The 285702-nt window shown below is 41.2% G+C and overlaps 1 protein-coding gene across 3 annotated transcripts; it reads left to right on the forward strand.

Moving 5' to 3' along the window:
* Nucleotides 1–49143: 49143 nt before the first annotated feature.
* Nucleotides 49144–229041, forward strand: LOC122549783 (rap guanine nucleotide exchange factor 5-like). 3 transcript variants are annotated; one of them, XM_043689809.2, is made up of 26 exons: nt 49144–49419; nt 68527–68583; nt 70111–70217; nt 73020–73141; nt 84077–84248; nt 89818–89902; nt 91403–91451; nt 92698–92774; nt 103048–103197; nt 156839–156954; nt 157305–157393; nt 169568–169646; nt 179610–179757; nt 179842–179939; nt 184973–185003; nt 193764–193836; nt 195624–195773; nt 196686–196783; nt 199127–199249; nt 208355–208524; nt 214039–214129; nt 218749–218799; nt 221562–221649; nt 224709–224773; nt 226065–226119; nt 227828–229041. In XM_043689809.2, the coding sequence occupies exons 1-26, from the start codon at nt 49246–49248 to the stop codon at nt 227944–227946; spliced, it is 2637 nt and encodes an 878-aa protein (XP_043545744.2). In that variant the 5' UTR covers nt 49144–49245; the 3' UTR covers nt 227947–229041. The 3 variants fall into 3 exon arrangements, with proteins under 3 accessions (XP_043545744.2, XP_043545745.2, XP_043545746.2); XM_043689810.2 differs by having other exon boundaries at nt 68530–68583; XM_043689811.2 differs by lacking the exon at nt 103048–103197.
* Nucleotides 229042–285702: the final 56661 nt, after the last annotated feature.

A 285702-nucleotide genomic window follows, 5' to 3' on the forward strand; every position in this document is an offset into this window, starting at 1 on the left:
TAAGACTCTGTTAATTAATTTTTTTAGATTAGAATCAGTCTAAACATTATGGCACAGACAGCACCGCACAGGGGGCCAACATATTATCTGGCTGACACCAATTGTTAAAGTTAACCTGAGAACGTAACTTTTAAAAAACGTTTTGTAATTTACATGCGAAAGAAGTGAAACTAACATGGTCATTCTAACAGATGAGAGACTTAACAAACAATCAAAGTATTTTTCAGTTACATCACACTATAAACTTTTGCTATACATTGTGTCTTACAATTGTGTACTCAACAACCACCTGATGAAGGAGCAGCACTCCGAAAGCTAGTGTTTCCAATTAAACCTGTTGGACTATAATCTGGTGTTGTGATTTTTAACTTTCTTCAAGATAGGCATCTTTGCAAGAGGATTCGCAGTAAGATTAAAATCAACTAGGCAAAAGTGTGGACTGCAGATGCTGGAGATCAGAGTCTAGATTAGAGTGGTGCTGGAAAAGCACAGCAGATCAGGCAGCATCTGAGGAGCAGGAAAATCGATGTTTTGGGCAGAAGCCCTTCATCAGGAATGAAGGCAGGGAGCCACCGGGGTGGAGAGATGAATGGCGGGGGTGGGAGGGGGATCTGATCAGATGGTCTCAATCTTGATGACAAAGAAAGACCTCTTCACGCATGTCAGGAGATCGAGGAGACGAGTTTTAGGATGGGTTTACAGTACAGAAAATAATAGGAGATCTGGAATAGTGAGTAACTTCAACAGAGAAGAGCAACTAAGGCACTGAAGATCACAGTTTACTAAAGGGAAAATCACTCATGCAAAATATTAAGCATGTAAATCATGTCCAAAGCATGAAATGAAATGCATGTGCTTTGTTTTATGTAATAAAACAAAGTTCACTGTACAATTGAAGAAACTTGCCCCTATATCATGTACCTGGGCCTCTGCCTGAAGCACCTATTCTGCTGCTGAATTGAAGTTGCGTTATTTTAAAATCTGCTCCTCCAGGAGTTTCTGCTGTTCTCCATTCAATTACCTGATGAGACTTCCTCACATAACAATACAGGGCAGGAGGCAGCACAGCTACCATCTTGTACTATGAACAACTGCAAGGTAATGTAACTTCTTTATCTTTATTTCTCTATTTTGTATCTAGATTTGTATCTAGATATTCTGTACCAGAGATGGCACTGTGCGGGGTGACATTGTAAACTTTTCACTGTACTTCTGTACTTGAGTACACGTGACAATAAACATAATTCTAATTCTAATTCATAGAATGTCACCAGAATACACTTTAAATCCATCTAACTATTTCAGGAAATTAAAACACCATGTCAATATTTCAAATATATACTCAAACAATTCCTGGTTTGTTCACACACCTGTTTACTTTGAGATGGGAGATTGGAAATGAGTAGGTGGGTCAAAACAATCTTTTCTAGTTTTCGGATATGATCCTTAGTAGTTTAACTTGTGTTGCCCTCTGTTCTTAAATTTCACTGTCCTCCTGTCCTTCACAACTTGTGCTTAATATAAGCCCTCCTAATCCACGTACACCTTGTAAATATATCCCTTACTTTAAAGACAGAAGGCTGGCTGGGACTCTGGATGGATTCAGCACTCAAAACCCTGTGGTGACTCTGTAAACCGAGCAGGGGAGGGGTGGTCACGTGACGTCCCCGGCTCGCACCCGGAAGAGTGTGGGGCGGTCACATGACGTCCCGTTTCGCGCCCCGGAAGGGTGCGGGCGGTCACGTGACGTCCCGTTTCGCGCCCCGGAAGAGGGCGGGCGGTCACGTGATGTTCCGTTTCGCGTCTCGGAGATGGGTCGAGGAGGTCACGTGAAGGTCACGTGGGGTCGGACATCTAGGAATGCGAGGAGGCGGGGAATGGAGTCAGAGCAACACCCAATCAGAAGATAATTCTACCTCAGTGTTTATATGACGTTTTTTATGGTATAAAAGACTGGGGCAGGGACAAAACGCGGTCTTTCTTTTTGAACTGGCACACGTTTGTAGTTTGTCAGGGACAAAGAGGTTTAGACCCAGAGCTCTGAATGCTTTGTTCACTTACTGTGTAAAATAAATTAAGAGTGTGAGACCGAATATCTTCTCCTATTGCTTCATTTAAAAGAACACGCAGGACTTGGCTCACACATAGGAGAAAGTAACTTTAAATTGGTAGATTGAGCCAAAGTCCAACAAATTGGTGAGCCTGACGTGATGAAGACGGAGAAGTGACGGAAAGAGAGAAAAATAGAAACAACGGACAACTGACGTTTGATGACAACAACAAGCGGCGCCGCATAAAAAAGGTGAGCAGATGCCTGTTTATATCGAAGTTCTGCAATTGGAGATACTAAATTGATTGTTGTCATTATACTGCAAGTGTCCTAGTAATAGTAAGTGGACAAAGTATTGATAAGGTACGTACGGGTTTAAAGTCCCTTGGGGTTAGAGTCCCCACAAAAGCAACAAAGTTTGATACGTACAGGTTTAAAGTCCCTTGGGGTTAGAGTCCTCATAAAAGCAACAAGGTACGTAAATGTGAAGAGGTTTAAAGTCCATTGAGCAGGATCTCATAAAAGCAACGCTCACAAATTTTGATCTATGATTGATGCTTTGTAAGTTTTAGAAATTATATTGGGGAAGGTACGGAGGGTGGTAGAAAAGCCAGCAGCGTTTTGAAAACCAAGACGGTGGTGTTTCAGTGAGAGAGAGTTGGTAGTGGAGAGACCAGAAACTACTGATAAAGCTCGCTGAAAGGGTCAGTCGCTTGGGTGTATTTAATCCAAACTGACTAGCCACCGGCTTTGTCTTTGATTGGGTTGGTTGTTTGGTTACATTTTTACCTAAACTAACTGACTACGGGACGGGAGGATTAAAATAAAAATACATAAAATGGAAGGGGAGTTTGATAAAGAGTGTGAAGAATATGGAGGATGTTCTTCCGATTTAATGTTGCCCGTAAAACAGCAGTGGGGTAAAGCCAGAAGTCAGTTAGTCAGTGGGCTTGCAAAGAATAAACAAAAAACAATGATGGAGAAATATGATAAGATTTGGGAGGAATTACAGAAACAAGGCAAAGTCTCTAAAGATGAAGAGAAGAAGAAATTGTCACTGTTTTTAGGAAAAGCAGAAGAGCAAGCTAAATTAGAAGTAGAAGAACACATGAAGGGAAAGAAAGGGTCAATATTCGTTAGAAGAAAGTGGACAAAAGAAGGTGGGGGGAAAGAAGAGAGGAGGATTCATCTGCACAACATGACGTTAGCCTGTATGGCGGTAGAAACATTACAAAAGAGAGTAGGTGAGACCTTTACAACAGATTTGACAAAGGAGATAGAAAAGGCGGGACCATCTGCGCCATTATATCCTAAATTGCCTGTGGTACAATCACTGCCCCCTTATCCTGTAATACAAATGCCACTTATGTATGTTCAAGAAGGGGTGTTAGACATGCGAGAAGTAGGAACAAGAGAGTACGATGTAGTAAAACAAAGACTGGCGGAGGCTGTAGAAGACAGCATTAGAAAAGTAGAAAAATTAACATTAGAAGTTGATCAGAAGGTTAAGGAGGCGGAGGAAGCAAATAGGGTGACAATGATGCACAGTAGGAACAAAGAACAGCTAAAACAGGGGAGATGTTTTGCAGGGCAGGAGCCAGATGCTCATTCAACACCATATAGTGCTGAGAGTGAAAAGAGGGGAAGATTACATGATTCAGGTCAGTTATTGGATGATGGGTTCTCAGACAGAAGAAGGAGAGATTTGAGGAAAGAACAGGATAGAGAGAAATTGGATGAGGAGGAGTCTAAAAGTAGTATAGATATTGAGGACGAAGAATCCTTGATAGACGATGATCCAAACACCTACCCAGTCACCTTGAAAGGCTCACTTACAATGCATACCGAACCTGGCCCTTCACTGAAGTCCTTGTCCTCGAAGCCCCTCCCTGAACCAAGTTATAACTTGCGTCAAAGAGACACATTGCGACAACCTATAAAGTATCAGCACCACCAAATGCCATTAATTTACAGAGGCTCTTATCTGGGGAATGTTTATCAGCCTTTCACATATACTGATATGAATTGTATCCTGGATAGAATACCCCCACCCATAGAGGGAGGTGGGCCCTGGATGACAAAATTTTCTCAATATACACTAGGTCACAAGTTAGCTATGAGCGACTGGAGAGCATTGTTGGGTAAGCAATTGAGTATGTGGGAAATACAGCAGATTGAAGCGTCTGCGGGGACCACCTTATTACCTGACTCAGACCCGTTTGCGCAGCATGCCACCTGTGTGGGGAGGGCAATGAGGGAGAGATTCCCGATTCCACCAGGAGCGATGCACTCACTCACCTTCACAATGAAGGAGGGTGAGGATATGCCTGCCTTTTTGGCTAGGTGTAAGGACACGTGGACAGACACTGCGGGGAGCCATCCAGGGTCGGGCCAGTTACAGACCACGTTATTTAGGAACGCAGTTATGGCAGGGATGCCTAAGGAAGTAAAAGAGGCAATGGAGACTAATCCTGACATCCCAGGTTGTTCTACAGAACAGTGGGAAAAACATTTGACGCACCACATGAAGCGGTACAGGACAAAACAGGATGAAGATAAACAGAATAATGAGTCAGCTCAAGTGCAGTTGTTGATGTTACAGCTTGATGAGGCTAGGAGGAAGGCTAATGATACAAAGAAGGCCTCCGCCTCCCAAAAGACGACTAATCAGATGGTTCAGCGGCCGTGGCCACAAAGCAACCCGCCGAGTTTAGACCCAACACCTGATTGGATGCCACCCTACCCCAAATATGGGGGCAGACCTCTAGGTGTACCAGGGAGAATGCGTGGTAGAGGAAGGGGCCGCGGAGGATTCAGAGGTCAGCCACTCAACACCTGTTTTGAATGTGGCCAACCCGGGCATTGGAGAAGGGATTGTCCCATGCTATGGGGAACCCAGGGAGGCCAGGGATTGATCCGAGGACAGTATGTCCGCACAAGTCAGCCTCCTTTTCAACAGGCTGTTCAGCCTTATCAAGTCCCGAATGCAGCTACAGCCCCGGTGCACGGACAGTACCCCCAAACTATGCTGGAAGGGCAGGGGTATGAATATTGACGGGGCCCGAGAACCCAGGGGCATGTGGGGTTGGCAGACCCCTATATGCAAATGAGGGTAATGGACAAGAATCTGTCTTTTTTGGTTGACACGGGTGCAAGATTTTCTACCATCACTTATGATATACCTCAGTCAAGCATGTCATCCTCTAGCATCCAGTTAGTAGGGTTCTCGGGTAAACCAGAAAATCTGCCTTTGACATCGCTACTGATCACATCAGTGGCTGGACAGACCTTTCGTCACCAGTATATTTCATCACCTGCACGCCCCGTGAATTTGATGGGACGTGACTTGCTGGTGAGATGCGGGGTTTCGGTTCTGTGCGGGCCAGACGGACTGGTGGTGACCTTTCCAAATGGCCATTCCGTCAACTGTTCTGTGACAATGATTCACTCTGGATCCCAAATGATGTTATCACCGGACACATCACCAACAGCAGAAGGGCAATGGGCAGACATATACTGGGGACTCCTCGAACCCGAAAACATCAGGCAAAACAACGGCATACAGTCTTTATACAGCCAATGGCGACCCTGGGTTCAGATGCTGCACCCCTATGCTCCGCCTGCAGATCCCCTTCATGTTACTTTATATTATGATAGAGATGCTAACGAAACCTATCAGCATGCATTCTATCAGCACCTAGAAGGGACTCAATGGGACATTTCTTCCAGTTGCATTCTGCTTGGAAAAGAAGGTGTGGCGGGTGTTGTTGAATTAACTGCAGAACAGTTGGAATGGTATGAGATGGCTGAAGAAGCTATACCTCACGTCACATTGGCCGTGCATGCTGAATATCAGGCCAAGGATCTGGGACCTATGTCCAAACGCTTGATGGTGCTAACGGACTGGGTGTGGACTCAGTTACCTGGTTTACAGTATTCACCATCGGAGGAAGCCTATCGAATTATGTACAGGACAACTGACAAGGTACTGCTGGAACATAGGCAGATTGAACGGTTTCATGGTAGGGAGAAAACGGACCATCCACAGGCTGCGGCGATGCTGGACTCTCTGCCAGATACCTTGTGGTCAGCAAGTTCAACGGACGTCGGTTACTGCAAACACGTCACACCCATCACATTTGATTTAATAGACCACACTCCGATTTGGCAGAGACAATATTCACACAAACCAGAAGCTGATGCCGGTATTGCTGACACAATTGAAGGGTTGTTAGCAGCAGGGGTGCTAGAACCCTCCCAGTCAGCGTGGAACACTCCTATCTTACCTGTAGAGAAGCAGAATACAGGCAGATATAGGATGGCGCATGATCTTCGACGGATTAATAGTGTCGTTTCTACTCCAACGGTTCCGGTTCCAAACCCCTACACTGCGATGTCTGTGCTGACCCCTGACCATAAATGGTTCTCATGCATTGATCTGGCCAACGCGTTCTTTTGTTTGCCCTTAGCTGATCATTTGAGGGACATTTTTTCGTTTACCTACAAAGGCCAACAATTACGTTATACAAGGGTCCCTCAAGGGTTTATTTTGTCACCTGGGGTGTTTAATCAGGTACTGAAACAGCAGCTGAAGGATCTGACGCTCCCAAAGGGGGTGGTATTGATCCAATATGTGGATGACATTCTTTTGGCAGCACCCGACCATGTTTCTTGTTTGGAAGCTACAAAGTCGTTGCTGTTTCACCTGTATAGTGTCGATTTCAAAGTTTCACGGGTTAAATTGCAATGCTGCAGACAAACGGTGTCATTTTTGGGTAGAATTATTTCTGCTAAGGGAACAGGTGTGTCTCCGTCTCATAGATCCTCCATTCTGCATCATACCAAACCAGTCACTGTAAAAGACATGCTGTCCTTTCTTGGGTTGGCAGGATATAGTAGACAATTCGTTGCATCATATGGGGAGCTCACTTTCCCTCTCAGGGCCATGGTAAACGAACAAGGCATGAGAAATTTGTCAGCCCATTTGCAGTGGACTACGGAGGCAGACGAAAGTTTCATCTCTCTTAAACAGGCTTTAACGCGGGCTGCTGATTTAGCGGTCCCAGATTACAAAGAGCCATTTTTCCTCAATATTTCTGAAAAATTACACACAATAAATGGTGTCCTTTTTCAGAAAAAAGGGGGAGGCAGGCAGGTGCTGATGTACGTAAGTGTTACTCTTGACCCAGTAGAGGACAGACACCCACCATGTACAAGACATGCAGCAGGGATAGCAAAAATTCTCCAAAAGGTAGCACATATAGTCATGGGCCATTCATTAACAGTACTGACGACACATAGTATAGTGGCCTATGTGAACTCAACAGCCTTTACAATGACGTCATTGCGGCAAACTAGGTTAGAGAAAATCTTGAATGCACCACATATAATTTTTACACATGAGGGAATTAACATGGCTGATAATATGGGAGAGGGAGAGCCACACATCTGTGAGGAAAGGGTACAGAGAGATACCAAAGTTAGGGCAGATTTACAGGCAATTCCATTAGTAGACCCAGAAGAAGTGCTGTTCACAGATGGGTGCTGTTATAGACATCCAACTGAAGGACTTAAAGCAGCCTATGCAGTGATGCGACAGACAAGTGAGGGATTTGAGGAAGTGTTGACAGGAAAAGTGACAGGTAAAGAATCAGCCCAGTTGGCTGAACTACAGGCAATGATAGCTGCGTTAGAATGGTCAGAGGGAAAAAGAGTAAATATCTATACCGACTCTGCATATGTGGCGGGGGCTATACAGGTAGAACTTAGTCAATGGATCAGAGCAGGATTCTTAGCAGCAGCAAAAACCCCAATTAAACATGAAAAAGATATGAAAAGATTAGCGGAGGCCCTAATGAAACCTGCAGAAGTGGCGGTGGTCAAGTGTAGAGGACATGATAAAGCAGATACAGTAGTAGCGAAGGGCAATCAGGAAGCAGACTCAGCAGCAAAGAAAGCAGCAGGGTATACACCACAGTATATAATGATGCAAACAGAGAGAACAGTGTATGACCTGCTGCCCGCTTGCGATGCGAATGTGTTAATAAAAGAGCAGCAGAAAGCCTCTCCTCATGAACTGACAGTATGGAGAGAGAGAGGGGCCACAGAGTCAGAAGGGATTTGGAGGTCACCGGATGGTAGACCAGTGCTACCCCCAGGTTTGATCGCTTCTATGCTTCAGGAGGCACATGGGCTCACACATTGTGGAAAAACACAGATGCAGAGGTATCTGACACATTGGTGGCATCCGTTCTTGCCAGCGATGATTGAAAATTATATCAGGGAATGTAGAACGTGCACAGAATATAACGTGAGACCAACAGTGAAACCACACGAGGGAAAATTCCCTCTTCCAAGAATGCCAGGTCAAGAAATAGTGATTGACTACACTGATATGATAGAGAGAGTAAACGGATACCGGTACCTTCTGGTAACAGTGGATGCATACACTGGTTGGCCAGAAGCAATACCTGCAAAAAAGGAAGATGCAAAGACAGTGATCAAATTCTTGATAAACCAATACATTCCAATGCATGGGTTTCCAAAGAAAGCCAGGTCAGATAATGGCACACATTTTAAGAATAAAGACCTGCAAGAAGTTGAAGCAGCTTTAGGACTGAAACATGCGTTTGGAACAGTGTACCATCCTCAGTCACAGGGAAAAGTGGAAAGAATGAATCAGTCCATAAAAGGAAAACTAGGAAAAGTGTGTGCACAAACAAAGTTAAGCTGGGTGGATGCCCTACCTTTAGCCTTAATGTCCATTAGAAGCTCAGTAAACTCTATTACAGGGTTCACCCCGTATGAGCTGACAACAGGGCAGCAGTTCCCGGGACCAGGAGCTGGAGTACAGATGTTAGAGGGAGGAGGAGCCTCTCTAAGGTACAAACCTTACTATGACCAACTAACAGCTTTGGTGTCAGCTTTCTCCAAACAGGTTGGACCGGAAAAGGGGGAACTACAGAGCCAGGCGCCATCTACCACAGACTGGGTCCTGCTGAAGGTGATCAAACGGAAGTGGTCGGAGCCGAGGTGGACAGGACCTTATAAGGTGGTGGAGAGGACATCTCATGCGGTTAGACTACAGGGGAAAGGAGAAAGCTGGTACCATTGGAGCCAGTGTGCAGCCACAGAACCGCCAACGAGAACTTTAGAACAAATAAGAACAGAAAAAGAGTAGAAGGGTCTTAAATGTTTAATGTTTGTACGAAGAAGGTTCTGGAAAAAGGGGGAGAGGTTCTCAAGAGTTCTAAGCAAAGTCGTGTAAAAGATATAATGTTTATCTCTGTAAGCAGCCCACATTACCTTAGGCTGTGGAGGTTGGGAGTCTTTGCTATTGTTTTATCTATAAGTGTTATGCTACTGTTAATAGGAGTATTAACCACGAGGGACAAACACACAGGCGAGGGAGGAAGTTTCAGGAATAAAAGAGCAGGAGGACAAGAGGCGGATAAATGTTTAAGGGAGACGAGGAGCCGGGTACACATCAGACACGATAGAAATCATGGTACAACATATCAGTTTGATTTATGCGAAGTAATTGATTGTGGCAAAGATATAGGGAGCTGGAGGGAGTATGATGTATACCTGTGTTTCTATGCCATTTACGATGACCCATGCCCGTCGTGGGATAATGTAGTAACATGGACTGGGGTACGATGGACCCCCAGGAGGTCGTCACCTTCGGATGATAGATGGAACATTCGAGACCATGTGAGCCTGACAAAGGGGCAACTTGATCATGCTTCAGAGTTAAAAAATCCACTTTTGTTAACCCTGACAAAATTTGATATTAATCCGAGTCCAAAAGAGGTACAGATGTACTGTGAGAGTGATGACAGAAGCTTTTATTTTGTAATAGGTGTAGATCAATCTGGAGTGGATAACATGGGATTATTAAAGGTAACCTTAGTGGACCCTCCTATGAGCCAGCCACAAACTGAGAGCACAAGTATGGAGGTAGAATCAAGTTCAGGAGTTGTGGTAATGGACCACAACAACCTTACGAGCAGGGAGATTATTAAATTAGCTACCGGGTATGGGGACAAGAACTTATGGCTGGACTGGATGACAGCGACCGCAACCTCAATGAATATGAGTAATTGCGTCGCGTGTTCTTCGGCAAGGCCAACCCTATTTACTACCCCAGCCCCATTGTTCCCTAATATAGACCCAACAGGATTTCACTGTATGATGGCCCTCACTATGCAGGCGGACCCTCCAAATTGTACCACATTAAGTGCTATTTTCCCACCTGTAAAGAATTCTATGTTGCCTCCAGTGTTTACACCAAGAGCCAACAATTACACGTGTTTTGCTCGAAAGTCAAATATTGTCTTGGGAGACATGCCCACTGACTGGTGTCAGGACACAATTAATGTAACCGGTTGGCAGAACGCTAGCAGAATGGTTTGGGCCAGAGCTGATCTTTTTTGGTACTGTGGAGATAGAACACTACATATTAGTCTACCTCCAGATTGGTCTGGAACCTGTGCAATGGTTAGGTTAGGGGTACCCTTATTCCTTTTGGGAGAACGACAACAGGGAATAAATCGGTATACACGAATTCGTAGGGATTTGTTTGATGTCACATCTGGCTCAACCACTTACATAGATGCAATAGGTGTTCCCCGTGGTGTACCTGATGAATATAAATTGGCAGACCAGATAGCAGCAGGGTTTGAGAACCTCCCAATTATCAGTGTTTTATTCCCAGTTACGCCGAATAAAAACTTTGACCGAATTAATTATGTACATTACAATGTACTTAGGCTAGCCAATAGAACTAGAGACGCGGTGGCGGGACTTTCTGAACAATTGGCAGCAACCTCATTGATGACAGTTCAAAATAGAATGGCCTTAGATATGTTGCTTGCAGAAAAGGGGGGAGTGTGCTCTATGTTTGGAGATCAATGTTGTACGTTCATTCCCAACAATACGGCACCTGATGGTTCGGTCACCAGAGCCTTGAAAGGACTAAGAATTTTGTCTGAAGAAATGCATGAACATTCGGGTATTTACAATCCTCTAGGAGGACTGTTCGATTCATGGGTTGGGAAATGGAAAGGATTGATTGCTTCTGTGTTTATGTCCCTCGGAGGTATGATTATCGTGTTAGTGTTGTGCGGATGTTGTTGTATTCCCTGTATTAGATCTTTGTTGAACAGGGTAATTATTACCGCACTTGAAGGGAAGGCTCCCCCGTCTTACCAGATGTCACAGATGGAGGCGGAAACCATGGCCTTGGCAAGAGGGGAAGACTATGCATCAGAGAGCGAATATGATGTATAGAACTGGTTGGTTGGTCTCATTTTCATGAGACTAAAAGGGGGACTTGTAAATATATCCCTTACTTTAAAGACAGAAGGCTGGCTAGGACTCTGGATGGATTCAGCACTCAAAACCCTGTGGTGACTCTGTAACCCGAGCAGGCGGGGGTGGTCACGTGACGTCCCCGGCTCACACCCGGAAGAGTGCGGGGCGGTCACGTGACGTCCCCGGCTCGCACCCGGAAGAGTGCGGGGCGGTCACGTGACGTCCCCGGCTCGCACCCGGAAGAGTGTGGGGCGGTCACGTGACGTCCCGTTTCGCGCCCCGGAAGGGTGCGGGCGGTCACGTGACGTCCCGTTTCGCGCCCCGGAAGAGGGCGGGCGGTCACGTGATGTTCCGTTTTGCGCCTCGGAGATGGGTCGAGGAGGTCACGTGATGCTCCGTTTCGCGGGCAAAAGAAGGTCACGTGTGGTTGGACATCTAGGAATGCGAGGAGGCGGGGAATGGAGTCAGAGCAACACCCAATCAGAAGATAATTCTACCTCAGTGTTTATATGATGTTTTTTATGGTATAAAAGACTGGGGCAGGGACAAAATAAGGTCTTTCTTTTTGAACTGGCACACTTTTGTAGTTTGTCAGGGACAAAGAGGTTTAGACCCAGAGCTCTGAATGCTTTGTTCACTTACTGTGTAAAATAAATTAAGAGTGTGAGACCGAATATCTTCTCCTATTGCTTCATTTAAAAGAACACGCAGGACTTGGCTCACACATAGGAGAAAGTAACTTTAAATTGGTAGATTGAGCCAAAGTCCAACAACCTTCAGCTCATCGTACTTAGATTCTCACCTGGCCTTGTGACCCCCTTCAATGGCAACACAGACATTTGGATTCCCATCATTTCTGTGTTCTTCACAATTTATTTCCCACTTACTCAATTCCAACCCACTTTCTTCTCTTTCAGTGCAGAAAGAAACTCTTCCATTAAGTAATTTACAACAACGTTTTAAAACACTTGATCCACCAACCTTTAGTCTAACATCTGCTGCTGTAATTTTGAAGCTGTCAATCTGTCTAATCCAACCAAAATGGTTATGTTGCAAATCATTTTCTAGATGACTGGGTGCATATCCTTATTATTAATCAGATGGTTGTGCGGCATAAGATCGTAAGACACAGAATTTATAGCTAAAGTTTACAGTGTGATGTAACAGAAATTATATGTTGAAAAAGGCTTGGATTGTTTGTTAAGTCTCTCATCTTTTAAACTGAGCATGTTGGTTTCAGTTCTTTCATATATAAATCGCAGAACTTTTTAAAGTTACATTCTCAAGCGAACTTTAACAATTGGTGTCATGTCGACTCAGATAATGCATTTAAGGTGTGAGGTGCCCTGTGTGAGACTGTCTTGTGCCACAATGTTCAGACTGATTCTAATCTAAAAAATAGATTTACAGAATCTTATATGGATTCATGCAGATTTTGAGCAAAATAAAATTTAATTCTGCAAGTACAAATTTACCCCACAAAATTGAGTGGGTGGGGGGTTGTGCGAGTGTAAAGGGGTATAAGTCTATGAGACCTCCCACAGTTTATGTGGCAGGTACTTATGTGACTCAGCCAACATTGTCTATCTCATACACTGCAGGTAAGGATGCCCTGAGGCATGATACATTGGCAAGACCGAGCAGACACTACGGCAAAGGATAAATGGACACCGCACAACAATCAACAGAGTCCCTCCCAGTCAGAGAACTCTTCAGTGGTATGGGACATTCAACCCAGACCTTTGGGTGACCATCTCCAAGGCGGGCTTCAGGACAGGCAACAACGCAAAGTGGCTGACCAGAAGCTGATAGTCAAGTTCGGTACCCATGGGGATTGCCTCAACTGGGACCTTGGGTTCATGTCACAGTACAGATGACCCCTCTGTATCAGACGCACAGTCACAGACATTACGACACTCCTACCGACATTTCGACACTGCTACAGACTCTCTCATACACTCACTCACTCCCACACTCTCATGCACACACACTCATAGACTTATACTCCTTTACACTCACACACATACACACACTATCTCACAGACACTCATAACCTGCCCCCCCACACACGCACATACATATAAGTTCGTGGGGTGAATTTGTCCTTTCAGAATTACATTTTACTTTGCTCAAAAAGTGCATGAATCCATGTAAGATTCTGTAAATCTGTTTTTTTAGATTAGAATCACAGTCTGAACATTGTGGCACAGACAGTCTCACACCTTTAAATGTATTATCTGGGCTGACTTGACACCAATTGTTAAAGTTCGCTTAGAATGTAACTTTAAAAAAGTTCTGGGATTTACATATGAAAGACCTGAAAACAACATCATCATTCTAAAAGATGAAAGACTTAACAAACAATCAAGGTATTTTTCAATATATAATTTCAGTTACATCACACTGTAACCTCTCACAAACTTTGAGAGGTAACCTTTTGCGATAAATTTTGTGTCCTACGATCTTATACTACACAACCAGCTGATGAAGAAGAGGTGCTCTGAAAGCTAGTGCTTCCAAATAAACCTGTTGGATTTTTGACTTTGTATACCTCATCTCCAAATCATGACTTATTATTAATAAAGTTAAAAATCACACAACACCAGGTTATAGTCCAACAATCCAACTGGTTTAATTGGAAGCACACTAGCTTTCGGAGCGACGCTCCTTCATCAGGTGATTGTGGAGGGCTCGATCGTAACACAGAATTTATAGCTAAAATTTGCAGTGTGATGTAACTGAAATTATACATTGAAGAATTGATTGTCTGTTAAGCCTTTCATCTGTTAGAATACAGTGATAGTTTCACTTCTTTCATGTGTAAATCACAAAACCCTTTTTTTTAAAGTTGCATTCTCGGGTTAGCTGTTAACAATGGTGATAGCTAGACAATGTGTTGAAGGTGTTAGCCCCCTGTGTTCTCTGTCTATGACCTGATGTTTAGATTGATTCCAATCTAAAAAGTGAAATAACAGAGTTTTACATAAATTCATGCAGTTTTTGAGCTCAGAGTTCGACATGAATCTATGTGGTTTTTGAGCAAAGTGCAATGTAACTTTGTACCAAAAAAATTCACCACACACAATATATATGTGTGCATGTGGGTCTTTGTCTGTCTGTGTGTGTGTCTGTCTGGGGTGGGGGTTGTGAGTGTGAGAAAGTGTGTGTGTGTGTGTAGTGAGTGCAGAGTGTCTTAAGTCTGTGAGGGAGTGTATGTGTGGGAGTCTGTGTGTCTATAAGGGTGTGTGTGGGTGTCTGTGTGCGCGTCTGTGTGTATCTGTGTCCGTGTGCATGTGAGATTGTGTGTGTGTGTTGGAATATCTGTGTGTGTGTGTATGTGTAGTGCAATGGTGATCACCTGTAATGTGACATGAACCCAAGGTCCCAGTTGAGGCCCTCCCTATGGGTAACAAACTTAGCTTTCAGCCTCTGCTCAGCCACTGCTGCCTGTCCCAAAGTCCACCTTGGAGGATGGTCACCCGAAGGTCCGAGGCTGAATGTCCTGGACCACTGAAGTGTTCCCCAATTGGGAGGGAACCCACCTGTCTGTTGATTGTTGTGCGGTGCCCATTCATCCACACACAGACACCCACACACACCCTTATAGACACACAGACTCCCACACATACACCCCCTCACAGACTTAAGACACTCTGCACTCACTACACACACACACACACTTTCTCACACTCACAACCCCCACCCCAGACAGACACACACACAGACAGACAAAGACCCACATGCACACATATATATTGTGTGTGGTGAATTTTTTTGGTACAAAGTTACATTGCACTTTGCTCAAAAACCACATAGATTCATGTCGAACTCTGAGCTCAAATACTGCATGAATTTATGTAAAACTCTGTTATTTCACTTTTTAGATTGGAATCAATCTAAACATCAGGTCATAGACAGAGAACACAGGGGGCTAACACCTTCAACACATTGTCTAGCTATCACCATTGTTAACAGCTAACCCGAGAATGCAACTTTAAAAAAAAGGGTTTTGTGATTTACACATGAAAGAAGTGAAACTATCACTGTATTCTAACAGATGAAAGGCTTAACAGACAATCAATTCTTCAATGTATAATTTCAGTTACATCACACTGCAAATTTTTGCTATAAATTCTGTGTTACGATCGAGCCCTCCACAATCACCTGATGAAGGAGCGTCGCTCCGAAAGCTAGTGTGCTTCCAATTAAACCTGTTGTATGATTTTTAACTTTGTACACTCCAGTCCAACACCAGCATCTCCGAATCATTATTATAATGATCAGGTTGAAATACCAATCAAAGCCTCTTGATGGTGCTGTTGAACACAACTAAACTGTTTGGATATTCAAAACATATGCAGACAGGACTCAGTAAGTAATGGCAGCATCCGTGGGGAGAAACAAGGTTAAAGTTTCAGTTCAGTGACCTTTCGTATAATGTCCGTGCTACAACTGATGGGGACTTTGTAGTATTGTAGCTGTTTTTAAATTGGGGGAAAAAGTCTCGCAATGTTAAAAGGGACAGACATGCTGAGACTGTCTGTCTACTCATAAACTAGCTTCACAGAATAACATGCCCAGCGTATTCCACTTATGTGCAGTTCTCAGTTCTTGTTCAGGAATTTGTTGTTGCTAGGGAGAGTTTGAGATAGAGGCTCAGAGAAAATAATAAGTATGGACTGAAATGGTTGAAACACATATTTTGGTTAATTCTAAAACCTAGATTAGATTACTTACAGTGTGGAAACAGGCCGTTCAGCCCAACAAGTCCACACCGACCCTCTGAAGAGCAACCCACCCAGACCCATTCCCCTACATTTACCCCTTCACCTAACACTACGGGCAATTTAGCCTGGCCAATTCACCTAACCTGCACATTTTTGGACTGTGGGAGGAGACCGGAGCACCCGGAGAAAACCCACGCAGACACGGGGAGAACGTGCAAACTCCATGCATTTTACATTAAAAATACTAGTGACTGGAGTGTGCAGAGTATTTCACAATTATATTTTCAAATCACATTGAAAGTAGGCTGAGCAGAAACATTGTGGTTGGATCAATAGTGACAATAATCATTATTCTACATTCCAGCCTGTCACATTTTTACATTCTAATATGCTGTATTACCTTTAATGACCCCATAGGTTATTCTAAAACTGGCAGTGATAAGCTGTTTCAGGTCATTGAATTTAATAGCAATATTTGGATTTATGTAATTTAAACTGTCCAAGGAAAAATTGTTTTCCACATGAGATATAAGACATATCCAGTTAATAAGTTGAATACAAATAGATATTTAATATATTTCACCATCCCAGCCAATATCTCTTAAACAGGAAGTGAATTGTGAAATTTCTCAAGTTCCAAGAAAAGGGGAAGATTAAGAAAAAGACTTACATTTGTAAAGTACATTGCTTGACCACTGGATGTCTCAAACTACTTTGCAGCCAATGAAATACTTTTGACGTGTGATCATGGTTATAATATAACAAACATAGCAGCCGATATGTGCATATCAAATTCCCACAAAAAGCCGTGTTATAATGAACTGAATTTAGGTTTTGTATTGTTGATTGGGTGGATGATAAATCTTGGCCAGAGTATAGAGATGTACAGCATAGCAACAAACCCTTCGGCCCAACTCATCCATGCCAACCAGATATCCTAAATCAATGTAGTCCCATTTGCCAGCACTTGGCCCATATCTGTCTAAACCCTTCCTATTCATACACCCATCCAGATGCCTTTTAAATGTAGTAATTGTACCAGTTCTTCTGGCAGTTCATTCCATACACGCATCACCCTCTGAGTCAAAAAGTTGCCCCTTAGATCCCTTTTAAATCTTTCCCCTCTCACCTTAAACTGAGGACCTCTAGTTCTGGACTCCCCCACCCCAGGGAAAAGACCTTGCCTACTTACCCTATGCATGCCCCTCATGATTTTATACCGATGATAACAGCCCAGTAATCCTTTTAAATAATGCAATGGGATAGGTTAAATTAGATTCCCTACAGTGTGGAAACAGGCCCTTTGGCCCAACAAGTCCACACTGACCCTCCGAAGAGTAACTGACCCAGACACATTTCCCTCTGACTAATGCACCTAACACTATGGGACAATTTAGCATGGCCAATTCACCTGATCTGCACATCTTTGGACTGTGGGAGGAAACCGGAGCATCTGGAAGAAACCCACGCAGACACAGGGAGAATATACAAACTCCACACAGACAGTCGCCCGAGGCTGGAATCGAACCTGGGACCCTGGTGCTGTGAGGCAGTGCTAACCACTGAGCCACCATGCCGCCTGATCTTTGCAGCCACCGCTAGTTCAACACCTCATCTGAAAGACAGCTGAGTATTCCAATATTTCAATTAGGCGAAAGTGAGGACTGCAGATGCTAGAGATTAGAGTCAAGATTAGAGTGGTTCTGGAAAAGCAAAGGAAAATTGACGTTTCGGGCAGGATTTTCCTGCATCTTGGATGCTGCCTGACCTGCTGTGCTTTTCCAGCACCACTCTAATCAATGTTTTCAATTGTCAACCTTGATTTTTGTACTCCAGCACTGGAATGGCTCTTAAATCCTGAAGCTTTTAACTACAATAGAGAAAATGCTACTAAATGTACCATGGCTGAAGGTTAAATGGGATCCAACCCAACCATTCACAACAGCAAATAAATTTATCACAATCATCAAAAATAAATTCAACTGCTGTAGGAACAATATGACAATCACTTGCCAGGGAATTGACTGGGTATAGGGAAGGTTAGACGTCATTGTTGATCAGTGTGTGGTTTGTCAGAGGAAGGGAGTGTAGATGATCTTGACAATCTTTGATGGTATCATAGAAACACTGGAATAATGTGAACTGTCATCCAATGCACCATAGCTTCACTATCCTCTCTTCAGTCATTCAGTTCTGCAGAGATATTTCTACCTTTCAATGTCTCTGAGACTCCCTCAACTTCTCATGATTCTCAATTCCTCATGGCTTCTTCAGAGCTCAGCAATTTCATGATTAGGTTCCCAATGCCTCCCTTTCTGCCTCCACTGAGCCATTGCTGCCTCTCACAGACATGACAGTGTTATAGTTGAGACAAGATTAGAGTGGTGCTGGAAAAGCAGAGCAGTTCAGGCAGCATCCAAGGAGCAGGAAAATTGATGTTTCGGGCCTGATGAAGGGCTTTTGCCTGAAACTTCGATTTTCCTACTCTTCGAATGCTGCCTGAACTGCTATGCTTTTCCAGCACCACTCTAATCTTGACTTTGATCTCCAGCATCTGCAGTCCTCACTGTCACCTTTATAGTTGAGACAGTTCAGTGCATGAGTTGTATTGGGACTAAGTTCTCCCCATTCTATGAGGTTATGTTTTGAGTGTTTGCCAGGAAGGGAAATTTTAAGAATACTTGTGTTAAGAAGAGAATTTTAGTTTTCAAAGGCAATTTTACGAAATTCATTCAGAGGATGTGGGCTTCCTTGGTTGAGGCCAACATTTATTTGTCATCCCTAATTGCTCTGGAAAAAGTAAGTGGCCTTTTTAAACTGCTGCAGTTGCTGTGATAAAGTGCTGTTAGGAAGGGATTTCCAGGATTTTCATCAAGTGATAGTGGAGGTCCAGTCCACTAGTTTGATAGTTTCAAGTTAGGATGGTGTGTACTTAGAGGGAAACTTGCAAGTTGTGGTGTTCCCATGTCAATGCTGATCTTGACCTCCTAGGTGGTGGAACTCATGGGTTTGGAAAGAGTCTTGTTGAAAAGAGCCTTGGTGAATTACTGCAGTGCACCATGTAGATGACACAAACTGCTGCTACTGTGTTGAATATTAAAGGTGGAGTATGTGCTGCGAATGAAGCAGATTGCTTTATCCTGGATGTTTCTTGAACTGAACTGAGTGTTGTTGGTGCTGCACCTATCAAGGGAAGTGGAGATTATTTTATCACACTCTTTCGTTGGTGGAAGACTTTGGAGAATCAGGAGGGGAGTTACGCATTGCAGGATTCCTCGCCTCTGACCTATTCCTGTAGCCACAGTAGTCATATGGCTTTCATATGGCACAGCATTCAGAAGGGTCATACTAGGCCCAAAAAGTTAACTCTGTTTCTCTCTGCACAGCTGCTGCCAAACCTCCTGAGGTTCTCCAGCATTCTCTGTGTTTGTTTTAGATTTCCAGCATCTGCAGTACATTTCTTTTAGTCATATGGCTGGTCCAGCTCAGTTTCTGGTCAATGGTCATTTTCAAGAAGTAGGGGTGACCATTGACCAGAAACTGAGCTGGACCAGCCATATGACTAAAAGAAATGTACTGCAGATGCTGGAAATCTAAAACAAACACAGAGAATGCTGGAGAACCTCAGGAGGTTTGGCAGCAGCTGTGCAGAGAGAAACAGAGTTAACTTTTTGGGCCTAGTAAAACCCTTCTTGAAAATGGGGAATTCAGAGATAGTAATGCCTTTGAACATCAAGAGGAGATGTTTAGATATTATCTTGTTAGAGATGGTCAATACAGACTCTTGTGTGGTCCAAATCCACTTATCAGCCCAAGCCTGGACATTATCCAGGTTTTGATCTTAGGATGTTCCAATATCTTAAGAATAGTAATGGTGCTGAACATTGTGCAGTCATTGGGGAACATCCCCACTTCTGACTTTATGATGGACAGAAGTCCATTGATGAAGCAACTGAAGATGTTTGGGCCTAGGACACACCACTGAATGCTTGCAGCAAAATGTTTTAATTGAGATGATTAACCTTCAAACAATAAAACCATCTTTCATTATCCTCTGTATGATTCTAATTAGCATAAATTATTCCCCCTGATTCCCACTGATTTCAGTTTTGCCTGGGTTCCTTGATGTCATACTTGGTCGAATAAGGCCTTGGTGTCAAGGGCTGTCACTCTCATCTTACCTCCTGCAATCTATATTTTTGACCATGTTTTACTCAAGGTTGCAATGATGTCAGAGGCTGAGTGGCCCTAGCAGAACCAAACTGAGTGTCAGTGAGTAGATTATTACTGAGCATAAGATTGCTTAACATTGTTGGTAATGTCTTCTGTCACTTTACTAATGATTGTGACTAGACTGATGAAGTGGTAATTGGTAACATATCTGGGCAACTTTTCACTCTGTCAGATAGATTCTAGTGTTGTAACTGTACTGGGACAGCTTAGCTAGGGGTATGGCTAGTTTTGGAGCACATGTCTCCAGTACTATTGGCAGATTGCTGTCAGGGCTTACAGCCTTTGCAAAATTCATTGCCTTTGGCCATTTATTGATATAGAGTCATAGAGTCATAGAGATATACAGCATGGAAACAGACCCTTCGATCCAACCTGTCCATGCCAACCAGATATCCCAACCCAATCTAGTCCCACCTGCCAGCACCCGGCCCATATCCCTCCAAACCCTTCCTGTTCATATACCCATCCAAATGCCCCTTAAATGTTGCAATTGTACCAGCCTCCACCACTTCCCCGGCAGCTCATTCCATACCTATATCATCCTCAGTGTGAAAATTTGCCCCTTAGGTCTCTTTTATATCTTTCCCCTCTCATCCTAAACCTATGCCCTCTAGTTCTGGACTCCCTGACCCCAGGGAAAAGACTTTGCCCATTTACCCTATCCATTCCCCTCATAATTTTGTAAACCTCTATAAGGTCACCCCTCAGCCTCCGACGCTCCAGGGAAAACAGCCCCAGCCTGTTCAGCTCAAATCCTCCAACATCCTTGTAAATGTTTTCTGAACGCTTTCAAGTTTCACAACATCTTTCCAATAGGAAGGAGACCAGAATTACTCACAATATAACCAATGTTCTGTACAGCCGCAACATGACCTCCCAACTCCTGTACTCAATACTCTGACCAATAAAGGAAAGCATACCAAATACCTTCTTCACTATTCTATCTACCTGCAACTCCACTTTCAAGGAGCTATGAACCTGCACTCCAACTTTGTTCAGCAACACTCCCTTGGACCTTACCATTAAGTATATAAGTCCTGCTAAGATTTGCTTTCCCAAAATGAAGCATCTCGCATTTCTCTGAATTAAACTCCATCTGCCACTGGTCAAGATCCTGTTGTAATCTGAGGTAACCCTCTTTGTTGTCCACTACACCTCCAATTTTGGTGTCATCTGCAAACTTACTAACCGTAAGTCTTATGCTTGCATCCAAATCATTTATGTAAATGACAACCAGTAGAGGACCCAGCACTGATCCTTGTGGTACTCCACTGGTCACAGGCCTCCAGTCTGAAAAACAACCCTCCACCACCACCCTTTGAGCCAGTTTTGTACCAAATGGCTAGTTCTCCCTGTATTCCTTGCTAATCAGTCTCCCGTGGGGAACCTTGTTGATCACCTTACTGAAGTCCATAGATCACATCTACTGCTCTGCCCTCATCAATCCTCTTTGTTACTTCTTCAAAAAACTCAATCAAGTTTGTGAGACATGATTTCCCACGCACAAAGCCATGTTGACTATCCCTAATCAGTTCTTGCCTTTCCAAATACATGTACATCCTGTCCTTCAGGATTCCCTCCAACAACTTGCCCACCACTGACGTCAGGCTCACTGCTCTATAGTTCGCTGCCTTGTCCTTACCACCCTTCTTAAACAGTGGCACCACGTTTGCCAACCTCCAGTCTTCCTCACCTGTGACTATCGATGATACAAATATCTCAGCAAGAGGCCCAGCAATCACTTCTCTAGCTTCCCACAGAGTTCTCGGGTACACCTGATCAGGTGCTGGGGGTTTATCCACCTTTACCCATTTCAAGACATCCAGCAGTTCCTCCTCTGAAATCTGGACATTTTGCAAGATGTCACCATCTATTTCCCTTCAGTCTGCATCTTCCATATCCTTTTCCACAGTAAATACTGATGCAAAATACTCATTTATTGTGGTTCTGTTCGCCGAGCTGGAAATTTTTGTTGCAAACGTTTCGTCCCCTGTCTAGGTGACATCCTCAGTGCTTGGGAGCCTCCTGTGAAGCGCTTCTGTGGTGTTTCCTCCGGCATTTATAGTGGCCTGTCCCTGCCGCTTCCGGTTGTCAGGATTTTGAGTAACTCAGCTTAGGTGTATGGTTTGGAGGAACTATGCAGGATACCCATAATGCAGGAGTAACAATTTAATTGTGTTAATGAGATTCATTAGTGACACCATTATTAACTGTCATTATTAATGTGCTCAAGTGAAAGTTTATACTTCATATGTTAATCTCATTTTCTCTTTCTGAAGCTACCCACCTGCAGTGCTTTGATACCATTTTCCATTTTTGGCAAATTGACATGTCACTCACAACGGATGCACTGAATTCCTTTTTACAAATTTCTATCAATATATAAATGTAAAAACAATTAAGAAAATTAATGGACAATTAAAATAATGCGGTCAAGTGAGCCACAAATGAAATTCTTAATGTCATCTACTCTGAGGAGTAGAGGAAATGGCTAAACCTTAGAAGATCAACTAAAAGATTAACTTGGAGGAATAAACTTTTTAAGAAAATACTAATCATATTCTTTACATAATAGTTTGTTTGATAATTTAGCAATGGGCTAAATTTATTACCTCACCTGAAAAACAAGGTAATATTGAATCAGGGTGTCACTGTAAAATGAATGATATGATCCGGCTGCCCATTATGATTCCCTCCTGATACAGTTACTTACAGAGACTTTATTCCATTCAAAAATGCTTCCATTTTATTCAGTGAATATTCCAGTCTTTAACTCATTCAATGTCCAAACCAAAGCCAAGTGTTGACATGCTACCACTATCTTTTTGTTTGTGGATGGTTTCTGAGGTGGCATTACCACAGGTAATGTAAAGCTCACAACATTTGATAGAACGTTCACACAACTGTTCTCAAAGCCACTCAATCTGTAATATTCCGGGGGAGAGATGGCGATGGTGAAATTCTATGTTTTTGATTTACTGATGGTACCTAATTGAGGCAAGTATGTTTTTTGATTCAGAAAAATTGGGCAAAAGCTCCTCTACTTGACTGGCATAAACTGGTTCACCCAACATCGAGGCGTTGGAGAAAGGTAGCACAAGTTGGAAATCATCAAGGCCCACACTCTAGAGGGTCCTCTCCTCCAACTCATTTCAAAAACTAAGACATGAATTGATGCTTGTCTTAAAGAGAAACATAGGAAAGTGAAGTGTTTTAAATCCAGTTTGTTTTTGGTGAGCAGAGACAGCACGTGTCCCAGCCTCTGAAAACAGTGGAGTTGGGGAGGAAATGAGATTTTTAGGAGAAAGAAGGCATATAGTGGGTGGTGGCAACATGGCAGTGTGAGGGACGAGTGTGAGGGGTCAGTGTCAGCATTCGGGTCTGTGTCATGTGCACACAGAGGACCACCAGTGTTCATGGTTTTCTCAGATGGGCCCTGTAAGTTTCTTCACACATTTTGCAATTCCACCTGCTGAGTTCCATCGATCATTCTTTACAAATAGTTGAATAAAAACAGTGTATTTGAGTTTCCTGCTTTAACTCTAATAGTTTGCCTGGACTAACATTGACCGACAGTTATAATACCTTGCTGCTGCCATGATGAGCTGAGCTGGAAGTATCTTAACTTGAATTTAGTTTTACTGATGGGGGTGTGGGTGAGGCTTTCAGTTGCATGAAAAATTATAGAAACAGTTAATGGGGAGAAGACTTAGCAGAGATTAAAGTTTCTGAGAACAAGTAATAGGATAGAGAGTATGGACATGTTCAGGAATCTCACTGCAGGTGAGGGGACAGCTATGAGAACGGAGCGCAGTCAATGCAGGACTGAGGATGTTGTACTTAATGCATGCAGCATTCGAAACAAAGTAAAATGAGCTTGTGGCTCAGTGAAGATTGATTGTGGGTATCAGGGGAATCAGGGCTGGGAACTAAATGTCCAAGGATATGAGTCCTATTGAAAAATGGGCAGGGAGGTAGGGTTGGCTTGTTAGTAAGAAATGAAATTAAATCAATAGCAAGAAGTGATGTAGAGTCAGAAGGCAAAGAATCTGTGGGGTAGAGTTGAGGGACAACAAAGGTTAAAAAAAAGAACCTGATGGGTGTTGTGTACAGACCTCCCAGCAGTAGTCAGGATGTGGGGAAGAAAATAAATCAGGAGATAGACACTGTTTTAATAATCATGGGAAACTTCAATATGCAGGTGGATTGGGAAAATCAGGTTGGTAGCAGACCTCAAGGAAAGGAATTTGTGGAATATTCATGAGACTTTTGTTTTGGAGCAGCTTGTGGTACTGACAATTAGGAAACAGCCAATTCTGGATTTGGTGGTGTGTGATAGGAGAGTGAAGAATGCGTTTGGTATGCTTTCCTTTATTGGTCAGAATATTGAGTACAGGAGTTTGGAGGTCATGTTGCGGCTGTACAGGACATTGGTTAGGCCACTGTTGGAATATTGCATGCAATTCTGGTCTCCTTCCTATCGGAAAGATGTTGTGAAACTTGAAAGAGTTCAGAAAAGATTTACAAGGGTGTTGCCAGGGTTGGAGGATCTGAGCTACAAGGAGAGGCTGAACAGGCTGGGGCTGTTTTCCCTGGAGCGTCGGAGGTTGAGGGGTGACCTTATAGAGGTTTACAAAATTATGAGGGGCATGGATAGGATAAATAGACAAAGTCTTTTCCCTGGGGTCGGGGAGTCCAGAACTAGAGGGCATAGGCTTAGGGTGAGAGGGGAAAAATACAAAAGAGACCTAAGGGGCAACTTCTTCACTCAGAGGGTGGTACGTGTATGGAATGAGCTGCCAGAGGATGTGGTGGCGGCTGATACAATTGCAACATTTAAGAGGCATTTGGATGGGTATATGAATAGAAAGGGTTTGGAGGGATATGGGCCGGGCGCTGGCAAGTGGGACTAGATTGGGTTGGGATATCTGGTCGGCATGGACAGGTTGGACCGAAGGGTCTGTTTCCATGCTGTACATCTCTATGACTCTATGATGTGGCAGACTTGATTAGGGAGCTGAAGATGAAGGAATCTCTAGGGGGCAGTAACTACAATATGATTAAATTCACCCTGCAGTTTGAGGGGGAAAAGATGGAATCAGAATTAACAGTGTTAAAATTGAGTAAAAGTAACAACATAGACATGAGGGAGAGTTGGGCAGAGTTAATTGGAAGGGGAGCTCAGCAAGAAAGATGGTAGATCAGCAAAGACAAGAGTTCCTGGGGATAATTTGAGAGGCACAGCAGAAATTCATCACAAGGAAGAAGAAACATACTAAGGGGAGGTCGAGGCAACAATGGCTGGTGAGAGAAGAAAGGGACAGCATTAAAGTACATAATGTGGCGAAAGTTAGTGTGAAGCCAATGACTTTAAAAACCAACATTTATAGATGCACCAAAGATCATGTGCATAATGACCTGGTACGGCAACTGCTCTGCCCAGAACCATAAGAAACTATGGAAAGTTATGTGCACAACCCAGACCATCACGGAAGTCAACTTTCCATCAATGGACACCACTTCCACTTCCTGTTACTGTAGAAAGGCTGCTAACATCATCAAAGACCCATCGCAACCTGGTTATACTTCCTTCCAACCTTTTCCATCAGGCAGAAGATAAGAAACTTAAACACATGCATCAACAGGTTCAAGAACAGTTTATTCCCTGCTGTTATTAGGCTGATGAATGGACTCTATAACTTCAAATAATGTTGATCTTGCTTTGTGCATCTCCTGTGCAGCATAAACTTGTACTCTGTCTAAGCACCCTATGATCTGTATGTCCTTGCTTGCTATGATCTGCCTATATTGCTCGCAAAATAAAGCTTATTCACTGTAATTAGGTACATGTGACTACAATAAATCAAATCAAAAACAGCAGAGGAGGAGAAGATGAACTATGAGACTAAGCTAGCTAGCAATACCAAAGAAGACTGAGAGTTTTTTTTACTATATCTAAAAGGTAAGAGAGACACAAGAGTGGACATTGGAAAATTGGACGGAGAAATAAGGCTGGAGAAGTAGTAATGGGGAGCAATGAAATGCATAGGAATTGAATAGGTATTTTGCATTGGTTTTCATCAACAGCAGCATACCATAATTTCAAGAGAGTCAGGGGAAAAGGTGTGTGTAGTGGCCAATACCAAGGAGAAGGTGCCGGACAAGCTGAAAAGTCTGAAAGTGGATAAATCACCTGAACCAGATAGACTAAACCCCAGAGTTCAGAACGAGATAGCTGAGGAGATTGTGGAGACATTGGTGGTGATCTTTCAGGAAACACTAGAGTTGGGGAGGATCCCAGAGGACTGGAAATTGGTTAATGTAACATCCTATCTCCGAAGGGAGGGAGGCAGAAGCTAGTTAACTATAGGCCAGTTAGCCTGACCTCAATCGGTAAGATTTTATAGTCCATTATTAAGAATGAGATTGCAGAGTACTTGGTAAAATAGGACTGAGTCAGCACAGCTTCATCAAGGGGGGGGGGGGGGGGGGGGGGGGGGTTATGCCTGACAATCTATTATAATTCTTTCAGGAGGTATTGAGAAAATGAAACAAAGGAAAGCCAGTGGATGTGATCTATTCGGATTTCCACAAGGTCTTTGACAAGCTGCCACACAGGAGGCTGATCAATAAGAGCCCATGGTGTTAGGAGCAAGGTGCTGGCATGGATATATGATTGGCTGACTGACAGAAAGCAGAGAGTAGGGATAAACGGGTCTTTTTCAGGATGGCAGCCAGTGAGCAGTGGAGTTCTGCAAGGATCAGTTTTGGAACCACAACTACTCACATTGTACACTAATGGTCTGGATGAAGGAACTGAGGGCATTTGTCTACATTTCCAGATGACACAAAGATTGGTGGAGGGGCAGGTAGTGTTGAAGAAGTGGGGAGGCTGCAGGAGGAATTGCACATGCTAGGCAAGTGGGCAAAGAAGTGACAGATGGAATACACGTAGCAAAGTGCGAAGTTATACATTTTTGTCAGAAGGATGGGGGCACAGACTATTTTCTAAATAGGGGAAGGTTTGGAAATCTGAAGCGCAAAGGGACTAGGGAGTCCTAGTTTAAGATTCTCTTCAAGTTAACACGCAGGTTCAGTTGGTGATTAAGAAGTCAAATGCAATGTCTGCATTCATTTCAAGAGGGCTAGAAAGCAAGAGCAGAGATTTACTGCTGAGGCTGTATAAGGCTCTGGTCAGACCATATTTGCAATATTGTGAGCAGTTTTGATGTCCATATCTGAGAAAAGATATGCTGGGATTGGAAGGAGACCAGAGGAGGTTAACAAGAATGAACGTGCGGAAGAAGGGCTTGTCATATGAGGAAGGGTTGAGGGCTCTGGGTCTGCATTTGATGGAGTTTAGAAGGATGAGGGTGGATCTGATTGAAACTTATAGGATACTGAGAGGCCTTGGTAGTGTAGACATAGAGAAGATGTTTCCATTAGTAAGAGAGATTTGGACTCGGGGGCACAGCCTTGGAGTGAAGGGATGACCCTTTAGGACTGAGATGAGGAGAAATTTCTTCAGCTAGAAGATGGTTAATCTGTGGAACTCATTGCCACCGGAGGACAGTGGAGGCCAAGTCATTGAATGTATTTAAGACAGAGATAGATAGGTTCTTGATTGTCAAGGGGATCAAGGGTTACAGGGAGAAGGCAGGAGAATGGGGTTGAGAAACAGATCAGCTATGATAGAGCAGACTAAATGGACCAAATGGCCTAACTCTGCTCCTATGTCTGATAGTCCTATAGTCTTATGGAAATGTCTTGGAGTGTTTCATTGGCAATTCTGCAGTTGGAAAATGCCTTTTGAAGCATTTTCTATCCAGTTTGCCTGTTGACCTGTTGTGATAATATACAAAACATACTTACTTAAAATGTATGATTCTAGTTATAGTTACAGCATAACAGGAGTCATAGAGTTGTTCAGCATGAATACAGACCCTTCGGTCCAACTCGTCCATGCCAACCATAGATCCTAAACTAATCTAGTCCCATTTGCCAGCACTTGGCCCATATCCCCCAAACCCTTCCTATTCATGTACCCATCCAGATGCCTTTTAAGTGTTGTAATTGTACTATCCTCCACCACTTTCTCTGGCAGTTCATTCCATACACACAGTCTCTGTGTGAAAAAGTTGCCCCTTAGGTCCCTTTTACATTTTTCCCCTCTCACCCTAAACCTATGCCCTTTTGTCCTAGTCTCCCCTACACACAATACTGTGAGATAGGAGCTACCTTAGTTAATATGTCTGCATTGCGAGTATAGCTTTTGTCTTAACAGTAAGAAATCATCATTAAAAATCTGCATTCACCTTCTTTGCTTGCCTTCAGCTTTGTTTACAATAGTCTAGAAACAGATAATTCAACACATTCTGAATTTTTCACTGCCTCTTATTGGCAAAGTTTGATCCAACATGCCCCTCCTGATGTTAGGATTTCTCAGGAACAATTATGGGAATAACCTTAAATTATGGTGATGAGAAAGACCACAGGAAGGAACATACAGAAGCAGACAGCATTTAAAGAGGATACAACCTACCATTAATTACTGTATCCTTAGAACATGAAATCAGTACACTGTACTGAGAAGATGTGTACGAGAAGGGCTTTTTTCACTTAAGGATCAAAGGATAGCTGCCACCTATTGCATGAGAACTTGGAGTCTAAACTCTTTTGTTCACATTGCTCTCACTCACTATGTCTGTAAAGTGAACACACACGTACCTTTCGTGGTTGCATTAACTTATGCAACCTCAGATCATATCAGTCAACCAATTGAAATCTGTTTCCTCTCTCCAAGATTTGAACAGACTTGGCACAAAGTAAGGCACCAAGCTAGTAACTTCCTGATCTGAGTAGCTTGATACATTTATGCATTGAGTCATTCAAAAAACTTTTTAACATGAACATATATGGTATAATGCAACAAATAAAAATGGGATGTTGATAGTGCTACCTTTGATGCAATAGCATTGCTGCTTATAAGGTGGTGGCTATTTCTAAGAGTGTGAGTGACATGCTTATGAAGCTTTTCTACTCTGACACTTTCAGCTGTAATATACTTGATGAAAACTATTTTACAGAGAAAAACCTGATAATTGAAGTAAACTGTATTGTTTCTCCTTACAGCTTCTGAAAAGTGCATTCACGTTACTCTCCTTTTCTAACATGCAATACCCTGGCATCAAGAAATCAATTGTGAACATTTCCAAATAGAAACTTTAGCAATAATATGAACTTGATTTGTTTGAAACATGAGAGTAAATACTTCTGAAACATTAAGTATCTTCCCATAGAATAAATTATTTCATTGAAAGAAATACTACTTTGATTCAAGAGTTAACCTATGCAGGCATCTAGTCTTATTAACTGAGAAAATTCCATCCACTTATAATGCTGCATTCAATACAGACAAATGTTTGAATATTTTCCAACTCTAATGTAACGATTCAGTATAGTAAAAGATGTCTTCATTTTTTTCTACAGCAATTTGATGGGCCAATTAATATTTGTAAACAAAGATTTTCTAATCATTTCGATTATTTATTGCAGTTCGTAACAACATGCCAAATCTTTTTGAGAGTCTTGAAACATTTGTATATGGTGTAGGTTGGTCTGACCTGAGATGATTCTCAGACCACTGTTTTGTATCTTCATTTGAATCAGTAATTGTGTGGGGAGGCAGGTCTTATTGATAATTAGCTGTTAACAAAACAAACAGGCAAAAACTGGGGAGACAATGGCTTAGTAGTGTTAATGCTAGCCCATTACAGAGGAACCTCAATTATCCAAATATTGATTATCAGAATTTTGAATTATCTGAACAAGATCGCAAGGTCCTGATGGTTGGCTAAACTGTGTTATCTGGCATTTGATTATCCATCATTTGATTATCCGAACAAAATACTCCACGCCCATGTCATTCGGATAATTGAGGCTCAATTATCAGGGAACCAGGTAATGCTCTAGAGACGTGGTTCAAATCCTGTCCATAGCTGATGATATTCAAGTTCCAAAAAAAAGAGTGGAATCAAGAATCTGATAACAAATCAGTTGCTGATTGTTGGATTAAAACCCATCTGGTTAACTAATGTATTTTAGGAAAGGAAACTGTCTTCTTTACCTGGTCTGGCCTACATAAGACTCCACGGTAATGTGGTTGATTTTTAACTGGCCTTAGGCAATTAGAGCTGGGCAATAAATGCTGGCCCAGCCAGCCACACCCACATCCCATAAACAAATTTTTAAAAATCCAACAACTTGTAAAAAGACACAGATAGCTATTAAAGGGGAGACATTTTTATCAGCAGTTTTAATTACAATAAATTAATCGGATTTGTTCAGGTGATAGCAAAGAAAAAAATACAAAATTATATATCAATGATTTGGAGGTACTGATGCGACACGGTACATGTAGATGCACGGGCTTTCTTGAGCTCTTCATATGTCATACATTAAAACAGTTTTGCAATTTGCAAATTACAGGGAGCTGTCAGGGGTGGGGAGTGGTGTATTGAAGGCACAGCACCTTACTTTCGTTGTTCATTTGTAAATTTACATACTTGTCAATGTCACCTTATAGCAGGGATTGGATAAGATTAGTTGAACATCTACAAGAAGATGGTAATTGTTGTGATGGTGTGCTTGCTAATAAAAATATACTTACTAAAGTATAAGATAATATAAATAAGTATGTCATCACAGGAAGTGATGCAATGTCATGTGATGCAGCAACCATTTTAGTTAGTTACTCTATATAGTGAGCATTAGTTTGAAGAAGCTTTTTACATTTAACATTTTATGGTTTGCCTTTATTTCATTTGTATCAGCCTTGAAAGATAATACAGCATAGCAGAAGTGAGTCAGCAACATTGATCAACTGAAAATAATGGACTTAAATCAGAAGTCCTACCTGAAACACTGCAGCTGGTTTATGATTTTCATATCAGAGAGGGACTTTGTGAACAGTGCATTCCTGGTATTGTTTGAGCAGGCAAATAGAAGTAAAGACAGTTTGTGCCATGGAACCTCTTGCTAGCAAATATAGAAGTCTAGGCTCCAGTAGAGCCACAGTTCAGGCATGGTTTCTTCTTGGTCTCTAGATATTACAGTTTGCTGCAACTCAGAAAGCAACTGTGGCTTCCTGGGGGAGAACAGAACAGAAGGCTGTGGCACGGCAGCAAGATACCGTTGTTATGATTGCCAGAGGAAATGAAGATTGCACAGAACTCTGGTCTCTCTGCAGATGTCCTGAGAATTAGGCAAACCTATTGGCAACACTGCACAGTTGGCTTCAGATTACAGTAAACTTTGGGGCAGAATCTTATTGAGGCTTTGGGGATTTTGTTTGGCATTTAGAGAGTGGGTGAGAAACCCACAGGCCAGCAGGTGAGGTCAGAGGCAAGCTTTCTCCTGGAATCAAGCCCCTGATAGTAAAAGTCTCAAATGTCTAAGAGCTGTTGGCTTCTTCTGCAGAAAGTGCCACAGGGGGAAAAAAAAAATACCCATAGTTCCCAGGATGACTGTGTCCAAGGTCTTGGGTGAGAAATTTCAAGGGGATGGGTTGTAGGAAGACAGGTGTTGAGGGATTGATGGCAAGAGCAGGAGATGGTTCTCAAGCAGTCAGCTCCTTCCCCTCACTGATGTCCAGTTCTTTGATCAGGCACTGGCTGCCTTTGATCAGAGCAGGTCAGTTGCATAAATTTATTTTGGATTGTCAGCATACCCCGGTGGATGTCGTCTCAGGACATTTTGGAGAGGGGTGCTAAGAATCCAAAATTGAGAAATGAATGTCCATAAACTCATTGAAACTGTCAAAGAAATTCTAAAAGCAAATAAGCATCTTCTAAGAGACTAGTTGAATAAATTTCAATGTATTGAATGCTTATCAATGAATGTGTTTTTGACTAATGGTGTCCTCAACAACTTTACTATGTGTCAGTGTGGCTGTTGAAGTTTGCCCATAGTGAGGTGGCATGGAGAGGGGAGGGCAAATGGTGGTGGATTGATAGTGGGACATGATTTGGCTCTAAATTAACATTCGGACAATGAAGTGCCAGAATAGTGGGTATGGGGCCATTGGTTAGCAAAGGGGATATGAGGGGCTGTGTGGATGAGAAAATAAGTTGCTTTAGGGATTTGAAGAGGGGGATAAGATGACATGGAAGGGTATGAGGTAGCATATGGTTGGCATGAACAGGGCATTTAGAATGTGTGGGGAGCATGGGGTGTGAGGCTGATAGCTGGAAAGATGACTTTGGTTTTGTTCTTTTCTTTATTAGACGGCAATTGAGTTCTGATGTCCAAAGCAGCTCATGTTCTCAGCTCATATCCATAGCCAGTTGACTCCAGTCTCCTTTGGGAATTGCCCAGTCTGCCTCCAAAGGAGCCCTGTTGACTGAAAATTCATCACTTTGGGGTCACTTTTCTTGGGTCAGCCAAGCCTGGAGAAACGTCAAGGCCTAATGATTCCTGTAGATTCCTGTCCTCATTGCATTGGGAGTTGTAAAGTTTTCTCCCTTTGAATTCAGTTTCATGTCTGCATTCAGGTCATCAATTAGAAGTATTTCTTTAGCTCCATTGCTGAGAATCTGCAGACAGATTCCTTTGTTACCAAGCTATTTACAATTAACAACAGCAGCAAATTGTATTTATATAGCAGCTTTAATGCTGTAAAATATCTTAAGGCATGAAAGTTATCCAGCTAATTTTCACACAGACACATAAGTATGTAAGTTTGTGGATGGCCAGATTTTAAAGAGCAGTTAAAGGAGGAAGAATGGAAAAAAAGGAAGGCAGAGAGGAGTAAGGAGGGAATTCCAGAGTTTAGCGCCTTAGCATTCAAATGTATAACTGGTTGAGTGATTAAATTTAAGAAGGCTTCCAAGAGGTCACATTTGGAGAATTGTGAGGCTGGAAAGAGTTAGACACAGGGAGGGACTAGTCTGAGGAGGGATTTGGAAACCAGGATAAAAAATAATAAAATACAGACTAACCTCGATTATCCAAAGGACATGGGGGGGGGGGTAGTATTTGGTTTGGTTAATCAAATTCCAGATAATCAAATGCCAGTCAACATAGTTTAGCTAAGTATTGGGACCTTGAGATCTTGCTGGATAATTTGATATTTGGATAATCGAATGCTGGATAATCGAAGTTCCTCTGTAGACGTTGCTTGGCCGCAGTTTGGTCTGCAGTATGTCAGCAGAGCCAGGAGTTATTCTTGTGAAGAGCAGTTTCGGAAGATTTAGAGCAGCTTTGTGTGGTCCAGCTGGATCTGACAGCGAATGAATTTGTTCTACTCTCAACTCTTCTTGGACTTGGCAATAATTAAAGTCATGACTGGTCAATTGATCTCTTCAGATTTGAACCCATGTGTAATTGCACTGTTCCTGTGAGAGCAAAATGGCTTTCTACTCTTCTTGTGGCAAAATCAATTACCTATGAAGACAATACATACCAACAAAATGCCAAATCAGTGCAAATATTGAAGCTGCATATCATACTGGAAAAGCCTCCGGACACATTAGACCTTTCCCTGTAAGCTAGTCTCCCACCCACTCCAAACCCTTTCAGTTATACTGACCTCAGCAGGCTGATTCACACAGTCAGCAAGTACACAGCACTTACATGAGGAAGCATGCTCCCAAACAACATGAGATGCACATGTGAATGTATACTATGGAGATATGTATGCACGTGCAGACTCTTACAGCATTACTGAATAATATTTCATTACTTCATTAGCTTCCTCTTGCCTAAATCAAATTTTTTGATGCCAAATGCAGCATCCAGCACTAATCCGATCTTGTATAATTGCTCAAATTACTTATCTAGAACTATTAAGAGAGGTATTGAATGATATTTTCTGGCAAGAAAACACTTGTGCCGTTGTGAAAGCTTGATTCTGAATCAATGATAAGGATTCCACCCTATGTCAATAGAAATTGATACAAACTTTTTTTGATTAGATTAGATTACCTACAGTGTGGAAACAGGCCGTTGGGCCCTACGAGTCCATACCGATCCTTGTAAGAGTAACCCACCCAGACCCATTTGCTTCTGACTAATGCACCTGACACTATAGGGCAATTTAGTATAGGGGACAGTGAGGTCTGCAGATGCTGGAGATCAGAGTTGAGGGCGTGTTGCTGGAAAAGCACAGCAGGTCAGGCAGCAAAAAAAAAATCAGGAATGACAAAGCAATTTAGCATAGCCAATCCACCTGACCTGCACTCCTTTGGATTGTGGGAGGGAACCCACAGAGACACAGGGAACATGTAAACTTCACACAGACAGTCGCCCAAGGCTGAGATCGAACCCAGATCCCTGGTACTGTAAGACTGCAGTGCTAACCACTGTGCCACCCTCATTTTGTATTAGTAATCCACTGTGTAACTTCAAACAATGACTTTCAAGTGTTTTAGTTGTTTTGAATTGTGTTTCCTGTTCTTGGTTGCTCCAGCATAATGCTCCAGATAGGAACATAGAATTAGAAGCAGAAGTAGGCAATTCAGCCCGTCAAGCCTGTTCTGTCATTTAACATGATCATGGCTGATCTTATCCTGGTCTTAACTCTATTTTCCTGCCTGCTCCCCATAGCCTAGTTCACCATCCACAGAAAGACCCATTTATCCCGACCCTCTGCATTCAGTCAGTCTTGCCAGTCCTCTATCCAAGCTAATGCTTTACCCTTAACCCTCTGGGATCTAACCTTCTGGATTAGTCTTTTATTTGGCACTGTGGCTTATCTATTTCTTTCTTGAATCTGTTGATTGATTCTGCCTCCATTGCACTTTGGGGCAGTGAGTTCCACAGATTCACAACCTGAATTTACCTCATCTCACTTTATATCTATGATCTCCTGTTTCAGACTGTCCCGAAAGGAGGAACAACTGTTCAATGTCCATCTTATCAATCCCCTTCAGCATTTCATATACCTCAATCAGATCCCGCCTCATTCTTCTGAACTTTGGTGAGTACAAGCCCAAGCTATTCAACTGCTCCTGGTACACTTGCCCTTTTATCTTTGGAATCAACTTGGTGAACCACCTCTGAATTGTCTCCAGTTCCACCACATCCTTGCTTAAGTAAGGAGACCAAATCTGAACACAATACTACAGGTGTGCTCTCACCAGTGCCTTATAAAATTATAACAATATGTCTTGACTTTTATAATGCAATCCTTTTGCCTTTCTTATTGTATGCTGCACCTACATACCTACTTTCTGCGATTCATGCACAAAGACGCCCAGATCCCTCTGCACTGAAGCACTTTGAATCTGCTTCCATTTAAATAATAATTTGGCCTTTTATTTTTCCAGCCAAAATGGACTATCTTGCCCTTATCCACATGAAACTACATCTGCCAGATGCGGGCTCATTCTCCGAGACTATCAATATCCATCCGTAAACTCCTTATCACCTCATCACAGTCTGCTTTCCCACCTATTTTACTATCATCTGTGAATTTTGCCTTATTACGCTCTGTCCCTGCTTACACATCAATGATTAGATTAGATTACATTACATTACATTACAGTGTGGAAACAGGCCTTTCGGCCCAACAAATCCACACTGACCCGCCGAAGCGCAACCCACCCATACCCCTACATTTACCCCTTACCTAACACTACGGGCAATTTAGCATGGCCAACTCACCTGACCTGCACATCTTTGGACTGTGGGAGGAAACCGGAGCACCCGGAGGAAACCCACGCCGACACGGGGAGAACGTGCAAAGTCCACACAGTCAGTTGCCTGAGGCGGGAATTGAACCCGGGTCTCCGGCGCTGTGAGGCAGCAGTGCTAACCACTGTGTCACCGTGCCGCCCACTAATATAGATTGCGAATAGCTGAGATCTGAGAACGGAACCTTGTGGCACCCCGCTACTTTACAGTTCATCATCCAGAGAAGGAACCATTCATCCTGACCCTGTGCTTTCTATCCAAGCCAATGTTCTACCTTAACCCCCCTCGGGTCTGACCTTCTGGATCAGTCTCTTATGCGATTGCCTAGTAGCTCTATATCTTATGTCAATCTGAAACTACTATTAAGCCTGTCCTTGTCTTTTTGTTCACCGGAGAATGACGTCCTGAGCTACAAAAATAGAAGTTGCTGGAATAGCTCAGCAGGTCTGGCAGCATCTGTGAAGAGAAATCAGAGGTAGCATTTTGGGTCCAGTGGCCCTGCCTCAGAACTGATGGTAGCTAGGAAAGTGTCAGTTTTTATGCAGAAGATAGGGTGGGGGAGGGGGTAAGGAGTAAATGATGGTTGGGGATGGAGGCAAAAAAGAGAGAAGAGCAGTTGGACAGACAAAGGAGTGGATAACAGTCTGGTTAGGAGGGTGAATAGCTGTTGATGGGGACTGTTAATGGCTAACAATGGGTTGTGTGTAATAGCAAACCATGTGCAGGGGTGGGGATTAGGACATAGGAGAGTTCAAGCCCTAAAGTTATTGAACTCAATATGGAGTCCTGAAGGCTGCAGGGTCCCCAAGTGGAAAATGAGATTATGTTCTTCCAGGTTAGGCTGAGCTTCACTGGAACACTGCAGCAAGCCCGAGACAGATGTTAGTAGGGAACAGGGTGGTGTGACAAACAACTGAAAGTTCAGGGTCATTTTTTGCAAGCAGAATGCAAATATTCTGTGAAGAGGTCACCAGTCTGTTTTGTTTCCCCAGTGTAGAGAGGAGACCACATTGTGAGCAGTGAATGCTTTAGACGAGATTGCATGAAGTGCAAGTAAAGCACTGCTTCACCTGGAAGGTATGTTTGGGCCCTTGGATACTGAGGAGGGAAGAGGTAAATGGGCAGATGTTACACCTTCAGTGATTACAAGGGAAGGTGCCATAGAGCTGTAGGAAGGTGTTGGGAGTGAAGGAAGAGTGGACCAGAGTGTCCCGGAGGGAACAGTCCCTGCTGAATGCAGACAGAGGAGGGGAGGGGAATATGTAGCTGGTGGTGGCATCTTGCTGGAGGGGTGGAAATGGCAGCTAATGATTTTCTGGTGGATCCTGGTGGGGTGGTAGCTAAGGACAAGGGGATCCCTAAATTGTTGTGGGAGGGAAGACAGTGGGTGAGGGCTGAAGTGTGGGAGATGGGTCAGACCCAGTTGAGGGCCCTGTCAACAATGGTGCTGGGGAACCCTTGGTTGAGGAAGAAGGTGGACAATTCCGAGGCTTCCTTGTTGACATTGGCATCGTCGGAACAAATGCGATGGAGACAGTGGAACTGGAAGAATGGAATAGAGTCTTTACAGGCAACTGAGTGCGAGAATGTATAGTCCAGGTAACTGTACGAGTTGGTGGGTTTATAGTGGATATTAGTGGCCAATCTGTCCCTAGAAATAGAAACAAATGACGAGGAAGGGAAGGGAGAGGTCTGAGATGAACCAGGTGAAAGTGAGGGCAGGGTGGAAATTGAAAGAGAAATCAATACAACTTTCCAGTTCTGAACAAGAGAGGGAAGCAGCACCAATGCTATCATCAGTATTTGGAGAAAGAGTTGTGGGTGGGAGCCAGAATAGACCTGGAAAAAGGAATGTTCCACATACCCCACAAAGAGACAGGTATAACTAGGACTCATGGCCACTCCTGTGACCAGAAGAAAATGAGAGGAGTTAAAAGAGAAGTCGTTTCGGGTGAGGACAGGTTCAGCCAGGCGGAGGAGGATAGTGCTGGGTAGGGTTTGTTTAGGCCTTTGTTCCGGGAAGAAGCAGAGAGCCCTGAGACAGTCCCTAGTGGGCGATGGATGTGTAAAGCAAGTGCACGTCCATGGTGAAGAGAAGGCAGCTGGAGCGTGCAAACTGGAAATTCCAAACTGGCGTAAAGTGTCAGAGGAATCGCGGATGCAAGTGGGCAGGGAGTGGACCAGGGGAATAAAGACCAAGTCAAGGTAAGAAGAGATTATTCTGTGGGACAGGAGCATGCAGGAACATTGGGTCTGCCTGGGCAGTCCTGTTTGTGGATTTTTGGAAGGAGGTTGAGGCGAGCTGTGTGGGGTTGGGATGCTATCAGCTTGGAGGCGCTGGGGGAGGGGAGATCGCCAGATGAAAAGAGGTTAGTGACCATAGTTGATACAATGGCCTAATGTTCCATGGTAGGGTCTTGGTCTAGGGGGAGTTTGGAAAATGTTTCTGAGAGCTGGTGCTCAGCCTCTGCAATGTGGAGGTCAGTACCCCAGACTACAACATCACCACCTTGATTGGCAGGTTTAATAACAATGTCAGCGTTGGATGTGAGCACGCAGAGTGCAGTCAGTTCAGGGGGTGATAGATTGGATTGGGTGAGGGGGCAGAGGAATTGAGGTAACCAATATCATATCAACAGGTCTCAATGGTCAGGTCGAGTGCAGGGAAAAGGCAGAGGGAGGGGTTCAGGTGGAGGGAGAGTGTTGGAGCTGAGTGAAGGGGTCTGTGGGATAGGGAGAGGACTCTTGTCCATAGAAATGGGAAGGGAGATGAAGACAACAGAAGAAGAGTTCGATGGCATGTCGTGCCCAAAATTTATTAACGTGGGAATGCAGAGGAATAATTAAGATCTTTGCTGAGTACAGAACGTTCAGTTTCGGAATGCAGAAGGTTGAGAGGGTTGGTGAAGTCCCCAGCTCGACAGCCTTTTCCTGTATTTAAATATTTGCATGTTCCAACAGGGATGGCACTGCATTATTATTTATGTTTAAGGTGATACCTTCCAATATTTACTCTATAAAACTCTTTTGTTTGTGTCAAACAAAAGAGAAGCAAATAGTTCTTTGAAATGTTTTCATTGACATTCTGTGATCAAATGTTCCAACTTGTTTAGTGATGCAATATTTAAAAAGAATTTAAAGAACATTTCTCATTCAAATAGGTGTCAGTTTGGAGTTTGGATTCTTAATGAGGTATCTTGGGTCCATTAAGGGTCTGAGATTAAGTTACATGCAATCCAACAAATCTACAGATTGTTTCTAAAAATATATTACATTGATTTCTTTAATTTTGATGTTCACTATCTGTGTTACTATCAATGACCCAGTTCCTTAGCAATAATGAATTTTCTGTGGACAAATGTGGGATTTGTAGGATTGATAAACCACTGTGAAAGACAAATGTTTAAAATTTTACTATATGTGCATAGCAGGGTCAAAGAGTCAATTTGCCCAAAGCCGTCCTGCTGTCCAGGTGGATAAAGGACAAAATGTAGCTTGTTCAGCCGCACTTTTGTCTTTCAGCATCCTGACAGACTTTGAGGAGCATTGAATGCTGCTTTTATAATAGGTTTATTGAATGAAATGGTTAAAACCTCAATGTATCAGAGCAATAGAAAGAAAATTGATGAATATCTTACACTGACAGATGCCATGATTTTTTGTGTGTATTTTTGTATTCCAATTCATTTTAATTCTACGCATCAGGCTAATGACCTTGAAATGCTTTGCCAGACAGCCTGTGCAATGCAGAAGTGGGCTTCCTGCCTTTAAATAGGATTGTAACGTCTGATTATTGATTATGTGAGGACAGACATTAGAGTGTAATCTGTTTGGTAACATCTCCAGAGCGTGATCAATGTAAAAATACAATACAGCTGGAATAATGGCATCGCAAGTCTTGTTAAATAGATGGAAGGCTGAAAATATTAAACAGCATTTTGTGTTTTAAGTCTGCAAACCACGACCTCAAATGGTAAATGGAAATTTTACATCATCCTGTTTATCTTTCAAATCTTGACATTCAATGTTTGATTCACCTGGTTTGACATTTCAGCAAATTTTCAGATTCGAGGTATGTTTTTTTTCTTATTCTTAGACAGGATGTGAGTGTCACTGTCTGGGATATGTCAGGACATAAGATTACAGTTTGTAGCTGAATGCAGTTCTACTGATAGCCCACAACACATTATGGGTGCCTACTTTTGTGTTGCAAGACCTGTTTAAAATCTAAACCAGTTAGCACTGTGAAAATCCCACACAAGTTGCAGGGTATCTTCAACTTGAAAATGGGATGTGGTCCACAGGGTTTCTTGTGGTCACTGCCAAATACTGTAATTGATTTATGTAGGTGCCACATATCACATAGACTTTTTTTGTTGATTTCCTTTCTGCAAATTGCAGACACAGTCGAGCAGTTATGTCCTTCAAGGCTCAGCTACCTCTGTTAAAGATGTTGCTGCTGAGCCACTCCTAGTGATAGACATTGAAGTTCCAGCTCCCAACCACGAGTACATTGTGTCCTTGACACTTTCTGTTTCTTCCAGGAGGTGGTTATTGTGGATTCATCAGCTGGGGTGGGTTGGTGCATGGATTTGTAGCTTGTAATCAGAAAGACGTTTGCTTGCTCATGTTTGACCTGATGACACAAGAGTCCATGAGATTCAAAGTCAATGTTGCAGACTCCCAGGATAACTCCTTCCTGATTTTGCATCACTGACACCATCTCTGGTAGCTCTGACTTTTTTATGGGATGGGGCATATAGGATGATATTGATAGGGAGTGTGGTAATGTCTTAGGATTATCTGAAATGTATGACTGAGAGTTTGACTGCATCAGGCTGTTGCTCCCTTGTTTTGAAGAGTCATACAGCACTCAAACCATTTTCTCTGTCTCTCTTTCACTTTCTCTCTCCACAGATGCTGTCAGATCTGCTAAGTTTCTCCAGCACTTTGTTATTTTCAGATCTCCAGCATCCACTCTACCTTGCTTTTATTTGTTATTTGATTAGTCTATAAGGACAGCTATTCCAATCGTGGCACAAGCCCTGAAAAATTAGTAAGAAGGATTTTGCCATCATTGTTTCCTAGGATGATGATGGATCAGAGAGAGAACATGGAACGTTACAGCGCAGTACAGGCCCTTCGGCCCTTGATGTTGCACTGACCTGTGAAATTAATCTGATGCTCATCTAACCTGCACCGTTCCATTATAATCCATATGTATGTCCAATGCCCATTTAAATGCCCTTAACATCGGCAAGTCTACTACTGTTGCAAGCATGGAATTCCACACCAACTAGTACTTTCTGAGTAAAGAAACTACCCCTGGTATGTCCTAAATCTATCACCATATTTAAAGCTATGTCCCCTCTTGTTAGCCTTCACCATCTGTGGAAAAATGCTCTCATGTCCACCCTATCTAACACTCTGATTACCTTATATGTCTTGATTAAGTCACCTCTCAACCTATTTTCCAATGAAAACAGCATCACCTCCCTCATCCTTTCCTTGTAAGACCTTCCTTCCATACCAGGCAACATCCTAGTAAATCTCCTCTGAACTCTTTCCAAAGCTTCCACATCCTTCCTATAATGCGGTGACCAGAACTGTATGCAATACTCCAGGTGCGGCCTTACTAGTGTTCTTGTACAGCTGAAGCATGACCTTGTGGCTCTGAAACTCAATCCCCCAACCAATAAACGCCAACATATCATATGCCTTCTTAACAACCTAATCAACCTGGGTGGCAACTTTCAGGGATTTATGCACACGGACACCGAGATCTCTCTGTTCATCTACACTGCCAAGAATTTTACCATTAGCCCAGTACTCTGCATTCCTGTTACTTCTTCTTCTGAAGTGACCTATCTCACACTTTTCCACATTAAATTCCATTGACACTTCTCAGCCCAGCTCTGCATCTTATCTATGTCCCTCTGTAACCCACAACATCCTTCAGCACTGTCCACAACTCTGCCTTCCGTAGTGTCATCTGCAAATTCACTAACCCATCCTTCTACAGCCACCTCCAGATCATTTATAAAAATGACCAACAGCAGATCCTTGCAGCAACCCACTGGTAACTGAGCACCAGGATGAACGTTTCCCATCAATTACCACTCTCTGTCTTCTTTCAGCTAACCAATTTCTGATCCAAACACTAAATCACCCTCAATCCCAGAACTCCGTATTTTGTGCAATAGCCTACCGTGTGGAACCTTATCAAACGCCTTACTAAAATCCATATACACTACATCAACGCCCTACTTCATCCACCTGTTTTGTCACCTTTTCGAAGAACTCAATAAAGTTAATGAGGCATGACCTACTCTTCACAAAACCTACCTTAACCAAATTATTCCTTGCCAGATTATTACAAACCCTATCTCTGATAATCTTTTGCAACATCTTGCCCATAATCGATGTAAGGTTCACTGGCCGATAATTACCAGGGTTGTCCTGACTCCCCTTCTTAAACAAAGGAACAACATTTACTGTCCTCCAGTTTGTACTGAAAAGTTAATGTTAGATGATGACCTAATGCTTAGAAAGGTCACTGTTTTTAATGTGTTTCTATGTTTGGAAGAATGTGTATTTTGATTAAATGCTGTAACTCAACAGTAATGGACTAAATATTTGAAAGGCAGGAATCTTGGTGTAAAACAGATCAGGATATCAGATTTGTAATGTGACTATTTATCAGCTTAGCAGAGTACTTGATCAGAAAATTGTCCCGTGTAAATATCATATAGTTGTTTGGATGACATATATATGACAACAGCCTGTCCATGCCACGTCTAAGTTGATTAAAATCAAGAGATAAGCCTCTTTTCAGGCAAAACAAGCAAGCCCTAATAAATAATTGATCAAACATGTCATGGAAAGCATGGTCCATTAGTAATATTTGTTCATGGTTGAACTGATCAAATTGCTGGAGACTGTCTACAGAGTTAGAATACATAGACTTGCTTGTATGGAGAACAAGGGTAAGAAATCTTGTGTCATTGATAGCTAGCTGAGGATGAGAGCATCTGATCAGTGACTGGAAGTTGAGATGGATTGTGCTCATCTGTTTCAGTCCGAGTCTTGGACAAGTCCATGTAAAACAGGTCTCTTGTGATTATAAGCATTGTATGGTTAAGATTTTTGAAGTACTTTGTCATGTGCTTTGCTTTTATAAAGAACATTGGGTATATTCCTTTGTTAGGACTACCTTTGTCATTGATGTCCAAAGAAAGCCTGATGGACCAGCGGAAGTTGGAATAAAAGCCTACAGGGTGCTGTCTCCAGTTTCATTTCACTTTGATTTTGTAGCAGTTTGTTACAAGTGAAGTGGCTCAGAAGCCACTCAAAGGGCAATTAAGAGTCAACCATGTTGCTATAGATCAGGGGACCCATATAAGTAAGAAGAGGTAAGAACGACAGATTTCCTTTCCTAAAGAAGGTTGGTGAATTAGATGATATTTTTACAATAATTGCAATGTTTTCTTATCACTATTATTCGATTTTCATTAGTTGCTTGCTTGCTTTGTTTTCATAATATACCTTTCAGAATCTTGACAAACTTCATAACATGTCCATATAGTGCTTCTGAACTGTCTTTTTCCTCAACTAAGAACTCCCCCCCCCAAATTTTTGGACAGAATTTACCATGTGAGTCTCTCACATTTCCTGCACTTGGGGTATCCCCTCTTCCTCCTGGAATTGCAAAAGAGTTCCTCTTGTCCTCCCTTTCTACCAAATGAGCACCTGTGTTCAAAGAATCTGGGAGTGTTGCTGAACAAAGACACCTTGGAGTGCACATTCATAGTTCCTTGAAAGTGGAGGCTCAGGTATACAGGATAGTGTTTAGGTGGTGTTTAGTATGCTTTCCTTTATTGGTCAGAGTATTGAGTACAGGAGTTGGTAGGTCATGTTGCGGCTGTGTAGGACATTGGTTAGGCCACTTTTGGAATATTGTGTGCAATTCTGGTCTTCCTTTTATAGGATGTTTTGAAACTTGGAAGGGTTCAGAAAGGATTTACAAGCATGTTGCCAGAGTTGGAAGATTCGAGCCATAGGGAGAGGCTGAACAGACTAGGGCTGTTTTCCCTGCAGTGTCAGAGGCTGAGGGGTCATGTTATAGAGGTTTATAAAATCATGAGGGGCATGGATAGAATAAATAGACAAGGTCTTTTCCCTGAGTTGTGGGAGTCCAGAACTGAAGGGCATAAGTTGAGGGTGAGAGGGGAAAGATTTTAAAAGGGACCTAAGGGGCAACTTTTTCACACAGAGGATGGTGCGTGTATGGAATGAGCTGCCAGAGGATGTGGTGAAAGCTGGTACAATTACTGCATTTAAGAGGAATCTGGATAGGTATGTGATAGGAAGGGTTTGGATGGATATGGGCCAAGTGCTGGCAAATAGAAAGAGATTAGGTTAGGATATCTGGTCGGCATGGACAAGTTGGACCCAAAGGGTCTGTTTCTGTACTGTATATCTCTATGACTCTAATCATCCTGTTATCACCAAACACATTTTCCCTGCCCATCAGCTTTCCAAGCAGCTTGTTCCCTCCTGCTCCACTGTAGACCCGAGCCTCACCCACAGACCTTTCCCATGCAGTTGCAGGGTGGGAATCCTTGCCCTTTTGTCTCTTCACTGTTAATGGCTCAGGGCATCCCTTCAGGCAAAGCAGCCATTTTACATGTATTATTTTCAATCCGGTTTACTGTTTTAATGCTCACAATGCAGTCTCCTCTATATTATGGTGCCCAACTGCAAGTGATCAATTTGCGGAACACCTCTCAGAAGCATGACGTTGACCTTCCGTCACTTATCATTTTAATACACCATCTTGCTTTTATGCTCACATTTCTTTCCTCGGTCTGTTACTCTGTTCTGGTGAAGCCCACTGCAAACTGGAGCAATAGCGTCTCATTCTCCATTTTGGTATTTCAGAGATTTCTTAGTTGAATATTGGGTCTTTATAAATGGATTCATGATACTGTTATATGGATTGCTGAGGGATTCTTTCCTCTGTTGAACCGCTAGATGGCTGATATTATTTTGACTCAAGCAGCACCATCGCGATGGATTACCATTCATAGAATAATATGGTCCATTGTGTAATTTTTAAACTAGTGTTCAACTAATTTTCGTTTAGAGGTGGACAGTTTTACAGAAGGTCTGTTTTTTGCTATCACATTGAGAGTGGTCTCAAAGAAGGTTGAGAAACCCTGGCCTAGAGCAGTGCGTCCAATATTTTTGTGAGCATCAGTATTAAAACAGAAATTGCTGAGTGATCATCACCACTGTTGCTGTGATACAACAGTTTCATTTTTGAGAAATATACCTTTTGGAAATTAATGTGTATCCAACCACCTTGCGACATATTGCTAGTTCTGCCTCCCATCTGGCCAGAAAATGTAGGGCTTTGTTTATTGTGTAAACACACAGTACTCTGTTCATTGCTCTCAATGTTAATGAAAAACTGACAGAATAGTTAACTTCTTTGCCAGTACTGATTTGTTTAAAACTCAGTTTTGAAACATTTCTCTAAAGTCCACCAAAAACCTGGTAACCTTTTTTTTAAAAAATTGGCTTTACACTGGATGAATCACCACCACTACCACCAAAGTTGCTTGGACATGGTGAATCCTGACATGTTACTACCTTTGCAAATATTGTAGACGTTGTGTTACCCTACAAGTATTTGAGAATACAAAGGACTAATGTTGTAGCATGCATTACCTATTGCATTTAACTCATTCTTTAAACAGTACAAGTAGACAATCGTTTTTCCAAAATCCTCAAGCTGAAAATGTGTTGCTGGAAAAGCGCAGCAGGTCAGGCAGCATCCAAGGAACAGGAGAATCGACATTTTGGGCATAAGCCCTTCTTCAGGAATGAGGAAAGTTTGTCCAGCAGGCTAAGATAAAAGGTAGGGAGGAGGGACTTGGGGGAGGGGCGTAGGAAATGTGATAGGTGGAAAGAGGTCAAGGTGAGGGTGATAGGTCAGACTGGGGTGGGGGCGGAGAGGTCAGGAAGAAGATTGCAGGTTAGGAAGGCGGTGCTGAATTCGATGGATTTGACTGAGACAAGGTGGGGGGAGGGGAAATGAGGAAACTGGTGAAATCCGAGTTCACCCCTTGTGGTTGGAGGGTTCCTAGGCGGAAGATGAGGCGCTCTTCCTCCAACCGTCATTTTGTTGTGGTCTGGTGATGGAGGAGTCCAAAGACCTGCATATCCTTGATGAGTGGGAGGGGGAGTTGAAGTGTTGAGCCACAGGGTGGTTGGGTTGGTTGGTCCGGGTGTCCCAGAGGTGTTCTCTGAAACGCTCCGCAAGTAGCCGGCCTGTCTCCCCAATATAGAGGAGGCCACATCGGGTGCAGAGGATGCAATAGATGATGTGTGTGGAGGTGCAGGTGAATCTGTGGCGGATATGGAAGTTTCCTTTGGGGCCTTGGAGGGAGGTGAGGGGGGAGGTGTGGGCGCAAGTCTTGCACCTCCTGCGGTTGCAGGGGAAGGTGCCGGGAGTGGAGGTTGGGTTGGTGGGGGGTGTGGATCTGACGAGGGAGTCATGGAGGGAGTGGTCTTTACGGAATGCTGATAGGGGAGGGGAGGGAAATATATCCTTGGTGGTGGGGTCCGTTTGGAGGTGGTGGAAATGACGGCGGATGATGCGCTGTACATGGAGATTGGTGGGGTGGTAGGTAAGGACCAGTGGGGTTCTGTCCTGGTGGCGGTTGGAGGGGTGGGGCTCAAGGGCGGAGTAGCGGGAAGTGGAAGAGATGCGGTGGAGGGCATCGTCGACCATGTCGGGGGGAAAATTGCGGTCCTTGAAGAAGGAGGCCATCTGGGTTGTACGTTTTTGGAACTGGTCCTCCTGGGAGCAGATGCGGCGGAGTCGAAGGAATTGGGAGAATGGGATGGCATTTTTACAGGGGGCAGGGTGGGAGGAGGTGTAGTCCAGGTAGCTGTGGGAGTCAGTCGGTTTGTAGTAGATGTCCGTGTTGATTCGGTTGAACAGTTCATCCACTTCACCAACACCTTCCACCCCGACCTCAAATTCACCTGTACAGTCTCAGATTCCTCCCTCCCCTTCCTCGACCTTTCTATTTCTATCTCAGGCGACCGAATCAACACGGACATCGACTACAAACCGACCGACTCCCACAGCTACCTGGACTACACCTCCTCCCACCCTGCCCCCTGTAAAAACGCCATCCCATTCTCCCAATTCCTTCGACTCCGCCCTCCCCTCCGCCCGCCCTCCGTGACTCCCTCGTCAGATCCACACCCCCACCAACCCAACCTCCACTCCTGGCACCTTCCTCTGCAACTGCAGGAGGTGCAAGACTTGCGCCCACACCTCCCCCCTCACCTCCCTCCAAGGCCCCAATGGAAACTTCCATATCCGCCACAGATTCACCTGCACCTCGACACACATCATCTATTGCATCCTCTGCACCCGATGTGGCCTCCTCTATATTGGGGAGACAGGCCGGCTATTTGCGGAGCATTTCAGAGAACACCTCTGGGACACCCGGACCAACCAACCCAACCACCCTGTGGCTCAACACTTCAACTCCCCCTCCCACTCCACCAAGGATATGCAGGTCTTTGGACTCCTCCATCACCAGACCACAACAAAACGACGGTTGGAGGAAGAGCGCCTCATCTTCCGCCTAGGAACCCTCCAACCACAAGGGGTGAACTCGGATTTCACCAGTTTCCTCATTTCCCCTCCCCCCACCTTGTCTCAGTCAAATCCATCGAATTCAGCACCGCCTTCCTAACCTGCAATCTTCTTCCTGACCTCTCCGCCCCCACCCCAGTCTGACCTATCACCCTCACCTTGACCTCTTTCCACCTATCACATTTCCTACGCCCCTCCCCCAAGTCCCTCCTCCCTACCTTTTATCTTAGCCTGCTGGACAAACTTTCCTCATTCCTGAAGAAGGGCTTATGCCCAAAATGTCGATTCTCCTGTTCCTTGGATGCTGCCTGACATGCTGCGCCTTTCCAGCAACACATTTTCAGCTCTGATCTCCAGCATCTGCAGACCTCACTTTCTCCTCCAAATCCTCAAGGGCCAGTTGTTTGTCGGAATTCGGAACTTTTTGGATTTTGGGAAAAATGACATTTTCAGAGTGAAATTAAAAAAAATTACCTAACAGCAGACACACGTGTGAATAGTACGAGCACTGAGACACAATTGATGCCTGCCAGTGCTGGGCCATGTAGCCGTGTCACATCTGCGTCACGTGGTTCGAGTGGGTTTGGAGTTGGGTCACCAGTTCGCACGCCAAAATGATGTTCCACATACACTAAAAGTTTTGGATTTCAGAGCTTTTCAGATTTTGGATAAAGGGTTGTCTACCTTTATAAGAAGTGAAGTGGCGAAATGATTTTTTATATGTTGCTTGTCATTAAATAATAGAACAGTCACTTGGCACAAGTAACAAAGAACATTAATAGCTAACTATTATTGAAGGTATTATATAAATAACTGTTGTTGTTGAAACAGAGGTCTTAAAATCTCAAAATAACAGAGCAAAGGATTTATTATTTTGTTGACAGAAGGAAGAAATGTACATTGTGTAACTAGCAAATGAAGCATTTGAATATTCATTAATTATTGTTAAATACTTCTATTGTTTAATTATTTGCATTAAAGTAATAAATTAATAAAGGAAGATAAATCTGAGACACAAAAAATATTAACTGTGGTCTCTGGAGATTGTAGAACCCTGTTAAAGATCAAAACACAGCCAAAAGGATTGCAGTTTAGAAATTCTTTTTTTTGTTAAGTATCTGGTAAGAGGAATATAACCTAAATTTCAATATGTACCGATTAATTTTTTGTGAGTTTGCACTGCATTGTCGAAAAGCAGTGACATTGTTTTCAACTGCAAAGCCTCAGATGTGACAATCTAATTATTAATTGTGTATGTTCAGATTTGTATGAAACAGAAATTGAGACAGAAACCACCTTTCTGGAGCACTGGAGGTTTACAATGGAAAAGAGGAAACATTGCATAATGGGATATCCTGCACCTGTAGATGACCTCATTCAGTATGCGATATACAATGCAGATGCAGATTATATGCACAGCAGAAGGCAAATGGCTGGGTGGAGTACGTAAAACTGCAGCTTATCAAACAGAACACAGTGGACTCAGCTGCAAACTGAACTACATTGCAGTACAGGAAAAATGAGTATCTGTGCCAGTTTGTGAGAGAATGGCTCAACCGACTGATATTCCTGGCAGTTTCTGTGTCCCAGAAGTTGGACTTTTAGCTGCTTTAAAATGGAGCAGAAATGTAAAGGGGCAAGGACAATTAAAGCAGAAGATAAGAGACCTACCTGCACTTCTGAAAAATGGATTGAACCTCAAGAAGAAGCAGGCTGATGTGGTAATTGTACAATTCTACAATTCATACTGTAATAGAACAATACAGGGCAAAAATGCTTCACATTTATGAGGAGATGTGATCATTATATTGCTAGGTATTCTGTTACAATATTCAAGAGGCAACATTACATTGAACAGCATAATATGAAGCAGGGAGTCGTAATTTGCTGACAGGTATCATGTCTTTACAAGTAGATTGTTTTCTACTGATGGTGGAACATAAATACAGGCTCAGGTAATAAAGAGGTTTTTTTAAACCGTTTTAATCTCCAGTGATGTACGGAAATGTTTTGAGGAAAACTCAAAGTTTACAATCTTATTACTATTGTTTGAATCCATCAGGAGAGTTTGATTATTCTATTAGTTTGAAACATACCTTGTACCTTGTGATAAACATCGTAAAGGTCATTTAATTGCTTAAAACAAATGTAACTTTGTAGTTTTGCATGCTGCCCAGCATGACTGGTAGCTCAGTACTGAAGGCAAAAATACTTTTGCAAAATATTGTCTGGGATAGAGCTCAGTTTGAAATTGAAGGGATTTTGATGATAAAATTGAAGGTCACTCAAACATGTATTGTCTGAACTATTAGATTGTTCCACAATATTACTGGTATCTAAAAATAATAGCAGCGGTCCCGTGAGTGGGAAGTGTCCTTGGTTTTCTATTTACTGCAAAATTGCAACAGCTTTCTCTATGTCAGCATGTATAGTATTTTTACAACTACAAAAGCTCTAATATTTTGCTCAAATACTGTACTTGCATGTTACAATTCCTTTAACAGGTGGCAACAACAATATGACATCATAAACAGCTCAGAATTAAATACATAATGCTGGTAATATGTAGTTGGTCAAAGCATATTACAGACTAATTACAATTCTTATCAGATTTTTATGTATTAAAATTCTGTGGTGAAGGACTGAGAGGCAAAATGTAATTGCACAGGCTCCTTCAACCTTGGGGACATTGGTCTGAATCCAGTGCAAACTGATTGGATGGCGAAGTTTGCTGCTCTACTAATTGGCTACCTCACTTGTGGAGACTGGTTGGTGTGAGGAATATAAAACTCAAGGCTATAACACGTTGTTAATGCAGAATAAAATATCACCCTGTGTTGTACTCTTGAGGGAGAGAGGAGGGCTAAATGCTGAATGTCACTGACATTTCTAACTGTGAACGCAAAAAAATACAAAACTATATTAATTTTAAAAATGCCTTCATAATTGTCAAAATGCTAGAATTTCAAACTAGTAATAATTCTGTGAAGTATTCATTTAGCTTCGACTTAGCTACCTAACAAGTGTCGTGACCACTCAATAGAGTGCATACATCCTTTATGTTGTGCTAACTCTATTTATTACACTTATGCAGTTCTTCCTGAGACTTGTTCCCTGTTTAGTTGATATACTACAACTACAAAGCTGGCAAAAAGGAATACTTTCATTCTGAACATATATCGCACTGTGGAGGCTACTGACCGAATCACATCCAACAATCTGTCCTAAAAACACTCTGTTTGTCAGCTGTGATAAATTCCACCACAACAGTTGAAACAACCCCCAGCTTGTAAAAGAAAATCAAATCACTTTTTCTCTGGATATCTTTTAAATAATTCCAGAATCTGTTTGCTTGTGAAATAAAAAGTAACATTTTTTTTCTTGAACCATAGTCTAGCTGTATATTAAGATTTGATACAAATCAATTTTTAGTTTTTGAGAGAGTTTGTTTATAGATTAACAAACTGGTTGAAAATATTACCTCTGTCTGCCTTCAGTGATGAAAGTCTTAAAACAGCCCATCATATTAATTTTAAAAATGTCAATTCACTTTATCTCTGAATGTTAATGGATTCTTTAAAATATTCCAGGATCTATATTTGGATCTGGAAAACTAACCAGACTGTCGCTGAGGACACTATCCAATGTGTGTGCCAAATTTGGTTGGGATCTGTCCAGCAGCTTTATGAATGTATTGTTGACAGATGAACAAACATGGTGAAAGTGTTGCTGCTGCTTGGGAGATGCTAATTGGGTTATTTCTGATGTTCCTTTCTTCTGGGATCTTCAGAGTATGGCTTTCACAGAAACGTGCAGTGAAGCATCCCTTGGGATGCTCCACTGGGATAAGGTTGGACATGCTGGGTTTAAACACTCAGTTCTAATATGAGTGAATGGATGATGGTTATGTGAGTGATTTGGTAGATGAATGAGTGCTTTGAGATGGGTAGTCAGGTTGATGAAATGTTCAGGGGATTGGGTAGTTCGCTATGGTCATGGGGGTTCCATGGTCCAGGAAAGGGGTATAAATGGGTTCAGTGGTCAGAGTCCTAAAGAGGCTAAGTGAAAATAATTGAGAATGCAATATTTCTATTTTAATGAAACACTATCACACAGCACTGAATCAATACTATACTGCTTAGATAAAAGAAACCATTTTACTTTTGGGTTGCATCCCTTACTAACCACTTATTTACATCATTTGATCAAGAAGAACTTGATTATTGCTTAAAAAAATACATTTGTCTCTGTCAGTCATTGTCCAACTTGTGCATTCTCCATGGGAATATCTCTACCAATCAGAGTCCACTTGTCAATCAATCAGCACTTTCCAGGTTAGTGTTTTTGTGCAGTGTGGTAGTGGCCCTACCTTTGGGAGAGAAAATACAGCATCAATTCTCAGCTGTTGAAAAATGTGTCATTGATTATTCAAATAGGTAGTTTTTTTTGAAAGTATACAAGGAGTTCTGAGTGTCTTGTGGCACTGTAGTAATGTCTCTACCTCTGGGCAAGGAAGGCTAGGTTTAAATCCCACCTCAGAATGGGAAGGCTATGGAAAGCGGTCATACAATCTCCAAATAGACAGACTTAAAACAAAATCAGTACTCTCCGCTCGTACAGTGTAAATGTTATTTCTCTTTGAGTGGAAGATGAATAATGTTGGCAAAATATGTTTCTTCAGCATTAATCACTTTTTATTAATTAGTTCATATATCTGTTCTTGCAGCATGTATGAAAGTTTCTCTTCTATGTAGCTAATGGAAATTTGTGAAAAGCCTTTTGTACACTTGCCACTGTCTTAGTTGTTGTTCCCTCATTTTTATTTATCATCACAATGTAGAATACATCTATTGTTAGACTGTTGGTGCTGTAATATGCCATCTGAGAGATCTTGGTTTAGCAATCAATGCTGACAAGTAAGCAATTTTATTGAACAGATTTATTTCATGGAAAATATCTTGATTGGCTATTTATTATTGACTGCAATACTTGTATGCAAACAATTAAAAATGATCAATTAAAGTTTTCTTCCCCTCGGATGGATCAGTTCATTGAAATTGTCAGTAAATATTCTTGTTGTGACTGCATTTATAATCATCTGTCACATACTAGCATTAGAAATATTCATTTCAAGTTTTGTATGTATGAGGTCAAATTACTGGCTCTGCAGCTTTCTGTTTAGAAGAAAATGTCAATTTCAGTGTAGTCCATTAAAATGTACATGTACCAATATCCAATACAATTTCCTTCTAATATTTTGTCATATGGTTTTTAATGGGTTATTATTACACTGAATTCATGCGTAAAAAGGGATTCCTGATTGTTCAAGCTTGAAAAACAAGTGTTCACTACCATCCAGGTCATGACTCCAGTTTTAGGGTAGTCAGCCGTTCACACTAACCTGCTTGTCTTGTTTGGGTGGATTTAATCAGCTTTCATCTAAATGGAGTAGATTGTGGTCGCTTGGCTGCCCTCGAGAATTGCAAAACAGGAACTGTTCATTTCAGTTCCTCTCCCGCTGCATTTCATGTTCACTATTGTCTAAAAAAGGAATGGTATTTGCGATGCCACTGAAGACAGGGAGATCCAGTCTTCTTGGGATGTGTGATCGGAAGTTGTCTAAAAATAGAAATTGAAATTAGGAAACAAAAAACACACGGGTCCAAATTTGTACCATACGTTAATGTTTTGCCATTCATGCCTGAAGACTAGGGTTCTAGCATGTGTAAACATCTCACTGAGATTTGGTTAATGGTTGGACAGGTCATACAGTGAGTTGGGTGAGTATTATAAAATTACAAATAGATTACAATGAGATTTTTCCTTCTTATTGACTAGACCTTATTCACGTATTCTACATCATATGCATAATTTGTCTTTTGAAGCAATTTGGATTGCTCAAAGTCGCATTGAAAATCTTAATTCATACATTGACATTTGTTGTCAATAATGTAGTGGTGGAAAAGCATAGCAGGTCAGGCAGCATCCAAGGAGCAGGAGAATCAACATTTTGGGCATAAGCTTACATCAGGATGATTCCTGAAGAAGAGCTTATGCCCAAAACGTCGATTCTGCTGCTCCTTGGATGCTGCCTGACCTGCTGTACTTTTCCAGCACCACACTCTCGATTCTGACCTCCAGCATCTATAGTCCTCACTTTCTCCTAATTGCCATTTGTTGACCAACTTGACTTGATTTGAAAAAAAGAATTAAATTTTTAATTGTCAACTAAGTTATTCCACCTCATTTTAAAGGATAGCATTCAAATAAAAGTCCCCTCTTTCTCTGACACACATTTATTGGTAGTCTGGCTCTCAAACTCATTCTCACAGTATGGAGGAGGTCACTGATTCTTTACCAGGGCTGAATCATGTGCCTCAGATGAAGGTCACACCTGCTGTCCTCTGCACACTACCTTGACCATATCTGCTGGTCCCTTGTGCCCATCAGCAGATAGCAGTGTGAAGGAGGTCATGCAGCAAGCAAAACCATGAGATGACAAGTTGGCTGGATGGAGACATCTTGGAAAAGTGTTGATCCCTCCGATTGAACTTTGTATAAAGCTGGAGGACTGTTCCACTTGGACTTTGGAAAATGTTTTGTTTTGATAGCAATTGAGATTTAAAAGTTGGACAATTCAATTTATAGGCTTCCTATACTCTGAATTGCAGCTGTAACATAGGGCTGTCTGTCTCTTTCATTTGCCTTCCCCCTTCCAAATTCCTGATGAAAAGCTTATGCCCGAAATGTTGACTCTCCTGCTCCTCGAATGCTGCCTGACCTGCTGTGCTTTTCCAGTGTCACCCTTTTTGACTCGTTAAATGTGGCACCAGATCCAGGATTGGAGATAGGTGACGAGGCCTTCCCAACATCAGACTCCTCCCCATTACGTGATCTGGCAGAATGCCTACATTACCCGCATTCATGAACTTACCATTGTGTAATGGGCTGGAGTGACCATATCTTTCTAGTGTCAGATTTCAACTATTTGCAGCGCCATCGGTGATGGTAGGACTAAATCCAGCCCAAAGATTCTCTTTTGACTGTTGTTATTCAATTTATCTGGAGATTGTGCAGCATGGTTCCAAGAGAATCAGAGGTCCAACGACTGGGTGCTGCCTAGAAATGCTGAACATTAGATTAAAACTCTAGATTAAAAAGTCAAAAGCTTGTTATTGCTACAAGAAAGATGTAAAAGCATTGCTGGCAGGCAACTTATAAAATATTGTGACAGAATTTAAAACTATTGTCATAGGATACTTACTTTTTGCTAATTATTAGCTTTGTTAATGAAAACAAAAGTAGTAGCTGCAACTTGAAAATTTGCCATAATCTTACCAGACCATAGGAATGCTCACTCGTTAGAGGGAGAGAGACAATAGGTAGTGGTTTAACTTGAGGATCACCGTGCCTCATGCAAGAGGAGGGGTTGAGAACAGGAGCCCTTCATGGTAACCTTTCCAGTCCTTTACAATGCCTGGCTCCATGGAGGCTGGTGTGTTTTCCATTATTTTTAAAGCTGCACTTACCTCACCACGTGAACCTCCATCCCTTCCTGCTCTCTCTGTCCCCACATCGAAGCTTGTCAGCATGGCCAGGAAGAATTCAATTCAGGAACTCTCCACTGGCTAGAAAATGTAGAAGACCAGGCAGGATTGGTTGGAATGTTGATGAGAATTGCCATACAAATGAATAAATGAATAAAACTATTAACTATCACGCAGCAATAGTGATTACCTCGATAGCGCAAGATAAGGATGACATTTTCACTTAGCCATTTTGGACATTAAAGTTTAACCTGTAGCACTGATATAGTTATTTTGATATCACATGGAATATGTGGTACTTGTCTGGTTTTCAGTCGTTGTAACAATATTTTACAATGGTTTATCTTTCCACTCCTGTACGTCAGTTCTGGAATCCCCAGAGAGTTATCTATGGTTCTCTCCTGAGTCTCAACTGCTGATTTTTTTAGATTAGATTACTTACAATGTGGAAACAGGGCCTTCGGCCCAACAAGTCCACACCGACCCGCCGAAGCGTATACCATCCAGACCCATACCCCTACACCTACCCCCTCACCTAACACTACGGGCATGGCCAATTCACCTAACCTGCACATTTTTGGACTGTGGGAGGAAACTGGAGCACCCGGAAGAAACCCACGCAGACATGGGGAGAATGTGCAAACTCCACACAGAGAGTCACCTGAGGTGGGAATTGAACCCGGGTCTCTGGCGCTGTGAGGCAGCAGTGCAAACCACTGTGCCACCGTGCCTCCCATAAACCCTTGATGATACCAAACAAGAACACAATTTTGAGTTTCTTACCTGTGTCACCACCATCTTTTTAGATCTTTTAGATCTTGAGACTTAGAAGCAGAAGTAGACTGCTGTGGTTAGCACTGCTGCCTCACAGCGCCAGAGACCCGGGTTCAATTCCCGCCTCAGGCGACTCTCTGTGTGGAGTTTGCACATTCTGCCCGTGTCTGCGTGGGTTTCCTCCAGTTGCTCCGGTCTCCTCCCACAGTCCAAAAAAATGTGCAGGTTAGGTGAATTGGCCATGCTAAATTGCCTGTAGTGTTAAGCGAAGGGGTAATGTAGGGGAATGGGTCTGGGTGAGTTGCGCTTCGGCGGGTCGGTGTGGACTTGTTGGGCCGCAGGGCCTGTTTCCACACTGTAAGTAATCTAAATATAATCTAATCTAATCTAGACCATTTAGCCCATCAACTCTGGTCCACCATTCAATTAGATGATGGTTAATCTGGTCATCCTCAACATCACTTTCTTGCCTTTTCCCCATTACTCTTGTTTTATTTGCTGATTAAAAATCTATCTCGTCCTTCGTTGTACTTAACAACCCAGCCTCGACAGCCCTCTGCGGTAAAGTATACTACAGAAGGACGGAGACGAGTGCGAAGCAAAAGGCTATGAGATCTTGGTATCTGTTGCCATCGGTAAAATCCCAGCAGCAAAAGGGAAGTGTCCCTTAATTTCATCATGGGTGAGGGGAGGGTTAGCTTTTCCTGCCAAGAATAAAGTCCCAACAGTAATGGTAGGAAACGGGTATGACACTGCTGACATGGCAGCCAATTGTATGAGCCCCACACATTTCAATCTAGTCCTGACAAGACAGTGTACATGAAATATCAGCTCAGGATGACATTGTATGTGGCATTGTTGTCACACATCCTGCCCTGATAATATTGTTAAATTGCTTTTGGCATTGAATCGAGAGCATGATCCCACATGTCGGTCTCTGACTTCCTCCAGCCACACCTTTTGGGTTTGGTTTATTATTGCTGATGGTAGAGAAAGCTATCACCCTGTGGGCAGTTGGACCCGAGCATCACAAACAGGAAAATGTCCCTAAAATGTGCATAGCCTATGACCACATTCACTTTATTCTGTCAATTCATACCGTCCTGTTCCCAACTCCCGATCCTGTCAAATTCCACATTTGGGGTATACCTTGAAAGTAGAATTGAAATCAAGTCATTCTGGGTTGTCATCATATCTGGTCAGGTTAATCAATTAGGAAACATGAAAATTGCATGTTAATGCAGTGGCTGCGTAAGAAAAGCCAGTGACAGATGCAGTTACTACTACAGAGATTTTTTCTTTCCAACAATTAGATGCAGAAATGACTTGACACATGGCTACAATTAAGCAAACTCCAATTACCCCCAAATGTGTCAGCACACACAATGTGATGTGGGCACAATTACAATATTTAAAAGACATTTAGATAAGTACATAGAACTTAGAAAAGTACAGCACAGAACAGGCCCTTCGGCTCACGATGTTGTACCGAGGATTAATTCTAATGTAAAATAAAATAATCTAACCTACGCACCCCTACGTACATGAATAAGAAATGTTTGGAGGGATATAGGCCAAGTGTAGGTAATTGGGATGAGTTTAGTTTGGGATTATAATCAACATGGACTGATTGGACTGATCTGTCTGTTTGACTCGAGAACAATGGGCGGTATAGAGTCATAGAATCATAGAGATGTACAGCATGAAAACAGACCCTTCAGTCCAACCCGTCCATGCCGATCAGATATCCCAAACTAATCTAGTCCCACTTGCATGCACCTGGCCCATATCCCACCAAACCCTTCCTATTCATATACCCATCCAAATGCCTCTTAAATGTTGCAATTGTACCAGCCTCCACCACTTCCTCTGGTAGCTCATTCCATACACGTATCACCCTCTGCGTGAAAAAGTTGCCCCTTAGGTCTCTTTTATATCTTTCCCCTCTCACCCTAAACCTATGCCCTCTAGTTCTGGACTTCCCGACCCCAGGGAAAAGACTGTGTCTATTTACCCTATCCATGCCCCTCATAATTTTGTAAACCTCTATAAGGTCACCCCTCAGCTTCCGATGCTCCAGAGAAAACAGCCCCAGCCTGTTCAGCCTCTCCCTACAGCTCAAATCCTCTGAACTGGCAACATCCTTGTAAATCTTTTCTGAACTTTTTCAAGTTTCACAACATCTTTCCAATAGGAAGGAGACCAGAATTGCACGCAATATTCCAACAGTGGCCTAACCCATGTCCTGTAGAGCCACAACATGACCTACCAACTCCTGTACTCAATACTCTGACCAATAAAGGAAAGCATACCAACCGCCTTCTTCACCATCCTAGCTACCTGTGACTCCACTTTCAAGGAGCAATGAACCTGCACTTCAAGGTCTCTTTGTTCAGCAACACTCCCTAGGACCTTACCATTAAGTGTATAAGTCCTGCTAAGATTTGCTTTCCCAAAATGCAGCACCTCGCATTTATCTGAATTACACTCCATCTGCCACTTCTCAGCCCATTGGCCCATCTGATCAAGATCCTGTTGTAATCTGAGGTAGCCCTCTTCACTGTCCACTATACCTCCAATTTTAGTGTCATCTGCAACCTTACTAACTGTACCTCTTACGCTCGCATCCAAATCATTTATATAAATGACAAAAAGTAGAGGACCCAGCACTGATCGTTGTGGCACTCCACTGGTCACAGGCCTCCAGTCTGAAAAACACCACCCTCCACCACCACCCTCTGTCTTCTACCTTTGAGCCAGTTCTGTAATCAAATGGCTAGTTCTCCTTGTATTCCATGAGATCTAACCTTGCTAATCAGTCTCCCATGGGGAACCTTGTTGAATGCCTTACTGAAATCCACATAGATCACATCTACTGCTCTGCCCTCATCAATCCTCTTTGTTACTTCTTCAAAAAACTCAATCAAGTTTGTGAGGCATGAGTTCCCAAGCACAAAGCCATGTTGACTATCCCTAATCAGTCCTTGCCTTTCCAAATACATGTACATCCTGTCCCTCAGGATTCCCTCCAACAACTTGCCCAACACCGAGGTCAGGCTCACTGGTCTATAGTTCCCTGGGCTTGTCCTTACCGCCCTTCTTAAACAGTGGCACCAGGTTTGCCAACCTCCAGTCTTCCGTCACCTCACCTGTGACTATCAATGATACAAATATCTCAGCAAGAGGCCCAGCAATCACTTCTCTAGCTTCCCACAGAGTTCTTGGGTACACCTGATCAGGCCCTGGGGATTTATCCACCTTAACCCGTTTCAAGACATCCAGCACTTCCTCCTCTGTAATCTGGATATTTTGCAAGATGTCACCATCTATTTCCCTACAGTCTATATCTTCCATGTCCTTTTCCACAGTAAATACTGATGCAAAATATTCATTTAGTATCTCCCCCATTTTCTGCGGCTCCACACAAACGCCTCCTTGCTGATCTTTGAGGGGCCCTATTCTCTCCCTAGTTACCCTTTTGTCCTTAATGTATTTGTAAAAACCCTTTGGATTCTCCTTAATTCTATTTGCCAAAGCTATCTCATGTCCCCTTTTTGCCCTCCTGATTTCCATCTTAGGCTAGTGTTCTTCAGCCGTTTAGACTCTAAGTTGTAGAATTTGGCAGCACAGTGGCTCAGCTGTTGGCGATGCAGCCTCACAGCACCAGTAGCCCGCGCTCAATTCCAACCTTGGGTGATTGTCTGCATGAAGTTTGCACATTCCCTCCATGTTTGCAGTCAGTAAAATAAATGTTTCAAGGCAGCGCGGTGGCTCAGTGGTCAGCACTGCTGCCTCAAAGCCCCAGCAACCTGGGTTCGATTCTAACCTCTGGCGACTGTCTGTGTAGAGTTTGTACATTCTCCCTGTGTCTAAGTGGGTTTCCTCCGGGTGCTCCAGTTTCCTCCCACAGTCCAAAGATGTGCAGGTTAGGTGAATTGGCCATGCTAAATTGCCCATACTGTTCAGGCATGTGTTGGTTTGGTGCATTAGTCAGTAGAGTAGAAAGGGAATGGGTCTGGGTGGGTTACTTTTTGGAGGGTCGGTATTGACTTGCTGGGCTGAACCACCTGTTTCCACACTGTAGGAATTCTAATTTCATGCTTAAATCTCCCACCTCTGGGACATTTTATCACATTAGATTTACTGATCAAACATAAATTGGTTTTGCCTGGTGCTTTTCAAATTTTATAAACTCAACAGCTAGTGATACCTAACCTTTTTCTAATAGCTATTATAATTAAAATATGCTGTAAGGAATCTTTCCTTCCTCTTTTTAAAAATCTAAACTGTATCCTTAAATTTTATAACTGATACTTTGACAAAAATGCTAAATCATGCAATTAGCTTCACTGGTCACTTAAATGTGGTCTGCTTTGTGTTAACTAATCATTTTTTAGTGTGGTTTGGATTAGTGTAAATATCCCTACTTCTGAAAGGGAACACTTTCTGTTCAATCCTTCCATTGTTGTGGAATGTCAAGGCATGAGCTGAGCATATCTTTGATATGGGAGGACTGTAGTCTCAACAGAAAGGGAAAACTTCCAGAAATTATTTCAACATTTCTATTTATTAATTGTATATGGTACAAAATAAAATGAAATATTCAAAGCACTTGCACAAAATCTTGTATGACCTATAATTGAACACGAACACTGTTATTTCAAAGTTACAGTAAAAATGGAAACACTCTAATAATGAATCCCCAGTGCCTCTGAGAGCATCCTTCCACTTTGTAAATTGGCATTGCTAATTACCAATTTATAAATAATGAATGCTGTCAATGAACATTGATTATTTCAGATATTAGCAGCACCAGGAAATGCCTCATTTAGTCGGGGAAGAGAATTCCATGAGGATTTCATTATTACCTTGAAAGAACATTTATCTAAAAAAAATTAACCACATCCATGGGGTTCAAATCTGAACAAAATAGTTTAAAATGTATCAAAGTAATTACCATTGCTGTGATGTATTAAGAAACCCTTGCAAAAATGAGTAAATGGCTTTGTGTTGATGGCTGAGGTACCTTTTAATGGGTTTCTCTTGTGAATTACCTGCTTCGTCCCAGATATTTACTCATGTTTGATCTGGGCTGCTAAGTCACAAGGCATCAGAATTCTTTTGCCTGTATGATGCCAGGTCATGAGTGGTTCTCATGAATATGTTAATCTGGGAGACAGAAAGCTCTGAGCCCTGCATTTACCCTCCACAACCCTCCTTACTGTTAATTGTAGCCCTTGCAGAATTGAAAGTGCTTCTGAGCCTCGAACTGTTCTTGCTGGGTAGATGCTAGATGCTTGATACAGCAACATTCACCCTTGTTTTGCAGTCCATTGTGAGCAAATAAGGAAATTAATCAGTAAATCAATGCTATCCCAGCAACCAGTTATCAAGTAGATGAAAGCCTTTAAAATTATAGGATTGCAGGTTTATAGGTTTCTGAGCAGCTCATCCCTTTGTTAAGAATTAATTTCATTGTCCGCAATGCTACATTTGAAAGTTGGAGTACATCTGTGAGTAGCCTTTGAACAAGATATTGTTTGGGATTACAAAGTTAAAAATCACACAACACCAGGTTATAGTCCAACAGGTTTATTTGGAAGCACTAGCTCTCGGAGCGCTGCACCTTCATCAGGTGGTTTGGGATTATGGCCTTGGAGAAAGTGTAATTAAGAATTTGCTCGTATAAACTCATTAAACAATTCATATACATTTTGGGCAGCACGGTGGCACAGTGGTTAGCACTGCTGCCTCACAGCGCCAGAGACCTGGGTTCAATTCCCGCCTCAGGCGACTGACTGTGTGGAGTTTGCACATTCTCCCCGTGTCTGCGTGGGTTTCCTCCGGGTGCTCCGGTTTCCTCCCACAGTCCAAAGATGTGCAGGTCAGGTGAATTGGCCATGCTAAATTTCCCGTAGTGTTAGGTAAGGGGTAAATGTAGGGGTATGGGTGGGTTTCACTTCGGCGGGTCGGTGTGGATTTGTTGGGCCAAAGGGCCTGTTTCCACACTGTAATGTAATCTAATCTAATCTAAAAAAACATGTTTAGAACTTCCCTGCAAAACTTGATGTAAACATCAAGTTAATATACAATATAATTAATGAGATAAAACTCTACTGCAGGCTAGCCTTAAACATGATGAATAGATGTAGCCCTAACTTTTAGCAAGACCATGTCACAGAAAATTGTTCAAATGTTTGAATTATGATCACATCTGCTGTTTCCTGTAGCAATTAGCTTTGTTTTACTTTGGTTTCATGCAGTTATTAATCATGAACTGCATTGATAACAATCTCAAGTACCTACTATCAAGATTTTCTCAAAGTCTTCAGTATGTTCCAAAAATAATATTAAATATGGACAAGTTATTTGTATTTCATATTAATCCAGTGACCCTTGTTACTATTCAGTACTACAATTTAAAAGAGTTGAAATTATTGCAATTAATAAAGAATCATTGCCAAATGAGTCAGTCGGAAGCGTTATATTTAAAGTCAAATAAGAATAAAGATTTACTTTATAAAAATTAAGATTATTTATATTTATATTTCTTAAAATCAATGATAAAGATAATGAATAGCTGCATATGTATTGGCCAACAATGTAAAAACTGAATGACAAACTGAATATTTTGTCCTTTGCAAAATATTCTGTGAGAAGAATACATTATTCGTGGTTATGTAAGGTAGATAAGGAAAGTATTAAATTGAAAAAAGAACTGTATAAATCTGCAAAGACTAATTGTAGGTCAATGAATTAAACAGACTTAAGAGCCAGTAAAGAATGGCAGGAGGCAGATTATGAGAGAAAGCTCATGAGTAAAAAAGGACAGGCAATAAGTTTTTTTCAACAAATATTTGATTTGGAAAACAGTAACTAAAGCTAGTGTTCGTCCTCTAGAGAATTAATCTCGGGAATTGATAATGGCAAACAAAGAAGTGGCAGAGCTATAGGCAGAGTATTTTGTGTTGGTCTTTGCAGTAGAAGATTTAAAAATTTCCCAAAGGTTATTGTAAACCAAAGGTTTTTATGGAAGAATGAACTTAAAACAATCACCATCACAAGGGAAAAGTTGCAGAGGAATCTATTGAATCTAAAGGTGGACAAATTCCCAGACTGGTATGCCTGCATCCAAGGATCACAACGTAAGTGGTGGCACAGATTGTAGATGCATTGGTTGTAATCTTTTAAAATTACATACATTCTGGAAGCAGATTGGAAAATAGCAAATGTGTCACCTTTATTAAGATAGGAAGGAGGCAGAAAACCAGAAATTACAGGATTAACTGGCCTAATATGTTATATCAGGAAGATGCTAAAATTCATTAAAAGGAGGTTATAGCAGGATACTTAGAAAATTACAATATTGTCCTGCAGAGCCAACGTGGTTTGTTGAAATGGAAATTATGTTTAACTAATTTCTTAGAGTTTGTTGACAAAGTAACATTCAGTCAATAGAGGGATACTGGTAAATGTGGTGTACTTGGATTTCCAAAAAGGATTTGGTAAGCTGCTGCATCTGTGCAAGATAAGAACAGATGGCGTATGGTATATGTTAAGCATGGATAAATGACGGTTAGCTTACATGAAGCAGAGAAGAATAAATGAGTCTTTTTCAGGTTGGCAAGCTGTAACGAGTGGATTTCCAAAGGGATCGATGCTGGAGCGTCAACAATTTACTATGAGCAGACCATATGTACAGTTGCTAAATTTGCCTAATACACTCAAATACATAGAAAAGTAAGTTGTCAAGTGAAGGTATAGACTCTGTCAAGGGATAGAGACAGATTAAGTGAGTGGGGACAATTTCGGCAGATTGGGCATAACACAAGTAAATGTGGACTTGTCCTGTTTGGCAGTAGGAAGGTAAATGCAATACTAGCATTCATTTCGAAAGGGCTAGAATGCAAGAGCAGAGATGTACTACTGAGGCTGTATAAGAGTCCGATCAGACTGCTTTTGGAATATTGTGAGCAGATTTGAGCTCAGTATCTAAGGAAATATCTGCTAGCATTAGAATGGATCCAGACGAGGTTTACAAGAATGATCGTGGGGACGAAAGGCTTGTTATATGAGGAGTGGCTGAGGACTCTGGGTCTGTATTCAGAATTTAGAAAGATGAGGGGGATCTCATGGAAACTTACAGAATACTGAGAGGCCTGGATAAAGTGATGTGGAGAAGATGTTTCCACTTAGTAGGAGAGACTAGGACCTGAGGGCACAGCCTCAGAAGGAAGGGGTCACATTTTAGCACTGAGGTGAGGAAATTTCTTCAGCAAGAGGGTGGTTAATCTGTGGAACACATTGCCGCAAGGACTGTGAATGCCAAGTCATTGAGTGCATTTAGAATAAAGTTAGACATGTTCTTAATTATAAGGGGATCGAGGGTTATAGGGAGAAGGCAAGAGAATTGGGTTCAGAAGCAAATGAGTCATGATTGGTAGGGCAGACTCAATGGGCCAAGTGGCCTAATTCTGTTCCTATATCTTATATTCTTACAGAATAGAAAAGCAGAATATTATTTATATGTAAAGAAATTGCAGAAGTTGATGGTACAGAGAGACCTAAGTTTCTTGGACATGAATCATGTTTCTGGGAGTAATTCGGGAGACACAGCAAAAATTCATTCCTTAGAAAAAGAAGTATACTAAAGGGAGGATGAGGCAACCATGGCTGACAAGGAAAGTCAGGGACAGCATAAACGCATATAACGTGGCGAAGGGCAGTGAGAACCAAAGGATTGGGAAGCCTAAAAAGACAAACAGAGAATAATGAAAAAGAAATAAGGAGGGAGAAGACTAAATACAAGGATAAGCTAGCCAGTGATATAAAAGAAGATTGAAAGAGTTCCTTTAGATACATAAAGGGCAAAGGGGAAGCAGAAGTGGACATTGGACCGCTTGACAATCACACTGGAGAAGTAGTAGTGGGGAACAAAGAAATGGCTGAGGAACTGAATAAGTACTTTGCATCAGTCTTTTATGGTGGAAGACACGAGTAACATCCCAAAAGTTCAAGAGAGTCAAGGGCCAGAGGTGAATATGGTGGCCATCACCAAGATGAAAGTGCTAGAAAAACGGAAAGGTCCAAAGGTGGATGAATCAACTGGATCACGTGGACTACACCCCAGAGTCTGAAGGAGATAGCTGAAGAGATGGTGGATATGTTAGTGGTGATTGTTCAGGAGTCAGTGGAGTCAGGGAGGGTCCCAGAGGTCTGGAAAATCGCTAATTTAATCTCCCTGTTTAAGAAGGAAGTAAGACAAAAGATGGGAAATTACAGGCCAATTAGCCTGACCTCAGTCGTAGGTAAGGGGAGGTCATGCCTGACAAATCTGTTAAGAGTGTGGTGCTGGAAAAGCACAGCAGGTCAGGCAGCATCCGAGGAGCAGGAGAATTGATGTTTTGGGCATAAGCCCTTCACTAGAAATGAGACCTCCTTGATTCTCCTGCTCCTCGGATGCTGCCTGACCTGCTGTGCTTTTCCAGCACCATGCTCTTGACTCTGATCTCCAGCATCTGCAGTCCTCACTTTCTCCTTACAAATCTGTTAGAATTCTTTGAGGAGGTAAGGAGTAGGTTAGACCATGAGGAGCCAATGGATTTTATCTACCTGGACTTCCAGATGGCTTTTGGCAAGATGCTGTACAGGAGGCTGCTGAGTAAGATAAGGGCCCATGGTGTTAGAAGCAAGATACTAGCATGGATAGAAACTTGGCTGTCTGGCAGAAAGTAGAGAGTGGGGATAAAAGGGTCCTTCTCAGGATGGCAGACAGTGACTAATGGTGTTCCACAAGGGTCGGTGTTCAGATCACAACATTTCACTTTATGCATTAATGATCTAGATGAAAGAACTGAGGGTGTTTTGGCTATGTTTGCAGATGATACAAAGATAAGTAGAGGGACAGGAATGTATTGAGGAGGTGGGGAAGCTGCAGACAGACTTAGACAGGCTAGGAGAATGAGCAAAGAAGTGGAAGATGAAATACAACGTAGGAAAGTGTGAGGTCATGCACTTTAGTAAGAAGAATAGAGGCATGGACTATTTTCTAAATGAGGAAAAAATTCAGAAATCTGAAGTGCAAAGGAACTTGGGATTTCTAGTCCAGGATGCTGTTAAAGTAAACTTGCAGGTTGAGTTGGTAGTTAGGAAGGCAAATACAATGTTGGCATTTATTTCAAGAGGACTAGAATATAAAAGCAGGGATGTACTTCTGCAGCTTTATAAAGCTCTGGTCAGACCACATTTAGAGTATTGTGAGCAATTTGGGCCCCATATCTCAGGAAGGATGTACTAGCCCTGGAGAGGGTCCAGAGGAGGTTCACAAGAATGATCCCAGGAATGAAAGGCTTAACAAATGATGAACGTTTGCGGACTCTTGTTCTATCCTCAAGGAAATTTAGAAGGATGGGGGGGGGGGGGGGGGATCTATTTGAAACTCACAGCATAATTGAACGGTCTGGAGACAGTGGAAGTTGGGAAGACGTTTCCATTGGCAGGAGAGACTAGAACCTGAGGGTACAGCCGTAGGGTAAAGGGAAGACCTTTTAGAAGAGAGATAAGGAGAAACTTCTTCAGCCAGAGAGTGATGAATCTATGGAATTCATTAGCACAGAAGGCTGTGGTGGCCAGGTCATTGAGTATATTTTAGATTAGATTAGATTAGATTACATTACAGTGTGGAAACAGGCCCTTCGGCCCAACAAGTCCACACCGACCCGCCGAAGCGAAACCCACCCATACCCCTACATTTACCCCTTACCTAACACTACGGGCAATTTAGCATGGCCAATTCACCTGACTCTGCACATCTTTTGGACTGTGGGAGGAAACCGGAGCACCCGGAGGAAACCCACGCAGACACGGGGAGAACGTGCAAACTCCACACAGTCAGTCGCAGATATATAGGTTCTCGATTGTCAAGGGGATCAAGGGTTATGGGAAGAAAGTAGGAGAATGGGGTTGAAGAAAATTATCAGCCATGACTGAATGGTGGAGCGGACTCGATTGGCAAAATGGCCTCATGTTTGCTCCCATGTTTTATGGTCTTATGTAAAGTTAATACTGACGTGCAGCAAATGATTAGGAAGGTAAGGGGAATGTTGTTGTTTGCTGTGAGTGGAATGGAAGATGAAAGGAGGGAAATTTTTCTATAGCTGAACAGTTTTGATCTCTACTGGAAAAATGATATTAAGAAAGTTGACTTGATTCATTCCTGGAATGATGGGCTTATGTGTGAGGACATGTTGAACAAGTTGGGTTTAGCACTGGAGCTTAGCAGAAAATGAGGTAATCTTATTGAAACCTAAGAGTTTGTGGGGACTGGATAGAGTGGAGAATGTATCCTCTTGTGAGAAGAGGCTAAAACTAGTGAACATAATTTAAGATTAAGAGGTGTGTTTTTTATAACAGAGTAAGGGAAACCTTCTTCCTCTGAGTGTTGTTAGTGTGAATTTCTTTTTCCCAGAAGGCAGTGGAGATGTTTTAATTTTGATCGGCAAAAGTGTCAAGGGTTTATGGGTTGCAGACAAGAAAGTGGTGATGACAGCATAACCTGATCAACTTAATCATTTCCTGTTCCTGAGCATTAACTTTACATTACACCATTAAGACCTGGGAACAAAAATTAGGCCATTCAGCCCATTGAATCTGCTCCACCATTCAATCATGATAACCCCATTCTCCAGCTTTCTCCCTGTAACCCTTGATCGCTTTGTTAATCAAGAACCCATCTATTTCTGTCTTAAATATACTCAATAACCTGTCGTCCACAGCCTGGTAGGTCCAAATGGCACCATCCATTCCTATGTTGCCTCAGCCTACTTACTTCTTAGTACAGAGGGCTGGTAAAATTTCAGTCCATTATGAAAATGATGAAGGAGTGGAACAGAGGGTTGTGACGCTGAGTAGCATGGGGATAGAATAATGTGCAAGAAAATGGCGACTCAGTGAATATGAAAGTGGATAGTTGGTGAACTGAAGGTGAGTGGGCTGTCTGTACCAATGGAAATGCCAAGTGTTGTCTGTCAATTAAACTTGGATCTTCCCACCACCCCCAATCAACCTGTTCAAACATGTTATGATACATCTTGGTGAGACATGAACCCAGGCCTTCTGTTTCAGGGATATGGCTACTACCACTGCATTACAAGAGCCCCTCAACCAATTAAACGTAAGTGAGAACATGTCATCAAAATCACCAGGGTTACTGCCTGATGATATCACATCATTGGCCTGACTGCTAATCCATCTGACCAATAGCTGCCTCAAAGTCCAAATCCACCTATTAAAGCTAGGGAAATATTGTCCTTGCTGTTTGTACTGCACATGTTTTTGGGTTCTTTTATTTAATCTCAAACCAAATTGAAATATGGAGCTCAATTGAGGCAAGGGGGTGCACTGACATTTTGATGGGTTCTATCATCACTCAGAATTTGTTTGGTTGTTTGGTCAGGTGTAAATTTTGTTTTCTGGTACATAATGGTAATAGGTGCATTCTTTCATTAGCAGGTGGACAACTTGGAGCAGAATGCTGATAATCATCCAACAAATTCCAGAAGAAAGGTACATAGCTTGAAAGTTTACAGTAAAAGGTCTGTTCCTCACTGTTTCTGTGGAGGAATTCCAGGAGATGTTCAAGAGTTGGTGATCAGCTGATCATTGCTCATGATAATATTGAACACGATTTGTGCTAAGAAGAAGTCTGCAAAAATCAATCATCTGTTTTAGCTGATAGTATTTTGTACTTTTTTTTATTAAAATGGAGCACTTCGTTAACTGTCTAATGGGTTTTAATTCTCTTTGGAGTTATATAATTCTAAAGTTTTTTAAGTCTTAAACTGATACTATAGAAATTCCAAAAAGGATTAATTAGACAGAGTGCAACTCTAATTTCTATGTCTGTTGCAGAAGTGTTCACGTGCATTTATAAAGGAGACTGGCTTAATTAATGCCCCAAGCTGTTTACTCATGACAACCAAGCTAGTTGGATGTACTTAGTGACAAATATGGACCTTTTCTTAAATCTTACTCTTTGATTTTTCCCTCCCTTTGAATCAAAAAATGTTAATTGACATTAAACAAAAGTGCATTTCTTAATTCAATGACAAAGTGACTGAGATATAAGTTGGTCTACTTTGTTGTACACCCAAAAAGCAGACAGGTGTAATGTATTACAACACAGCAGTGAATGGTATCTGTCGGAACTGTCCAATGTAGTCCCATATGGTAACTTGCTCTCCTTTATGCTAAAAAATAGTTATTTTCCAACTCATCTCATATATTTTAAAGTTCTTATGGAATTTGATTCCACCTCCTTTCCAAATAGTGCATTCCTCACCATAATAACACTTTGTGTGAAATAATTTCTCCTCCTTACCCTGCTCATTGGTTTAAAGTAATTGACACACCGCTGGCCTCGGGTGATTAACCTATTTGCCATGGGCTTTATTTCTGACCTGAAAATGACTTCTGTTTACCAGTGATTTGTTCCTACTTTCTCTCCCAAAAGCTTGAGAACTTCACATGCATCTACCTCTCTGCGCGGAGGCTGAGAGTCAATTTCTATCAGTCCTGGAGTCTACTGCTTCTGCTCTAGACAACTCGCGCAATCGATATCAGCCTCAATTGTGATTAGAAAAAAAATTAGTTTCATGAGGAATTAACTTTAGTACTAACAAATAAAATATGTTAAGTTTAATATGATCTTGCATTATCTTCACAAAGTGTTAAGCTGGAAGAAATTGACATCCATCAATAGCTGTATGCTCAGCAAATGCTCTGTTTTGGATTTTTATCTGTACAGGAGATTAAAGGTGGACATTATTACAATGTTGCTCTTCTGCAGGAGTGAAGGTGAAGCCCTTCTGCAACAGATTGGGAATGTGGTTACACAAACCAGACAAATAACTATAATATGCAGATATTGACATTGGACATAGAAAGGGTGGGGGAGAATAGAATTTTTATTTATACTTTGGGCTTAATCCAAATATTTGGGTTTCTGTAATACCCGAGATATGTTACATTCTTGTTACAGATGTGAATGATGTTCTGCCACCATAGCAAATTCTTCAATTCTTTCTATCGTAGATATATTCCGAAATCATTTGCTGTGCAGGGAAAGCACTGAGAAATAACTTTCTGAAGCAAGCACCTCATCTTGTAAAAGATCGTGTAACCACTGGAGGAAAATGCATGTAAGTTTCTTTTTGGAAAATCATTCTGTGGAGATGGCTGTCAAAGTTAAACATTTGTTAGGGCAAAATATAATAAATACATTTCCCATATTTTTGCAGCATCTACAGTAGAAGAAAAAATAATCACAGAAGTTGCTGGAAAAGCTCACCAGGTCTGGCATCATCTGTGCAGAAATCAGAGTTAACGTTTCAGTTCCTGTGATTCTTCCTCAGAACTGGAGTGTAATTGGATCTGAAACATTAACACTTGATTTCCCTGCACAGATGCTGCCAAACCTGCTGAGCTTTTCCAGCAAATTTTGTTTTTTGTTTCTGATTGATATCTTCTGCAGTTCTTTCAGTTTTTAAGAAATAATCACAAGTTGTGATAGAATTAAAAATTGGTTTGTCACAATTGTCATTTCTTTAGATTGTAACAAATTGAGAGTGAAAAAGTAGACTTAAAAGAAGCAATTGAGCAATTATGTATAATCAAGCTGATAACATACCTTTACATCCTGAACTCAATCAAACCCAAAGAAATATGTTGTCAGCTTTATTCAGACCAGCATTCTAAATGATATGCTTTCTTAGAAATACAATCCTAACTCAACTCCTAGTGAACATAAAACATGCAAATATTCAAAATGCCACATTTCATTAGCAGTAAAGTAGCTGCGACATATTTTCTGTGAGATTTTATTAATATTATTATCACAAAAGAGGTGGAAATCAGTCAAGCAAGTGCAAAAGAACAGAATATGAAGGATGAAGTTATGTCTAGCATAATCTGAATTTTCATCTTTATTTCCAAAATTTCATCACAATGTGTGAAAACGTGGAGATTCAAGCAATTAAACACTTTATTGTGTAAGTGGATACTTTAATAAGAAGTGAAGGAGCAGGAGAAACCAACAAACATGATGACATCTTTGGGTGAATACTCAGGCAGTTCAACATAAGCACATGTTACAATCAGGCATGTCAGCACTGGCTTTTGTTAATTTTGAGTAATTATGTCTAAATCGTCAATATCACTTGAACCTATTGATCTTGTGCAATAAACTGCATCTTATTATGTAAGGCAAGTACCTCTTACTGAGAGTCAGCCTCCATCACTAGTAATTAGCCAGACTCTTGCACTCAATATTTTAAAAAATTAGGGACAATGATTGCTGACAGCACGAGACCACAAACTACCAGTGGTTGGTAACCCAGAGCAGGGGAGCTACTGCTGACTTACTTCTGCTTTCACTGCATTTGGAAAAAAAAACTAGTTTGCAGGATTTGGGTATTGTTAGCATTTACTGCCCATCTCTAATTGTCCTAAAGAAAGTGGTAGAGAGCTCCTTCTTGAACCGCTGTAGTCTTTGATGTGTAGAAAAAACAGTGCTGTTGGGAGGTGAGTTCCAGGATTGTGATCAGAAACAAAGTGATACAGCTCAAAGTCAGAGTAGTGTGTTTGGAAGGGAACTTTCAGGTGATGATAGTGGCCTTCACCTCCTTTCTGAATTGTCTGCCCTCTATCCAGACTTGTCTCTAAATCTCAGTGTGAGCCAAAATTTATAAAGCAAAATTTGCAAATGCAAGCTGTGTTGGGGGTAACTGGTTTGCACGTTCAGCTTTCCTGATTTATTCTGATGAGGTTCAAGGGCAGGTTTACATCAGGTTGAAAGTCTTTCCATTCTGGCACACTTATGAGGAATCTTCTGGAGTCCCTGTCCAGTTCTGACAGCCCTATTATAGGAAGGATAATATTAAGCTGGAAGGGGGTTCAGAAAAGATTTACCAGGGTGTTGCTTGGAATTGAGTGTTTGAGTCGTAAGGATATGCTGGGACTTCTTTCACAAGAGTGTAGGAGGTTGAGGGGTGATCTTATAGAGGTTTACAAAATCATGGAGGATATAGATAATATGAATGGCAGATGCCTCTTCCCTAGGGTGGGGAATTTCAAGATTAAGGAGCATATTTTTAAGGTGAGTGGAGAAAGATTTTAAGAAGTCATGAGGGGAATATTTTTTACACAGAGAGTGGTTTGTGTGGTGAATGAACTTCCATAGGAAGTGGTGGTTCAGGGTACAGATAAAACAGTTAAAAGACATTTGGATAAGTATGTGAATAAGAAATGTTTGGAGGGATATGGGCCAAGCGCAAGCAGGTTGGACTAGTTTAGATTGGGTAAATGGTGGACTGGTTAGGTCGAAGGGTCTGTTTCCATGTTGTATAACTCTTTGCTCTTTGAGGTGGTTGGGATTTAGGCCTTCATGTTGCAAACAATCAATTAGTTTCCAAGTGATTACAGTAACATTCAAACAGATCTCTATAATAACCCAAAGTGCACACTTTTAACTTTACAATATAGCAAGGGGCAATTTACTTTAAAACTTTATGTCTACAATCTAACTGAGAAAAAAAATTATTTCTTTGGAATTCAGCAAAGCAGTTGCAAAGTTTTTCAATTATTCCATGGAAGAAGTTCAAATCATTAACATTGATAAGCAATGTAGCATTGATTATTTTTTTCGACTGATTCCTTTAATCTAAGGGTATAAATTCACAGGCTGTTTTGACCTTTTGTGGAGCAGTGTGAAGTAATTAAATGCAAATATATCTGGCCTGTTGAGGTTATTCAAATGTTTACACTTGAATCACGTTGTGCTTTTCTATTCTCAGAATGACAATAAGAAAAAATCTATAATGTAAAAGGCATGAGCAAAATACAAAAGAATAAATCTGCTAACCTTTCACAATAGACACAAGACAACTACATTCACGTGAAATATACCTCTTTAAATTTGAAATAACAGTATTTCTCATCCCCAGGAGCTGCTGTTTGGGTTTTGAAATGGTGGACTGGTTAATCGATCAATGTCCTTTTATCTACACTCGGACCAAGGCGGAAGGCATCTGGCAGATTCTGTTAGATCTGGGAATTCTATCTTCAGGTAAAAGTGTGCTCAATGAATGAAATAGTTTTTGGAACTGAGGGACATGCCAATTATACTCACTTACCAATTTCATCCTAGCTTCAGTTCATGATTTCACAAAAGTGGGCAAATATTCACAACTTGTGTGAGCTAGAGGGAAATCAGTTTAATTCTGTGTCTGAGTTTTAAATTGTGCACAACTTATAGGAACATGGGAACCCGAATACCAATTCAGAATGTCAAACCTGCTCCGTTGTTTGATGAAGCATTTCAATATCTTTTATGCACACTATCCATATAAATCTTTATGCCATTGATAATCAGGAATCTTTCAATTGCTACATTAAACATGATCAAACATTAGATTTTCACAACCTTCTGGGGTAGAGGATTCAAGGGATTCACAGCCCTGTAAATGAAGGTTGGGATGATGTGATTATAGAACATGTTAAGATGAGCCCATTGGATCCAAGATAACCCATCCTTTTTATCACAACAATTGGCAGTAGTTACATGGCTGCCATTAGGCTAGCTTTTTTATTCCAGATTAACTGCAATTCACTTGCTCGCAACTGCATTATTTTCCACAAGGTCAACACAGAAATTACACAGTTGTGTAATGCATCAGCTGTAGTGAAAGCCTTTGAAATACTTTGAGAGATATATTAGTTGCATGCTTCTAATATATGCAGAAAAAATTTTGGTAAAGGGAGAGAAAAAGCACTTTGTATGCTTGCCTTTATTGGTCAGAGCATTGAGTATAGGAGTTAGGAGGTCATGTTGCGGCTGTACAGGACACTGGTTAGGCCACTTTTGGAATACTGTGTGTAATTCTAGTCTCCCTGCTATAGAAAGGATGTTGTGAAACTTGAAAGGTTCAGAAAAGATTTACTAGTATGTTGTCAGGGTTTGAGCTATGGGGAGAGACTAAATAGGTTGGGGCTAATTTTCCTGGCATGTCAGAAGCTGAGGGTTGACCTTATAGAAGTTTATTAAATTATATGGGGTATGGATAGGTTGAATACAAAAGGCCTTTTTCCTGCGGTGGGGGAGTCCAAAACTAGACAGCATATGTTTACGGTAAGAGGTGAAAGATTTAAAAGGAACCTAAGGAGCAACGTTTTCACACAGATTGTGGTGTGTATATGGAATGAGCTGCCAGAGAAAGTGGTGGAGGCTGGGACAATTACTACATTTAAAAGGCATCTGGATGCACATATGAATAGGAAGGTTTTACAATAGACAATAGACATTAGAGAATAGGTGCAGGAGTAGGCCATTCAGCCCTTCGAGCCTGCACCGCCATTCAATATGATCATGGCTGATCATTCCTAATCAGTATCCTCTCCCTGCCTTATCTCCATAACTCTTGATTCCACGATCTTTGAGAGCTCTATCCAACTCTTTCTTAAATGAATCCAGAGACTGGGCCTCCACTGCCCTCTGAGGCACAGCATTCCACACAGCCACCACTCTCTGGGTGAAGAAGTTTCTCCTCATCTCTGTCCGAAATGGTCTACCCTGTATTTTTAAGCTGTGTCCTCTGGTTCGGCACTCACCCATCAGTGGAAACATGTTTTCTGCTGCCAGAGTGTCCAATCCTTTCATAATCTTATATGTCTCAATCAGATCCCCTCTCAGTCTTCTAAACTCAAGGGTATACAAGCCCAGTCGCTTCAGTCTTTCAGTGTAAGGTAATCCTGCCATTCCAGGAATTGACCTCGTGAACCTACGCTGCACTCCCTCAATAGCCAGAATGTCTTTCCTCAAATTTGGAGACCAGAACTGCACACAGTACTCCAGATGTGGTCTCACCAGGGCCCTGTACAGCTGCAGAAGCACCTCTTTGCTTCTATACTCAATTCCTCTTGTTATGAAGGCCAGCATGCTATTAGCCTTCTTCACTGTGTACCTGCATGCTTGCCTTCATTGACTGGTGTACAAGAACACCCAGATCTCTCTGTATTGCCCCTTTACCTAAATTGATTCCATTGAGGTAGTAATCTGCCTTCCTGTTCTTGCCACCAAAGTGGATAACCACACATTTATCCACATTAAACTGCATCTGCCATGCATCTGCCCACTCACCTAACTTGTCCAGGTCACCCTGTAATCTCCTAACATCCTCATTACATTTCACCCTGCCACCCAGCTTTGTATCATCAGCAAATTTGCTAATGTTATTGCTGATACCATCTTCTATATCATTAACATATATTGTAAAAAGCTGCGGTCCCAGCACGGATCCCTGCGGTATCCCATTGGTCACTGCCTGCCATTCCGAAATGGAGCCATTTATCACTACTCTTTGTTTCCTATCAGCTAACCAATTTTCAATCCAATCTAGTACTTTGCCCCCAATACCATGCACCCTAATTTTACTCACTAACCTTCTGTGTGGGACTTTATTAAAAGCTTTCTGAAAGTCCAGGTACACTACATCTACTGGATCTCCCTCGTCTATCTTCAGAGTTACATCCTCAAATAATTCAAGAAGATTAGTCAAGCATGATTTCCCCTTCATAAATCCATGCTGACTCTGTCCTATCCTGTTACTACTATCCAGATGTGCCGTAATTTCATTCTTTATAATAGACTCCAGCATCTTTCCCACCACTGAGGTCAGACTAACTGGTCTATAATTTCCTGCTTTCTCCCTCCCACCTTTCTTAAAAAGTGGTATAACATTAGCCACCGTCCAATCCTCAGGAACCGACCCCGAATCTATTTAGAGGGATATGGGCCAAATGCTGGCAAATGGGACTAGTTTAATTTAGGATATTTGGTTGGTATGGACAAATTGGACCAAAGAGTCTGTTTCTATGTTGTACATCCAAATAATTCTCTGACAGATGCCATGCATTCACTAATTTTTAAAAACTCATTACGGCTCCTGGAATTTTTGAAGACATCACCATGGTGAAAAGAGTTGATGTTAGATAATTTTCACAATGTCCATAGTGGGTGCAGTGGTATCACCTCAATTTATCTGCTGTAGGGATGGTGGTTTATCCTCTCCATCAGCAAACCTCATTGTGTCCAGAATGATGATTTTGGATATTTCAGAATGTACCTTGAATTCTGATATCAGAATGCTGAAAAGTGAATGTTAGCAAATTAAGTAGATTTGTAAGTAGATAGGCAATGGTGGTAATACTACAACAGTGATTAGAATTTCAAAGTGTATGTTCCCAACCTAAAATGGTCATCATGATCAATCATTATATGCTCAGTCACATTAGGCTGACATTAAATTTTAAACAATTTTTAGGACTCAGGAAAACACAGCAACAATTATAATTAGTCTGTAAATGTCTTTGTGAGGAGAATCCCTGGTTGCAATTAAAATAGGACTGATAAATTGTCAGATACTGCACATAGGACCAGTCTATTTAACAGTCAGCAAAGGTACCTGTGTGTGGACTGTTATTCTGTTTTCTTGGATCTTACAAATACTTAAAATGTGGTGTAAGAAGTTGGTATTTTGTGATTACTTGTTTCCTGCTTGGAGCAACTTTTGATGTGACAGACCTGGTCATTTTATCAGAATTAATCAGGTCTTGCCTTTTCCACACATGGACTGCAATGCTCCATCGAGTGGAGTGTTACTCATAAATGCAGCTATAAAGTTTCTCTGTCGTTATTTTACGCTTTGGACCTTGACAAGTGTTTATAACTTTACTTATCACTGCCCACAAGTAGTAATATAAATTATAACCTGAGACTAGTTAGAAGTGAAGACAGTAATTGTATCTTTAAGGTGCAACCTACTGTGTGAACAGCCCTTTCAACCCCAAATGCTTGAGATACTGGAGACAGTAGCTTTGTAACTGACTTGAATGAAAAGATGCTCCATTCAAGTGGTTGCCTGGTTTAAGTAATTTGGTTTTATTTTAGGGATTATTTTGATTTTCTGAAAAATAATTGACAAGTTACGAACAGTAATTTACACTTTTGTAATGTGTATTACATTAAGAAAACTCACCATGCAGACTTGCAGCATTTATTATTGAACTGTTCAATTCCATCTCCCCAAAAGAGAAAGCAAACAATGAAATGCTTAGATCTTGCAATATACAATGTTCTCTCTCCACTTGGGAAAGAAACAGAGTGCACATCCCTGGACATTAAGGGGCAATTTAACATGGCCAATCCATCTAACTTGCACATCATTGGAATGTGGGGAGGAAACCAGAGCACCCGCAGACACAGGGAAAACATGCAGACTCCACACAGACATTCATCAAAGGCTGGAATCGAACATAGGTCCCGGGCTCTCTGAGGCTACAGTGCTAACTACTGAGCCATTTAGTTGCCAAAGATGGTCACATCTCTGGCCCTGAGGCCTCTGTGCAGGTTTCCCTGCTAAGGCCCCAGCTTCTTCCAGGCAGCCCCACTGTGTCTCAGCCCCACAAGGTAAATCTGGAGGAGAGGCTTTACTTGGTGCTTAGCACTGTGCTGCATCCACCATCAATATAAGGCCACATGTACACTGGAGGAAGAACGCCTCATCTTCCACCTCCGGAGTTTACAACCTTATGGCCTCAACATAGAATTCACCAACTTCCAAACCTTCTCACCGCCCCCAAACCTAATCCCAGGCCCAGCCCTCCCTCTCCACCCCACCCCCCTGACCTGACCTAACCTGGTCATTTTCTTTCCCATCTATCCACTCCACCCTTCCCACTGACCAATCTCAATCAGCTCCTTCCTGCATCCACCTATCGCCATCCTACCTACCTTTACCCCAGTCCCACACCCTACCTTTATTTATTTCTCAGCCCATTTTCCCCCTCCCCAATCCTGAAGAAGGTTCCTGCCCAAAACATCGACTCTCCTGTTGCTCTAATGCTGCTTGACCTGCTGTTCTTTTTCCAGCTCCATGTTTTTTCGACCCCCGACACAATCTAGCCTTGATTAAAGTCCCATATAAAATCTGTTCCCAGGTGACTCATCCAACATGGACCCCTCAAACAGAACCTCCCAATTAATTCACAAGTAATAACCCTCTCCCCCAATAAACCCCCAAGAGGGACTGAGTGCAAAATCATCAAAAAGGAATGCTTTATTATGAACATACCTCTTCTCAATCTCCAAGCCACACTTAGCTTTGCACAAATACTTTCTTTATGTAACAAATATGAATAGGATCTTACAATATGTAGTGGACATTAGAGTTTATGGATAACTGAGGTTCTCACAGAGCTCTTTGACCACTTGATGCACTCTTCACAGACTGCCTGGCTGCATTTCCTGCTTGGCATTGAATATCTTCAAGTCTAGAGCAGATTCTGTCGAGTTTTGCAAGTGGGAATTTCTGTTCTTGTTAGATTAGGAACCCGTGGCCACAATATCTGAGTAAAGGAAATGGATAAAGTAGAAATGGAAGGCATCTGACGCTCAGAAGAGCATTAGGGAGGGCTGAGTTATTACACTGTGTAGAGGAATTGCTGAACATCAGTTCCACTGTTACTGGCCTCCCTATGAACTGTAACACCCATCACCACCACCCTCAAAGCGACTGTGTAGTAAATTACTTTTAAAACTTTTGCTATGAAGGCCAATAACTCAATGAGCCAGAACATATTATTATTATTGTCCTGACCCTGTTATAAAGAAAAACTCACTTCAGTACCTTTAGTGCCCAGCCTGTGATTAGTTGAGTGCCTGACCCTGAGCTTCAATGTTATTGACCTGTATAAAGTAGTCATTTGCCAAAGAACTGATTTTCAGATAAAAATGAAAGATTTAATTACCATTTGTGTTGGAAAGTGAAAGAATAAACCCACTATAGTGAGAGTGTAACAGGGTATATTGTCACAAGTGGTTAAATGCCTATAACAAGTTGTGTTTTTCTGTTTTTCCATAGTGAAGGAAGGATTCATTTTAATGTTATCTCTAAAAGCAAATACATTAGCCATATTAAAAAGGGCCAAGAAATAAACCATGTAAAAAAAATGTTGAAATAAGTTAGAAATCATGAAAACCACTAACCTTATTGAAAATTATCAAGCTGGGAAAACAAATGTAGAGATAGAGAAAAGAAATTACATGTCCAGTTTTATAACAGAAATAAATAACTTTGTTTCCTGTAAAATGTGTTTTTTGTGATTTTTTTTCAGAACCCAGTTTGAGAAAATTGATTTTTTTAATATACTAAATCTATTTTCCCCTCACAGTTCATTGAGGTTCATGGTTAGGTAATAAACACCATAGACTGGGGAAATAAAGATACTTGGAGAAGTGAGTTTGCATGATTACATAGAACATAGAACATAGAAGAATACAGCGCAATACTGGCCCTTCGGCCCTCGATGTTGCGCCGATCCAAGCCCACCTAACCTACACTAGCCCACTATCCTCCATATGCCTATCCAATGCCCGTTAAATGCCCATAATGAGGGAGAGTCCACCACTGCTACTGGCAGGGCATTCCATGAACTCATGACTCGCTGAGTAAAGAACCTACCCCTAACATCTGTCCTATACCTACCCCCCCTTAATTTAAAGCTATGCCCCCTTGTAATAGCTGACTCCATACGTGGAAAAAGATTCTCACTGTCGACCCTATCTAAACCCCTAATCATCTTATACACCTCTATCAAGTCACCCCTAAACCTTCTTTTCTCCAATGAAAACAACCCCAAGTGCCTCAGCCTTTCCTCATACGATCTTTCTACCATACCAGGCAACATCCTGGTAAACCTCCTCTGCACCCGTTCCAGTGCCTCCACATCCTTCCTATAGTATGGCGACCAAAACTGCACACAATACTCCAGATGTGGCCGCACCAGAGTCCTATACAACTGGAACATGACCTCAGTACTCCGGAACTCAATTCCTCTACCAATAAAAGCCAGTACGCCATATGCCTTCTTCACCGCACTATTTACCTGGGTGGCAACTTTCAAAGATTTGTGTACATGGATTATTATTGTGCTGACTGTTATATATTTCTGCTCATTGAGTTATTGTCATTCATATGAAAAAAAAATTACCACTGTAGTTTAGAGGTGGTTGGTAATGGGGGCAGTGTTACAGATTACACAGGGAATCTGAGTTGCTGTAGTAACATGCAGGTTATAGTCTGGAGCTATGGATAATGAACATAGCTTCTCTGTTCTTTTCAACACCTGGCCAACCAGAAATTTCTCTTACTCTTGCTGGCTACATGGCTGTGTTAGAAGGACTTACAGGTTGGTATCCAAACAGTTTGACCATGTTATGAACACACCTTCCATGGCCATCAAGTACTGGAGTGAGACTGACATTACAAATTCCTGGCTTGAAGGCAGGGATGATACTCGCTGCACAACAACACTTGTCCTTGAGATTAATAGTAGTGTCATACAGCATGGAAATAGACCTTTTTGTCCAACTTGACTGCGTCGACCAAACATCTCAATCTGACCCAGTCTTATTTGGCCCATATCCCTGCAAACTCTTTGTATTCATATATCCATCCAGATGCCTTTTAAATGTTGTACTTGCACCCACCTCTACCTTCTTTGGCAGCTCGTTCCATAAATGCATCACTCTCTGCCTGAAATATTTGCCCCTTAGGTCCTTTTGAAGTCTTTCCCCTCTCACCTTAAACCTATACCCTGTGGTTTTGGACTCCCCTACCCCAGGAAAAAGACATTGGCTCTTCCACCCTATCCATGTCTCTCATGATTTTATAAACCTCTATAATGTCACCCTTTAGCTCCCAATGCTGCAGAGAAAAAAGTCCCAACCTATTCAACCTCTCTCTGAAACTCTCCAGTCCCAGCAACATACTTGTGAGTCTTTTCTGCACTCTCTCAAAAGTAACAGCATCCTTCCTATAGAAGGATGACCAGAATTATGTGCAGTATTCCAGAAGTGGCCTCACTGATGTCTTGTACAGCTGCAACATGACATCTCAACTCCTATACTCGATGTGCTGACCGACGAAAGCAATGTGCCAAATGCTGCCTTCAATACCCTGTCTACATGTGACTCCACATTTAAGGAACTAAGTACCTGCACCCCTAGATTTCTCTGTTAAACAACATCCTCCACAACAGTGTAAGTCCTGCCCTGGTTTGCCTTACTAAAATGCAACACTTTGCATTTATCTAAATTAAACTCCATCTGCCACGCCTCAGCCCTTTGGTCCATCTGAGCAAGGTCCCATTGTACTCTTAGATAATCCTTTTCACTATCCACTACACCACTTATTTTTGTGTCATAGAGTCATACAGCTTGGATACAGATCCTTCGTTCCACGCAGTCCTTGCCAAACATCATCCTGAACTAAACTAGTCCCACCTGCCTGCTCCTAGCCCATATCCCTCCAAACCTTTCCTATTCAAGTATCTATCAAGTGTCTTTTAAATGTTGTAACTGTACCCACATCTACCACTTCCTCAGGATGTTCATTCCACATGCAAACTCTGGGTAAAACATTTGCCTCTCATGTCTTTTTAAAATCTTTCTCCTCTCATCTTAAAATGTGCTGCCTCGTCTTGAAATCCTCCATCCTCAGGAAAAGACAACTACCATTAACTCTATCTATACCTCCCATTATTTTATAAACTTCTATCAGATTGCCTCTCAACCTCCTACATTTCAGTGAAAAAAGTCCCAGCCTATCCAGCCTTTCTTTATAACTCAAACCTTCCATACCTGGCAACATCCTGGTAAATCTCTCCTGAACCCTCTCCAGCTTGATAATGTCCTTCCTATAATTGGGTGACTAGAATTGGACACAGTATTCCAGAAGAGGCCTCATTAATGTTCTGTACAATTTTAAAATGACTTCCCAACTCTTATACTCAAAGGACTGAGCAATGAAGGCGAGTGTGTCAAATATCTTTTTAACCAAACTGTCTATATGTGACACAAACTTCAAAGAATTATGTACTTGCACCTTTAAGTCCCTCTGTTCTGAAACATTACCCAAGGCCCTACAATCAATTGTATAAGTCCCACCCTTGTTTGTTGTATCAAATGCAATACCTCGCATTTATCCAGATTGAACTCCATCTAGTATTTTTCAGTTCATTGAGCCATTTGATCATCTGCAAACTTACTAAACATGCCTCCTGTATTCACATCCAAATCATTTATATAAATGATGAAAAGCAGTGGACTCAGCACCAGTCCTCATGGCACACCTTCATGGTGACCTGAGTTAGTGTGGGAATAGAACCTGTGCAGTTGGCATCACTCTGTCCAGCCATTCAGACGACTGAGCTAACCGATTCTCATTGGAGAACACAAGCTCTCACAATGATTCTCTATTCTGCAGCAGATTACACAAATTACTCTGTTTTATATTTTCATGGGATATGGGTGTTGTTGGCAAGGCCACCATTTGTAGTTCATCCCTAATTGCCCTCAAACCAATTGGCTGGCTTGCTTAGCCATTTCAGAGAAGAATTAAGAGGCAATCACTTTGTGAGTCTGGAGTCGCAAGTAAACGAGACTAGGTAAAAGAGGACAGATTTTCTTCCCTATAGGTCATTAGTGAACCCGAAGAGATATAGTTTAGTGGAGACTAACTTTTTGCACTCTCGATTCGTTAATCGATGACTTGTTGGAATTTGAATCCATGTCCCTGATTACTAGTCCTGTGACATTACCACTGTGCTCCCACCACATTACTGAGAGGCTACCTTGTGGGAGCAGTAGTGATACCAAGAAGCACAAAATAACAGCATTCATTCTCTGACCACTGCCCATTGGTTTGTGTCTTAACTGGTGCTCCTCAGCCTGTCAGCCATCTATGCCAAAACAATACAGTCTAAAGCTCAGCCCTGAAGGCCCAGGTGGTCCTGCAATGTCATGTGTTGTCATCCTTTCTCAAAATCAGCATTCTTCCACCAGTCACATTACCTCCACTAAAATAGAACAGCACAAAAGCACAACAGCATGTAAACAGTCCTTCAAGTCTGTCTCTAAAGGCTTCTGTTTACCATCTCATCTGAAAAATAGGCTCCTTTTGAGGTAGCATTGTCTCAGTACTGTCTTACATCTATTAAACTAACAAAATACTGAGAAAATAGAGTGTTGATTAAAAATAGTGGTAAAATTTAATTGTCCTAATCTCATTTATGCTCAAAATGTGATGTCATTTCCTTTATATGAATGTTAAAGTGGCTGGAAATAGTCATTTTTATGAGAGTGGATTGCATTTCATATATCTGTAATGTTTCTTCATTTCTTTCATCAATCAAAAATAATAAATCCTGTATTAAGACTGTTTGTAGTTCATGTTGGCGATGTCTTGGTTCTTAAGTTTTATTAGGAAAGAAACGGCAGGCCTTTATTCACTAGAAGCATCATTATTATTTGAATTTCAAAAGAACTTGGACGAAATTGAGTCTTCAATTTGCATCCCTGCAAATGGTGATGTAATTCCCTTCCAACTGCCACTTGTTCAAAATATGACACATTCAGGAACATGTATATGTGGTTTATCTCTATTACAATTTCTTTATCACGTGATGTTATTGCCGTGAAAAGAATATCATTTTAGATCAACAATACTAATAATCTGAATTCATACTATATCAATTAAGTGGATTTTCAGAAAACAAAAGAACATTAAGCACCTTGTTTCATATTAACTTAGAGATATGAGATCTTATTTAAATCTCAAGCACTACTGTATATTTACAAAAACTAAATTAAATGGTGGCGTATGTGACCATTGTGTTGGAGATTGATCTTAGCCCCATAAGTTTTTCTTTCAAGCCAGATGTTTTATTCCAAGATGATTCAGCCTCTTTAAATACTCCATTTGACTGAACTAGAAACATTTGTATTTTCTGTAAGGAAACAGCATACCATCCACTTTCTACACTACAGTCGGCAGACCAGAACAGTACTTAACGATTGTTTATTTAATTCTTTAAATCTTGCAGTGTGAGATTCTCACAGCACAAATCGCTGAAAAATGTCACAAATTATCTTTTTATTTCATAGCGATGGAAAAGCAAGAAAACTTTCAAGATAAAGACATCTGCTATCAGTTTTCAAATGACGAATATGATGATCTGGCCTGTCCCTTCAGGAAGGAAGGCGAGTGGAAAAATGGTGTAAGACTGCTCGGCCACATTGTCCCTTATGTTCAATCCAGAACAAATCTGCAAGTAATGTTAGTATACCTTATAACTTTTCCACAATAGCTGTCCTCTTTTCAGAAATGAGTTTATATGACAATAAGGATAAAGGAGGTGAAACAGAAGGAAACTTTATTTGTAACTTTAAGTGAGAGTTTAAAACAGCTAACATCTAATCAACTGCCTCTTTATAAATCTCTCCTGCTTTTTACTTCCATTGAACCTTACGAAGTGTTTAGTGTTGGATGCTCCACAAGCTCAGTCTTATGTGCTATTTAACTTGGGTCAACTTGCCCTGAACAGAGAGTGATTTCAAAGGGATTGAAAATATAAACTGCTCCGCATTGTGGCTTAAAATCTTCAAGATTTTGCTGGCTGGAGTTACCTTTTGCACCTGCATATGCTGGTTCACTGAGTAAGTTAAAAATACTGCCAGGGATAAGAATCAGGCAGCTATAAATAAATCATTGCAAATGAATGTTGATAAAACAAACATTGCAATCAAGATCGTCAATAGTTAAATCCGCCTGATGTCACCAAAACAATTATACTTGTTGAAGAACATTGCTTCAGCTGCTACTACATATTTGACAACTGGAGTTCAGGAAATGGATGTGTCTTATGTAAAAGGTGTACATGTATATCAAGTGACTTGCAAAAAGGCAAAAGCAGTCTTTTGTTTGAATGGCATTTAAAAAAGGGTGGTTGGATTGGTGTGTATGTGAGGATTGCAATAATGAAGGTGAAGAAATGTTAGAGGAGGGAGGGACTCGGGATATGTATTATATTGCTGGAGGTGAACGGGGCAGGTGAGAAGGGAAACAGCTGATGTGTGAGGAGGGTGGAGGTGATTTGAACTAGGGGAGCCATATGGGGGTCTATGGAAAGGTAGCTCAGGATTACAAGGCAAGAGGGAGGGTGAGCATTGAAAAGGCCACAGAAGAGACTAGTTACTGCAGCTGTGGACTCCAGGGGTATAGGGAGAAGTAAGGTAGAGTTCAGTTACAAGCCAAGTGTGGAAAGGAGAATAATTACAACCATGGAGAAAGACAATGCGATGTGGTTAGAATGAATAGGCCACTCATCACTCCATCAGAAGTCTCCAGTTTCAAGTCCGACTTAAGCACAAAAATGAAAGCTGACATGGCACTGATGGAGTGCCACCTTCCTGAAACTACCACTTTTTGGATCAGATGTTAAATAAGGCTCTGTCTACCCTGACTGGTGAACGTGAAAGATTCCATGACACTAATATTTATCCCTGATCAACATTACAAAAGCAGTTTGCCTGGTCATTATCATGATGCTACTATTGTGTGTTTGCAGATTGGCTGCCATATTTCTTACACTATAAAAGTGACTACACTTTAAAAAGTACTTAGCTGTTCTTTGGAGCATTTGCTGGTTGTGAAAGAAGCTATATAAATTCAAGTCTTTCTTATATAGGTGAGTAGGGGAGTAGAGAGAGAATGTAAACTGGGAGGAAGTGGGAAAGGAAGCATGAGGTTATAACAATGTGAATTCTTCACTCTTGAGTGAACAGTGGTAGGCCTAATTGAATTATCTACAGAGATGGTAAGAGAGAACATATCTGTCGACCTACAGACACAGCTCCACAACATAACTTCTTTTGCACTGCCCAGTAGCTAAACCCAAGAGTAAAGATATAATTCTCTTTTACTCCATGGAACATGAGAGCACTTAGCTCAATGGTAGCAGACTGAACTGAGGCACTGTGGGAGGAAGTTGAGCATTACAATTGGGGTGGGGAGTAACTGTGATGGTTACTTAATTTAAAACCTTTCCTCCATTGCAGGCATACATGGAACATAAACTATCTTCTTAGCGACTGGTGGAGCAGAGCTGAAAAATAACCTGAATTAATAAAAAGTTCAAATACTTGGCTGAAGAATGAAACAACAGTAAATAAATGAAACCTTTAGCACCATATTTGGAGTGGAATTAGAGGACCAGAGACAGAGGCTATATAATATTACTAGTGCTGGGAGTTTTGTAACTGTCAACTGAAGACTCAACTCATTTTGATTGAGCATTATAGAGTCACCACTGAACTGACAAACAGGACTTTGGGTAATGATAGTGTGACACTGACTAATTATAGCCAAGGATCAGTTTACTATTGAAAAGACTATTAGAATGCCACCTATACCAACAACAGCTTGCATTTATATAGTACTGTAATCATTGTAACATGCTTTAAACAGCTTCATGGGAGTGACTATTGAACAAAATTTGACCTCAAATTACTAAACGAGTGTTGAGACTGTGACCAAAAACCTGGTGAAGAGGCAGGTTTTGAAGTGTTTTAAATAAGGAGAGAGAAATAGAGAGGTGGAGAGTTTAGACAGAACTAACATCACATTTCAATATAATAGATAAGAATAGTTAAAAGCAAGTTTCAACAGGATATGTGACCCATGAACAAATTATATTTACAGTTCCTCAAACATCATTACTGTTTCCTATGTTAAACTTTTTGTATATTTTCCATCAGCTGGGAATGACATGCTTTAATGACTGTCGCTAAAAAACATATGTAGTTAACTCTGCCTATCATAGTAAAATATCTATTTAAAATGCACAAGGAATAGTTGGATGTTCACTGCTGGTATTCAACATTTAGATTTTAGAAAGTAGTTTTTCCATCCAGTAATTTTAGTAACATGTGAGTGTAACTGAAATGTGATTCAGGCAGGTAAGGTTCCCACTGAAAACAGGATTTCATAAAGTGACCACTAAGATATCTAGAAATGCCTGTTCAACATAACCTCTCAGGTGACATACCAGAGACTGTTAGTGCCCATAGAACTCTATCGCAGCTGAAGCTGCCATCTTCAGGATTATTAAGGATGATGGAAGATTGAGATAAAACATTATAAAGCGATTCAACCTGCCAGGAAATGAGTGACAAACTATGAAAGATAAAATGCAGTTTTTGCACTTCCATTGTAATTACACAAACCCATGTTTAACAGTCTTAGATTTATCTATAGTTGATCAATGCTTGCAATTAATTGTACAAATACTCAAGGGTGACCTTTCAAATTATTACAAATTACTTTATGTACTCCAGAGCTGGTGTGTTTCTAAATAATTGTTATTCTGCCCAGTGACTTCATCATTGAGCAGAGGGACCAAATGTCTTCAAATATGCACACAAATCTGTCTCCCATGGATATCGAGAAGAATATTCATGATGCAAATGTGATCAAGGGACAGCCAATTCCTTTAAGCTATTTTACATTGAATGATAGTGCAATGGATGGATCAATTATTTAGGATCTTGGAGATAATGACACCTGCAGATGCTGGAGTGTCAAACCGGATAAAGAGTGGAGCTGGAAAAAGCACAGCAGGTCAAGCAGCCTCGGAGGAAAGGGGGAGTCAACATTTCAGGTTGGAACCTTTCACCAATTATTTAGGATATTAGTAAAGGAACTTGCACTGTTCAACCGAGACCTGCTCACTGATGCTCAGTTTGGATTCTGCGAGGGCCACTCAGCTCCTGACTTCATTACAGTCTTGGTCCAAACATGGATAATAAACAGCTGAACTGCAGAGGTGGGTTAAGTGTGTGATTGCCCTTGACATCATGGCAGGTGGCTGGAAGAACCCAGCAAGCCAGGCAGCATCAAGAAGTGGAGAAGTCAACGTTTCGGGTGACACCCTTCCTGAAGGGTTAGTCACTTTTATTTCTTTTACCAATTACTTTGCATTCATACCCTCTCATTCTCTATTCCTTCACAAAAGCTCCACTTTTTATTTAAAATGACTCTCTAGCATCTGCAGTTCACAGTACCTCCAAGATCCTAAATAATTGTTCCATCCATTGTACTATCATTCAATTTAAAATGGTTTAAAGGAATTGGCTGTCCCTTGATCACATTTGCATTATGAATATTCATCTGGGTATCCATAGAAGATAAATTTGTGTGCATATTTGAAGATACGTTTGGTCCCTCTGCTCAGTGATGAAGTGGTCAGACTTCTCCACCTCCTGGTGCTGCATGGCTTGCTGTGTTCTTCCAGCCTCCTGCTTGTCGACCTTGGATTCCAGCATCTGCAGTTTTTTTATCTCTTGACATCATGGCAGCATTTGAGTGTGGCACAAGGCGTCCATCAAAGCCAGAGTCAGAAATCTGGGAAATATTCTCCACAGATTGGAGTCATACTTAGCACAAGATGGTTGTGATTGGATCAGTCACCTCAGCCTCAGAACTTTGTTGGAGTAGTTCTCAAGGTAGTGTCCTAGGCCCAACCATCTTTATCTGCTTCACCAGTGACCTTCCCTCCATCATAAGTTCAACTATTGATGTGCAATCACCTATGATCATTGTTCAGCGCCATTTATGACAACTCAGATGGTGAAGCCATTTAATCCATATACAGCAAAACGTGGACAACATTCAGACTTGAGCTGATAAGTGGCAACTAACATTTATGCCATACAAATGCCAGGCAAAGACCATCTCTCATGAGAGAATCCAACTATCACCTCTTGATATTCAATGGTCTACAATCACTGAGTCCCTTACTCTCAATGTCCTGAGAGTTACCCAAGAACAGAAATTGAACTGGATAGAAATATAATTATTGTGACTGCAAGAGCAGATGTGATGCTAGGAATTCTGAAGCAAGTAACTTGTCTCTTGACTCCCCAAAGCCTGTCCAGCATTTATACACACTGTTAACTTTTGTGAAGGAATAGAGGATGGGAGGGGATGAATGATAAGACAAACAAAAGTGACATGGAGGAAAACATCTGGAATTCACTGCCTGTGAGGGTGGTAGATACAGGATCAATTGGGCCATTTAAAAACAAATTTGACTGTTATCTGAAAAGGAAGAATGTGTGAGTTAGAGAAAATAGTTGAATGGCACTAGTGAATAGTTCTTTTAGACAATCCATGCAGATACAAAGGTCAAATGGTCTCATTCAGTACTGTAATAATTCTGTGGATCTGCAATTCTCAAACCTGTCTCTTGTGCCAAGGCCTTCAGTGCTGCATCTAAAAACACATATTCTCCCTTTGACCATTAGTCAGTATTCTCCTGCTGAGAATATCTTAGTTTGCCACTTACAAACTCACTCCAGCCAAAACCAACTTCCCCTTTGAGTGGTTGGTTCTATGTAGTGCAGTCTAACTTTCAATGGTGTTAGTCTTGCATGGAACCTGAGCACTTGTTGAGATGTGCAGCCATTCACCAGCATATTTAATGCCGGACTGCGCACCACACGTCAATTAAGTTAGAGGTAGCATTCCTTTTGTATGTTGTGTTCATTGGAAGAACCCTTTGTGCATTGTGATCCATGCCGCTAGTTTTGAGCTCTATTGAGCATCTGTCCATTAAGCTCTAAGTGTGTGGTATTGCTCAACACTTGGAACATAACCATCTTAAAAAGAGTAAATGAGCACAAATGTTTCTAAACCTTTGACCTTTATGATGAGGAAATGAAAGTCATGAGCTGATATCATTCTCTCTGCTCCAAGCAGACAGTAAATATCTTATACTGTTCCAAACTAAATAAACACATTGGATTAAATAAAGAATAATGGATCTTCCAATCTCTTATCTTTTCAGATCAGAGCAAAGTTCAGCAGAGGAGAAAATAGCACCATGTGATGAAATCCTCCAAATACAGGCTCTTGCTCTCTTATCAACCACGGTAAAAAATCTTAATTATTTCTTGTTAATTGAGAAGCTCCTGTAAAACACTACTCTTTCATTAAAAATGTAACACCAGCTGTTAAGATTGCCACAATTGTTGGTGAAGGTGGTCTTTGGTCATTGTGTAAAATGGGTGAGACTGAATTGGCAGCCAGTTTACAGGCTGACTTGATTTGAAGGCAATAGAGAAGAGATTGCTGAAGAGTCACTGGACCCGAAATGTTAACTCAGCTTTCTTCCCACAGATGCTGCCAGACTGCTGAGTATCACTGGCAATTTCTCTTTTTGTTGGAGAAGAGGTTGGATTTGCTGTGGATTGTCAACAGCCAAATATGGATTTCATCTCCCAAACATCTCAGAAAGGCTTTGTTATGGTGGCGAGAAATTTATACCAACTCCCATAAGCTTAGATTTTCAGAAACCAAGCAGTTTTTCATCAGAGTGCCAGGCATTAAGAGTAAAACTCTTGTTGGATTGGAGGAACACAGCCTCGTTGAAATATTTAAATTACAGATCTTTTTCCTGACAACAGGTTCCTCAGTCACCCTCAAACTCATCCAATAAACTGGAAAGTGGGTGCATTGGAGGTATATTATAGATCTTTAGACTTAATTCCTGCCCCTTCCAGGGAACAAACCAACTTGCAGGGGTTAGAAGAACGTGAAGGTGTCAAAGGATACTTGATCCTTGAGGGTTATCCAAACTGCAGTTTAAATGAATACCCACTGTTCTTTATTCAGTTGATTTGGCCCTGAAATGCTCAAGCTTTGCAATAGCTACATCGTTGGTAGTGCTGGAAGTACATAATTGGTTTATACAGTAAACAGAGTATCCACCTGTAGCTGGCGCATTTATGATGGTGCAACCACAGAAATTCCGAGAAAGCTCCGGGTCACCTCAATGATATTAGTGGTAATAGATTGTGAGTGGTCGTTTGAAATCTTTCTTCGAAGTTATAGACCTGATTAATGAGAGAGCTTCCTTGCACTGTAGAGAAAACAAGAGCAGTATTTCTGTGGTCCCTTATCACTTAAATGTGCTTGGAGACTGATAGTTATATGAGGAAACATTCAATTTATTTAGGGAGGAAACCTACAACTGCAATCACCTCATTAAAACCATTTCTGCCAGAGAAGAGTTTACAGTGTCGAGTCCTGACTGAACCTGTGGAAGTGTTAATTTTCAGAGCAATACTTTAAGTTAACATTTGGTCTTTAGGTGCTTTGAGTGTAGCTGCCACAGCTCCCTCATGGATTGTAACTTTACTTTCAATAATTCCAATCCTAATAAATTTAACTTCTCTTTTGCTGCTGCCACTTGACATTTACAGCAAGCTTTGACTGAAAATATCTGTGTGTTAATAATTTATTCATCCCATTTTTAAAAGTTCAAGTATTCTTCGGCCTCTTTTGCTGCAGAATGCATTTACGAAAGCACAGCAGCTTGTTAATCAGACTAAGTGTCAATTCTAATGTGTGTTGCTTGTTTTTGACAATAGGTGAACAAGGAACTGGTTGCTGCTATTGCTGCAAGAGGAGAAACACCATGTGAGTATCTCAATCACACTCCAAATCACACTTACTTTTCATCAGGAGCACTGATTCAATGTGGAAGGTTATTATGTATTACTGATACCATCCTTCGAATAACAAGGATTAACCTCATAACTCTTGCATCCTGCATGGACTTTGTAGGTTTTATCTGCATACAATGGTGTCAGTCTTTGGGCCAGCTACAGTTTTTAAAAAAATTTGAAGTATATTGAATTGAAAAGGTCACAATTAAATATATGTCACACTGGGCTGTATGTATAATAACCAAATTGAGAGATGACAAGGGGAAAATAAAACACCCATAAATGATGGAAATTGGTATGGAAATATTTTTGGAAAAACATACATTCTTCCAAATCTGACTTCTTGCACATCTCTAATTTCCTTAACCTTTCCTTTTGTGGCCATCAGTTGCGATGTCTGAAGTGCTGAAATTTCCCCACTTAAACCTCTCTGCTTCTTCGCCTGATCCTCCTTAAAATCTATCTTTTTGACTAACCATTTGTTCACCTGGCATACAATCTTATGTGCCCAGTGTCAACTCTTCTTTGATAAAGTTCCTATGAGTATCTTGGGGTGCTTAACCATATAAAAAGGTGTGAAAGTGCAACCTGGTGTTACAATGCACAGTGTGTCTTTTAGCATCAAAAAGTAGGAAAAAAAATGAATTAAAAATTGAGGTGAAGGCAGCATCTTTTTTTGCTTCAATGGGATTCTTGATAAACGAGAATTAAACTTTAGTAATAAAATCAGAAAATGCGGTAGTGCTCAGTAAATCAGGCTGTTACAATGGAGAGAGAAATAGTGTCACCATTCCAAATCAATGACCCTTTATCAAAACTGTTGGACATATTATCACTGTTCCTTCAATGATAATATCCTGGAACTCCCTATCTTACAACATTGTGGTATGCCACTCTCATTGCTATCATGGACTGCAGTCATTCTAGCAGAAGACCCACTACTACTTTCTCAAGAATAGCTCAGATTGGTAGCTAATTGATGGACTTGCCAGTGATACCAATAATATATAAAATTTTGTACAGAATTGAGTGGAAACAATATCCATGTTGTCTGAAAGCAGATGTGCAATAAAATCTGAGACCTCCCCACTGTGTATACTATTCAGAAAAGAATGGCAAAGTGGTTCACAAATATTTCCTGTGTTTTTCCTAATGAGAAAATATCTTGTGAAACAATTCTTGCTTGGACAATGATATAGTTATGGATTTTTTTCCAGCATGTGGAGAAGATAACAGAAGTGACATCAAGCAAGTTGAATTGAAAGGCTCTGTGAATAATATCAAGCAAAAGAAGGTACATATACTGCATAGCAATGAGATGCTTGATCTTTATCAACAGATAATAAATGTAGCATGCACCACCATATGCTGTTACATTGAACAGTGACACAGACCTAGTTTTTTCATACTGAATGTTGTGGGAGGAGCTACACCTGCAATTCTTAGAAATTTTAAAGGTGGAGATCCTACCTTCATTAAAAACTCTATTTAACTTTTTCTTTCATCTCCGGGGAGAAGGAAAGCCAGAAGCTATGTTTGTCATTCCTCTTAAGATCTATAATAGCTGATATGTAAACACCAGGTAGTTTTATTCTTTTGTTCAGAATGGCAATGAGTAACGTCTACCTGTGCTACAATTTACAGATCTACACTAAGACGCTTTTAGCTTAAGTGTCACCAGTCTCTTCTGCAAGCAACTGAGTGGCAGTGTCTCTTATCCAAGAAGTAATAGTAATAGGACTAAATGGATGCCAGAGTTGTGCATGGATCCATTTTTTTAAATTTCTGGCTTTTGAAAGGCAGATGTGTGAAAACATTTTATGGAGAAGAGGGAATTTACAAACCAAATGCAACTTTATTTTGCAACAGGTAATGTATGATTGATCACAGAAGCATTTAAAGCCATAAAATGCAAGTCATTTAATGGAGTAGCAATTAGCAGCACTGTTGCTAATCATCAGATAAATGATTCCTTCTGAACATCGCCATCAAGCTTAAGGAGAGACCCCACATTATATCTGACTCTAATAGATGTAATCAGTCTTTCTCTTGCAGACACTGGTGACCTCTCTTTTGCAGAATAGGAAGTCAGACATTTCAGTTCTAACCCTGTCAGAGTTATTTCAGTCCAGGGTGGAAAGTTGAGCAATTATTCAAGCAGCCCAGTGCAATCTTCTGACAGGAATGAAGAGATTCTGACAATGAGGTCTGGGTTCCTAATACTGCTGTTATATTTCAGTGGTATCATGATAGAAAGAGAAGGGAACTGCCTTCACCTCAGCCCTAGTTATTACTTGTGAAATTAAGTCCCCTCCTCCTCAAAGGGATCTTGGATTATTTTGCTGCATTTAGGTGGTAGTTAGGAAAATTGAATGTCTCCATTGCTTTCTAATTCAGGTCCAGAAGAGGGACTATGGCAGCAAACTAGCAATTTTAAGAGGGACAAATTCTTTATCTCTTCTTTGAGAACCTTGGATATATTGCAAATTCATTTCTGATGGCTAGCTTCTCCTCCTTTTGATGTTGTAGTTAGGATTGTGCTATGTATTACCCCTATCACTAGCTCCCTGTCAGCAATGGAGTATGCAAGAGGCCCATTCTGCAAAATGACTGAACTCCTGATAAAGCTTAGATAGATGGCTTAGCATTTTTTGGGAGATGCCATGAGCCTTGTTTAATGACTTTAGCCCTTTTTTTCTCCAGCAAGTTTTAAAATTTTGCTAGACTTTGTAAAATTGTGAAGTAAATTGATATCAAAAACATATTGGGCCTTAATTTCCTTTAACTTTCTGTCATTGCACTGCAAGAAAAGCAGGTTATTCTATCTATCCAAGGAATTGTAAATTCTTTTCAGGCTAAATAGTCATAATTCATTCATGGGATGTGGGTGCTGCTGGCTAGACCAACATTTGTGTCCCATCCCTAATTGCTCCTTCTCAGGTGATGCCCATATCCTGTGAATGAAATTTTAAAAATGAAGTTGAGTTTCTGTATGATCCTTTTTTCTTGTCCTTTGGCATATCTTGAATGGAAGAGTAGCAAAATGTCTGGAAATATGACACAAGAATTGAAGATATGAGGCGCAAGTGGGAATTTGTGAAGACATTCACTCCCATGATGGCCCAATCATATTGATCATCATAACCTCACTGTGCCCATGGTCACCACAAAGGCATAAGTGGGCAATTCCCATGGAGAAGGCCTCACTGCCTGTTTCAAACTGAACCTGTGTAGGTACTGCCCCTCTCTTCAATGTATACCAAGATCTTGAACTCCACCATTCAAATGTAAACTTAAGGTTGCCAAACTGAAGTTGGGGAATTGCCCGAGGAGCAGAGGGCAATTAGTTCACTGCAAAGATGCTTATCTTTGGAAGTAACAATTGGGAGGTGAAAAGGATATTGGTGATTTCATGAACTCAACTTTTGAAACCGTAGGTCTTCCGAAGATTTCCTCCATGCTGGAAAATTCAAAAACACATGGGAAATAGAATAAGTGTTTGTTGTCTAGTCTGTTTTTGGGCTAATAATTCACCAGCTAAAGGCATCCAGGACTAACCACTTTGAGTGATAACACTCTTGGCATAGGCACAGCACGCATTGCAAGAGAATATCACTGACTTAGAAAACTCTAAAAGCCCATGGAAGACTGTTTTGCTTAGATCACCATTCCAGATTTGCTGTTTAATAGAAATTGGGAAAGTAGAAAGATGATGGATAGTCCAGGTATACTGATTACATTTCAAGATTAGCTAATTTTCAGTAGCATCAGGTAATGTGATACCTATCGAGATCAGTCCAAGCAGTGAGGGCAGCAGCAGAGTGAAGAAGAATGAACCTATGATGAGCAGCAGAGTGACACCAGGATAAACATAGGCTTTGCTGCTCAAGAACCAGGTTTGCAGACTGAGATGGTGGCGTCTGGACAAAGATAACGTACTTACTCTTTTGTCATTGCAGTTTGCTAGGAACAGGGAGTAGGAGTGAGAGACCTGGGTTTAGTGCCGAGTGGGTAAAGTTGTACAGTCAGTTCCTGGATTATTGTCTGCAGTTGATAAAGTTCATTTAGTTGATAGGGTTCGAAATGGCAGGAGAACTTGGCCCGATGGAATACTCTGCCTGTAGTATGTAGGCATTCAGAGGCACTTCCAGTCTCCATGGTTAGCATGTATGAAGGAGGTGCACTCAGCTGCAGCTCCTGATTTTCTGCATGGAGTGCCTGGAGCTGCAGATGGAGTTACTTCATAGTATCCATGAGGCTGAGAATGTTGTGGACCAGTTTAGTGAGCTGGTCACACCACCACAAACAGAGAGGAGATGAGTGACCACCAGGAAGCCGAGTAAGCATAGGTAGGCAGTGCAGGAGTCCCCTGTGGCCATCCCCCTCAAAAATACATATTGTTTTGGATACTGCTGAGGGGGTGGCCTCTCAGGGGAAAGCAGCAGCAGTGGCACCAGGAACTGCCCTGTTACTCACCAGGGAGGGTCAAAATACAGGGGAATAGTCATGGTCAGGTACTCTATATTTGCGGCACAGGTAGGCATCCATGCTGATGCAAGCAAGACTCCAGGAAGGTGTGGGGTTCACTGGTACCAGGGTCAAGGATGTCTCTGAGTGGGCACAAGATATTCTGAATGGGGAAGGTGAGCAGCCAGAAGGTGTAGTCTGTATTGTTAATAATGACACAGGCAGAAAGAGAGAAGAGGCCCTGCAAAGGGGGTTCAGGGAGTTAGGTAGGAAGTTGAAGGGCAGAGCCTTTAATGTTGTAATCTTGGGATGTCTTCCTGTGCCATGTGCCAGTGAGGTTAGGAAGAGGAAGATGGTACAGCTACGTATATGGCTAAAGAGCTGGTGTAGGAGGGAGGGCTTCAGGCATATAGATCCATGGGGCATCTTCCAGGGCAGACACTCATTTGGCATTGGGGAGGTGGGGTGGGGGGAGCCAGAGCAGTACATCAGCAAGTGAAATGTCTGAGGAGGTGTCTGAGACTAAGGACACTAACACTAAGAGGAAGAACATCCAGGGAGATGTATTTGTTTTAATGCGAGGAACGTCTCAGATAAGGCAGATGAACTTGGATTAATCCATATAACTATGAAGTTGTAGCTATTACAACTTGATTGTGGGGGGACAAGACTGGCAGCTTAATGTTCTGGTATTTAGATGTTTAGGAGAGACAGATTCAACAACAAGATTTAAAAAGCATCTTGATAGATATAAGAACAGGTGGGGAATAGAGGGACGTGGACAGCATAGGGAGGAGTGAAATAATACAAAATGCCTGCTCCTCCCAGCTTTAGGACGTTTTCATTGAATTTCATTTCAATATGTACCTGTGATTGTCTGCTGAATAGAGCAGCTATTGATCAATCCTGGGCCATCACTGTGCAGTCTCTCTGTTTCTGTGACAGAATTAAAAATAGGCATTAGGCAGCTTGTTTACATACTGAAGGCAGCACAGGCTGAATTCTGGAGCAAGTGGGGTGGTAATTGAACACAGGGGAAATTGACAGTGTGCTACAGCCTGCCGGTTTCTGCATTGAATGGTATCAAGCAACCCCTTCAGGAGAGGCTGGTTATAAATACATCGTAATTTCAAAATTGAATATTTCATTTCAACTGCAGGGCTATTAATGCAAACTTTGCCATTAAACTTTGGACCCACTTGTTTCCTGGGCTTCCTGGAACATACCAGTGAAAATAGGGCAAAGATACATTAGCAGTAAATGAGCAGTGTAATGGTCGGAGGGCACGAAGTAAGATAATTTTGTGTTGGTTAATATATATTCTCTTCTTGATTATCAGGTTTAAATCCATTTTAAAAAAAAAACAAATAATCAACACTGCCAGACTCTAAAAATTGTTGCTATCATCCCATGATTGGAATTAGCCTGGAAGCTCTCAAACCTTCTGTAAACCAAAGCTCACTAGTCCATTAACACCTCCTTTTAACTCCAAGATAGAAATGAATGGCATTTCAAGTAACTCATTTGTCTAATGGAAGCAAAATAATGCAGATGCTGGAAATCTGAAACAAACATCAAGAATGCTTGAGAAATTCAGTGGGTCTGGTAGCATCTGTGGAGAGTGAAAGTTCAGTACAATTCGAGTACAGTTCTTCTTCCCCCTTTTCCCTTTTGTCTCTGGCAGTGTGCTGAAGATATATCAGAAAAAAAAATGTCATTAAGAATTGAAACCCTGCAGGTTATATCTTGCTGGTATGCGTAAAAGACTTGGTTTAATTTTGTTACCGAGGTAACTGACAGATCGAAGGTTGTGTCTTCTGATTTCCACATTGCAGTTCTATCAGATCAGTATGGGTGCCACTTACACGGTTTTACTTTGGACTTCAGTTGAGGATCAAGGTTATCAATTGCAGTACAAAAGCAATAACAGCGTGCTCCTCGCCAATCTGCAGGTCAAAAAATGAGGGTTTCAGCAATGAGGTTCAGCCTCAACTTTTGGTGTAACATGTAAAGGATGAGTTTCCTTTCTTTGTTGGAATTCTGGTGCCTCCTGATGCTCATGGTCTCGTTCTGGTTTTGTTTCTCACTGTTTACTGGAACCAGACCTGCTGCTAAATGGTGGACATACTTTACCTGTGGCTCTCAAGGTCATCACCTCAGCTTCTTTGTCTTCACCTCTTTTCAGGGCTTTGCTGCAGGCATTTGCAGAATTTCACAGGTGGTAGGCAAGCAATACATTAGACAGCTAACTAATGGCTTGTTTGCCAGAGTGGGAAATTATGTCAATTTTGTTACTGATGATGCCTGTCAGAATTGATTGATTGTTTCTGAAGTTTGTCACTCTGATTGCTTTTCAAGGTGTAGGACATTGTTGAATGCACACTTGTGCCAATTATGGTACTCCCAAGATCACCAAGGGAATTTTTGTAACAACAAGGATTGCCATTTCAAAAAGTGCCAGACAGCAGGCTGGAAGAACACAGCAAGGCAGGCAGCATCAGGAGGTGGAGAAGTAGATGTTTCGGGTGTAATTCTTCTTCAGGACCAGAGGTGGGGGATTCAGGGAGGTTGGTGGGGAGAGCAGCACAAACCAAAGACTGTCGAAGATAACGGTCCTTGCTGAAGGCAGAGAGGGGTGGTGAGGGGAAGATGTTCTTGGTGGTGGGGTCTAGGTGGAGTTGGTGGAAGTGTTTAAGAATGATGCTTTGGACAAGGAGACTGGTGGGTGGTAGATGAAAACAAGGGGAACCCTGTCTTTATTGCGTTTGGTGGGGGGGAGGGTGTTTAGAGCAGTGGAAGGGGGAATGGAGGTGATGTGGTGGAGGGGTGTCTGGATGACAGAGTACCTTCCCCTGCAATCAGAAAAGATGCAAAACCTCCTGGTACACCATCCCCCTCACCTCCATCCAGGGCCCCAAATAGTCCTTCCAGGTGAGACAGAGGTTCACCTGCCTCTCCTCCAACGTGGTTTACTGCAAGAAGTGCTCCCAATATGATCTACTCGACACTGGGGAGACTAAACGTAAACTTAGGGAACGGTTTGCCGAGCATTGCAGCAGGGTCTGCAGGGACCGACCGGACCTCCCAGTCACTGCCCATTTTAATTCCTCTTCCCACTCCCTTTCCAACGTGAACATCCTTGGCCTCCTCCATTGCCCCCAACCACAAATTGGAGGAACACCTCTTCTGCCTGGGCAGCCTCCAGTCCGGAGGACTAAACATTGAGTTTTCCAATTTCAAATAAACTCCCTCCCTCCCTTCCCATGAATCCCTTCCCAGTCCCTCCCTATCTCTTCCACTGCTCCCTGCTACCAACCAGATTTGTTCCTCCCATTGACTAACCAGGTCGTACCCACTCCCTGTCTTCAACTATCCCCACTTCACCATCCTGCCCCTGTCACACCCTTTATCTGCAGCTCTCCCTACATTCACCCCCAGTCCTAAAGAAGGGTTACACCCGAAATGGCGACTTCTCGACCTCTTGATGTTACCTGGCTTGCGGTTTTCTTCCAGTATACTGCCTGTCTGATTTGGCTTCCAGCATCTGCAGTTTTTTTTGTCTCATTTCAAAAGGCACAGCTGGTGTAATCACAAACAGATAGAGTCATAGAGATCCTTCAGTCCAACTCATCGTTGCTGACCAGATATCTCAAACCAATCTGGTCCCACCTGCCAGCACCCATATCCCCCCAAATCTTTCCTATTCACATATCCATCCAGATGCCTTTTAAATGTTGCAATTGTACCAGCCTCCACCACTTCCTCTGGCAGCTCATTCCATACACGTACCACCCTCTGCATGAAAAAGTTGCCCCTTAGGTCTCTTTTATATCTTTCCCCTCTCACCCTAAACCCATGCTGTCTAGTTCTGGACTGCCCCAGGGAAAAGATTTTGTCTATTTATCCTATCCATTCCCCTCAAGATTTTATAAACCTCTATAAGATCACCCCTCAGCCTCCGACGCTCCAGGGAAAACAGCCCTAGCCTATTCAACTTCTCCTTATAGCTCATGTCCTCAACGCTGGCAACATCCTTGTAAATCTATTCTGAACCCTTTCAAGTTTCATAATATCCTTCCGATAGGAAGGAGACCAGATTTGAAGATCCCTAGGCAGTTACTAAGGTATGCCTATCTTACCCATCTGAACTGTCCTTTATTACGTGGCACCTTGAAACAGACTTGATGGCTTTCTGTTGGGTCACCAGAGGTTCTGATTTAACAGGACGGTTGATGGTACTCATGAAAAACTCGGCCAATAAGTCTGAAGAGCACAACAATGATGGGCATATGGCAACCAGTTACCAGTGAACAAGACTCCAGCATGCTGAAAATGCAGAGTCTTCTCATAGGCTTAAACAGAACCAGAATCACATCCAGGGAGGCATCCCTGAAACAAGGTACACCATTCACTCTATCAGTCTGTTCTGTTCTGCTCCTGACTCCATAACACATGAAAGTTTCATAGTCCCTGAAATTTGTAAAGTCTAACTTAAGCCCTAGGGACCATCATCATGCCTACTCAACCAAATTGCTTGGGCCTTTGAATGCAGGACATTGATCCCTAAAATTGTCCTTCATTGCTCCTGCAAAACAGATAGAACTAAATCTAATTTTTGCTCCATAGTTACAGCTGATTTCAAAAACCCTTACTATGATTCTATTTCTTGGAATGTGTTTCTCCTATTTGTAAATAAATCAATGTGTACAGCATTAACATAGAAACATCCCTCCCCACAGTCCTGTACCAAAGCAATCAGAATGACAGATGTGAAGAGGAATGGCATGACCACCATGACTTTGTGAATCAAGTTGTAGCAGGTTCTCTAGTTTAAATGCAACTGTTCGATTCTATTAATCACTTACTTTCATATTCCTAATAATATATGAATTGTGATTTGGAATGATGCGTTTAAAGGATTAGTTAGGATTTTGCCTCCAATTGTGAATTGTATCGATCATTTTATTTGTGGTGCTCAGGGAGGTTTTTATGTAAACAATTAATGTTCATTACTCAATCCTTTCTATCTCATCATCAGTCTCATGACAGCACAGCTCGATGAATCAGGTTCTGCTTGTACCTGAAAAGTTTCCTTGAATTTAATACATTGGAGATTTTTCAGTTTTATTTATGACATGTATTCTTTTCCTCCCTTCCTTTGCTATTCGCCATATCTTGGCCAAGATCAGACAGGCAAGATATTGATAGCACTGCTCATTAAAATACATGATATTCAGTGAGAGCTGTCTGTTGATTCTTCCTTTGTCCTTCTGGGATAGCAGTCAGCTGCCATTTGGGTTCTGACTTAGTGCATTTTTAACTGACAGCTGAGATTTGCTGATTAACTGTGAGACACAGCTCCTACAAAATAACTAAAATATTCTTCCTTCTATTCTCTGATTCTGAAACAGTGGGAAATATTAGAAAACTAATGTCATGACAATGAACCCCAAAATACTGTGGACGTCTTAAAATGGTAATTCCAAAATGTTTGTTATTTTCCTTTGAAGAATACACAAGGACAAGGGTTAGAAAAAGCAATCTTGACTCGAATGAATAGGACTGACCAGCCTTGTGAGTATTAGCCTGGTCTCGGGTGTTAGAATGCTGTGAAAGTCACGTCAAAGAGCTATTCCTTAGCAACTATCTCACAGCAACACCATAACTCTCAAATACTTAATGATATTGTTAGTTTAGTCACAAATTGAAATATTGATTCACTTCTGAGGTAAACCTGTTGGATTTCTTTGGGAGGGTTTGGTTGTGAGGTGGAGATGGCAAGGTCCAGATTAATGACAGAACTCACAAATACCACAGCATTACCCTGTTTAATAAAGTTATGAATTCTAGTGGAACTGGGGTTCCCAACTGAAATAACTGCACAGAGGCTGGTATCTTGGCACCAAGTCATCCTTTATTTGCATGTGCACAGTACATGAGCTCTGAGCAGCCAGCTCAGAGCCAGTCCCTAGAATGAAGGCACTCTCTGAAGCTCCTGTTTATATTGGTTAGCCAAGGATTCCTGACTGGCTCAGGCTAACAACCCCAATCAGGGATCTCATAGTCAGTGAGAGCCCCTTGACCCTCCTTCCAACCACTACACCAACACATCGAAGGCTTGCAAATGACAGATGAAGGAGAGACAATTTAATGCATCAGAAATACTTAACACTTATGTCCATACTACCCCTGAATGCCAGAAATGTATTTTTACCATTCCTTTTGAACCCCAGATCTTGGAGTCCTGAAGATCTTTGCCTGGGGCTGACTTTTGAATCATCTCTGCATTCTATTGTCAGAATTCACCATCACCTGCGATGCATGAGACATTTGTTCAATCTTAACTCTCAAGTGTATCACCCTGAACTCTCTGACCTTATCACTGTCTCAGTACAAGTGAGGGGTGTGCCGCACAGTGGGTTTCTGTTCAGGTTCTGTCTGCTCTGGTGGGCTGTGGTGTGGCGGTGGGAGGGATCATTGCAATGTTTTCAAACTCCTATCACATTTCAGGGTCTCACTTTCACATTGTCTTCTGATGACTTTGTGAATCAGTCCTAGATCTGTGACACTGCTATTTTCAATGTAGGACTGGATGAATGCCAAGAAACTACTTTGATGATAACTGACTCCCTTGGAAACTGTTACTTTACTCCAAACGACAGAGTGAGAAGCAAAAAAGTGAATTGCGTAAGAGTAAATATTTCACAGATAATTTGCCTGGACAAATGGCATACTTTTACAGCAATTAATTACTTTGAAAACATTTAGTTCATTTCCCTCACATAAAATGCTACTTGGTCAACTTTTCCCAGGAGTTTTGAGTGATATAGTGCCAACAACAGAAATAAGCCAAATAGGCACAGCATCAGACTACACTGTTAGATTGTAAGATGTGACTGACAATGTTTCTGTTTTTAAAAATTAGCATCTGAGTGACAGTACTACGAATATTCAGAGATGAGCAAAATGCTCTGAATAGATAGTGCTGAGATATTTTCTTGTGATCTGAAGCTGTATTCCTGACAGCGTAATTGAGCTCAGGCTGCATGTCTTGGGATTGTGGATTAAGATATCTGTTTGCTTTTCCCATGCCAATCCAGGATGGAGTAGTGTGCAGTTTAAGAGAGGAACATGATTTTGATGGCATTGGCTTAGTCCAGAAACACTCAGCAGCAGCTCATATCATTCTAACTGAAGATAATTGTCACATTCAGCCAATAATTCAAGGGGATGTCAGCCGAATTTCAAAGGTAAGCCTTTATTAAATTTTCATTTTTAGAGTTGCATATGGCATGAACATTATTCATGGTCAGCTTAATTGAAACACAGTACAGTTTTGTTGGGTTACATTGGGCTGCACTGTAATCGCTGTTTCACTGGGAAATTCTTTGTGTCATTGCAGGCTGTATTAAAAAGACAATGTCCCTTTTTGTTTTGACTCTCAGACAGCGACTGAAAAACACTAAATATTAAATGCAGCTTTCGAGTTTTTTTTCTCCCCAAAACACTTACACTTTTGTGAGGAGCCTATGAGTTGATAGGGAACAGACCTGCTTAAGTTCTTCTGCTCAGATGGAGCGTGATCTCCTTGGCAAGTGCGTTGGGATCACAGGCAGAGGGAGGTCAAGGGGCAGGACATATCTAGAGTATCCTCAGTAGGCACCAGACTACCCAAATCAACAGGTCAAACCACAGAGTAGGCTCTGCCCGCCTCAACGTGAGAATCAGACCTGCACCTAGACATAATGGGAGGGAGGGGAAGAAAACGAACTGAATGTTCATTGGGGACACAGATGAAACATCCTTGTAAACATGTATGTGCTTTTGTTAATATATTTTCACTTGTAATATTACAATCTGTGCTTTACTATAAAGATCACTGGTCTGTCTGGGTTAAGTCATACCCATGAAAAAGATGAGCAGTGTTTTAAAATATCCCAAGGATGTAAGAAGATGCAATCACCAATCATTGCTCATCTCTTACATCTCTCACTTTACTTAGTCATCCTTGACTCTTTGACAACAAATAGTTGTCAGAGATGCTGAACCGTTCTGATGATGATTGAAGCCAAAGCATTGCACTTCAATGTGGACTGCACAGACGGTCAAAGTATAAAATCAATTATAATTCCACACATCTCTGCCGGCAAAGGTTCACAGAATCACTGCATTGCTACAGAGCAGAGCGAGGCCATTTGGTCCATCATGTCTGCAACTGGCTGTCTGAGCATTTAACTTAGTGACAAACTCTTGTCATTTCCCAGCACATTGCATGATTTTCTAAATAGAAGCAATGCTCTCTTTAATGTTTCAAATATACCAGTCACCACAACAATATCAAGCAGTTCGTTCCATACCCTAACTACTTTCTGTATGAAAATGCTTTTCCCCACTTTGCGATTTATTCTTTGGTGAAACATCTTAAAATTGTGCTCTTTAGTTCTCGCTCCATTTATGAGTGAGAATAATTTTTATCTGTCCAGACCTTTTTATGATTTTGAAAACTTCTATCAAATCTTCCTCTCCTCTCCGAGGAAAACAGTCCCAATTTCTCCAATCTGCCTCAAAACTGAAGTGTCCCCTTGGAACCATTCCTGCAATGTTTTATACACTCTCTCCGATGCATTCACATATACCTCTCTTATCATGGAACCCACAACAGCACACAGTACTGTAGCTGTTGTCTAAACATTGTTTCATAAGTTCATCAGAGCTGCCTGCTCTTGTACTTAACTTTTGAAGTCGAGAGTGTGGTGCTGGAAAAGTACAGCAGGTCAGGCAGCATCTGAGGAGCAGGAGAATTGATGCTTCGGGCAAAAAGCCCTTCATCAGGAATGCCGAGCATACAAATAACAGCTATCTTTATTTGTCCTGCCACCTTTAAATGTCCGTGTCCGTGTGCACTCTGGTCTCTCTTCTCTTGCACAGACATTACAATGCACCCTTTTGTATTGTCCACTTGTGTTCTTTGTACTAATGTTATAATCCTCAGCAATAAACTTTATCTGTGATGTTAAAACGGTGAATTGGGTTTTAATGAGATGCAAATCAGTTAGGTGCCACTTGAGGGCAAGATTTTGAACTCACTATTTAAGGTTTGAGGGGAAAATTGAGCGAGTTTTTCTTGAAGTTGAGAATCAGATTTTTTTTATTCACCCTAATAAGTCACCTCGTTCACTGTTACTGTTGCCACATCAGGGAGGGAAAAATTCCATCACAGTCCCAAGATATAACAATCTTATAAACCACACAATTATAACCAGTATATGTTACATGCGGTGTTGAGTCCTATATGTGTTACCATTTACTTTGACAGGAGCTTGTGTCATAGTGATATTATTGCTGGACTAGTAATCCACAGACCTAGATAGTGTTTGAGGATCCTGGGTTTGATTAAATTTGAACTCAGACAAAAGCTGGGATTAAAAGTCTTATGATATCCATGAAATCATTGTCAGTTGTCAGAAAACCCATCTCGTTCATTAACGTCTTTTTTAGAAAAGGAAATCTGCCATCCTCACCCAGTCTGGTTCACATGTGACTTGAGATCCACAGCAATATGGTTGACTCTCTACTGCCCTCTGAAATGGCCTAATAAGCCACTTGATTGTATATTGACTGTTAGTGTTAAAAAAAATGTAATCAGATGGACCACCTGGCATCGACCAAGGCATTGAAAACGACAATGGTGAAATCAGCCTTGCCGACCTTACCATCTTTACTGGAGGACTTGTGCTAAAATTGGCAGTGCTGTCTCACAGAATTATCAAGCAAAGGACTGACAGTCTTACTCATTTCCCAGACACTAACATCACCATTTCTGGGTATGCCCTGTCCCACCAGAAGCAGAGGTGGCAGCGCAGCGATTTCCAATTGGGAGAGAGCTCCCCTGGGAATTCTTAACATTAACTCCAGGCATCATGAAGTCTCAAGGCATCAGATCAAGCATGAGCAAGGAAACATCCTGCTGATTATCACATACTGTCCTCCTCGGCTGAGGAATGGAGTACTCCTCCATGTTGAATACTTTGGGTGGCCAAGGCGTAGACTGTACTCTGGGAGGGGGATTTTTGACACCCACCACTGGACTGGCGCGGACATATCACTACTTATTGAACTGGTCAAACTCTAAAGGACGCAGGGTCTGTGGTAGGTGGTAAAGGAATTAACGGAAGGAAAATCTTATTTCACATCATCCTCACCAATCTACCTGCCATATTGGAAAAAGTTGAAAAGTGTAGCACTGGAAAAAGCACAGAAGATCAGGCAGAATCTGAGGAGCAGGTCAGTCAATGTTTTGCAGCATAAGCCCTTCATCCAAAAGGTTGACTCTCCTGCACCTTGGATGCAGCCTGACCGGCTGTGCTTGTTTCAGTGCCACACCTTTCGACGCTGATTCTCCAGCATCTGTAGCCCTCACTTTCTCCTATATTACCAGAAGTGACCACTGTACAGTTCATTTACAGATGATGTCCCATCTTCATCTTGAGACTGCCCTCCATCATGTTGTGTGGCACTGTCATTGTGCTAAATGGGATAAAACTCTGAACAGTATTATCTATTCAGCAACTCACAAGTAGGCATCCATGAGGCGCTGGTGGGCATCAGGAGCAGCAGAATTATACACCACCATCTGTAATTCATGGCCAACATATTCCCCCTCTATCATAATTATCAAGCCAAGGGATGAACCCTGGGTAATTGAAGAGTCCAGAAGGTCTTGCCAAGAACAGCACCAACATTCCTAGCAATGAGGTACCAGTCTGGTGAAGCTACAACACAGGGCTATTTGCATACCAGAATAAGCAGCAAGTGACAGACAGAGGTATGTGATTCTACAATCAATGATTCTGATCTAAGCTCTGCAGGCAAGTCATATCCAGTCATAAATAATGGCGGACAATGAAGCAACTCACAGGAGGAGGATGCTCCATAAATATCCCTATCCTCAATAGTGTCAGAGCCCAGCACATCAGAAGTGGTGATGTTTGCTGATGCACAATGTTTGGTACCATTCATAAATTCTCAGGAATTGAAGAATGTCATGTCAAAATACAGCAAGACCTGGACTAGATGCAATTCCTGGGCTGACAAGTGGCACATAGCACACAAATGCCAGACAATGAACATCTCTAACTAGTGAGAATCTCACCATCACCCCTTGATATTCAAAGATATTACCATCACTGAATATCCACTATCAACATCCTGTGGATTATATTTGTCCAGAAACTGAACTGGACTAGCCACATCAGCACTGTGTCTCTTAGAACAGGTCAGTGGCTTCCTTCAGTGAGTAACTCACATCCTGACTCCTCAAAGCCTGTCTACTATCTACAATGCATAATTCAGGAGTGTAATGGGATACTCTCCAATTTCCTGGATGAGTGCAGCTCTAATAACACTCAAGAAGTTTGATAACATCCAGGATAAAGCAGCTAGCTTGATTGGAACCACATCCACCAGCTTCTGCTCAAGAAACAGCAGTGTGTACCATCTGTAAGGGGCATTGTGGAAATTCACAATTGATCCTTGGACAGCACCTTCCAAAGCTACTCCACTATCATCTAGAGGGACAAGGGGCAGCAAATATATGGTAAGACCACAACCGGCAAGTTCCCTTCCAAGCCACTCACCATCCTGACTTCGAAATATACCACCATTCTTTCAGTGTTGTTGGGTCAAAATCCTTGAAGATTTTGGGTTGTATCGACAGCACATGGACTGCAGCGGTTGAAAAAGGCAACTCACCACTACATCTCAAGGACAACTAGGAACAGGCAGTAAATGCTGGACCAGCCAATGATGCCCACATTCCATGAATAAAACAAAACTTGTAATTTTGTTCATGGTATTAAATACTAAATTGTAGGTATAAAAATGCTGGCCATAAAAACGGCACTGTAGCAGTGCTAATGGCACCTAACATGGGAATGAAAATGGCATTTGGTAACATTAGGGAAGTTTAATAAGTTGTAAATGTGCACTTAAAAGCAATATCACAAATAATTACATTTGGCTCAGCAGTTATGCATTGGCTCTCCAAATGAGCATTTCACTTTGTGCCATTCTGCTCCTCCTCCCTGATACTCTGAACATGCCCTTTTCAGAGAACTGTCTAGTTCCCTTTTGAATGCATTGATTAAATCTGCCTCTACCACACTCTCAGGTAGTACATTCCAGAGCCCAATTACTTTCTTGTGTGATATTTTTGCTTGCTGGGCCTACTACCTTAACTCTATGTTCTCTTGTCCTCTATCCTTTCACGAGTGGGAAAATTTGTCTTTTAACTGCTCTACCCAGATCTCTGATGATCTTGAATACTTCAATCAGATCTCATCTTGGCCTTCTTTTCTTCAAGCAGTTCCAACTTCTCCAAATTATTTTCTAAATCTGAAGTTCTTTACCTCCAGAATCATTCTTGTGTTTTTTTTTTCACTGCACCCTGTCTAACACACATTCTACCTTGAGTGTCGTACCCAGAACTGGATTCAATGCTCCAGTTGAGGCTGAACTGGTTTTTCTACAAATTCAACATAATCTTGCTTACCAGTCTGTAGTGTGGCACTGTATCAAATGCCTTTGGATTTGCAGGTATGCCTCTTCAACAGCCTTGCCCTTGTCAATCTTTTCTGTTACCTCTTCTAAACACTCCAGCCAGTTAGTTAAACATGATTTTCCTTCTGATATCCATGCTGGCTCTCCTAAATTAACCTGCATTTGTTCCTTTGGCTATTAAGTTTATCCCAAATTATTATTTCCAGCAGTTTGCTTATCACTGAAGTTAAACTGATTGGCATATAGTTGGCAATGTATTTTTCATAGCTTTTTTCAATAGGGATGTAACCTTTGCAATTCTCCAGTCCTCTCTGGCCCCACCCACAATCTAAGGAAGATTGAAAAATTATTGCCAGTGCCTCTGCAATTTCTACTCTCATTTCCCTCAGTATCCTTAAGGCACTTAATCTGGTCCCAGTGCCTTTATTAAGTACAGCCTGCCTATCCTGTAACTCTTCGTTATCAATTATAATTATCTAGTGACTAAATTAACTCTCATTTCTCCATGGCTGACATAGCATCATGTTCCTTGGTGAAGACAGATGAATAATATTAATTTTACACCCCAGTTAAGCTTCCCCCTACCCCCCCCCCCCCCCCCCCCCACCTTCAAGAAAAAACAGGAAAGCAAACATGCTGGTGACCAGAAGACGTAAATGGAATACAGCTGTATATTAATAACAGCAAACCTCATAAACATAAATCCCATAATCCCATAAACCTCATGGCAACACAGAGGAATATTTCAGAGAATAACACAGAAAACATGTCGTACCTGACAGACAAAGCACAGGAACAGGAGCAATCTGCTACTTCGAGGCAAAAATGCACAATATAGAGTGAGGTGCGGGGTCTGTGAAAATGGTCTCGAGTCAGAGTTGAGTCAGTGAGTCAACAAGACATCGGCAATTGTGTGAATTGAAGCAAAAACTCTCTTGTGAAAAGTGGAAAGATTAAATGGTGTAACAATTTAGGTGAAATGACAGTAATGTAAAAGCCATGTTACAGCTTTTATCATGTGTCCCTGCATGCAGATATTTCATGAGGCAAGGCTGTAAAATTAGCACAAAAAGGTCATTAAGAAAAGCTTGTGTATTCCAGCAGCAGAAACCTAGGAAGTCACAAGCCAGGGACACTTAAAGAAGAGTTACATGACTAATAAACATTTTTCAGGAAACAAGAAGAATGCAGCATTGAGTCATAGTGAGGCTTTGAAGCACAGGAAAATCTCCATCAGAACTAGGATTTGGCTGTCATTCTCCCCGCGTGGCATCCTCCAACACCCCCCACCCCATCCACCTCTGGGTTAATACCATTGTGCCAGCATGAGGCCCTTAAGTGGCAATTGCACACACAATTGGACAAGACTTCACCCAATGGGCTGCTTCTGTACTGTAATCATTCCATGATTCTGTTACATTGGAAAGAAAATGGATCTTTGTGTATGAGGGTTAGTTTCTTTTTTGATTTAAGATACTTTCATTCTCTGCACCAAACTTCAAAATGCGTGAAGTGAAAATGAGGGCCGACTTATTCACAGCATCATAAGCTGATGATGGGAATATTTCTCTTTGAGATGGCTAGAAAGCGGCAACCATATATTGAAAGATGTTGGTGCCAGTTATTCAACAGGAATGCTTGGACTGAAACCAGCTGATTGTTCCAAGAAAATAATCAGTTTTTCAAATAAAGATGAAAATTGTGATATATTTATCTCACTGACCAGAACAGTTTGATCTGGTTGGCTGTGATCACATGCTGAGCCAACATGAAATTCCAGTTATGGAGAGTTTGGATCTGTTGAGTGCAGACCAATTTCAGGGAGGCTTGATTGTCTGGTTAATCACCAGGTCTTTGGCAAAACTGCTGTCAGCCCTGAGACTGCATCATTTTCCTTACCTAAGCTGCATTGCCAAAACATTTGCTGCACCTTCAGCATGTTTTGACTCGCGTATTCAGTAAGCTCTTCAGAATTTCATGAATAAGAATGTCTATGACAACTTCACTGCAGTCAAACTGTGTTTTATCTTCTCCCACACATCAGGGAGCACAAGATTAGACTGTACAGCCATTGTACAGATGCTAATTTTAAGGTTACGACAGGAGAATCCAAAGGGTTTTTACAAATATATTAAGGACAAAAGGGTAACTAGTGAGAGAATAGGGCCCCTCAAAGATCAGCAAGGCGGCCTTTGTGTGGAGCCACAGAAAATGGGGGAGATACTAAATGAATATTTTGCATCAGTATTTACTGTGGAAAAGGATATGGACGATATAGACTGTAGGGAAATAGATGGTGACATCTTGCAAAATGTCCAGATTTCAGAGGAGGAAGTGCTGGATGTCTTGAAATGGGTAAAGGTGGATAAATCCCCAGGACCTGATCAGGTGTACCCGAGAACTCTGTGGGAAGCTAGGGAAGTGATTGCTGGGCCTCTTGCTGAGATATTTGTATCATTGATAGTCACAGGTGAGGTGCCGGAAGACTGGAGGTTGGCAAATGTGGTGCCACTGTTTAAGAAGGGCAGTAGAGACAAGCGAGGGAACTATAGACCAGTGAGCCTGACTTCAGTGGTGGGCAAGTTGTTGGAGGGAATCCTGAGGGACAGGATGTACATGTATTTGGAAAAACAAGGTCTGATTCGGGATAGTCAACATGGCTTTGTGCGTGGGAAATCATGTCTCAACCTTGATTGAGTTTTTTGAAGAAGTAACAAAGAGGATTTATGAGGGCAGAGCAGTAGATGTGATCTATATGGACTTCAGTAAGGCGTTCGACAAGGTTCCCCATGGGAGACTGATTAGCAAGGTTAGATCTCATGGAATATAGGAGAACTAGCCATTTGGATACAGAACTGGCTCAAAGGTAGAAGACAGAGGGTGGTGGTGGAGGGTTGTTTTTCAGACTGGAGGCCTGTGACCAGTGGACTGCCACAAGGATCGGTGCTGGGCCCTCTACTTTTTGTCATTTACATAAATGATTTGGATGCGAGCATAAGAGGTACAGTTAGTAAGTTTACAGATGACACCAAAATTGGAGGTGTAGTGGACAGCGAAGTGGGTTACCTCAGATTACAACAGGATCTTGACCAGATGGGTCAATGGGCTGAGAAGTGGCAGATGGAGTTTAATTCAGATAAATACGAGGTGCTGCATTTTGGGAAAGCAAATCTTAGCAGGACTTATACACTTAATGGTAAGGTCCTAGGGAGTGTTACTGAACAAAGAGACCTTGGAGTGCAGGTTCATAGCTCTTTGAAAGTGGAGTCGCAGGTAGATAGGATAGTGAAGGTGGCATTTGGTATGCTTTCCTGTATCGGTCAGAGTATTGAGTACAGGAGTTGGGAGGTCATGTTGCAGCTGTACAGGACATTGGTTAGGCCACTGTTGGAATATTGCGTGCAATTCTGGTCTCCTTCCTATTGGAAAGATGTTGTGAAACTTGAAATGGTTCAGAAAAGATTTACAAGGATGTTGCCAGGATTGGAGGATCTGAGCCACAGGGAGACGTTGAACAGGCTGGGGCTGTTTTCCCTGGAACATCGGAGACTGAGGGGTGACCTTATAGAGGTTTACAAAATTATGAGGGGCATGGATAGGGTAAATAGACAAAGTCTTTTCCCTGGGGTCGGGAAGTCCAGAACTAGAGGACATAGGTTTAGGGTGAGAGGGGAAAGATATAAAAGAGACCTAAGGGGCAACTTTTTCACCCAGAGGGTGGTACGTGTATGGAATGAGCTGCCAGAGGATGTGGTGGAGGCTGATACAATTGCAACATTTAAGATGCATTTGGATGGGTATATGAATAGAAAGGAGGAATATGTGCCGGGTGCTGGCAGGTGGGACTAGATTGGGTTGGGATATCTGGTCGGCATGGACAGGTTGGACCAAAGGGTCTGTTTCAATGCTGTACATCTCTATGACTCTATGACTCTACATATCAATCTGATGAGAACAATGGCTAGGTATTTTGTCATGATTTGGAGATGCTGGTATTGGACTGGGGTGTACAAAGTTAAAAATCACACAACACCAGGTTATAATCCAACAGGTTTATTTGGAAACATTAGCTTTTGAAGCGCTGCTCCTTCACCTGATGAAGGAGTAGCACTCTGAAAGCTAATGCTTCCATATAAACCTGTTAGGTTATAACCTGGTGTTGTGTAATTTTTTTAACGAGGTATTTTGTGTAACTGCTTCTGCCCAGACAAGGGAACAGTATTCTGTGGCAGGGTACAAAAAGCATGGTTAGCAGTGACCTTGGGCTTTTCTGCAACCCTTTCACGCCTCTGTGGGACTTGAGCCTATAGTAAAGGGTGACTCCAAGGTGCACGAAGCATAGTTTGTTCATGATTAGTTTGTTACTGGGATTTGCTGTTATTCGATTTACATAAACTTTCACTTGATCTTACACTGTTTTAACTAATGTCTTCATTTCAACATATGCAGCTCAACCATTACAAACTGCACAGTATAGGAAGAACACTTCACATTTACTGTTTACATGAGAAAGTTATGGCATAGAAACAGTGCACTGTGTTATCAGGAATCGCCAGAGCCTATCCAAACTTATAAAAGTGCTTATGTGATTAGTGGCAGATATGTTGGGACTAACATATATCTGGTTGCAGTGTGTTCAAGTGGAAGAAATGATTATTCATACTGGTTAAACTAAAATGGGCCAAATAAATCAGAATGGCTCTTATATTCGACTGCAGGATAGAGAGAATTATTATGTGCAAAGCATCCATTCCTACACTTGAATCATGGTTTTAAGTGCAAACTGCTAACACCTCATTACTTTCAGTAGCAATGAAAACATTGAGGCACAGGCATGAAAACATAATAAATAGTCTGCCTGATATCAGTCATCTATGACTTTCAGGGGAAAGCACGCACATCTTGAGCATATCCTACAATTATGAAAACCACATGAAGAAACCAACTGGTGGGCCAATGTTTTACAAGCTGCAGAAGGGTATGTGTACCTGTGTTTATAAGGAAGTGGAGGAGGTGCTGTTAGGGTTGTTTTGAATCTGACTCACTTTTTTGTTTGGCATTAAAATAGTGTGCACCTGTTGTACTGGTGCCTGAATGATGTGAAGTCTCACATTTACAGAGACAGCAAAGGAGAGAATGCTAACCTCCTATCAATCCAACTCCATCAATGGAAAATGATTAGTCTCCAAAACATGGTGCAAAGGCTTTCTTTTTAATTCACCAACAGGATAAGGTGGCACGGTGGCTCTGTGGTTAGCACTCCTGTCTCACAGCGCCAAGGACCCGGGTTTGATCTCACACTCGGGCAACTATCTGTGTGCAGTTTGCACATTCTCCCCATGTCTGCGCGGGTTTCTTCCGGGTGCTCCAGTTTCCTCCTACAATCCAAAGATGTGCAAGTTAGGTGAATTGGCCGGGCTAAACTGCCCATAGTGTTCAGGGATTTGTAGGTTAGGTGCATTAGTCAGGGGAAATGTAGAGTAACAGGTTGAGAAATGGGTCTGGGTGGAATAATCTTTGGAGGATTGGTGGGGCCTTGTTGAGCCAAATGGCCTGTTTCCACACTGTAAGGATTCTATGATAAGGGCATCATTGGCTGGGCCAGCATTTATTGCTGTTAAGGATTAACCACATTGCTCTGTGCTTGGAGTTGCATGTAGGTCAAACCAGGTAAGGATGGCAGTTTCCTTCCCTAAAGGGCATTAGTGAACCAGATGGCTTTTTCCAACACTTGGCAATGGATTCATGATCATTACTAGATTCTTAATTCCAGATTTTTACTGAATTCAAATTCCACTATCTGCCTTGGCGGGATTTGAACCTGAGTCCCCAGAACATTAGCTGGATCTCTGGATTAACAATACAACAATAATACCATTAGGCCACTGTCTCCACTATTATGTGCAAAGCACAAATTATGATTCAGCCAAAAATATGTTTATTATGTGCAAAGCATGTTTGGCTAAATCATATGAATTTAGCAAACCATATTTAATAAATTGTATCTTTAAAACAATATTGTCATTCACATCCATGTACGCATATGTACTGTGTATAATTTTCTGACTATCAGTGAAGATAAACATAGTGCCTTTAACAGTCATTAGATGTAACTGTATAGTGAGTTGGATTAAATTTGTTAAAAACATTCTCCCTTCTTTGCAAAAGCTCTGTGTCAAATTAAATACATTGTCCTCGACAAGCTTGCCTGAATGACTGTTTTTTATTTGTACACATCATAGAAATTTACAGCACACAGGGAGTCTGTTTGATCCATCATTGGCCACATCAACAGACAAGCAGCCATCCAGCCTCATCCCACACTCCAGCTCTTCTGATCCATAGCCTAAAGGTTATGGCACTTTGAGTGCACATCCAAGTACTTTTTAAATTGTTATGAGGGTGGACTGTATATCTACTATTCTTTCAGACAGTGAGTTCCATATCCCTACACCCTATGGCTGAAAGATTTTTCCCTCAAACCACCTCCTTTTGATCCTAAATCTATGTCAGCTGATACAGAGCCGTCAACTGAAATAGACAAAAGCTCCTTATAATTTTATCCACTTCAATCAGATTTCCCCTCAGCCTCCCATGTCCAAAGAGCCTATAGAATAATTTATCATAACTAAAAATCTCTCATCTCCTCTGTACCCTTTGTTGAGGAAGCACCTTTTTACTTTAGTGTAATGATCAGATCTGCATGCAGCACTCTAGTTGTGGCTAACCCAATATTTGGTATAGCCTTCAAAAAAAAAGAGAGCATTTATATCACGTTTTTTTTGTGATCACCAGATGTCTCAAACTTCTTTAGCCAGTTATTTACTATTTGAAGCTTAATCTCTGCTGGAATGCATGAAATAAAACCGCCAATATATACACAACAAGCTGCCAAAAACAGCAATATTATAATGACCTGAAATATTTGTGTGAAATATTGGCCAGCGAGAGGACTCCCCTGGTCTTCTTTTGAATAACGCCATTGAATTTATTTTACATCCACCCGAGCAGGCTGAGGAGGCTCTGTTATATCTTACCTGAGGTGCTGTGCTCCTTCATTAAAATATCAGTCCTGACTATTATGATCAAGCACTGGAGTTTGACTTGAACTTAATACTTTGTAATTCTGAGGGGAGAGAGCTTCCAGTTAAGCCACGGTTGACCTAGGTTCTTACATTCCACACGTGGTTTCTAGTGTGCTGCCTTAACCACCTGCTTTTTACCATCTTGCCTCTGAGCCAATCTGAGTCTAACTTGCCACATTCTTTCGACCCCATGGGCTTTTATCTTCATGAACAGTCTGCCTCGTGGGACCATACCAAGCACCTTTCTAAGAATACTACAAGTGTACCATGCTTCGTTGACCCTCCTTGTTACCAGTTCATAAAGGCCATCAGGTTTCCTAGATGTGGCTCCACCATCACAACTGGCTGGTTGTTCAACCAAGTTGAGGAGACCAATCCTGTCCTCAGTGAATATACACAGAGGAGCACATTTCTGCATCAGTCAATGGAGTGGGAAATCATAACCCAGTGCCCTGAGGCCAAATGATACCACAGAAATGGTGCAGGTTGGCCCAGAATGGGGATTGAACCAGAGACATTCCAAATCATGTTTGTTCATTTCCACAAAGGATAAAGCAGTTACAAACACAAACAGTTATCCGAGCTATGGAATGCCAAATACAACAGGATAGTACAAATTTTCTTTTTCGAAATTGAGTGCAGAAAATCCAAAATAGAAACAAATGTTGGTGTACTTTGTTTTAGAGGCAGACATAATTTTAAATCGAAAAGCAGGAGGTTTAATGGGGATTGGAGGAAAAACTTTTTTCACCCAGAGGGTGGTTGGAATCTGGAATTCACTGTCTGGGATGGAAACCTCATGACCTTTAAAAGATACTTGGATGAGTACTTGTGTCAAAACTGGTGCAGAAAAGTGGTACTAGGGGAGGTAGTAGTTTATTTTTGGCAGTACAGACTTGATGGGCCAAAGGGCCTCATCTGTATTATATAATTCTATGATCAACCTTCAAACTAGCAAGGAAGATTTTTCCTTTGGTATTCCCATACATGCTGGGAGCACATACTGAGGAATCATACGTACTCAGCCCAGGTCTTTCACCTTTTTGATGTTTCTAATGTATGTAATTAGTTTTACAGTTGGAAATTTTTACATTTTTCCTGGCCAGTATTGTTAGCTTGAAAAGCAGAATACAGCACATGATGAAAGTCTGAAAAAAAATCCCAAAATGACTGAAGTACTCAGCTAGTCATGGCAATACATGTGACAACAGACCGAATTAACATTTTAGGTCTATAACCTTCCATTAGACTAGGAATAGAGATTAGATATGCAATAGGTTTCATCAAAGGTGGGTAGGGCAAGGAAAAAAGGTGATAGGGTAACTGTCAGGAGAAATTGAATGGCAGAAGAATTAGTCATCCAGGGTTGGGGAGAATAGTGATAAGGTAAGAAAATAAACAATGAATCAAAAGATGTGCCTAATGTAAGTGGGATACTTTCTCCAAACACAAAATTAGAGAAAAATTGAACAATATGAGAAAAAAGAACCAAAATGTGCACCGAGATTATAGTCTGAAATTCTTGAAGTTAGGATTGAGTTCCAAAGGCTACAAAGTGCTTGATCAATAAATGAGGTGCTGTTAGGCCTTGGAGAAATATCAGTGTGAGTGCAAGGGGGAACATAAAATCGATCGGCCACAAGAAGCTCACCATGCTTGCTGAGTGAACAGAAGTGTTCCACAAAGGAGTCATCCAATCTGTGTTTGTCTCCCCAATATAAGGAGATTACATTGAAAGTCATGAACTTGAAGGAACTGAGGTGAGTTATGGGGAAAATTGTTCAATAAAAGGATATGTTCAGCCGGATGGATGAGTGCAGTGATTGATGGAAACTGGTTGAGTCTCCATTCAAGAAAGAAATGGAAAGCCCTTGGACCACCTTCATCAGGGATGTAGGGAGATTGAGTGTTCCTGATAAAGAGGAAACAGAAACATCCAGGAAATTGAAAACATTTAGTGTGTCAGAAGGCATCAAAGGAGTTATGGATGTAGTTTTCTAAGATACTTATGAATACCAATCACTCCGCAGCACTTCCAGAGACTTTTCAATTGCAGAAGTTATTCTAAATTGTCTTAATTGCAAGTCAGGTGCCTGGTATTTAAAATAAAACCTTGTCTACTCTCTACCAAAGGTGTCTTTTAAATGTTTCTCATTGTTCAGTTACTCTCTGCCTTCAACTCTGTCAACCAGGAGCAACAATAGAGCTTCTTCCTCAAAATTGGTTGCCAACAAGAAGTCATCAGTATTATCTGCTTGCTGCATGACAACATGCAAACCTGATCCTCAGTAATGGCTCCATCACTGACTCCATATTTGTGCAAACCTGGGTCAAGCAAGCCTCTGTCTCCACACCAAAACTCTTCTCCGTCTTCCTTGTCAGAATGTTCCATCCTAGATCCATGAGGCTTCCTGTTTGTGTGAGTTAATCTCTTGGATAAAGGGAAAACTGTTAAACCTGTGTTGTCTCCAGTCCAGCACCAAGACCACTCCAACTTCTGCTGCAGAAAGCAGAAACTGCTTTGTGTGTGCACAGACCTCTGGATATTTAGCCTAAGGCCAATATCTTCTCTCAGCCCACTCCAACAGAAAAACATAGTCCACCAACAATTGTGATCTGCAGCAAGCTACTGGAAAATGTGGATCAATTCCTATACCAAGGGAGCAAGTGCAGACATTGTTGATGAAATTCAACATCTCCTTTATTGTGCCAGTACAGCCTTTGGCTATGTGAGGAATAAAGGGTTTGATGCCAAACATCTCACATCTGGACTGAGCTCATGGTCTGTAGGGTCATCAGTGTTACTGGATTTCTGTAAGCATTGGAGAAAGAGACGATCTACAACAGATACCTCAAGACCCTTAGAAAAATGTCACCCTGCAAAATCCTGAAAATTCACTGCTAGGTTAGATGCTTTAATATCAAGGTGCTCTCTCAGTCCAATGTTCCCAATATCGAGTCATTGATTATGATCAGGCAGCTATATTGGGCAAGCCACATGCCTGATACATGACTTCTAAAACCAGCTCTCTACTCCGAGCTTCGTTACAACAAGCAGTTACCAGGAAGGCAGAGGAAATACTTCAAGGCTGTCTTGTATGGCGGCATGGTGGCTCAGTGGTTAGCACTGCTGCCTCACAGCACCAGGGACCCGGGTTCAATTCCAACCTCAGGCATCTGTCAGTGTGGAGTTTGCACGTTCTACCTATGTCTGCATGGGCTTCAGTTTTCTCCCACAGACCAAAGATGTGCAGGTTAGGTAGATTAGCCTTGTTAAATTGGTTCTAACGTGCAGGCAAACTGGATTGGCTTTCGTAAATACAGGGTTATAGAGATAGGGTAGGTGCTGAGTGTTGTGGGATGTTCTTCAGAGGGTTGATGTGCACTTGATGGGCTGAATAGCCTGCTTCCACACTGTAGGGATTCTATTATTCTATATCTAGAAAAAAATGCAATAGCCCAAATACTCATGGAAATCTTCAGCATATGATACTAGATCTGAAAAAGATTAGCACTCTCAAAGGTGCCAACAATTCTGAATATCTCTGACAGGTCCAGATAGAGGTCAAGTGGAATCAGAAGAAAGAGCATGTGAAATCCAAATGTTGCATCTACCCGTCTCATCAATTAGACTCTGGGCCTCCTCCAGTGGGTGTAAGAATCCAGTGTTGGACAGTTTAGACGTTTCTGCACCCACAACACTTGAGTGGAAGAAATCATCCTTGATTTTTAAGTGCTACCTAAGTAGAATTATATTCTGCAAATCACTTTTTTAACTTACTAGAGTAAACCTTCATCTAATCAAGTATTTTTGAGCTTAAGTGTTATTTGTTCTTTTTCTTAGCTATTCTAAACCTGGTGATATTATGATCGCAGTTCCCTCAGTGATTTCCACCCAAAACATAGTCTACTTGTTCTAGCTCATTCCTCAGAACTAGATTCAGCATCTCTTCACTTCCTGTTGAGTTGGAAGAAAGTTCTGATCCACCTCTTTGCCCTTTACATGGTTATTAGTCCAGCCTTTATTCAGGTATTAAAGTCTCCTAATATTTCGACTTTATAGTTCTGGCATCATTTAGAAATTTGCCCAAAAAATATCGCCTTCACAATATTTGTAGGATGATGCTATATTTTCAATCCCAGAATATCTCCTCCATAATTCTAATTAAATTAAATAGCTTTGATCTCTCAGCTATATCATTTGTCTCCAGTGCTGATAAAATTTCTTTGATTAATGCTGGCATACCCACTGTTTTTTTTTCCTTTATGTTTCCTCAATACCCTGCAGCGAGCGATATTATGTTCTTAATCCTCTCCTCCTTTAAGCTAAATATGTAATATGTAATTACCTAAATATGTAATTACCAAAATATCATATTCCAATGTGGGACTTGTTCCCGCAGCTCACCAACCTTATTCACCATTCAACGTATGCATACATACCTACTCTCCAACCCCATCTTGCGGGATAAATACCAAGTAGCTTGTCTGCACCCTCCTATTTCTGAATTAGCCTTTAATATTTCTCTGAAAAAGCGCAGCAGGTCAGGCAGCATGCAAGGAGCAGGAGAATCAACGTTTCGGGCATGAGCCCTTCTTCATGCCCAAAACGTCGTTTCTCCTGCTCCTTGGATGCTGTCTGACCTGCTGCGCTTTTCCAGCAACACATTTTCAGCTCTGATCTCCAGCACTTTCTCCTTTAATATTTCTCTCCCATCCTCTATGCACTTGCATTCTCCTCTTTAATACTCCTTCAGCTCAGCCATCCTTCATCTGATGACATTGTCCTCAGCTCTATCGAGCTTCATTAACACCATTATAGGTTCCACCTGTCCCACAACTCACCCCAATGTCCGAGGAATCTTTCTTTTTATCTATTCATTTTTTAGTGGGATGTGGATGTTGCTGGCCAGTCAGCATTTATTTCCTGTCCCTAGTTGCCCTCGAGAAGGTGGTGGTGAGCTGCCTTCTTTAATTGCTGCAGTCTACCTGTTGTAGGTTGACCCACAATGCCATTAGGGAGAGCATTCCAGGATTTTGACCCAGTGACAATGAAGGAATGGTGATGTATTTTCATGTCAGGATGGTGAGTGGCTTGGAAGGGAACTTGAAGGTGGTGTTCCCATATATCTGCTGCCCTTGTCCTTCTAGATGGAAATGGTCTTGGGTTAGGAAGATGCTGTCTGAGGATCTTTGGTGAATTTCTGAAGTACTTCTTGTAGATAGTACACACCGCTGCTACAGACTGTCGGTGGTGGAGGGAGTGGATGCTTGTGGATGTAGTGCCAGTCAATTGGGCTAGTTGTTCTGAATGGTGTCAAGCTTCATGAGTGTTATTGGGGCTGCACCCATCCAGGCAAGTGGGGAGTATTCCATTACACTCCTGACTTTTGCCTTGTAGGTGGTGGACAGGCTTTCAGAGGTCAGGAGGTGAGTTACAATGACTGGAGTTAATCTGGATACCTCTGTCCTGCAGATTTCTCTAACCATACAGTTACCTGTTTTATCTTAATATTCCTACACGCACATCATACTTGGGAATAAATCCAGCAATCTCTCCCATTCAACTCTTTATAACTTCTACCATAACTCTTGAAACTCTGACTGCAGGGCCACAGTTTTTTTCCATCATACTTCATTGGTGACCAAATGGCTCATAATAATGTTCCTCTTTGCTCCTGATAATGTCTTGCACCCTCTGGGTGATTGCGTTTACTCTTGCTCTGGGAAGACATGACAGCATGAGGGATCCACAGCTGTTGTTGAAATGCCTGTCTCTCCCCAACTATTTGAAAACCCTATGATCATGGCATTTCAGTTTTGCTGCACCACCTTTGCAATGGATTGCACTACAGGTTTGTGGTATGCTCTACACCATGCACGCCTCTGCCTCAAAATTGCATCATCCCCCACTGGAATTGAGCACTGAAGACTGGTTTGAGAGTTCCACACCCCTGAAGGCTCCTGTCCTGCCTCCTTCATTCTCCCCTCCATGATGGCCATCTCACTGTGGCTGCAGGGTGACCACCTCCTAGAACATGTGCTGCGCAAAGTTAGAGCCATCTATCTGCTCTGTGGTGGGTGCAGCCACTCTGCAAATTCAAAAAGCCAAGTTCAAGTTTGAATAACTGCAGGCACTTCCTGCAGAAGTCTTTGTCCAAAAGATATGAAGCTTTGGAGTTCCCACAGGGCACCATTGCAGACAATGGGTCTCAGTTGTACAGTTGTCATTTTATGTTTTTTTAAAGACGGACAATCTATAAGTACCCCTAGCTGATTATTTATATATTTACATTTTCCTCTTGATTTAAAACACACAGCTCCTTCTTCCCCACTGCATTGAAACTAATTTTCCCCAGGCTCCCATTGCCACTCTCTTTAGTAAACCACTGCTTTCAACACATGTTTCACACTCCATCCCACACAGTGTTACGTGTAGCAGACTCTGATATATACTTTGCAAAATGTACCAGTTACAACAGGGCATCAGCCAGCCACAATTAACAGCTAGTTAAATATCACTTACAGCTAATTGTTTAAAAATTGCAAGTCAGCAGCAGTTAAGTACAATTCGAAAGTAGGAAAGGCAGGGTAAATTTCGGTACGATGAAAACATAGTCTACATTCTATTGGTACATGATTTACCACTCTTAGCAAATTCCCATTAATGGTCTGCAGATATCCCAGTCCTGTTACAGTCAGTTAGGATATTTACAAATGAATGAGATTATTCATCTATAGTGATTCATCCATAGTGAATCATCCGGTGGTGATTTGTTTACTTGGGGAGATTGAATAAAAGGAGAAAGTGAGGATTGCAGATGCTGGAGGTCAGAGCTGAAAATGTGTTGCTGGAAAAGCGCAGCAGGTCAGGCAACATCAAAGGAGCAGGAGAATCGACATTTCGGGCATGAGCCCTTCTTCAGGAAGGGCTCATGCCCGAAACGTCGATTCACCTGGTCCTTGGATGCTGCCTGATCTGCTGCGCTTTTCCAGCAACACATTTTCAGCTCTGATAAATTCCTGAAGAAGGGCTCATGCCCGAAACATCGATTCTCCTGCTCCTTGGATGAGATTGAATAAAAGCAAACTATTATAGATAATAGTAGTATTCAGCAGGACAGGAAGAATTTTACAGGGGAGCAGGGGGACACTGATGATGGTAGCAGACTGCTACCTCAATCCCTAACTCCTGGAAGAAAGGTTGGCTAGCCAACAAACTGAGCCAGTCTCAAAACCTTAATGTGCTGATGGTGGACTAACAGCTCCAACAGTGGCCATGATGTGGAGGTGCTTGTGTTGGACTGGGTTGGACAAAGTCAGAAATCACATGACACCAGGTTATAGTCCAGCAGGTTTATTTGAAATCACAAGCCTTAAGAGCATAGCCCCTTTGTCAGGTGAAGTGAGAAGGATGCACACAGAACACAGAATGTATGGGCAGAGAGATTAAAAGATCATATAAATGGTGTGAGTGGAGTGCCGAAAAATAAGTCTCTGCAGATGACCAAGAGTGTTAGATGTGTGAGTAAAGTGTCAATAGCTGAATAACAACCAAAGGGATGACCTACAATCCGATTAAATGAGGCAGAGAGATAATTACAAAAAATTAAAAATAAGGTGGTGCTGGAGACAAACCAAATGACTGGAATAACATGGAACAAAAATAGAAGCTGCTGGAAAAGCCCAGCAGGTCCGGCAGCCTCTGCGAAGGAAATCCTGAGGAAGGGTCACCGAAATATTAACTTTGATTTTTCTTTCCAGATGCCACCAGATCTGCTGAGCACCCCCAGCAACCCCTGCCCTTGCTCCTGATTTACAGCATCCACAGTTCTTTCCGTCTTTATTTGACTGGAATAACATGATAGGTATAAAGGTTGCACGCCGAGGGTCTAACTAAAGTAATAAGTAATCCAAAACTGTACAAACTAATTAAGGGAGAGAGATCATAACAATTTATCAAGGTGATGGTGTCAAAGCAGGACAGAGAGGAAGATTTGTCCAGAGTGTGGTGCTGCAGGTCAGGCAGCATCTGAGGAGCAGGAGGATCAAAGTTTCGGAAAAAATCCCTTCATCAATAATGCAATAAAGGCTTATGCCTGAAGCGTCAATTCTCCTGCTCCTCGGATGCTGCCTGACCTGCTGTGCTTTCCCAGCACTGCACTCTCGACTCTGATCTCTAGCATCTGCAGTCCTCACTTTCACCTAATAAGGAAGATTTTACAGATACAGAACAATGTGGTCAGGTTACATGTAGTGAATATGAACCCAAGATCATGGTTGAGACCATCTTCATGGGTATGGAATTTGGCTATCAGTTTCTGCCCGGCAACTCTGCATTGTTGGGCATCTCGAAGGCCACCTGCAGATCAGAAGCTGAATGTCCATAACTGCTGAAGTGTTCCCCAACTGAGGGGGAACATTGCTGTCTGGCAATTGTTGCACAGTGTCCATTCATCTGTTGTTGTAGCATCTGCATGGTCTCGCCAATATACCATGCTGTGTGGCATCCTTGCTTGCAGCATATGAGATAGACAATATTGGCCAAGTCACATGAGTATCTGCCATGTACGTGGTGGGTAGTGTTCCCGTGTGTGATGGTAGCATCCATGTGGATAATCTGACATGTTTTGCAGAGGTTGCCATGGCAGGGTTGTGTAATGTTGTGCTCAATGTTGTCCTGAAGGCTGGGTAGTTTGCTGTGAACAATGGTCTATTTAAGGTTTGGTGGTTGTTTGAAGGTGAGTAGTGGAGGTGTAGGGATGGTCTTGGCGAGATGCTCAACCAACAGCGGCAGCAGTGCCATGAGATTAGTAGTGGACTTGGCTGGGACAGCAGCAGTCCCTGAATAAAGGTTCCCAATGGATCCCAGATCCAGGGATGGTAAGAGGTGTTAGGTGGAAAGGGTTCCAGCAACTTAGGAAGCGGGAGCAAGAGGTGCAGGAGGAAAGTCCAGGCAGGAAGGACAGGGTCTTACTATCTTAAGAAGGGTGTTTCCTCTATGTTTAAAGGGCACCCTTTGAAGTTTGAACCCCTTTTTCTCCACACCCTTTTTAAAGCTTTAAGAAGAAAACAGAATACCCACCATTGCTTGCCTACCCATTGCCAATCAGCTTATCGTGAAGGAAGAGTAACAAGTTGAATTGACCTAATTCTTAATTTAATATTATCCATGCACCACCAATTTGATTACTGATGTAAGCTTCGGAGTGGGTGGGATTGTGGTGGTTTGGGAAACCATCCATTTTATGGGCCTCCCATTCTCAGCAAATACAGCTGTAGGAGCCTGCAATATCCAGCCCAGAGTTGACATTTCAAGTAAAAGTTCATTCAGCAGAAGCTCAAAACATTGTACGTTTTACACTCAAAGGGGAAAGAAGAACAGAAAGATTGCGATAAGGTGGCAGGTGGGAGAGATTAAATGACAAAAAAGATGATGAGGTGGTAAAATAAAGGGATGATAATGGGACAAGTAAAGAATGAAAAGATGGACATGGAAGTGGCGTAATTGAAAGTAGCAGAACAATTACCATTGGCTGCTGTCCCAAAAAAATGGGAGCAGTGGTTATGATTTGAAATCATTGAAATCAATGCAATGGCTGGAAGGCTGCATAATTCCTTAATGGAAGTTAAGATTCTGTTTCTCAAATTTCCATTGGGCTTCATCAGAATATTGCAGGAGGTCAAGGACAGAGAGGTTATAGTGGGATTGAGAATTAAAATTACAGACAACTTGAAAACTTGAGACCGTGCTTGCAGGTTGAACAGAAGAATAAAACTCTCAGTTGGATTAGGAGCTGTAGCTCCCACTGATGGGGTCAATGAGTTGAGAAGTATTACATTTCTTCAGGAGCTGCCGCTCAGCATTGAAGGGTAGCACACTTTGCAGCTCAGAGGAGGGAAACTGCTTGAATTTATTTAGTTCAGCATTGTTTGTCTAATTTTTTTTTTCATTACCTGATCCAGTTGTGGAGTTATTGCCACAAAGGTTGCATGAACTTAAAGTTATATTGTTTGGCATTGAAAGTCCCTCTCCACAATCCAACCTACTGTGAAGACTACTGTGAAACAATGTAAAGAATTGTCACTCAGAGTCAACAGCATGTTCAAAACCCCAAAGACCTGAGTGCAGATGAGGAAAAAGCTTGGATCTAGCAGGGGCTTATAGGGATAACCAGATAAGTAAAGACTACAGCCAGGCGGGACATGATCATATTGAATGGTGGAGCAGCCTCAAGCGACATATTGACCTTTCTTTCTTATGTTCTTGGCATCAGAAGTTTGCTGTACGTGGTGTAGTAATTGTAATGAGGTCAGCCAGGTGGACATCATGGTATCTGAGTTCCCTGATTGAGACTTTTAATCTGGTCCAATCAGGGAGCACTGACTGACAGAGAAACAGAGTAGTGTCAGCTGGCTCTGAGGGAGTTGGACCAGTGTCAAGGACTATCCACATGTAAATAAAGGATAACTTGGTGACAGGTCTCTGTGGAGCTATTTCACATGGGAAATGAGAAAACAATATATGTTACAAATAACTCCCTTTCAAACTGGTACATTTTGACAAAGGCTTCAACAATTGCTCTTTCGTAGCTTCAGATGGTCACTGGAGCAGATTATATTAGATATTACAGTGTACTCACTTGCTGAGAGATAAACCTACAAATCATCAGTTTACATGGTTTCAGTGGAGTGTCCAACAGTTTGGATCCTGGGGTGTGATTATTAATCAGAAGGTAGCAGTTTTTAAACAACCTAATCAGCTTAAAATGTCTAACCACACTGAGCAAATCACTTTTGTAATCAAGAAAAAATATAGATTACTAGCAGCATTAGTTTCAAATTCAGATGAAGTTCAAATACTCATTTGGAAATGCAAGTTTTCCTGGGATAAATAACTTGTAAGCTGTATAAGTATAGATGAATCAAATAGAACAATCTGAACCAATCAAATTAGCAAGGAAGAACATTATATCCTGCAAAGCTGATGTATAGGGTAGGTTGTGCTATAACTTTTATGACTTTTCAGATGGTTGCAAGTATTACTCCTGCTGGTTAGTGTTGGGGTTTTAGAACTACATAATCATCAGATTTCCCAATGGCATAATATACTTGGATATGAAGAGGTACAGAAGATGTTGCTCTTTTTGAGATTCCATCTAGTGGAGTTTTTTTAGCCAACTTGTTTTATTTTCCTTTTAAAGAATTTTAAAGATGAAGTGATTAAATAGCACGCAAATACTGCTCAGACTCAATGCTCAGAAAAACAATAGTTTGACTTCTAAAGATTTGTATTACCTTTCATCTTTGATTTCATGCTTTCAAAATGAATGTTGAATAATTCAATGTTCAAAGTATATTTTTAAATGGGATCTTGTCTTTTATTAGCTTTCCAGCTAGGAAACAGATTAAAGAAGATATTTAACAAAACCAAGACTTGCTGGGAAAAGCTCAGCAAGTCTGGCAGCATCTGTGGAGAGAAATCAGAGTTAACGCTTCAGGTCCGATTACTTTTCCTCAGAATAAGACCCAAAACGTTAATTCTGAATTCTCTCCACAGATACTGCCAGAACTGCTGAATTTTTCCAGCAATTTCTGTTATTGTTTCAGATTTCCAGCATCTGCAGTTCTTTCAGTTTGTATTAAAGATTTTTAACTTAATGCATGTGATGCAGCAGAATGGGCACCTCTTGCAGTGCAAGCGCATGCAGGGAACCACTGATATTTTCTCAGTTCCCTCATTTAAATTAATTATTCAGTCAGAGCTGATTCAGCCACTTACAGCGAACATGAAAGCCATGTGCAGTCGTCAACCGTTTGAAGGAACAGTTAATGACACTGTAGCCATGACATCTAACTATATGGCGCCAGCTCTCATGACTTTTACAGATATTATTGCATTTACTTTCCGATGGTTAGCCATGAAAATGTAATCCTTTGACTGATGGGGTTTTGTGCCAGTAGTTGTGTCACATGTTCTCAGAACCAGGACACCACCAGCAGGCAAAGAGGAGCGACTAAGGTGAGAAGAGGAGAAACTGAAAATTGTGAAAATAAAAATGTAAAGTGTTGGAGAAACTCAGCAGCATTGGCAGCAACTGAGGAAAGAGAAACAGATTTAATGTTTTGAGTTCGATATGACTCCCCTTTGGGCAGTGGGAGTTTTGATTCCACTGTGCCTAGCAGTAACTTAGTTATACTGATAGTGATTACCAATACCAGTAGAAATTGGATTGTCGTCATAACCAACTGCAATATAATAACTTACTGTCTACTTGTAACTGATAGTGATATGTGGAGTATTCCAGGATGTTGCCAATCATCATCTATCAGCATTGACACCATGATCTGGTAGGTTGTTGAAAGCTTCCCTATCTAATCCACATTCAGCAGCAATCTGTCAGTTGAAGCTAAAATTCATGATAAAAACTGCAGCTGGTATAAGATCCTGAGGGGGTCTTGACAGACTGGATGGGAAAAGAATACGTGGGAAGGCCTTGATTCTTTTTAAGGCAGAGGTAGGTTGATTCTCGATAAACAAGGGATGAAAGGTTATCAGTGTGGATGGAGATTTGAAGTAATCCGATTACCATGATGTTATTGAACAGTGGTGTATGCACGGGGTGGTGATTGCCTCTTGCTGCTCATAATTTGTATGTTCATATGGTCCAAACTGAGGAAGTGAATGCGTGCAACAACCTGACTCAGAGCATCAAAATACAAAATACAAAATACAAAATACAAGTCCACCCAGCCTGCATCTTCAGTACACTCCTCCACGTCAATCAAGCTGGTCTGGTCAGAGCGAGGCCAAGAGTTGGGTTTTATGGGTGAGGGGCTGGGTATACAGGTTTGGGTCAATAACTACATTGGACCAGGGCTGATTGTTGGGAGTGTGAGAAGGATATGTTTGAGGTGGTGTATTGAATTATGCCATTAATTACTTAGTTACACCAGAGTTTAAACTGTTTAACAATCTGAGTATCCAGGTGGATAGCATCTCTTTCGCCAAAGTCTCCAGCATTGAAATCAATGCAAGAGACATAGGCAAAGGTGCTAGGCAGCCTTGGAAAATCAAGGATTTTCGGGAAATTGCAGATCCTGTACTTATTCCCAGTTCTGATGAAAACTCATTACTTCGAAATATTGACTCTGTTCCTTTCTCTACAGAGATTATTCATTCATATTTCTGAATCCTAGTATCTACATTATATTGTTTTTGTATTAATTAACTTTACCCAGTTCCAGCATAATCTTTAGGTGTCAGGTCATTTTCACTGTTGTCATCAAGCGTTCATCTATTCTCATTTTTGCAATTCTTCTATCGCAGTCCCCGACCCACCCACCCACAAATTTCTAATGCAAGGCACTGCTAGAGGGTGCCCAGCAGTTTGTCCGATTATGACAATGGCATAAGTCATGAAAAATGTAGGTACCGTGTACTGTGCCTATTAGGTAACCAACTGTAGCACTGAGGTGAAAGTTGCCTCTTCCAATCGAGTAATAAAGCTGAGGGAGAAATGGACAATGTAGGTGATTATTGGTCCAGATTTACGCCATACCACACCAGAATAATGCTTGCGATCTTTGTTTTATGAGCTGAAAATAAATATGAAGTATTTAGGTCCAAAAACATTAGAGATGTGTCTGAGCCCCAAGAAGTGTTTCAAAACTATTATTATCCCTTTGTGCTATTTGGGAAGATTTTGGTTGTTACTTTTCTCAGAACAGCCAAGTATTTCCTATGGCCTAAACCTAAATGTTATCCTAACTTATAGTTCATGAATGGGTCATTGCACTATTTAGACAGTTGATGTCATGCCTTTGCCCCAGTAGATATCAATTTGTTTATTGTGCAGCTTCATATGAATGTTTTCTCATTGCTCATCCAAAGTACATTTGCTTCAATTGTTACTTCAGTTGTTTTAGCGTTCATATTTTCCTGGAATTATTAAAGGGGTTTTTGTAACTATAGAAACATTTATCAAATATTGAATGATTTTCTACAGTGACCTTCTTTCACCCCAATACTCCCACCCAATTCCAATCTCCATTGAATTATGCTTTATCTGACCTCAGCTGAACTTGCTTATGTATCAAAATTCAGGTAACTTGAATTATTCTTGGTTTCAAATTCACGATTTAGGATTAACAACAGCTTATGTTTACAAAGTGCCTGAACATAATGAAACATCCCAAGGTACTTCACAGGACCATTACAAAATAAATTATGACAACAAATCTCACAGGGAGATGTTTTTGCTGCTGATGTACATCAGCCTTGGGTGAAACTTCCTGAATGACACAATCTTCTTTTTGGAAGGTGAGGTTTAATAATGTTGGATGGTGGACAGTTGTAACATAGAGTTGAGTCCATTGCTTGCAGATGCATCATGTAGGTGTTCCACAGGCACTGTCAAGTGCCAAGGTGATTTATTTAAAAGGTCCTCTTGGCTGTCTAGTTCTGCTTAATACTAGGCCGTCTAGCTTTCATCCTGCTTAGACCATCATCTCCTTCTCACCCACTGCCAAATCTTCTTCCACACCAACCTATGGCCCAAGCCAACATAATACAAATTCATGCCAACCCATGATACTGCCCATTTCCGAGCTTCTTGTAGCCCACATGCAAGCTCCTGCCAACTCATCTGCCATTCTTGGCCTTTGCAACCTTTAGCCAGGTCACCCAGTATATACCACACAAAGACCTCAGCTGTCTTGAAACAAACTAACTTAATAGTCTAAATACATATTACTGTTTTAATAAAAAGCACTCCCATTCATGAAAGCATATTCAAAACTTTTATGTTCTCAATCATGTAATTTCATTAAAAAAGGAATTTCTATTCCTATTTCTACCTTACCCCATCAAATACTCTTAAGCATTTAATAACCTCTTTGAGCTGTCAATGAAAGCATTCATGATAACATTAGTATAAGTCATTGAGCAAAATTCAATGAACAGCAAATGTAATTGCATTTTTTTCAACTCTGCCTAACACAGCTTGTTTTTTTTTAATTTAATTGTTTAAGAACTAGTGACTTAAATAATGTCAAATCATAGTTTTACAGGTATCATCTGCCATTCATTACATCTATTCTAAAAACGATGACAATTCCCACACTGTGGGTTAAGGGCCTTGCTACAACAGAAAATGGTGTCTGTGTGAACTCAGTAATGAGTTCTGCCCACCAGTTTTTAAAGGTCTATGGAGACTGTGAAACTCTGGGCTTAGGTCAGATGACCTGGATGGCACAGTGACTGAGTGATTATCACTGCTGCTTCACTGGTATAGATGTGTTGGGCTGAATGGCCTGCTTCCATACTGTAGGGATTCTATGACCTCAAGCTTGTGCAAAGAGAGAACTTTTAGGGAGTTAGTTAAATGAGCAAAGTGAGATAGAGAGAGACAGAAAAGTGTAGAGGGAGGGTATTTCAGAGCTTGGAGCCTAGGCAGCTGGGCCAGCAATGGTGGGGCAACTAAAATTAATAATTGAGGATGTACTAAAGGCCAGAATGAAAGGAGTGCCGAATTCTTTGAGATTTATGGGGCTGGAGATAATTAGCTGACTCAAAAAGAAAATGGTGAAATTCACTGTAGATGTATCTATTGCCACGTTGATATGCAGCATAAAACTATACATTAATTAAACCTGTTTTATGCTACAATGTCAAATCCTCTGTTTCTCTGAGATAATATTTTTTTAAAAATGTCCTTATGGGACAGAATAATATGAGTTTTACTCTGCACCCAGTTCATTCTTTGATTAGGGAATGCTTGATGCGAATGTTCAGTCAGAAAAGTATTCTTGCCTTTAACCATGACATGCATCATCTTGTTGAGCTTGCATTTTATGAAAAAAAATGCAGTGAATGGAGTTAAGAAATTATAACTGCTGCGTTGAGGTTTCTAATTTCCTCACAAAAATATTGTGTATCGAGGTTAAGAGAACAAATCCATGCTTTCAGCAATGAAACATATTGCTCAGAAGTGTGACGAAAAAATCTGATCCTAAATCTGTAACCTGAGTTTCTTGTGAATGCAGCTTCCCACTGAGATTATGGAATCAGAGTTACAAATTTAAACATGCTAGTTATCAGTTATACGGAATTGGTAACAGGTCATTGTAGATGTTGTTCTGTGCACTTGATTTATGTTGCTGAACTTAAACCATTTTGCATAGTCTCTCTGAAGACAAAAACCCACATATACCAGGGCCTGGCAGATTGCCAGAGTCTGAGGGCTAAAGCCTCTGCGTGGTCCTTGCAAGTCCAGTCATAACAAGGGGCCAGTGACTAGAGATTCACCTTAACAGGTAAAGTTGCCATGGTCCCAGAGGGCCATAGTGCTGCTCTCTCATAGATGAGAGATGACTGGTGGTGAGTTTAACTTGAGGCGAGGGGTAAGGTTGAGAAAGTGGCACCTTCATGGGAATCTCAGCTGGTGCAGGAAATCAAACCACACTGTTGTCGTCACTCTGCATTGCAAACAGCCACAGAACTTCTAGCTCTACCATATCTGAAGGCTCCAGGCATAAGACTGGAGTTGAATATTCTAAGAAACATTAGAATTATCGACTGCCAGATTAATACAATTGTGTCCCAAAGGGCTGAAGGTCTAAGGAAGGGAAGTAGGCTGGAACTTCAAAGATAAGGCATGGAATTTGTCTCAGAAAACAAAATTACAAATCAGGATTTCCTTCTTTAGTCACTGACAAGAAGAAACTTGGTAAGGTCTCTTAGGCCCCTCCTGAACACCACATTCCTGTCAAGGCAGTTAAGTACAGGAAAGATTAAGCAGGTGCCAGAGTTACATTTGTATCAATATAAGTGCCTTCCAGCCCTGTGTTAACTGGTACCCTCCCTGTGACCCTGTGAACCCAGGCAGGGCCATTGTTAGAGGAGATTGTTATATGTGGCATTGGCATGATGATTGGAGCTGTACACGTCAGGTCATTCAGTACATACTAATTACCAAATAAGTGTTATGCTAACAGTGAGCTTGAGCTGACTGACAGTAGGTTCTGTCCATTAGGAGCTGATGTTTTTAAAAGAACAGCAGAGATTTTAAAGGTGATTTATGTCTTTAAAAGGGCACTGTAATGAACTGAGCTAAGTAAAAGATCAGTGCAATCTTTCTTATACAAATAAAGATTGTACAATTATGTGACAGATGCAGTACTAGTAAAAGTCTTCATTAGTTTTTTATAAGTTACTTAATTTGCAGTATATTTTAAGATCCAGGCAGAGGAAAGGCTCTGTATGAGCATTGACTAGTCCAATATACCTGCTTTAAGATGTAGGCTTTCAAACAGAAAATTATTAGATTCAACATATTGCCATGCTAATAGGCAGCATATCCAAGGCAGACAGCCGTATGTCATGTTCATTGAAGTAAGATGTTCTTAAAAATATACATCCATCACAAAATGTTAATCCCTTAGGCAGAAAATAAAATTGTCTGTTCAGATCCTGAAAGTGGACCTTAATTACAGGATGATTAAAATAACTTAAAAGGCATTTTTATGGCAGTGATCACAGCTAATTGCATCCTGAGATTTACTGTTAAAATGTTGGATAAAGTACTATCACCAAAAAAAGCCTGAAGTATTTATATATGAATAGTATGCACAATAATGTTTCAGGAGAAAGTGAGGTCTGCAGATGCTGGAGATCAAAGTTGAAACTTTATTGCTGGAACAGCACAGCAGGTCAGGCAGCATCCAGGGAACAGGAGATTCGACGTTTCGGGCACAGGCCCTTCTTCAGGAATGAGCAGAGAGTGTTCAGCAGGAGAAGATAAAAGGTAGGGAGGAGGGACTTGGAGGAGGGGAGTTGGAAATGTGATAGGTGGAAAGAGGTCAAGGTGAGGGTGATAGGTCGGAGTAGGATGGAGGCGGAGAGGTCAAGAAGAAGACTGCAGGTCAGGAAGGCGGTGCCGGGCTGGAGGGATCCGGCTGAGACAAGGTGGGGGGAGGGGGGATGAAGAAACTGGTGAAGTCCAAGTTCATCCCCTGCGGTTGGAGGGTTCCCAGTCGGAAGATAAGACGCTCCTCCTCCGACCGTCGGGTTGTTGTGGTTTGGCGGTGGATGAGTCCAATGACCTGCATATCCTCGGTGGAGTGGGAGGGGGAGTTGAAATGCTGTGCCACAGGTTGGTTGGGTTGGTTCGTCCGGGTGGCCCAGAGGTGCTCTCTGAATCGCTCCGCAAGTAGGCGGCCTGTCTCCCCAATATAGAGGAGGCCACACCGGCTGCAGCGGATGCAGTAGATGATGTGGGTGGAGGTGCAGGTGAATCTGTGGCGGATATGGAAGTTTCCCTTGGGGCCTTGGAGAGAAGTGAGGGGGGAGGTGTGGGCGCAAGTGTTGCACCTCCTGCGGTTGCAAGGGAAGGTGCCGGGAGTGGTGGTTGGGTCGGTGGGGGGTGTGGATCTGACAAGGGAGTCGCGGAGGGAGTGGTCTCTACGGAAAGCTGATAGGGGAGGGGAGGGAAATATATCCATGGACATCCAGTCCCTGTACACCTCCATCCCTGTTCCAGCAATAAAGTTTCAACAATAATGTTTCAGTTAATGTCCTTTTTCATGAAGTTGGAAGATTTTCTTTAGGCAGCCAATGTACTCTTAATTTAAAATTTGCCACAGTTTTCTTACTATAAATTTCTCAAACACTTGAGTTTAAGGGAACAAAAGAGCAGAAGCAGGCCATTCAGCCTTCAGTGCCTGCTACATTTTACAGATAAATGTTATTATTGTAAAATGCATTCAAATTTTCCAAATATGTGAGTACACATATACTAATCAAACTGTTAGTCTGACTCATTGGTTAGACTGGCTGTTATCATTTATGTGGGCGGCACGGCGGCTGTTATCATTTATGTGGGCGGCACGGTGGCACAGTGGTTAGCACTGCTGCCTCGCAGCGCTAGAGACCCGGGTTCAATTCCCGCCTCAGGCGACTAACTGTGTGGAGTTTGCACGTTCTCCCCGTGTCTGCGTGGGTTTCCTCCAGGTGCTCCGGTTTCCTCCCACAATCCAAAGATGTGCAATTCAGGTGAATTGGCCTTGCTAAATTGCCTGTAGTGTTAGGTAAGGGGCAAATGTAGGGGTATGGGTGGGTTGCGTTTCGGCGGGTCGGTGGGGACTTGTTGGGCCGAAGGGCCTGTTTCCACACTGTAATGTAATGCAATCTAATGTATCATCACAGGTGTGTGAAATATAATTATTGAAAATTTCTTGTGCAGTCAGCATTTATGTTAACTGAACCTGAATAATTTTGCACAGTTTGCCTCAGCTTGAAATGGAACACATTGATCAGGCATCTCTGTATTTGACTTATTATTTCAAAGAGTGGAAACAGGCCCTTCGGCCCAACACAACCACACCGACCCTCTGAAGAGTAACTCTCCCAGACCCATTCCTCTACCTTACTATATTTACCCCTGACCAATGCACTTACCCTACACATCCCTGAACACTGTTGGCAATTTAGCATGGCCAACTCAATAGACAATGGACAATAGATGCAGGAGTAGGCCATTCTGCCCTTCGAGCCTGCACCACCATTCATTATAATCATGGCTGATCATCCTCAATCAGTATCCTGTTCCTGCCCTATCGCCATAACCCTTGATTCCACTATCCTTGAGAGCTCTATCCAACTCTTTCTTAAACGAATCCAGAGACTGGGCCTCCACTGCCTTCTGGGACAAAGCATTCCACACACCCACCACTCTGGGTGAAGAAGTTTCTCCTCATCTCTGTCCTAAATGGCCTACCCCTTATTTTTAAGCTGTGTCCTCTGTTCGGGACTCACCCATCAGCAGAAATATGTTTCCTGCCTCCAGAGTGTCCAATCCTTTAATAATCCTATACGTCTCAATCAGATCCCCTCTCAGTCTTCTAAACTCAAGGGTATACAAGCCCAGTCGCTGCAATCTTTCAACATTAGATAGTTCACTTAATCTGCACATCTTTGGATCATGGGAGAAAACCAGAGCACCCGGAGGAAACCCACGCAGACACAGGGAGAATGTGTAAACTCCACACAGACAGTCGCCCTAGGCTGGAATCACTCCTGGGTCTCTGGCGCGGTGATGCAGCAGCGCTAGCCACTGAGCCACTGTGCTGCCCTTGGTATTATCATAAAGAAAAATATATTGTCATATCTTTAGTATGGTTCCATCATATTTGTGCAAAACAACTGAATTTTCTTTGATTTTGCCAACTTAAACTTAAGTAAAGATTCTAATAGGAGAAGGGCTTATGCCCGAAACGTCGATTCTCCTGTTCCTTGGATGCTGCCTAACCTGCTGCGCTTTTCCAGCAACACATTTTCAGCTAAAGATTCTAATATTAAAGCTTGACCATTTGTAGATCTCTGTGCCCAATTCTGCTGGCATTGGAGTTGTCTTTGTGGGTCTACAATATAAAATGTGGTCAGTTTTGGTTAAAATCTCACTTAGATTCCTAAATTTAAAACACGATTTTTTTTTTCTGTATATCTGCAGTCAATATTAAAAGAAATTTTCCAGCCAAGCTTTTTGATTTATCTCCAATAATCTTTGGTTTGACAAATCAGTCTCAGAAGAGTATGTTTGCACCCAATTTAGTCACATAAAATTGTGTCTAGACACAAGCTCATCACGTCATGTTTTGGTCTGAGTCAAGTTGTAGCTTGATCGGGTGCTTTTAAACACATGATGTATTGGTAAAATGCTATAGTAGAATAAGTGAATCAAACAGAAGATCTGGAGTTCTGAAGAGTGAAAGGTGACGAGATTGAGGTATGCTGTTTCGCCGCTTCCAGGGCTGTTGCAATCTCTCTCTTTCTGTAATGCTGTTTCAGTTTCTGTCTGTGTCTCCTAAAAGCTATAATGTTGTTAAAGTCATAAAATCACTTGCTTGAATATTTTCCTTTTTTTCTGGGTCTTCTAGATTTGTTCTCCTCATGGTGAGGTCAGATCCCTTTGGTATTTCCCAAATGACTACTCCTGTTACCTTGTGGTTATTTGCGACCTCTATCAGTCTGTGGTACAGAGTAAGGGTTATTTAAGATAGTCACTGCCACTAGTCCTCCTTTGTCTTTGCTTTGCCTTGGCTTACCTGGTGACTAGACATAAAGAATACCTTGCTGTAGAGTATCTACAGGAGAAATACAGCTCATAGATAACAAGGAGGTTATTGAATGATGGCAATAAGTACGACTGCATTTGGTCAAGATAATTGCTAGGAATTTGAGGAACTGGTAGAGATGTGTCTGCTCCCTTGGAAATCTGGAATAGAACTCTTTGTCTCCACTCACAGGCTGTTTGTGAAATCAATGGAATCTGTGCAGTCAATTTAACATAAACATTAACTTCTCCAGACTTATTACATTCTACAATATCAAAGATAATTCCCAGATTCTTTGCTGCAAACTATCTTCTTGGACCTCTTTTCCAAATCTCCTCCACTGTCACCTCCAATAAGTGATTTCTTTTCATCAATTTAGTGCCTGCCTACTGCTAGCCAGCTCAGTAAAGCTTCCTCCCTGACCTCCCCCCACCTTAACCTTAAACTTCCATTTCTGCCAAATTTACACCTACCTCCACTGATACACTCTCTGACCTCACGTTCTCCATGAGACCCACTTCCTGCTGTCTCTGTCCAATTGTCCATTACGCCATTGACACATGAGTTCCCAGCCTGGCTCTCATGTCATTGTTAATGATTCTCTCTCTTCAGATTCTGTTCCTCTTTTCTTTTTCTTTCTGCCATCATCAAGTCTCCTAAAAAAAAATGCCTTTGACCTCTCCGTCTTTGCAAGCTATCACCCCGTCTTAAATATTCTTTTCCTCTCCAAGTTTCTTGACTATGTTGTCACCTCCCAAATTCATGCCTGTATTTTGCCCACATTATCCGTGTTTAAATCTCTATCATTTGGTTTCCACCACAGTTCCGAAATAGCTCTTACCAAAGTTGCAAATTGCATCCTATGTGTTTTTGACCAAATAATCAACAACTCCTCTTCCCCCTTCTACTATGCTTTAATTGGTAATCTCACCAATCAATCAATGGAAACCCTCCTATTTCCTTTCTACATGCTGACCTTCAATGATGTTGTCAATCTCCATACATGTGCTAATGGCTCCCTGCTTTAACCTATCATCAATGGCTTGACCCCACCACTGACTCTAAATTATTAGACTGCTTGACTGATATCCAATGAGCTCAATGAACAGAAATTCCTTTGATTAATACTGAGCAGTCTGAAGCCATTGGCAAGAATTTTACCGGGCTTTTTATAGTAGGGTTAGAAGTGTGGTGTTTGGGGGAATATTTGGGAGAGCAAAATGGTGTGAGAAGGTAAGAGTCATTTGCTGATTATTTTTTGACTGCCATACCATCTCACTGCAATGAGGAATGTGGAAGATCGCCTTCCTGTCCAGAGGCTAATTGAGCCTCTTTAATAGCCAAGTTAAGGCCCCTCCCAGGTTCACTGGCATTTAACCAGAGGTTAGTGGCTATTTTGGCAAATGGTAGACCTCCCGGTGGGCTCTGAGAGGAGTCTACGATTCAGGCACAGTTGGCATTGCTGCCCCTAGATCCCAGTTAACTGTTTATGGGTCTGTGAAGGCATGTGTTGAACGATATATGTTGGTCCTTCAGGTGCAGGTCCAGTATAGCCATTTCGATCAGTGGTACTGCTGATCTTGGCCTTCCTGACCAGATACGGCCATAGATCCTGCTGACTGCTGAAGCAAGGACACCTCTTTTTGCCACAGTTCCCGCTCCCTCTCTCATCACTGTCCCTCCCTGCCAACACCATTATCTTGTGATCCTGGGTCAGCATTGAATCCAGGCCATTGTCTTGGTTTCCTGAATAAACTTTGTGCCATAATCACCAACATCATCCCTCTGCTTGGCAACTGTCATCTGCCTTAATAAAGCGTGCTGTGGCTTGATGTCCTAAGGCTCTGTGAAGTTTTTGGGATGTTTGATACATTAGAGGTACTATATAACTACAGGCTGTTGTTGACCTCACACAGATGGTCAAGATCAGTAAGTGCACCCTCAGATTCCATATCCCACCAATGATGCAAGTCACCTCACATTGTTCCATGCACCATGGCTCCTTCATTCACCTGCTAACAATCGCTGTCAACCACAATTGAAATCTTATTGTCATTTGTATTGTTCACTCCACCCATCCACACTTTAAATTCCTGGAAACCTCACAGCAGCATCTATCAACCTGCATACATGGCCAGCTATTCAGTAATGGCATGCCCATCAATAAACCCATTGCAGTACATTCACTGACATATTTCCATTTTTGTTGCAAGGCCAGTAGACCTATAATAACCAGCAATTCAGGCAGCATCCGAGGACAGGCAAAATCGACGTTTCGGGCCCGAAACGTCGATTTTGCCTGTCCTCGGATGCTGCCTGAATTGCTGTGCTCTTCCAGCACCACTAATCCAGAATCTGGTTTCCAGCATCTGCAGTCATTGTTTTTACCTCATTGTTTTTACCTCTATAATAACCAGCAGCTAATGGAAGTTGTTGTTGAGGAGGGGAGAGTGGGGGAACTGGGAGAGATGGGCATCTCTCATTTGCTCATCCCCGTAGATGAGATGGTGCTGGGAATAATTGGAGCAGTTCTCACAGAGGTCTGTGACACTATTGAAGCAATCGGGATGGTGATATGTTCCTGTCTAATACATCTTCTCAAATCCCAAATCACTGCAGTCTCGGATGTGTAAGTTACAGATGGTCTAACCATATACCTTATACTTGTTGCTTCCATAACCCACTGTTTCCTTTGTTCAATATTGCCTATCAGGTTCCCAATAACTGCCACTTGCCCTGCCAAGGCTGCAGCAGGCTGAAAGCTGAAGATGTGAAATACGTGGAGGGAGGAATAAACTCTGTCAGTTGTCACACAGATACCAGCCCAAATACTGTAGATGTACAAGTCTACACAACTTGGAGCTGGCAGTCCCATAGGGGGTTGGTGGGGGGGTTGGGCACGTGGATGTAGTGTCAATGCACATGGTGAGTCACTGGGAATGAATAGGCAGCAAATAGGTCAGGAAGAAAGAATCATAAGGTGTCAGCTCCCAGGAGGTCAAGACTGCACCTGAGTTCAGAGGACTCAGATGAGAACTTGGTGGGACAGCATTTAGAAAAATGCTGTTGGCTGTTGTAAATAGTGAGGGGCTTGAACAGTGGCAAGTGGAATTCAATTCTGAAAAGTGTGAGGTGATGGATTTTGGGAGGAACAACAAAACAAGGGAATACACGTTGAATGGTAGGACCCTAGGAAGTACAAAGGATCAGAGGGACCTTGGTGTGCAAGTCCATTGATCCTGAAGAAGGAACATGGGATATTTGCTTTAATAGTCAAGTCACTGAATAGAAGAGAGTGGGAATTTGAATGGAATTATATATAACATTAGGTCACAGCTGGAGTACTGTGTGCAGTTCTGGTTGCCACACTATAGGAAGAATGTGATTGAGAGGAGATTCACCAGGATGTGCTAGGAATATTACAAACCCAAACAGTAAAAAGTTGTTGATCAGGCTGAGTGTAATGATGATTGAATGCTTCCTGGTTTGGTAAAGAAAATTCCTTCAGTGAATGGCTTTACTGACAACATCTGTGTAAGTAAACATAGGAAATCCTACTATCTACCCATGCTGATTGTGTGATGAAGGTTATCGACACAGGAAAAACATTCAAGGAACATGGGCGTCATTGATCAAGCCAACATTTATTTCCTTGAGAATTTAATGGGGAACTACTATCTTGAATCATTGCGGTATTTACACCCTCAGTGCTGTTCGGAATGGAGTTTCAGAATCTTAACCCAGCAACAGAATTTTATGTGTTTGGAGGACAACCTGCAGGTGATGTTCCCATGTATCGGCTGCAATTGTTCTTCTAAAGTTCACAGGTTTGGATGGTGCTGTCTAAGCCATGGTGAATTGTTGCACTGCAGATTCTATGTGTACACAATACTACCACAATGTATTCGTGGAGGAAGGCCTGAATGTTTTAAATGATGTATGGGATGCCAACCTACCTTGTCCTGGATGGTGAAAACTTCTTCAAAGGATGTCAGAGTTGTACCTGTCCAGGCAAGTGGAATATTCCATTAAACTCCAGTTTTGTACCATGCAGATAATGGACAGACTTCGGAGAGTCAGGAGGTGACTTAATCATTGCATGATCCTAAGCCTCTGGCTACAAAATTTACAGCTGGTCCAGTTCAGTTTCTGGCCAGTAGTAACCTCCAAGGTGTTGCAGTGGAGGATTCAATTATGGTAATTCCATTGAGAGTCATAGGAATGTATTTAGATTCAAGTGGCCATTGCCTGGTACTTTTCAGGTGTGAATGTTAAATGCTACTACTTATCAAAGGCAAGCATGAATGTTGCCTCAGTCTTGTTGCCTATGGACACTCCGCTTCTTTACCTGGGGAGTTGCAAATTATTCTGAACAATGTGCAATTATTAACAAACGTCCTGCGTATTGACCCTATGATGAAAAAGCTGAAGGTAACTGGGACTAAGGTGTTACCCAGAGGAATTCCTGCAATTTTGTCCTGGGGTTGAGATGATTGGTCTTCAATATTGTTATGAAGGTGTAAGGGGTACTGTACCTTTAAGAGAGTTGAAAACTAGGATTTGGACAGGCACAGAGAGTCCGGAACAAGGTAACAATGTAATGCTTGGTCAGAACAGCTAGCACTGGCTGGATTGCTATGAGACAAAAACAAATTCAAATTCAGCCAATCAGTTTAAATTATGCCCCAAGATACCAAACTCCAATCAAGTTTGATTTGGTATTTTGACAAAATTAAAATGAATGAAATAATTCAATGTTTTGGGGGTATAAAACTGGAAAAGATTGAACAGTTGGGAGAAAACTGCCAAAAGACCACATATGTAAGCTGCTAGTAAGAGCTCTCGGAGAGGTACCTGTCTGGAGAAAGGGTTTGTCTAAAAAAAAAATCAGCATTGACCTGGAAAACAAATGTACAGCGGAAGATATCAAGAGAAGATTTGATAGATGGCTGGTTTGAAATTTGAATTTTTGATAAATCTTAATTGTGGGTTTTATTGGAGTTGTATTGTAGAGGGGAAAGTTAAAGATAGGTTAGAGAAAGGAGTTGTAAATAGTTGTTAGTTAATTATTCTCTGTTAGACTTAAAAAAAGTTGTTAAATTTTACTTTAAATAGTGACTTTTGGAATAGTTCTTTGTCTCTTGAATTTTAACAGATTACAGCGCAAGGTGAATCTTTTCTGTGTTGCTGGTTTAAATTAGCAGAGGGGTTTAACCTTGTATTGTGATATATTTTGTGGGCGGCACGGTGGCCCAGTGGTTAGCACTGCTGCCTCACAGCGCCTGTAGACCCGGGTTCAATTCCCGACTCAGGCGACTGACTGTGTGGAGTTTGCACATTCTCCCCGTGTCTGCGTGGGTTTCCTCCGGGTGCTCCGGTTTCCTCCCACAGTCCAAAGATGTGCGGGTCAGGTGAATTGGCCATGCTAAATTGCCCGTAGTGTTAGGTTAATAGGGGTAAATGTAGGGGTATGGGTGGGTTGCGCTTCGGCGGGTCGGTGTGGACTTGTTGGGCCGAAGGGCCTGTTTCCACACTGTAAGTAATCTAATCTAATCTAATCTAATTTTGTTGTGAGAGGTATGCCTCCTACCAGTGGAGAGCTTTCCCCGGTTCCCAAAGATTTCGGTTTTGCTCGGCTCTGTGGTGCCACATTTGGTCAAATGCTGCCTTCCTGTGAAGGGCAGTCAGTCTAAATATCAATTAAGCCATTTGAGAAAGATGCTTCAGTTTTTTAGTTCTTCAGATGTAAAGGTTGCTTTGATTGATTTTGACAATGAATGTGAAATGAGGGAGTTGAATATGGAGTTTATTTCTTAGATGCTTCAATGTCCAAGAAATATCACATTTCAGTCAAATGACTCAACGATAAAGCAGTTGAGAATTACAAATACATTCACAGAATTCTATGTTGATAGACTTGTTATGGCACATTTTGCCAGGTACTATTCTACTTGGTATATCTCACAACATGGGAATTGAGGAAAGGGTGGAAACTAATGCTAAGTGATAAATGACAAGCCTACTTAAATATCAGGTTTCAGTATGTAATTTTGTGGCTGGTTACCATGATTAAAATGTGCCTGCAGGTGCTAAAACAGAGCCTTGCACATTTAGCACTCAAGTTCTGGCAAGAAGCTATTGTCCTGAAACAGATCTTTTGCCTTCATGGGCACACTTTCACTCAGGGTGTGGAATGCACTGCCTGACCTCCTGTGGGACATTTCAGGATTACTCTAGGATTGAGAGGGAGGCCATACAGGTCCTTCGATGCACCACTGAAGGATCTGGTGGAGGAAGAAAGCTATTGTGTACCAACAAGCTGTCCTATTTGTAGCTCTCTCATGGTGCATTTCTAATAGCCCCTATGTCTTCTTCCTAATCTTCATTTTGACGACTGGGGTCCACTCATGTGATCCCCATCCCTAATGTTCTCCTGGTAATTTGTATTTGGTGTCTAATATCTACAATAGTTCTTCTGCCAGGGTGATGTTTTTATACATTTTCCAGGATAGATGTCGGTTGAGTGTTCGCAGAGTCTTGGCGGCATGGCCCAGAACGTCTTCTGAAGCATTTCTAAAACTATCTTCAAAAAGATATTTGGTCAGTTGATTCCCAACAGCAAGTGAAACTTTCTCAACTAATGCTTACAATCAACATACCCTCTTCTTTTTTTAATGTGTGCGAAGTCATTTGTTTAAGAGTGCCACCCATTTCACTTTTATTTTGCAAAGCTCAGCATGTGTGGTAACTATGGAGTCAAATTGTGTGTGCCCCGAGTAGGATGATACAATCTCACAGTTTGGAAAGAATATTGTTCATAATCCTGATCAACAACTTCTTTACCTGTACCCCATTCAGGCGGATCACTGTTAGGAGAGAACTGTTAATTACAGAGCTAACTGCAAATTGCTATTGACCCTCTTTAATTTATGCTAACAGGTAATTTAGTTCAGTTCAGTTCAGTAATCAATTTAGTAATCTCAGTTCTGAAGAAGAGTTAACTCAGATTTGAAACAGCATTTTCTGTTTTTATTGTAAGAATTTAATTGTCAGTTAGAGCTCAATGATTCTACATGTGGTCATTCTTAGTGCAAATTTTGAGTCCCTCATAAAAATGCAGGTCTTGTGTCGGTGGTGGTGGAAACTGGCATTGCAGCTCATGACTTTATTGTAATCACCTCAGAAGCTTTCCAAGTTCGAAAGTGTCCAGGGGAAATCATATACTGAATGTACCACCATACTGCTGTTACATGAAAAAAACTCCTATCTTATAGAGCAATATCTCAAAGCAATATGGCTGAGATTCTAATTCTTATGTCTGTTGGGCGAAATGTTTTTTCAAATGATAATAATTGTAAGTTATTGTTCCATATATAAGGTTTGCGTAAAGATTTGTGGCTCGGATGCCAGTTGCCGTAGTTGTAAGTATATTTGCCGAGCTGAGAAGTTGATTGGCAGACATTTCATCCCCTGCCTGGGTGACATCTTCAATACTTTGGAGCCTCCTGTGAAGCGCTTATGTACTGTGTCTTCTGGAATTTTGTTTGGTTCCGTTCCTGCTGCTTCCAGTTGGTCATTGTAGTGGCCAGTATATTGGGTCTAGATCTGTGTTTGTTGATGGAGTCCATGGATGAGTGGATGAGTCTTCCACGGACTCCAGCCAACAAATACATGGACTTAGACCCAATATACCGACCACTACAATGAACAACTGGAACCGGAAACTAGAAGCATATAAAGTTAGGTCAAATTTCATTTCTCGTTCCACATTTGACTTCTTCATTTCCTAAGTGGCTACAGAATGCCACCTCACTCCGCAGCTACCAAGCCATTCACTGGGTACACAACACCAAGGAGGAAGCACGTTGAAGCAGCCCTCACTGCCGCTGACTGGAACCAGAATGTCGCCTCTGCCAAAGTCGCCTCATTGTCACCGATACTCCAGCCACCGCCATAGCCAGGAGACAGTCCCAACTCTCAAGGACCAGGTCCCATCTCAGCTTCGGAGAACCGACTGACCATCCAAAGTAACTCCTGAGGACAGAGAGATCATTCACTCCACGGCCTTTGCAGATGCCTCCAAAACATCAGAGGAAACAATGGACCCCAAATCATCGATGTTTGAATAATTGCTCAAGCCGCAAATGTCATGGCCACGAGGAACAGATCGGATCTGCCTCTCAACAACTCCCTGCAGCCTCACTCCAGTAGCACAGCCGCAGAAAGAAGAAAAGATGAATATGATTCAAAAGTTAAATGAAGAAAAATAAAATAATAAAAGAAAGAAGGATTCTGTGAGTCATGCGAGAGGGAGTGGATGAACTGGAAGCCCAAACACCTCTTACTTTGCCGCCTCCGCCATCTTTTAGTGTTGCGTTATCTCTTGGCAATTTTTTTTGTGAAAGCTACAACTAGATGGTGTAAAAGGCACGCACGTGCTCCGTGATGACCTGATGTCACAGAAACAATGGAAAGTCAGAAATGAGAGTCCTGTGCGTGATCACATTGAGGGTAAATCATGGGCATCAGTCAGAGCTGGCAGTGAACAGACATAGCAGCCCCAGCCCCTGGGCATGGCCTACCAGTGCTAAGTAGCCTCACTGCACCCCCCGTGGGGAGTTGATCTTCCTTTTTGAAATCCATGTTGACTTTTTGTATTGTATTCTCCAACTGCAGATGGTTTGCTCCCTGATCTTAGACCCAAAGGGCAGAACCTTGTTGAGGTTCTCAGCCTCCTGAGGGAGCCAGTGAGAGCTCTCTATCTCCTCCCCTACTACATTTTGTTTTACACTCGGGCATCTGACGGCCCAGTAGCAGGTCATCCTCAGGATCAACACTGCCCCTGGGGAGGGCAGCATACTGCTCACTGCTGGCCAATCTGAGGCTGGCAACTTAGTTCCCCAACAGTGTCGTCGAATAGGTAATGTTTGCTGTTCGCACTCCACTCACCCCAGGCCTAGCATCTTCACTGGGTCCCAGACCAGAGGTGGATGATGGTGAGAAGGAAGCTGTGAGCAACAAGGGTTGGTGTTGGATCTTATTGGGAACTCCCTTTCATGATGCTGTGCCCTTCCATCAGGCACCAAGTGTTTTTGAGTGAAGGACTTGCCCTGGGAACTGCAGTCAAACACTCCTGGGTTTGCTTGCCATGTTCTCCCCATGGTGACTCCACTCCTTAACCTAGCTTAATGCAGTGAGAGGAGGCCCTGAGTCAGCATTAATTGCCCACTGTGGGACTTAATAATGGTGGGGTCAGAAAACTACTCACAGCCCTTTCTGCCACAGACTTGATGAGCATGAAGGTAGAAGTTGGCACGTTGCCACTTTATTAAGTGTCCCACAAGATTATGCCCCATGATTCAGGTCCGTTTTCTACCGTTAATGTTCCCTCCTGCAAATGGTGCTGCTCTGCCCAGCCTAATTCCTCCTCCTGTCTTTATTCAGATGAAGAAACGACTTAAGCTAGAAGCTCTTAAGCAAGTGTTCCCTTTCTCATGGTCCCTCCTGTTATGGGCTCAATAAGATGGAGTTGGACAGTGCTCATTCATTTTTGGGTGAAATTCTTGGAGAATTTGCAGAATAATTATTTTGAAGTTTTGGTGAATTTCTTGATTAAACCTTCCACAAAACCACCATGTGTTTTAAAGCTCCTATGCACAGTATCTGTGGAATTGATTGTGAAATAGTGTGCACTCTTTATATAGAGAGAATAGAACAAGTGTTAGGAATCATGCTGGCATGACCCTTGCTTAGGCAGCACTTTTAAGTGCAATCAGCTTCTTAATAAGCCTTGTGATGACCATTCACTGACAAATGTAACTTCTTTACCACAATGGTGTCTTGCTCCAAAATCAGGCTAAACTAACATTTCAGCTCAAAACCCTACCTTGACTACTTCAGAGGATCTTTGAACAAATTGCTGCAAATCGTCCCACAATGTATGAATAGAAATATTGCTCCTACTGATCAACTTTATTTAACATAGAATGAATTGGAAATATCATGGAAGCAACAGTTTAAACCGTAGTTTCTCACCAGTCATGTTAACAATCTTGAGTTCCTATATTGGCTTAAGCATAATCTGATGTAATAAAAGCCTTTCTCAGTTTTGTTAATTTCCATTTGTGCCATGAGATGAAAATTCTTGGGGCTTTACAACAGTGGGTCCTACATTTTTAACACAAGTTGCCTTCTGTTCACTCAGTGATATGTTAGATAGTCATGGAGAGTTCATGACTCTGTTCTTTGTCAACGACATTATCAGTGGTTGTGCAGTTGTAATAGCTTGCTGTTGGAATTAAATGCTAATAAAATTGAAAACAACCTGAACTACTACTTGAAAGGAATAACTGTTGTATCTCCTAACCTTCTGAACAGCCTTCTATCCCACTTTGTGCAATGCTTTGCCTCTTTGAAAAAAGATACTTGTACAAAAACAAGCTTTTCTATGTGTCCTTGGGGGTCTTCTTGATGAGAGTGAGAAACAGTTTTGCATTGATGATTTTTACAGAGTCCGACCTAATAATTAGTAAAGTGATGAGATAAAGTCATCTACTGTTCCATCAAGCAACACTTACTCATTTCTAACCTGTTCACAGATACATGGTTCAGATTGCTCAAACCATTCTGCTCCACACCTTGTCATAGATTTGATCCAGATGTGGAAGTGAGTGTAACACAGAGAATGCTGTAGAAACTTAGCAGTTTCTACTTAGCAGATCTGGCAGCAACTACAGATAGAGAAACAAAGTTAATGTCCTGAATCCAATATGATTCTTCTGAAGAGTCCTAGGTTCAAAGAATCATGCAAACTGAAATCTCTGTTTCTGTCTCCACAGATGCTGCCAAACCTGCTGAGTGTTTCTGGCATTCTCTGTGTTTGCTTCAGATTTTCAGCATCTGCAGTATTTTCTCTTTATGGAAGTGAATGTAATTGCTTTGGACTTCACGGCAGCAGCCAAATAAATATCGCATCAAAAAGCCTTAGCAAACTCAGGAGGAGTCAGGTAGAAATCCCTTCAACGGCGAGAGTCACAATGTGATGGATAGCAAAATAACTGCAGTTAGCAGAGACAGATCATCAAAGACAGAGTGTGTAATTACAGAAGTATTTCAGGGAGGTGTCAGCAGCCCATCCATCTTCGGTTGCTCCATCAAACACCTTCACTCTGTCATATTATGAGGAGTGCAGCTGTTCTTTCAGCTTACAGCTCTACCCACAGCCTCTCTGATAATGAAGTAGCCTGGGCTGACTTTTCTTAAAATCATTTGTTCATGAAATGTGGCTGGGCCATCATTTATTGCCCATCCACAATTGCCCTTGGAACTAAGTAGCTTGCTGAAGTCACTTCAGAAGGCACTTAAGAGCCAATGACATTGCTGTGGCTCTCGTGTCACTAGTAGGCTGGACTATGTAAGGATGACAGATTTCTTTCCCTAAAGGTCTTTGGTGAACCAGATGGCACTTTACAAAAATCATTACATTGTTGACTTTAGGTTAGGTTTTAATTCCAGACTCCTGGGCCTTTGGATGACTAATGCAGTGGCATTACCACCTTCTGCAATACATAGCAGGGTCCAGATAACATTCAGACGTGGGCTGTGAAATGGTAGGTAGCATTCATATCATACATCAGCAGGTAATGACTACTGCCACTGAAAGTCCTGCTATTTCCCTTGATTTTGAACACTGAGATCTCCGCCATCACAAGAATATTATGGGAACACTATCAAATCAAAGTACCCATCTACATCACAGAACTTTCAATTCAGATGGCTCTGCCAGTTATTCATCATTGATGTATCAGTTTCTTAGAAAGAACTTAATACTAGTGCTGAAGGTACATCACCACAAGGACTGCAGTAGTTCAAGGAGAAGACTTGGAATGGTCAGCTTAGAGGAGCTGAGAGTCTGCAATAAGTAAAGTCTTTAATAAATACCACTTCGAGTCTAGCGACTCTTCATCAGAACCCTGGATCTGAAGTATCAATTCTGCTTTCTTTTCATACATGCTATCAGACCTGTTAGGTTTCGCCACCAATTTCTGCTTTTGTTTCAGATCTCCAGAATCCACAGTTCCTTGTTTTATTTTAGAAATCTACCGTTATTGTTTTATCAGTTTTTGAAATACTAGGGCTGGAATTTTCTGGGGAGGAACCTTCTGGGCCAGAGCCCAATTGAGAGACTTTAAGTAGTCAATTAATGGATTATTTTTGCCTCAACTGGCATCTAACCAGTGGTGAATAGATCTTCTGCTGCATAGAGAGATAACTTTTAAAATCCTACGACCTTCTGCCAGACTCCAAGCTTTGTAGCGGAAACATCTTCTTATTTGGCCATTCATTGACCCACACACCACAAATCCACTTTCTCCCCACCCTACCATCACCATCACACCAACTGACGGTGTCACCTCCCAGTGCCCATACTCCACTTATCAGCCTACAGGTATATAGGATCACCGGATCCTCCAGATTCAGTCCTAGCCTGGCACTGTTCCTAACGATACTGCTGAGCAACCAGCCCTCTCATTGACCACCCAAGTTGGGAAGATGCTACGCAGGGTCCCATTAACTGCTGAAGTGGATTCACCAACTGCAAACCTCCTCTATGTCTTCAGGCTAAATCCTTCCCATGCTATCAGCACTAAATTCCACCAAGGGTTTATTTTTCTCACTGCTGTTTTTTTTTTCCCTGTTCTATCTCCAGAAATGCTTTCACACAAAACTGAATGATTTTTCTTTCCACCACCAAGTCACCCATGTTACTTTTCACCTTTATCCACCACCACGAATCACCCATGTACCCGAACCAATGATCAACTTACATGTGAAGCCCTGTCCAGGGCAGTGCAATTGCACCAAAATGAGGGAATCAAAGGGGGGGGGGGGGAGGGGAATTAAACTAAAATGGAGTTGGCAAGGGAAATGGGGCACTCCACCCACTGCACTGCCCAACTCTCTTTGCGGGCCTATAGAGTATTAGTGTGCTGTGTGCTCCATCTCTAAGGACACCTGGGCATGAACAGAGCTGCGCAAGACGGGTAGATAGTCAGGAACCACATCTCCCTCCACGGCCTGCTGCCTGGACCTGTTGATGACCACTTTGGTCAGGCTCAGGAGCAGACCTACATGGACTTATCCTCCCCTCCCTTTGCTTTCACATTGGAAACCTTTCTACCTCTTAATTAATGAATTGATCGAATTTAAAATCTGCTTTCAAGTCTTCAGCATATTTAATCAGGCTAATAGTAAGGAACAAGAGCTTGTGGAATGGTCTCACGTTTTTTATATGAATTTGGAGCTGTGACAATAACTCATTTGCTCCATGTGAACGTGTGCTTGAATGTATTTTCAACATAGCCATTGAAACTGTACAATAATATTTTGAAATGTCCAAATTAGTTTGTGCGTCAAATTAGTCAGCAAGATAGTCAAAAAATAAATTAGGCACTGGTCCATTGTCTGTTAGAGCCATTTAGGTCTGGCCGAGTGTAAATTATAATTCTGGTCCAAAATACAAAAAAAAAGAAATTTGCTGATATAGCACATTTTACAATTTCAGCATTTCCTTAAGCCATTAACAGCTGATAAAATATTGGCCCTGATTTACTCCAGGAAGGACAGCATCGCTGCCATGTTGAAAATGACGGAATTTGTCAGGAATTGCAATTCTTACATCCAAATCTGCCCCCTCTAGTTTCCACGTGGAAAGGAATGATGTGTGCCATAGTTCACAAATGCACTGTTCCTGGAAGCAGCTGGCTAATAACTAACCAGTTGTCCCCAGTGAGATAGGATTTTGGAATCCCTGGTTTACTGAGATTCAACTAGGTAAGAAGAGGACTGTTTTCAATGCATTTCTTCAGGCTATTTATGGCCCTCTTTGGAGAGCTGAGGAACCATTGCAGATATGGTCCCAGGATAGGGTCTTTTTTGGATGGGTGGCTAGTCAGCTATCCTTCGGGACAGTTAACTGTGAAGAGGATTGGGTGCGAATGGTGCATATAGTTGCATAGTAATAGAAGCAGGAGTAGGCCATTTGGCCCATCGAGCCTGCTCTGCCATTCATTAAGATCATGGTTGATCTATCCATCATCTCAGCTCCTCCTGCCTGCATTATCCCCATAACCCTTAATTCCCCTACCATGCACAAACCCATCCAACTGTGTCTTGAATATATTTAATGTAGCTGCCTCTACTGCTTTCTGGGGCAAAGAATTCCATGGATTCACTACTGTCTGGGAAAAGCAGTTTCTTCCTCATCTCTGTCCCAAATCTACTCCCCCTAATCTTGAGGCCATGTCCCCTAGTCCTAGTCTCACCCACCAGTGGAATCAACTTGCCTGCCTTTATCTTATCTATCCCTTTCATAATTTTATATGTTTCTATAAGATCCCCTCTCATTCTTTCAGTCCCAGGAGACTCAACCTCTCCTTATAGGGTAACCCTTCATTTCCAGAATCAACCTGAGGAACCTCCTCTGCACCACCTCCAAAGCCAGCATATCCTTCCTCAACTAAGAAGATGAGAACTATGCTAATTTTTCCAGGTGCGGCCTCACCAACACCTTGTACAATTGCAGCAGAACCTCTCTGCTCTTAAACTCAGTCCCTCAACCAATGAAAGCCAATATTCCGTTTGCCTTCCTGATTATCTGTTGCACCTGCAAACAACCTTTGGCGATTCATGTACGAGCACTCCTAAGTCCCTCTGCACAATAACATGCTGCAATCTTTTACTATTTAAATAGTACCCTGACCTCCAACTTTTACTTCCAAAGTGGATAACCGCACATTTACCAACATTGTACTCCATCTTCTAGATCCTTGTCCATGCAATTAACCAATCTAAATCTCTCTGCAGACCCTCCACAGTTTGCCTTTCCACTCAATTCAGTGTCATCAGCAAACTTGGATATGTTACACTTGGTCTCCTCTTCCAAACCAGTTATATATATATCATGAACAGTTGTGGGCCCAACACTGACCCCTGCAGCACCCTGCTCTAACCAGAGTAACACCCATTTATCCCAACTCTCCGCTTTCTATTTGTTAACCAGTCCTCTATTCATGCTAATACATTCCTCGCAACTCCATGCATCTTTATCTTATGGATGAGTCTTATCTACCTTTAGTCTTTTATGTGGCATCTTATCAAATGTCTTCAGGAAATCCAAGTTTACAACATCCACCTGTTCCCCTCCACCTTCAAAGGATTCCAGTAAGTTTGTCAAACACGACCTTCCCTTCCTGAAACCATGCTGCATCTGCCGGATGGAACCCTTTCCATCCAAATGTCTCACTATTTATTCTTTAATGATAGCCTCCAACATTTTCCTGACTACAGATATTAAGCTAACTGGCCTATAGTTACCTGCCTTAAGCCTACACCATTTTTTAAATGGTGGTGTGACATTTGCTGTCTTCCAGTCTGCCGGGACCTGTCTGGAGTCCAATGAATTTTGGTAAATTACCACTAATGCATCTATTATAACTTCCGCCATTTCCTTCAGTACCCTAGTACGCATTTCATTAGGATTAGGGGACTTATCTACCTTTACACCCTCAAGTTTGCTCAACACTACCCCTTTAGTGATAACAATTGAATTGAGGTTCTCACCTCCCATTGTATCCTTAAAATCATTCTTTGGTACGTTAGGCACATCTTCCACTGCGAAGATTGACACAATATAGTTATTCAAGGCCTTGGCCATTTCAGCATTACCCAATATTAATTCCCTTTTCTCATCCTGCAAGGGACCTACATCCAATTTAGCCACTCTTTTCTGTTTTATATATTTATAAAAACGTTTCCTTCTTGTTTTTATATTCTGTGCTAGTTTGCATTCATAATCTCTTTCCTTTCTTTATTGCTTGCTTCATGGTTCTTTGCTGCTTTTTAAAGTTTTCCCAATCTTCCTGTTTCCCAGTTCTCTTGGGTACTTTCTTAACCTCGGCTTTTAATTGGATGCCTTCCTTTATTTCCTTGGTTATCCAAGGCTGGCTCTTCCTATCCTTGCTATCCTTGTTTCTGACCGGAATATATTTTCCTTGAGCACTATGAAAAATCTCTTTGAAAGTCCTCCACTGTTCCGCCATATGACTTGTTTTCGCAGTCTAATTTAACCAACTCCTTCCTCACCCCATTATAGTCTCCCTTGTTTAAGCATAGCACCCTGGTTTTAGATTATGCTATTTCCCCCTCCATTTGTATCCAAAATTAAATCATACTGTGATCACTTTTTCCTCGAGGTTCCTTAGCTATGAGATCATTAATTTTTCTTGTCTCATTACACAGGACCAGATCTAAGATTGCACTCTCGTTTGTACGTTTGGTAACATGCTATTCAAGAAAGTTATCACGGATGAGTTTCATGAACTTTTCTTAAGACTGCCTGTACTGACTTGATTCAGCCAATCAATGTGCATGTTAAAGTTCTCCATGACTACTGCCGTTCCATTCTTACATGCGTCAAATATTTCTTGAATTGGTCGCCTGTGCCACTGTAGCATTAGTATTAGGTGGCCTATAGACTACTCCCACCAACGATTTCTTCCCCTTACTATTCCTGATCTCTACCCAAATGGATTGAACATTTTACTCCTTAGATCCTATACTGGCTCTCCCTATCACCCTAATCTCATTCTTAATTAAGAGCGTGATCCCACCTCCCTTACCTTCCTGCCCATACTTCCTAATTACCTGATACCTTTGGATATTTAATTCCCAGTCATCACCACCCTGCAAGCATGTTTCTGTAATGATAACTCAATTATACCCCTTTGTACTGATTTTCACAAGTTTGTCAACTTTGTTTCGAATACTATGGGCATTCAGATAAAGTGCCCATTTACTCATTGTCCCTTTTGAATCTAGCAATCTCCCTGTCTTTTGCATATGATTCTGTCACCCAATTTTACTTTTCTCTTTTCTAATGTTTGCTCTGCTCTCTTCATTGCTTCCTTCTGCCTTTCTGCCTGGACTCCCATCCTCTTGCCATTTTAGTTTATCCTTCCTCACAGTCTCTCTGCTTCTACCTTTGCATCTACCTTTACACCAACTGCTGGATCTTCTGACCTGACACTCTGGTTCCCACACCCCTGCCAACCTAGTTTAAAGCTTCCCCAACAACCATATATCCTTTGGAACTGTGCAATTTATCAAGACCTGTTTAGAAATACCTAGATGTCTCAAAATTTGGGGGTTACCATTGACCAGAAGCAGAAGTGAACCAGCCATGTCAATCCTATGGCTACAAAAACAGGCCAAAGACTGGGAATTCTGTGGCAAATAACTCCCCTCCTGACTTCTGAAAACCTGCCCCTTCATCTACAAGACCCAAGTCAGGAGCTCCTCTGCAAGTTCCCCTCTACTGCATCCTGACTTGGAACAATGTCACCATTTCTTCACCATCACTGGATCAGAATTCTGGAACTCTCAACTACATCCCATTGATTGCAGCGGCTCACGAAGGCAGCTTGCCACACCTTCTCAAGTGCATTTTGAGATGGGCAATAAATATTGGCCTTGGAATGATGTGGCCCTCTCGACCCACATCCCATGATTGCATTCTAAAACTATAATTGATAGTGCTTTTCTCATTGATTGCAGCTTAGAAATTTAAGAAATAGAACTATACTTTTTGTCCTGTATGTATAGACACTTATGGAATATTTTTTATTCATTCAAAGATTATGGGTATCGCTGGCCAGACCAGGAGTTATTTCCCATCCCTAATTGCCCTCAAGAGGCTATCAGTGAAAATGTTACAGTCCTTGTGGACTAGAGACGCCACAATGATATTCGGAAAAGATTGTAAGAATTTTGACTCAGTGACCGTGAAGGAAGGGTGATACTACTCCAACTGAGGATGGTTGCTTGTGAGGAAAACATATAGGTAGTGGTGAACCCATGTGCCTGCTGTCCTTGTCGTTCTAGGTGGAGAGGTTTCAGGGTTGGAGGGTGCTTCGGTGTTTTGATGAGTTGTAACAGTGCAACTTGTAGATGATACCCATTGCTGCCACTGTGGGCCATCATTAGAGGGAATGAATGAAGGAAGATATTACACAGGTTGCCAATCGAGCTGGCAGCTTTGTCCTGGACAGTATTGAGCTTCTTGAGTTTTGTTGCAGTTGCACTCATCCAGGATGCTCAACAGGTTGGCAATGCATTGGTGAAGAGGGAAATGTTAGTTTGTGAAAATAGATGGTAAATTGGATTGAGGTAGGAGGGGCCATATGTGATGGGCACAGAATATTACATTGCATAGGCTGGTAATGGGAAGTGTGTGCTGGTGAAATGTGAAGGTTAAGCACTGGTGGAACATTTATTATTTCTCTTTTGGAGAGGTAGGTTAACCCTTTGGTTGTGGTCCTGGAACACCTCTGGTAGAGATAAGGCACGTGTTGGGAATGTGAAAAAACATGCCTGTGCTGAAAAATGAGAAAGACTCATTGGGCTTGCAATGTTGTCAAAAAGATATTGAGTTTAAAAGAAAAGTATTTCAAAGTGTCTGCTTAAATAAAACCTTTATAGGATTCGTGCTGCATGACTGATTTCCCAAATTATTAATTTAACAATATGAAAACCTATTGATTGACAACCCCACCTCCTCATTGAACAGAAATATTTATTAGCATCAGATTTTAAGAACTTGTGTAAGACGATTTTTGGCGTAAGGTACTACCACTTAACTGAAATGTTTGCTAACAAAATTAATTGAAAACTCAAGTGAAATGTTTGTTTCATAAGGGATTTGAATATGGATGTTTCGGTTGTACCAATGAGATTGTATTATTTTCAACAATGACATAACCAGTATACTTCCTGATGCTTCCTGATTAATGGGCATGCTGGATAATTAGTGAGATGGCATGGTGAGGGAATTGAAAAGGATAGTGGGTGAGAGATATTGGTTCATATTGAGTTGTTAGAAGTGTAATATAATGGGCCATGTGAATGATAGAGGGCAGATGAGGGGCAAAAGATGATTGTCATAGGGTGGCACATGGTGAATGAAGGACTATAGGGTGACTGCAGTGACATAAAATAGTGTGGATGGGGCTTAAAGGATGAGGAGTTGAGGGCAAGAGGTTTTCTTTTCTGTTTTAACTTTTTAAATTTGTGGACATTGTCAGAGTCCTCAGGCAGATTTTCTGACTAGCCCACCTCGGGAACTCACCAACCTCTTCGGCTTTTCTCAAGCGCTCTGGTTTAACTCCGAATCCAGCCCATCACTGGCCTCCTGAGCCGTCGATCAATAAAAGAAGTGTGGGAGACTACTTTAAAGGTTGCGTTTGCGGAGCTGAGATTTCTCCAGGCTCTATAGCCACGACATGGGAGCATTTTCATTGGTGTAATGCGGGTTAACAAATTAGCGATGACGCTTTCAAGGAAGTCGAAAATGTAGCACTTCTGACACTGCAGTAACCCCTCGGATGATGTACTCAAGTTTTTGGAGTGGAAATTGAACTTTAACTTTGTAACTGAGAATAAAGTGTGCTGCTGCTGAACCTAGAATGATGCCTACAAAGTCATTAATTTAAATATACAGAGCTACTTAAATTGATTGGATCTGCCACCTCATAAATTGCCTGTTATTTTTAGCCTGCTGGCAGAAATTATTTTTAGCTGTTAAATCAAAAATATGCAAATTCATGTTAATACCAATCAAAGTCATTGTCTTTTTCCTTTGTAGTAAATTGACATAATTCGAGAGAGTTGGAATATTGTCTCCTAATCTCTTGCATTTAAATCTGAACACATAAGTGAATTGGGAGAAAGTGATTTTGTCTTTAAAAGAGAATTGTGTAATAAACAAAAATTGCTTACATGTATTCCTCCAGTTAGCATCCTTGAAATCTTAAGGGTCACCCTGGGATTGAACCCTTTGCTATTCGTATTATTCTGAAGCATACGCGAGCCATCTAGCCAACTGGCTCCTTGTGTGTGAACAATTAAATGACATTTAAGCTGTGAGTCGCCAGCACAAACGGAAGGGAAAATAAGAAGCCAGATTTCTACTGAATATTGTATAACATAGCAGTTTATTTCTTAGCTGATGAATCTGTCCTCTCAGCTCCTCTGCAAAGCCCTTGAAAGTCTAAAATGTGTTTCTTTTCTCATGTCACAGAACGATGAAGTAAACACTGTTCGAGTGAAAGAACGAGGCCAAGATGTACTCATCCTGAAAAAAATGTCGTCATCTAGCCCAGCCCCCACTGCAGGGAGTGCCCAAAATGATTGGAGGTAAGTGGTTCACTTCTACTCTGCAGAGCATTCAGCAGCCGGATGGATCAGATCAGTTGGAATCTTGGAGTGAGACAGGGCAAAAGGCAAAACTGAAATTATATAATGCACTGGTAGTTAGAAGTAAAATAATAAGACAACAGTATGGGAAGTTCAGTATTAGGAGTTTTTGATCCTTATATGGAAAACAAAAGTGTCTCTGAAATCTTTAAAGATAGCACTGATTTGACTCTGCCAGCTTTTGATGTGCCTTATTTTAAATATATTGATGAGGATTCAGAAGATGAATGGAGTAATCCTTCACAATCTTCAGCAGAAGATGACTCAGTGGAATCTTTACTCTCTAATAGGTATAAGGTGGTGGCTGGAACTCCTGAGAAGATTCTAGAGCATTTGCTCAAAAGTATGCACTTGGAGGAAGGTGAATGCAAAGAGGCAGGTATGACTATTATCTTGCTATTAAAGTCAAAGGGATACATTTATATGATGAGATATATGTTTGAATTCATAATGCTAGAAGTTCAAGCTCTTCCTTTTTCTTGAAATATTTTTATTATTTGCTTAAGTATATATATATTTTGTGGAACATTTTATTATAAGGATTGTTAACCAGCTCTTCAGGTCTTACTGAAGTTTGAGGTTTTAACCCTTTTTACTGTTTTATATTGTTGGAAGCAAATTTTTGTTTCATCATTTGCAGAAAGCTAAATTCAAATGATTTTTTTTCTGTGTTAGTTGACTGTCACCATTGCTTCCTACCCATGATACAAATTGTAAATTCATAGCAAATTAAGGGAATGTGGTTCTAAATCATGCATCACACTCAGGATACAGGGTATCAGTATAATTGATAATAAAAATGAATGAATTAGGATGTCAGGATTTTGTCATGTTGCATTAAGAGATAAAGCATTGTTGTAATCCAGTGATAATTAGAGAGCAGAATTAAACTAGCATTGCAAACCTAATGGTACTTTAGTGCCATTAAAGAGAGTAAAAGCTTCTAAGCTATTACGGACCTTTAAACATCAACATTAACCCTACAATTCTTTAGGTCAAATCTGAACTACATTACTATAACATTTTGTGTCTAGTTGTTATGTGTACATTTCTTTGAAAGAAGTTGGCTTCAGAATTAATGCAAATGCAAGTCATTCTTTGTTGGTGAACGGTGATGAATTTTACGCCAGACAATAATTTGATTATTAGCCTTATTAAAGAAATACTTTTGAGCCAAGCAGAGGGTCTAGTACAATTAGTGAAGAAACTTAAAACAGAAAGATTAAAATACTTCTGATGATTATTAAAATTTTGATGGAAAACCATATTAAATTTTAACTTTATAATCATGCCAATAGGATTTTATAGAATGTATTGCACAACCCGTTTGGTTATGATGAGGTTCCCTAAAGTGTGGAAACAGGCCCTTCAGCTCACACCGACCCTCCGAAGAGTAACCCACCCAGACCCATTTTCCTCTGAATGATGAACGTAACACTACGGGCAATTTAGCATAGCCAATTCACTTGACCTGCACATCTTTGTGACTGTGGGAGGAAACCGGAGCACCCAGAGGAAACCCACGCAGACATGGGGAGAATGTGCAAACTCCACGCAGACAGTTGCCCGAGGCTGGAATCTAACCTGGGACCCTGGTGCTGTGAGACAGCAGTGCTAACCACTGAGTCTATCAGGTCACGGTTATGTAAAGTCTTTTGGCGGGATCATATATTGACATAGTGAAAGAGATGTATTTAAATCATTGTGTTGCTATATTGGTGGCCCTGTAGAGTTCCATAAGGCATTATGGTTTTTTGTATTCCTTGGTTTGCTGCATCTGCTGCTTATTGATTGCATGACATCAAATAAGGCAGCAAAACCTGGGTGAAAAGCATTGCATGGCCTGAGGAGACCAGCATGAGAGTCGACACTTATTCTCGAATGGAATCTTTGTGGGCTAAGAGAAACAGTCTCATGCTGGTCTCTCTCTCTTATAGTTGGTTGCCTTCTTTAAAACTAACTTGAAGGCAGGCATTCTTCTGCATCCACAATGCCCTGGAGCTCCCAATCTAATTGCTACTCTTGTCCACCAAACCTGACAGCACAGTTTGAGCTTGGAGTCAGGGTTCCTTTATTGAAATGAAACCTAGGAATTAAAAATTTGCAACTTTGTCTTTGAGTTTAAAAATTCTGCAAGGGAGCCTCCTGCAGGAAACAGGCACAGAATTAATGCATTGAATAAGATTTATATAATATCACTACTACATTCTGCCATTGGATTAAGCAAATTAATTCTGTCCTCTACTGAAATGTTTTTGTTTATAAGTAGCACAACTAAATTGTGTTTAACATAATTGCTTCTAGCTCAGGTTTTCTATATTCTGTTTTGTTTTGTGCATTGTCATAGTCACACACAGCATGGAAATAGACCCTTCAGTCCACCCTTTTCATTGTCTACTATGCCACCATATTTGGTGTGGTCTGCAAACACACTCACCATGCCTTCTGTACTCTCATCAAAATCAGCTATATAAATGACAAACATAAAAGGACCCAGAACCGATCCCTGTTGAACACTGCAGACGACAGGCCTTCAGTCCAAAAAGTAACCCTCCACCATTACTCTCTGTCAATGGGACTAGATTAGGTTAGGATATCTGGTTGGCAAGGATGAGTTGGACCGAAGGATCTGTCTCCATGCTGTACATCTCTGCTCTATGTATCTAATTGGCAAGTTCACCCTGAATCTCATGTGACCTAACGTTACTAATTAGTCTACCAAACGGAACCTTGTCAAAGGCTTTACTAAAGTCCAAGTAAACTTCTACTATTCTGCTCTCATCAATGTTTTTCGTAACTTCCTCCAAAAACTCAGTCAAGTTTGTGAGGCATCATTTTCCTCACACAAAACTGTGCTAACTATCCTTAATCATTATTTGCCTCTCCAAATGTCCATAAATCCTATCTTTTATAATCACCTCCAACAATTTATCCACACCTGAAGTCAGACTCCCGGGTCTACAATTTCCTGGTTTCTTCCTACAACTTTTCTTAAATAAAGGCACAACACTAGCCACCCTCTAGTCATCGAGAACCTCACACGTAGTTATAGATGATGCAAATATTTCTGCAGGGGGCTTTGCAATTTCTTCCAATACTTCCATAATGTTCTGGAATACATTAAATCAGGTCCTGGAAATTTATCCACCTTTATGTTTTCTACATTTCCAGTTGAATATTTTAAAGTAGTTTAATTTATATAATACAATGATAAACAAATACTTAAGAGAACTTCTATAAAATGTTAACCTGCAAGTTTATTCCCATAAGACAATTTTGTAGTTATACCACTGAAATTCTATCATATGTTTCCAGTTGGAATGTAATGATGCCAATCAATATTAGATCATGACAGTAAAGTCACCACTGAAAGAAAATATAAGTGTAGCGATATTAAATAGAATTTCAAAGACTGGGGAAGTAAGTAAATGATGTTACCTAATGTAGAAATTCAGATATTGTTAACCAAATTTCCATTAAAGGAACCCTGACTCCAAGCTCAATCAAATGTAAATTGAAAACCACTCTCATCTAGGTCCCTTTGACAGCAAATCTGTTAATTTTAATTACTCTAATCTTTTTACCTTCATTTCTAGGAGATGTTGCTGTATTATCAATAATGAGGTGATATTTTGAGCTCAGTAAGAAACATAGAAAAATGTAGAGGTTTTTGTTCCACAGTAACATCTTTAAACTAGACTACACTTTGACAAATTGAATGATTGTGATTCCTCTTGAATGACAGTTGCTTTCAAGCTCAGTCAATTGTATAAAGTGTAATCATTCCATGGCCTGTCTGCCCTTTTTTGATATGGGAAACAGGTGAATGTATAACACATTGTCATTAGCAGAGTACTTGATTTGCGTGGTCAAACTTCATTTCTGAATCATATTTCTGAAAGCTATTTGTGCCTTCAGTATATTTACGTTAATGGTTTGAATAAGATGTACATATTTTGCTATGTTTCAAAAGTCATTGCCAAGTGCTGATTGCTTCTATATGGAGATATCTGCATTCCATAGCTCCAAGATTGTGGTGAAAGCAAGCTACGTTGTGTTTTAATTCAAGAATTGCTTTATAACAAGTGGAAACAAAATGCGTGATGTTAACTGTTAGTACACACTGTTGATTTAATATGTTTGTGCTGGTAATGTGAATTCAGAGTTTCAAGTAGTTTCATATGCTTTTAACACAGATAAAATGATAGGTTGAGAGAAATTTAAAGAGGTATGTGAGCTAAACATAACAACTTACATTAAAGGGCTCTATAAAATTAATGTGCAATGTGAAGAGAGATGAGAGGTGTAGGGAGAGCACAGGTTAGCGTCTAAGCAACTGAGCAGCCAAAACATGTTAATTTAATCTCTAGGTTATGCACAGAAGATATGTAATTTCTAGGTGGACTTGGCTTTCTATTATTTGATTTTTTGCACATTTATATTTCACTCCCCCCACCCCCCCCAAAGTGATTTGTAAATATCTGTACATTTTCATTTAGTTTAAATCAATCAGTTTCTTTTTTTTTCTAGATGTCTAATAATGTTAAAAGTACTACTACTTACTGGTATCTACTGATTTCCATGATTTCTCCGATATTAAGGCTAAAAATAAACACTTAAAGTCACCCCAAAAAGTTAATTTAGTTATAAGTTTTGAACGTATTATGAATGTATTTTTCAGATTACTATAAATATAATTAATGGTGATATTCACATATCTAGTGAATTCATGCAAGACAGTGATATATCTGCAAATTTTAATCACTTCGTAAGTTGCTTCCATTGTTTTGTATTCCCTTGTTCTGACTAAGCATATTGTATGACACCTATGTCATAGCTGGGCGATCAAATTTAAAGGAACTTACAAACCTACCTGAATTTTTCTTATTCCTCTCCTGTTTTATTCATATCTGAATACAATCCATTTACTTATGCTTCTGTTTATTTGTATATTTCAATGTATATTCCTAACTATTCTTCCTTTATAAGACCAAAATCGAGAAACCGAATTAGGTCATTCATCCCATCGAATCTACTCCACCATTTGATCACAACTGATGTTTCTTAAGCCCATTCTCCTACACTCTCTCTGTAACCTTTTGATCTGCTTACTAATCAAGAAGCTAGCTATCTCCATCTTAAATTCACTCAATGCCATATATTCCTCACCATGTGCCCTTCTATTTCAAGTTGTATTAATGGCTGCTGCTTCTTTTGTGCCGTGTAGTGGAGGACTGGAGTCAAATGCAGGTCGGGCTTAAAAGCTACAAGTAAACAAATTGGAATTCCAGTTTGTGCAGGTTTTCCCTACTGCCAGTTAAATTAGATTTTGCCATAATCTTATTTGAATTCATAATGTTTAAGCTGCTAATGACTATTGTACCACAGAAGTCTTTCTCAGCTTTCTTTTCTTCTCTGCTGTGCAAACAGTTCACCCCTGTTCACCTCCTTCATAGACATCCCAGGTAAAGGCTATGGAAATTTGATGAGACAATGACTGTCTTTAAAACTTCCATTTGTATTTGCAGCATCCAATTAGAAAGATTTTTATTGCTCATTATTTGATTTGATATTGCATCAAAAAAGTCATGTAAATTTTTCATTTATGGATAAGGAGCTGATCTTTTTAAGAAACAGTGAAAAATATTAAATGATTGAGATGGAAGCATGTTTTATTACTATGTTTGCTTGGTGTTTAACAAAAGCAGTAGGATATAAAATCTTAATATGTTGTTAGTTTGGCCTATCTAACCTAATATTTAATTTACCAGAGCATATTGGTATATGTTTTAACTTGTTTATAATACAATGCAATCTTCAGAGGATTTGCAGGTTACAGCAGGAATAATCCAACAGTCCTGAATATAGAGTTCAAACTCTTCACTTAACTATTAGTACCTTAAGGCACAACCAGCATTTTTCTCGTCGATCAATGAAGAACAATTGGGCTTTTGCCAACATGTTTTTCACTCCATTCTACACTACAGCATAGCCTCTGAATTGCATGATCATTAAACGTTAAGTTAAATAATCACACATCAATATGGTTTGTGAAATCTTTAGTGGGTGAATTAATCTACTGTTAGAGGGTAACTGCTGTAAATCAAAAGAATGTCTCATTGTCAGAACTTTATTTATACAGAGTTGTTCCAAAAGCATTAATCTGTACCACACATTCAACATTTCAGCCTTTATGTAGTGCTCTGGTGCATTTTCTGTTCTCCTAAGTTCAGGCCTTATTGTACTGGTACCTTCGAACTGAAGACAATCTCTTAAACCTATGAGTACGACTAATTAAAAAAGGAAACAGTATGGTCTAATTTATTGGCTGTTCCTATTTTTCTTTGGAACATAAATCCTGTAATTTTTCATTTTCACATTCATATTTCATCAATATGCTAACATTCAAATACATTATTGCCAGGTTCGAAGGAAGTATTTTTGTGTATTTTTCTCCTGAACTTTTCTCCCTGGATATTGGTTCACTGTTATGATTCAGTTCCATTACACCAGGAGCTCTTTAGTACTTTTCCCAGCAACCATTATATAGAGTTATAGAGATATACAGCACAGAAACAGACCCTTTGTTCCACAGAAACAGACCCTCTGTGTTGACCTAATATCCTGAACTGATCGAGTTCCATTTGCCAGCATTTGGTCCATATCCCTCTAAATCCTTCCTATTCATATACCCATCCAGATGCTTTTTAAATGTTGTAATTGTACCAGCTTCCTCCACTTCCTCTGGCAGCTCATCCCATACACGCACCACTGTCTGCTGCAAAAGTTGCCCCTTAAGTCCTTTTTAAACCTTTCCCCTCTCACTTTAAACTCATGCCCTTTAGTTTTGGACTCCTACCACAACAGGGAAAAGACTTTGTCTATTTACCCTATCCATGCCCCTCATGATTTTATAAACCTCTACAAGGTCATCCCTTCAGGCTCCAACACTCAAGGGAAAACAATCCCATCCTATTCAGCCTCTTCCTATAGGTCCAACCCTAGCAACATCCTTGTAAATAGTTTCTGAACCCTTTCAAGTTTCACAACGTCCTTCCTATAGGATGGAGGTCAGAATTGCATGCAGCCTTCCAAAAGTGGCCTAACCAATGTTCTGTAGATCTGTAAATGACATCCTAACTCCTATGTTCAATGCACTGACTAATTACATAAAGTGTACCCAATGCCGCCTTCACTCTTGTCTATTTACGACTCCACTTTCAAGGAACTATGAACCTGCACTCCAAGGTCTCTTTGCTCAGCAACACTTCCCAGGACCTTACCATTAAGTGTACAAGTCCTGCCCTGATTTGCCTTTCCAAAATGCAGCACATTGCATTTATCTAAATTAAACTCCACCTGTCACTCTTTGGCCCATTGGCTCATCTGGTCAAGGTCCTATTGTACTCTGAAGTAACCTTCTTCCCTATTCACAACACTGCCAATTTTGGTGTCGTCATCATCAAACTTACTAACCATACCTCCTATGTTCATATCCAAATCATTTATATAAATGACAAAAAGCAGTGGACTCACCACTGTTCCTTGAGGCACACTAGTGATCTCAGGCCTCCAGTCTGAAAAGCAACCCTCTGACGTGACCTTTACTGGTCTCTTATGACCGTGTTGTTATTTAGCCATAATTCATATTAAATATTATCTGATTTTCATTTACAAAACTTTCCACACTTATGAAATATTCTTGTTTAAGCTGACAATGTAGGTTTCACTCATTCAGACCTAAATAATGATTACAGTTAAGTGATTAAAAATCTTCATAACAACACCACTGTGTAACAGTTCAGATCTTTTTTTGATAAATAGTAGCTGATGAGAGATTAATTGAATGAATAAAAACATGATAACAGTATTGGCCTCTCAAATTCTAACAATATGCCAAGTGCTGAGTGTGCATGTGGTCTGCTGATGTTGGACTAGATTGAATGTGTTACATTTTCAACTCCAGGGCAGCCTCAGCAATGGGATACTGATCCATTGAGAGCAAATTGAATCCATCATCTATCCTGAATTCAGCCATTTAATTCTGGTTGGACTAGGTGCCCAAACTTGTTTCAGTCACCCTGGGGTCGATATTAACCGTACTTCCTGATCCTGATCATTATCCAGCACGTGATAGGCATCATGTGAGGATTAGGCTAAGCTTTCATTCATCCATAGTCAAATATCCTGCTGATGTTCATCATCCAGGCTCACTTGAGGCTACATTCGCAAAATGTTGGAGAATGATTCACAACCTGTGTGCTACTGTCGTCTGGCAACACCTTGAGAAAAGAAATGATTGAAAGAAGAGGAAGATTAAAATGAAGTAACCATTTAGAACTATGGGTGATTAGCCTTCCAGATGTTCTAAGTTTTAGAAAGTAAATTTCTGTGGGGCTACTCCTGGTTTTCCGAGGATTTTGCTGATCTGTGTTTGTAGCAGCATTACCAATATCTGCCAGTCCTAATCTCGAGTTGAGTGCCTGAGGAGTTTGGGGAATTTTCGAGAGTAAGTTTTCCCTTTTATGATAATGGGCTTTTCTGTTTTTTTTGCCTCTGCTCGGAGAGTGGTGAGAAAGGTTTAGTCATTATGGGTGGGGCAAGCTTGGAAGACTTAACTGTTCTTTTTCCACCCGTCATTTTTGGACTCGCGTTTGATTGTAAAATGGAATTGTCCCTTTTCTGCTGTTCCTGTTAGCAACTATCAGTATTTCATTTTCGGAAACCATTTTAGTAACAGTTTGGCACACCGTTTGTTAATTTTGCAATAGCTTATATGATAGTAACTATAATTGCAAAGTGTAAAGGACGTACATGTATCATGGACAAGAGTTAGAAGTTCTAATTGTCACATTTGGTTGCCCACAGGAGAAATTCACGGAGTGCATTTGCCTCAGGCAGTCCTGGGCAGGCTGATAACATTTTGCAATTGCAGAGAAAATGTAATTGGGTTTAAGTGGACAGACCTAATGCATACGCAGCAGAAGTGATGGCATGTCTGGTCAAAACCGTATGTGGCACTTCCGTCAAGTGATGTCTTTCAAGCAATGTCTTGCAATAATCTAACCTATTTGAATTTAACGACTATTTGGAAAAGAAACAGTTTTAAGAATCAAATTCCTACTTGGAGTGAAATGATGCTTCTTACTTCTCTCAGACAAGTAAAGCTCAAAAAAGGTGTTTTCATCATACTGTCAGCTTTCAGTAATGTTCGGCTTCAAAGCAGTAAAAAAATTAATTTCATTATTGAACTAGCAGAGAAATCAATACCTTATTCCGGTGCCAACAGCCAGTTTAGCATTATGAAGAAAATGTCTAATGCTAAGCAACTCCAATGCAACACTTGAACCAGACAGTAAATCGAGGTTCTGTCTGCCCTCTTAGCTGAGCATTAATGATTCCATAAATATTGGAGGAGTTCTCTCCAAAACATCGGATAATATTTATCCTTAAATAAACTGGTCATCTGGTCGTTATCTCACACTGCCATGTTCTCTATATTACATCAGTTACATCTGTAAGCCCATAAACCGTAGAAGGATGGTAAAAGGAAGAGAAGGGCTGATTAGCAAGCAAAAATATCTCCGCATGGAGGTGGGGAAAGGCTGAGGTACGAAGTGAAGATTGTGCATCTGTCTTTACTACAGAAGCAGATGTTCCCCAGACCACAGGGTTAGATCAGGAAACTCAAAATTGATGAAGGAGGAAGTTGGATAAGCTATTGGCCAGCACTGATTAGATGCATCCATGACCATTGAAGGAAGTGAAAATAGAAATGGCAGAGGCACTGGCCAAAATCCTTCAGTCTTCCCTGAGCTCAGGCAATGGTGCTAGAGGGCTGGAAAATCATAAACCTAACGGCCTTATCTGAAACTAGAAGAATACGCTCAACCATTATAGGCAAGTCTGTTCAGCTTCAATGGTGGGGAAACTTCTAGGAACAATAATTTTGAGATGGAGTTAATTGTCACACAGAATTTGTGGCTTAATCAAGGAGAGCCAGCATAGATTCTTGAGGGAAAGCTGTGTTGCTGGAGTTTTATGAAGAGATAACAGAGAGGATTGATGAAGGCAAAGCTATTGCAGTGGTATACGTGAACATTCAAATGACTTTCAGTACAGTGTCAGAAAAGCGATGTGAGAAAAGGGATAGCTCAGAGTAAAAGGGTCTGTAGCAACCTGATACAACTTTGGCCCAGTGATAGGATATAGAGAGTAATGGTTAATGGATACTTTTCAGGCTGGAGAGAGATTTGTAGAGGAGTTCCCCAGGGTAGATATTGGGACTTTACTGATTTATATTAAGACAGGCTTAGCAGTGGAAGTGGCATGCAAAAGACAGGCCTAAGCAATCTCACAACCAACAGGTTAGATTAAAGAAATAAAAACAAATTGCTGAAAAGGCTCAGCAGGCCTTTCAGCAACTGTAAAGAGAAATCAGAGTTAACATTTTGAGTCCAGTGTCTCTTCCTCAGAACACCTACCATTAACCCTAACTATGTCCCTAATGATTTTATAAACCTCCATATAGTCACCTCTCAACCTCCTATCCTCCAGTGAAAGATGTCCCAATCTATCCAACTACTCTTTATAACTCAAACCGTCCATACCCAGCAACGTCCGTGTAAATCTCTTCTGAACCCTCTCTAATAATATCCTTCCTGTAACTGGGTGACCAGAACTGGACATAGTGGTGAGGCCTCTTCTACAGCAATGTCCAGTACAATCTCAACATTACTTTTCAATTCCTATACTCAAAGGACTGAGCAATGAAGTCAAGTGTGCTAAACACCTTTTTAAACACCCTGTCTACATGTGATGCAAACTTCAAAGAATTATGTACCTGTAGGTCCCTCTTCTACAACACTGCCCAAGATCTACCATTAATTGTATAAGTCCAGCCCTTGTTAATTTTATCCAAATGCGATACCTCGTATTTATCCAAATTAAACTTCATCCATCATTTTTCAGCCCCATTGACCCATCAGTGCAAAAGGCATTCATCTTTAGCCAGAAGTGTCAAGTGGATAATCGAAACATCTCTTGAAGTCCTTGGCTTCATTTCCTTCAGCACTGGCTGCAGTGTGTACCATCCACAAGACGTATTGCAGTAACTCGCTAAGGTTCCTTTAGCAGCACCTCCCAAACCTGTGATCTATACCATCTAGAAGGGCCACCACTACCTAGTGATCTTGCCTAAGCCACATATCATCCTGAGTCGGAACTATGTCGCCATTCATTCAATGTCGCTGAGGCAAAATCCTGCCTATCAGCAATGTGGCTGTCCTACATCTCATGGACTGCAGCAGTTCAAAAAGGCAATTCACTGCTGCCTCCTTTGAGGAAATGGAGGATGACTAATAAATGCTGACTTGGTCTGCGATGCCCAATTCCATAGCGAATAAAGTAAAAATCAATTTTCCCAAAATGTTAAGCATAGAAACTGAACAAATATTTGAGCAGTATATTCAACAAGTGCTTTTCATACAAATTTCTCTTGGCATTCAGTGAAAACAAAATAATGGTGTACTTACTTCTCATTCTAGCTGACTCAGCGAGCAAACAGTTTATGATAAAGGACTCAAAAACAAAAGTTCTTGTAAAATCATTTGATGGACATTCGACACAGTGGCTAGCATCGCTGCCTCACCGCGTCGAGGACCCAGGTTCAATTCCTGCCTTGGGTGACTGTCTATGTGGATTTGCACATTCTCTCCGTATCTGTCTGGGTTTCCTCCAGGTGCTCTGGTTTCCTCCCACAGTCCAAAGATGTGTAGGTCAGGTGAATTGGTCATGCTAAATTGCCCATAGTGTTAGGTGCATTAGTCAGGGGTAAATGCAGGGAAATGGGCCTAGGTGGGTTACTCTTTGGAGGGTTGGTGTGGACTTGTTGGGCCAAATGGCCTGTTTCCACACTGTAGGGAATCTAATCTACTTAGCTGTAGTCAACCATGACCTGTTAGCGGTCACAACACTGGGCTAAGAAGCCTTCTCTGTAAAATATCATTGAAGCTGTTTTGTAATTCAAGTATGCATGTCATTTTCTTTTGCAAATATTCACCACATTTATTAGAAGTTGACTCTAATTATTAAGGTGTGTTGTTCCAAGAAATTGTTTTAATTTAAAGTAGGCATTGCACCTCTTAAAAGTTTTCTTTTAACTGCCAATTTCTGCAAAATATTTAGATAATGACCAAATGATAGCCTTAACCTGAGTTTATCAGTTTTAATAGAAACATCTTGCTCATAAGAGGAAAAATAGGTCTCAATATGAAATGAAGTTTACAGGTGCACTTGAGTGCCAGATAATATTTTGGAGCAGTGTATGATTTTAGGTAAAAAGAAGTGTGTAAAACAGAGACTTCTGAGTTTATTTCTCAGTTATTATACATGGTTTTGTGAGAAGTCAATAGTGATCAATTAGTCTGCTGAAGAACAGGAAAAGGAAGTAGTCATTGAAATGTTGGTGTTCAGATATTTTGTGAACAGAATAATTCACCATTCAAAGATTTAATACTCAGATACCTCAGCTTAACAAAGTTTTGTTTTGCAGATATCTTGCTGGATGATTTTCTTCTCACATACACAGTCTTCATGTCAACCAATGACTTGTGTCATGCATTACTGAGACAATATCCTTTCAGGTTTTTGCAGAGACTGCAAAGCAACAAATAAGTAAAGAATGATTATAGTTATGAAGCTATTTGTCAAATATCTTTCCACAGGGACAGGCACCACCACAATCCCTCAAGGGGATTGAAATATTTACCTTAGTTGAGTGTGCATTATTAAGTCAGAAACCTAAAAATAGAGCTTTTGTATCATTTATGTTCAATTTATTTTATGTTGTTTTCGGTAGTTTATACAGTACAATAATATTCATAGAACCAACCTATAATGTAACAAGTGTAGTTTCCTACATGTTTTACACTTGAAAATTAATGGCCCTGATATTCTAATGGCAGCTTGGCTTTCTGTGGGTAGTTTTAAAAACATGCCCCTACATAGTTTTGATATATCCGGCCAAAATCCCAAATATGTTCGCCAGAAATAGCCAAGGGAAATCCACTCAGTGCAAGAGTAGAGTTACAGACCGACTTCCTCTTTTTACAAACTCTCTGCAGCATTTCAGGAGTTAATGGTTGCAAAGAGACTCTGGTAGAGACTGAGGAAATGTAAGTGAGTAAGGAGATAGGGTGGCAGGTGGATTGGTAAGGGGTAGTGTGCCAGGGTGTCAGGTGAGTAGGTTGCCAGGCAGGTAGGGTTCCAGGATGCCAGGTGGTAAATGCCAGGTAAGTGATGGAGTGCTTCAGGTGGGTTCAGAGTTTTGGATGTGGGTCGTGTTGCTGGGGCAGCAGCAGTGTTGCTCTGTAGGCAGTGTTGAGTCAGCTGGGAGGGGATTCAGGCTGGCCTGGGGAAATTGGGCCTCTGAGTGTTGGCCCAGGAGGTTAGGTTTACCAGAGATGGATTGATGGGGCTTGTATAGGCGGGTTGGATTGGCAACAATGGTGTCAGGTCGGGAGATAGTTGTCAGGGGGTCTGAAAGATGTAGGGGTCAGGGGAGTTGTAGTCTTAGGGGAGATCAGTGGCAAACTGGTTGGCAGGATCACTTAAGGAGTTAGAATAGCTTTTTAATCCCCCTAACTTTTCAGGATTAACTATTATCTTAAGTGAGGCAGAATTCTCTTACTTTAGTAGGCCTTTCCACGCTCAAGGGAGATGCCAATCAAAATCTTCAATTTCCAGGGCAATTCCCACAAACTAAGCAGAGACACAGATTCTGCATTGACTAGATAAAATTTCAAACGAGACTGTTTCAATAACTGTCTGACCACAAGACTTTCTAGGCCAAACAATGGATATTGTGGTGTCAAAACAAATGCTCACAGATCAATAACAATAACGATAACCATCTTAAATGTGAAGCTATGAATTACATAATTTCTAAGCTGGTAATTCAAACACTCTTTGCTGTCTCTGTGACAGCACCATTCTGGTCCAGTGCTCTGCACATTGAGCAGTAGATCTTTCCTTATCCAATCTCTTGCCGCAAACAAATAATGGTTCTTTGCTCCACTTCCTTCCATGTTGTAGTTCACCAGAGAATGTGGCTCAGCTCCAAAACAAAGCACACTTCCTTGCAGGACTCCACAGCTGCGTCCTGAAATACGATCCACACTGCCTTGTTTTCCTGTTCCTGCCTACTTCAAACTGTCTGTAGTAGACTATCTTTAATATTGACCAGGGGACCTTTGAAAGCTGCTGTTACTCCCTGACACAACACATCATGTACTGCACGCAGTCTCAGCAGAATATTATGGACATGAACTGACTTGGTATTGTCCTTTAGTATTGACTCTAAGCAATGCAAATTTATCAAGTGATGAGGAAGCTGTGAACTTACTATCAGGATTCCCTTTTGCTGTTTTGTTTTACATTTCTCTTGTCAATAAAGTGGGACACTATAAAATTAAAGTTAACAAAAAATACAATTGCTTCATAATACAGAAACATTCATTAAAGAAGAATTCTGCAGCTCAAGGTATGCTACTGGCATTTGCTGCCTGTTCAAAGTTTGGGAGAAGATTTGTAGTTCGGGTGCTCGTTGTTGTGGTTCTGTTCGCCGAGCTGGGAATTTGTATTGCAGACATTTCGTCCCCTGTCTAGGTGACATACTCAGTGCTTGGGAGGCTCCTGTGAAGCGCTTCTGTGATCTTTCCTCCAGCATTTGTAGCGGTTTGAATCTGCCGCTTCCGGTTGTCAGTTCCAGCTGTCAGTTGCAGTGGCCGGTATATTGGGTCCAGGTCGATGTGCTTATTGATTGAATCTGTGGATGAGTGCCATGCCTCTAGGAATTCCCTGGCTGTTCTCTGTTTGGCTTGTCCTATAATAGTAGTGTTGTCCCAGTCAAATTCATGTTGCTTGTCATCTGCGTGTGTGGCTACTAAGGATAGCTGGTCGTGTCGATTCGTGGCTAGTTGGTGTTCATGGATGCGGATCGTTAGCTGTCTTCCTGTTTGTACTATGTAGTGTTTTGTGCAGTCCTTGCGTGGGATTTTGTACACTACATTGGCTTTGCTCATGCTGGGTATCGGGTCCTTTGTCCTGGTGAGTTGTTGTCTGAGAGTGGCTGTTGGTTTGTGTGCTGTTATGAGTCCTAGTGGTCGCAGTAGTCTGGCTGTCAGTTCGGAAATGTTCTTAATGTATGCTCTTGATGTACCATACATGCATTTCCCATGAGATGAATATGGTTGATGTTCTTCCCATGCTAACCAGTCCTATGGCCTTTTAAAGTTAGCAGTAAAAGACTTCCAAATTCTGGAAACCGGAGTTAAAAGAAGAAAATACTGGTGACATGTAACAGGTCGTTACTACCTGGTTAAGATGTCAGCCAAAGTTTAATGGTGATACCCTTAGCCTGAGTTAGAGCCAGCCCCACATGAGAAACTTTGCATCTAATCCAGCCTAAAATTTCACTGAAGTATTGGGAAAGTGGGAGAGTAATAGACAAGATAGATAGCGCTGACGCCAGCCAGATGGAAAACAAAGCAACTGAGCTTATTGAAAACTCTGCCCATGTCCTAACTTTCTCCAAGTTCTGTTCACATTTTGCTCTTTTGCCTAATTACACATTACAGCTCCCAGTTGAGTAATGGCTTATTTTAAGATTCTTCGTATTGCTTTCAAATCTCCTCCATAGCCTCATTTCTCATTTACTGTGTAACCTCCTCCAGATCAATAACCTCCCAGAATATCTGTGCTCTTCCACTCTGGCCATTACAATCCTTCACTCTCCCATTGATAACCATGTCTTCAGCTGTCTATACCTCTGAGCCCCGGAATTACCTCCCTATACCTCTCCACCTCTACCTCTCTTCCCTCCTTTAAGCTACCTTTTTAACAAAGTTTTTAGTTACTTGTCCTAATGTCTGTTTATGTGGCTTGGTGTCAAATTTTGTTTGGAGCTCTTGTGAAGCACCTTACAACATTAATTATATTCACAGCCCTGTATAAATGTGAATTGTTTTTGTTAGTAACTGGACATCAAACAAGGCTTTAGCGGGTTGGCAACACCACTACATTGTTATAAACATCAACTCAGGAACGTAATGAACAGACATGAAAGGAACTCAGTCATTTGAACATCATTAGGTAGTGCAGAAAGCAGGCATGAGAAACTCACGCACAATAAATATTTTAAATGGAGGTGGAAGGCAGAGGGGAAACCAAACAAGAAAATTGAGAAAGTAACTTGTCTCAAATTGCTAAATTTCACTTCTCTAATGGTTTTCATAATCCTAGCAACAATTTCATCAACCCCATTATTTCAGTTCTTTCTGCTTTTCTCTTACAGGCTGTGTTTAATTGAGGTTGATTAAACAAAACACATACATAGTTAGTTTAGAATTGTGGACTCCAGGATAGTGAATGTCTCCTAGCTACATTTCATTTGATGGCCATTAAGAACTGTTAGAGAGACAAAACATTCCAACCCATCTATTTGGTTTGAATTCAGCGTCATAAGCATGACTTAAAGACAGTTTTCTAACACACATCATTCCAACCACTAACTGGTGATTATTTACTTCTCAAAGAATTCTAGAATAAGGATCTTCAACTACCTTTATTATAAGTATTGTTTTGTTTAGCTGTTGTCTCCCCCATGAATGATAGGTTTTCAAGGTGTAATAGACTGTGAATGCAGTATCAGTCAGTCCAATTAAACTCTCACTAATCTGGCCGTTTGGCTGTATTGAGTAGATATGTCTAACCTAGGCTAAACCTGTGGTGGGCACAAGGATGATTTCATTGAGTTCATAGAATCATACAGTACCCTTCGGCCCATTGAGTCTGTACCACCAAAAAGACCCAACTATCTTAGTCATCCCACTTTCCCACACGAGATGCATAGCTTTGATTGTTATGACAATTCAAGTGTACCTATTAAAAGATTGGTCTCGACTATCCTTCCAGGCAGTGCACTCCAGACACCCACCATCCTCTGGATAAAAAGATGGTCTCCTCAAATCCTCTCTCAACTTAATGCTTTTCAATTTAGATAGGCATCCTCTTTTCTTGACCCTTCATCTAAGGGCAACAGCTGCTGCTTGTCTACCCGAAATATGTCTTTTATTATCTTATACACCTCTATATCAGGTTCCTGCCTTTCTCCCCCCCACTTCCCAACCCCTAGCCTTCTCTACTCCAAAGTAAACAGCCTGAGCTTATCCAGCCTTTTCATAGCTGAAATGCTCCATTCCAGTCAACATCCTGGTGAATCTGCTCTGCACTCCCTTCAGTACAATCACATCCTCCTTTATAATGCAGTGACCAAACTACACCTAGTACTCTAGCTGTGGCCTAACCAAAATCGTACACAGCTCCAACATAACCTTCCTGCTTTTGCTGTATAATCTATGCCACAACTGCGAAAGGCAAGTATCCTGTATTCCTGTTTAACCATCCTATTAACCTGACCTGCCACCTTCAGACATCTATGGACAAGCGTCCCAAGATCCATCTGTTCTTTTGAACTTCCTATGTCCTGTCAGTCATTGAGTACCCCTTTGTTTTGTGACTAATTCCCAAGTGCATCACCTTACATTTATCAGGGTTAAATTCCTTTTGCTGCTGTTCCGCCCATCCAATCTATTTATACTCTTTTTGTAAGACTTCCTTCTTCACTGTCAACTGCCCAGCCGATCTTTGTCATCCGCAAACCTACTTATTATACCCTCCAAATTTTCATTTATATCATTTATGAATATCCCAAACAATAGGGGAACCAGCACTGATCCCTGTGGCACGCCACCTGCACCCTGGGCTCCAGTCGCACAAATGACTTTCTATTACCATCCTCTGTCGCCAGCCACTAAACCAATTTTGGATCCAACTTGCCACGTTACTCTGGATTCCATGAGCTTTTACCTCCTTTATCAGTTTCCAATCTGTGACCTTGTCAAAAGCCTTTCTGACATTCATGCAAACTACATCTACTACTTAACCCTCATCCAAAAACTCCAAAGAATTTCAAAGTCAGTATGTTTACAAGAAGTAATGGTTTATGATATAAAGTACCATTAATGTAAAAACATTCTCTGAACAGTTTCAAAGAAACAAACTGTACATCTATTGTTTCTTTGCTCCTCTGATATACTAATTGTATACTGTATTATACCAAAACTACAATGAAACAGTTTTGATGTATGTTTATATTTAACAATATAATAGTATAAAATGTGAGAGAACCCCAGCAACTCCTCATTTGTCGCTAGTCATTTAAGCTGTCAGTTGAGGTTGCTGCTTGTATTTCATGGGCTATGATTTTCAGAATTGGGTAACTTGTTAAACAGAGGTTTTGTCTTTTGACATAAGAGCCACTGAATTGTTGGCGATCTGAAAGGTTTATAAACAGCCACGTTTCCTCTGTCGTATGTATTTCCATAAGTGAGATCTGCCTGTGTTTGTACTTTGCAATTGGCCAGCAGATGGAACAACATTAGAATAGGCTGCCAGTAACTTTACTTAGCCACTTTGTTGAAAGAGCATTTTTGGATACAAAAATAGTATCACATATGGCTGAGAAGTGTGAAAGATAAAACAAAAAGTTAAACAATAACAGCTCAAGACCTCTGACAATCCACATGATTGCCAAGACAATTTCCCAGTGCAGCTCTCATCAATGCTGCTGTGAGTATGGAGACCCAGGTCTGAAGGGATATGGCAGATGACTGAGATGTACACCAGGTGCCATATCAGACTGGACTGTTGCTTAGGGCACAGTCAGATCTTACTCTCATCTGCTAGTATAGCTGACTGTTCCTGGATTGTCCCAGGATGCTGAGATGACCCCTGACCTACTTTCTCAAAAGGAACTTGTCATCTTGGATGCCTGTTCTTTGTCCCCCACTCACTCCCTGGCCCCAGCATCTCCAAAGGTGGCTGAGGTTGGGGAGGCACAGCATCATGGGCCTCTTTGTCATTGGAATGGCAGTCATCTGATTGGATGCATTCCTCCCTTCACCCACCGACTGGGTCAAACTTTGTCTGAAGGTCATGTATTCTTCCTCAGTCCTGAACTCACATCCTACCCTACCTTTCTCCTGCCTGCCCACATGGCCTTTGTGTTCATCTTGTACCAATATTTCCACTAATCTGTCAACCCATGTTTTCTTCTTGGTCCCCATGTTAGTTAATATTGTTAATGGTGCCCTCTGTTTAGGTGCTGTTTCTGTCTCTCTTAAATTGGCTGTGATTGCACTTCACAAGAAGCCAACCCTTGGGTCCACCATCGCTGCAAGATACTCTCCCCTCTCTCGCTTCCCTTTTTGTCATCAAGGTGAAATGGCTCTTGATATCCCATGTGACTATTACAAAAATAAACTGTGACTCCTGGCCTTTCTCAGCCTATTGACAGCCTTTGACACAGTTGACCACACCATCCTTGCATAGTGCTTTACCATTGTGGACTAACTGACTGGGACTGATCTTGCCTGATTCCATTCTTATCTTTTCAATCATAGCCAGCGTTCACACTTCTTCCTGTTCCCACGTTATTACCTCAGAAATGCACCAAGGATCCAGCCTTGGCCTTCTGAATTTCCCATCCACATACAAGCCCATGGCACCCTCCTCTGAAAGTGTTCTTCGTTTTCACAGCTATGCTCATGACATTCTGTTCTACCTTGCCACTTTCTTTCTCAACTCTCTGCTGCTATTAGGTTATTGAGCTAAACCGTTCCTATCATACGCAGACAGGGGGGAGTTGTCATTCACCAGGGTAGGGGCTTGGAACCTCATGTTGTCTGGGATGGTGCAGAGTTGAGATTTCCTCTTTCCCTCAGGACTAGGAAAAGAATCCGTGACACTAGGCCATGCCAAGCTGGTTTGAGGTTGCCACCCGGATTCAGAAGAGGATTGCTCGGCACTGGCAAAAGAAGGTGAATGGCCTTCCTCCCTTTTTGGGAGGCCATCCTGACTCTGAGTACCTTCCATTGGCTGACTGACCAGTCCAACGTCCTGGACTGGTATCAAAGGCTACCATTGTCTTACTGTGTCGGGACCCCCTGAATGCAGACCGCCCCTTTGACTTGACTGAGGCCTGCTGGCAACCAAGACAAGCTACCTGCTTCCATGTCTGTGCTAAATGGAAAGGCAAGATTCAAGTAATGTGAGTCTTGTATTTTTGAATGATGGGACAATGTGCAAAAAGGCAAGGCAAGGCAATGCAAGGTAGAGATGCTGCGAACGTCCAGGTCAGCTCAGATTGAGTGAGTGCTATGAGAACATGTGAAGAGTCTAGAGATACAACTTGGTCCAGACTGTGAGCTGAATGTGCCCCCGACAGCACAGTATCCATGCAGTAGCATTACATCACAGTTGCCAGTGCAGTCCAAAGTGCAGGAACATCCTGTAAGTGATCAGAGATATGCCATGAGGGTTCCTAGAGGCAGGCAAATGCCAGCTGCTAATGTTTGTGCACATGGAGTGTATGTGCCAAGTGCTTGTGGAGCAGGCACTGAGATGTTGGCAGTTGGTGTCCAAAATGGAGGTTCTTTGGGGCAAGTGGGATTCACCATATATGTGCTGTTATTTCCATGTTGAATTTTCTTGATGCTAGCATTCTAACACATTTCGTATGATAGGAAGCGGAATATTAATGAAGTGTATTCAGCAAAGTGTTTAATAAGCAATAATACCCACTCAATTGATAATTAGCAAGAAACACACCACAACTCTTAAAAAAACCCATAAAAGTTGGAACAAGAGGCTTCCAACACTGAGATGGTCATCACTTATCGACTTGTCCAATTCTGTGGCAAGTCTCATCATAGCCCACATTGCTCAGACAAACTGAGATGGTGAAAGCACTGCCCAGTGTGAAATTCTGACCAGGAGAGTCCCCGATCTCCTCCTTAGCCCATGCTTCTTTCACTAATCTTCGTCAGTGCCAACATTCATCTAAGTGCCAAAAGGTTTCTGTTCCCCATAAACATAAGTGATTGCTGGTCAGAAAGTGTGAATGTTTGAATGAGAATTGGGTTGGCTTTGCTAGGATGCCTCTTGATGGTTGTTGAGTCTGTATCACTCGTTGTTTACTTGGCTATATGAAGCATGGCTATTTATTTTAGGTACCACAGTGTGGCTAATGCTAGTGGATCATTAACTCACTAAGATTCAGCACATTTAAGAGAGAAAAAGTAAAGGCCAAGAGAGCATACAATATTGAGCTAATGTCTAATTCCAAAGTTAAACATTGTAAGCTCAGTGCTGCCAAATCCCTGTGTAGTGAATGAAATAAGCTAATACAGAGACCAAATTTACATTCTGAAGCTCCTATTATTTGCAGAATGGTTGCACATTCATTGCATTAATACAGTTTGGAAACTAATATCCTCTGAAAAGGTAAGAGACAGCAAAATTAGTGGCAGGAAACATGTTGTTTCTTTGATACCCAGAAACTGCCAGTGTCGTTAGTAAATCATTTTGTTTCCAACAAGCAAAGTCTTTGAACTTGTGCCCTTCTCCAGGTGTTAAGAGGATGACTGCATTTAGTGGAAAATCTTGTTACGATATGCAGTGTAACTGGCTACAATTCCTGCAGTTAGCACAAAGTAAGACAATGTCATTAATTTAGGACAACATGGTTAGCTATTTCTTAGCAGACACAATTATAGGCTCAATTTGCCCTTGGGTACTGGGCGGTACAAGGAGAGATTATCATTTCTTTTGAACAAATTCATATTTTAAAGGGCACTGATTAAAATTTTGTGAATTTTTCTCCTTTTGCATGATTCCGACAACCGCTCTGCATTTTTAAGTGGGACGTGGGCATCATTAGCAAACTAATTGCCCATCCCTAATTGGGAAGTTCTTTGTGAATCTCCTGGTCATTTTGTTTGTTTTTGGTGTCATGTCCACTGATAATCCCTGTGCTCCATTGAGGAATGTAGTTACAGGAGCTACTAACCAATACATATTGCTGAATTAAAACATTGTGATTTTGTTCTAATAGGCAGCAGGCAAAATGACAACGATTTAGAAAGTGATCACAATGCTACTTTAGGAATTAGAAACCATGAATTTGAATTGATGAACATAAATCCTAGAATGGACGAACGTTTTAAACATGATTTCTATGTGAGGAACTTCATACTGAAGGATATCATTGAGAGTCTGAAACTTTAAGATAAAGTCTAGAACACAGACTGAGGAACAATGGACAATGTTTGTAACAGTACCATTGTGATAACATGAATTAGAGTTTACTGAGTTTTCATTAAGTTCTGCACGCTGTTGTTGCTGTTCAGACATATTGCATTAAGTATTGATTGCTGGTCTTCTCCAGCACTTATAGGAGTAGAAACAGTGGAGCAGCCCCATAAACTCATGACTGTCACCACCGTTTCAGTTGGCCACTGATAATCCGTATACGTAAAGATTGATTTCCTATATCAACTTCTCCCAACTATTTGAGCCAGAAAATAAAACTTATTCTGACTTTCACAAACATGCAAGCAGACCAGAAGTACATTACATTAAAGATATTATTTTTTGTTTTAATCACAAATGAATTTTCCTTGACCAAGTGCTACCTATTGTTCAAAGACACTTACAGAAAAACAAGAAGGCTCAGATAACTGCTTGTATCGAAAGCGCAAAGTGCTACGCATTGTTACACAGTGGGTATATCTTTACAGGACTTTGTTACGAGAAGATGAAAATACTAAATTTGTTTTCAAGGTACAGTACTTTTAAAATGATAAAGTTCAATCTTTCTTTTAGAAAGTCTTCACAGTACATACGTCTTAATTTTTTGTGCTACAGAATCTTTACAGGTGCGTACTTGACGATCTTTATGAATATCCTAGTTTGGAAAAGGGATTGAAAGAACTTCAGAGCCTGTTTTGGATTCCACGCAGGCAGTGAGTACAATGAACATAACATTTCTTGCCTGGAACTGTGCTGTTTACTGCTTTCAATATTTCTGGAATTGTGGCTACACTGTTATCATTCATTGGTGACAGCTCAAGGGCTGGGGCATAGTGCATGAGGCACTCCTTAACGATTCATTTCATGGGTACGTTCCACAACAGAATGGTAATAACTTCCATTTATGACATTTTATTATCCACTGACTGGTAAAGATTTCCTGAGATTGACCTTTAATTCTTTTATAATATCAAGTGGTGTTACATAAGCTGACAAAAAATTTGCAGCTGTGACCTGAATATTCACTTTGTTTAAATGAAACACTACCATCACTGTCTAAATTCTATTGTGTTGATCCAATTTTGAAACTTGTCAATTCGAGAGCATAAATTTATGTTTTCTACCCAGTAGTGATAAATTGATTTTAAAAAGGCCTCCTTGAAAGTCTGTTTTCCCCATTTGGTGTGCCAATCCTTAGTTTAATTCACTTTCCATTATTGGATAGATTTAAACAACCTTTAAAATTGAGATTCATTTATCTGAGTCTAAAAATTAAGTGTCAAGCATTTATTGTTCAAACTGCAAAGAATAGCAGGATTCCCAGTAGTGTTCTATGAAATACTATTTGGTTCCTGAAATTTCCTAAGGGAGCGTGTTGGTGGCAGTGGGGAGGATGTCAGTCAAATTTCTTGGCCCTGCCTTCCTGCTGCTATTTAAATATGGTGAGGCAGGCACAGAATGATTGATCAAGTTCTTTCCTTTTCCTAGTATGTTTGTATTCCTTGAAATTGGAAGGGGTTCTCCAGAAAAGTCTAGGCATGAGGGTCAACAGGATATGTGGACTGTGAGGTTACATGATCAAGCACAATAGACTTTCAACCTGGCATCCACACACAGACTTTAACTACAAGTGACCAGGAGGTAGAATCCTAGCCGATTCTCTTCCCCCTCACTAGTCCAAGGACTTGGAAACCAACTGTAGCAACAGAGGTTGATACCATTTAATTCATGATCGATGAGGCATGGAGCTTGAGTCCACCCTGATTTTTGAAGCTCTCTTTTACACTGAGCAAGTATATTTGGTACTTAATACAAAGCTCATTAAATGGATTATGTTATAAGTCTGGTTATAAGACCGCAAGAAGAAGAATATACATCTTAAGCTAAAAGGTGAAAATCAGCCTCTGCATTGTGTCCTTATTTTAATCCAGTCACGGATGGTACTATAATGTACTTGGAGTCAGTTTTAGAGGTTTTAATGACCTGTTTCTGCGTCATTACATCAAAGTGTCATTTAGATTAGATTAGATTACTTACAGTGTGGAAACAGGCCCTTCGGCCCAACAAAGTCCACACCGACCCGCCGAAGCGCAACCCACCCATACCCCTGCATGTACCCCTTTACCTAACACTACGGGCAATTTAGCATGGCCAATTCACCTGACCTGCACATCTTTGGACTGTGGAAGGAAACCGGAGCACCCGGAGGAAACCCACGCAGACACTGGGAGAACGTGCAAACTCCACACAGTCAGTCGCCTGAGGCGGGAATTGAACCCAGATCTCTGGCGCTGTGAGGCAGCAGTGCTAACCACTGTGCCACCGTGCCGCCCACGGTGGCACAGTAAGTAATGCTCAGTAATGCTCAATAAGTGGCTTCAGGTCTAGTGAAAATATGGACAGTTCCAGTCCTCATGAAAAACAAGGCTTAATTATTTATGGGTTCCACTCAATTATGCTCAAGACAGTAATGAACTCCTGCACTTTAATTCACATGATGTTGAGGCTTGGAAGTTGAATTCAAAAAGCTTTCACAATTGTTAAATTTATTTCCCTATTGTTATTGATTTCCCTTGGCCTCAAAGTTGCAGAACAATGTTTATATTGAAAAGGTTTGGAAATACTACACTTCATCATGAGAATCCAGTTCTTTTAACTCCATTTACTATTAATGGCTGACCCAATCCCTCCGATCATCAGGTGATAGATGACAATATTTTTGAAGCTGTTGTTCAAAATAACCATCATAGACTAATCAAACCATCAAAATAATAGACTAATGGTGTTCACTTTTATTTATGTGTAAATAGTTTAGTTCAGTCAGGCAGCCCCACCATTAAATGTGAATAACAATATCCATAACTTAAAGGCTGAATTGTGCTGCTTCACCACTAGTTTCACAAAATAGTATATTTTTGTATGCCTCACCATTGCCATAGATTGGACAATGCGAATTGCAGTGTTTGCACAACACACATGAACCAAACCCTGACTGATAGTTAGGGAAGTATACAAGCACCGACTTAATAGTGATAAGTGTTAATGACTACCAATCAATCCCTTTGGTACTAAACCAAACTGTTACAAACAATAAGCCTTATTCCTTAAAATTATGAATTGTTTTAGGAAATTTTTTTTAAAGATCATTTTTTAAAATTCTCATAATTCCATTCCGCATAGTTTTTCCTCTGTCTTAATCCAGACTTTCTCTTCCTCTCTCTCGTTTCCTTTCTTCACTGGATACTGAATTCACCTCATTTAATTCTCATTCCTTCCATTATTTATTTCCCAGTCCTTTAATCTGATTTGTAATTGAGATAACCCTGATGGTTTTTTTGGTAAGGTTACAGATATCCAAAATTGTTTGCCGTGCTGATATCTGTTCATTTGTAACAAGTAACAGCCTTTGTGGGACAAAGTCCTTTGTAGTGATTCATGTAGAGACAGGTCTAATAACAACAGATGCCCTGCTCTGATCCGATCTCAAACTATTATCACCAGCTCTGCCATTTAATTTTCCACCACACTAACTTTTGTCTTCTTTCAAGACGTTGCTGGAAATTGTAGTTCCACATTCACGATAGTAAAGGGTGAAACTTAGCAGAGGAGTTGCAATTCGCAGCAAGCATTACACCCCTTGTAGATATTTTGCTCACTTTTGGCAGTAAATGGCAGCTTGAGGTTTTGGTGAGGTCCCAGGCATTAATTTTCGCTGCTAAAAGTTTACAGTTGACTCCGAATATATCTTGCAATGTGCTTTACACTCATTTAAATCATGAGTAATGATGTCAGAGTTTCAAACATTGATGCATCTCAGTTGACAAACTATGTAAGTTGACAAAGAGCTGAGGTTTGGCCCAGAGTAAACACCTGAAACATCCATTTGTCTGTGCAAAACGTGAATGAGATCAATGTCCCAATAAGAACTTAGTCAATAATTAAATCCCAACAACCTTCACTCATTCTCTCTATCATTGAGAGCAGAGGCCCATTATCAGCTTTAGTGTTGGAAAATAACACTTATGTGAGCCTTCAAACCTGCGAAGTCAGACACATTGTTCTTTACCTGAAAAATCAGACTTCTGACCTCCAGCCTGTCTTAATATGGAATGAGAGAAAGTATAAAGATTAATAAGCTGTCCAAAATACAAGTCAGAGAGTCTGACTGCCTGTACCCTCCTTGTGTCTCATTGCTTCTTGTTGTAAATGTGCTTTAGGTTTGGAATGACTTGAAAGCATTTACTCTGAGATCTTTGATTCTGATCATCCCATGATCTCTGATCTTTCATTTCATAGAAAAACATAAGGGATGCATCAGGGGTGTTGCTGAGACCATAGGAGTAGGGAGGGGGATTAATGGGTTTTTGCCCACATCGTAGAAGCATGGTTTGGTGTTGGTAGGGGTTGGGGGAGGCTAGTAATTTGAGTTGGGATTTAAGCCCGAGACCTCCTTCCTTTTCCATACCAACTATGGAAGCACTACCCACTCACACCTCACCCTGTGTCAGGGAGGAGATTACTGGGATTTCACTCCCTGGCCACCTGCTAGAAACAGTCTCCCAAAAAACATCCATCTTCCAAAGCCAAACATCTCACCAAGAAGAGGGATCTCTCTGCTCTCTTGTCACCAAGTGGGCTCAGGCTTGCTCATGTATAGACTCCAAAGGTGTACACATGGGAAGAGATCAGGGACAATGGCATCTCAGGGATCAGACACAGGACAGAAAGCCAAACTCTAGGACAACCCTGGACATTTCCAGATGGCAACTCACCCTGGGCATCATGCTCTCTTATTTTAGAAATTTTCTGTATCAGATTGCTATATTCTGTCCTCTCTTTGACACATCCCCTGCTAATTCAAATCTTCACGTTTCATTATCTCTGGTTTTATCCTACCTCCAAAAAAGAAAATCTTATTGTGAGAATCTCAAGGCCGGAGTTTCTCCGGATTCAGCACACAGCCCAACCTTGTTTATGTTTCTCAAAGTTCCCTACCTCTTCCCTCCTTCTACATGGATGGTCTTTGCTTCATTTCAAGTTAGGGTGGTATGTATTATGATTAGATTAGATTAGACGCTCTACAGTGTGGAAACAGGTCCTTCGGTCCAACAAGTCCACACCATCCCTCCGAAGAGAAACCCACCCAGACCCATTCCCCTGCCCTATAGTTACCCCTGACTAACGCACCTAACACTGTAAGTGATTTAACATGGCCAATTCACCTGACCTGCACATCTTTGGATTGTGGGAGGAAACCGGAGCACCCGGAGGAAACCCACGCAGACACGGGGAAGAATGTGCAAACTCCTCACAGACTGGCAGGAATCGAACCCAGGTCCCTGGTGCTGAGGCAGCAATGCTAGCCACTGTGCCACCCCACTTTCCACTGCCTTCCCATCAATTGTTTTACCAACACGAATCAGGACTGAAAAAGCTGAATGTCCATGCATAAAGCAGATGCCAACAGCAAAGATGAATTCACACCTGTAATCCAATGAAATAAGTTTTTGATATTGGCCTATTTAGCCAATATATGCTTGATATTTGTGCACAGTGCAGGAGTGAGGATTAGTTTAATCTTGGCAATATTGGCACATTTCCCAGTGAGTTGTTTCAAAGCTGCAGGACAATTGTGCAATTTCTTTTTGCTTGTGTTCTAATCATTATCAAATACAATGAAAGAGAAAAGAAAGGAATGATATATTTGACATTGCATTTAGTCAGAAATGATTTGTTTTTGTTTCAGCACCATTGATGAATATTCACCACACAAAAAGGTAAGATATTCATGATAAATTAATTCAAGATCTGTTACTTTCAACATTCCTGCATATAACCATGAAACTTTCAGTGTTCCATTTCAAAGGTAAATTTGCCTTGTATAGTGATTGTGGTGATCCAGGAGGCATTACTTGTTAAACATTAGCCTTTTGGTTCCAAGAGGAAACAGAACAGAATGTTATCACTAATAGGTGTCAGACTGATGTCTTTCAATTGTAATTTTCAAACAACAGTGTTTTATCTAGCAGCAGATAATTTCCGTGTTAAATCTCTGCATGCATGTTGCTTCAGTTTTTAATTAATGATCTCCAAGCACATTGAATTTATGTTTCTAACCATGTTATATTTGTTGGCTAGCATCTTCTGTTGCAGGCTTCCTTAGCAGGTAGGTTTACTTCATGGTCCGAATTTTGTAGTGATAAAGGCAACCAGGCTGTCAGCCTTTGCTGTCATTATTCCCCCTAAACAAAAAGAAACCTGTGGAGTCCTTGCGTGCTCAGAATAATTCGGAAATCCAGAATTTGCTGTCCGAAGACGCTGACTAAGTCTCTCCAACATCACATTACAGCCAAAAGGAAATAACTAATTGGAACTATCACTCTTAACTAATTCTGTTAATTGTGTTGCATAGATCCTTGAAAAAGCTACAGCTTGTTGAATGCAATGGAACTGGTTTTCATAATTGCACCTAAACACCCTCACTGGCCCTGAAAGTTAAGTCTATATTTGAAGAATGGCACATATTTTCCATTATAATAAAAAGTCCATATTTCTGTGTTTTTTATCTTTCATGGAATGTGAGCATTACTAACTAGGATAGTGTTTATTATCATTCCCTAGCAGGTAGTTGCAAGCTCCCACTTGATTTGATGCAGTTGTTGGAGTAAAGATGAACATGAGTGCTGTTATGAAGGGAGTTTCAAGATTTTGACCCAGTGACAGGGAAGGACCAGTCATTTAGTTTCAAGTCGGGATAATGAGTGGTCTGGAGGAAATTGGCTGGTGATGGTGTTGTTATGCGTGTGATGCCTTTGTCCTCGTGTGATGGAGGGAGCAGGCTTGAAAGCTGCTTGTAAAGGGGTTCCTTGAGGGTTGCTGCAGTGCGCCATGTAACTGGTAGACCAAGCTGCCATGATGCAGTGAAGTAGTGATTGTTGAAGATGGTGGACCGTGTAACAATAAAGCAAATTGCTTCATTCTGGATAGTGTTAACCTATTTGTTGTTGGAGCTGGATTCATCCAAGCAATAGGAGAGAATTCTACGGAGAAGTCTGACTGGTTCCTTATAGATGGTGGACAGGCTTTGGGGAGTTAAGTGAGTTACTTACTGCAGAATTCCCAGGCTTTGACCTGCTCTTTTGACCGTGGCATTTATATAGCTGGTCCAGTCTGGTTTGTCCTGAATGGTAACTTCCCAGGATTTTGCTGTGGGAATTTGGAGATGATAATACCATTGAATGTCAAGAAGACATATATAAATTATAGCATGATCACTCATATTTTACAATTTAAAAATGTAAATTAAAATTGACAGATCAAGCAATTTTAACTAGATGCTTCCTCGCGAATGGCTGTTTACTCAATTTATTGACATCTCAGCTGCTGCATGCCTGAAAATCCTCTTATCTTGGTGTTAGTTTTAAACAGCAATTTGAAAAGGAGCAGTCCACACCACAGTGATCAGATGCCACTGACTGTAAAATCTGGGCAATTGCTGACATACAAATCACTTGTAATCAATCAAAATCTACTGACAATTGTGCCATTATGCTCTCACATTGCTCCTAAATATGCTGTGTTTGCTTTATGCAGTAAGTGACATCTGCAGCATTGTATGGCCTTACAACAAGATAGGTCATGGAAGGAGAATTATCCCAGTTTTGAAGTGGATTTGCTCCTAAAGGCCAAGCATTGAATTAAACATGTGGGAAACTAATCTCAGACTAAAACTATGCATAACACAGGTCTCAGTTTAATTTATCTTAACCTTCGATCTTTGAAGCCTGGCTTGTGTGTACGAAATAAATATTCCACCCTGTAATGCAATAATCCACTCATTGTTCTGAGATTTCTGTTGCTGCTTTAGTGAAATGAGATTAAGCTGCTTTACCGTTACAGTTTAGTCTTGGGATGCTTTGTAGGCATGTTAACATTTTTAGAGTTTATCCAGTGATATTGCCCAACCAGATTCAAGAACAAAGTAGTGTTACAGACCAGGCCAAAGGGCCTCAAAACATTTCATGAAAGTATCCCAGACACTAATTTTGCCAGTTGTTTTAATCAATATCTGTAATGCAGATATTCCAAGAGTGATGCACTGGTTAAACCACTTCATTTTAAACAAAACACACCTCATTTACAAGATTACCAAATGAAACACGAACAAAAGGTAACAAAATACTGAATAACTTAACCTATCTGAAAAAAACAATGGACTATCAAGGGCTTTTGCCCGAAACGTCAATTTTCCTGCTCCTTGGATGCTGCCTGACCTCCTGTGCTTTTCCAGCACCACTCTGATCTAAACTCTGGTTTCCAGCATCTGCAGTCCTCACTTTTGTCTTATCAATATAATCATGCTGTTCCCAATATTTGCAACAATCCCCATAAACAACCCTTCACCAAAAGGTAAAATCAAACAGTCTTTCAGGAGAGAAGTGTGTGTGTGTTCGTGTGTGTGAGAGAGACACAGAGAGAGAGAGACAGAGACATATATCCAGCATGGACCTGCTTCTTCGGTTCAAACAGCTTTACAACTGCCTGACTGCTGTCAATGACTAGCCAAATCAAACCAGAGACAAGCTGAACAGGGAGAACTGGCCACCCCCCTTTCATTGTAGAAGTGCTTTTTTAAAAAACTTGAAAAGCCTTTTGCCTGAGGCAGTATCTGTTAGCTATAATCAAATTGGCCCTAAACCCTTCAACTTTAGACTTTTCAGAATCTGTGTCTTTTATGACCTCTCTGGGGAAAAAAAAACAAGAACAACATAACCTTGTTAAAGGAGCAGCATCATAGTAGAATAAGGCAGATTTGCACCAATGCTTTTTGTTATAGTGTGAATACACCTTCAAATGATAACCAAAACTAATGTATGTCAAATGCATGTGAATGTACTAGTTTCATGCTTAAATGAATAGATGGTACTGCATTCAGACATTTTATCTTCGTTATGATGAAATTTAATCAATTTTATCCAAGTCCGAAAGTTAATTAGGGACACCATTACCTCAGGTAAAAGTTAAAATATCCAGAAGTTTAAACTATTCATAAATAATTACATAACAGCATACTGAAGATAGGAAAAGTATGGAGTTAGAGTTTATTCATACAAAGAAAAAGTGGGATACTGTATGTTTACATTTGAACACTGATCTTTAACATTTTCGAGGGGCAAAAACATTCAAATCAACAGGTTCAACTCAGTTGATTTTAATGTGAAAAGCATGTGATTTAAAGGGAACTTGAGGAAATTTATTTCACCAAAAAGATGATGGGAATCTGGAATGCAGTGTCTGGGAGGGTAGTAGAGGTTGGAAACCTCACAGCGTTTAAGAAAAATACATGAATGAGCACTTGAAATGTCAAAACATTGGAGACTTTGGGCCAAATGCTAGAAAGTGAGTTTAGTGCAGATAGGTTGGCACAGACCTGGGCCAAAGGGCCTCTTCTGTGCTGTCTCACTCTGACTGTATGATCCAGCATCATATTAGTGTGTGCATTACAGCCTCCAAGAGCCTACTGTCAGGCAAAACCTCAGAGAGCCAATCAAGGGATTAACTAACAAATATAATTGCCAATCTGGAGAAATCTGTGCAGGGAGCTACTGCTGATGTAGACCTACAGAACCCTACTGTTCTTGAAAGCTAATTACTTCAGAAATTTCAGTCTGCTGACTTCAGGTCTACTAAAATTCAGGATGCTCAGTTTGGTGAACAAATTAATGCTTTTCTCAATAAAATGATATCTGTGAATTGCAGGTTATCCCCCAACTGTTAATTCATCAGTTGATTACTTGTTTTCACAACGTTGTTGTAGCCTTTCCACATCTGTAGTTTATTATTTCAAATGTTATTTTGGCATACAGCCTCAATGATCATCAGCTTTTTAGTTAGTGCTAATTCAAGTTCCTGCAATAATTGTTGCACAACCTAATGACATCATTAACTGCAAAGTATGCATAATATGTGTGAGTTATTAGAGTACATTAAAGATCACACACCAATCTTGAGATGCATATTTTACTGACTTAAATAATTAAAGTTAAGTATACGTAAAACTGAGGCTTTTCCTTGCGGGCTGAACATGATCTTGCTGTGGTCTGGGTTAAGTGATCACTGATCATTATTATCATTGTACTGACTTGGAATTTATTACAGGGTATCAGGTAGATAATAGTGGTGTGGAACATCTTTTTTTTGTCTTTGGCAATAATTGTTTATCACTAATATTACAATGATTTGTTATACAAAAGCAATGCACTGTACAGTTAAGATGTTAGATAAACACGAGAGGATTATGAAATTATGCCAAAAGGTTTAGATATGGAGGGGCAGTTGGAAGTCGACGTGGAGGATAAATACCAGCATAAACCAGTTGTGCTGAATGACTTGTTTTTGTGCTGTACAGCCTATGTAATGAACAGGTCAGGGATAATTTGAATGCCTTTGACTATTTAGTTGTTAGTGCACAGATTGTGGTCCACCTTCTTCTTATGAATTTAATTGGTTTATGTTCTCAGATGTAGTACATCTTTCACTGCTCCTTCTCAGATTTGGCAATGTATTTTCCATTGCTGCCTTTGTAGGAATTTCATGGCCGTTCTGGGGTTTACATGAAGTGTTATCATGTAACATTTATGGCTCTTCATTTGCTAATGTACAAAAGAAAATGTTATACTTTTTCAAAAAAATAAACAATCCAGTGCGAGGACAAATGGGATAACACTCACAGCTAACACAGTACAATGGGCTGAACTCCAACTTTTATGATGTAAGATGCCTTTACTGTATAGGAAAGGAAGCAATACTTGTGTATTACAGGTCACCGATAAATGATAAGAAGATTTGTAGACAATTCACATTGATGTGTTAAAACAAAAAGGAAATAATATGGAATGTTTCTATATTTTCCTAGTTAGACTGGGAGTGCTTTGCAGAATGTATCCAGGACTACAACTTAGATGAATATACTATAGTTCAGGAAAGAAAGAATAATTGCTTGATTTTGTGAAATGGCCAAGTGACTGTTGATCGTAGGAGAACAGCTGAGAAATAGTGAGCGCATCATTCTTAAGTTAAACATACCAATAAAAGAAAGTTATGAAAAGTCGATGTTAAGCATGCTTAAGACTTTGTAAATAAAAAAATTCAGGAGATATGAGCTTTGCTGTCTGGGTAAGTATTTGTTCCCCATCCCTCATTGCCCTTGAGAAGGTGAGTTGCCTTCTTGAACTGCTGCATTCCATTTGATGTAGGTACGCCCTCAGTGCTCATAAGAAGGGAGTTCCAGCATTTGACCCAGTAAAAGGCCATGTAAGGTTATATTTCCAAGCCAGAATGAATGGCTTTTCTTTTATGTGTTCACATAATGTGGGTGGTGCTAATTTGGCCAGCATTTATTACCCAGCCCTAATTGCCCAGAGGGCAGTTAAGGGTCAACCGCTTTGCTGAGAGTCTGGAGTCACATGTAGGCTAGAACAGATAAGGACATCAGTTTCCTTCCCAAAAGGACATTAGTGACCAGATGGGTTTTCTAACAAATGGCAATGGTTTCATCGTCGTCATTCTTCTCTTAATTCTAGATTTTTATGGAATTCAAATTCCACTGTCTGTCATGGTGTGATTCGAACCCAGGTCCCCATAATATTACATGAGTCTCTAGATTAATAGTCTAGCAATAATACCACTAGGTGGTGGTTTTCCAATGCATCAGTTGCCTTTGTCCTTCTACATAGTACTGGTTATGAGTTTGGAAGCCAATGTTTAGGAATCCTTGGTACACCCTGTAGAAGTAGACCCTTTTGCTACTGTGTGCCTGTTGTAGAAGAGTGAATGTGAATATGATTCCAATCAAGAGGGCTGCCTTGATCTGGATGCTATAAAGTTTCTTCAGTGTTAGAGTTGCACTTATCCAGGCAACGGGAGGGTATTCCATAATACTCCTGACTTGTAGATGGTGAACTGGAGAGTCAGGAGATGAGTTACTTGCTGCAGGGTTCCTAGCCTGGGGCGGCACGGTGGCACAGTGGTTAGCACTGTTGCCTCACAGCGCCAGAAACCCGGGTTCAATTCCCGCCTCAGGCGAATGACTGTGTGGAGTTTGCACATTCTCCCCGTGTCTGCGTGGGTTTCCTCCGGGTGCTCCGGTTTCCTCCCACAGTCCAAAGATGTGTAGGTCAGGTGAATTGGCCATGCTAAATTGCCCGTAGTGTTAGGTAAGGGGTAGATGTAGTGGTATGGGTGGGTTGTGGGGCGGGGCGGTGTGGACTTGTTGGGCCGAAGGGCCTGTTTTCACACTGTAAGTAATCTAATCTAGCCTCTGATCTGTTCTTGTAGTTATAATATTTATATGACTAAACCAGTTTAAAAGTTTTTGGCAGGTATATACAAAGTCAGTACACAATATGATTATTACATCATTATTTATGAATTCCTATCTTATAGAAATATAATGAATGCACCTACAAGGCCTAAAGTGGTAGGCAAGCATCATGTTTGAGAAAATCAAGAATAATTAAAAACATAATGTAATCCATTCTGTTGGTATCTTTAAAAAAATGTGCTTAAATGGCTTTAGGTATTATGGAAGTTAAAAGGTACCCATCCAGGATATTGATCATGGGGAATTCTGCAATGGTAATGCCATTGAATGTCAAGGGGCAATGGTTAGATTTTGTCTTGTTTGAGGTGGTCACTGCTTGACACATGTATGGTGCACATGTTACTTGCCACTTGAGAGCCCAAGCTAGTTATTGTCCAGATCTTGGTGCATTTGGCCGTGGGCTGCTTCGGTATCCAAGTCATTGTGAATGATGTTGAGTACTACGCAATCATCAGCAAACATCCCCATTCTGATCTTGTGGAGGGAAGGTCATTGAAGATACAGCTAAAGAAGATTGAACCTTGGATGCTGCCCTGAAGAAATCCTGCACTGAATAGATTAGAAATGGAATAGAAATTACACAAAGTTGTGCATGGTAAGAAGTGAACTGTGTAAAAGTTACTGAGCAGGCAAGTTAACAAGTGTGATAAAGATCACCAGCAGGAAATCCTCAAATAGAAAATGGATAGCAAACAAAATAAGCATATTCCTAAGAAGCATATAGGGGTACTCTACAAAAAATAATATTTTCATTGCCGAACTGAAATTAAATTAAAATTGAAACCTAAGGAAAAGTATATGAAAAGGGTGCAGCAAACACTGAAATTATAAGGAATATGGAAAATGTAATGGGAGGGCAAAGAACATCTAAGTGCTAAAAGTGAGTATGAACAAATGCTAGTTGATCATATAAAAGGAAATAAAGGCTTTTATCAGCATCCAAAAAGGGGAAAAAAAAATCAGGAGAGGATGGCACCGTTCTGTTATGAGGTGAGGTCTCTGAATATAGAGAAACTAGGTGTAAAAGATATCCATACAAAATGTGCAGATACTGAGATGATGAATAATTATGCATTTAAAAAAACTGTGTGGCTGTTTTCACTTTTCAGCTGCATCACATTGATTTCATGTTATTATGATTTTGTTTTCTCTTTTGTGACAGCTGTTTTGTATGATTTCCTGTATTCACACTCAATATGGATTTTGCCTGTAATCGTATAGCATGTTATACTGTAATTGTTCCCTCCCTCCTTTGTCCCTGAAGTATAAAGAACACAGTTTTGATACTGCATTTCATTAGAATGGGGGAAGTCTAGAAGGAGTTTTAACAGATGTTAAGGAGTTTTGAAAACTATTTTAGGACCATTCGTGGTGTCCATATAGCATTCATTTTTCCCCCTATGGTGTTCAGCTTACTCTTAAGCTTCTGTGAAAAGTTGACCTTCCACAGAAAACCATAATATCTAAATCCCTTTATATCTCTTTTTAAAACATTTTTAAGATAATTGATTATATTATTTTTAATTATTTTTAACTTTCTCGAGCATGATGCTTGCCTACTACTTAAGACCTTGCAAGAGCGTTCATTATATATCTGTAAGATAGGAATTCATAAGTAATGATGTAATGATCATATAATGTGAACTGACTATGCATATGCCTGCCAAACATTTTTAGATTAGATTAGATTAGATTAGATTACTTACAGTGTGGAAACAGGCCCTTCGGCCCAACAAGTCCACACCGACCCGCCGAAGCGTGTACCACCCAGACCCATACCCCTACACCTACCCCCTCACCTAACACTACGGGTAATTTAGCATGGCCAATTCACCTAACCTGCACATTTTTGGACTGTGTGGGAGGAAACCAGAGCACCCGGAGGAAACCCACGCAGACACGGGGAGAATGTGCAAACTCCACACAGAGAGTCACCTGAGGCAGGAATTGAACCCGGGTCTCTGGCGCTGTGAGGCAGCAGTGCTAACCACTGTGCCACCGTGCTGCCCACTGCCACCATGCTGCCCACATTTGTAATGTCTGTTCATAGCAAATGTGTAAGATTACTGCAAAGATACCAAATGCATAATTGTGTTTAGTAAGCAATATTTGTAGTTTCTCTTGCCAATATTTATATATTTTTATATATTTACAGAATACAACAAATTTCCATCAATTCAGTTGCAGAGAGAAGTGGCTGCAACCTAAAGGATATGTAGCTGAAGAAGGTTAGTTTTGGAGGAGAATTCTGAGGATAAAGGATCTGCCTCAGCCTCCTTATTATATGTTCATTTCACTAGAATTTAAATTTAATCAGTTAGGTCTCCCTGACACTCTGGGATAAATATTTGCAAGCTTTCCTCTGGAATTGAAGATCTTCCAATTGCACAGTATTTTGTTTAAATGTCAGCCCTTAATAACAAGTCAGCCTGCAGTCTTCCAATGGTGCAGTCTGGAGGGAAGAACTTAATATTTATGAACTCATTGGTTGTAGCTGATCAGATCTCTGTGGTTTGCATTCGGAACAGACGTACGATGTCAAAGTCGTTGTAGGAAGCATGAGTGAAGATGTTGAGTTTAGTAACTAAAGTGAGACGAATGTTGTTATTGAAAACTAAAGTAAACCAAATGCTCCCTTCAGCAATATTAGACGCATCATTGAATCAATGCAACTGACCTTTATGACTGCTGATGTTATTGCAGTGGATACAAGATTCTAAATTTAAGTGGAAGAATTGCAGATGCTGTAAATCAGAAACAAAAACTGAAATTGCCAGAAAAGCTCAGCAGGTCCGGCAGCATCTGTGGAGCGAAATCAGAACTGAGAAAATGTCACTGAACCCAAAATGGTAACTCTGATTTCTATTCACAGATGCTGCCAGACCCACTGAGCTTTTCCAGCAATTTCTGTTGGAGTCTAAATTTAACATAATGTTTATTGTTTTATGGACCTCAACTGGTCACAACAATAACCACTTTCCTTAGAAGAAGGTCTCTATGCTTTCTGCACCAGAGCATTTTTTTTTTGTCCAGACTTGGTGAAATGCGACTCCTGTTTAGGTCTAGTTGGGAGATTGTAACATTTCCAGGTTTGGAACTGCTTAAACTTAAATGAAGACTTATCAAAAAAAACCTCACAAAACATTTTAATTATTTCTGGAATTTGACATAGCAGGAATGTCCTTCTAGTTCCACAAAACAATGACAAACTATATATATTTTTTGTCCCACATTTGCCCTCTCTTATGATCACTACCTCGGACCAGTCTTAAGCTGACAGAGACTGACTTTCGTAAGACAATGAGTGGAACGTGTAGTTCACCTGATTTATTCCATTTTGAGGCCTGGGGGCAAATTTACTTTGGTCCTTGGGCCTCTCTGTTCTGAACTCTGTGCACAGTTGGAGTCATCAAAGAATTTATGTAGTTTCAGTGACATCCCTCTGCCTGCAAACACAATCCAAACTTGATAAATATTACAGTCTAACTGATGCATTTTCACATGTATAAGAAATGGCTACATTTGTATGAATGTAACTTAATTAGACTGTAAAATAAAACAAATAAATGTTGATGCTGGAAATCTGAAACAAAACAGAAATTGCTTCAGAACTTGCTGAAGAAGGATCACTGGATTTGAAATTATAACTTTGCTTTCTCTCTGCAAATGCTGCCAGACCTGCTGAAGTTCTCCAGCGATTTCTGTTTTTCTTTCATTTTTAGATAGTGATTTGTAAACTTGAATAGTCCTATTGGAAAGCAAGATGCACAATTAATTCACTATGACCTTAACCCACACTCATCAAGCAGAATGTGAAATTGCCAATTTCTTGTATCCTATTACTGTTTGCTATGGAAAGTACAAATACCTAAAACATGCTAACACTAGAGAGTGATGATTATCTCTTTATCAAGTTAAATAATCAATGCCTTCATACTGTCTGTTTGTTTTACCCGTATATTCAAAAATGCTGAGAATTAGATCATCCTGAAATGTTTCTTTCATTTCCCTGCAGTTTTCTGCCGTGTTTATGTGACAGATCATTCTTATGTCAGTATCCGAACGAAGATGTCAATGTCAGCTCAGGAAGTTCTCCACATTGTGGCTGAGAAATTCCAGCAGTGTGATGAAGATTTGGTACTCATGGCAGTGACTTCCACTGAGGGTGAGTTCCTCCTTGCCTTATCAATTTAAAGAATCTATCACATGTTATGAGCAGGCTCCATGTGAGGTTCCAACCAGGATACCCCAAAATATCAAGCCCTCAGTTGAGGTGGCATGAACTGGGTCCCATTCTGTCTTTGGCCATTCACTTAGCTGGTCACAACAGGATCAATTTAGAAAGCCTCTCTCCTTTACAAATGCCTTTCTTCCAGGCCAAATGATCCTGTGTTTTAAAAGGAGCCAATTTAACCAGACTTCCTCGAGTTAAGAATGAAATGAGTTTATTAGATACAAAGTGCAAGAAGAAATAATAATACAATGCATACATACAGATTTGAAATGAGTGGTAAGTCCAAAAATAAGTTAAATGGTATGTGGGTCAATCTCTAAGGATGATTCATGAAGAGTAGATAGTGGAATATTGATAGTTAAATAGTCTATTATGGGTTTCTTGGCTTTGCAGGTTCGTTGAAATTCTTTTATCCTGTTTCCTTTTGACAGTTGTTTGGTGGCAGTAATCGGACTTGAGTCAATCTTCCTTTTTGTCTTGGTTCCTTTTGAATGGCTGACTGGCTTTTAGCACTTGGAGCAAAAGGATATTTTGAACTAAAGTGACTAGGGTAATTTTGACTGTGACCTTTACAGGACACCAGTACTCAAACCTAGTCTAGTACATGACAAGAAATGCACCCTGTAGTTAAAACTCCAAATGTTGAAGTGATGTAGTGTTGTAATCTTTTGTCATAGCATACTGATAATGATGGTGATACAATTATCATTGATGTTTCTAATTTTGAAACCATTGATTCTTTTGATGCAGATAAGTGAGTCCACCAGTTACTGTTTTAACGGGTTTTTAAGTAGAAGTGTGGTTGTTTCACCTGATTTTTAACTCAAATTTTCCTGTTTCCAGAAAGGCAAATTCTTCAACCTAATGATGTGTCTCTTTTTACATCACTGGATCCGACTACTCGCATATTTGTTTGTAAAAAAGATCCTGCTGATTTCTTGGTAAGAAACAATTTTCCACTGTTGTGCAGTATACCATATACCAGTGTTTCTTGTTTCTCTCACTATTCCGTGATTTCCGCTGAGTGCTGTCAAAGTGTAGAAGGGGGGATACGAATGCACTGGGTATTGGACTGTATAACACAATCGAGAACAAACGGGACGAATGTTGAGCAGTGACCCCATGCTCAACTTTGAAGGATAATAGATGTAAAGGCCAGTTATAGTAAAAAGTCATAGAAATGTACGGCGTGGAAACAGACCCTTCGGTCCAACTTGTCCGTGCCGACCAGATATCCCAACCCAATCTAGTCCCACCTGCCAGCACCCGGCCCATATCCCTCCAAAACCTTCCTATTCATATACCCATCCAGATGCCTTTTAAATATTGCACTCGTACTAGCCTCCATCACTTCCTCTGGCAGCACATTCCATACATGTACCATCCTCTGGGTGAAAAAACTGCCCCTTAAGTCTCTTTTATATCTTTTCCTTCTCACCTTAAACCTACGCGCTCTAGTTCTGGACTTCGCCATCCCAGGGAAAAGACTTGGTCTACTTATCCTATCCATGCTCCTAATGATTTTATAGACCTCTATGAGGTCAGCCCTCAGCCTCTGATGCTCCAGGGAAAACAGCCCCAGCCTGCTCAACCTCTCCCTATAGCTCAAGGCGTCCAACTGTGGCAGCATCCTTGTAAATCTTTTCTGACCCCTTTCAAGTTTCTCAACATCCTTCTACCTCAATATTGTCCTTTTTTGCCAAGTTTATATAGTTCTTTCCTTGTGCTGCCTGCAACAGTGTGACATCACATCAGCATTTTAATACCTGTAAGAAGAATTTCAAATTCTATTCTTTGCTATTTTGTGGGGAAACTTTTTCTGCAAAATGAGCTAATGTATCGCCTAAGACTGAAATTTTAATCAAACCAACGGGCTGCGTTTTTGAAACAGTGGGAAATGGACACAGATTGCTGCTGCCACCCTTTTTTTTGTAAAAGAAAAGAGCTCCGTATTTCTGAGGGGAGATTCTGCTCAGATCTCCTTCAGAAATGTGGAGCCGCACTCCCATTATGATAGTTCTGTCATTTGAGCAGAACTGTTGGGGAGGAAGGCAAACCCTAACCCCTTTCTCTCACAGCTGTCAGCTGCAATGTTCTGTCATTTAAAGGTCCAGGCAACAACTTTGACATCTGCTGTCAAATGTATCCACTTAAGAAAAGTGTAGGGTGTTGGGGGACAACAGAGGGTGGAGGAGGGCATTGGATGCCAGATGGGTAGGGGATAGAATGCCACAATGGCAAAGTACTAGGTAAGTAAGGTTTAAACTGGGTAGGAGTGGGATGGTAAGTTAAAAAGGGGTAGAATGCAAAGTTGTTGGTGCGAAAGGAACAAGATTATGTGATGCAGCATTTAGGGTATGTTGGTGTAGCTGAGAGAAATCTGTCCATTGAGGGATGGGGTGTCTGTCTGTCTGTCTGTCTTTGGAGGGGAGGGGGGGAGGAGTCCTGGCCTAGTGATGGTGGAATTGGGCTGGGACCTGTGTGGGGAAGGAATTGGTCAGTTCTGGCAATACGGGTGGGAGGGCAGTGTTGGGTGCTGTATGGCAGGGTGTAGTGGGTGACGCTGAGGTCTGGTGGGGGGGAGGTTTTGGGTCGGGTGAGTTTGAGCACAGGAGGTCCTTTTCAGCAGGGATTGAGGGCGTGAAAGGTTTTCTCTGGTCTGGTTTGGCAATGGGGACAGGATTCTGGCCAGTTCGGGTCGGGTCTGATGTGGAAGGAGTATCCAGGGCTGCTGGGAGAATGGAGGTGGTGTCCAGCAATGGGATAAGGGAAGATGGGGAGTGATGGTGGCAGGTGCAAAGTGATTCAGGAGTGTCAGGTCCTGATGTTGCTAGATCAGGCTCTGGGCCTTTGTGTGATCTGGGGGAGGTGCAATTGGAGAGGTCAGGTTAACGTGTGTTTCAGTTAAATAGTTACTCAAGAGTTAGACCACTAAATAGATAGTCTGACTTTTCCTGGTAGTTATTTATCTAATTTCATCAGAGCCCTCTGAAGTCTGATTTTAAATGGAGACTTCCCGAAAGTTCCAGACAGTAGAGGATTTGCCAGCAGATTCTTCACTTTCCTATTGAATTTGTTGTGAGTCTGCCTTATTGGGGATTTGGAGGGTTCTTAGGCACAACTCCCATTCATGCTGGAATAACGACTGTCTGGCCATCAGAAAATCTATATGGTAATATCAGTTGTCCCTTTGCAACATTCCAGGGTCATGAAACCTCTTCATAATATATCCAGGGGAAGTCACACAAATGGTTATTAATCAGATACTTGTGTATCTATTCCAGACTCTTACAGCAGAAAATGACGAAATACTACAACGAACTATCCAAATGCTTGGAATGAATACCTGGCAATTGGCCAACAAATTAACCAATTTTGATTGGGATTTGTTTAACTGCATTTGTGAAGTAAGTGTTTTCATTAAACATGCTACATAGTAAATCACTCATACGCGTCAAAGCATTTATTTGCTCTGTTCAGCAGCTACACTGTTGTATGTGAACATTTTGTGCGGTGGTTGAACTTTTCTGAACAACCTCTGGATTAAATATATACCAAGCAGGGTACCTGAGAGAGCCACCAATCAGGTTTGTTCCCTTTAACTAGCTTCTCACCGAATACTGACAAGTGGTCTACTTAGCAATTTGTCCAGTTTTCATTTACGGATGATTGTAAATCAATCTCAACTATTATCAGTAAGTTAAAGTTAATTCTACCTCACGATTAATAAAAATTGTCAACCATTCTGTATTTGAATAAAATGTGTACCATTGGATATGTCTGATCAGAAATGTTTGTTGATTATACAAAGCTGTTGAGGCCAAATTCCCATTCCTCTGCAGACGTTTTCTGTTTTCTAACACAATTGCCTGTGTTCACTCATCAATGCACATTGTGCTGTAAAATTGCCTCCACCCAAAAACCTTGAACTTCTGCACTTTCTTCCTACTTATAAACTTGACTGAAAGCGACCCCTCTCTTCTGCGAAGCCTTTTGTCAATCCTCATAATAACTCCTTCCTTGTTTCATAGTTTTTCAACTTTAAAGTCGCTATATAAATCCAAATTGTTGTTGTTGAAATTGTTATTCAAATTTAGTAGAAAAACAAAGTAACTTGAGTTGAGCAGATTGAATGTTTAGTATGATTTTGAAGCAGCTTAATAAGACTGAGCACATCTTATCATCACCCAGATTAACAGGGGCTTTAATACATTGTTAATATCTTAATTTGGAGATGCCGGTGTTGGACTGGGGTGTACAAACTTAAAAATCACACAACACCAGGTTATAATCCAACAGGTTTAATTGGAGCACATTAGCTTTCGGAGTGACGCTCCACCACCTGATGAAGGAGCGTCGCTCCAAAAGCTAGTGTGCTTCCAATTAAACCTGTTGGACTATAACCTGGTGTTGTGTGATTTTTAACTTTGTTGATATCTGAGTGTATGAACCCAGGAATATGGAGGAATGATTGAGTTGAATTTTTCCATTTTAGGTTTGTGTTTTCTTTTTCAACAAGTGTCATGGTGTCAGTCTCATCATGACTCGTGCCGACTTTTCTCATGTTACCTTCTCCTCATTTGATTAATTATAGGCTGTATGGTACCCATCTTGTGCAATCAGGTGGCAGCAAAGGTGAAAGAGCTCACTGCTGCCAGGACCTTGTGCATCTCACATGGCTGGCACTAATTTAAATCGCAGCTGTACACTGCTCCAGCATTATCACAGACATGGCCTGGAAGCGAGAGCTCATTTTTCAGACAGGGACCTACCTGATAGATGTAGTGCTAGGTGGAGATCTGTCCTTAACCTTCAGACCAGCAAATGAGGCCATGAAGCCAGCCTTGGACCAAGGTAGCTGCCCAATACAGTGCTTAATCTCAGTTTAAAAGTAAAAGTCTTGCTGTGCAGGACGAAGGCCAGTGATTTTCTATACTCCACATGGATAAATGCTGCCAACATCTCTCTGCTGTCTCATGCTTCCATTTGCTCTGCTAGTGCGCAGTAAGATTGCTAATAGTAGTTGTCTACAACTCTCACCATCACATCCAGCATCTCCACTCAACAAATTCTTCTCTCCAACCCCATCCTCCCAAATTACGAACCTTCCTATCTTCTGTGCTTCCTACTCACTTAACAAGAGACATCTCCCCACCTCTCTTGCTTCTGTACCACCATTGACAGCTCTTCCATCCACTTCCATCACAATTAGTCTTTCCTTTCATCCCACTGGAAGAGACACTGAGCCAAGAGAACAAAGATGGACTCCTCAAAAGTTGGCTGTTCACCTTCTATGTGAAGAAGATCCTGAATGAGGTTGAGGAGTATTTACACTGTTCATGTAGGGATACTGTGAGCTCTATCTGCCGGCATCCCAGTAAGTGTACTGCGGTGCTGTCCCACAACAACCAGCATTAATTCATTCATTCTTGAGATCCTACAACTCCTACTCCAATTGCTCAACAAACAACCTCTCTTCTGTTGTGCAGGTGCCCAAGCAACCACCACCCTGAAAGGGCCAGTGTGAGTATGTCAGCCCCTCGCCTAGCTCTGAACCTTCAGACAGTGCTCAGCAAGGCTTTCACCTGCACCCTTCACCATCATCTCAGCAGGTTCTCTTTTGAGATTTGACCTAGACTCGAGAGCACAATCTGGTGAGCATATCATTAAAGGCGAGGACTGATTAGGGATAGTCAACATGGCTTTGTGCGTGGGAAATCATGTCTCACAAACTTGACTGAGTTTTTTGAAGACGTAACAAAGAAGATTGAGGGCAGAGCAGTAGGTGTGATCTATATGGACTTCAGTAAGGCATTCGACAAGGTTCCCCATGGGAGACTGATTAGCAAAGTTAGATCTCATGGAATACAGGGAGAACTAGCCATTTGGATACAGAACTGGCTCAAAGGTAGAAGACAGAGGGTGATGGTGGAGGGTTGTTTTTCAGATTGGAGGCCTGTGACCAGTGGAGTGCCACAAGGATCGGTGCTGGGCCCTCTACTTTTTGTCATTTACATAAATGATTTGGATGTGAGCATAAGAGATACAGTTAGTAAGTTTGCAGATGACACCAAAATTGGAGGTGTAGTGGACAGCGAAGAGGGTTACCTCAGATTACAACAGGATCTGGACGAGATGGGCCAATGGGCTGAGAAGTGGCAGATGGAGTTTAATTCAGATAAATGCGAGGTGGTGCATTTTGGGAAAGCAAATCTTAGCAGGACTTATACACTTAATGGTAAGGTCCTAGGGAGTGTTTCTGAACAAAGAGACCTTGGAGTGCAGATTCATAGCTCCTTGGAAGTGGAGTCGCAGGTAGATAGGATAGTGAAGAAGGCGTTTGGTAAACTTTCCTTTATTGGTCAGAGTATTGAGTACAGGAGTTAGGAGGTCATGTTGTGGCTGTACAGGACATTGGTTAGGCCACTGTTGGAATGTTGCGTGCAATTCTGGTCTCCTTCCTATCTGAAAGATGTTGTGAAACTTGAAAGGGTTCAGAAAAGATTTGCAAGGATGTTGTCAGAGTTGGAGGATTTGAGCTACAGGAAGAGGCTGAACAGGTTGGGCCTGTTTTCCCTGGAGCGTCGGAGGCTGAGGGGTGACCTTATAGAGGTTTACAAAATTGAGGAGCATGGATAGGATAAATAGACAAAGTCATTTCCCTTGGATTGGGGAGTCCAGAACTAGAGGGCATAGGTTTAGGGTGAGAGGGGAAAGATATAAAAGAGGGCAACTTTTTCACGCAGAGGGTGGTACATGTATGGAATGAGCTGCCAGAGGAAGTGGTGGAGGCTGGTACAATTGGATGGATATATGAACAGGAAGGATTTGGAGGGATATGGGCCGGGTGCTGACAGGTGGGACTAGATTGGGTTGGGATATCTGGTCGGCATGGACGGGTTGGACCGAAGGGTCTGTTTCCATGCTGTACATCTCTATGACTCTAAATGTGCCAGTAACTGGAGCTCAGAGCACAGCTGAAAACCAGGCGCCTGCTCAGACCCAAGCAGAATGGTTTTGGCCAGAGTACACAGACAGGCATAGGAACACCAGGCCAGTTTGTCAGAGTAAACTGCATTGATAGTTGTCCGAATCAACTAACGTTCTCAATAATGTGCTGGCTTCAGGGTGTATGTAGTTGATTGTCTCCATGGATAGGGTGGCAGATGTCATGGAAACCTAGGTCCAATGGAATGCTCAGTGACTACCGGGAATGCTCGCAGACCTGCACAATAAAAAGGCAAGAGGTGCATGACAGACCCCAATCTCAGGGAGGCAGTTTGGTATCACCAGGCAGCTGGTGGGGAGGCTGTAGTTGGGTAGGATTTCTGACCCCCCAAGATTATCCACCCAAATCCTCCCCAGCACAGAGCAGGGTCCCTTCACCCTAGCTGTAGACATTGTGGGAGGGTTAAGGAGCACATAGGGCAGGTGAATAATTGCACAGAGTCTTTCACTTTGGTTCATATGTACAAAGTTATCAATCTTCATGTGTTTGATTGTCATTTTATCTGTAGAACCTGGTTACATGGCCATCATATCAGAGTTAAGAACGTCTTTCTATATCCCGAAGATGATGACAGTTGTATTGGTGATCTCTGGCATGTATCCAAAAAAGCCAACGCTATCAGGGATCCTTCAACCATTACGTTCATGAGAGCATAACCTTGCACTTTAATGAAGAGATCACTGAGGCCAAAGATAATGTGCCTGCATTGTAATAGGACGAGGCCTCCATTCATTTTGCACATTGCCTGCTACCTTGCATGTATCACTGTGATCATTCATGAGTACACACATCTCTGGTGGAGATGTAATTACTGCCTCCTATGTTTTTTGGCCACATACGACAGTTAAGGATTAAATTATTATAAGCAATGAAATGGTCATGATTGCTGGAGGCCAGGATTGGTACTGTGCATTATTGGTTAATGCATGCGCTGCAAATGAAATGCAAATTTGTTACAAATGTGTGAACCTATAGCGTGATTAATGTAATTGTCCCCTGATGGGTCTCATATCACAAACATGTCCATCCCCATGCCTGCCCTGACTCCCACAAACCAAAAAACTACATTTGCTCTTCCATTGTGAATGTACCAGTAGCCATGTATTGTGGAGATGAGGTTTGGTTGCAGGTGGCACGCTGTTCATTTTGTGCTCTTGTGAATGAGTTACATGCTCCATTTGGCAGTCAGCTCACCATTCTTCATGTTCCATTTTGTGTTACGTGCCTGTCAACCCCATCAGCTTTCAGGCTCCCCATGTTCCCATACAGCCCATTCATTTGACTGTGAATATCATCAAGTATCTAGTCATACCTCATAACATACCTCCAGTCCTGGCAACATCCTTGTAAATCTTTTCTGCACCCTCAAGTTTAACCTACAGCAAGGTGACCAGAATTGTGTGCAGTATTCTATAAGTGGCCTCACCACTGTCCTGTACAGCCGCAAAATGACATCCCAAATCCTATACTCAATCCTCTGACCAACGAAGGCAAGCGTTCCAAACGTCATCTTCACCACCTACCTGTGATTCCACTTTCAAGAAACTGTGAACCCACACCCCAAGATCTCTGTTCATACTCCCCAGGGCCCTACCACTGACTATGTAAGGCCTGCCCAGACTTGGTTTACCAAAATACAACACCTCACATTTATCAAAATTAAAGTTCATCTGCCACTACTTGGCCCATCTGGAGAAATCAGAATTTTTTTCTCTATATTGAGATTCAGATTATTTCAAACTCGCCTTATTTTCACACATTTCTAGCCATTGGCCATGCCACTCAGGAGCTGGGAAAATTCCACTCATTTTTTGGTTTTTTAAATAAAGATGCAGTCATTGTGATTATAGTAAAAAGAATTAACTCAATAGCTTTGACTTGGTTTAGATCCATGTTTAATGTCTGAACTCCAGATGATTCACTTGTGCCAAAGAGAAATAATTCAAAGGGAACAGAAGATAATTACTTCCACTGCTGCTTTTTAAATGGCTTCCCCCATTCCGTAGTACATTCCTTGTCTGAGACAGTGAGTGTGCAATCTCATCTGCTCGGTAACTTCCTTACAGACATTAAGTTGATTTATCTGAGCTGACTCATTTTTCAGTTTCCTCTTGTAAACTGTGGGAATGTAAACTAGTCTTTTCTCTGTCCTTCCTCCTGACGTCACGACGCAATCAAAATTGTTCAAGGAATCCCACCCATGAGTCCATAATTGACCAATAGTTTCTCCATGTTGGCATATGAGCTCATTTTGCTCTGTATCAGCAAATAGATTCCATTTTAAAAATAAACTAGATCTTTGGCATTCTTTGAGGATATCTACAACTAAATGTGAATTAATTATTAAATGATAGAAGTGGGCTGAGTTTCTGCTGAAGGAATTAAAAGTCTAGCGGCCTAGAAAATTATTAGAGCCCAATTTTGGATGTGGATCAAGCAGCACAACACTTAACTGATTAAATGGAAGAGATAAAGGTGTGCTACTGATCCTCCTGTGTCATAGTGAGGTAACCAAAATGCTGACTGCAGTTGTCACACCCAACAGGGCATTCTGCAGTTGTGGGGAGGTGCAGAGTTGGCTAGGACAGGGTTGAAAGGAGGCAAATGAGAACTAACAATGACCTGAGTATTTCTCCTGGCTCAACATTCAGGTAAATTGCTAAACATTTCTTTCATTACACCCTTTTTGAAAAATAGTTGGCTGCTGGCAAAGCTTCCATGCTAGAAATTCTGAAGTTTCATTTCTACCTAATTTTGGCAAAATGTGTTCCATCAGTCCAGGGGTTTGGTCATGGTCAGGCATCTGCTTGTTTCTACCGGGGCCCAGGGATCTGTGTCAATCCTGGAGGATGCGTGCAAACATTCTGGTTGTTACAGGTGGGTTAGAGAGTGGGCAGTGCTTATTCCCAGCTGTCTTGCCAAGTCAGTCCTGGGGATGGCCCATTAATGGTGAGTATCCTTATAAGGGATATTCCATGTAGTCCTGGAGCAAAAAGGCAACTGGAATTCAAGGATGGACTTCGTTATACTGGGCCACTAAAAAAATTGCGGCAATGATAAGGGATGATTGTAGGTATCGAGTGATGCCTCAAAGCGAGTGGGAGGGAACTGGGAGCTCAGGGTAGGGGTGTTCAAACAGGTCACTGTAACTCTGGCATCTACATGGGGAAGGTGTTGGGCTAAAATGGGCATAGGAATTTCCGATGTCTGGGTTCTGTAGTTCAAGTGAGGACCTTGATGGTTATGTAAAGGGAGACAACAGAAGTGGGGATACATTGACAGCCAAAGGGGCCAAAGCAACAGCATGGCAAAAAGGCACATGAAGAATGAAGGAAATTTGAGTATCACTGGTGAAGCTTGCAATTTACTCATTCTGAAACAAATTCGGAACCTTGCAATATCAAATTAAGAGTCAGTTGCACAATATCAATGCAAATGGCAGACACCACATGCAAAGTAAGTTACTGTTTTTTTTCTTTAGGAACTGATAAACCCTTGAATTGGATTTCGTCCTGGGGTAATTGCAGTTTTCAAGCGCCCATTGGTTTAGAAGTGCCTTTCATCTATCGTTTTAATTTGAACTTTATTGGCACATTGGTGCCTAAAAATGCAGCTTAAGAACAGGTTAAGAAACTATGATCATCGGCAATCAAGTTCATCAATCATATTGTGTGCACTAATTACCTCCTGGTCATTATCAGCTAAACAACTATAATGAAAACAAAGTCATTAAAAAAACCTTAACTTCCTATTTCACAGTCACATCCATAGCAAGTATTGGAAGGGGCTATCACTGTGGCTTACTAGCAGAATCTCTACTCACAATGTTGTATGAAAACTTTGGTGTACAATGTACAATTGGAGAACGCCACATACCTCCGAGATCCCTATGGAGGCATGACAATGAACTCTGGAAGCTTCTCTCCTATACTTTGTGAAAGCATGACATGAGGCTTTGTGATGGAACCTGTTCATGAAAATTGCTTTATTTTTGTAACATGACTCACAAATGATGTGTTCATGGATCTCACATGGACAACACCATTGCTGGAGGTCATGTGGTCTTAGTGCTATTCTGTAGGCAATATAGAAAAAGACTGTAATTACAACTTCTGCAAGCTCAGCAAGAATAAATACCTCCATTGGCTGCTGCACAGCTTTCAGAGGGAGAAGGAGCAAGTGAATGACCAAGAGGTGGAGGGGATTGATGAGACTTCTAGAGGCTCACTGTCGCTTTATTCAACGGACTGAAAGATGGTGGAGGCACAAATTTAAGGATATCCAGGCCCAACATCACCAAAATGTGCCTTCTATTGGTCAGGGACTTATACTCAGAATGAGTGGGTGGCAACTATATTCTAGTGGTTGTCATGATCACAGCTTTCCTAACCTTTACGCCAGTGGCTCAGTTTAAGGAGGAACGGGGGACCTATGTTGCATCTCTCATTCCTCAACTTATGAATGTCTCTGGGATATCACTGTTGCCATTTCCTGCAACTATTTTTATCCTTCCCCATGGTGACGAGGGTCAAGCAATCCAGGCCCTGGGATTCTGCCCTATTTCATTATTGTAGCATTTCTTTATTGGTATACAGGGTATGGGCAGTGCTGTCAAGGCTAGCATTTGTTTCTTTTGAACTGAATGGCTTACTAGGTTATTTCAGAGGGCTTTAACCAGGTTGCACTAATTCTGTAGTCAAACATAATCCAGATCTTATTGAACCATTAGGACATTAGACCTAATTATTTAAGAACGTCATTTATGTAAAGAGAATGTTATTTAATATAAAGCCAAAAAAAAGTTGCTCATGTAATAACTATACAAGAGACATCTCTAGATTTGGTCTTGAGGCTTTTCTACAAATCAAGCCAATGAAAACTCCACTTACAGTCACATTGAACCATGTACACTCTATAAAGTCGATAAACAAAAAAGTACTGGTGACCATATGCTGCCTCACAACATCCCAGTACATTTGGATTGTAATTAACATTGCAATATATCAAAATGGCAGCCAGTTTGTATGCAGTGGGAGTCCACGAAAAATTAGATAATAACCAGAAAATCTTCAAGGAATCAAAATATTGGCCAAGACATTGGAACAAAGAACACCTGAAAGAGTGGAAGTATTGTTTAGATATCCCATTCAAAAGACAGCACTGCCAACTGTTCAGCATTCACTATACTGTCATCAATTGTTAGCTTAGATTTTGTGCTCAGCAGTCTACAGCAAGACATGGTCTATACCCTCCTGTGCCAGAAGTGAATGTGTTACGCAGTGAGCCATGATTGCTGCCTAAATGAGCATCAAATTATGTTTTATAATGTGATTTGGGGCAATTTGCTTTAACGCATAAAGAAGTCCAACATTTTGGTTAAAGGAGAATGAATATGCTGACATTTCTTGGTTCAGTGGACCTCTTCCATTCGATAAAAGATTTTCTTTCTCAGTACATGTATCAGGATATTCACTGATTTTCTTTCCTTGTGTTCCCTTTGCAGCAGGAACTGATCTATTACACGTTCCACCGAGGGAACACTACTGCCAACCTTGACTTTCTGTTGCAGCGGTGCAATGAGGTTCAACTGTGGGTCGCTACTGAAATCCTCCTCTGTAGTCAGCTATCCAAACGGGTGCAACTTGTTAAAAAGTTCATAAAGGTTGCTGCTCAGTAAGTGGAAAAAGCATTTTGCACAAATAGGTCATAAATGGATTTAAAAACAAGAGCCGACCCAAGGTCACTGTTTCCAGGACACATCTGCAGCTCTGAAAGGGATATATCATTGACGTCTGTGTTTGACAAAGCTTCTCTGTGGTGCTAGGAAGCAGGAACTGTTCGGCATTTTCATACTATCCCACGCTATTAATGCAGTTTGGTATAATTTACACAGTTGCATTGTGTTTGTACGATGCTGATTTTGATGCTGAGTAGCGGAGAAACTTGTGGTGATTTGAAATCTTTTTCCAAAATGAGGGAACCATTTTTAAAATTCTGCTGAAAAATAATGAACCGTCATATAATTATCTTTCTATGCTTTCTATTTGCAAAGAAAAAGCTCCTTAGCTAATTAGGGCATTTGTCTCAAGAGTTACTGAGCAATGTAGCACAAAGAAGTGTAACTAACATGCATTTGACTGAGCTAGTAGGTCCTGGAGGCTATTATGCTAATCAGTATATCTTTGCTAATTCTGCTCCCTCTTCCTGTTGAGTTAGTCGCTCCTACAAGTCAGCCTCCGTGATGATGTCATCATCATCCATTCCCCGTAGAAAAATATTTTTTAAAAACCAGAAAACTACTGTACAGCAAATTTGATCAATGTTCTTCCTTGTAACTTGGAGCCTTAAGAGTTAATTATACTGATGATAAGGCTTCTTTTAGCAGCTATGGGCCTTGGCATTAGCCCTTGGAGGAATGTTCTGAATGAGTTATAATAGTCTCTTTAACTCAAGTAAAAGAACATTTGGAACTCATGGCCATCCGAGAGCAATTCTGTTTTACACTATGTACAGAAATGAGCCCTGGGATGCTAGGGGAACATTTGATTTGATTTATTACTGGAACACTACAATTCTCAGGTGATAATTCATTACATGGATAGATTATTGTTTTATATTTCGTTGGTGTGAATTACCATCCAATGGGGAAATATATTATTGCTTACTCCCACGATTTTTTCATTTACCCTGAGCATTCTATTTTAACAAAAAACAAGCAAATGCATGTTTATTTTTAATTGCCTAATTAGAGAATATGAAAATCTCTAGAAAACACACTTTTGTTAAGATCCTGCAGAATAGAATTGCATTCTCAAAGGTGTAGCAGATAAGGTATCCTGCAGGAGGTGAAAGAGTTTAAATGTTAATTTGCTTTGTGAAATTATTTGGCTTCTGTTGTTATGCAACACTAATTGTTTACTTTCAGTCAAAGGATCATATATGCAAGCAGACTGTCACCAGAAAATCAGAGCTGCAAATGTGTGTTAATGAAGCACAAAGACCCGCAGTCGCATTTCTGCTCAATACCATTGTATTCCTGTTTGGAAGAAAAAAATTATAAAATCAAGCATTAAGGAGAAAGCATCCTTTGTGCGAAGATTTGTAGCTCGGGTGCTCATTGTTGTGGTTCTGTTCGCCGAGCTGGAAGTTTTTGTTGCAAACGTTTCGTCCCCTGGCTAGGCGACATCATCAGTGCTTGGGAGCCTCCTGCGAAGCGCTTCTTTGATGTTTCCTCCGGTGTTTATAGTGGTCTGTCCCTGCCGCTTCCGGTTGTCAGTTTCAGCTGTCCGCTGTAGTGGTTGGTATATTGGGTCCAGGTCGATGTGTTTGTTGATGGAGTTTGTGGATGAATGCCATGCCTCTAGGAATTCCCTGGCTGTTCTCTATCTGGCTTGCCCTATGATAGTAGTGTTGTCCCAGTCGAATTCATGTTGCTTGTTGTCTGCGTGTGTGGCTACTAAGGATAGCAGGTCGTGTCGTTTCGTGGCTGGTTGATGTTCATGTATGCGGATTGTTAGCTGTCTTCCTGTTTGTCCTATATAGTGTTTTGTGCTGTCTTTGCATGGTATTTTGTACACTACATTAGTTTTGCTCATGTTGGGTATCGGGTCCTTCGTTCTGGTGAGTTGTTGTCTGAGCGTGGCTGTTGGTTTGTGTGCCGTTATGAGTCCTAGGGGTCGCAGTAGTCTGGCTGTCAGTTCCGAGATGCTCCTGATGTATGGTAGTGTGGCTAGTCCAAGGACTGCACAAAACACTATATAGGACAAACAGGAAGACAGCTAACAATCCGCATACATGAACATCAACTAGCCACGAAACAACACGACCAGCTATCCTTAGTAGCCACACACGCAGACAACAAGCAACATGAATTCGACTGGGACAACACTACTATCAAAGGGCAAGCCAGACAGAGAACAGCCAGGGAATTCCTAGAGGCATGGCATTCATCCACAAACTCCATCAACAAACACATCGACCTGGACCCAATATACCAACCACTACAGCGGACAGCTGAAACTGACAACCGGGAGCGGCAGGGACAGACCACTATAAACACCGGAGGAAACATCAAAGATGCGCTTCGCAGGAAGCTCCCAAGCACTGATGATGTCGCCTAGCCAGGGGACGAAACGTTTGCAACAAAAACTTCCAGCTCGGCGAATAGAAACACAACAACGAGAAAGCATCCTGCTCGTTGACAATCATTTTCCATGAAAGCCAAAGACTATAATATATGGATGGGTGGAAAAAAGAATAACCATCTACTCTCCTAATGTACATAAAAACACAATAATTTGAAAGCAAGGCTTCAAGACCTGTTCTAAAAGAAATTATGATGGCTATAGAAGTCCTTATAAGCTATTAACTTCAGGCACACAAAAAAACCATGGTTACTAACTCAAAAGCCCAAATTTACAGAAATGATATTTAATATACATAGTGTTCTGAGTAGAAGAGTTGGGACATTATGTTGAGGTCACTTTGAGGACTATATGTAGTTCAGGTTTCCCTATGAAGGATATTATTAAATTGAAGAAGCTTCAGAAAAGATTTACCAGGATGTTAACTGGAAATGGAGTGTTTGAGTTAGAGAAAGAGACTGGAATAGGGTGGGATTTTTTGTTACTGAAGCATAGGAGGTTGAGGAGTGACCTTTTTATAGAGGTTTATAAAATCATGAGGGGTGTAGATATGATGAATAGCAAAGGACTTCCTAGACTGGGGGAGTTAAAAACTAGGGAGCATTTTTTTAAGGTGAGCGAAGAAAGTTTTAAAGACGTGAGGGGCAACTTTTTCATGCAATAGTTTGTTTGCGGAATGAACTGGCGGAAGAATGGTTGATGCAGGTAGAGTTACAACATTTAAAAGTCATGAATAAGAAAATTAAAAATCACACAACACCAGGTTATAGTCCAACAGGTTTAATTGGAAGCACACTAGCTTTCGGAGCGACGCTCCTTCATCTCCAAATCATGAATAAGAAATGTTTGGAGGGATCTGGGCCAAACTCAGGTGAGATTACTTTAGTTTGGCAATATGGTCAGTGTGAACTAGTTGGACTGAGGGGTCTGTTTCCTTGCTGTATAATTTCTACTTATATTTATAACTCTTACAGTCTACATCACACTTCTTAATGATTTCCTGCATCTGAATATTTACCTTTAGTGTTTCATGCACAAGAAAACCGAAATCCCTCTATGATGCACATTTTTGGAGTCTTTCTCTCCATTTGAAGAATAATCCACTTTTTGATTCTTTCTACCAAAATGCATGACCTCACATGTTCCTACATTGAAATCCATCTCCCAAGTTTCTTACCCATTTACTCGACCTAACTGTATCCTCTTGCAAATTCCTTACATCATCATGTCCTCCCACCTATTTTGAATCATCAGTAATATTGGACGAGTAACACTCTGTCCCTCATCCAAGCCGCTTGGAGTACAAGTAGACAGTGAATTATTAATATAGATAGATAGTAAATCATTGAGCCCTAGGACTGATTCTTATGGCATTTTATTACTTAAAGCTTTGCATCTTCAAAGACACCAATTAATCCTAAGTTTGTCTTTGTGTGTTAACTGCATTACCCCCAATACCATGTGCCCCTATGTTGTGCAATAATTGTGGTTTCTTGCCGAATACCTTCTGCAAATCCAAAAACAGTACATCTACTGATTTCCCCTTTATCAACCCTGCTTGTTTACCCTCAAAGAGATCTATCAAACCTATCAAACATGATTTCTCTTTCAGACAGCCATATTAACTTTGTTTGATTGAAGCTTTTCTGAATGTCCTGCTATTTCTTCCCTAATGAATAGACTTGAGCGGCTAATTGGTGCATAGTATCCTGCTTTCTGTCTCCCTCCCTCCCTTGTACAGAGGTGCAATATTAATTATTTTCTTTTCTGCAGTAACCCTTCCAGAATCCTGTCTAGAATATTTCAATCGATGCCGCCACTATTTTTGTAATTTGTTTTGCTGACCGTTATGAAAAATCTGAAGAAATATCTGCTTCTGCTTTATTCACTGGCTTATCCCTTCATTTTTTTTTTCCCAACCCATTATAGACCATTTTTACTTTTTACCTCGGTAATTGTATTTAATATGGCGGGTCTTTCTCTGGAGAGCAGGTTAGTTGCCATACCTATCTCTACCACCTGTCCACCATTAAAACAGAAAGTGGATGTTAAACACTTTTTGGGGTTGGTTTTATGACTTATGAACTACCCTTCCCTGACCCGTTGGGCATAGGGAGTTAAAATTATTCAAGTCAGCTCAGGTTAGACTAAAAACTGGAACTGTGCCGATGGACCATTTTATAAAATTATGGTCCTACTTTAGTATAAAAAGCATGTCAGTTTGTGTGGATAATAGAATATATTCATCATCATACATATTAAATACAGAAATGCCACCAAAGATCAATGAAGGTGAAAGATGTAAATTGAAGAAGTCAGCTGTCAGGAGGATACAGTTGAGTTTTATGTGCAAAATAATGCAAATGATAAATTCCATATTATGTGGTTTTTATTCAGTGCTTTAAAACGTTTGTTACTGTGCTTAGTCAATTTCTTTCCAAACAGAAACTGCTTCCATCACTGTCTTTTCATTTTGCTACAGTTAGCACATTTTAATCTATGTACTTAATATTTTGATAGCTAGTAACAACTAATGAGGCATGCAAAGCCTTTGTTACGTTAGGATGATGACAGTTGTACAAATGAAGATGTGATGATTATGTAGTCAGAGGTGACTATTATGTAGTCAAATGTAACTGTGGGGTAACTGCAAATCAGAACTTATATATGACCTGACCTTTGGGATGTGACTTTTAGAGATCAGGTTGAATAGTAAGATTGCTAAAATAATTGATAATAGTATAGTCAATCTCTTGTACCCTACCTAAACTAATCAAGAATCCTGCAGGACTGAATGATATGAACCCATACTGTATTTATCAAGATATGTGATTGCGACAGGAAAGTTGGAATAGGAAAATAAAATCTGTACTAAATTGAAATCTAATTTTAATTTGCCAATGTGTGACAGTAAGATACTGGACAGTAGATGGCTGTCCTTATTCCATGAGCAGTTTGCAGCATTTCAGTATATAACAATTTTTGTTCACGACACTAGACTTCAAATTTCATAGTTTAATGTGTGTCATCTTCCACTTCTTAGCTGCAGGGCATTGAGGAACCTTAACTCTTTCTTCGCCATAATCATGGGTCTCAACAGTGCTGCTGTCTGCCGACTCTCTCAGACCTGGGAGGTAAGCACTCAAATTATTATCATCAGGGATCTGCAATCTCATTGTGCAACCAAATGATCACGTACAAATACATGCAATATTATGGAAAGACAGTGTGAGTTTGAGACGGGTGTCTGTATTAACTCTAGTTAACATGCTGGGACATACCATCAATGAGGGTGGAGTTATACCACACCTTCTGCTTTTTTTTATTAGATTAGATTAGATTAGATTAGATTAGATTAGATTAGATTAGATTACTTACAGTGTGGAAACAGGCCCTTTGGCCCAACAAGTCCACACCGCCCCGCCGAAGCGCAACCCACCCATACCCCTGCATTTACCCCTTACCTAACACTACGGGTAATTTAGCATGGCCAATTCACCTGACCTGCACATCTTTGGACTGTGGGAGGAAACCAGAGCACCCGGAGGAAACCCACGCTTTATGGCAGAAAGACCTGGAGAGGCTTGAACCAGCAGCAATGAGTTATACATTAGACTGCGTCTCTCAAGTGTTGGAAGTGCAACACTTTGTGTCTAAATTTTAAATCATTTCTGGAATTCTATTTGCTAAAGAAATATAGTAATATTTTTACCATTTGCCTGTAATTAATTTACTAATGTTTTGCAATCCTTTAAAATATTTTTTACCAAAAGAAGACATGCTTAATAGATCGATTCAAAAGGATGTCAGGGCAATTGAATAAAAAGCTTTGTGGACTATTGTGAGGAACAATCATAATTTGAATTTAATATCACATTTCGGATTTTGGCTTTGATGCTAAACTTCTACCTTGACTTCATCAAAACGTTAAAATCCAGGAATGTAAGCTGAATCTGCTGCATACAGGCCTACATTTTTGTGGTATTAGATCAGGAAGTGTGCCTGTGTCCTGGGTGAGGTTTAACACTTTAATGCCAATTTAGATCACACTTGCAAAGAATGGTTGAGAAATAGGAGGCAAAATGCAATTGTGGTCTCATTTGTCGAGGTTGGAGAGTTTGAGCTACAGGGAGAGGCTGAATAGGCTGGGGTTATTTTCCCTGGAGCCTCAGAGGGGTGAAGGGTGACCTTATAGAGATTTATAACGTCAGGAGGGGCATGGGTAGGGTGAATAGACTAGGTCTTTCTCTCAGGGTAGGTGTGTTCAAAACTAGAGGGCACGGGTTTAAGGTGAGAGGGGAAAGATTTAAAACTGACCTAAGGGGCAACTTCTTCACACAGAGGATGGTGCATGTGTGGAATGAGCTGCCAGAGGAGATGGAGGCTGGTACAATTATAATAATTAAAAGGCATCTGGAAGAATAGGAAGAGTTTAGAGGGATATGGGTGAAATGCTAGCAAATGGGACTAGAGTAATTTAGGATATCTGGTCAGCATGGACGAGTAGGACAAAAAGGTCTGTTTCTCTGCTGTACAACTCTGTGACTCTATCCATTTGGCATTCAAACTTCAGACATATTACCGCATTCATTCAGCTCCTCCTTGGCCGACCATAAATATTGTGACCATAATATCAGATGTTAAACCACCAGAATAAAATAACTCTCCCCAGCATGTGTACAGAGATACCACAAAATTGACTTTGCATTTTAGTAATCCACATTTAAATTGTTGTTTGGTTGAATAGAATTTTACCTGAACCCACACTTAATTCCTTTTAACTCTTACGGATGAAATAATGAACTTGTGAATATGAGGCAATATAACAGGCTTCAGATGTCCACAAATCATTTGAAACGTAATGGCAGAATCAAGTAATTTAGCCTCTTACACTTGTTGCACCAGTGAGAAATGGGACTGTGCCTGATTTGTACCTCCTCTCCATACAGCTACCTCTGCCCTGTATCCTGTAATGCCTTTAGTTAACAAAAAAAACCTTAGCTTTAAAAATAGTAATAATTGATGTGGTTGCTATTTCTGAGTTCCAAACTCCAACCACTCATTTATTGCAGGTAGAAGTGCTTCCTACGTTTACACCTGTCAATCCTGGCTCTCATTTTTAGACACTGCTTCCTATTTCTAGGCTTCCTAAACAGAGGAAATATCGTATCCCAAATAACTTCATTTATTTCCATTAATATTTCAGTGCCTTAAATCAAGTTTCCCTTAACCTGTTAAATTCCAGTTCATAGAATATCTCCTGACATCGGTTGGAGTCCAGTGACAAGGTCTCAGGAAAATCCAAATACCCAATCAATGTGTGACTTTGCCTAGGGGGTTTATGTCTGTTTAGATTGGTTTGATTCACAGTGCGCTTTGTGAACCAGGGTGTATTGCTCCAGGAATCGCAGCACCGAGGCATCAGGTCTTCAAAACAGTAGCCCATCTCCCAACATTGTTTGAAGGTTCACTAAAGTGCACTCCTCATCCACGACTTATACCACCCCAACTGCTCACAGCCACGTTACCACTCCATGCCCACTCAACACAGACACTCACCTACAACACACCATGCCCTGTTGATTCATTAATATAATTTAGAGAAGAAAATCAGCCATTAACATTCGATCTGTTCTAATATGACTCCAGAAGTCATTCCATTGTATCAAGCTGATACAAAATACAATAAAAATAATTAAATTCATGGACTACCAGGCAACAATGTAAGTGCTGGTGAAAAAGCAAATCCAGCCAACTTGACCCCACAATGTCCTCCTTTATAACATCTGTGGGCTTGTGCCAGAGTGGGGAGAGTTGTCTCTCAGACTGGGTAAGCAACAGCAAAATGTTATCTGTAATATCACAGACAACATGATCATCATTTCTAGGAATGTCCTATCCCACTGGTGGTTGCATTGTGGTTTACAGTTGGAAGGAGTCCTCAACTTTGACTCTAGACCCCATGACATATTATAACAACATGTTAACCATCTCCAGCAGGTTACCACCTACCACCTACCACCTTCCCTCGGCTGATGAATCAGTACAGCTCAGTGTTGAACAAAAATTGGAAGAGGCACCGAGCATTGCTAGAGTGTCAAATGTACTTTGGGTGGGGGACTTCAATGTCGTTCACCACTACTTACAGCTGGTCGAGTCAGGAAGGCAATGTCCATTTCCTCGAATAGAGAATCTAATCATTTTGCCTTGATGATCAGTGGCATTGCCCCCACTGGTTCATTCACTTTTAAATTCTGAGAGTTAACATTGACCACACACTGAACTCGATCAATATTGTGGCTGCATGTACAGATCAGAAGCTAGGAATTCTGTGGTGAATAACTTACCTTGAGTCTCCCCAGTGTTCATTTACACTTGAGAAGCTTGACACCATCCAGGACCAGGCAAACCAATTGATTGGTACCACACACATCATCTACGGCAGTGACTGTCTTCACCACTGGCGCACAGTGGCAGCAGTGTGTACCATCATCTGCAATAGCTCATCCAGAATCTTTTAACAGCAGCTTCAAAATCCACACCTTCCATTATGTACAAGCACAAAGGCAGCAGATCGAATTAAGTGCCACTAGCTGCAAGTTCCCTTTCAAGTCACAGACCATTCTGACTTGGATCAAAATCTCCATTCTTTCACTGTTGCTGGGCCAAAACCTTAGAGTGACTCCCCCCCCCCCCCCCCCCCCCCCCCGACTTCCCCCGCAAACAGCATTCTGCATCAAACTACACACCAAGTAATGCAGCCATTCATGAAGGCAGCTCACCACCCAATTGTTCATCAGGACAAGGCCAAGAAAGTTCACCACTCCAGTTGGGATGGGCAATAAATGCTGGCCTGGTCAGTCCTCAATGCCTGCCATGTACCCTCCAGAGCCATTCTTCCAGTGTCCACTACGTAGTGTCCCCCAATCCATGAAATGCAGTGGGAAATCACTTTGGAATCATTAGAATAAGTTAAATTTCTAAAAATCTAATAAAACCCTGAATTTAAATACATTAATTACATTGGTAAAGAAAATATCCTTCTCTAGTGTAAAAATTGTAATTCTTTAAATGCTGTTTAGGATTATAAGCAAACAGGAAACTATATTCAATGCATAATCTGTTATTAAAACTTATTAAATCTCTCTATAATTAATAAAGGAGTAGGCCACCTAATGATTAAAGTGATTAATCACTTTGACATCCATCCAAGCATTCACATTGGATATTGATATAATAACAAACGTCTGGGTGCATTGCCTGAAACTGACAGAACAGAACATTATCCTATTTCAACTTCAAAGCAAAGTGCCTGTAATTCATGAAGAGAGCAAATGTTGAAATTGCTTTTTTTTTATTTTAAAAGCAAGGCTTGTTTTAACAGCCAAAGTTGTGAATGGATTTAAATCGCAGTGCAAAGCATGACAGTAGAGCCTGACAGGATGACTTTATCCATTGTCAATGACATTATAGCACTGACGTTTGGAAAAATATTGAAATATATGACAAACACTGTACAATGCTGACAAATGTAAAAGTCAACTTATCTTCACTGGGCAGATCCCTATATTGAATAACTGCTATATTAGCTTCATTTGAACACAGTGTCTGTGTTGGGTCTCAACTGATTTTTTATTTTCACCATTTATAAAGTAATCATGAGATAGAAAACAGCTGCCTGTTATAAACATTTTGCTTGTAAGACAGTATCACATTAGAGATGCATATTTATGCTGTTTTACAATTTCCTTAGAAAGTGCCTGGGAAATTTAAGAAGCTATTCTCTGAACTTGAAAATTTAACGGTAAGTGCCTATACACCTATTTAAAATATTCAGAACATCACTTCTAGAGTAATTTCATAAATTTACATTCAAAGTTTCATACATTGGGAATTCAGATATCGATGCCAAGGTTGAATTGAAGGTGAATCATGCAGAGTTCACTATGCCCAATTTCCTGAGTGCATTAACGGGTGTAACTCCTGGGACGTTTACAAATTCATGCTTTGGTTTAGTGGTAGAACATTCATGTCCTTGAGAAGATCAAGGATTCAAATTTCATTTCAAAGATGTGATCATGTAATCAGCTGACATTTCAGTACTGTACTAATGACATGCTTCAGTGTAGGAGGTGCTGTCTTTTGGGTCCTGCCCCCAATCTCAAGTGGGCGCACAAGATTCCACAGCACTGTGAAGAAAAGCTGAGAAATTCTTAGTCTCTTAGCCAATTTTATCCTTCTTCCAACTAATAATTTGGTCAGTGTGGAAACAGGCCATTCAGCCCAACAAATCCACATTGACCCTCCAAAGAGTATCCCACCCAGACCCACTCCCCTAACCTATTACTCTACATTTCCCATGACTAATGCAACTAACCTACACAGTCCTGAACACTATGGGCAATTTAGCATGGCCAATTCACCTAACCTGCACATCTTTGGACTGTGGGAGGAAACTAGAGCTCTCGGAGGAAACCCACGTAGACACTGGGAGAATGTGCCAGATGTTCGTGGCACTGAGAGGCAGCAGTGCTAGCCACTGTGCCATGACTACTGTATTTCCATCATTACAGCAATGATTACCTGTCAAAAGTATGTCATTGATTGGATGATGTCTCTCCTAATCTCACAATCATGAAACACATTATAAAATTTCTTTTGTTGATAAAAAGGCCATGATTTATAACTGTAATTCACTACCACAAGGATTAAATGTTATGTTTCAGTTTGGCTCTAAAACACAGGAATAACTTAGGCATTCTCAACCTCATTCCTATTTATTTATATGATTTATTAGCACAACACAAAAACATAATTTGCCACCAACTGACTCTAACCATTGAGTCACAGAAAGTGAAATTAAGAATGGTTAAAGAGGTAAAATGGAAAAGTTTATCACTGGAGACTACTAAAACAGTGCACTTCCCTTTAACTTGGAATTCAGGCATGATTGGGTAAAGTTGAAGCATTTATCCACATTAAAGTTACTTTTGATATCAAGTATCAAGAGCTTATCCTTAAAACTAACCTGACAGTTTGAACCGCTGGTGAGATGTGTTTGGTTAACTGAGGAGCTAAAATCAAGATTTGGCTGGCTTGGCAGGAATGGGGATTAACTGAGAACTGAAGTGAGCCAACTTGATGACTAAGTTGCAAACCACACAGGCTTGCAGGCTTAACCTGTCAGCTAAAGACAGGTAGGAAAGAGTCAAATGGGGCATTACAGATGTGGAACTCCAAACCCACACTGGCTGATATCAGAATGGTTGAAATAGTTTTGATTCACCAATGGTTTGACCTGGAAGTAATTGGGTTTTGACAATGAAAGTTTTTCAGTCCTCAACATAAATGTCTCTTGCTCTGATAAGTGCAAAAATTTTCTTTTTTTTCTCACCACCTTTATGGGGGATCTAACGTGAAGATACTTGCAGAAGATACAAAACTAATTAGGAATGTGTGTTGTGAATAAGATAAAAGATGTTTTCAGGAATTTGGACAGGCTTAGTGATTATGCAGAAACATGATAGATGGAATATGATGTGGAAAATGTAAGGCTATTTACTAGGAACAATATGTGTAGATTATTTCTTAAATGGTGAGAGTTTGGAAAGTGTAGATGTACAATGAGACTTTGATGTCATTGTCAACAAATCACTGAAGGCTAACATGCAAGTGCAACAGGCTATTAGAAAGCCTTTATTATAAGAGAATTTGAGTACAGTGAAGCCTTGCTTCAATTCTATAGGAGCTTGATTTGACTGCACTTGGAGTACTGTATGCAATTTTGATCTCCTTATCTCAGGAAAGGTATTATTGCCAGAGGATGAATGCAACAAACATTCACCACACTTATTCCCAGGATAGCGGGACTGCTGTTTGAAGAGAGATTGGGCAAACTGGCCTGTATTTTTGGAGTTTCAAAGAATGAGAGAGAATCTCATTGAAATAAAATACTTAAAAGGGATCAATATGTTCGATGTAGCTAGGATGTTTCCTCAGGTGGAGGAGTCTAGATTCGGGCACAATAAACAATAAGGAAGGTGCCATTAGTACCAAGATAATGAGAAATGTTTTTCTCAGAGGGTTGCAAATTGTTATAATTCTTGATCCCAGAGGGCAATGAAGTTTAGTCTTTGAGTATATTAAAACAGAGGTTGATACATTTTTGATTATTAGTGGCATAAAGAGTTATAGGGATAGTATAGTAAAAGGTATTGAACCATTCAATCAACCATAATCATATTGAACAGCAGAGCAGGGTGAATAGCCTACTCCTGTATCCTACATTCTTATAGTATTTCCATGGTTGTTCCCCATCATTTTGGAAAACCAGCAGAAATCCCAGGAAAAAAATGTACATAACCATTACCGTTATTTCTCAGGAGTTTGCTTTGAATCTAGTGCAGGCAACGAAGAAACCAGCATGAAAATTATTGGTAAGAACATTTTTTTAAAAAAGTGCTGAAATCAGAAAATGTCAAAATGTTATTCTTGTAAAAGTAGTGTGTAGTTGTTATTGTTTCGTTTTTTGATATTAGGCAAGTTAAACATCCGACTATTTTGCAGGATCCATCACTGAATCATAAAGCATACAGAGATGCTTGCAAGAAGATGCAGCCACCAAAGATTCCCTTCATGCCTCTGCTGTTGAAAGGTAATCTCAGACTGGGCACTTTCCTAAGACTGAATATGGTTAACTGAATGGCTAACTGACATGAAAATAGATCAATTTAATATAATTTACTTCGGCATTTTTTGATCTACATATTTTCTAATCAACTTGTTTAGGGATGTTATGACACACCTTTGGAGCAGGTGGGCCTTGAACTTGGGCCTTCAGGTAGTTACTACTGTCCCAATAGATCCCTTTGTTTGGTTCTAAGGTAACATAATCCTATGAATGGAAAACAAGCGAGTTCCTCTCGAACAGAAGTGATTTGCACAGTATCTAAGGCCCACAGATAATTACAAAGGTTAGATTGAGTGAGCAGGTGTAAAGATTGCCAGATATTTACTGATATGACCTTAAGTTTTTATTTAAATATCAGAAGTACACTAATGACAGTATTTAACTCTGCTTAACAATTGAAAAATTTAAGATTGTCCAAGTACCGTAGATCATCTTCAGTCACAAAATACATAAAAACAATTTAAAATATTGAATCTGACCTCTATTGCACTCAATTGCCATGCCCTTCTTATGTTGTTGTTTTCCTATTGCTCTTGGATTTTAAGCATCCTCAGCCAGAGGTGCTGAGTGAATATCCATCTTGTCTCTTCCTGAGGTGCTCAGCATTACAGACTTCAAACTTCAACCAATTCAATTCTCACCATGTGATATCCAGAAACAGGTGAAGGCGTCACATACTGCAAAGGCTAGTAACCTTGACAACATCCCGTGGTACTGAAAGTTTGTCATCCAGAAATAGCCTCACCCCTATCCAATAAACCTACAACCTAAACCTAGAGTATGGAAAATCCTCTAGTCGGTCATATCCTATCCACAATAAACTGGACAAATCCTATTTGGCCAATTACCACCCATCAATCTACTCTCAAGCATCAGCAATGTACTAGAAAATACTCTCAGAGCCATCTAGCGATACTTACTTACCAATAAACTGCTCAGTTTGGATTCCAACTGAACCACTCAACTCCAGATCTCATTTTCGTCTTGGTCCAGATATGAATTGAAGAATTGAAGTTAGAATGATGCCAGCTTTTGACATTAAGGCATTTGAAGGTGCCTTGAAGGAAGTATCAAAGATCCAAAGCAAAATTGAAGTCAATGGGAATCAGAGGGGAATTCTTTGCTGGTTGCACAAGGGAAAGTGATTGTTGGAGGTCAATTATTTCAGTTCCAGAACATTGCTGCAGGAACTCATTGGAGCAGATTAGGCCCAATTCAGCTCTTCATCAATGGTCTTCCCTCAATCATAGTCAAAAATGAGGATATTCATTGATAATTGCACAGTGTTCTACACCAGTTGCAACTCTTTAGACATTGAGAGAAGCTGTGCCCACTTGATGGGTTTTATAGTTTGATTTTTCCACATATTTTCCAATATGTAGATCAAAAAATGCTGAAGTAAATTACATTAAATTGATCTACTTTGATGTCAGATAACCATTTAATTAGCCATATTCCCCTCTGATTCTCAATCACTTCAGTTTTGCTTTTGATCTTTGATACTTCCTTCAAGGCACTTCAAATGTCTTAATGTCAAAAGCTGTCATTGTAACCTCAATTCTGAATTATTCTGTTCATGTCCTGGGTTTATATAAGTGGCAAGTAACATCTGTGCCACACAAGTGCCAGGAAATGGTTATCTACACAATAGAAAATCTAATAACACCTCTTGACATTCTGTGGTGTTAGCATTACTGAATCCCCAAAATAAACATCCTGGGAGTCACTCCTGACTCAAACTTAGCTGAACCAGCCATTAAAAATAAGCGACTACAAGAGCAAGCCAGTGTGGGGATTCTGCAGGGAGTCATATAGCTCCTGATCCACCAATTCCTTTCCATGGTCTATAACACATGTCAGAACTGTGATGGAATACTCTCTGCTTGCCTACATGAGTTCAACTCTAACAACTCTCAAGCTGGTCAACACTTACTTGATTGGTATCCTAACTACCATCTAAGAAACATTTACTCCCTATTTCATGAGTGCTCAATGACATCAGTGTGCACCATGTACAAGGCACGCTGTAGAAACTTGTAAAGCTTTGTTCAGCAGCACATTCTGAACCTGCAAACTCAATCAATCACCTAGAAGTCAGAGGCATGAGGACATCATCACTTTCACATTTCCCTCCAAGCCTCGCACCATCCTGACTAGGTTCAATATTGCTGTTCCTCCACTGTCTCTGGGTTAAAATCCTGGAACACTCTCCCAACACCATGTTAGTGGTATGTCCACCACAAAGGAAGCAGCGGTTGAAGAGTGTAGCACACCACCACTTACCCAAGGGCAATTAAGAAAGGGCAATAAGTATTGGCCTCTGCAGCGATACCCAACTGACGATTTTGAAAAAAAGAACCTCATCGGAACTTTCTGTAAAATCAAACTTAACATTTCTGGTGTTATTGAAGTTTCTACTTTTTTTTTGTTCTCGCCATTTCTTTGTCCGCCACTCTCACAAATGGACTTTTCCTCTGCTGAGGGGATTGTCTTCTACTTTGGAGGAGCTGCAGGAGCCCAATGGTTTTCTTCAATGCCTTTTATTAATATATGATCTTAGATAACTAATCTCAGCTCATAACTGAACCAACCCAGTACACATCCCCTTGATTACCATGAATTAAATAGATTCAAAATCAGACTGGTCCTGTAGAAGCTGGATGATGTGCTTAATCAGATTATCACCCGGGCAGTGAAAATGAAAATATGCATGAGCACTGTATGTGTAATTACCCATAGAAATTGACAAAATTAGTGCAGAGTATTAAGAAAAACATCTATGTTGCGCAATTTAATTTCATTGTGCTTTGAGCAAGTTTCCCAAATATTTTAATTAAATTGTATATGCCTGATTCACATCTTGTGCTATCTGAATAGTTGGAGTTATAACAACTTTCCCAATCAACACTGCAGATCATATTGATTTCTCTGCTGTGTTCAGTCATAATTTGACCTTGTCAATTTAATTTGCATTTAACTGTTTTGGTGATTTTGTTATTCCATTCTTTATTTTACTCTGTTAGATGTAACATTTATCCATGAAGGAAACAAAACCTTTCTGGACAACCTTGTCAACTTTGAAAAGCTGGTATGTGCAATTTACGTTTTTTCCCCTAAATGATTGCTGCCAACAGTCACTTTCCAGTATGCTTAAATATTTGGTATGCATAAGTCTACAGTAGATCCAAAGATGATTGGATTTAAATTTTATCAATCAACAGTTGTCGTCTTTTCATAATTAAGAAATTACTTTTAGCTACTTCTTTTATTTGTCCATGGAATGCGTGCAGTACTGACTGAGCCAGCATTTATTACCCATCCCTAATTGCTACATGAGTGATTAGTTTGCTAGGTCCATTTCTGAGGGCAGTTAAAAATCAATCACATTGCTGCAGGTTTGGAGTCACATGTAGACCAGACCTGGTAAGGATGATAGATTTCCTTCCATAAAGAATGTTTGTGCAATCTAATTTTTAGTTAAAAAAAATGTAGCAAGTGGGGAATGTCCCATCTTTCACATGATCTGAACAATGTTAGATTACTTCTGTTGAGAAAATCATGGCAAAGTCAGCCCAGCTTGGGGGTGAAAGGTGAATTTACTAAAATTGATTGGTCACAATAATTGATAAATTAAAATAACATTTTTAATTAATGGGAAGCCATACAGCCAGCAACCCATGGTGAGAATATAGGGAATGGTAATACATGATTTTCCACCTAATTCAGTTGGCAAAGAATTGTGAACCGCACTTTCCCACTTTCTCATCAGCAATTCCAATGTATGTAGTTCACCAATAAAGGCAGAACTCAAAGTTGAACATCTGTAAAAATACAATTATTAAATTGCATTAAAAGACTGGAACAGGTACATTAAAGGTTGGTCTGCTACACTAACACTACTTACCAATATCTGGTGCATAGATCAACACCTTGGGGTTTTGTTTACTTTACTTGAAGGGGGAGTTGCTGCTGCATTCAGAAGTTCAGGCTTGATTTTATTCCTAAATTAGTTATTGAAATCTGCCATTATAACTTCATTGGGAGATCAGCAGAACTCCTGAGTGACTATTGTAAAGATCTAAGTATTACTTTATATACAATTTCTCCAAGGATTTTGTTAATATTACCTGTAGCCAGGCAATGAAGACAATATCTAGTGAAATTTAGCTAGTTTATATTTGTATCAACATACGTAACCTGTTGTTTGTTGATATTCTATTGGCATGCTCAACATTTTTTTTCGAATGAAAAGGTTTGCTGCTGAAACAGTATTCAATCAAATCGTCATCATGGGAAAAATATTGAAAATAATTCTTGGCTTGCTTCAGGCCCAGTTTACAGTTTCAGCTGGTGTTTTCATAATTTTTCTCTGTTCCCAGCACATGATTGCAGACTCCATCAGGTTGCTGAGACACTGCAGAAGTAATCAGATTGGTGAGTATCAGCAGTGGTTGTGCACTTGGTGCTGGTGACATGGAATGGGGAAGAGTTAGAGTACCAGCAAGCAGGAAGTAAAAGGATCGTAGTGATAGTGTCCCTACCTCTAGACCAGGAAGCTCATGTTCAAGTCCCACCTGCTCCAGAAGTGTGTCATAACACCTTGGAGCAGATTGTTTTGAAAATAGTCTACTCCCCCTCGATTGACCATTAGTGCAGTTCTTGTGGACATTTGCATGTGAAAAAAGGATTTGACTTTTATGGAAGGGCAAATTAATTCCTTAACATTTTAGTTTTATAAAAACAGGGTTAAAAGCAGTAAAAATGACCACTTGATGAAAAATCCTCATCTTAAAATTTAACATTTGATCAAAATTTACTTAGGATTGTGAACTCACAATCTAATTCCAGCTTTTTTCTTTCCACAGCCATCGCTCCCCTCTCCAATTCAGATAGTTTAAAGCTTTAATTCAGGCTTTCCAAAGAGAACTATTATCTAGAAGGAATGCAAATTCCAATTCACTTCATATTTAAAGGAAATTCAGTTTAGCACAACACATACAGCATGCATTAAGGAATACTCCAGTGTGATTTGGCTTACCTTAGGATCCCTATAAACCTTTGATCTGGAGTACAGGAGTTGGGAGGTCATGTTATGGCTCTACAGGGCATTGGTTAGGCCACTGTTGGAATATTGCGTGCAATTCTGGTCTCCTTCCTATCGGAAAGATATTGTGAAACTTGAAAGGGTTCCGAAAAGATTTACAAGGATGTTGCCAGGGTTGGAGGATTTGAGCTATAGGGAGAGGCTGAACAGGCTGGGGCTGTTTTCCCTGGAGCGTCAGAGACTGAGGGGTAACCTTATAGAGGTTTACAAAATTATGAGGGGCATGGATAGGATAAATAGACAAAGTCTTTTCCCTGGGGTAGGGGAGTCCAGAACTAGAGGGCATAGGTTTAGGGTGAGAGGGAAAGATATCCAAGAGACCTAAGGGGCAACTTTTTCACGCAGAGAGTAGTATGTGAATGGAATGAGCTGCCAGAGGAAGTGGGGGAGGCTAGTACAATTGCAACATTTAAAAGGCATTTGGATGGGTATATGAATAGGAAGGTTTGGAGGGATATGGGCCGGGTGCTGGCAGGTGGGACTAGATTGGTTTGTGATATCTGGTTGGCATGGACGGGTTAGACTGAAGGGTCTGTATGACTTGTGGGTGAGAGTATGCGCTGTCGAATAAAATGGAAACTCTAGCAAATAAAAACTTGTCAGCTACTTATAGTGACAACAGTATTCCTGTCCACAACGGGAGATTGATTGATAATTTCCCCATTAAACAGGTTTGCAAGTGACTGAAATTATTTTTGGAGAGAACAGAGAATTGGGATATAACTATCCTCCACTCTCTGCCTTTTGCTAGAGAAATTACCCTGCTTCCATCAGGAGACATTACTTCAGTTTTTGTGAAGATTTTAAAAAACAATTCTGTAGATTGTTTTTTTTAAGCTTGCCTGTGTGAACAGGCCATGCTATAGGTAGGAACCAAAATTATGAAGATGACATAAGGAGGCTACGCAAAGGGATGTAGATAGATATGTAAGTGAGCAAAGTTCTCATAATGATAGTTCACACAGGTATGACAACTAGATGACTAGTAAGAAAGTTTCATTGGGTCAGTAATTTCAATGATTTCTCCCCTTACTCTAGGTATGGAAGATAATCAGAAAGACCACCAGGATGTGAAAGCTTATGTTCGCTACTTGCACATTATTGAAAACCAAGAGACATTATTCCAGCTTTCTCACAGACTGGAGCCAAGAACTTAACCAAAGCTCCATCCATTTGTAAGATCACTCTACCGACGTTGAGTTAAAGCTACAGAGAACTGCAGTTGCAACTGTGGCAAAGTGACTCGACTGTTGTGCTACATGACCGGTCTCTTGTGAAATCATCAGCACAGTTTACATACAAATTTGACGCAAGATGGTGCGAAAGCAACAATGAGTTTAATAAGGCACTTTCGTGGCAGTCTGTTGAGAAGCCGTGTTGCAAGATCCTTTGGTAAAGGCACTCAACAGGGAACATACTAAGAAACAATCAACTGTTTGTTAAAATTAAGTAGAATAGAATTCTGTCCATATTTTTCAGAAGACAATTTTTCATGCACTTTTCTTGCAAACTTTCAAAGCAGAGATAGAAGACCTTCTTCTCTACCCTGACATGTGGCAATTGGACCATGCAGCCATTGAATAAAACTGCCACTGGCCTTCAAAAAGTATCCAGAAATGGACCTGCTTGAAGAGAGTAGGAAATGGTGACTACTTTTCAAAGACATTGAACTACAAAAACTTAGGCAGTTGTTTTTAAACATAAAATCAAATGCCCTTGGTCCAATAAGGTGGCGAAATCTACCAATAAGAATTGGCAGCCCATTCTGCTTAAGTGTTTATGTTACTTGCTGTGCCTCTCCTAGCAATACTGGGCACCATTGAATGTAGGCATTTCCAGCAATCAGTATTGTCAAAGTGGTGGACAATGTTAAAGTTATCACCTTATATAAATACCGAACACCATTTATTTTTCAGGGCCAAAGTTTCTAGGAGCAGTGATGATGAAAACCTAATGCATATTGAAATGTGGGACCTGGCACCATTGGGCAGCCAGAAAAAGAAAGTTTTGTCTGATATTTTAGTGGTTTTTAATGTATTTCTTCTTTAGAAGAATTCAGTGAATTAAAAAGTCTGTACTACAGTGCTATAACATATGTCATGCTGAGTAAGCAGTTTAAGGCATCTAATGATTTAAGAATTTTAGTAAATTTTATACCTAATGATGGTACAGTTTCCTTTGATGTGGAAGCATATTGTCCCATAGTCAAAACAGTACTAAGAGTATTTGTGAATTAAACTAATTAAAACACATTTGTAAAGCTTGTATATAGAATTAGTGTCCCTGAAAATCTTCAGGTTTCTTGTGTTATGTTGCCAGAGATATTGTGGTGGGACCAGCTGAAGCCACAGAAAAATGTTACTGATAATTTTTTAAAAAAATGCAACTTACACCATTTCTCAGAACTCCAATGTTCACTTGCAGTTTAAACAGAAGATTCCCAGCAAAGTTAAACAGCCAGAATATGCTAGAATAAGGCAACACACATTGCATGTCACTAATCAAGATGTTTGTTGGACAGCACCTTCAGTTGAAAAGATTTTGTATGTTGACTAGCTGAAAGTGAAAGTTAATTAAACCAGGCTTTTAGAACCTGAGTGAACACAATAGTGCTAACAGTGTCCTTCTTTGATCAATGAGTTTTAAAATGTGAGAAATTAGCAACAGAGCTATTTTTAAAAGGATAAATTGGAGTGGATAGATACAAATCAAATCTGAACAGAGAAAGGAATAAAAAAGGGAATTAAAGATTAAATTAACTGAGACGGGGAAAAAAAACAGAAGGATAATTTAAATTTAAATTTTTTTTAAACCTTCGACAAGAATTCACCTGAAGGAAGGAAAATCAACAGTTAAATATTTTCTGGGCCAAACATGCTTGTTGTCACTAATTAATAATCATCACATTTGGGAAGGTGCTTATGTTATTAATCACTAGACACCATATTCTGTGTGGCATTTAATATGCAATTAATATGAAGATCCAGAAGCCTTTTAGAATAATAGGAACCCAAGGATAAATTGCCATTTGTGCAAAACAAACAATAGAGGGGCATTAATCAACCAGTAAATTCTGGATATTCAGAAAACACAGTGAGTCATTTAATCCTTGCACTTTCAGACAAAGTTGTAGACTAGAATGGCATGCTCAGTGTGTTTTTCAGCACATTCCAGCCCAATATGATTAAATGGGGCATTCAATGTAGTTAACCTCTCCAGACCTTGAATAGACCCATAATTTCGCTGTGGTGTCTGTTAAATTCAGTAACTAGATACTCCATTGTATGGGCAAGACTGAAATGTATTCCTGCAGTAACAGACTTTTCCTAACCTCTGCAACTTCAACAAACATCCACATATGAATGTTTGCCTTTAACATTGTTGGTATTGTTTGGGTAATTCATGTAACAACATTTAAAGCAAGGAGTTATTGGGTTTATGTTAAGAAGAAATGAGTCTATGGAGACAAATGTTCACCTTTGGGAGAAAGAACTCCAGAGCAGAAACAGCAGATAACTACATACTATCACCAAACCCCTTATTCACCTCATGATGGAGACCCACGTTTGTGATACTATACCTTGACCAGCAGGTGGTGATGTTATAAACTGTGAATACCTCAGGGCAAAAATATCCTGGTGTCATTGAGGGAGATGGCAATGCTATTCTGATATAATCCAGAGTCTAATGCTCTGGGGTCATGGGTTCAAATCCTACAATGGCAGCTGATTAATTAAATTAAGTCTCAACTATGAAAGTATTGTCTCAATAATAGTAACCATGAAACTATAATCAATTGTTGTAAACTTAGATTGGTTCACTAATGCCCTTAATATTTCTTTGTGATCATCCCCCACTTACTTCACTAACTGGCAGAAGTACTCAATACTGCAGGGGTATCCCAGGCTCCAGCTCCCTGTTGGAACCCAGCTATACCCGTGGTCATGCATTGGCAGTCCAAAGTTACCCTTCGCTGTGTATGTGGCACACCAGCCACAAAGCAATGCTCCTCCTGACACTTAAGTGACAAACCTGACACCCTTGCACATACAATTGCACATTCCTACCTCAATCACTGTCTCACAGTGTGACGTGGGACGTTCCAACAAGGAGCACCATGGAGTGAATCTACTCGTTACTTTGGCATTGTATCTTATTGTGATGAGCGTAGCAGCAGTCATGATGCAATGTGGCAAGTGGTGATTGTAAGTGCTGAGTATTGAACCCTTCTCCTCCCAGCCCACATCACCCACAAAAGATATTATTGCATGTGAAAGCGTACTGCATTATATTGACTGTTTTTGGTGAGGAGGCCTTGCATTAACTGTTTTGTGGCTCACAGGTACCTCTTTTATGTCACCTCTGATATCCTCTGCAATCTGCAATCTACAATGACCAATGACACGGTCAAGATTGGCTGTAGCCAGCATTTGCATCTTGTATATGGCACACAGCTTGCATTTCCCATGTGCTATGATATGAATGAAAAAGGCTTAAACCTGGACTCTGCAGAAGCATGATTGTTGAAAATGCCCCATGTAGACTCCCCAATCTCTCAGAATGGGGTCCACTTTGATGGACAGCAAACAAACACCAAGTCCACCCATTCAGGCTCTGATCTGAACCAGTCTCCATTTGTAGATTGCATTAAGGGATATTGAGATGATGAAAGATAATGCAGGTTCTGTTTGGCACCAAGTTTTCCAGGGTCAGCCTGGTCATCAGGCCACCCTCCTCCTAGACTTTGTCCTTTTCTACCTGGCATTCCCTGAACACCCTTATGTTCTTTCACACCCCCACCTGGAATTATAACTGCAACTCTCATCCTCTTCTCCTGATTCCCATGCCCACAGTTTGGTCCTGCCCACTGCTCCACAATACCCTTCATGTCACACTCCCATCCCTCCATCAAGGCCACAATGCTGAGTGCCTATATCTCAACACACCATCCCACTCCACTGCATCCCTATTCATCCAAATATAACCAGCTCCCCACACTTGTAGTCAATTTTCCTCCCTTTACTACCTTTCTCCCCTCTGCACCTCATTCTGCTAATCCAATCCCCAGCATTGAATCGCCATCTCCTTACACCACAGCTTGGCCTGAAATCCCATCTTGACTTTCATTCCACTGATTCCTAAAGCCGACTGTGACTCACACAACTCCCCTCCCCCCGCCCCCCCCACAACAGCCGACCAAACTGGACAGACAGCCCTTACAGTTGACTGCACAAATCCTTGACTGATCTGTGTTTCTCTTGATTGACCCATGAAAGTGCTGACTATTTCTGCTGGAACTAGGGGGCTGACCATAATGTAATCTCCAGACTTTAATGAGATAACTTAATCATTTCAACATGACCATGCCCCTGGACTGATTGCAGATGCTGCCCTTGACTGTTTCCATGAGGACTGATGGTAGCCTCACCTCCCTTGACTGAGGGCCACTCTCCCCTCACTTGGCGATGTGGCTATTTGTTGATGCATGTGCAGTGTGTTTGTCACATTGTGTGCAGTCATATACTGTAGGTGTGTGATTGATATAACACTGCACTCCAAAGATGCAGCATAGCAGTGCAGAAACTGTGTTGGGGGTGTGCCATGATGATATGGCGAGGTTGGTATGTACCAGATGCCAGTGTTTGTGAACATGGAGGTAGCGTATGGTGACTGCTCACGGAGCGGGTCCTGAGGGGGAGATCTGGAGGATCTCTTGTCTTTCATATCAGGAATTCTTGGCTTCTAGTTTCTAGCTAGCAGGTGGGAGAATAGGAAATTGCATATCATTGTTTCTTCCTCTCAGCTCAATGAGCATTGATCATTGTAAATAGGCCTCGAGAATCCTAACCAGAATTGGTTAGAAAATAGGACTTCTTTGCTCAAGTGTCAAGAAGAGCCTTGCCGGGCATGTCACCTGATTTCCCAATTTCTTGCTATAGCCCATGTCTTTCAGTGGCCTGGGGAGATTTCTGGCTGCCTGTAAGGGCAGCATGGTGGCTCAGTGGTTAGCACTGCTGTCTCACAGCACCAGGGTCCCAGGTTCAATTCCAGCCTCTGGCGACTGTCTGTGTGGAGTTTGCACATTCTCCCCGTGTCTGCGTGGGTTTCCGCCGGGTGCTCTGGTTTCCTCCCACAGTCCAAAGATGTGCAGGCCAGGTGAATTGGCCATGCTAAATTGCCCGTAGTGTTAGGTGCATTAGTCAGAGGGGGGTGGGTCTGGGTGGGTTACTCTTCGAAGGGTCAGTGTGGACTGGTTGGGCCAAAGGGCCTGTTTCCACACTGTAGGGAATCTAATCATTTGAAGAGTGTGGTGCTGGAAAAGCACTGCCAGTCAGACAGCATCTGAGGAGCAGGCGCATTGATGTTTCGGGCATAAGCCCTTCATCAGTAACATCGATTGTCCTTCTTTACGTTCATCCTTAATTTTTAAAGACTTGCTCCTACTTGGAAGAAATACATTTTTGTTTCATTTCGCGCACAATGGTGAGGTATTATTGGCTTTTGTGGAATTCTAACATTTTAGAAGGACTGTGCAAATTCACAATGCTTCACTTGCACCCCAATTTTGAATACTTAGTTTGTTGTCAGTCCTATTTAGAACTTCTACACTGCACAGCCATATTCACTACCATCACTCCCTATGGAGAAAATTGAGTAGAATGTATTGGTGCCCTTGGAAGTGCAATGGGAGGTGGGGAAGTTGGGTGAGGGGAATGTGCCTGCCACTTCCCAATGCTCTAATTGCCTTAAAGGCAGGGCAGGTCAAGAGCAGTCTTTGGATCAGTGGTGCTGGAAGAGCACAGCAATTCAGGCAGCATCCGACGAGCAGCAAAATCGACGTTTCGGGCAAAAGCCCTTCATCAGGAATAAAGGCAGAGAGCCTGAAGCATGGAGAGATAAGCTAGAGGAGGGTGGGGGTGGGGAGAAAGTAGCATAGAGTACAATAGGTGAGTGGGGGAGGAGATGAGGGTGATAGGTCAGGGAGAAGAGGGTGGAGTGGATAGGTGGAAAAGGAGCTAGGCAGGTCGGACAAGTCCGGACAAGTCAAGGGGACAGTGCGGAGCTGGAAGTTTGAAACTAGGGTGAGGTGGGGGAAGGGGAAATGAGGAAACTGTTGAAGTCCACATTGATGCCCTGGGGTTGAAGTGTTCCGAGGCGGAAGATGAGGCGTTCTTCCTCCAGGCGACTGGTGGTGAGTGAGCGGCGGTGAAGGAGGGATTGCACCTCTTCCCACCCTATCTCTTGCAAAAATGCCATCCCGTATTCCCAATTCCTCCGCCTCTGCCGTATCTGCTCCCAGGAGGACCAGTTCCACCATAGAACACACCAGATGGCCTCCTTTAGAGACCGCAATTTCCCATCCCACATGGTTAAAGATGCCCTCCAATGCATCTCGTCCACATCCCGCACCTCCGCCCTCAGACCCCACCCCTCCAACCGTAACAAGGACAGAACGCCCCTGGTGCACACCTTCCACCCTACAAACCTCCGCATAAACCAAATCATCTGCCGACATTTCCGTCACCTCCAAAAAGACCCCATCACCAGGGATATATTTCCCTCCCCATCCCTTTCCGCCTTCCGCGAAGACCGTTCCCTCCGTGACTACCTGGCAATGGAGGAGGCTGAGATGGTCATGTCAGAGAGGGAATGGGAAGGGGAATTAAAATGGGTGGTGATTGGGAGGTCAGGTCAACCCATGCAGGCCCAGCTGAGATGCTCGGAAAAACATATCTGTAGTTTATGTTTTATCTCAGCGATGCAGAGAAGACCACATCGGGACCATGAGATACCGTAAAGTAGGTTGGAGGAGAAGCAGATGGACCTCTGTCTCACCTGGAAGTCCTTTTGTTTGGGGCCCTGGATGGAGGTGATGGGTGTACGGCAGGTTTTGCATGTTTATCGGTTGCAGGGGAAGGTACCTGGGTTTTCAGGGGAGTTGGTGGGGAAGGTGGATTGGCGAAGGGAACGGTCCTTGTGGAAGGCAGAGAGAGGTGGCGAGGGGAAGATGTTCTTGGGGCGGGGTCTAGTTGGAATTGGCGAAAGTGTTTAAGGATGATACATTGGATGTGGAGACTGGTGGGATGCAAGGTGAGGACAAGGAGAGTGCTGTCTTTATTACGTTTGGAGGTGGGAGAGTTTAGAACAGTGCAGCAGGGAATGGAGGCAGTGCGATGGAGGGCTGTCTGGAGACATAGGGCAGAAAAGCACGTTGTTCAAAATAGGTGGACACCTGGGATGCTTGAGAGTGGAATGTCTCCTTGTGCAAGTGAACGCGACTGAGATGGAGGAATTGGGAGAATGGGATGGGGTTCTTGGGATACTGGGTGGGAGGAGGTGTAGTCCAGGTAGTTATGGGAGTTTGTGGGTTTATAATAAATGTCTGTCTGGAGACTTTTGCCGGAGATGGAAATGGAGAGATCAAGAAAGGGGAAGGAGGTGTTCGAGGTGGACCAAGTGAATACAAGGGCAGGGTGGAAGATGTGGGTGAAGTCAATGAACTGCTCCAGTTCAGCCTGGGTCCGGTTCACTGCACTAATGCAGGCATTGATGTAACGGTGGAAGAGTTGGGGCACAGTGCCCGTGTAGGTACTGAAGAGAGACTGTTCCACGTCGCAGACAAACAGGCAGGCATAGCTAGAGCCCAACCGAGTGCCCATGGTCACCCCTGGATTTGGTGGAAATGGGAAGAGTTGAAGAAAAAGTTATTGAAGGTGAGGACTAATTTGGCGAGGTGAAGGAAGATATTGGTGGAAGCTAATTGGATGGGTCTCTTGGAGAGGAAAAAGTTGAGGGCTTGAAGGCTGTCTTTGTGGAGTATGGACATGTATGAGGACTGCATGTCCATGTTGAAGATAAAGCGGTGGGGGTAGGGGAACTGGAAGTTACTGAAGAGGTAGAGGGTGTGTGGTTAGTGTCGTGGATGTAGGTGGGAAATGTCTGGACCAAGAGGGAATTGAGATAGAAAGAAATGTGTTTGGTGGGGCAGGACCATGCGGAGATGATGAGTTGGCTGGGGTAATTGGGTATGTGGATCTTGGGGAGCAAATAAAACCAGGCAGTGCGAGGCTGGGGGATTATGAGATTGGAGGCAGTGGAAGGGAGATCACTGGAGCTGATGAGGTCACGGATAGTGTGAGTGATGGTGGCCTGATGCGCCACGGTAGGGTTGTGGTCAATGGTGTTGGAGAGCTGGTGTTTGGCCTCTGCGACATAGAGGTCCGGCCTCCAGACTACCACTCCCCTACCTTTGTCAGTGGGTTTGATGGTGAACCAGGGATTGGTGTGGAGGGAGTGGAGCACTACACATTCGAAGGAGCTGAGGTTGGAGTGGGTGAGGGGGTTGGAGAAATCGAGGCAACCGATGTCACTTCAGCAGTCAGCAATAGAGAGGTCTAGGGCAGGTAAGTGGCTGGCGGGAGGTGTCCGAGTGGAAAAGAAAGGTTGGAGTCAGGAGAAGGAGTGCTTGGAGGATGGGGGTAGTGGTTGGGAGCTTTTGTCAAAGAATAAAGCACAGAGGTAGAGGCTGTGGTAGAAGAACTCCACATCGTCATATGATAGCAACTAGTTATATTGGTCTGGACAACTGTAGCACAAATCATCACCAGTAAGAATGTTCCACGACATGGAGTTTTTTTAATTGCTGAAAAAAACCGGTGTGGTTTGCTTTTATCCTGGTTAGCGTAAATCAGAGGCAAGTTGGGATATTTGGGAACTTCATTAAAACTTCGCACATATTGTGACTCTGGGAAGAGTGGGTCTTGAGTTCTAGTGCATTATCTCAGTGGATCATGACAGAGTGGGAAATAAAATCAGTACTAAAACCAAGGGATGAGGACATTTTAATCACTGGATCAGGTTTTCCAAACCTGTACACACAGATCGGAAACATTGTTCCCCAACAAGCTGAAACAAACTCAGGGCAACAAGTTTCCCATTTCACTGGGAGTGATGGAAGCCTTTGTTGAGTCAAGGAAAGAGGTTTTCTTAACAAAAAAATCGAATCTCGAAGGATTTTTGAAGGTAAGCACTCTTCTCTGGGCTCCTATCCCTTTCTAAGGCAGTGCCATGGGATCAAGCATGGTTTGCTTCCTCTCCAGTTCTATGAATTCTGAGATGGCTGGGTAATTAAAAATGGGCAATAAATTGCTGGGCTAGCATTAACGTCAATTTGATTAAACATAAAATCGATATTTGATTATGATTGTAAATTTGCACTAACATGATTGTAGATTGTCCTCTGTCGAGAAAGCCACACATCAACCTTGCTGTAACAGCAGCGTGAATGTTCTTCTGCGGAAATTGCTTGGAAGGGGACCAATTTTCAGGCTGTTCAGTGAATGCTCATTCCCTTGCTTTGCAGAAAAGAATTGACAATGAACTGGAGCTCTGTTTCTGACAGAGTACACACATAAATGTCATTTGCATCCTGAAGTTCAAGCTGGAAATAGTTAGGTTTGGGATTAAAAATGTTCTTTGTTGTACGGTCTATTCTTTACAGTGTTTCCTCGAGTGTGGATAATTTACTGGTGGTGAGGGGTATTGGAGTGGAAAAAGAGGGAGAATGCAGTTCATACAATGACAGAGGTTGTTTTAAGCCTGATTTTTACTGAGGTAAGGGCTTTGGTCATGCCATTTGTGACGTTCCTGACTTTCATGTCAATGTGGAGTGGGCAGCATTCCCTGTCATTTTTCTTGCAGCTCTGGGCACAGTAGCTGCTTCTGGAAGTGGAAACAATGCATTGGCACGCCAACTGATGTGCATGGATCTCCCCAGTGGCTGTGTGGTTGTGCAGTTTAGTGGGAAAGTTGGAGGAGCATGGTGAGAAATGTTTGACAGGAGCAAGATTTGTGAAGGACATCCATAATCCTTCAGAGGTTGACAGAGTCTAAGTCAAATTAGGTTGTAAAAGGCCACATAAAACAGTTCAAGCCTTTCCTTGCACTCTTCTTGAATTTGGGAACAATAGACCCAGCAGAAAAGTTGTGCCAGCTCTTAGGTAACGTAAACTGGAGCAAAGGATAACAGTAGAATTCTCAACAAAGCCCAGAGAAAATGGCACAAAGAGGAATTCATTTTTCTGTAGGTTTTTTCATGGCTTTAATTCCTGTGAACTTAGCATGGGAAATTGGAAGAAACCAATGAGAATTGTTTAGGAAGGGTTTTTGGAATTGGAGACAGCTGGAACCTTCATATCAATGTTTTATTATCAATGGCTTGAGGCCTAAGCACAAACTGGGTGCAAGGCCATTACTCCCAGATCACCACCTATAGCTGCACTATGGATCCCTTGCACCTCTCTAACTGTGTTCTCTCATGCCACTGGTCACTTCCTGCTCAGCCTGTGCTGCATTTTGACACTTCCAGGATACAGACACATGCAGAGGCACATCTTGAATGCACCAGAAGTCTCTGGTTCTGCCTTATGCAGTCACACAACCCAATTACCTGACGTGGTAACCTGATTCTACATCTTGACACCAGTGTCTGTTAGTTACACAAACAAGATCATGCATGTCTATGAGATGGGCATTGCAGTAGTGTCATTTAATGGGCTGGGTTCCCTGACTGCAGGGAAGTTACATTTTCACAATGTTCTCAATTGTGAGGGGACTGCAGTATTTCTGCAGGTGTGGTGGTGAGTTCCAGAGATCTCTAGAGTATGGTCATGTACTAATGATAATGGGTTACAGGATCAGAGGAGTAAGGGTAGGGCACTAGATGATCTGATTGTGAAAAATGGGGAAAGGTGCTCCATTGCATTGCCTCTGCATCTGCAACACAACGGGAAAATGGAGCAAAGGTGGCAGAGAGAACAAGCACAACACTATGCCCTCTCCTACATTGATATAAGGATACCCCATGTTCTTTGATACTGACAGAAAGCCATCTGGCAGGCCATCAGGCTTTTGCCCGATACGTCGATTTTCCTGCTACTGGGATGCTGTGCTTTTCCAGCACTACTTTAGTCTTGACTCTATTCTCCAGCATCTGCAGTACCCACTTTCGCCTAGGCCCATCTAATGTGCCTAGCAACCTAATGTGAATGGCTAGCAATGTTCTCCAGTATGCTGCCCCATTGAGTGCTCTTCAACAGAACTTGTCTGCCACTCACCCTCTGGTGAGCAATAAATAAACCATCCTTTGTGCTTGGCTTGCCTGTAGTCCACTCATGGCCAAATGACTCATCATGTGCTGACCACATCTCTACGTTGGTCTTCAAGGGAATTGCAGTGCTAGTGTCTGAGCTGGTGGCTGAAGGTGTCAGATCGATGACAGGAGCTCTTTATCTGCACTCCTGGAGCTGTGTCTGGGCAAGGGAAAGGTTAGTGTGAAGGGACTGAGGGGGTGGGAAGGTCTTGGTCACACCGTCAGCAGCTTGCTTAATATGTCTGATTGTAGCAGCAGGATAAGCGAAGAGTCAAGAAGGGGCTAAAGCAGAAAATCAGATGTTCTTCTGAACATTCTCACTGGCAGTAGATGCCACAGATCCCATCATATCTAACGTCACCAAGCAGTGAAAGTGTATCTTGCAAGAGAGCAGGCAGAATGTCATGTTAGGTGTTTACCCTGTACTCCTGGAAACTGCTACTCTGGAGCTACATTGCATTAAGCAGTGAGAAACCTGGTCTGTTGGGGAGGTCATGCGAAGACCTGTACGCCATCCAAATGAAATTCTTAGACTTTTGTGGCAGTGCTGTCACATTTTCCGACCCAGTCACGGCAGTTTAACCTTACTGATCATCTACTCCCAAACCCTTCGCAGGATGGCCGTTCAGGCACTTACCGCCCTTCTGATCGGTGGTGTCTATTCTCCTGCTCATTTGCACCACTAATGCCTCCTGAACTATGTCCATTACTATGGAATCTCCAGGCCTGGTGTTCACTTTGTAGTAGTTTACATTGTGGTTCTTATGGCACAATGGCAGTGTCTCCAACTCTAACTCAGGAGGCCTTTGTTCTAAGTCCACCTGTTCCAGAGTTGTGTAAGAACATCTCTGAACAGTTCTATTAAAATTATGTACACCACAGGACAACGTCCATGTAGTTATAAATACAGCCAGCCTTTAAGAAGAGAAGGCCAGGTGTATCACACAATCTATGAACAATGCTGGCAGGTCGTCCTGCCTTTCACAGGGGTCACAACCTGCATTCAGAAGTGGAAGCAGTGTGGAAACCTCATAGGCCAGCACTATAATCATTGCGATGATGTGGAAGCACACAGTGTAGCGAGGTCAACCAGCTTGATCACCTAGAATATGAGTCCCCTGATTGGGCCTGTTAATCTGGTCCAATGAGGGAGCCCTGGCTGACAGATTTAAAAAGGGTGTGTCATAGATGCTGACACTCTGAGAGCTGACTCTGGAGAGACAGTACTAAAGTCAAAGACTGGGTAAAAATCAAGGACTGCAGATGCTGGAAACCAGAATCTGGATTAGAGTGGAGCTGGAAAAGCACAGCAGGTCAGGCAGCATCCGAGGAGCAGGAAAATCGACATTTCGGGCAAAAGCCCTTCATCAGGAATAGAGGCAGGGTGCCTGCAGAGTGGAGAGATAAATGGGAGGGGGGAGGGGGTGGGGAAAAAGTAGCATAGAGTACAATAGATGAATGGGGGTGGGGATGAAGGTGATAGGTCAAAGAGGAGGGTGGAATGGATATGTGGAAAGGAAGATAGGCAGGTGGGACAGGTCATGGGGACAGTGCTGAACTGGAAGGTTGGAACTGGGGTGAGGTGAGGGAAGGGGAAATGAGGAAACTGGTGAAGTCCACATTGATGCCCTGGGGTTGAAGTGTTCTGAGGTGGAAGATGAGGCGTTCTTCCTCCAGGCATCGGGTGGTGAGGGAGCGGTGGTGGAGGAGGCCCAGGACCTGCATGTCCTTGGCTGAGTGGGAGGGGGAGTTAAAATGTTGGGCCTCAGGGCATTGGTGTTGATTGGACCGGGTGTCCCGGAGATGTTCCCTAAAGCGCTCTGCTCGGAGGTATCCAGTCTGCCCAATGTCGAGGAGACTGCATCGGGAGCAACGGATACAATAAATGATATTGGTGGATGTGCAGGTAACCCAAGCCCCAGCCACTGGCTCGGTCTGGCTGGAGCTGGTTCAGCTCAGAGGAAAGCAAGGGAAGTGACATAAGGTACAAATTCTTATTTGATGAAAGAGTAATGAGGTAATGTTAACGGCGTCCTTGGCCCAGAGCCTATTATGAAAGGACACAGGCTCACCTGATGAGCCAGAGCCAACGAAGGTTGATGAATGTCAAAGACTGTCCATGTGCAAATAAAGGGTGACTTGGTGATAGATACCAGCCTCTTGGAGGTATTCCACATAGTTTTCGTGTTCACCCTTTAATCTAAATGGCTGTGAGAATCCCTTTCATCCCTTAATTTAACTTGCAACAGAAAGCTCTAATAGCTTATATTCTCATTAAATAAAAGCAAGAAATAATTTGGACCACTCGCTGTGTCTCTCAGATTGAGAACCCATGCGTTCTGCTAACCATCAGCCCATCTAGTAAAAGAATCCTGGCTGAATTAAACATCATGCTGTGCCTAATGTGTCACCCAAAATGCATTTATTATAGGGAAGTGTAGCACCATCTAGTGCTTAATTCAGAAATAATAAAAATGAGTCTTCGAAAACCACCAGACACTATCCTGGTGGTTATACTGGAATTGTGCTCATCAGTGCCCTCTAGAGTATTCAGCAGCTATCACTGAATCTGAAATGAAAACAGAAAATGCTGTCGATCAGACAGCAACTACAATGAGGGAAATAGAGTTAATGGGAGCAATCTTCTAGTGATTGCTTTCTTTTAATACTCAGGTAAATTTTGTTGCCTGGTTACCACCCTTGACAACAATTATTGGCTCGGCACAAAGAGGAAGAGAGGCAAATCTGTATCAACTAAAAACCAACTTTATTAGTTTATTTAAAACAGGCATATAATTCACCCTGAAGAAGGGCTCATGCCCGAAACGTCGATTCTCCTGCTCCTTGGATGCTGCCTGACCTGCTGTGCTTTTCCAGCAACACATTTTCAGCTCTGATCTCCAGCATCTACAGTCCTCACTTTCTCCAATACAATTCACCCTGTTTGGTTAAGAAAGGGTTAAAAGCAGGTAGGTAATTCATACAAGAGTAAAATCTATGATCACACCCACTAAGTTTCTCTGATGTTCCCTGAACAGTCACAGAATGTAAAGGCTAATACCCAAGAATAGGAGTTCACACTGGCCAGGTGATCCCTCGGTCCATGTTTCCAATGTAAGGTCCTCCATTTCTGTGAAAGTTAACCTGCAGAGTTTTCGCTGGTTGCATGGCCAAAATCCTTCATCTTTATCCTTTTTCCTTATCTTCTCAAACTGTGGTATCTTGCCTTTTTTGGCTCTGGCTCATCAGGTGAGCCTGTGTCCTTTCATAATAGGCTCTAGGCCAAGGATGCCGTTAACATTACCTCATTACTCTTGCATCAAATAAGAATTTGTACTTTATGTCACTTTCCTTGCTTCCCTCTGAGCTGAACAAGTTCCAGCCAGACCAAGCCAATGGCTGGGGCTTGGGTTACATCAGTTCACATGTGCTGTTTTCACATGTGAGCAGTGCCTGGCTGACAATCTTCAAGTCCTGACCATGTAAAGGTCAGCAGTACACCCACTGGTGCCATCGTCCAGGACACAGCCACCTCATTGGCTGCCACATAGTCCACCATCGAGTTAGAGTTAGCAGATGGGTTCCTGAGGCCAGAGGCCCAATCAGAAAACCTAGACTATGGAAGCCTGGCAGGCGCACTGGGAAAGCTGGGCACTGCCCAGATAGAATGGAGAGATTGAGCGTCCTTCAATACAGAAGCCACATTGGAGGTGTGCACAAAATGAGATGGCACAAAGCTGGTAATCACCTTGGATTAGATGGAAAATGCCTCTGGTAATTCATCTTTCCTTCTCATTGAGACTTGGCGCCTTAAGCCCTGATAGCCCAGCCTGCCACGAGGAGGTCCTCCATTGAGCTGCTACACTTGGCACTCGCTGGAGTCTGTTCTGATACTGAGAAGGTCTCAACAGAGGCAAGTTCTGGGTGGCAAGGTGGCTCAGTGGTTAGCACTGCTGCCTCACAGCGCTAGGGACCTGGGTTCAATTCCAGCCTCGGGTGACTGACTGTGTGGAGTTTGCACATTCTCCCCGTGTCTGCATCGGTTTCTTCCGGGTGCTCTGGTTTCCTCCCACAGTCCAAAAATGTACAGGTGAGGTGAATTGGCCATGCTAAATTGCCCGTAGTGTTAGGTGAAGGGGTAAATGTAGGGGAATGGGTCTGGGTGGGTTACTCTTCGGAGGTCGGTGTGGACTTGCTGGGTTGACGGGCCTGTTTCCACACCGTATGTAATCTAATCTAAAGAGTCATTTTCAACTTGAAATATTAACTATTTCTTTCTTCACAGTTGCTGCCAGACCTGCTGAGTTTCTTCAACATTTCTTGTTTCTATTGCACTCTGCCACTCACTTCCGCTCCACCTCCCCACTTCTGCAGTGTTGTTCACTGGGTAGGCCACAAATCTGATTTGGTTTGATGTATTGTTGACACTTGTACCTAAGTACAGTGAAAAGTTTTGTTTTGCAAGCAATACAGTCAGATCATAACAAACAAGGAAATATCGATCATAGGGTGCTTAGGCAGAGCGAGGCATTCAAGATTTCAACTAGGTAGGAGGTTCAAAAAAAGCAGAGTCAACATTAGATTGAAATTAGAGAGGTCCATTCAGCAGTTTAATAACATCAGGGAAGAAGCTGTTCTTGAACCTGTTGGTGCACAAATTCAAGCCTCTGTATCTTTTGCCTGACAGAAGAGATTGGAAGAGACTATTACCAGGATGGGAGGGGTTTTATAGATGTTGGCAGACTTTCTGCAGTAACGGGAAATGTAGACGGAGTCCATGGATGGGGGATTGGCTTCCAAGGTGGTCTGACCTGTGCACAAACTTTCTATAGTTTCTTAAAGTCTTGGGCAGAGCAGTTGCTGTACCAGGCCATTATACACCCAGCTAGAGTACTTCCGATGTTGCATCGGTAAAAGTTGATGGACATGCTGAATTTCCTAAGCCACCTGAGGAAGAAGAGGTGTTGTTGTGTCTTCCTGACTGTCACACCTACGTGGGACATTCAGGATAGATTATTAGTGATCGTCACACATAGGAGCTTGACGGTCCTGACCCTCTACACCTCAGCTCCATTGATGTAGATAGGGGCCTATCCTCCCCCTTTCTTCCTGATGTCACTTATCAGTTCTGTTGTTTTGCTGACACTGAGAGCGAAATTGTTATCATTGCACTCTATTTCCTTCCTGTATTCTGACTCAGAACCCATCTGCCATCTTTCACTGGATGACAGACAAAGTGGCAGCCAATGACATGGCTGTCTCCTGAATGATGGCACCAGAGGGCGTACTGCTGACTTTTGCATGGTTATCTGTCTCCATGGAGATGACCTAATCTCCAAGTTTTCATCCAGTCCAGCTTTCAAACCCACCACTACAGGGCCAGGAAGAGTTTGTCTAATGTTTCAGGTTGATTATCTGACCTGGAAAAACGTGGGTAGAGAGGGATAGATTTTTATCCAAATACAGAGACAGGGCATGCAGGATATGTACTTCCTTGATTGTTATGATTTGACTGTATTGCTTGCAAAACTAAACTTTTAACAAATGGTAAGGTCTATGTTAGTTGATCAGCCAGGAGAAATTAAACTGTGGAAAGCAGTAAGTTACAAAACCAAAGGACATGGCAAAGGGACAAACAAAGAAACAGAAGATGAAACACTGTGCCTAGAGCTTACATTGAGCTTCATTGGAACAGTGCAGAGGCCAAGGACAGAGAGGTCTGGGCAAAGAATTAAAATGATGGGAAACCAGCAACAAGGAGTCACATTTGTGCATTTGAATGGGTCTGTTTACTGAAGAAATCACTTATTCTCTGTTCGGGCTCCATCAATTGGAAGAAGTTCAATACAATATCAGTACTGAATACAATATGCTATGTTGGAAGAAGTACAAATAAATTGAAATTTCATTTCAAACAAATGTTTTGAGCCTTAGACAATGTGAAGGATTGAGATAAAAAGGCAGGTGTTGTATCTTCCACCTTGCATGGGGAGGTGACATTGGAAGGGAGGAGTATTATTGGATTTAGAAGTGGACCACGGTGTCAGAGTGAAAAGAACCCCTTCAGAATATTCAAAGGGAAGGCAAGAGAGAGATATGTTTGGCAGTCATATTATACTGGATGAGGTGTAAATGGTGGAGGATAATCTGTTGAAGGCTGATGGGGCAGTAAGTGAGGACCAGGGGTATCTTATTGGGGTTTAAGGAAGGGGGTGGGAAGGGTTGAAAGCAGAAGTACAGGAAATGTGAAGGATATAATCTAGGCCCCTGTTAACCATGGTGGGAGGAATCCTTGGTTGAGGGAAAAATGGAGAGCATATTGGAAGGTTGCATTGTCACAACCGCTCTAACAGATGGAGGAATGAAGATAATTGAATAGAGTCCTTCGACAAAGTGGAGTAGGGGCAGTGGGGTCAAGGTAATGTTGGAGATGATTCTGCATCATCCTATAAGACCTCCTACATACCTATATTTCATTAGTTACATCCAACCAGCTCCATGCAGCCTCTTGGGATCCTCTGTATAAACAGCTGCTGCACATTCATTTCTGAAACAATCATGCCATTTTCTTGGGATACCTAATGCTTTCCTGGTGTCATTCTCCCTTCTCCTTTTCCCACCCCTTCCTATTAGAATGTACCACTGCCTGTCCAGAGGTCTTGTTGAGAGTCTCGGACCAAGGGACATAGTCTCAGGATATGGGGTAGGCCATTTAGGAATGTTAGAGCTGAGAAGACAAAACTTTCTTCATTCAGAGGATAGTGAACATATGGAATTCTCTACCACAGAAGGCTGTGGAAGCCAAGTCACTGAATATATTCCACAAAGACATAGATACATTTATAAATTTTAAAGGCATCAAGAGGTATGGGGAGAAAGCATGAATATGGTATTGAGATAGAGAATCAGCTATGATCATATTCAACGGTGGAGCAGACCTGAAGGACTGAATGGCTTTAATGTTGCATCTGGTTTTTATGTTTCAGTATGGTTCATCTCACTCAGAGGCTGACCAAGCTCATTCGTCTCATTTAGCTCCTAAGTGAAGGGAAATGTTCCATCCCTAAGAAAGTTGTCTTGCGAGTCCAGAAACAGCAGAGATTTTCAGGGACTTTTGGTGTAAGTTCTCTTTAATTTAGCTGCCCAATTTCAATTCCCTTTCCTCCCTGATGATTTCCAGTCATTCCAGAATATTCACCAGAGACTTATGGTGACTTATTCAATGCACATAATGCATTTTGTTTCACGGGGGAGGTGGTGTTGGTGGTGATGGTGCAATAGACCCAAATAGACAATATTGATAGCACACAGACATATTTATTGTCATTACTGCCACAGCAACGTTCAACAGTAATAATATTAGCACATTACAGTCTCTGACATTACTAACGGACGATGGTCCTTTATAAGATATATTTTAAAAAACCACAAGTGGGCTATTCAGATCCTCAAGCCTGTTCTAATTTTATCATTTATGGCTGATCAATTCCATTTATCCACTTTGTAAAAATTTTCCACATTTTTCCAACCTTTCATAACCTTTTATGAAATAAAACTCTACCAACACAGTTTTGAAAAAAGAAATCAAGCTATCACAGATGCAACTGAATGAATGGACTCCTTTTGTAATGTGCCCACTCAGTGGTGCCCTCATCCTTCTGTCATTTTGTATCCATGCATCATGTTAATGTTCCATAAATGGTGTTCATTTTTTTCTCTCCACACAAGTTGTTACTAACATTCGCACCTTCCTGCTTTGGTCCCAACTTAGGAGCTCCTCTTTTTACCCTCATTTTTTAACTGACTTTTGAATCCCCTTTTTATTGATCCATCGGTCTATTCTATATTCTCTCTTAGCTCCTCATTTCTATTTTTCCTTTTCTCTCTGATCATAAAACATAAGAAATAAGTTCAGAAGTAGGCCATCCAGTCCTTTGAGCCTGTCCACAAATTGGTGAGAATTTGACTGCTGTTTTGTTTCAACACTATTTTACTACACAGTCCTCATATTCCTTGATGTGTTGAATATGTAGAAATCTATCGATTTCAGTCTTGAACATGTTCAACAATGAGCTTTCACTGCTCTCTGGAGAAGAAAATTCCAAAGGCCCTCTGAGTGGAGCAATTTCTATTCAATGGTCCTAAATGGTCTGCTCTTAATTCTGTGTTCCATGGTTCTAGCACCCACATCCACCCCCAACCCCCACCCCACCCCCACAGACCAGAAGAAAAATCATTGCTTCTATCCTGCTGATGCCTTTAATAAACTTTGTTTAAATGAGAAAATCCTTCATTATTCTAAATGCCAGAGAACATAGGCCCAGTTTATTTAATATTTCTTTGTCAGACAACTTCTCATCCCAGAGTAAAGACCACTATTTCTTTTGGACTGTAGACTAAAACTAGGAAAAGACTCTGCTTTAAACCAAAGATACTGCTTAAGAAGCTTTTTGCAGCTTTATAAACTAGAGCACATCGTAAGTTGTGTATACTGCTACAGACCCTGTCAAAATTGGAAAAGAAGGTTGTGGAAGCATTCTTTATGTCATTCGAGAAAATTGTGAACGAGATGGAGTGGTCACAGGAAACCTGTTGGTAGGTAAAGCACAGGAAATGTATGCTTCACTGTCAGAAGAGTTTCTTACTTTCTGACCAAGGTAATTTTGACAGGTGGATATGAACATTAGGAGTTGAAACCACATCAAAAACTTTTTAGAGTTCTCTTGGAAGATTTTTGTAACACATTCCCTATCTTTTGCAATTAGGACCCATGTTGAAAGCAAAGGGTTACAACTGCTAGAAAGGCAGTAATAATGGCTGATGATTGTGAGCTGATCCATTACAGTAAACATTTTATTCCATGGCTTGCCATAAATCCGAGAACGGAGGTACATGAGACAGTGAGAAACAGACAAGTAAAAAAAATGTAAGACAGCTGGAAAGCCATAAGATCTCTTCCTCCAGTCAGAAAGGATGGTAGTAAGGGTGGTGTGGAAAATCAAAGGCCTAAGTGTCTCCATTGTAAGAATTGTGTCTCTTTTGTTCAGAATATTGGGAATTACAAAAGAAACTCAGGTTATTAGTGTTTGTTGAAGTGAGTCTGCAAAGGAAACTCACACAGACCAAACTGTAAATTTAACTGCAAATAGGACACTCGAGGTAAATAATGCTGTGAGTCCAGAAGCGAATAAACTAGGTGAGAAATATACAGTCATAAACATTGAAGAGTACAGGACAATACACGCCCTTCAGTCCTCAATGTTGTACCAGCCTTCTTTCATACTCAAAGATTAGACATTGTACCATCTTCCATGGGCCTATCCAAGAGTCGCTTAGGTGTCCCTAATGTATCTGATTCTATTACCACTGCTGGCAGTGCAGTCCATGTACCAACCACTCTCTGTGTAATGAACCTACTTCTGACATCTCCCCTAGACCTTTCCCCAATTATCTTAAAATTATGCTCCCTCATGATAGACATTACCGCCATGGGAAAAAGTCTCTAGCTACCAACTCTATCTATGCCTCTCAACATCTTGTACACCTCTATCAAGTCACCTCTCATCCTCTTAATCCAATGAGAAAAGCCCTAGTTCCCTCAACCTTTCTTCATAAGACATGCCCTCCAGTCCAGGCAGCATCCTAGTAAATCTCCTCTGCACCCTCTCTAAGCTTCCATATCTTTCCTATAATGAAGTGACCAGAACTGAACACAATATTCCAAGTGTGGTCTAACCAGGACTCTATAGAGCTGCAGCATAACCTCCCTGCTAATGAAAGCCGGCACACCATACATCTTCCTAACAACCCTATCAACATGGGTGGCAACTTTGAGGGATGTATGGACATGGACCCCAAGATCCCTCTGTTCTCCACACTGCCAAGAATCCAGCCATTAACCATGTATTCTGTATTCAAATTTGACCTACTAAAGTGAACAACTTCACACTTTTCCAGGTTGAACTCCATCTACCACTTACCAGCCCAGTTCTACATCCTGTCACTGTCCTGTTGCAACCTACAACAGCCTTCCACACTATCCACAAGTCCACTAACTTTCGTGCCATCAGCAAATTTATTAACCCACCCTTCCACTTCCTCATCCAAGTCATTTTTGAAAATCACAAACATCAGAGGTCCCAGAACAGATTCTTATGGAACACTACTGGTCACTGAGCTCCAGGTTGAATACTTTCCATCTTCCACCACCTTCTATGAGCCAGCCAATTCTGCATCCAAACAGACAGGTTTCCTTGTATCCAACGTCTCTTTACTTTCTGAATGAGCCTGTCATATGGAACTTTATCAAATGCCTTGCCAAAATCCATGTACACCACATCCACTCCTCTACCTTCATCAATGCATTTTGTCACATCCTCAAAGAATTCAATAAGGTTTGTGAGGCATAACTTGGCCCCTCTCAAACTACGGTTTTTCAAGTAATCATAAATCCTGTTCCTCATAATCCTCAATAATATTTGCCTTCCACTGACGTAAGATTGACTGGTCTGCAATTCCCAGGATTATCCCAAATCCCTTTCTTGAACAAGGGAATAACATTTGCCATCCTCTAATCATCTGGCACTAATGCAATGGACAGTGAGGATGCAAAGATCATTGCCAAAGGCACAGCAATCTCTTCACTCACTTCTTGTAGAAATCTAAGGTATATCCTGTCTGGCCCGGGAGACTTAGCTATCCTTCTGTATTTCAAAATTTTACACACATTCTCCTTCCAAATATCAACCTGTTCTACATATCAGCTTGTTTCACGCTGTCCTCACAAACCACAAGGTCCCTCTTGGTAGTGAATACTGAAGCAAAGTATTCATTAAGGACCTCCCTTACCTCCTCTGACTCCAGGCGTAAGTTCCCTCCACTATCCCTGATCGGCCCTACCCTCACTCTGGCCATCCTCTTGCTCCTCATATAAGTGTAGAACACTTTAGGGTTTTCCTTAATCCTACCCAATAAAGCTTTTTCACGCCCCCTTCTAGCTCTCCTAAGTCCATTATTCATTTCCTACCGTGTAACTCTCGTAAACCCAATCTGATCCTTGCCTCCTCAATCCTTAAGTAAGCTTCCTTCCTCTTGACTAGATATTCCACATCCCTTGTCACCCAAGGTTCTTTCAACCTACCATCCCTTCCTTGCCTCAGTGAGACAAACTTGTCCACCACTATTACCAAGTGCTTCCTAAAAAACCTCCACATTTCTGTCATGCATTTCCCTGAGAACATCTGTTCCTGATTTAGGTGCTCCAGTTCCTGCCTAATAGTATTGTAATTCCTCCTCTCCCAATTAAATGTTTCCCCATTCCGTCTGCCCCTACCCCTCTCCATGAGTGTAATAAAGATCACTATCCCTGAAATGCTCTCCCACCGAGTCGTGGAGATTTAAAACATAGAAAACACCCTTTGACCCATAGTGTCCACGCCAGCCAAAACAACACCTAACTATTTTATATCCAGTTAAAAATCACACAACACCAGGTTATAGTCCAACAGGTTTAATTGGAAGCACACTAGCTTTCGGAGCGACGCTCCTTCATCAGGTGATTGTGGAGGGCTCGATCGTAACACAGAATTTATAGCAAAAATTTACAGTGTGATGTAACTGAAATTATGGTACATTGGGGAAACTGAGCAAAGGCTACGACAACGGATGAATGGGCACCGCACAACAATCAACAGACAGGAGGGTTCCCTCCTAGTTGGGGAACACTTCAGTAGTCCAGGACATTCAGCCTCGGACCTTCGGGTGACCATCCTCCAAGGTGGACTTCGGGACAGGCAGCAGTGGCTGAGCAGAGGCTGAAAGCTAAGTTCGTTACCCATAGGGAGGGCCTCAACTGGGACCTTGGGTTCATATCACATTACAGGTGATCACCATTGCACTACGCATACACACATACACACAGATATTCCTACACACACACACACTCTCACATGCACACGGACACAGATACACACAGACGTGCACACAGACACCCACACACACCCTTATAGACACACAGACTCCCACACATGCACCCCCTCACAGACTTAAGACACTCTGCACTCACTACACACACACACACACACAGACTTTCTCACACTCACAACCCCCACCCCAGACAGACACACACACAGACAGACAAAGACCCACATGCACACATATATATTGTGTGTGGTGAATTTTTTTGGTACTTTCAGAGTTACATTGCACTTTGCTCAAAAACCACATAGATTCATGTCGAACTCTGAGCTCAAAAACTGCATGAATTTATGTAAAACTCTGTTATTTCACTTTTTAGATTGGAATCAATCTAAACATCAGGTCATAGACAGAGAACACAGGGGGCTAACATCTTCAACACATTGTCTAGCTATCACCATTGTTAACAGCTAACCCGAGAATGCAACTTTTAAAAAAAGGGTTTTGTGATTTACACATGAAAGAAGTGAAACTATCACTGTATTCCAACAGATGAAAGGCTTAACAGACAATCAATTTTTCAATGTATAATTTCAGTTACATCACACTGCAAATTTTTGCTATAAATTCTGTGTTACGATCGAGCCCTCCACAATCACCTGATGAAGGAGCATCGCTCCGAAAGCTAGTGTGCTTCCAATTAAACCTGTTGGACTATAACCTAGTGTTGTGTGATTTTTAACTTTGTACACCCCAGTCCAACACCGGCATCTCCTCCGGGTACTCCGGTTTCCTGGTGGGCGGCACTGTGGCACAGTGGTTAGCACTGCTGCCTCACAGCGCCGGAGACCCGGGTTCAATTCCTGCCTCAGGCGACTGACTGTGTGGAGTTTGCACATTCTCCCCGTGTCTGCATGGGTTTCCTCCAGGTACTCCGGTTTCCTCCCACAGTCCAAAGATGTTCAGGTCAGGTGAATTGGCTGTAGTTAAAAATTGCCCGTAGCCTTAGGTAAGGGGTAAATGTAGGGGTAGGGGTATGGGTGGGTTGCGCTTCGGCGGGTCGGTGTGGACTTGTTGGGCCGAAGGGCCTGTTTCCACACTGTAATGTAATCTTAAAAAAAAATCTAATCTCTGAATCATTCTATATCCATTTTACTTGGCACATAGCTTTGTATTGCAAGTACGCATCTCAATGCTTCTTAAATATTGAGTGTTTCTGTCTCTGCCACCTTTCCAGAGAGTGAGATTACCACCACTCTTGGGGTGAAAACATTTCTCCTCACATCTCCTTGAAACATTTTGCTCCCTACTTTTAACTCTATGCCCCTTAGTTATTGATCCCTTCATCAAGGGGAAACATTTCTTCCTGTCTATTCTATCCAAGCCCCTCATAATTTTATATATCCCTGTCATGTCCCCTCTCAATCTCCGCTGCTCTGTGAAAAACAACTCCATTCTGTCCAACCTCTCTTCATAACCGAAACTCTCCAGCCTAAGCAACATCTTGGTAAATCTTCCCTGCTACCATATCCCTCCTTTGATATGGATTCCAGAGCAGCACACAATACTCCGGCTGCAGCCTAACCAATGTTTTATATAGTTCCAGCATAACCACCCTGTTTTAAACTCTATGCCTCAGCTAAGGTAAGTAACCCATATGCCTTCTTCAGCACTTCATGTACCTGTTATTGCACAGATGATGTGAATAGTCTTGTGGTCCATCAGCCAGATGATGATAGAGTCAAGCAAGAGCCAAAGTCCAGAACAAGGATGTTACTGTGACATTTGTATTTGTCTGTTTGATGGTACAGGGTGTTTATGATGACCAGGCTGTGCTCAAGGCATTCAGTGAAGAGAGTGGGGTTGACCTTTCCTTACTAAACACCTCTTTCCAGAGCTCTGTGTCTTTTGTAACTGTGGCATTGAGGTCACTGACGAGAATCCACTTCTCTCTTTGGGACACAGAACATCAAGTGATGAGATTAGATTTGATTCCCTACAGTATGGAAACAGGCCATTTGGCCCAATAGGTCCATACCAACTCTTCAAAGAGTAACCTGCCTGCACCCATTCCCTATATGTACCACTGACTAATGCACCTCACACAATAAGCAATTTAGCATGACTAATTCACTCAACCTGCACATCTTTGGACTGTGGGAGCAAACCGGAGCAAACCCATGCAGACACGGGGTGAATGTGCAAACTCCACAGAGACAGTCGCCCAAGGCAAGAATTGAACCTGGGTCCCTGTGAGGCAGCAATGCTAACCACTGAGTCACCCTGATCAGGGCTAGAACTGAATTCCTCTTTCATCTCACCCATTCCTCCATGCACTGATGAATGTGGTGTATGGTTTCAGGGTGAGGATGAGCTGGAAGGTCAATCATTCCACAATCATCCCACAAGAGGTCTCACTGAGACCGTCAACGTGCTATTTTCTTATGGTAAAACCAATCCCATGGAGTCAGCATTCTTTCTCAGATTTACATTTCAGAAGAAGCTAAAACTGCCTACTTTTTCTTATCGTTAGCCTCTGCCCATCATAGAACATAGAACATAGAAGAATACTGCACAGTACAGGCCCTTCGGCCCTCGATGTTGCGCCGATCCAAGCCCACCTAACCTACACTAGCCCACTATCCTCCATATGCCTATCCAATGCCCGCTTAAATGCCCATAATGAGGGCGAGTCCACCACTGCTACTGGCAGGGCATTCCATGAACTCACGACTCGCTGAGTAAAGAACCTACCCCTAACATCTGTCCTATACCTACCCCCCCTTAATTTAAAGCTATGCCCCCTTGTAATAGCTGACTCCATACGTGGAAAAAGATTCTCACTGTTGACCCTATCTAAACCCCTAATCATCTTGTACACCTCTATCAAGTCACCCCTAAACCTTCTTTTCTCCAATGAAAACAACCCCAAGTGCCTCAGCCTTTCCTCATACGATCTTTCTACCATACCAGGCAACATCCTGGTAAACCTCCTCTGCACCCGTTCCAGTGCCTCCACATCCTTCCTATAGTATGGCGACCAAAACTGCACACAATACTCCAGATGCGGCCGCACCAGAGTCTTATACAACGGCAACATGACCTCAGTACTCCGGAACTCAATTCCTTTACCAATAAAAGCCAGTATGCCATATGCCTTCTTCACCGCACTATTTACCTGGGTGGCAACTTTCAAAGATCTGTGTACATGGACACCAAGATCCCTCTGCTCATCCACACTACCAAGTATCCGACCATTAGCCCAGTATCCCATCTTTTTATTACTCTTACCAAAGTGAATCACCTCACACTTAGCTACATTGAACTCCATTTGCCACCTTTCTGCCCAGTTCTGCAGCTTATCTATATCCCGCTGTAACCTGCCACATCCTTCCTCACTGTCTACAACTCCTCCGACTTTCGTATATCCGCAAACTTGCTCACCCAACCTTCTAACCCCTCCTCCAGGTCATTTATAAAAATGACAAACAGCAATGGTCCCAAAACAGATCCTTGCGGAACACCGCTAGTGACGGCACTCCAAGATGAACCTTTGCCATCAACTACTACCCTCTGTCTTCTTCCAGCCAGCCAACTCCTAATCCAAACCTCCAACTCACCCTCAATGCCATACCTCCGTATTCTTTGCAGTAGTCTACCATGGGGAACCTTATCAAACGCCTTACTAAAATCCATATCATGTTTCACGCAGGGCGGTGATATCAATATCATAGCGCCTGCACATAATCTGATTCCAGGTTAAAATAGCAGTAAAACATTTAGGTCTGTCACTTCTGGGGTTACCTGTGATGGTCCAGATGTTCCAAATTGTAAACTTCATTTTGAGGAAGTGGAAAATACCTGTACACGGGTTTTTGTTTTAAAAGCCAACCACATGGTCCTGTTGGAGGCAAAGGCTTTGTCCAATAGCAGGAATAGCTGAGATAATTGGAGACCAGACTCAGTTGCATGAACATGGACACAGACACACACAGACACACACACACAGACGCACAAACACACAGACACACACACACTCTCTCTCTTCTTGGTCATTGCCAAAGTGAAGCGAACACTCCATATCAATGAACCCTTGTAAAATCAGCAAAGACTCATTGCTGCCACAACAGCATACTGCATGATTCACAAAAGGCCAGCCAGATCCTGATAATCTCCTGATAAGACAGTAATAAATTGAAAGTAATTCCAAGTCACCTCTTCCATAAAGTTATTACAAGGCCTACACATATTTTGTTTGGAAATATAAAAATGGAAGTTTGAGTTATTAGTTTCTAATTTACAAGTTCACAAAGCAGTTCTATCTGTATGGTGTTCTTTTGCTGAAATTGAATTTGATACTACTTTTGGGAGACATGCTGACACCAGGTTTCTTTCAGAAAAATAAAGTCACTGTCCAGCAACAGTTTACAGATTGGCTGTAAATGATAGTTTGTCACAGCACTGTCAGATGAGAGAGCAATTGAAACTCAGACTTCCAAAAGTCAGATCGCTTTTTCACTGTGAGTGGAAATACAACAATACTCAAAGACTTTCTATAAAGAAAGAACTGCTAACTCAAGCCAAGACTGAGGCCCAATTGACTAGTTACCGAATTGAGGATCACTGCAGTCAGCAACAACATGATATTTCACTAAAAACAAAATCACAACTCTGAGAAAGTCACCTCATCCCATCCTTTTTGGATTGGACTCTGATCTACTTGCCTTTATTTTTCACCTGTAATAAAAATGTTTGTCTTTTCTGTTCTGTCCATCCTATATGTAAATAAATAATTGTGCAATTAGATTTAAAGGGGTGTAGTTTAAATTTGCACATCAGTCATTAATAATCTGTTTCTGCCACGTGTTAAATGACAAGTTTGTCATAATCAGTATGTTTCCTTTTATTGATTTGGAGATGCCAGTGTTGGACTAGGATGTACAAAGTTAAAAATCACACAACACCAGGTTATAGTCCAACAGGTTTAATTGGAAGCACACTAGCTTTCGGAGCATCGCTCCTTCATCCACTATCACCTGATGAAGGAGCGTTGTTCTGAAAGCTAGTGTGCTTCCAATTAAATCTTTTGGACTATAACCTGGTGTTGTGTGATTTTTAACTTTCCTTTTATTGTGTATTAATTAGACTTGGTGTGAGCTGTTTTTATCTTAGATAGTGGTCACATTCCGACATTTCCCATCTGAGAGCTTAAATTGGTCGTATTTCACATTTATGATGACTTGTGGAATGATAAGCCTTGATTTCCAGCACACTCTTTCCATTAGGGTTGAGACACAATTGAATAAAATATTGACCCAGATCTTCTGGTCTCTTTAATTATCCAGGGTTGTTCTTTTCTTGGCAAATAGATGACTTATTCCTTAAGGTTTTTATCAGGTTTGTGTCACATTAATTGTTTTTTGATTACCTTCGACTGACCTTCTGCTGTTTTATCCACAACAGATTTAACCAGTCTCTCTTCATCACATTGAATTTAATCTTTCCAAAATCTTGAATCTTACATGGGAATTTCCCCAGCCAAGCAGAGATGGAGAATGCATCCTGACAGTTAACCCTCCCTAAAACTGATATCATGTCAGGCTCCTGTTCTGGTTTTCCATAAGGGTCTGATGGGAAACTAAATCACACAATTAAAAGTCCACTTGAAATTGTCCGTCAGGCTCACTGCATGGTACACTTGTGTGTACTGCAAGCCATATACATTTAAACACAGTGCACTTACTAACTTCTCTTCCCAAATAATATAAAAATGTTGTTTTTCCTTATTATTAGTGTTTCTTGTCCTGAGGAATGCATGCATGCAGCTTTGATAAAATGCGTCTTCCTGCAGCAATTTGCAATGGTGTCTTACTAAATAACTATAAAAAACATAACTTTTCAGTCCATCAGAAGATTTTTTTTTCTTGGATGCACCACAGCAGTGGGCAAAATTTCAAATGCTTCAAGCTTACATGAACCAATACAGGTAATGGAGGCAAAATGTAACAACTCCTCTCTCTAATGCACTGTATTCACACCTTCTCCATATTTTCACTTATGTTTATGACTGACTCTGTTTATAGGTAACTATTTACTTTTGTATAACTTTTTGAGCCACACTCAAGCTAAAAATGCTCGGTCTTCAAAGGTGAATTATGTCTGGAGCTTTTTTTTAATTTGTAGGTTTGGGAAATCAGTTATATTTGATCTCAAGTTTTACAATCCATTCAACATTGCAGCTGATGCAAGGGGAATGGTTTTGTTGCCATGAGCAATGACTCTCTCATGAATGATCACAGTCACAATTTGAGCTGTTTTGCATGTTGCATTTATGGACCAGATGACCATATCGTCTCTAACACTTCCTCAAGTGTTGAGGGTTGTCCAGACCTTCCATGAAAAGTTGAAACCTAGCACTTTATACAGATCAACTACCAGGTTGTTGTTATTGATTTTTACAGTTAACCATAAAGTGCACCATTGAAAAGTTGAAATGTCATCTGTGCTTATGGTGTGGATGTGTTCCACTAGGGACTACAGAACATCAGGCAAGTATGTTGGTCTTTGTTAAGATCTTATCTCAATAGTTAGCTGTCAGCCATCGGCGTACTTTGAGGAATCTCATTCCCTGCAGACATCTGGAGATTTAATATGTACTAGTGCAGCAAGTCATCCAAAATGTGTCGATCTCAACTTCCCAAAAAAAGACCTTATGTCTTTTCAGAGTGGCTATCTACCAGGTCCATATAGTGGCTCCTGAAATGGGTTAAGCAGCACTCCTTTGCTGTTGTATACTCGGAGACAGATGAAACAATGCACAGTGTGTTGGCTCTGCTGCTCCAGGTAATAACCCTCAGTTTTCATGTGAGATTTTAAACTCATCTTGATATTGGGTCTAGTACTAAGCAGGTCAATGTGTGGACAAAAGTGTTGAAAAGATATTGTAGCATTAGATTGAGGGTTGTGCCATCAATCACAGAACTAGACAAAAAGTTCTTCCCTGGTCTCCACTTTCTGTAGTGGGCTTCCAGAGAAGACACATCTTCAATTAATGTTTCCTCAAAGTCGTGGAGCTCTTTAGCCCAGAAAAACCAGGTCCAAGTCATCAGCGTATGCAAAGAGATATGATGCTGTGGAAGAGAGGTCAGTAAGATATATACTGAAGAAAGCCAGTGTGAGGACTGATGGAGAGTTCATTGCTGCTTGGAGCAACCTATGCTGAAAGCAACTCTGGGTGATGTGTATCTCCTCTACCTTCTAGCAAGTCTGTTGGCATTGGACTCAAAGGGTCTCACTTTGCCTCAAACATCTGTTCCATCTTTCTGATCATGGGAATATTTCAGCGGCAACAATATTGTTAATAGTAATGCACTCATTATATGATTTCTGATCTGATTCTGAAAATTACAATTGAGAAATTGAGGTCCTGCTTCATCATTGTTACAACAATAATGCAACATCAAAGATTTTCAACCTCACTTTTGTTTCAAACCATATCAATTTCACACACCAATCAGAAGGGATATTTGAACCAATGGCATAGAACAATTTGAAGCAACTGCTTCTTCAGTTACATCCACATGTCTTGGGGTTTAATCATTTTTTAAAGTTGTTACATTAGTGGATGTGATCCAACAGGTCTTATCTAACTCTGTCACACCTACAAATCAGATTGAATGATAGATACCACTCTGTTCTTAGACATCTGGCCCTGTGCCACAGCTTATTTGGGTAACTGGATCAGACTATCAGCAGCTGAAATTCTGCTGTTACACTTCTTTTACTCAATCTGCAAGGGAAACGGTGATGTAGGCTGGGTAGAAGAATTGCATCAGTTTTTTTATATTTAAAAAGGTCAATAGTTTGTAATGTGTATATCTTATAATTTGTCAGAATGTTAATGGCAGAATTGCAATATTACTCCAGATGTCAGCTGTGTTATGCGAGGACATGCTGAGTGGAGACTAAGGGTTTCTGACAGAGAAAGAGAAAAAATTATAGGGTGAGTCACTCTATGACGCTTTCACGTGCCTGCCAGTGATCGATTCAAGAACTATAATATCAGAAGCCTTAGAGGATGTCGTTTATCCTCACATAATGATATCTGGCACCGGGATCCAAAAGAGATATGCCTGTTTGATATCCTCCAGATTGAAAATCAGTCTCAAAGACGCAAATCTAATGGATTGAATTTTAAGATTAAAGTTTCTTTCCCATGTTTAAAGCATATTGGTTTATTTCTCTCTTTAGGATCACCATACCACTTACTTTGCTTTATAAAAGTTTGTGCTGATAGTGAGGCAAAATTACTTCAGAATATTTTGAACAAGAAAGTCAATTTAATGAAATAAACTAAGATTTAATGGGTCAGTTTTTGCTGTAGGAGGTCATCTGCCTGATTCACTGTTATTTAGACTTCTTTGTACTGAACAGTTCAAAATGTTTGCTTGATAAATTCACTGATAGAACTGTAATGAAGAGGGCAACCAATCATGTAGTCCTTAACCTAAAAGATTGGGGAATAAACAGTTGAAGGACTGTACAGGAAAGTAAACTAAACGGGACAAATTAAATGGTTAATCAGATACAAAAATAGGAATAAACAGAGGAGAATAACAATTAGATAAAACAAAAGACAGAAATGAAAAGTAAGGAAAAAAAATCAATTCAATTTCACTCTGTAAATTTTAAAACCAGAACAAATTAAACACCACACTTCTAATATTAGGTTTTGTGTCAGAATGGTTCATTGACAATTGCTAATTTTGTTAAAGTTATAGCCCTATGTATCAATGACTGGTTTAGTTTGTATCTACATTAAAAATATATGAACTTCATATTACTTCATGCCTTCCAGTGATAAGGCAGACTGCAAGCTGCCGTTTACATGAAGCTAACAGCAGAGCATCACATCTTGGAAAGCGGCTTTCTTATATTTGCATTAACTGTACATCTGTCCTTTGCCTGATGTTCCTGTCCCATCTACGCAATAATAACAGAGTGCCATTATTATTCTCACCTTTATTTTGACAGCAAGATCTTGTTGATGACTGAGAATTAAAACTGCCTTGAGTGTATTGGTTAAATTAAAGTTTGGTTAGTCCTCACATAAGGATCTTCTTCACATTGTACTGCCTTTGCACCCTGCATGGCTAAAGTTAGATACTGACAAACAGATAACTAATTTGCAGAGACAGTTTATGCTTGAATGGAGATGTTGGTTCAGAATATCTACAAACTGCAGATAAAAATAGCACATCATTTTATCACAGCCCATTGAATATTTATCTAACACTTTGATTCAAACAAATCCAAAAGAAAATACTTAACAAAGGCTATATATTCGACAGAAAGTGATCAGATGTTTGCTATTGTCTCTGAATTATATCTGGCAGGGGGCTTTAAAATGTGAATAATTGGGAATATTGTGTGCTTAGATCAGGATCTTATATTTGAATGTTAAACTTTGATCATGAATTCTCAACAATGGAAATGAAATGGAAGTGAATTAGTGCATTGTTATTCTAAATACAAAGCTAAATTATGCTTTTATCAGGTAAGTGTTTATCTGAAGTTATTTGTTGTAGAATGATAATGTGGTCATGTGATGTTTTCAAAGATTTTACACATGATGACATTAGAAATTGAAACCAGAAATACGAAATACTAAATAAGGCCAATTATATACATGAATATTAGATAAAATTCTACCTGGTATGGAAACATAATCATAGCTTTTGTTTTGTGTCATCTTAATAAATTAAAACTAAGCTGCTTTGAAACAAGATTATTTTGCATTACTTTTTTCATGAGTTGACACAAGATTCTGAATAAATACAATTCTAACTCTCACCACAATTAGGAAACAAAACTGGAAATGGCACAGTTCAAATGCAATAACCAATAAATTCCCCATAAACTGGAAGGATATTGTTAATTGAAGACTAGAGATGTTCCTGTGGCAGCAAGGTTTTTATTTGTAAACCAGATGAATTCAACATTCTCTTAATCATCTTCCAGAAATCAATCCCTGCAATGTATTAGCTTGGTTTTGGAAATGGCAACCCTGATCATTAATTTACTTGAGGAATGATGTTTGATGTTATGAAATATAACAAGTATCACAAATAGTATTCTTTCAAGGATCCTTTTGAAAATAATGCAAATGCAGAATCAAAACGCCAGAATTTTAAAATGCTGACAATTTTGCCCTTTTGGAAAGCAAGACTGGAACCTTCTCTCGATAGGCATGATTGACCTGCTCCGTATTTCACCCTTTTTTTTTGTTTTTATGACCACAGAAGAATGACTCTACAGTGTTAGTACTGCTTTCTTTCTTTATCTAACTAAGATGGTGAAGGGCTCTTGGCGTGATTCTTAAAAAACTGGATGGAAGAATCAGTTGTGGAGATATGAAATCATTTTGCATTAACTGACTTTGCATATTTCTAACAGCAGGCATGTATCAGATTACAGAACCAAGAATTAATTAATTCCCTTGAAGCGTAGAAAATGAATTTTTGTCGACTTGTGTTTTACAAAAGATAATTGGTATAACTGTCATGACCAATAAAGGACACTTTATGAAACTGGTGGCTACTAATGTTAAATATATAAGAGTATACAGTGCCATATTGACAAAATTTTGAGGCTTTCCCAACCAGAGAACAAATGGAGCAATTCTAATGATCAGCACACAAATTTTTTCAGTGAAATCAAAGCAAAGCAAAGTAAGGTAGGCCAACCATTACTACCAGGTTTTTTGAAGTACCTATGTTCAAAGTATGTTTTGACAAAATTGATACACTGTACTGACACAGATAATTGTCACCTCTTTTAACTCTTTCCTTACAATTTTATGAATCAGATGTGCCAGTTTTTGACTGGGGTGGACAAAGTTAAAAATCACACAGCATCAGGTTATAGTCTTACAGGCTTATTTGGAAGCACTAGCTTTCAGAGCGCTGTGCCTTCATCAAGCACTCTGAAAGTTATTCATTCCAAATAAACCTGTTGGCCTATAACCTGGTGTTGTGTGATTTTCAATTTTATGAAGTTTACTGCCAATGCAAGTAAATTTGTTTTTCTCAAGCCAAACATCTATTTTCATATTGTAATGCTCACTTGAATGTTGTAATGTTATGTTTATTATTATTTGCGTATAAGCCAACTGTTCACTACTCCATCTTCAAAATCTTCAAAGGTATTTTTCTTTACTTTCAGTGTTTCACTGATGCTGTCTGGTACTGCACAAATAAATCTCCAATGATTAATATTTTGAACTACGTTGTCATTTGAATGATCTAACACCAACTGTCAACAGTGTCTGAGAGCAACATTAAAACTCTTCAAAGGCCATAGAAACATAGTAAACAGGAGCAGGAGTCCATCAAGCCATTGAAGCCATCAAGTCTGCTCAGCCATTCAATATGACCACAATTGATCATCCAACTCAGTAACCTATTCTTGCTTTCTTCCCATATCCTTTGATCCCTTTAGCGGAAAGAACTATCATGAATTCCTTCTTGAAAACATTCAAAGTTTTGGCCTCAATCACCTTCTGTAACACAGAATTCCAAAGGCTCCCCACTCTCTGGGTGAGGAAATTTCTCTTTGACTCAGTGCTAAATGGCCAATCCCAAATCCTTAGATTGTACCTGGTTCTGAACTCCTTGGCCTTTGGGAACACCTATCTACATTTGCCCCTGTCTCGACCTGTTAAAATTTTATAGGTTTTTATAATATCTTCCCACTCTCTTCTAAATTCCATTGAAACAGTTCAGACATCCCTCATACATCCGTCCTGCCATCACAGGAATCAGTATGATAAACTCCTGATGCACTCCTTCCATAGTGAGACATCTTTCCTCTGATAAGGAGACCAAGCTGCACACAATATTCCAGGTAAAAACCAAAAGAACCGCAGATACTGGAAATTAAAAGTGAAAACAGAAATTGCTGGACAAGTTCATTGTCTGGCAGCATCTGTGGAGAGAAAGCAGAGTTAACATTTCGGGTCCAGTGACCTTTCCTCAGCACAATATTCCAGGTGTGGACTCAGTAAGGCTCTGTCCAATTGTAGCAAAACATCCCTGCTCCTGTACTTGAATCCTCTCACTTTGAAGGCTGCCGTACTAAGCGTCATACCTAGTAAGAAGATGGTCATGGTTGTTGAAGGTCAATCATCTTGGCTCCAGTGCACCCTGAGTTCCTTGGGGTAGTGTCCTAGGCCCAACCATCTTCGGCTACTTCATCAATGACCTTCCTTCCTCATTAGGTCAGATGTGGGGATATTTGCTGAAGATTGCACAATCTTCAGCACCATTCAGGACTCTTCAGATACTGAATCAGTCCATGTCCAAATCCAACAAGACCAGGAAAATATCTAAGCTTGGGCTGAAAAGTGGCAAGTAACATTCATGCCACTCAAATGTCAGGCAATGACCATCTCCAATAAGAGACAATCTACCCACTGCCACTTGACATTCACTGGCATCATCATTACTGAATCTCTCATTATCAACCATTCATCAGAAACCCAACTGGAGTCATCATATAAATAGAGTCACACAAGAACTAGAAAAAGTCTGGGAATACTGCAGTGACAAACTCACCTCCTAATTCCCAAAGCCTGTTCACCCCACCTACAAGGCAGTAGTGTGATGGAATACTCCACTTGGCTGGATGGGTGCAGCCCCAACAACATTCAAGAAGCTTGACATCATCTTAGACAAAGCAATCTGCTTGATTGGCATCATATCAGGAAACATCCATTCACTCCACCACTGATGTTCAGTAGCAGCAGTGTGTGTTATCTGTGAGATGCATTGCAGAAATTCACCAAAGATCCTTAGTCAGCACCTTCCAAGCCAACAACCATTTCCATCTGGAAGGACAACGGCAGCAGATACATGGGAACACCACTTTGTTCAAGATCCCCTCCATGTCACTCACCATCCTAATTTGGAAATATATTGTCCTTCCTTCACTGTTGCTGGGTAAAAATACTGGAATTCCCTCCCTAATGACATTGTGGGTCAACAACAGCATGTTTACTGCAGTGATTCAAGAAGGCAGGTCACCATCACATCCTCAAGGGTAACTGGAGACGGGAAATAATGCTGATCCAACTGGTGATGTCCATATCCATGCATAACTAAAAAAAATTGTTTCTTCACCACTTGCTGCACCTGAATGTACACTTTCAGTGACAGGTATACAAGGACACCCAGGTCTCACGACACCTCCTCCTTTACCAATGAATCACCATTCAGATAATAATTTGCCTTCCTGACTTTGCTATCAAAATGGATAACCTCACATTTATCCACATTATATTGCACTGAAGCATCTCTGCATCCTCTTCACAGTTTACCCTCTGCCAACTTGGAAAGGCTACATTTAGTCTCCTTATCTAAATCATTAATGTATATTGTAAATAGCTGGAGTCCAAGCACTCATCCTCGTGGTACTCTACTAGTCACCGGTTGGCCCTTGGAAAAAGGCTTGTTTATTCTAACTCTTTATTTCCTATCTGTCAACCAATTCTAAATCCATGTCATTACATTACCCGCAAGTCCAAACTTTAGTTTTACATACGAATCCCTTTTGTGGACCTTGTCAAAAGCCTTCCAAAAGTCCAGGTAAATCACACCCCTGGCTTCCACTTACTAATTCTATTATTATAGCCTCAAAATATACTAGTAGTATCACCAAGCATGATGTCTCTTTCATAAATCCATGATGATTCTGTCTAAACCTGTCAAGTGCTTTCCAAGTGCTCTTCCATTAAACCTTTTATAATGAACGCTAACATTTACACCCATCACAGACATCAGGCTAACTGGTTTATAATTCTGTTTTCTCTATGCTTCCTTTTTTAAACAGTGGGGTTGCATTAGCTATCTTCCAATCTGTAGAAACTGTTCCAGAGGCTACAGGATCTTAAGAAATTATCACTAATGCTACACTATTTCTCAGGCCACTTCCTTAAGTACTCTGGGATGTAGATTATTGTGCTCTGGGGTTTTACACATCACATCGTTTCCTATTAATAATGATTTCTTTCAACTCCTCACTCTCACTACAGCCTTCATTTCTCCAACATTTTTGGGATATTATTTGAATCCTCCTTTGTAACGACAGAGCCAAAATATGTATCTAATTGGTCTGCCATGTCTTTGCATTCCATGGTAACTTCCCCCTGGTTCTGAGGGACCAACATTTGTCTTCACTAATCTTCACATACCTATAGAAGCTTTTACAATCAGTTGGTGTGCTTTATAGTAATGCTACCTCACTTCATTTTCCTTTTTGTTTGTTCTTCCTTAAAAGGAAGGATATTCAGTTCCTATCCCCGTCACATTTCCATAATTCCAACTATATAATTCCCATTCAGATTTCTTTGCGTGACTCATTCACCTTATTGCGAATGCTCCAAGCATTAACACTGAAAGCGTTAAGGCTTGTCTTTTTAACATTGTTAGACCAGTTGCATTATTTTGGACTGTTTCCTGTTTGATGTTTGCTCTTGAAATCACTGCCTATCACTTTTCTTATTTCCCATTTCGTCTTCAGTTTTTGCCCTTGTTTCCCTCTCTTCAGTCTACCATGCCCTTGCCATTTTAGTCTAAACCCTCCTCAACCACTTTCACAAATACTCCTGGTCCTGCCCAGGTACAATCCATTCAGCTTGTACTAGTCCCACTCCCCTCAGAACCATCCCACTGTTCCAAGAATCTGAAATCTCGCCATTGCACCATTTCTCCAGCAACATATTCGTCTGATTACCATGTGACACTGGTAGTAATCCTAAAATCACCATGTTTGCAGTTCTATTTTGTAACTTGTGTCCTAAATCTCTATGTTCTGCTTTCAGGACATCATCCTATTTTTTAACCTTTGTTGTTTGTACCAATGTGTACCATTACTCCAGGTTGTTCACCCTCTCATTCCAGAATGTCTTGTAGCCATATGAAGAGATTCATGACCTGGGAGGCAACATATCATCCTGGATTTTTACCTTGGAAATAAGGCTTGTACTCTCAGTAGGATAATAACAAATGTCTCAACATTTAACTAGGAACATAAATTGTGTAAAATGTAAACAAAAACACTTTTGTTTGTGTATTTCTCCTGCTCTTCTCTTATTTGGCTGTTATCCCTGGTCTTCAAGTGATGTGGATTTTTATGGGTGTACCCTGGATTGTCATAACTCCATAGAGGGTAGGTGGAACCTATAATGTCTATGATTGGTTTCTTTTAGAATAGAGTAATTTGTTATTTTATCCTACCAATTTTATCTCTGAACTAGGAGGAAGAAACAAAGCAGAGACATCAGCATATTTGTAGAGCCAGAAGAGCTATATATCTGCCTCTCATAATTCAACAGAAATGAAACTTAAAAATAAATCTTTGTGGGTGGCTGAAGGACCACAAGTTCTCACAAACTGTTACAAACAAGAACCACATTGGACTTATAGCATTACCTCCACTTCTGTCTGCATGGATGCTGCCAGATTTGCTGAGTTTCTCTAGCATTTTCTGTTTTATCATAGAACATTGAGATCCATTCAAAATCAATTTTTCAAAAATTGCACAAGGGCGATTGGCCAAATTCCCTTTCTTTATGGCCAGAAACCTTTATTGTTCTCTGTCCAATTAACAGGGACATGAGTCCCTGAGTCACTCCCCCTTTCTAAGATGTTCACATGCAAGGCATCATAGTCCAATAAAGTAGTAAGTCTGGCAGCCTACATCAGATCTCAGTGCACCACAAGGTGGCATGCATTCTACAGTGATGTTCCTGAATTTTCTTCACATCGAGAAGTGCAGCCATGTAAGTGTTGTTACTTTACAAACACCAAGAACTGGATTTGGAAATTCCTTTCTCATAAGCAGTCGAAAACTGCCAAATGTATCCCTTCATCAAATGTTTGAATGTGTACTCTGTTCATTAAGGACCATTTTCCTTAGAAATATTGACCAATCTTCAACACCAGTGCACAACCTATTGAAGGTAGGCCTCCCTATTAAGGAAACAGAATAATAAATAAGGCTGTGGCATTAAGTAGAAAATTTTCTAACAATTATTTCTATTCTTCAATGAACCCTGATAAATATAATTCTAATTTACCCAGAAATGTTGAGTGCAGGTCTGGATTATGCTGAGATTAACAACAAAGAATGACAAAAGAACATTAAAACTTCCCCTTTCAATCAGGTATGCAGTTGCTCACATTCCATTATCACATGATTAGATACTAATAAGAACCACTTCAATGGTCATTCATATATTTAAAAGATATTGTCACCTTATTGTATTTTGTATAGAACAGAGACACCATCTCTTTAGGATAAATGCTATTCTCCATTTATATAAAGGGTTACTGTTTTTGGACCATTACCAACAACCTCTTCAACACCTGGCAACAAAACAGTTTTAAAAATCTGTTCATGTATAGAGCACCATGACTCAGTGTGCCCATTTCAGATGGCTAAATGCTCATTATCCTGCCAGCATCTATTATCAGATTAAATACATGCCACTAGATGTCTGCCTGCAAGTCATCAAATTAAAATTTGTTTGCAAAGTGCATGTTTTTTGAAACTAGGTTTTGCTAACAAAAATTATACCAAGTACATATTTATAGGTTACAGTGTTTACCATGAGAAAAATAGTACATAGATTTTAGATATTATTACAGCGATGATTATTTGAGTTCATGAGTTTTCTCATTATTTTCCCTTTAAGTGTGTTATTCATAAATTGCCCTAAAGAATAGAGCTATTTATCATCAATCTATGCAAATTGTAAGAAACTGGATTTGTACTTAAAATGCAAATGCACATTTGTTGCAGACTTGTGGATCAATTGCTGACTATCCTTGCTTCTAATCAACACAGTATTCCAGTTTTATTGCAAAATTATCTCAACACTCTGCCCTTGACGTTGATCTGAGCTGTGAAGTGGCTTTGATTTGGAATTTATACGAGGGAAAGTATCTCAATGAATTACAACAGGATATAAATTATCCATCTCCAGGTTTGTAATTTTACACCATAAGTCTTAGGAGCTAAAATAGCAGGGGTAAGAATACACAAAGGTCAGGAAACTTCAGCCGCATTGTGTTGGATACTTTAATATTGCTTTCATATGATCACTGGGAGAGTAATTGTTGAAGAAACTAGATATGTTGGATGGAAGGAATGGTATATCTGAAATACCATTTTTTTCATTCACCTTCTCTCTCTGAACAATGATGATGGGAATTATTGTTGGAGATTGAGGAAGGAAACAGGACAATTAATGAGTGAATTGAATGCTGTAATTTGAGATTCTGCTGGAATTTCCTATTTTGACTTAGTGCCAGGCTTATATTTACCTCTCTGCAAATGTAGCTCCCTGGATCTAACAGTCATGATAATGGATCATAAGGGATCAACTACGTCCATCCACAGTTTACTAGTTTTTCATCATGATCATCAAAAGACATTTGTTATTGAAGTGTGCAAAGACAATAATTTATTTGCCTCAATGAATAAATCCATTTCCAGTCTTCTGGAAAAACCATTTGGCGTAGCTGCCAAGACCTTGCTTATAGTAATGTTAAAGTGACTGCTGCAAATTAGCAGAATAATCTCTTGGTAATACTAAATATAAGTATTCAGTCAGCCTTAGTATCTCCACTATCTTTAGAACAATCCTCAATTCCAACAGCAGCATGGATCTTTCAATCAGATAACATTGACCAGTCTATAAACATGAAACACCTTTGAATTCTGTAAAATTTCTCAATAATGAATGTTAACATAGCCAAAGCTCAATGACAATTTTGATTCAAGGTTGTTGTCCCCAACTTTAACTAGTCTGCTGTTGCTACATGTTGCAACTTTGATAACTTCAACATGGGAGGTGAAAGGCTGTGTAGACTACAATGCAGGCCATTCAACTGACTGTTGTCATTGACTTTTAGAACTTAGGTTGTGAGGGCTTTATGCTATAGATTGAATCATCCCATTATTACTGTGGCAGTCTGGCCAGCAGGCTTTCTGGCATGAGGATGGAGATTGATTAAAGAGTTTGTGGTTGAACAGATGAGTTATCACTCCAAATACCTTACCCGTGGTACCCCCAGGATAACTGAAGGCCTCTCCATGTTTGCCTACCATCCGTGAAAGCATGTGTAAATAGTGCAATGGGCCAAAACCACCTCTAATACCCAGACACTGAGGCTTTATAAAGTCCCTTTCTTTACACAGTAATTCCATGTGTATTTAGAAAGACTTGCAGTTATATCCAGGTCTGAGCTGGCATAGAGTGAGTGTTGGGGAACAATTTTGATGGTAGGAGTCAAGTGCTGGCTTGGATTTCAAATAACTCCCAATTCAGCCATAGGGAACTTCTGTTTTACATTGAGAAAGTATCACTAGATTCTGGCGTTAAGGCTAGAAACTGTACTGCTCTCCATCATTAAGGAGGACCAGACAGGGTTCATAAAAGGTCGCAGAGCGACAGTTAATGTCAGGAGATTACTTAACATGATCCAAGTAAGTCAACAGCAATCGATGCAGAAAAGGCATTTGACAGGGTCAAGTGGCCATATCATTTTCATATTTCGAAGTGATTTGGCCTGGGAGAGACCTTCATCAGGTGGGTTGGAGGTTTTGTATAGTGATCCTCCTGCCGCAGTCCTCCCCAATGGTGTACCATCAAGCGATTTTAATATTTGTAGGAGCAGTCGACAGGGCTGTCCCTTGTCACCATTGCTTTTCATATTGGTGATCGAACCGCTGGTGGAGGCAATATAACTGCTCCAGAAGTGGGGCCAAAGTCACTAAGATCGTACTTTTTGCGGATGATGTTCTTGCCGTCTTAACAAACCCAACAGTCTCAGTGTCACACCTGATACAATACATCAGTTTTCTGGTGGTGTCTCAGGTTATATGATCAATTTTGCAAAGTCAGATGCCATGCCCTTGGGTGGCCTCCCGAGAGGGCCTGATTCTATAAAGTTCCCTTTTAGCTGATGCAGGACAGCTTTCTCTACTTAGGTATATTTATTATTCACGTTTTTGATCGGCTATTTAAAGCCAATTTTGCCCATTTATTCGACAGAATCATGCAGGACCTTCGTAGATGGTAGGTGCTTCCGATCTCTTGGTTAGGTCTTATAGCCCTCATTAAAATGAACATTCTGCCCTGCCTGTTGTATCCTATGTGAATGCTTGCTCTGCTTTTTACTAAGCAAATATTTAGAAGACTGAATGGCTGGTTCAGTTCTTTTACATGGTATCACAAGTGGCCCTTAATTAAATTGACTAAATTACAGTTACCTTACAGACTGGGAGGAGTAGGCCTCCCAGATATGAAAAACTATCAGTTAAGCCTGTTGCTATCTTATGTGAATGATTGGCCCTGGGGGGACCCTCACTCACCTTGGTTGGACATCGAAGCATCTCAGGCAAGATGCCCCCTTATTAGCCTGCTGTTCTTAGACAAAATGAGAACAATTAAGGAATATTGCCATAGCCCAGTAGTCATCAACACTGTCAAGGCGTGGAGGGCAATGCATCAGGGTGAGGGCAATATTGCCAAAACATCATATTTGACACCCATTGTTGGTACGCCTGGCTTTCAGCCAGGGATGATGGATTCTGGGTTTAAACTATGGGAAGCTAGGGGGCGTGTCTTGCCTGGGTGATTTATTAAAAGGGGAAATATTGATGTCCTTTGACCAGCTGGCTAGGAAATATGAATTGCCTAGTAGGGACCTCTTTCATTTCTTTCAAATTAGAAATTTCATATAAAAAGACCATAACTTCTAACTTATAGGTCCAACATGAGAAAAAAGTGATGAGTACTGAGGGTACATTATCGATTAGCAATGTTTATCATCTACTGGGAGAGGGCCCCTCTGATGAGACTGAATGGCTTTGTAAGGTATGGGAGAGGGAGTTGGATGTTAAGATCTCTTCTGAAATGTGGGAGGATATTTGGGGAAATGCAAGTAGGATCTTGATTTGCAAAAGGACCCATACCTTGCAATTGAAGATTCTCTACAGAGTCCATCTGGCCCCAGACTGCCTCACTAAGTTTAAAGCAGGAGCATCTCCAATGTGTCCTAAATGTAAAGTGAACATGGGCACACTTACTCATTTTCTTTGGTCCTGCCGCAGACTATGGGCATACTGGAGCACTGTGGTAGGCAAAATAGAGAAGGCCTTGGGGATGGAAGTGTATCCAGTACCTCTTCTTCTTCGCTTTGTTAATTCTCTTTCATTAGATGTAAAAAAACAGGCTTTTAGTATTCTATGTCAGAAAGAACATTCCATTAAGGTGGGTGTCCGAAAATCCCCTAGGGCTGGCATAGGCTAGTCATGGAGCACATCCCCTTGGACTTTCTTACAAGTATGGTGCACCGTAAAACTGAGAATTTTAATAAGACGTGGCCGCCCTTTTTGGACTACCTGAGTACAGATTTGTCCACCATACTAATAAGAGCCTTTATATAGCCATGGCAATTCTTTGTAATGGATTTGGTGTCCAGAGGGGAGGAACTATGAACATAAGAATATGTATAAACTTATGGTTCAATGATCGAGGGCTATTGCTTTGTTTTGCTGAGCTGTCTTATGGTTATTATCATTATTATTATTGTTAAGATTTTCCTTTTTTAGCTTAGTTATTACTTATTATTTATGTAATTAGTGGGTTTGTTTTTTAACATTTTTTGAAATGTTTGGTTTTATATTTGTAATATTCAAAAGAAAACAATTTCCTTTTTTAATAAAAACATATTTTAAAAAACAGAAAAAGTATCACTGATGGCACTTGCACATTTTTCTTGTCAAATTCAATGAAAAATGAAATATTTAGAAGGTGCAGAATTTCAATGATATGAAAGAACAGGGGCCTTATAAGCACAAAAGAAATGTGTGCCAATATTATAGCGAAATTTTATTACAAATGTATTATTTGACTCTGTTTTTTCTATTTTCCTGTCTGAGAGTTTGCAAATACAGTAGTGCCACCAATTACTGTGCAAAACACTAGAGGGTAACGTTTATATGATTCCATTCTTAGAACTAAGACTGCCTCACTGTCAATGTGGATTGAAGAAATAGATGTGACACTCAATATTTCGCTAAGTAATTCCAATGATTGAAAAATCTGCAGTATTGCATAGCAGTTGATTTCAAACTGATTCAATGATTTTCTCTTTGACCTCAGGAATTAGTATTCCAACTATAAAATCCCAATCCATCAGTCCGCAGTGACAATGGGTCTGACTTCCAACTCCAGAGATCTAGAAGCTTCTAAGTATTTAACCATTATATTTTGATTACGTTCTCTGTGTTTAGAAACATAAAAAACATTACAAAATAGTCAGCCATTCAGTGCCTTTGACTTAATTAGACTACAGCAGCTTTAAACTTAATCTTCATTCTTCTGCCTTTGTTCCATATCCCACAACAACTTTAACCCTATAAAAGCTATTTATCCCAGCTATGATAACTCCAACTGTCCAGAATTCCAGATTAATGTTAAACTCCAGGTAAAAGAAAATGCTTCTTTAGTTCAATCCTGACTGACCCAGTTCTAAGTTTAAGATTATGTTCCCTTGTTTTTGATTCCCCTGCCCAAGGAAATGTTTTTATGTAATTGCTCTGTTGAATCTTGTTATCATTTTGAACAACTTTATCAGATCACCCCTCAATTTTGCATAGTCAAGACATCACAAGATATGTTTATGCATACTATCTTCATAACTTGATTCTCTCATCCTCACATCATTCTGGTTAATCCACACTGCATCTCCTCCAACGCCAATGTTTATCTGTACATAAAGTTTAAGTACTCCACATGAAATAGCTCCTATGAAATTAAGAAAGAAAGAAATGCATTTATTTATCACCTTTCAAGACCACAGGATATCCCATTTGCAGGCAACTAAATATTTTTATACCATAGTCAGTATGTAAGATGAGGAAAAATAGTAGCCAATCTGCACTGGGGAACAATAAAGAGATCCTTTTAGATTAGATTAGATTACTTACAGTGTGGAAACAGGCCCTTCGGCCCAACAAGTCCACACCGACCCGCCGAAGCGTATACCACCCAGACCCATACTCCTACGTTTACCCCTTCACCTAACACTACGGGCAATTTCCCATGGCCAATTCACCTAACCTGCACATTTTTGGATTGTGGGAGGAAACCGGAGCACCCGGAGGAAACCCACGCAGACACGGGGAGAATGTGCAAACTCCACACAGAGAGTCGCCTGAGGCGGGAGTTGAACCCGGGTCTCTGGCGCTGTGAGGCAGCAGTGCTAACCACTGTGCCACCGTGCCGCCCACAAATATTCTTCTTGAGACCTCAGGCTGAAGGTAGGTGTGACCCACAACAATGAGATCTCCGCCATGATAGGAGGCAGAACCTGCATCCAGCCTGTCAGAATGGGAATAAAACTCCCTTCTCCTGGCACCAATTTGCTTCATACTGGCTGTCCAGCTTGCTGGACAGGGAATAGGAATGGAACTGATTGGATTGCTTTATAGTGAACCAACATCAACTCAAAGGTCCAAACGGCCTCTTTCCGTACCATTTGAACTCTATGATTCTATGTTAGCTGAGTGATACATATCTTAAAAAATCATACAATCCCTACAGTGTGGAAACAGGCCACTCAGCCCATTGAGTCCACGGCCAATCCTCTAAAGAGCATCCCACCCAGATCCACCCCATCCCTGTGACCTTACATTTCCCATGGCTGATGCACCTAGCCTGCACACCCCTAGACACTAGAGGTAATTTGGCAAGACCAATCCACTTAACCTGCATATCTTTGGATTGTGGGAGGAAACTTGAAACACCCAGAGGAAACCCACACAGGCACTGGGAGAATGTGAAAACTTTACAAAGTTGTCCGAGGGGGGAATCAAACCTGAGTCCCTGGCACTGTGAGGCAGCTGCGCTAACCAGTCAGGAGAATTCCTTTGCGTCTTTAGAATAGTGCCGTGGCATATTATACATCCAGCTTTTTGCATGTTTTAATTTTAGATCGCACCCAAGGGGCAATAATTCCTCAGTATTGCAGTGGAGTTTCAATGGAGATGACATGCTCAAGTTTCAGGGTGAGATTTGAACTCACAACTATCTGATTTAGAGATAAGAGTGACCCCACTGAGGCAAGACTGTTACCCAAAGCCAGGTCCCAAAGATATGAAACACAAAGATGCATCCAAAAATGCTGGTTCCTTTTAAAAAAAATTGAAACATGTTGATCTTGCATAGCTTAGGATCATACACAGTGTCCCTTATCACGAGAAACAATTTAAAAATACATTATATAAAAGATGTATTTAAGAACCAAAGACGCAATTGCATTGTTCTTCTTTCCCTGAGTCCTCAGCTTATAATTTAAAAGAGAGAAAAAAATACCCTAAACCTACAAATCAAACTTAACATGCTTAAGCAGCTGCAACAAATTTGTTTTACAAGGCTGGCTCTAACAAACTACCTGCTGTGCGCCTATGCCGATGTTTGTAAAATGAATGATGAGAATGAAAGTCTGTGATTTCATTTATTCAGACCGATTAGTCACGCATGCAAATGGTATCATTTGCCTGTCACTTAATGACTGACCATTCTGTCTGAGTCATTAGCTCCGCAGTGTAATGAAAAGAAGAGATAAGCATAATAAAGAGATGACGGAAGTGCAATGCTGTTTTACCTAAAAGGAACAGAACACAGAGATTCAGTGCAGCTGCAGGTGTTCGGAAAACAATGTGGGAAGTAGTTAGCTTCCAATTTAGCAGAAAATTAAGTATAAAAAACTGTTATTTGTGCAAGAAGATACTCATCGTGAGCCATCATCTATACAGTGGATTCACAGGATAAGTATTCAGCTGTCTTTATCCTGACTTAGAACAATTGGCACCTTGGTTTGTACTCGATATCAGATGGATGCTTATGATTTGCTATTTATTCTTCTGTCAAACTCTTCGAAGACTCACTTAACAGAAAATGTGTTTTTCTTTATGTAAACACATTTAATCTGAAAAAAAATTCACAAACTCAAGGCCAAAACTGTTATTCTGCGATGACCAACTATATTACAGCAGTCAACAGGATGAGAAGCATAATCCATGTATTTATGATGAATATTTCTCCTCATTTTAGACATGTTAAGTCCTGTTGCAATTTTGGGATTTAATGATGCCGAGCCAATGATAAGAATTGATGGGTCAAATCCTACCCTTTATTCAGCTGGACGTTACCACTGTGTGTGATATTTAAGGACAGGGTAACTGCCAGGGTGTGCAGCAATCAGTTTGAGACCACTATTATTTCCAATACATACTAATGATCTGGGCAGGGCACAGCAATGAGGCACTCCATGTTTTTTTCATGATACATAACCAGAGGGAATAAACAACTGGGAACAAGCAGAACGTAACATTGATTATTTGGAAATAGGGCCAGAGGGACTGGTGTCCACAATAGCAGGCAATACTAAAATAGAAATAATATCTAAATATCTCTGTGGATCAAAGGATGCTGGATATACGTATTGATAAAACACAGTAAGAAATAAAATAGAGTAATTGATACTTATAACTGTACATTTAAGGGAATACATCTAATTTCATAAATCAAACAAATATACTTTCGATTGGTTTAATTGACCAAAGAGTTGGGTTTCAAGCACCTGTGCAGAAAAACATTAAAATCATAACTTTAATTGGAAAAGGCAATCATGTATTGATGCAAATTGGTTTTCTGTCAAGAGAATTTTACCAAGGGCAATATACAATAGTGAATCTTAATAAAATCTTAGCAAAGCACACAGTAGGAGTACTTTGTGCAGTTTTGTGTTGAACTGTAAAGGTATAATTCTGAGGCAAGACAAAGTTTACAGCCTAAATTTAAGACTATAAGACCATAAGACATAGGAGCAGAAGTAAGGCCATTTGGCCCATCGAGTCCACTCCGCCATTCAATCATGCCTGATGGGCATTTCAACTCCACTTACCTGCATTCTCCCCATAGCCCTTAATTCCTTGTGACATCAAGAATTTATCAATCTCGGCCTTGAAGACATTTAGCGTCCCAGCCTCCACTGCACTCTGTGGCAATGCATTCCACAGGCCACCACTCTCTGGCTGAAGAAATGTCTCCGCATTTCTGTTCTGAATTTACCCCCTCTAATTCTAAGGCTGTGTCCACGGGTCCTAGTCTCCTCACCTAACGGAAACAAAAATGCAACTGTCGTGTTATAGAAGAACTGACTGTAGTTCTTTACGGTGGTAACAAGCAGGATAGATAAAGGAAACCAGTAGATGTAACATATTTAGATTTTCAAAATGTGTTTGATAAGGTACTGAACATAAAGCTATTTAATAAATAAGAGGCTATGATATTGGAAGTAGTATATTACCATGGATAGAGAATTGGTTTCCTAATAGGAAAAAGAGAGTTGGAATAAAGAGGGCATTTTCAGGATGGTGACCCATTTAGGGATAAGTGCTGTGGCCAAAATTATTTTTAATGACTTGTATGATGAAAGTGAATATACTCTCACCAAGTTTGCAGATAACACAAAAATAAGTGGGAAGGCATGTAGAATGATACAAAGAATCTATAAGGAAATACTGGTTGAATGAGTTGACAAAAAACTTGACAGTATGAATATAATTGGTGAAATTATGAGGTTATGCATTTAGCAGGAGGAGCTGAATATTATTTTAAATAGAGAAAGACTGCAGAAAGCTTAAGCACAATGGGATTTTGGGGGTTTCCATGCATGAATCACAAAAAGCTAATAACAACTTCAGTAGGTAATTGAGAAAGCAAATAAACTATCGGTCTTTATTTCAAAAGGAAATCAGATGGTTTTACTAGAACCACATAAAGCATTATTTAAACCATACCAGGAATTCATTGAACAATTTTGGCCCCTTTACCTAAGTAAGGATATCATGGTAAGTAAGGAAGGCAGTCCGGAAGTGTTTACAAAGTTGATTCTGGGTATGGAGGGATTTTCTTATGTTGAGAGTTTGAGTGGATTGGGCCAGTACTCATTGCAGTTTAGAAGAATGAGAGTTGATTTTATTGAAATGCACAATATTCTTAGAGGCTTGACAGGATAGATGTGTAGGAGAAAGTGAGGACTGCAGATGCTGGAGATCAGAGCTGATAATGTGTTGCTGGAAAAGCGCAGCAGGTCAGGCAGCATCCAAGGAGCAGGAGAATCGATGTTTCGGGCTGCGCTTTTCCAGCAACACATTATCAGGATAGATGTGCAAAAATTGTTTTCCCTTGTGGGAGAGTCTAGAAACAGAGGACATAATCTCAGAATAAAGGTTTGCCCAGTTAGGACAAAGAGAGTAGTGAATTTATGGAATTGTTTAGTGCAGAGGGCTGTGGAAGTGGGTTGTTGAAAATATCCAAAATTGAGGCGGGCAGATTTTAAAAAAGCAACAGTACTTCTGAGATTGTATGAAGTTAAATACCATGGATGCCCAAAGAGATTTGGGCGTTCAGGTGCATACATCTTTAAAATGCCATGAACAAGTACAGAAAATAATTAAGAAAGCCAATGGAATGCTGGTAGGCTCAGAAATGTAAATCGATGAACAGAAAAACACCAAAGTAAAACTAATTTGATTGGTTGTTGACTTGACTTGAATATACACCAGGGTTTCATTCTATGAAAAGCTCTTCCATCAAATTGTTCCTCATTTTCACACTGCTCTTGTGCCACAGTGATAGCATCCCCACCCCTGGACCAAGAGGCCCAGGTTCAAGTGCCACCTGCCCCAAAGGTGTGTAATAGTAGCCTTTATACCAAAAGAACTGGAGTATAAGGACTCAGAAGTTATACTATTATTCAAAACCCTGGTTAGGCCTCACTTGGAGTATTGAGAGCACATCTGGGCACCAAACTTTAGAAAGTATGTATTGGCCTTAGACAGAGTACAAAGTAGGTTTACAAAATAGAAATTGCTGAAGAAACTCAGCAGATCAGGCAGAACCTGTGGAGAGAAAGCAGTCAATGTATGAGTCATGTGAACCTTCATCACCTAGTCACAATACACTTTATAAATAGAGAATAAAACTCGCAAACCTCAAAACATTTGGAAGAATTTTGAAAGTTTATCAGGCACTTGAAAATCCATTATCCTCTTGGAAGCTCATAAATCTGTCAAAATAAACAAACTCCATGATCCAGGGCAGGTGTTTAGAGAAATCCTACAGTACAGAATTAACTGGTTTGGAAGATAGCCAAAAGCTCAGTCATATGCTAACACTTCCAGCAGCCAAATGGATGCTGAGTAACTGTTAAAGAATGTTTGAAAATCATGAGAAAAGTTTAAACAATTAGCTATGTTACTACTACACTGGGCCATGCCTTCCATGTTATGCATACCACTTTCACAATAGAACATAGAACAGTACAGCACAGGAACAGGCCCTTCGGCCCACCATTTTTGTATCGACTATGATAACATTTGAAAGTAATCCTAGCTTCCTGTATGTGATCTGTATACCTTTATTCCCTGCCTGTGTATGTGTCTGTCGAAATGCCTCTTAAACATTGCTATCATATCTGCTTCTACCACCTCCTCTGGCAGTACGTTCCAGGCACCTACCACCCTCTGTGTGAAAAACTTACCTTGCACCACTCCTTTAAACTTTCTCCCTGTCACTTAAACTTATGCCCCTAGTATTTGACATTTCCACCCTGCGAGAAAGACTCTGATTATTCACCTTACGCGTTCCTCACAATTTTATATACTTTTATCAGTCGCCCAACAGCTTCTGATACTCTCGTGAAAACAATCCAAGGAGCTAAGACACTCTAATCATGGTAAACCTCTTTTGCACCCTCTCCAAAGCCTCTACATACTTTCCGAAGTGTGGTATCCAGACTTGCACACAATACTCCAAATGTAGCCTAACTAAAGTCTTATATAGCTGTTACATGACTTGCCAACTCAATGCCCCAATTGATGAAGGCAAACATGCCATATGCTATTTTTACCACCTTATCCATTTGTGTTGCCACTTTCAGGGAGCTATGGATTGCACTCCTTGGTTTCTCCATATATCAGTGCTCCTAAGGGTCCTGAATCATTTCACAGTTGTCTGGATTAAACTCCATTTGCCATTTCTCTTGCCATTTTCCCAACTTCCAACTGATTTATATTCTATAGACTTCCAGTCATAAAAACACCACTCCAGAACCTTCCTCCACCTTCTATGACCAAGCCAATTTTGTGTCCACCTTACTAACTCACCACAAATCACACATGACTTAATCTTCTGGACCAGTCCATCATGAGGGACCTTGGGAAATGCTTCAGTAAAGTCCATGTAGGTAACATCCACTGCATTACTCTCATCAATCACCTTTATCACTTCCTCAAAAATTCAATCTGTGAGGCAAGACCTCCCCCACACAAAGACATGCTGACTATCCTTAATAAGTCCATTCAATGTTGTTCTTTCCATTGTAGTTTACCTGTTGTCAAAGCTCCAACCTGGAAACTACACGATGTATTGCTTTTTCACCTTTTCCAATCAGAGTACTGCCGTAATTCACTTCATTAAAAATAAATGGAATTCCGGGTACAGCATTTTGTGATGAACTTTAAAGGGAGCATTCTGATTATTATTCACATTTTAAATTCTTCCTCCTCCGATCCATGGTTCATGTCTCCACCCTCCCAGGTGCGATTTAGAAACTCAAGTTTTTCCAAAACTTGAGCACATCAATGAAAATCATAGATATTCTAAAATGTCCAGTCCTACAATGGTGCTCGAATCTTTCAAACAGCAATGTGTGGAGTTTTCAATGCAACCCATTTCCCATACCTCTGAAAACAAATGGAGATGGAACTTGAGGCAAAACTTCCAGATCCAAGTTTCAGCTGCCTTTCTGTTATCCCACCAACTCTGTATGGTCTTGAATTAGCTCCACAAAATTCAGTTTGACATGGCTAGATTGAGGGATCAAGTACAAGTCTAAGGAAATGATCACTAATCACTAAATGATCACAAGGCATATCTGTGACACTTGGAGCATATGGTATAGTTGTGAGCACACTTCATATGAGGATCATCCGAGCTTTGGACAGAGATGGTCACTCCACTGAGAAGTGTGGTAAGATACTTGTGGCGCTTGTTTTTTTAATGTAAGATAGGCAGTGTAACACACAAACTGTGAGAGGACATTGGTGAGCATCAGTAATTACATGGAAGGCTGACCACATTTCTCCAGAGAGAGGTGATATTGAGGGAGACTGGGACCAGTGAAAGTCTACTGCTGAGAAAAAGCATGACTTTCCCGCCAGACAGTCGAGTCAGTGTCAAGGTGCTGATAAAAAGGATTGAAGAAGGGTTTGTGCCCATTCCTCTTTACCAAGTGTCTTATGTCAAGACCTGTGACTGTAGCAGTCCTTCCCACTCCCCCTGCGGAGGAGATTGACCAACTCCTGAATAATGACCTGGCGACATTGAAGGTAATAGCATCTCCAGGAGAAATCCTTTGAGATCAAGGAGGCTAAACTGCTGCAGCAGGAAGTATCTGATGGTTTCCCTGACTGTGTAGGGAAACTGTTCAAGAAAGTATTAGTATGGGAGCCCTGCCCAAAACAGAAAAGGGCCTTCCAGTATATCCTCACCACGTGAATGTGGCTAACCATTGTTCGCAGGATGTTCAATTGAAAATCATTGCTGCCAAAGCAGTGGTGAGTGATTTGTTCTAAATCTTCACATGGTGTGGTCTGTCTATCCATATAGAGTCAGAGTAGGGCTCAAACTTTATGCTAACATATTCCAGGAAGCCATAGGTAACCTGGACATGACAGCAAATGTCTTCAGCACATTATTGTAGTCACATGGGGTAGTGGAATGGTACCACCAGACTCTGAAAACAATGGTCAGGGCATACCACCATGAATACCACCATAACTGGGATAAAAAGACTAGATTTTCTTTTGTTCAATACCAGAGACTCCCCTGATGAGTACATTGGGTTTACTCCATGTGAATTAATTCATGGGCACCAAATAAAAACATGAAGTGGGGTAAACTGTACTTGAAAGGGAGGGATACAGTAAAGCATAGATAGGAATGGAATAAACATAGAATCCTTACAGTGGAAACAGGCCACTTGGCCCAACAAGTCCACACTGACCATTCAAAGAGCAACCCATCCAGACCCATTCCCGTGCACTATTATCTACATTTACCCCTGACTAATGTACCTAACCTACACACGACTGAGCACTATGGGTTATGAAGCATGGCCAATTCACCCAACCTGTGGGAGGAAACCAGAGCAGCTGGAGGAAACTCACACAGACACAGGAAGAATATGCAAATTCCACACAGACAATTGCCAGAGGCTGGAATCAAACCTGGGTCCCTGGCACTGTGAGGCATCAGGGACCACAGAGCCACCATGTCACCCTGTAATGTGGGAAGGGGATTTTGTGCGGATACCCGGTTTCAAAGGGGAGAGGTTAGTGAGCATATCTAGTGTGGTCATCTCATAAGCTAAGGGCTGGGGACTGAATTGGGCTGCTGAATCTTTAGATTAGATTAGATTACTTACAGTGTGGAAACAGGCCCTTCGGCCCAACAAGTCCACAAGTCCCAACAGGCCCTTCGACCCTCCGAAGAGCAACCCACCCAGACCCATTCCCCTACATTTACCCCTTCACCTAACACTACCGGCAACTTAGCATGGCCATTTCACCTGACCTGCAAATTTTTGGACAGTGGGATGAAACCGGAGCACTCGGAGGAGAATGTGCAAACTCCATACAGACAGTTGCCTGAGACGGGAATTGAACCCGGGTCTCTGGCGCTGTGAGGCAGCAATGCTAACCAATGAGCCACCATGCCACCCATGTAAACAGGGAAGGTGTGAAGTCTATGGGATTCATGGGAAGGAAGGAGTGTTGGATGTTCTGGGCTCCACTAACACAAAGAGGTCGAGGTTGGTAACGACTGCACAAAGAGCCTTCCCCGTGACCTTCTATCATGCTGGAAATTAAACTATGCAGTAGGAAGGAAAAGGTCTATGACCACATTTGAAACGAATGGAGTAAGTATCTGAAATTGCGAGGGACAGGGATGCAAGTTCCATCTAGGTGAAGCCAAGAGGACAAGAGCATTACACCTGGATCCATGTGAAGGACACAGAGCTGCGGGTTCTGCAAACCCTGGCCATCTCAGTGCACTGGCTTCCTGTGTGTTGCAGTTCCCTGCCCATTTCATTCAGCACCAATACCTCTGAACATAGAGCACAGGGAAAGAATGGAGACGGGACATTGGTGCCGGCAAAACCAACATAGATATCAATCCATAGTACATCCTCTAGGGACATGAAGTTAGACATCATGCTGGCACAGTTTTACTGATACTCAAACAAAGTTTGGCAAAGCCCAATAAGATTTCTGCAAATGTGAGACTTTATATAGAGTGCCATAAAAGAGCCCTCTCTCGGTACTGTCCCAGGTTCTGCAGCTTGAACTGATGGAGCCTGCTGGAGCCTGTTGGCCTTGGAGGTTTGGTCAGACAGCCCTAGGGATGTTTGTGTCTGCACATCCTAGACAAGCTGAGGGACTCCTTGTCAGGGGCAAGTGGACAGTCCTCAGCTTGAACTTCCAGGGCTTAGGGGAGGAAGGGCAGTTGGAGGTGGATGGTCTAGCATCTTCTGGAATGTCCGGAGATGAAAAATCTGTGGAGCCAGCATGGGAGCCTCGGAACCCTCTTGCATTGCCCCATGTGCTTGTAAGGAAGGGACAGCTGGAGTGAGTGCCAAGTTCTATGCCTGCAGTCCTGAGTCCCAATGGTTGGGTTGAAGGAATAAAGGTTTGAGCACATTTCCTGCCGACTCTGAGGCAACTGGGCCTGGCTCTCCTTGCAGTCACCAACCTGCTCATGGAGGCAGACAGACAGTTGCCAATGCTTGATGCAGCTGGGTCTTCATGGGGCAGCTACATTCCTTGAGTTTCTGGCAGCAAGAGCCATTGGTTCCCATTTAGCTGCTCCTGCTCCTCCTTGTGTATGTGGATGAAGTCTCTGATTGCTGATGCCACAGGATCCTCTCCTGCCTGGCATTCGGCAGGGGTCAGGTCTCTGAGACCCTTCCGAGACCCAACAGTCAGGGGTGTTCCTGCATTGACCAGCTGTGGAACGGGTGCTGTGAGTTGTTTATTAGCCTGTACTCCCAAATGTTCGAAATATGACATTCACCCTGAGCTGTCAGTACCTCAGCTGGTCGGGGTACAGGATGCAGCCAATGCAATGTTTCCTCTGATTTTCCTGTACTGTCTTTCCTAGAGATCGAGGACATAGTTTCAGGCAGAACTGACTGTTTCACCACAGAGATAGTGTACATTTCATTGGTACCTGCAAGACATAGGGAAGAGAAGGCATAGTTGCCAATAATGCAAATTGGTGTACAATGAATAGCACTGACAGTAGGGTTAATTTGAGAGTGGCTGTGGAATAAAGAATGATACTTATTCAGTTTGTAAGATATAGTTGTCTTGGCATTAACTCAGGGGAGGTCTCAGTCTTTGCTGCGAGGGACAGGATTCTCTCCTGGAGTCTGATGTCAGGCACCCCTCCACCGGTCCTGGCTCTTTCTGCCCTGTTATAGGTTGTTTTCTCCTAGAATGAGATAAACGGAGGGATAGCGTGAGATGAAAGCGGGTGGCACAGCTGTTCATGCTGGCGCTGGTCAATAGATGGAGAGTTATCTGGGCACGTGAGTAGGCAACTGCAGACGTCATGTAGGATTAATGATTGGAGGGTACAAAGAGAGCAAGTGAGGGAAGATTTTTCAGGCAATAGTGACAGTGTAGTGTACGAACCTTGGTGAGAGCTAAGTGCTGTAATGGGAGTAGAATGAGTGAGGTGAATTGTGGCAGTTACCCTGGCAGAGGTTAGAAGGTAATTGAAGGTAATTGTTTCACTGCTAGCCATTCCTCTGGACAATGGAGACCACATAACCTGGGTGGGGACACCATGGCTTAGAAAAGAAATTAGAGGTGGTATCCAAAGAGCAGATATAGAACAAAACAGCAAGCCTGAGGATTGAGAGCATTTTAGAATTCAGCAAAAGAGAAAAAGTTTTAATGAAGAGGAGAAGATAGAGTATGAGAGCAAATTGTTGTAAAAATGCAAGGGACATAAAAACTGACTGTGAAAGCTTCTGTAAATGTGTGAGGAGGAAAGGATTAATGAAAACAAATGCAGGTCCCTTACAGTCAGCAGCCAGAGAAATTATAATAGGGAAGAAAGAAATTGCAAAAGAGTTGAACATATGTTTTGATTCTAAGTTCAGAAAAAGTGCCCAAAGAACATCTTAGAAATGTCAGAGAAACAAGGGTTTAGTGAGAGGATGTGCAGGAAGGAAATCCATATTAGTAAGAAAATACTGCTAGGGAAACTAATGGGCTCAAAGGCTGACAAATCACCAGGGACTGATCATTTACATTGCAGAATACTAAAGGAATGGGCTCTGGAAAGATTGGATGAATTGGTGGTTATCTTCCAGAATTATATGGACACTGGAGCAATTCCACAGATAGGAGAGTAGCATAACTAATTCACTATCTAAAAGTGGAGGAGAAAAAAAATGATATACACGCTAGTTAGCCTAACATCAGTAGTAGGTACAATGCTCGAGTCAATTCTAAAAGCTGTAATAACAGAACATTTGGAAAGCATTTATGGGATTGGACAAAACCAGCATGGGTTTATGTATGGCAATTATGCTTAACTCTACTTGAGTTTTTTTTTAAGGATGTAACTTGTATAATAGATGAGGGAAAGCTTATGGATGTGGTGTATTTGGATTTTCAGAAGACTTTTGATAAGGTTCCACGTAAGAGGTCAATGGGCAAAAATAAGCTGATAACATTGGGAGTAATACATTGACAACAACTGAGAATTGGTTGGCAGACGGGAAACAGAGAGAGAGGGAATAAATGGATCTTCTTCCAAGTGTCAAGCAATGACTAGTGTGATACCACAAGAGTCTGAAGGTGGGCCCCAGTTCTTTACAATATAAATGAATGACCTGCATGAGGGAACAAAATGCAACATTTCCAAGTTTGCCGATGACTGGCAATTGGGTGGGATTGCAAGTTGTGAGGTGGATGATTTAGACAAGTTGAGTGGGTGGGCAACACACAACAGATGCAGTACAATGAGAGTAAATATGAAATTATACACTTCAGTATGAAAAACAGCAAAAAAGATTATTATTTAATTGATAATATATTGAGAAATATGGATGCACGGAGGGATCTGGGTGTCTTTGTATGCCAGTCAATGAAAATAGACAGGCAGGTTCAGAAAGCAATTAGGAAGGAAAATGTTATTGGCCTTCCTTGCAAAAGGATTCGAGTTCAGAAGTAGGGACGTCTCACTGCAGTTATACAGGATATTGGTGAGATCACCCTCAGAGTATTATGTACAGTTTTTGTTTCCTTAGAAAGGATACATTTGGCATAGAGAGAGGGCATCAGAGGTTCACTTGGCTGTTGCCAGGCATAACAGGATTATCCAAAAAGGAGAGATTGGTTCAACTAAGCCTGTACTCACCAGAATTTAGAAAGATGTGAGGGGATCTGATTGGAAAATATAAAATTCTAACACCGCTAAACAAGGTCGAGTACATCAGGTCGAAGAGACAGTGAGGTCTGCAGATGCTGGAGATCAGAGTTGACAGTGTGTCGCTGGAAAAGCACAGCAGGAGAGGCAGCATCCAAGGAGCAGGAGAATCGACGTTTCGGGCCGGAGCCCTTCAGC

This window comes from Chiloscyllium plagiosum, unplaced genomic scaffold, assembly GCF_037043375.1.
Source record: "Chiloscyllium plagiosum isolate Xiang-an unplaced genomic scaffold, Cpla_swu_hap1 HiC_scaffold_5, whole genome shotgun sequence".
Lineage (NCBI taxonomy): Eukaryota > Metazoa > Chordata > Chondrichthyes > Orectolobiformes > Hemiscylliidae > Chiloscyllium > Chiloscyllium plagiosum.

Bases quoted from the DNA above. Each gene is read 5' to 3' on its own strand.
- LOC122549783 (XM_043689809.2), top strand. From the start codon at position 49,246: ATGGCTCAACCGACTGATATTCCTGGCAGTTTCTGTGTCCCAGAAGTT. The intron at 156,955-157,304 runs GTAAGTGGTTCA...ACTCTCTAATAG, and splicing joins AGTGCCCAAAATGATTGGAG to GTATAAGGTGGTGGCTGGAA. The intron at 195,774-196,685 runs GTGAGTTCCTCC...TCCTGTTTCCAG, and splicing joins GGCAGTGACTTCCACTGAGG to AAAGGCAAATTCTTCAACCT.